Source organism: Rhamphochromis sp. 'chilingali', assembly GCF_963969265.1.
Source record: "Rhamphochromis sp. 'chilingali' genome assembly, chromosome: 2".
Lineage (NCBI taxonomy): Eukaryota > Metazoa > Chordata > Actinopteri > Cichliformes > Cichlidae > Rhamphochromis > Rhamphochromis sp. 'chilingali'.
This window is the reverse complement of record NC_137930.1, coordinates 29,247,714-29,536,071: the sequence shown is the minus strand read 5'-3', so window position 1 is coordinate 29,536,071 and position 288,358 is coordinate 29,247,714. Positions and strand designations below refer to the sequence as shown.

The window sequence follows — 288,358 nt, the reverse complement described above, 5'->3', positions numbered from 1 at the left end:
TGGCTACGGATACCGACTACAGAACGGAGCAGTTGTCAGCCACCTCCTGTACATGGATGACATCAAGCTGTATGCCAAGAGTGAACGAGACATCGATTCACTGATCCACACTACCAGGCTATACAGCAATGACATTGGAATGTCGTTCGGACTGGAGAAGTGTAGTCGGATGGTAACAAAGAGAGGGAAGGTAGTCAGAACTGAGGGGATTGAACTACCAGAAGGCAACATTGCAGACATAGAGGACAGTTACAAGTACTTGGGGATCCCGCAGGCGAATGGGAACCATGAAGAGGCCGCTAGAAAAGCTGCAACCACCAAGTACCTGCAGAGGGTCAGGCAAGTCCTGAGGAGTCAGCTGAATGGTAAGAACAAGATCCGGGCCATCAACACGTACGCCCTGCCCGTGATCAGGTACCCTGCTGGGGTAATAGGCTGGCCAAAGGAGGAGATAGAAGCCACTGACATAAAGACAAGAAAGCTCCTTACCATGCATGGAGGGTTTCACCCCAAGTCCAGCACCCTGAGGCTGTACGCTAAGCGGAAGGAAGGGGGCCGGGGACTGGTGAGTGTCAGCACCACAGTCCAGGATGAGACAACGAACATCCAAGAATACATTGGGAAGATGGCCCCAACTGACCGAGTGCTCAGTGAATACCTCAGGCAGCAGAAACCCAAGAAAGAGGAGGGAGACGAGGAACCATCATGGAAGGACAGAGCCCTGCACGGTATGTACCACCGGCAGATAGAGGAGGTGGCTGATATCCAGAAATCCTACCAGTGGCTGGACAAAGCTGGACTGAAAGACAGCACAGAGGCACTAATCATGGCAGCACAAGAACAAGCTCTGAGCACAAGATCCATAGAGGCTGGGGTCTATCACACCAGGCAAGACCCCAGGTGCAGGCTGTGTAAAGATGCCCCAGAGACAATCCAGCACATAACAGCAGGGTGCAAGATGCTAGCAGGCAAGGCATACATGGAACGCCATAACCAAGTGGCCGGCATAGTGTACAGGAACATCTGTGCGGAGTATAACCTGGAAGTCCCGAGGTCAAAATGGGAGATGCCCCCAAGGGTGGTGGAGAATGACCGAGCTAAGATCCTGTGGGACTTCCAGATACAGACGGACAAAATGGTGGTGGCTAACCAACCGGACATAGTGGTGGTAGACAAACAGAAGAAGACGGCCGTAGTGATCGATGTAGCGGTTCCGAATGACAGCAATATCAGGAAGAAGGAACACGAGAAGCTGGAGAAATACCAAGGGCTCAGAGAAGAGCTCGAGAGGATGTGGAGGGTGAAGGTAACGGTGGTCCCCGTGGTAATCGGAGCACTAGGTGCGGTGACTCCCAAGATAGGCGAGTGGCTCCAGCAGATCCCGGGAACAACATCGGAGATCTCTGTCCAGAAGAGCGCAGTCCTGGGAACAGCTAAGATACTGCGCAGGACCCTCAAGCTCCCAGGCCTCTGGTAGAGGACCCGAGCTTGAAGGATAAACCGCCCGTGTATACACATAGATAGATAGATAGAGATATATATATATATATATATATATATATATATATATATATATATATATATATATATATATATATATATATATATCTCTATCTATCTATCTATCTATCTATCTATCTATCTCTTCGGTATACCTTGGTTGTAACAAGTGGTTATTTGAGAACCTTCACAGAAGTTACTTGAGTTACTGTTGTCTCCTCAAAAGCTCAACACAGTCTTCAACAAGGAGTTTCTGCTCCCAGAACTAAGATAAGATAAGATAAGATAACCTTTATTAGTCCCACACGTGGGAAATTTGTTTTGTCACAGCAGGAAGTGGACAGTGCAAAAGTTATGAGGCAAAAATTAGAATACAGGGGTCAAAAATTGTAATTATTTATATAAATACTTGGAAGTTTAATAAATATTGCAAAGCTATTTATATTTTTTCACTGCTCGTTTTTTCTTACTGACCTCTTATATGACTCCAAAAATATTTTTGACATCTAATTTAAGTTATCAGAAGTAAAGTAAAAAAAATAACATTCTTTAAAGAAAACACAAAAGAGACTAAGAGGTCCTGATTTTGAAAACAAATTTCAAAGCCATTTTTTCTTTAGAGTTAAAAATTTGCTGCTGTATTCCTGAAAAGTTTTGAAACCCTTGTTGTTCATCAAATGGGAACGATAAACACTGAGTCTTGCTCTTTAGTTGTGTATTTCTTTGATGTTCGTGCCAGCAGGAACACAAGTGGGTGATGATTCTCACTGCTGAGATATAGATCCAAAAACTCACAATATTCTCAAACACACACAAACAAATGCAAACACACATTCACAGCAGAGGCAGCTCGACACAATCCAAAACTTGAAATGTATTCCCTGAAAACCAAACAGAGAACTAGATTACAAGCACAACTGCTGAGCATCAGTGCAGCAGAAGCTACAAGAAGGTAAAACTGAACATTTAAGACATGACGAGTACGCATGTGGAACCTCCGTGTGTACGGAGTGGGTAGTCAGAAAGCATAGGCCATTTTCATAAAGAAGCAATCTGAGAGCTATAAGAGTGTGTGTGCATGTATGTGTGTGTACATGGGAGTAAGCGGTAGGTTTCAATAGAGGCAGCTTGATAACACCATCCACTCAGCTGTGTTAATAATAACCCACTCTGATGGCTCCTCAATCATCTGAGTGCGCGCACATGCAGGCACACATACACAAAGGGGCATCTATATTGTGGTGGAGTGTAATAAGAAGGAGAGGTTCAGAAATAGAGCTGTGGAGAGGAAAACAGTGACTGGAACAGGCCTACATACAACACATGACCAAATGGACGCAAATACCTGACCACAGGGCTGGCATTGTCACATGAAATCAATGTCAGGATTAACTGTCTTATGCACTAATGAGTATTTCTCAAATACATATAAATCTTCAAAGTAGACATTTTCTTTCAGTAGTGAAAAAAAAGCATTGTCAAAGCTTTTTTTTCCCCACTCCTTTTATTTGGAACCCAAGAGGAGGGGCCAAAGGGTTCAGTGCAGTGAGGATTGGACCTTGGCAGTCCAATCTCTGGCTGCTGAGGCTAGCTAATTGGACGTGGACAATCCCTTTTCTGGTGGACAGGGAGCCTACTCTAACACACAAATACCTGAACACAGGCCTGGGTCCTGACTGTTTTCTGTCATGGTCCTGGGTCGTTGACCCAGCGTTTTGTGTTTTGTGATTATTTTCCTCTGTTCTAGTTATTCTGTGTCCTCCCCCCTTGTGTCCGGTTCGGGTTCTAGATTTCCTGTTTTGTTCTGAAAGTCTGTGTCAGTTGTCATTGTGTTCAGCTTGTCTCCTCCGGTCCTCATGTGTATTAGGTTCAGCTGTTCTTCCCTCCTGTGTGTGATTACCTGAATACCTTGTGTGTGTGTATATTTAGTGGGTGTCGGTCTGTGTTCGTTGTCGGCTCGTCTGCATTCATCCGTGTATCTCTGCGTTCTATGGTGTTCCTGTCTCTGCGTCTCTCTGCCCCGCACCCCTTTTGTATGGTCTCAGGTTTGTCAGTTAGTTCTCCCAGTTTAGGTTTCTTCAGTTGTTTTGTCATGCCTCACTGCCTGTTTCTGCCACTTCCACTTTGTAAATAAACATCACTCGTATCATCAGTCACTGCTGCATTTTGGGTCCTCCTTTTCCTCCACACCACACGGCTCACTCCGCCAGCCGTGACATTTTCAGTATGTTCAAAGTACAGTGTAAAGTACCCAACCTTCTTGGGGGTCCCTGATAAGGGTAATGAAAGATGCCCAATCTGGTGACTCCACTGTCCTACTGAGGGACTTGGAATCTCACGTGGGAAATGACAGTGAGACCGAAAATGTGACTGGGAGGAATGGCCTGTCCAACCTGAACACGACGTTGTGTTCTGTTATTGTTGATGCTTCTGTGCTAATGGCAGTTTGTCCAGAACTAAAACCATGTTTGAACATAAGGGTGTCCATGAACAGGCATGTCACTAGGACACCATAGGCCAGGATGCTTCCCGGGCACCTCCTAAGTGAGGAGTTCCAGACATGTCCGACAGGGAGGAGGCACCAGGGCAGACCCAGGACACGCTGGAGAGATTACATCTCTCAGTTGTGATCGGAATGTGTTTGTGTTAGTGTGTGTGTTAGTGTGTGTGTGTGTCCCGGAACGGGTGGAGGAGGTGGCTGGGGTGAGGGAGATCTGGGCATTTCTGCTTAACTTGCCCCTATTCAGCACATTAAGTGACGTGGCTGTTTGAAGATACTGAAACAAAGCTAATGTGTTTTTTCCCCTCCCTTGTAGTAATTACGTACCTTGTAGCTTAATCCTGCATCACATATAACAAAATTGTGCTCAAAGAACCGACACAGCTTCTTTTTTCCATGCCAGCTCTTCTTTATCCTCGCACCAGACTACTTCTCTTTCTAAAACTGCTAACTATCGGGAGCTCACACACTGAGGGAGATGAGCTGTTTGTTAATGTAGCTAAAGAGCATTACGGATACGCCAATTACCCGTAAGACAGCATTCTGTTTGTGATTGATTAAAGCTTTGACTCTGACCGTAGCCTGTCCACATACTTTTGGGCATAAGGTCTGTTTCTCTTTCTGTCTGTTTGCCTTCCCTCTGTGCGTCTCTTCTCATGTATGTTGTATACAAGCAGAGCTTTTTAATTCTCGAAGAGCCGTCTGCAAATAACATTTATGCTCCAGATCTTTGTTTGTTCGTGGGAGTGTGTGTGTACGCATGTGTGGTTGAAAAGGGAGAGACTGAGAGTCTGTGCCATATCTAATTAAATTGAAATGGAGAACAAGAGGCTGGAGAAGAGAGGAAGACCGAAAGAGACGGCAGTGACTCTTGTTTAATTTTAAAGAGGAGTACCATTATTATCAATCATTAGGACTCTTCCAGGCTCTGTGTAGTGCCCTTTCATTATCTGTGTGAGTGTGATGCTCCCCTCTTGTTTATGATGATAAATGTCAATATTTTATACGTTGAAATATTGCAGATTTTGTTATAAAAGTGCTGGTTAAGTTATGTACGTTTTGCATATCTGCATACTTCAATGAAAAAAATGTGTGTTGTTTTTTCAGAACTTGGGGCAAATGCCTGTGTATATTATAATAATCCTATTTCATGAGAATGGCCTGCATTAATATAGCTCACTGGCAGTGTTTCCAACCATCAGGATACCTTTATGCTACATGCCACGCTTGCTTTTTTACACACATTACATTAAGAATTTGCATCTGTATTATGTAATACCCATTATTTCATTTTCTGCAACTGAGTGTTTTTATTCTGACACTTTCCATCAGGCGACTGTGCTTTGGTTGCTTAAGTGAAAGGATGGGTGACAACTGCAAAAGTTTTTACTATCCCCCAGTTTCAACCAATATCTACAACCAGTAAGTAGAATTCAATCATTTCTGTTAGTCGTACCCCCCATTAAAATACCCTAAGACCATAGTGAGGATGAATCTGCACTGGAGTGCAAATGTATTCCACCTACCCTGCACGAGTGCTTTCAGCCCAGGCAATTAAAGAGCATTACAAATACAGATTAAGTAGAAGAGGTCATTTCAGTATCTGTCTGAACACAATTTTTATTCTCTGGATGAGGCTGCATGTTTCTATACTCATGCTCCATTAAATTTCGGCGTCCCTCAATGATCCGTTGCAGTTGTCCCCTCCATATCCAAAGAATTTCAAATTATACAGTTTTCCCTCTGGGGTCTCACATCCCCAGCAGGCCACCTGCACAGATAATAGCTAGAGGATGCTCTCTCACAATTACGGATACGGGAGTGATGTGATGAATACAAGCTGCAGCTGAGTATCATCAACAACACACCCAAGTACCCATAATTAGAGGAAAGAGCCTCCTCAAGGCTGTTGTAGCATTAATATGACAGTTACCAAAAGTATAGGGTGAAAGGATCTCTTTGGCTCCCTGGTTGTCCCAGCAGTTGCCATAGCAACCAATAATGTACTGCACGTTTTGCATCGGTGACCAATAAATTGCAGATATCTGTTTACTGAAAAAAATATATAACCAGATCACTAAGTTAAGACTCGAAATGTAAAAAAAAAATGCTTTAAAAAAATAAAGGGAATGTACTGATTTTTCTGAATAGCGCTACACACTGAGCATGTTGATGCCTCAAGGGAGAAAAATAGTAACAGCAAGCTGCTATAACATTTCATTGTATGGTGCCATGTTGAGTCCCACTCATGTTTCAACTCTGTGCCTTCAGTCTGCTTATAATCCATCTTCAGTCCCTATCATCACTCATTTAGCACGCACTGCAAAGAAATTCAAACATATGCTGTGTAATCAGAGGACATAGTTGATCGATTTATGGACAATTCTCCATAAATCGATCATTTTGAGGGGAGAATGATCATTTCCTATTAGCCCTACTGTACTAAACTGAGTGCAATTCATATCGAGGACACTCTTATGATAAGGAGTGAATGGACCTAAATAGATTAAAGTAGACCTGTTTGGATTTTCCTCATTTTCTTTTATATATACGGTTACAATATTTGATGTACATGAACATGAGCAAAGTTTCAAATGAGTCTGGCTCTGTATACAGAGCATATCCCTACATATGCCTAATATGGTCATCTCAGGTAAACAGTGTGCACAACAGTAGCAACAACCTACTGCTCATTTTTTGTTTTTTTGAGGGTTGCCAACATAACTGACTTAATGGGAAAGACAGTAGAGACGATAAAATATAACATCGTATAAGCACCAACTACTACATTTCTGGTACTGTTACATCCTTAGATAAAAGCTAATAGTAAAAGAAAATAAAGGATTGAATTCAGTGTAAATTAATAAGAACATGGAGATTGCCACCTGGTTTACCTTGTTTTTGTTTTTGCAGCTATAGATCTAACTTATTTTAATACATTTTACTGTCATGTTTATGGAGATTACAGTAAGAAAACCAAAGAAACCAACAGATAACAGTATTATACTCCACTGCAGTACTTTACATTAAGAAGCTGTTGTTCTTGTTTAAAGGAAAATTGTAAAATAACAGTTAAAACCTTGGTAATCTAGCAGCCAGTACTTTACTGTTATTGAAAACCGTGGCTTGTCACAAGCTGAGCTTCTAACATAATCTGACATACAACAAGCACAAACTTTTGGGTTTAGGGTTTAGTTTAATATGAAAATCTAAACTCTCAGTCTCTTCTCCGCTGAGAAGAATAACAGTTCAGAGTAAAAAACCCAAGAGAGACTCGATAAGGGCTCAAGTGGGACCACAAAACTGTTTGGACACTTGCTGCTGAAAAGTGGAACTGTCTTACTCTGTTCTCAAGGAAAAAACAAGGTTTTATTTCTGTCAGGCTGGAAAACAGTAATGTGCAAGGCCAGAGGGAGTACTTCAACTAAAGCTACAAAAATACAAAACTAGAAGAGTAGTTTGCTTCTCCTTCCAGTTATTCATCCGAGGGACTAATCAGTCATAAGCCAGATGTGCTGCTGCAATGCAGCAGAGCTCAACCTTAGGCTCAGGGCTCCCTGCGGACGCATGCGGTGAGGCTGTAGTCACAAAAGTTTCTCCATTAAGTTAACAGGATATAATACAGCACCTTTCTCTGTAGGGCTGTGTACTTTTGGTGTTGTACCTGGCATTTCATTTAGCGTGGCTGGCATTCTTTCAAGTTCTAAGTTCTCACTTTATCCTCTGCAAGCTAATGAGATCAGAATTAACTTCAAACTGCAACCTTAGCTGACTGCTACAGTCTCATCTCACTTTTATTATTATTATTATTCAACTGTAGCATTATTCAACTAAGTAAAAGGTCTAATTATAATTAGGGTTTCCGAAAGTTTACTTTAGACCATTATGAATGTTATTGAAGTCCTAATTCACACCTATAGTTGTAAGAAAGGGAAAATGGAGTCCCAAAGAGGCTTGAAGAGTAAACAAATGAATTTGTCTAGTCACAATTGGTCGGCATGGTTTAACTCATTAGCCCTACTAGGAGTATATTGAAGCTCTTTTCCAAACTGAGTAGTTTCTGTAATAATGTCTTATCTTTATGGGGGAAAGAGTTAAAGCAGTTGACATCTATCAGCTCTGTTTTTCTTTGACTGGTGTTAAGCCATCATGTCCCAAGTCCAGAACATCCCTGATCTTCCTGTTAGTGTTCAAACATTGTCCCCAAAGAAAGATATAAGAGTTAAAATTGTTGCTACAGAGTGAGTTATACATGGGTTGCACTTGGTAATGGTCCTAATGTAAATATAGAACATTATTGGGCGATGGGAAACATCGGCGGCATCTTTTGTCCACTTCAAGTCTTTCTGACTTGTTGACAGTAACTCTGTTTCTTTTTTTTTTTTTTGCAAAAGTTTGCAAACTGGGTTTTTCCAACTGTTCTTGTTGAATGCTCTCATAACAAGAAGATTTTTAACTTCTACTTTTTTAATCCTTTTTTTGATCGAAAGTTGCTATTTTTGTTTTATGGGAGGAGATATTGAGCCAGCCCACACACCAGATTCTGACACAAAAACTACAGCAGGTTCTGACTAAGCCACGCAACTTTTATTCGTCGTTATTGCATCCATATTGCTATTTTTGTTTTAGTGTAATCATTACAATAACATTTAAAAGACTGAATGTGCAATCAACTCTCTACAACATTAGCTTCCAAAATTCAATACATTTTTATGACCCGTCAAATGAGACATTTTAAAGGCTTAAACTTTAGATGATTGATAGCATTTTAGACTCAATTTTAGGACCCTAAGGAACTCTGCAATATACCCTCCATATGACCATTATGGGAAAAGTTGTAAACTGTGCTTCCAATTCACTAAGCAGCTTTCAGTATGTTGAGCTTTGCATCTGACAGTACTGGAAATGAGCCCACACTTGGGTGCCTCCTAATTAACCGGGCTTTCCTTTACTCTCCCTTGGACATGTTCGGAGAACTGTTCCAAGATGACCATTAATTTAAATCAAAGCTAATTTCACAAATTTAATTTAATGTCTCTAAAATGTCTTTAAAAGGAGGGACTCTATTCATCCCTTCACATGACTTGCATTTTAGACTCAAGCTACTGTACCTACAGTGTCTTACAAACTGGGCATCTCATCAAGGGCTTGACAACATGACAACGGACAGATTTGCTTGTTGCCTCTGCCAACAAGGTTATATGACTGGTTCAGTTTGTCTGTTTGTTAGAATGATTACTGAAGGTTACAAAGAGACCGGAGTGAAAATCTTACCAGAGATGGTGCCTTGGCCAAACAAGTGATTTTTCGAGTCGATCTGGATGTAGATGTGGATTCAGGAATTTTTGAAGACGATTTTTATAATCCAAAACTGAGCATTATACAGAAACTACAAGAAAACAACTTGACCATGGTTGTGTGTTGCTTAAGCATGAAGGTTGTGAAGAGATTGCAAAGCTCTGCCAAGGCTGAACAATCTTAGTCACCTTATATTTCTGAGTGAAGAGTACTCAAAAGTTCTGCCAAGGTTTGACCACTTATAGATATTTTATGTGAAAGATTTCTGTCTGGGCATCTCTCACTGGTTTCAAGTTCTCACAAATTTCTCCACAGCCAGTCAGAATTATCAATGTTATTATCAAAAAGGCTGCTCAGAGGTCGTTCAAGCATGTTGCTAGCCATTCTGTCAATCACACTACATCTTTACAGGCCTTATGGAGCAGATAAGCTGGGTTTTTAAGCCTATAACTCTTAATAAATCATACCTGCAACTTTAGCTTTACTATTTTATCTTTTATATAAATACCTTCGTGTTAAAGGTTACCCTTAACTGTGTGTCCTTCAAAGCCTCGGCTCATTTTGCACAAAATAATTTGCTTTGAATGAGGAATAGGATGGGAACTGTGTCATTTTCATTACTATCAATGAACACACCTGAATCCATTCTTCACTCTTCTTACTATTCAAAGCTAATCCATGTACATGCAACTGCAGTAGTGCAGACATTCAAATACAAGTATGCTATTGGGGGGGTAACTTCACAATTTGCATATACTTCAATCAGCTGTAAAAGAAGGAAAAAAAACCAAAAACTGTACCTTTGTTTCAGAGACCGTATCCCTGAGTGTGACAGTACCGTGCGTCCTGCCATCCTCTGCTATTGTTCAGCACGGGTACTAATTTATTCACGGAAGGTTTTGTGTCTTCATCTATTCATTTTATTGACTGACAGCCGAGAAAGGCTAAGCCTGCTGGTGAGTGCTAGGATTATTTCATAAAGCCAAGGCCCACAGCAGCCAATACCAGCATTTGTTTAACTTTTCTGGGCGAAATAATAAAATAAAACCACCAGTTGGTTGGTTTTGTACCCCTAAAACCCCTCCGAGTTGCTCAGTCACTCAGGAAATGAGTGATGAGCTTATTATTGCTCGACTCTGTGTGGGTGGATACACTTTTGTGCATACACGCTTTACTCTTACCTTGCGGCCGTCGCTCGCATGGCAGTTGACGTTGAGCGGCGTAAGCAAGGCCATTAGCTTCTCCTCGTTTCCACTCCTGCAAATGCACACACACATACATAAACACACAAACGTTAGACAGAAAACAATCACTGCCACCACCGAGGATTAGCACCGTTGCTCTGCAGCAGTATGGAGGAGAGAAAATGAGGGAAAATTAGATAAGAAGCTTGAGATTGAGGCAAAAAGCCTGAGAAATTTGATCTGCAAAAACGTACTGGCAGAGGAAATGTTTGGAGGATGGACCGATGCTGGATGGACTAGTGTTTTCCTGCACAATTGAGTGCAATATGCCATGAAAATCAATTAGAGATGCCTCTTTGGCCACCTAGCTAAAGAGGAATTAAGATTTTGTCTGTACTGCTGATCTGTGTTTCCTGGTTCTTGGACTGACTGGCCTGACATTGGATGACCACCAGGAAGTGATGCCAAGGCAGCAGCCAATCCAACTACCATCCACCCCGACAGCCATAAAATAAGAAGCTGTCAGTTGGTTTAAAAAAAGGATTACTGTCCCATTCTTCCATGTTCCTCTTTAATTCTTTTATCCCTTCTTTGATTGGACCTCTCCTTCCTTCTCTTTGTGTCTATATTTTTCATACTCTATTTTTAAAAAAAAACCAAACAAAAAAAAAAAAACATTCACATCCAGTCCTTCTCCCAGAGTGAAGTTTCCATGTTTCCTCACTCTCGTAGCTGCTTTTCACCCCATTCCAACCACCATTACCTCCCATCTCTTAGTTCTCCCCTCCTCATAGTTATCTCCTCTATTTTCCTCCTGCTCTCTTCTTCTGCAATTTTTCCTGTCCACCTCTAGTTCCAGTATGCAGTGGCTTCCCCTTTTTCCTTCTATTTCTTTTCCAAGGACTGTTAGCAAATACAAGAGAGACTTCCTTTTTGATGCATGATGTGTTGGATATTTGTTTACACTGTGGCCATGAATATTATCTGAAATTAGTCAAAAATTGAAGGAATATCTCACTATTTTCTGAAATATGTTACGCTGCTTTCTTGCCACTATCAGGAAGTTACACCGAGCAGCTGACTGCAAAAATAAAAAAAGAATAAGCCAATAAATTTCTCAAACCATTTAAGTTGATTAATGGACCAGCTTCTGGCTATGTCTCTTAATGTTTTCAGAAATGCAGTTCTTTTACACTCACAGCCCTGACTAAAGCAACAGCCCACCTGCAACTTACATCCAACTTTCATCCTGTTAAAAAGGTTCCAATGCACTTAATCTGTATGTTTAAAGCACGTAAGCTCCACCATTAAAACCTTATAGTAGTACAGTTGTTGCCTATTAGCTACAAGAAGCTAGCAGGGTTACAAACAGTTTATCGTTGTGGTTGTTTTTGCAATATGGTGTGTGCCAAAGTAACATCACAGTTGCTGGTTGTTTTGGCAACTAGTACACCTCCTGATTTTTCTAACGTGGCATGCTACATGTAATGCAGCTGATCGGTGGGTATGATTGAGCTATTGATCAGTGAAAATAAGATTTTGGCACAACTGCTGAAAAGGAGAATTTCCTGTTTTGCCTGTAGTGCCAACGAGGTGAGGAGTGACACTTATTGTTTCCCTCCAAGTAGCATCACCATCATCATCAGATACCATTTTACAGATCACCACAGAGTTTCTTGTCAGCTGACTGACGGCCTTAAAGGGACAGATTTGCCTCACTGGGCAGACATCTTTCTGCATCAGCTGCCTTGTCTAATATTTGCTGTCACATACATTAAGAATATATTGAGCCACTGCACTCCTCAAGAAAGCTATCCGGCCCATAAATGAAAAGGTTAAAAACAAAAGAAGAGAAATTTAAAAAAAAAATTTCTTTTGCTCGCACACGCGCACACACGCGCGCTGCACATACACACACACACCAAGAAAAAATAAAAACATTCTGGAAAATTACATGTGTGATAAGCCAGTCAGTGGCTCAGCTGTGAGAGCGCCACAGTGGGATCACAGTTCACACTTAAACAGCCTACTGACCCCATAATACAGTGGTAATGCTATACTGGGCCAGCTGCTGCCTTACGATTGTGTGTGTGTGTGCATGTGCGCGTGCATCTGTGCATGGCTGGAAGAGCGGGAGACAGGAGGGGGTCTACTGGAGCGATCAGCCACCCACACGCAATCCTAAATTAAAGCTTTTCCACTTCCACATGCCCAGAGATGGAAACAGGCAGACACACACAAGTGCACACACACACACACACACTCACAGCCCACATGCACTGCCTGCAACCATAACATGCCTCCAAAATGCACAAGTGTCACTGGCTCAAAAGTACTGAGCTTTCTATATCTGAAAAACCTGTCTAGTGTGGGAGCTGAGTGTGTGTGCAAAAAAAAAAAAGAGGCTCAAGTGATAAACGGTTTGACAAATAGGAAGCAAAGAAAAGAAAAAAAATCAGGAGGCAAGTAAACAGAAGAGAAGAGAAGAGCATGAGTGACAGGAACATGCAGGAAATCAGAAATAAGAGAACTCTGATGGGAAACAACAAACGAGTGTGGAGGATGAAAAAACAACAACAACAACAGAGAAATAAAATAAAGGGTATCAGACGTGGAGGGCGAAAGGAGATACATGAAGAGTAGAAATGGGTACGGGAAACCACAGCAGCGAGTCAAGCTGAGAAGAAAGTAAGCAGGGGAACAAGAGATGAGAGGGAGGCTTAAAGAGGCAAGAAAGCAGGAGAGGGAGCATGACAAAAATGAAAACAAAGAAGAGCATGCAGACTCTGGTACTCACCTTGCCGCCTCCAGCAGCTCATCCTTCTTGTATTCACCTAGATGGTTACAGAAGATCATGGTGTCAGACAACTGGCCAGTAACACACATCAACCACACACAGACACACATGATCAAGCGCAGAGAGGAGCCATGTAAAAACTCGCACATTGACTATTGGGGGAAGACACCATCTTTCTTTCTATCCCTCTCCACCCCCCACACCCCCTTCTCCACCTCCTCCTCTTTCTCTCCTCTCTGCTATTCTCACTCAGCGCGCACCCCTCTGGCTCCGGTTGCCGTGACGATGTGTTGCCGGCAGCGACCACAGCACGTTCATTGTTTGGGCGACGAGCGGAGGACCGACACACGCTCTGCCTCTATCCGCCCGTGCGTCTCTCCATCCTTCTCTCCTTCGCCGCGTTTGTCTCCGGTGTCTCGGCCGCTGCTCATATTGCTAACGAGCGTCCCACGTTCTCCATCATTCCTGTTCCTCTCTCAGTCACCCTCTCTCTCCTCTTTTTCTATCTCTGTCTTCCTGCCTCCCCCCCCCCCCATGGGCTCAGGAGGCGTAGTTACCATTTAAAAAAAAAAAGAAAGAAAAAAAACTGAAATAAACAAACCCCTCCCCCTGCTTCCTCACCCTCTTGCGCTCCCTCTCGCATAGCCCTGCCTCCCTCATACACTATAGTCAAAACACTCACAACTTCCTCTATGTGTCTTTTCTGCCACTGAAACAGATGTTCTTGGGTGGGGGAGGAACACATCTGTAATACTCCTGGACTGACTTCCATATTTATTTATGCCTGTTTGGCATTACTGGCCCTACTTCAGGGTTTGTGGTTATAGATAACTGGGGACTAAAAATAAAATCACCAATTTTACAGTAATATTAAAATAAAATCATGGATAATAAAACCCCCTCTATAAAATCTTACCTACACATGAGTAAATACAAAAAACAATTTTATTCTTTCTTTTTTTAGCACAACAATGGGGAACGTCGATGGTATACCTGCTGCAGGTGTATGCCTTTTTGTCAGACTTTTTGTGCACCCATTTACTCCGTTGCTGTTTGTTTGTTTGTTTTTTTTAAATGGCGGTTTTGAAGGAGTAAAGGAGTCAATCTCATGACTCATTGAGTGACTGGCCAAGTGATGGCATGCAGTCTGTAGACATCACATTTTTGTACTTACTCAGGTCACTTGGAAGCCCTAGCAAAGCAAGAACTAAAAAAAAAACAAAAAAAACACCTGGTACCAGGTACTACCTGCTAATGAAAACACCCACAAGAACCAAATTGAGTTGAGTCGAGCTGAACTTATGGGGACCATGCAGGAGCGCTGACCAAGCATGGGGAGCACGGGCTTGGTCAGCGCTCCTGCATGGTTTCGGCTCATCTTCGGTTAACCCCCATCAACATATTCCATGAGGTCAGCCCAGCTAATTGAAGCCAGGGGCCTAGACTTAGAGAGGAGAGGGTAGTGCGTGCGACAGTTGTCCGTCCCAGCACTTTTTCCACAAACTTCACCTGTCTTTCCAGGGTCAAGCGACAGAGCTGGCGACAAAACACACAGGCTTAGCTCCTAGCGTGAGCAATCCCCAGGCAGACATGCAATGCATTGCGCTGATCGCTGTAGTGCAAAGGAGCTAATTAGCAACAGCTATCTAGCCCAGCAGAGCAGAAGTATTCGTAGTGAGGTAAAAATCATAAGAACTGAGGGATGACTGTGATGACCAAGGTACATATGTGCAGGTGGGGCCCTGTGCATGTCATCACAGGTCATCTGCCTGAAGGTGTGAATAGAGGGGGCATCATATCCCATACTTATGTGTCGTAAAGAGTGAATCGACTGAAAGGGAACAGGAAACTGAAGCTAAAACCAAAATAGGCTCAAAAAAATTAGGATATTAACATATTAAGCACATACTCTGACAGAGAATGCTTAAGTTACTGTATCATGAGATAAAGTATGCAGCTTGAAAGTTTTTGGGTTCATTTTTTTTTTTCCACTGGCTTGGTTTGGTCTGTTGCTGCAGCATGTTAAAAGGAGTCCACTTTTAATCTTTATTCTATAAAAAGCTTTGGTAGATAAAACGCAGAAGCTTATTAGCAGTTCAGTTTCGTTAGTAAAATGTGGTAAAAAAAAGAGAAAATGAACATGTTCCACTTGGTTAACTCTAAATATTGGAGAAAGACAGGATTGTAAACAAGATCATCTATAGAAAATTGACATTGCTAAGTAGAGCCTGCCCAGTAAAACACCAAAGTCTTTGTGACTTCTAATGAAAAGTGACATGGGAACTTATTCAAACATGAGACGATATTCACACGAATGTACCCAACAAAGTTCCTCTCTGAGTGAGACTACAGAGAAAGGAAAAGTGTATAAAATTTAAATGGGAAATTAATAAATAATCAAAAGAAGATGGAGAGGTAACTGTGATAGAGATAACCGGAAAAAGGATGAGGAGGATTTGCTGTGTGTACATGGAGCAGACGGAGGGGTGGGGTATAGGCCGAGGAGCAAAGAAGAAAGGTTACAGAGAAGGGAAAAGAGGGAGGAGGGAGGAACAAAGGATTTGCAGATGAAAGAGAGAAGGGATGATTAGGGATCTGGAAACTGACATGTATGGATTTGACACAGTATAATTGGTGTTAGGGGGGCTAAGGCAGAACAGTGAGAGGAAGAAGAAGCGGGTGGTGGGGGAGGCAGAGAGGGGCACAGACAGGAAGGACAATAGAAAAATATGAATACAAAGAGAAAGGAGACACATGTAGAGAGAGATCGGGAAACCAAATTAGAAGATGTAGTACAGAACCAATTTATGTTCGGAGACAGATTCATTCTTCCATTACACACCTGACAGTCACAATCCCTGAACCCAGGTGCATAATGTTGTTCTAATCATCATTTTTATTACTATTATTTACATTATTGAACTTTTAGTTTAACCTCCTGAGACCCGAACTCTTTCATGGCATTCATGTTTAATTTCTCTTTGATATTTCGACATATTGGGACCTGATGAATGTAAAAACAAAGAATTACCAGATTTTTTTTTTTTTTTACCCGATTTCTGTTTCTAAGAAAAATGAGATCCACATATGAGGATATTTGTTTAAAATTTCGATAGAAGAGTGGCAGTATAATGTCCTCGTAAGTGGATGTCAGGCCCTTGTAGAGCAAAATTTTGTATTTTGGTCTGGACAACCTAAAATGTGATGTCCACATATGTGGACGGCAGGTCCTAGGAGGTTAAAGTTGATTAGTGATAAACATCACACACAACTTTTGTATTTTTTTTCTTATTAGACTCCATTAACGGATAGAGTTTTTTCGGTAGGGGACTTGTCTTCTACACATTTGCCGATCTCCTTCACATTCAATCGTCATCTTTCTTGCAGATTAAGGTGAAGTACACTGTCCCGAACAAAAGCAAAAGTACCTGGGGTGATCGAACCTTTCAGACTGTGTTATATGACCTTTGAATTTCTCTGTCTGCTTCCCTCAGATCTGCCCATGTGGATTTTCTTAAAAGTCAGCTTAACTTTTAATTTTGGGCAATGGGTGTACCAGATTTGATTTGATTTTTTAACATTTGTAATTCTTCATTACTGCTATATTTTCATGGTCAAGATGACCTGCTGAAGTTCAAACCAGGGATCACAATGAGCAAGAAAGACTGACGTGGCATGCTGGTACTAATACTAGGATATACCAGGATTTTCCTGCATCGACCTGAATGGAAGGCAAAGGTAACTCAAATAACAACTTGTTACAATCAAGTTATGAAGACCACAACCACTACATCTTACAGCAGCTGAAGATCACATCATGTGCCACTGCTGTTGGCTAAAACAGGAAACTGACATTACAAGTTACACAGCTTCACCAAAACTAAACTGCAGCAATGCATGGCTGGGTCAGAATTTGGTGTAAACGCAAAAGCTTGGATCAGTCCTGCATTATAGCAGTTCACGCTGCTACTGGTCTCCTGATGCCTGCTTAAATTATCTCAGATTGGTTGAACATGACAATGATTCAAATGGCCTCCACAGTCACAAGATCTATGTGGTGAAACAGATCGTCTTCCATATGAAATCTGCAGAAGCTGTGTGACACCACCGTCTCTGAGAAATGTTTCCAGCAGCTTGTTGAAACTAGGCCAAGAAGAATTTAGGCATTTCTGGAGGCAAAAACACTAGCAAGGTGGACCTAATAAAGTGGCAGATGAGTGTATATCCTGTTGTTATTGCAGTTCTCATCCAATAAATTCTCCCCTGCTTTGATATTCCAGTGTTCTCGCTTTTCTAGCTGTTAATTTTGTATTGTTTCCATCCATTACTCCATTATTTCATTGCCTTTGTAACACTTGTCTGTGAATACATAAATGCATTTTGCTTTTGCTTTTCTTTTGCTTGTCATATAAATTTGTCACATTTTAAACTTCTTTCAGAGTTCAAAGGGTTATGGCACTTTGAACTTTACTGAGTTAAAATCAAGCTTTTAAGCCTCAAGGCTTTTTGATATTCATGAGTGGGTGTCAGTGGATGAGGTCACCAGTGACATTAACCTCTCTGTGTTGCAGTGGGGTTTTTTTAAGCAAATAATAATAATAATTTAAAAAAAATCTTAACTGATTCAACTCCCACTATTTTCACCTCTGAGGCTTGCATTTTGCATTAAAACGCTCGGCTCTTTTCACTTAAAAGTCTCAAATAAAAACAACATTTGGAGTTATGACTAGTGGCAGGAAGGGAGTGACTCAGCCTCCTAATTCAATTTAAGCCAAACTGACACCTGAATGCAAACATATTCAGTGTTGTTATGTTTAGCTGAGCGTGCTGTCACACACAGTGCAGAAATAAAGCAGCTGAAATGCAGACAAAATGAGATATACTTCCTCGTTCAACCACAGGATGATTCAAGGATGCTTTGAAAGCTATAGTGATTTAAACTAACTGCGGCTCAGCAGTTTTAATTAGCATCTCTCACACACAGATATCAAGTAAGGACAACAAAAGGTTAGCTGTTAGTTCTGCTCCCTTTTTGCTTCTAGGCTTCAGGCACCACTTCAAAACATGACTAATGACACATACTCCTTTTTGATAGTGGTCAGCTTTCATATCATTCTTCCATGGAAAGAAGTGGGCAAGAAAGTCCACCTATTTTAAACTTGGAGGTCCTCGGGAAGTTTCGTGGTTTTAAAATCATTTAAAATAAAATTACATTTTTAAAAAATTATAGAATAAGAAAGCCATGTTTTGCAGTACTTTGTGGTCAGCATGTGAATTTAAGACAATTTGGGAGAGTGACAAATGGTAAGTCCTTTGAACAAGAGGTCAGACTTCCTTTAGCTGTTTCCTTCCACTGAAGCAGCATTCAGATGGCACTCAAGTGGAATTTATTCAGATTTCAGAAGCTTGTTCAAGTAAAATGTGGAAAATAGCTTAATTTTAGCACTGTGATAGATAATGGAAAAGAAAACAAACAATTAAAGGGTACTGAGGGCTTTTCTCAGCATTAAACTGTTGCTGGACTGAATATTTTTATAGGGGACAGTGTGTGGCACTTTAAAACGCTTTGGATACAATCTGTACACAAAGCGGGATCTGGCAGAACAAAAGTCAGTGCACCAGAAAATCAATAATTCAAGCTTTGTCCAACGACAGACAGTAAAGCAAATTCAATACAGATAAGGACTCTGCTGAATAAAGAGCACAACCTGAAAAACACCTGTCCATTAATGCTGCCTGGTAGTGGTCTCAGAGGGACCACTTCACAGGAGTGGTAAACAAGGTCAGATACTTGAGGTATTTTAAGTTCTGCCACAGCTAATAAAAGGAAAGATATCCTAGACATTAAAATTTGATGTTAATGAAGTTCATATAAGACCAGAAAAGTATATTACAGTGGCTCAAAACACTCAATCAAATCACTCATCAATAAAACACAAATTTTACTACAAGCAAAGCTACTGGAATGCTTCTCTAATCAGTTATAAAGATGCAAACATGTTGAGCGATTGAACATCCCCTTTCTGCGAGGGTAAAATAACATGACTGAGAGGAGAAAAAAAACAAAGAGCAGCATAGGACGTGAACAGATGGCTGCTTTTAAAATGGATCGCGTCAGACCACGACTGCTCACTCATGGTAAGTGATAGTGAGTCAGTGGGACAGCAAAATACTTAAAATGTCACATATTAATAGGAGAGTAGTCTTTCAGATTACAGCGTGGTGTTTGGATGCTTCGACGTATTTTCCAGTAATAACAGACAGGCAACTATGTGATATAAGAGGAGGATGTGCTTTAGTATGTATGAAAACATCTGAGAGAGAGAGAGAGAGAGCGAGAGAGAGAGCGAGAGAGAGAGCGAGAGAGTGTGTGTGTGTGTGTGTGTGTGTGTGTGTGTGGGGGGGGGGGGGGGGGGGGGGGGACAATCCTGCTGACTCCAAACAGAAGAGACAAGGACATGTTAAAGCTCAGGACAGGCTAGCTGCCTCCTGAATGATGATATTATGTGTGTGTGTGTGTGTGTGCCAGACAGTGCCTTAGCAGAGTGCAGTAGACACCAGCGATCACCATTTGAATTCCAATTGTTGTGTGCTTGAAAGCAGGCTCTCTTTTTTTGCATATGTGCATTTGTGTGAATGTCTGTATATGCACGTACGTGTGTGTGTGTGTGTGTGTGTGTGTGTGTGTGTGTGTGTGTGTGTGTGTGTGTGTGTGTGTGTGTGTCCGTCTGTCCGTCCAGGGTCATACAAGTCAATGTCAAACAGTCACAATACTATATATAATGCATATATATATATATATATATATATCTTGCCCATCTAGCAAAGACCCTGTATGCTAGGTGTGTATGTGTAAAGTAAAAGGCTGTATGAGCACAGACTATGCTGACTGGACCATGAGTCGCTTCAGCGCCCAGCTGTCTGCTTGTGTGTGTCAGTGTGCTCAAATCAAATATCATTTACTGTAGAAGCATTTATCTGCTGCCCCACAACAACACAGGATTGAGTGAGGAGCCGAGCGATCCACTTATATCCTCGGCAAGGTCGCACTTGCTGAGGTTGTAAGTGGATCTGTGTACGCTGAGACCAATCACAAAACAAAAAGAATGAACGGAAATTTATAAGAGTGGCTTTTTTGCCACTTCGCTGGCTGCCTCGGCTTTCTTCATACACACTCGCCTCTTACACTGTGTGATTAATCGCTTCGCGTGGTGCACCAAAGAGAGCTGCTCTGGATTAATTGTGTTTTTTGGCCGCCAACTTCGCCATCTTTTATTTCGCTGAGTTTTGTAAAAGTAAAAATCTCGATGTATTAGCCGGTGTACACCTCTATAAACCCGGGCGTAATTCATCTTGACAGAAAATCGCCATGCGTATGCCTGTGACCTTGAGTGGGCAACGCCAGATCATCTTATATAAACTGTGCTTTTAACTGAGGTTATTCTGGGATTATTGCAATCACTCTGGTGAACAAAGGTGTGTTCATTTTGGTTTTCACATAACTGTTCCTACAACAGCAGGAAATGTTCTGTAGCAGTTTTAAAAACCCACTGATCAGCCACTGAATGAGAGTCCTGGCATTCTCAACTGTTATGTCTGGCAACAAACATCATTGTTAAACAACTAGGGAGACCTCCCAGCAGTCTTTTGTTCATGCCACAGCAGGTCAGAGCTATTGTGTAAGTACAAGGGGGACAGACAAAAGTAGGACATTATTTGTGGTTTTAATGTTGTGGGTGATCCGTGTGTGTTTATATTTATTTGGTTAGGTATGTTTTATGATACATAGATAGTAACACGTTAGAAAGAAGACAAAGAAAGCAGCAGACTAAAAATAATCACAAGTATTAGCAAGTGTGTGCTGCATCGGTTCCATTTGTTCCACAAGTGGTCAATTAAACATTAATGATAGGTCACACCACCCTGCATTGTCTTCATATATATAGAGAGTGTGGTTTGATGCATAACACGTACTCATGTGGCAACTATAACTGCAGAACTGCTCAAAAAATAAAACCATAGAAAAGAACGGCCTACAGAAGAGTCTACACAGGAAAAATGTACATCAAGTTTATCAAAGGACACTTCCATTCTTAAATCATTTATTAAATAATAACATGTCCTTAATCAGCAAGTTCCTTGTGACTAGATAGTGAGCTATATATTCAGCTACCTCTCTAGAGAGCTGCCTTTTTTCTGCCCTATAATCTTCTTTTTAAACATAACATACAAAAAGGTGGAAAGCATGTCAGTGGAGTATTGCTCAAGGACCCCTCCGCTGAATGACGATTATACACTTTTTCTAACTTATTTTCAGAGGCAGCAAAATTTGGATCGTATTGGTAAATATAAGCCTGTCTAAAAAAGCCGCAACACCTCAGCATGGACTCTCTCCACCTCCTTTTGAAAAGATATAAAAGAACAAGAACGAGGCCCAAGCATGGACTATCCTCCTGCACAGGCACACAACTGTAAAAACAAAGTTTGCTTGTGACGAATGAATATAGATAGATTGGATCATAATGCAGATTCCGTGAATGAGGCACACAAACAAGAGTCGCGCAACAACCCAGAGGAAACGCAGCAGAATGCCGTCAGCTCATTCTTCTGCATCTGATCCTTATCAGTCTGACATCACACGCTGGCCCAGACTGCTCAGCACTGTTCATTACTAAAATATATTACTGCCATGTTTAACAGATGTAGTTGTAATTTTAATTAGTAATTTTTTTCTCCAGACAACCTTTCTACAAAATATTTCAACAGGTTCTTTCCTGAAGTTAACCCCCCCACATTTTTTTAATTAGCGTTCCTAAATTATTAAAAGAAATTACTTGTAAACTTGTGAAAAAATACAACTCCTGGAGGATAAAACAGGCTATAATCAGTTAAACTGCAAAGAGATATTGAGATCTTGTCTAAGTAGCAACACTTGTTTGATTTCACATATCCATGTAGGGCTTATGGGAAAGATTGATAATTCAAGGAGAAACAGATTGGTGTGAACACACTTTTCTTATTTTATTTATTTTTTTAATTCATTAACCAAATTCTGTCAGTCTACTCTTGCTGAGTGGCCGGCTGCATTCCACTAACTTACTCAGTGTTATGGAGCTGTGCAGCCATGTGGAAAACAAGGCAATTTCAGTGTAGGAAAATGGCCCAAATGGGGTGACTGAACCTTGAATGCGCATCTCTCCCTATCTCTCTCTCACACACACACACACACACACACACACACACACACACACACACACACACACACACACACACACACACACACACACACACACAAAGGCATAAAAATACTGTTACTTTGCTTTTCCTCTTTTATGAGGTAATTTTATTGTTTTTTTTTAATCTTCTTAAGGTTTGAAGACAGCAAAAAGGAATCATGTTGTGCTCCTAAAGTGTGCAGACTTTCTGTCTGAGGGTAAATAAGGTCGAGGCACATCATTGGAATCAATGAGCATGCCACTGATAACGGGGGTAGGAAAGCAAGACACTTTGCCCTCATGCCACAGGAATTCTTTCTTTCTTTCTCACGTACACACTCAGAAGGTGCACACAGGTGCAAGCTTGGCTTTGCTCGTTTGTGCATTAGAAGGACAAAGCTTTCAGAGCAGCCACAGCAGTTCTTTGTCTTCATGATTAGGCCGTTAACGCAACACACACTTCTCCAGTCCCTCTGCATTCACTTAAGTCACATCAATTCATCTCTCTGTTCGTCTGTCACCCTCACCCGGAAAAGCATCTTCATCTTTTTCTTTTCTTCTCTCTTGTGCTTTACTCATATCTGTTTCCCCTTTCTACATTTATCCACTGCTTTTCTATCTACAATATATAGTGTGTTTTTCTCCCCTTCATTCACTGCCATTCTCTCCATCTCACAGCCCAACTCCTTTGCTTTCTCATCATTTTCCGCCAGCCCTGGTGAGAGCGCTTTGGATAATTTTCTGCTATGTTAGTGCTGCCTATCCACCGTGGACCATTCCTCGGTTTCTTTTTAACTTTATTTACAACAGAGTATAAATGTTTGCTGACAGCACACCCTCAGCTCACAGCAAGACACGTACACAGCTTCTGTTGAAATACACAATGCATTTTCTTCCGCAGTCACACAGTAACAGCAGGAGTAGGGACGAATGCTTCCCCAAAGCTTCTGCTGAGCACTGCAAGCAGGGCAGGATGGACACAAGCTCTAATTGATTCCAAGGGATAAAAACTGGTCTTGCAGCGAAACAAATTAGATTAGTACCAGTTCCAGCTCTGACACGACGACAGGGATACCGTGCAAAAATGACTCAAAGCCATTTTATTCTCGGTGGATTCGTTTTTTTTCTGTCCTTCTCATATATCCTGCATAGCCTTGCAGCCAATTTCTTTGTCAGTGGCAGGCTTTTACCGTGGCCTGTAACCCCTTCCCAGGGATGAAAAGCCACCTATGACAAGTTTTTTTTTTCCTGACCAAAAGAAACTTCAAAATTATTTGATTCTCCATTTGTTCAATCCAAGAAGGCCTTGGAGTCTTTGCATTGTATCAGAACCAAGCCTCAGCCACACTGGCTTAAAGTATAATAATAATGTAGGAATATGTAGAGCTGGATGATATGGACCCGAAATCATATTTCTATACTTTCTGGCTGAATGGTCAAACACAAACTTAACTGCTGGTTTCTCACTAAGGGGCCAATGGACTCTTCAGGAAACTTTAGACAATTTTGCAGATTTCATTCAGATGTTGGATGATTTCACTGGGTTAAACGTTTTCACTCAGTTGGGGACATTTCAGTTTCTTTAAATTGCAATTTCATGAGACACAATACAATTGCAGTTGACAGCATTGGACATACTGTCAGGAGCTAAGAAACATGGTGATGTAAACAGTAGAAAGCCACGTCTCTTAAAAGTACATGGCAGCACAACTTAGGTTTAAAAAGTTATATCTGCGCAAACAACCACACCTCTGGAACAATGTCCTTTGGACTGGTTAGACCGAAGTTGAAAACCAAAACACAACTTACACCAACTGTCAAGCACGTTGGTGTAGGAGGTGATGATTTGTGCTTGTTTTGCACCCACAGGACCTGTGTATCTATCAAGAACTCTTCTGGACACCAAAGTATTATAGAGTCAAATCTATCTGGCCATCTATCTGATAGCTAAAGCTCAGCCCAAATTAGGTCATGAAACAGGACAATGATCACAAGCACACCTGCAAATATAACAGACCAATTCTTTTCTATTTCAATCAGTCGTTGTTGATCAATGGTCACGAGAATTTGAACAATTAAGATTAAAGAACTGACCTCTCAGACCATTCTTCCTTCAGTTAGCTGGTTTCAGTCATTATGCAAATGCACTGTTTATAAGATTGGGGAAACCTGCAGTCAGCTGAGACTGAAGACGTCACTTGGATGAGTGACGAAATGTTTTTCCCACAAAACGCTACGTCCAAATGAACAGAATCAACTTTTGGAGATTTACTTACCTGGATGATTGAGCATGCATCAAGACATTACTTCAGGTTATGATTGCCAAAGGTGGTTCTAGAAGCTACGGAATCATGTTGTGTAGTATGTAGTTCTTTGAAAACTTTCTTTTTCAGGACTCTGTACTGCCATGGATAGGAAGTCACTATCAAAACATAATTTAGCAGTTAGCAAACATAAAGCGTATGGTGTATTTAGAGCTGCTTTGCCTGTCTTCCCTCAGCTCTTTGCAACAACTCACCACAGTTTTGTCACATCAACGAGACTACTTAAAAAATTGTTATTTTTACCTCAAACTACACAGCGGTTACTTGGCTACAAATGCCTCAATTACTTACTGTGTGACTTTTGTACTATAAAGAGTTGGTATGACCTGACGAGTTCAAATTGACAGTGATAGACCAGCAATTTGAGTTTGAAAAGAGCAATTTCTTCTTGTTGCCATCTTGCTTCCACAACTGAACAGACTTGGTCGACTGTTGCTACACATGCAATGGTTACGTTCTGTTTTATTGCACAGTTCAAACAGTACTGTGTCTCTTTCAACACTACAGGAGAACTTTGTGGATCAGAGATGAATAGGGAGAGGTAAAGTAGGGGCGGGGTTGTGCTCGTAGAGAGTGCAGTGACAGATGATGCAAACACTGGTACAGCTTTACCGAAGGAAGACTTAATGTCACTCAACATCAAACTATTTCTATAAAAAGGTAAAGTATCGATATATCTTGCGAATATGATATGACAATAAAAATCCGGTCTTGAACTCGTTCAGGGGAAAAAGTTAAGTTCATGTTAGCTTGAGTCCTCAGATTCAACTTCAACTGCGAGCCCAACTTTAAATACTCAAGTTACTAAAGTAAGACTGATGCTTTGTTTATCTGACTTGGTAAAATCAAGCTGAAAAATATTCAAAATCGCTTCAGAGAACTTGCTGTGGAGAAACTGGGTCATGGCTCAAGTAAAAGTAATACGATTCATCGCAGAAAGATAATGGAAAAAAATGAGGCACATTTATCAATTTACTTTCGTTGGCCACTTTGAAATGTTTTCTTCTGGTCTCTGCCAGTAAATGGATTTAATAAAAATAAACTTCAAGTTCAGGCCTCTTATTCAAAGGCTGTCTAACCAACTCCTGTTCCTCCTGAATCTTTACTCCTGTCTACTGGCAGCAGTGCAGTAAAGTAAAAGGTCACATTGACATTGTCTTGGATTTTCTGACCCATACTGAGCAACAGGAAGTGCGTATGTTGCCTATTTAGACGTTTGCATCAAAGAGAAAAAAACAAAGAAATCCGTCGCTGTTATTTAAAGTCTATTCCTCCTGATCAAATCCATGAAAAGACCAAAAAGCTACATGTTTGAAGTTACAATCACACATTTTTAAAGGCATCATACTTGCTACACTAATGCTCACATTGAAATGTTCCTGCACTGATGTGACAGCAACGAGAAAGCTGTCATGTTTTATTCAGCGTGAATGTAGCTTTACCATGAAAGTCAGCAAGATGGAAACTAATGCCCACTTGTTCACATTCCTTCAGATTACCTGCAGTAATTTCATTCATTTAACACTTTAGTTTTTTCCATTACACCCACACTTAATATGTAAATATGAAACACGTCTGATCATGCCGGGCACATCCCAGACAAGGTCATGAGCGCAGAAAGGCAATTAAAAGGAGGGGATTCAATATTTTCCTATGAATAAGGAAAGAAAATAAATAAATAAAACACTTTGTAAAAACAAGGACAGCTTGTATAATCTGAAACCTAATTTTCCCCAAACTGGCTATTCTGCTGTCTGGGCACTTAACCTGAAGCACACAGCAAAGTGACAATGCAGCGTAAAAAACAGAAAGCGCACATCTGTTCTTTAACATAGGGGGGGGGAAATCATATTAGAGTTAAAATAAGAGAGGTCAAAGGAACAGGCAAGTGTGTTTTTACTTGTTCTTACTTGTGTGTGCTGACTGAGGTCCAGAGTGGAGAATTGATCTCTTGGAGGCTCAGAAGTAGTAAGTCTGTGAATACCAATCAGCGGTAATTAATAGCAGCTAATGGACTCTCTCTGTTCTCGTCTCTCTTCAGTCTCCATTTATTCCTTCCAACGTTTCTCTCTCCTTTTTATTATGCAGCCATAATGCACGCAAAGGGGAATAATTATTATTTTCTCTGTAGCTGTCCTTGCTATATGCTCCCAGACTGACATTTCAAACTTCTACATCACAAGTGGCTTTTTAAGACGTGGAAGTGTTTTGCGACAGCCTAATAAAGCACTTTTAATGAGAAAGGTTATTTAACTCCAGAGATCCAGACAAAAGTAGAGAAACAGTCTTCGTTGGAGGGGAAAAAGGACAAATCAAAAAGCACATCACTTAAAGCCCTCTGTACCCCCACATTATCACTTTTAGATGGCAGGGTTTGATGCAAAGCATATTGTGGAAACCTGAAATTACGAATCCAACCTTTCAAGTACAAATGACAAGTGGTAAATGGTAAATGGCCTGCATTTGTATAGCGCTTTTCTAGTCCATAGGACCCCAAAGACAAGACAATCTCGTTGCTCTGAAAATTCTATTTCAAAAATATACAGTTGTGAAAAATAAAACTGAGTACACCCCAAGATACAGAAGCTTGTAGAACCACCTTTACAAAGTATACATTATTTATATCACTTTCAGTTTTTTGAGATTTGTAGGCATCCATTCACACACGGCTCTCTTAAGGTCCTGGTATCCTTGTTTGGTTTTCACCAACTTTGCAAACCAGAGCCATGCTTCATGTTTTTGCTTTCCATTTGAAATCTGCCCAAACAAGTCATACCTTTTCAGCACTTTTCTGATGGTATTTTCATAAACGTTAACTTGCAAACTGAGGCTTGTTAAATCTGAGATGCATCTCTTCATTTTCTCTAAGCATTTACGATTTTACCTTGTGGTGAACTGCTATGTCCACTGTGATGTCATAAATTTTTTTCACTTGTGAATAATATTTCTACACTGTATGATTACAGATTTTAAATTGTTTAAATAGCCCTATAACCTTTGAGATTGATGGGTGGCTTGACACCAGAAAACTGCCAAAAAATATATTGTTTTGCAGAAGTTGTCACAGTTGCTGACGATTGCTTCATCCCGAGCACTTAGGTCTTCAGGTCAGAGGCTACTGGTGGTCCCACGTACTAGATTTAAAACACGTGGGGATCGGGCTTTTCAGGCACTGGCACCTAGGCTGTGGAACTCTCTGCCGTTGTCTTTACGCTGTCTAGACTCTACTGACTCCTTTAAAAAGCAGCTGAAGACATTTTTATACAAACGGGCTTTTAACTAATTTAATTAATTTTAACTTGTATGTCTGATCTTATTGTAAAGCACTTTGTGATTTTTATCTGTGAAATGTGCTATATAAATAAATTTTACTTACTTACTTACTTAATCAAACACGGCAATTGGTGAATATTAGCCTTACTGACAGTGACGTTGACGTGACGATTAACAATGGCAGAAGCTGATATTTATCAATTGTCAGATCAATTTCATATTTACTAAATTGTCAAAGATGGAATCGTAACAAGTTGAAATCTATTGTACTGTTAAACCTATTGTAACAGTAAATATTTTGACATAATCATCTGCAATTTTATTTATTTATTTACTAGCATTGGCACAAATGGGGGAATAAATATGGTACATTTTTCAGTTACCATGCTGTGTTGTTACTTCTATTAAATTTCTCAATACTAACAAATGCAATGTTTCTCATGTTCTCCTTCGCCTCAGTGGCTCAAAGTTCAACCCACATACCTGTCACTCATCTATCACCTAGCCTAAATAAAAGTATCTACAATATAAAGCTTCTCTTTTTAAATACGTGTTTTGTTTTCCTTTTTAAATCAATATTTCACTGTATGGCAAACATAAGTAAACATATTAGAACAGTTTCTTTCCTACTTCAAGACGTGAGAGCTGATCACAAAGGTGCAGAAAAAAAAAAAAATCAAAAGCATAATCCCAACAACAAAACGGAGCTAAAGCAGGATGGAAATTACCTGAACCAACTGTATGCCTTTATCAGTCTCCTTGTCGGTAAAGGATATGTCAGATAGTGAGCAAACAGCCTCACTACTGATGATTAGTTCATGTTCATGTTTTGTCAATGAGGACCTGAACTGAAGTGCTATTTGGGGAGGGCTGGTCGAGGTCTGTGATGCAGCAGCAGCTGATCTCATGGTTCACTCACATTAGAGTAAAAATAGGACTGCAGAGGTTGAGTGTGCAACACCCTCAACCTTTGGGTGACCACTTTTGATCGCAAAGCAACTGCCTCGCACCTGCTCCCAAACAATCATGGGCCATCTCAGACTGACTACAACCAAATGATCAGCAAAGGCTTGCAAATAACTGCCGTCTAATTTGGAAATTCAGACAGTTAATCATTTTAGTATCACTTGGGATGGGAGTTGAGAACCGGTTCTTGGAGAGAACCAGTTCTCAATTAGTTCCCAGTAGTTCAATTCCTTGCAATTCCTATCGATCCCACTCATCTGTTCCCTTTACACCTTTGCTACAATTAGCCAATTAGCAATTTCATTTCGTATCCCAAAGGAGAAAAATAGCTGTCTGGATATGGAAATTACTTTTATTATTATTATTGCACAAAGAGACGAGAGCACAATGACAAAGTGCAATCTCCGTCCAGAACAGATAAAACTGTAAAACTGTTTATATTCTTAAAAGGTAATTGTGAGACAATGCTTTCCACATAATTTCACAGAGACATGCAAACGTAATGTAATAAGTAGTGCAACAAATTACTTTCTCCTCGGAGTAATTTAACAACATACTGCATTACTTTTAAGAAAAGTGTTCTGTTATACTTGTAATTCATCAATTTTTTTGAGTAATGACCCCAACGCTGATCACAACAACGAGGTGACATGCACAAACATTTGAAAACACAGCATGCAATTAATTTTCTGCATGTTTTATCTTTAATATGCTTTCTTGGAGATACGGGTGACTCCCAAAGCAGAGCTAGTGAGACCCCAATGAGACTCAATAAGGACATTGATAAGGAATTGAATCAGTAAGTGATAACGATAATGGAATCAGAATCACTAAATTCTTATAAATTCCCGTCCTTAAGTATCACAAACCCAATAGATGTGATTTCTAAAATTACCCCCAACCGTTCAGATGCATCAACATCACTTTGAAGTCAGTAGCTGACTGTGAGTGGTCACTTGTGCACAAGAGCACAAGATCACTAGAGATGGTTGGAACGATTCTGATCCATGCTACCGTCTCCAATCACTACCTTCCCCAGTGTGGCGTTAAGTGTGTGGCACACTGTCACCTACGAAGGACAGGCTACTGTCAGAGATTTAAAGAGGATGAGGTGGAGTCAGCTAATTCAAGTAAAGAGGAGGAAGAGAATAAAAGACAAATGTCAGAAAAAGAAAAATGAAGAGGCCAACTGGTGTACAACCCGAGAAGGACGAGACATAACAGGGGGCACAGGGACAAAGATGACATGTCAAAGAGAAAGAGCGACACGGAGGGCTGATGTACAGATGAGAGGTGGATGGAGTACAGGCTGTACTTGCAAGCTCATTAAACAATGCAGTATCTGATGGGTAAAGAAGGAAAGCAATGGAGAGAAACTGTCCCAATCACTACTGCCTGGCCAGAAAAAGATCAATCATCAATGACAAGGAAGATGGATGTAAAGAATAAGCCTCCTGGTGATCCCAAGTTACCCACAAAGTAATGATGTGAAACGTCTCAGCGGGGGTATTTGTCAATTGCTCATTTGCAGTATGCTCAAGGAAAAGTTTGGGAGTTTGATCACATGGCTGTTGGTGGGACGATCTGGCAGGGTGGGTATCAGACCCTAACTCAGGTACTGGATAATCAACAGATCATTTTATTGGTTTTAATTGAAGAAATAATATCTGCAGTCATTCTGAATATAAGCAGAACAGCCCCCTGCTAGTCTTTTTTCTTTCTCATGACGCTAATTACTTCTGCAAGTGATCATAGGATTAAATTGGGACTAGTCAAGGTAACATGCTTATACCTTAACCAAAAGTAACAATTTCCTCTTATTTCTAGACAGTGCGCTTTTTTCAATCAATAAAGCAACTGTAGTGATTTTCTTTAAGGAGAAGGGAAATACCTCAACGGGGGCAGAAACACTGTGTATGGAGGGGAAGAAGAAAGCTGCAATAGTCCCATTTCGACTTCAACATGTCAGTTCTAACAGCAAACACTATCTTAAAAAAGCCTAATATGGGCTAGGCTGATGTATTTTACTGAATATATTTTAAAGCAACTTTTTTGTCTTTGTCTGAAAAGTTAATTACAAGTCAACACACAAATGAACTGAAGTAGAAAAGTCAGTCCCTTTTCTAGTGAGCGCAGAGTAGATCTAAAGTAGCTTATTGGAGAGGTACTGAAAACACTTGAGTTATTTTTATAATGAAGACAGGTAGAGTAACAGTAAAGCCAAAAGGTTTTAATGATCTTGGGAACTTGTGGACAAGCGATGGTAAAATGAAGCGTGAGATGGACAGGCAGAAAGGTGCAGCATCAGCAGTAATGTAAGCACTGCGCTGGGCCGTTGCGGAGCTTTTGATTTACAAAGTCAATCTACGTTCCAACCCTCACATATGGTCATGAGCTCTGGGTAGAGACTAGAAGAATGAGCTCTGTGGCCTGCCTCAGCCTTAGAGATCGGGTGAAGAGGTTGGCTCCTTTGTATTAAAAGGAGTTCAGCTGGTTTAACCCTCTGGGGTCCAGGGTATAATTGGCCGTTTTTGACTACTTTTGATTTTACCTCTATATTTCACCTTTAAAATATGTTTTTCTTACCTTTTTTGGTATTATTATTTTCAGCACAACCTCAAATATCTGAAATTTGAGTTATTTTTTCATTTTGGTATACTATATTAGCACAGTTGATCTAAATTCAGACAAAAAATTCAAAATCCGAGTAGAAAAAAGTTATATTTTTTACTGTAAAACCCACAAACATGTTTAACGAATCATTTTCATAACTTGAAATGCAAATAGAAATTGTACATTTCTAAAAATTATGCACAAGTTTTGCAAACAACAAAGTTATATGGTACTATTTAACTAAAAATGCAGCCAAGGCCTCAGGTGTTTTTTATATAACCATTTAAATCTATTTACTGAACAATCAGGTAGAATAGCCTTTATTGTCATTGTACAGAGTACAACGAAATTGGAGTGCCACTCCCTTGGTGCAAGATAAATAATAAATATAAATGTAAAATATAAAAAGTACAATAAAATAATCGCAAGTACTCAAACAATAGTAAGTACGATATATACAGGATAGCAGCATTAATATAATGACAGTATGAATAGCAGCATAATATAATGGCAGTGACGGTATGGTATAGCTAAGCAGGTTCAATTGTTTTTGTGCTTATTTACTACGGTGGTAGCTCTGGGAAAGAAGCCATCCCTGAATCTGTTTGTCCTGGTTTTATGTGACCTGTACCGTCGGCCTGACGGTAATAGTTCAAACAGTTGGTTGCTGGGGTGAGAGTGGTCCTTAATGATATTGCCAGCTCTGCTGAGGTACCGAGAGTTTGCAGTGACCTCCAGGCTGGGCAGAGAGCAGCCAGTGATCTTCTGGGCTGTGTTGATGACCCTCTGCAGTACTTTCCTGTCCGCAGCTGAGCACCCTGCATACCATGTTGTTATGCCGTACGTTAGGATGCTCTCTATGGTGGCTCTGTAAAATGTCACCAGCAGCCTCTCCTCCAGGTTGTTCCTCCTGAGCACTCTCAGAAAGTGGAGACGCTGCTGGGCCTTTTTTTACCACCGCCGTGGTATTTGCAGTCCAGGAGAGGTCATCAGAGATCTGCACGCCCAGAAACCTCATGGAGTGTACCCTCTCCACACAGCTCCCGTGGATGTAGAGTGGGGCCGGGTCTGCTCTGCCCTTCCTGAAGTCCAAGATAAGTTCTTTAGTTTTCGTGGTGTTCAGTTGGAGTTTGTTAACTGAACACCACTCAGTCAGTCTGTTGACCTCATCTCTGTAGTCCGACTCATCCCCCCTTGAGATGAGTCCAACCACTGTGGTGTCATCCGCGAACTTTATGATGGTGTTTGAGAGATGGGTAGGGGAGCAGTCGGATGTGTAGAGCGTAAACAGGAGGGGACTCAAAACACATCCTTGTGGAGACCCGGTGCTGAGTGTGATGGTGCTGGACAGGTGGGGGCCGAGTCTGACAGACTGTGGTCTATTTGTCAGGAAGTCCTTGATCCAGAGGCAGATGGGGGTGGAGAGTCCCAGGTGAGACAGTTTCTGGACCAGGATCTCCGGGATGATATGATTGAATGCTGAGCTGAAGTCCAGAAAGAGCATTCTCACATAGCTTCCTCGGTGCTCCAGGTGACTCAGCGCAGTGTGGAGCGCTATGGTGATGGCGTCCTCGGTGGATCGATTTGTCCTGTAGGCAAATTGGTGGGGGTCCAGAGTGGGAGGCAGACCGGCCCTGATGTGCTGACAGACCAATCTCTCAAAGCACTTCATCACTACAGGCGTAAGTGCAACAGGCCTGTAGTCATTTGGGCTGGCCACAGCTGACTTCTTGGCGATGGGGATGATGGTGGAGGTTTTGAGGCAGGGCGGGACGGTGTTTGATGACAAGGAAAGGTTGAATATTTTAGTGAAGACTCCGGTCAGTTCGTCAGCACATGCTCTGAGAACCTTTCCATGTATTCCATCAGGACCTGCCGCCTTCCTGGGATTCACTGACCTTAGAACACACCTCACTTGATGCTCCCTGAGTGTTAGTGTGCCAGTGCTGGGGGCGGGTGGAAGTGGTGTGGCAGCTGAGGGCTTGGTCGTCTCAAAGCGGGCGAAGAAACGGTTTAGATCCTCAGCCAGCGAGGCATCAGTCCTAGATGTCGCCTGGTTATTGCTTCTGTGGTTGGTAATGTGATTGATCCCCTGCCACATTTTTCTGGGGTCGTTGTCAGCAAAGTGATCTTCAATCCTCCTCCTATAGGCAGCCTTAGCTTTCCTGATGCCTCTACTCAGGTCTGCCCTGGCCGCCCTATACGCAGCCCTGTCCCCTGACTTGAAGGCAGTGTTGCGGCTTTTTAGGAGGGATTGCACTTCACTATTCATCCAGGGTTTTTGATTTGGAAACACCCTGACCCTTTTGTTGATGGTGACACTGTCAACACAGTTCCTGATGTACGAGAGTACAGTGTCCGTGTACTCCTGGAGGTTGTGGCTGGAGAATAAATCCCATACAGTTGTTGAGAAGCAGTCCTGCAGTTGAGAGAGGGCTCCTTCAGGCCAGGTTTTTATTGTCTTTGTCTGGGGCTTTGTTTTTCTCAGCAGGGGGGTGTAGGTGGGGGTGAAGGACATGCAGAGGTGGTCAGATCCAGCCAGGTGGGGGAGGGGTGTCGCTCTGAAAGCATGCCTGATGTTTGAATAGACATGGTCCAAAGTGTGCTCTCCTCTCGTAGCAAAGTCCACAAACTGGACAAATTTAGGAAGCACAGTCTTTAGGCACGCTTTGTTAAAGTCGCCGGCGACAATAAAAACCCCATCGGGGTGGGCAAGCTGTTGTTTGTTTATGGTGTTGAGCAAGAGGCTGAGAGCCATGCCAACGTTAGCATCCGGCGGTATATAAACAGCTATCACAATAACTACTGTAAACTCCCTCGGGATGTAAAAAGGTCTGCACGAGACTGCCAGAACCTCCAAATCAGGAGAACAGTGCGTGTGAATGATCCTGCTGTTACAACACCACTCGTTATGCACGTAAACACATAGCCCCCCTCCTCTGCTTTTACCTGAGTTGCTGTTTGGTTGGTGTTCTGCATCAAAGAAGAAGGCACACAAATGATTTGTGCCAGTCCAAAAAAATGTAGTTTGTGTTCAGTATAAGACAAAGGAGAACACCACAGGCCTAAACCCTGCAGGTCTGACAGCAGGAGGTGCATCAGTCCAGTTTTCCATGTGGGAACAGCTTTTACACTGGAATCTGCCTTTGACGGCTTTTTTAGAGCAAATATGAAATTCAGCAGTCTAACTGACCGCACTTTCGACCCAAGTTGAAATGGAGACTCTGACGTGCTGCATCTCATAGATGTGTCGTCTTAAATTGGTCATGTGATTTTGACGCGCCGGCGCGTCCAGCAACCCCAGAGGGTTAAGCTAGAGTGCCTCCTTTGGAGATTGTTCACACTCAGAGGAGACTTCAGGGTAGAACCAGAACCTGCTAGAAGGATTATATATATCATCTAGCTTGGGGCCCACCTCAGGATCCTCCAGAATAAGAGGAAACTTTGCTGAGGACATGTGGAATACCCTGCTTAGGCTGGGATCACCATGACAGGATCTTGAATAACCAGAGGGAGGATTTAAATGCTAAAACCTCATGTTTTAGCATTCACCACATCCTGTTATTTGACACCTGTGATACACAGTCCACCGTGAATCATCAAAGGTTCATCCTGGTTAATCTTGAAGTCCACAGCTCACTTTCAAAAGGATTTCAACGTGAAATACTCTGTCCATCAGAACTTGTGCATAATTGATTTAATAGGCTGCCCAAAAGTCACATTCTCATTCACCTTGTGGTAGAGAGCAGTGCCTCAAGGTTGTACTAAAAATTACTTTGCTTGATCATAAAATGCTAATCCATCTGGTGTTTCTCAGGATGTCTCAAAATGACGCAGGACTTTGAATCAGGCCTAACAAGTCAGCCGAACCAAGCAACAAACACAGTTTAAAACCAACTTCAGGAGCCACTGACCATTTAGCAACAGGCTAATCTCACAGCAAACCTGTGCGCACTCTCCCTTGTAACCTGATAAGGAATGTAATTAACTTGCTACTCTCTAAGCTTTCATACTACAAAAGCATCTTAGAGTAATGAGGACAGATTTACCTCCAGCTTTTTTCTTTCCTTTGAAGAATTTACATTTCTATCAGAACTAATTCCTTATTTCTGTGCAACTGATACTGTTAAAGCAGATTCTGACAGGCTGTGCATACCAATCAGAGCATGCTTTAACAGATGAAACATGTCATGTGGTCGAGCACAAGAGTCTAACACAACTGAACTTCTGCAACCAACAAGAAGCACAACACCAGGGCTTTATTCATCAAATACTTGTCAGAAACGTAGGAAGTGAAGCTGTCCATGTGAGTCTACCCCCTAGTGTGATGTGAGTAGTTGTGTCTGATGCTTGCAACAGACTGAAACAGCAATCTGCAGATTTCCCTGGCTGTGTGTGTGTAAAAAGAGCATCTGGGGAGCGCCTGAGTAAATTAACAGAACAAAAAGCTGGCAGTCCACACGGGTCTGTCTTGTTGTGATGTTCATCCTGATCAGGAAACCAAACTGCGAGATGAACTTCACAAAAGATAAACAAAAAAAACCCCAAAACTAATTCGCAGATGTCATCTGACAGAGTTGCTTTTTAAAATTACAACACAGTGTGAGGGGTTTGAACCCACATTAAAATAAATATATCAACAGAATTTTTTTGCCTTTCCGTTTCACATCCCCAGCTAACAGGGGACAGACTTTCCTAAGAGCACCCTATTGGATGTGGCAGAGCAGTATAGCTAATTTATGGGTCAATATAAACTTCCATCACTGCAGACTGAAAGCTGTGCTGGCCTGCGGCAGAGAAGTGGAATAGAGCAGAACCTTTAAATCTAAGACACACAATACATAGGACGAGGGAAAAAGGTCCATACCGTCACGTAGAGCACGGCACAGGCTACAAATAAAAAACACAAGTACATACGTTCACAATAACGCTCCCTGCTCATTTTTTTCCTGCAGCCTTTACCAAACCCAGACCATATATTCAATACTAAAACTGTCAGTCAGTGCATCCCATTAAACGCATCACTTCCTACAGTAATTACAACAGCGCAATCCTTCCAGAATGGCGTGACGTGCAGAGACAATGTAACGGGATGATAGCGTGGGTAATTAGTGTCTACTATTAAAAACATAATTCACGGTACAAACAAGATGTGGTGATTTGTTTGAGCCGAGCCACAAACAAAACCACCGCAGGATGAAGGGAACTCGCAGTGGCGTGGAGACTCAGACTGCCGGTGATCAACTATTTTCACCGGTAGCTATATTTTTTCGCCTGAATGCGTCAGCAGATTATTTTTGAAAATGACACATTTTCAAACTGACAGGTTTAGCTGTCCTTGTAAATACTTTACTATTGACTTTTTCACAGAAATGTCACAACACACATCTGCCTCTCCTGAAAAGAGTCACAAGCAGTCCATCATCATTTATGTTTTCAGCTCTATGCTAGATCTGTATCTGTTTAGCAACTTCCTAATTGGAGTTTTACCTTCCGATATGTCATGTCACACAAATATCTAATCAGACAATCATGGCAGGAACTTCATGTATTTAGCCATGTAGACATGGTCAAGACGACCTGCTTCACTTTCAACCAAGCATCCGACTGGAGCAGAACATGACATGGTTGTTGGTGCCACATTGGCTGGTATGAGTATTTCTCTGAGTCTACTGATCTACTGGGATTTTCCCACACAACCATCCCCATGGTTTACAGAGAATGGTCCAAAAAAGAAAAAATATCTAATGGGTGGCATTTGTCTAGTTGAAAATATCTTTTTGATACCAGAGCTGAATGGCCAGACTGCTTTCAGCTTTAAGCTAAAAAAAGATTGGAAAAAGAAAAGTTGCATGGTCTGTTGAGGCTTAGTTTCGGCTGCCCCTTTTGGACGATAGGGTCAGAATTTGCTATAAACAACAGCATGGATCCTTCCTGCTTGGAGGTTTAGTATGCTGGTGTTGGTGCAATGCTGTGGTAGTTTCTTGGCACACTTAAGGCCCCTTAGTACCAACTAATCATTATTCAATATGCCACAGCCTAATTGAGTATTGCTGTGAAGTGTACCCATGTCCTGATGGCTGCTTCCAGCCAGATAACGCATCATGCCACAAAGCTTAAATCATCTCAAACTCATTTCCTAAAACATGATTATAAGTTCACTGAGTCAAATGAGAAAGTAAGTTAAAAATAAATCATGGGTATTACTGTTCTGCGTCTATTTCAGGTGGCTCTCCATTGAGTTTTTTGTCAGCTCCAGGTGTTGCTCTGTCAGGAGGCGTGCAGCGTTTTTTGTTCGTGCTCCAGTTTTTGCCTTGCACAGATGTTCTGATTTTGGTGGAATACTGTCCTGTTCCATCGACACATTGGATGCAGACCGAGTGTCCTCAAACAGTAAGTTGAATCAGTGTATGCGATAAAAAAGGAATTTGATGATGGGCAATTGGTGTCGATTAAACCTCAAGCATCGCGATAACTCTGGCAAATTAACTTTGAGCAGTTTCTGTTTGCAGTTCTTCCAGTTATCACATGGAAGCGTAAATCACACTTGAGCCTAAAAAAATTAAATTAAATTAAAATGTGTTCAGACTTGACTGAGTTATGACTTTGGGCAGAAGTAGCTTAAATGCCTTAATTACCTTCATGAGCCCCGTGTCACAGCCACTGCTGCAACTGCTGACTGTGCTGACTGTGCTGGCGAACGGGCCAAATCAGCATGTATAACCACACAATAACGACATTCATGTTGCTTGTAAATACCACATGCAAGATCTTTGCTTGACATCCCTTGTTCTAAGCAACTCACATCCTTGTTATTCTAATTAAAGGAGTTCACAGAGAAGAACATTTAAAAAAAAACAAAAAACCTTTTCCTGTGAGCTTCTGTGCGAGTGCGCAGTGTAAGCTGCACTACTATACTCCCAATTTGGAAGCAGGTCTCAGTCGGTTAGTTGTTTACATTATTAGCCTCCTCGAGTCATTACATAAAGTATAAGCACACTTAATTAAGTCTGCAATGTTCGGTAAACATTTTCTATCAAATATACTGTGGAGCGCCTTGTTTTGACACCGCACTGCTCCTCGCTGTAGTATCTCCAGGTTCATCTCATTTACCAGCGAGGACCAGCACGGTGATGAAATTCAGCGTAAACACAGAAGCGGGTGCTGATTTAGAGTCAACATCAATACCCAGAGAGAGCGAAAGTAAGAGAATATAAAAGTCTACTTACTTAAGACTACAGCGAACCAAAACATTCGGATCCATACGAACCCACAGTCTTTCAACCTTTGCGATCTGAGTGATCGCTGTGAAACAAGCGCTCTGATCGTCAAAATAACACATATGCAATGCCAACAAGTGATGATAATGAAAGGAAAGATGTAAAAAAAAAAAAAAGAAAAAGAAAAAAATTGAGATAAAATAATAAAAAGGGGGTTTTAACTATTTATTAAAAATATATATTTTTCAAAAGCTCCTCATTAAAAAGCTGTAACTATGTCCCAGTGGTTCCTCTACCACTGAATAGGTGTAATGAGTCCTGCTGCTTTTATGAGCTTATAACAATGAAAGAACCAATAATTAGCTTGAGTTTCACAGCAAAGTTTTTTTTGGTCACTAATGCGCTGCAAGCTTTTTTCCCCCCTTCTTTTGCTTGGAGGACGTCAAAACCTGTTTCTACTGCCTTACCGTAAGGAAATGATTTAATACATAAAAAAGGGAAAAGTCAAAACGATTTGAATGTTAGCTATTAGTTTCTTGTGATTTCAGTCTAAAAATCTAAATCTCACATCAAGCCGTGTAGGAAATGATGATTAGGGTGTTGCAGCGGCTAATACATGTGGACCTGCAGTGCAAAGTTCTTATCAATTTGCTGCTGTTCATGATATAATTCTGTGAATAAAGGCAAGGAAAGAAGGAAAAATAAAGGACTACAGAGAGAAAGGCAAGCGAGCAAAAAAAAAAATTCAACACAATTCAACAATGGTTTATTGAGTGACTGATCGATGAGTGCAGCTTCAGCCAAAAAGACTCAACGGAGAAAATAAAAAAGAGAGAACAAAAAAGACAGCAGAGACACGACCTCGCTAACCACAAACTCCAGCCTTGGAGAGAAGCAAAACAAAGAAAATGGGATGTAGTAACCAATGGGTGTGCAGTCCACACTGAACACAAGAGCAGCGCAGCCTTGTAAAATGAGAGCGTGACAGATAAGGCAGAAAAAAGGTGATGCTGCCTGAAACCTTGGGAGAGAGAGGAAATGAAAGTTGTGGGCACACTTAGCGTGAAGACAGGAGTAGAAGAGCGCTGGGAAGGTACACAAGAAACTATGAGCAGTACACACAAGCAGCCTGCACAAGAACACACACCGTGACAGAAAGAAACACATATTTGCTGTTCTGAGTGTACGCAGCGTTTAAAGGACAGACAGGAAACTGACCTGTGAGCACGGCCTTGGCGGAGGGTTCAGCCAGGTCCAGGGCGGACTTGCCGTCCGTGTTGCGGATGTTGGGGTCGGCTCCATGCTGCAGTAACACTGTACAACAACAGGGCAGACAGAGACAGTAGCTAAGCTCCTGGACTGACACACAAACTCCCCGACACACACTTCCTCCCAGTCCACCTCCTGCTCCTCCCGCTGCTACTGTTGAACCACATCCTTCTCCATACACTGCTCGTCCTGGACCTCCTCCTTTCTCTACCACTTGATCCTCAGCTATCCCTCCCGTTCCACCTCCCGCGGTTGTGTCTCCTGGCAGTGCTCCTGCCAGTCCCGTTTCACATTTCTCTCCTCCTTCTCCAGCTGCTCCTCCTCTGTTGCTAGTGCTGCTCCCTCGGCTGCCCCTGGCTGCCCCTGCCCTGCGACCCATGCTGCTGATGTAAACAGACATGCCACAACAAAAGCAAGCAAAAGCTACACTACAACACACCGCCAGAGAGAAACAGCGGACTTAACAGCTACGTGACCGGCCGCAAAACACATCACACTTCCAAGAATGAGGAAGGGAAGGCTGTGATTAAGCTGAGAATATAAGTTTAAAAAATGAAATGAAAGGGAAGAGAAGAGAGGCTACGGCTAATTGAGGCAGCAGCAGCAACAGCGACGAGGCGGGCAGGCAGTGCGAGTGGAGAGACTCTTGCCTCTCCAACTGACTGAGCGATGCAGCGGAGAACAAGATGAGAGAGGAGAGGCGAAGAGAGGAGGGGACATGAGAGACGAGGAGAGGGAACCATGGGATGGGGGGGGGCTTAGAGTTGGAGTGGATGGGAGAGGTAGAGGACGAAAAGAGGGGAGGAAGAGCAAAACAAAACAAGAGAGCTGGAAATGTGGGGAAAGGAAAGGAAAGGAACAAAGCAAGGTGAGGCTAGAGGCATGAGACTACCGAACAGGTATGAGCTGAATAACAAACTGCTTGCGCTTTTTAAATGAGCCATTTTGAGGGTGCTAATGTCAATACTCTTACTGACTTCCTTTCCACAACACTTCCCACTATTGTGAGTGTTGAGCAGTTCCCAGCGCACATGCCCTTTGTACACTTGTGTACACTTGAAACCACCCAGCTTACAGCCGACACAGAAGAAGAGGAGAGAAGCAGGCATCTTGGTACATACGTGCACGTGCTCTCTCTCTCTTTCGGCCCCGGCACTGACGCAGACCTTATTCACCCACTCACCCCTCAACAAAAACATGATTTAACTCTGCGTCAATCCCAATCCAACAGTGAGAGTATAAAGATGTGCCCATACTCTGCCAGAGAGAGAAACGACAGTCTGATGCACAACCATACAGCAACGCAATCTCACATTCACAGCCTGAAATGCTCATGCATCTTGCAATACGGTCTGTGCTGCTTGTAATTCATTCACAACTGTCAGCATCTAATTTTGAGTTCAGTCTCCAGAGGACGTAGTTGTGCTGTAACACCTGCAAAAGCCCACTCTGAACGACCCAAATCCTTTTTTTAAATGCTAGATTAGTTGTCAGGACAATGTTACATTTGCAACAGTTACGAATGCCTCCGATACCTGTGACCATTCAGCAAACAACTTTTACAAAAAATGAGCACAGAGATATCTCCTTCTCAGCCCGTCTCAACTAAAGTGGTTTTAAGATGTGTAAATGTAAGTAATGCAAGTGGGAGGTTCTACTTAAAACACTTGCTATTTAGCTTCCAAGACGATAATAGGGTAATGCCATTTTGCAATCATTCTCTTGTCATTTTGTGCTATAAATCCAGTGTACTCCGTTCCCTTCAAGTGTGGCACCTTCATCCCTCCCTAAAGGTCTCGCCCCCTACAAAGCTGTTTGCAGGTTCAAAACAGCTTGAGTCAAAAACAGAAAGGTCAAACCAATTCAGCTGTTTGAAAACCTTTGGGTCCAAGGAGTCGGATGACGAACAAGAAATACGATGCATGATTAACCCAAAGCCAAGAAGCAGTCCTGTTTAATGATTTTGGTGTCAATATTAGTTAATCTAATGATTCAGAGTTTTGCTATAATCCAGCAGCCTTTTGTTGCACAGAGTTCTCTTGGAAACACTTCACAGTGAAAGCCTTTCTTTAAGAAAATCTTTTGCTTTTATCTGCTCAAAATGCACATCATACAGTAAAGATAAGGAGGTCTTTCTTCTGCTCCGTCACGGCGGGCCACACAGTGATAACTGGGAAGTTGAACAATATGATCTGAATAAATGCATGGAGCACCAAATTACGTGAGGACTGTTGTTCTGAAAATATTAATTAAGAGGGAGGAGAAAAAAAAAAAATAAACTGCAATTTCTAAGTCATTTATCTAGACAAAAATACCAATTATTTTCTCAAAAACAAGAATTGTTCAAATAGATAAAAGTAAAAAACAGTCTCTTTAAAGATGCCACTTCAGTGGAATTGTGACGGCAACGTTCGCTTTTTTGACATTTCCTAAACTAAATGATTTTCTATTACCTTCAAATAATAGAAAAATAAATTGACATCAGCCTTAGCTGGATGGTTAAGAGACATTTTAACCAGAAAAGCTGTCTCCACCCATCAGGCTCCATGGATTCCATAAAATAAAATGCATGGATAAGGATCCTCACAACTCCATGCATGCATGGATACAATCACATTGTTTTTATCAAATAGATCATTGTGGTTCATTAATGCAGCACCCAGAGGTGGATGGCCCTGTAGTGGTTTATACTCATGGTGTTGTGGTTAACACATTCAGCTAACACATGAACAAGTCCCATTTCGAGACCGGGAAGAGACACAAATCCCTGGGAGATTTCCGTCAGGAAGGGCATGAGGCGTAAGAAAAACCTGTGCCAAATCAAACATGCGGCTCCATCCGCCGTGGCGTCCCCTCGCGAACAAAGAAGTAGTGGAAAGAATAAAAATAATCCACATACGGAACTGTCATTGGAATCACTGGAAGCTATCGTCTTCAGCATGGCTGCCTCAGGATCTGAAATATCCTCATGTCAATGTGATTTTCTCTTAACCTTGAACCTGAAAATATGCAAGTCGAGTAATGAGAGATTAATTTCTTACTTCTTACTTACAGCGTCCATCACGCTGAGCTGAATTTACAGTCAAATCAGAGCTGCTAAATCTTTAGCCTGGCAGGATGACAGGCTACTAAAACGCTGTCCAACAAGCAAGAAAGCAAGACCATGTGATTTTTGTTTACATGCCTCGGTTTGGTTGTAACTTTGCAGTTTGGGCTGCAAACCAAATCTTCTCTGTCCCTTTTCTGGTCCACATCTGACAATATAGATGCAGTTTTACTGCATGTGGTGGGCTGGTGGGTTTATCCAAAAACATGTTCTGGTCTTGACTTGTAACAGTTCAAAAAGGAACCTCTGTGCATAATCATTTGGTAAGCTTATATAAAACTAATCCCTGTAAATTAAAAGCTCAGGCTTCAGGCATCTCTCTTGATTTACAATATATTTTCAAGTCCTGTGCCAAAACTGACATCAGATCAGGACATATTTCCTCATACGGTAATCTCATGCAGTGCCAAAGTATAAAAGCCCTGGGTTCTGTTTATGGAAGCCAGGCAAGGGGCAACGAATGAGAACTTTTGGGGAAGAAGACCTTTGATAAGTACAGAACACAGAGGTCATTTCAAAATTGTGACTTGTTCAAAACATACTTGATTAGAGTCTTGGAACAAGAATGTGGAGCTAGAAATGAGCATAATTGTTTTTATTCAAAGACATGGAGTAAAAAGCGCTTGAAGCAAAGGTTATGTCGCTTTGATAACAAAATTTAATCTAAATTACCTTTGCAGCTTTATTAGATCTATGAAAGCACTGTTTAAAAATATATTTAAAATTAACAGACATCAGATCATCTGTATTTTAATTTGAATTCTTACTATGAAATCTTGCAGAAAATCTATTCAGCTTTGCAAATTGTGCAGTCAGGGACACACACATCCAGGAGAAGAATGGTGAGTGGAAATGCGGATTGCATTTTTCCTTTGTGCCAAAGGCAAGAGAAAGAAATGCTTTTGAGGATGGCAGCCAGATTTTTAAATTACCTCACCACTTGATTATGTGACCTGGAAATATTTGCCTTCTGAACTGGCAGCAAACAACATATTTATCAGGTTCTTGGTTCAAAACAATTATTAGGCCGTGTTTTCTCAAAATGAAGGCACTAATATTTACTAAAGCGCCTTTCGGTGCACTGTATAACAGTGTATAAGGACACAAACAACTAAGGCTGCTTGTGTCCTTGAAATAATCCCCAAAAAGTCTGCATAGCATTAAGCCTGATCTAAACAGATTTAGCCTGTAAACATTTTCCAACTGCTGTCTTAAAAGCTTGCTTACTTGCTTCATGAGGTTTTCTTGTATATATACACTATGTCAGAGTCAGAAAACTCTGACTGTACAAACTTTATAAATCTATCATTTCACCCTGAAGAATAAAATCTGAGAAGTGATTATTGGTATAGCAAGTGTGCCAAACTTTTCATATTAGGCTGCAAGTTTCAGTTGCTGTTGCAAATGAGCAAATGGCATGTTCAATCAAATTCAAACAACATATTGCTTAAAAAAAAAACATATTTGCATTTTGCTTGAATAGCATATTACAAAATATTCTCTGTTTAGCTCCATCTACTACAGCAGGAGTCGGCAACCTGCGGCTCTTTAGTCCTTATAGTGCGGCTCCACGCAGTTTGGGAAAATAAATTAGAAGTATTTAGCTGCAGTGTATTTTATTTATGTTAGTTCTTTTTTTTAACTTGTAATTCTAAATTGGAAGATTATTGTAATTTTGAAATATAAAAATAAAATTATATTTTATTATTTTTTCATCGCTCAAAATAAGCGTCACACTTGCGGAAGCCGGTGTACCGGGCGAAATGCCGTGCATTTATCGAGACTTTCAACCCCAGGTAGGCCAGTTATGGATCTTCGGATCCACATTATGTCGGCAGCTGTTCTCCACCGTGAACTTTGTTAAAAACAAACACCGCTCACGCCTCACAGACGACAGCTTACAGTCCTGCGTAAAGATGAAAGTGACTTTTACAGCCCCAATTTGCAGACGCTGTGCGCAGAGGTTCAGGAGCAGAAGTCCCATTGTAAACATATCACGGCAGACCCGACGATGTTTGCGTGAACACGCTTTTCAGCATCTCTTTATTGACCACTTTTCACACACGGTTGCTGACGCATACAGCCGGCTGTAGCTTTTCAGCTCACAGCCAACACATACCAACAACAGCATAGACGGCACAGACGTTAAGGCGGCGAGGCGTGATTGCGGGTGCCGCTCAGGTGCGTCCTCCTCCCCTGCAGCGGCGCTGCAGACCACGCCCCCCCACACACATTAACCAGGTAAAATACATATTTAGGCAGAAGTTTGCAAATATCTATTTTTCATTTTTCAGCAGCATAGTGCTTTTTTTCGAATTATTTTTTAAAAGTCATGTCAAGGCTCCAAAAGCCCAAAGGCGACATAAGGGTGGCGGCTCACAACAGTTTATGTTTGCTGGATCATTTTGGTTCAGCTGGGTGTCTTTCCTTTTGTTATATTTCTTTAAGAGTTCAAAATGTGCTAATTACATAAATAAAATGTAATTTTCTCTGTAGCACTTCATGGATTTCATAAGCAACACACCTTAGTTGTTCACACAAAGCATAAAGGTAAAAAACAATATATACAGTGTTATCTTTATTTTAGATGTCAAAAACTATTTGCGGCTCCCAGTGTTTTCTTTTGCATGGAAACCGGGTCCAAATGGCTCTTTGGGTCTTAAAGGTTGCAGACCCCGGCTACTCTCACTGCGATATTTGATCGAATGCAAACAACGTCAAATTTGATTAAGTACAGTACGGGGACAAACAAAAAATTGTGTAGTAAAGACGGGCACTTAAACACATCTCTAGAAAGCAACGTGGGAGGAGGTCAAGGTTATAAGACAGTCACTGAAAAAGAGAGGGTCACACAGCTGGTACTGTCAGCTGTTTTAGGACCTTAAATCAAACAGTCTAAACAAACTGTTGTACAGACCCTAAAGCGAAACGGATGTTGGGGAACCCTAAACCGGGTGCTGTGGACACTCAAAACTGGCTGTTACAGAAACCCTAAACCAGCTGTTACAAAGATGCAACACCGACAAAGAATCTTTTGGCTGTTATAAATGCACATATCAATTCATCAACAAATAGCAAATATTAGCCAATACATCAGTGCGGCTCTGTAAAGACCTTAAATGAGCCATTGTAAAACAAAGCCAGCTGCTATAAAGAGCTACCACAGAGAATTTCACTTGCAACTGATGCTGTGCTTAAAATGTCATGTCAATATAATTAAACAATAAAACACAAAGTGTGTCGTTCATAAATTCATTAAAAGTCCGACTGCAGGATGCCAAACTGAACCTGGAAATGTGAAGTCTTTATTTCCTGGTATGATTCAGCTTGAAATTTCTGAATTCATCTCATTTCTAAAGTTTTTCAGAAAGTTTTAAAATCAAGTACTGCTTAGACTGAAAACCAACACTAAACATGACTGAGTGAAGAGAAAGTCAACAGCAGATTTAACCCTTTTTACCTCAATTTCAGTCTCATTCATAATTATTGATAAATCGATAAAACCTCTGAGAGCAGAGTGAAGTTGGTTCTCAGGGATCATCACAGCACCACAAAGCCCATTGCTGCTATGCAGTCTCTCAGAGCCCTGGCATCCTGCAGAAACTATGAAAAAAAGAAAAAAGACTGGCACAACTTTTCCTCCTTGTTGCTCTCAGCACTCCAGGCGAGGTGTCACTGAGTGTTCATGCAGTCATTTGTTCTTAGTCCTCATCCTGAGCAATACTTTTCCACAAACATCATAAAGATTACAGCTCAGATTGTTTTCATGTTTGTGGCCAATCGTGTTTACCTCTGATTATACTCGGGGATCAGTAACACAGCTCGTCTATTTTTCTGTGGAATTGAATCTTCATTTGTAAATCCACCCAGAAAGCCTTTTTGGAATCCATCGCTCACCTGTCTCATGGAATGGCTGCAACTCAATTTCATCTGAGATGCGTGTGAGACAAACGTTACCCCAGGATACAAGTTGGCTTTTTTATTTTTGTTTAAGACTGTCTGTGACACTTGGTTACATGTAATCTCTACACACAGCTGGTTAAATCACACAAATCTCCCGGTGCAGATATGCTGCGAGAGCATCCATAATAAATGATTACAAGCACCCGTGAGGCTAGAACCTGCAAGTTTCACCATAGTTAAGACTCTGCCTACCCACAACAAAAGGGCAGGGAACTAAAAATCAATGAATCAATAAATAAATGCAATGTTGTTTTCTTCAAAACCATCGCGCAGCCTACTCAGACTCTATTTTTGCTCAGCAAGTCGCTGTTATCGGTCAGCCCGGTATAGACCGTCTTGAAAGGTACTTTCCTTTCTGCTGCTGACAGGCAGACAACGAGTCGTGATGACAGAGACGGCCAAACAGAGGTCGTTGTGGACTGAAGGGATCAAACACTTTAGTATCGCTTTGCACCATCTCAACAGGAATGTGAACTCACAAGTAAGACGAAAAAAAATCAATGCTCCTTTTGTCCCCTGTGTGGGGTGGGGTGGGTGGGGGACTAACAATAGGCAGTAACACAGTTTACAGATTAGTTGCTGCTTTAAGCTAACTGGGAAATAAAAGCATAGCAGTATAGAGCATGGGCTGGGGTCGTTAAAGTTTCTAATATAATGTCTATATAATGATTACACATTTCAAACTCCAGCTTGTGAGCTGCTGCACAAACACACCTCTTCAATTCAAACTTTAATTTTTAGGAAAAAAAATTTCCCAAAGCATTATCAACGAAGATGAGAAAATATATTTAAATGACTGTAAAAAATAAACATTGGCTTTTACTGCACCCAAAGGAGCAATGCAGCAAACTAGAATACTATTATGGCAACCAGTTCGAGCACTGACTGTTTTCTGTTTTGCTTCTGTTCACACGACCGGTTAATTCAATCTTACTGGGCCAACAGACACAAGAAAAATAGCAATACCGAGACCTTCAAATGCCACTAAACACATTTTTGAATGTACTGATGGTTGCTGTGCAATGCATACTTTTTGAGTGAGAGTCATTAATGCAAACCCCTTTGTACAGGTCATGGCCTGGCATTTTTACCATGTGTGTTTTGTGTGCTCACCTATGCAGACGTCTATCTTGCCCTTGATGGCGGCTTCGTGCAGCGGAGTGTAGTTCCAGTTGTCTCGAGCGTTTGGGTCAGCCCCCTGACACAGCAGCAAGGACACCACCTACGATAAAAAGGTTGTGGCATATGGGTGTTCAGATCGTTCTTTTTTTTTTTTAACTTTATAACATGTAATAATTGCATGTGTGACACAGACAGAGCAACAGTTTGAAAATAAAAAGTCAAACTACAAACTGCTTTGCTTTGAAGTTTGAGTTGTTTTTTTCCTGCAAAACAAATGTGAAAATCTAACAACATACTCTTAAAATTAATGTTGTATTGGTGACAACATCGCACAACCACACCTAATCTGGCTGTACAGCACTTTTGCAGCAACAGCAAAACACGCAAGGTTACAAAAATCGAGGAGCGCACGACTGACCGAAACGTCACCAAAGCGCGGCTTGCAGCAGTGGATGTGATGTGTCAACAGAGGTGGGACTGAAAGAGATTGAGAGAATGTGTTCACACTTTTGTCGTACGAGCATAATGGCCACAGAACACTTTACCTTTGCACTGCTGACAAGCAGTGCAAAGCAGAATGCTGAACATCCATCCATCCATCTTCATCCGTTTTATCCGAGGCCGGGTCGCGGGGGCAGCAGCCTAAGCAAAGAGGCCCAGACCTCCCTCTCCCCAGCCACCTCCTCCAGCTTATCCGGGGGAATACCAAGGCGTTCCCAGGCCAGCCGAGAGATATAATCTCTCCAGCCTGTCCTGGGTCTGCCCCGGGGACATGCCTGGAAAACCTCACCCAGAATGCTGAACAATGAAGACAAATAGATGGTCCAAGACTGCAGCTCCTCTAATGGCCTAAAGTAATCGCTCAGATTCTAGTTCTACATATCCACATTTTTTAGCAGAAGTAAGCATGTTTGCATGTTGCTAATCTGCAATCTAGCCGCAGCTATCATTAACCCTCTCTCTCTCTGATTTTTTAAACAGCCAGATAATTACGTTTCGAAAGATTTCATAAATCAGTAGGTGATGTCACAGAGGCTACATCAATCTTTTTTTATAATTGCTACACTTTAAAAAAACAATAAAAGATAGGAATGCCAAGGCCTCCACCTCTGACCACCACTCAATCCAAAGGCAAGCAAAGCAAGAAGGGAGTGGGAGACTGACAGAGTGAACTCTGAGGTCATTCAGATGCTGTAACGGTCAGCTGTGGTAATGAGAGAGGTGAGCGTGGAAGTGGAACTGCTGATTTACTAGTTAATTCACGTCCCTATCCTCACCTATGGTTACAAGCAGTGGATATGACCGAAAGAATAAGACTGCAGATACAAGCCATGGAAATCAGCTTCCCAAGGGTGTCTAGGCTCTCCCTTACAGAAAGTTGCTTAGTCGGAGCTTAGTCATTCTGGAGCTATGACTCTTTCACACTGAAAACAACTAGTCAAGGTTGTTCAGGCATACTACCTGGGATACCTCCTAGGTGGGGTGTTTTGGCCATGTCCAACTGGGAGGAGACCCCAGGACAGAAGCAGGACACAGTGAAGAGACAATTCCCGTGAGGCAACTTGGGAACACCTCAGCGTCCACTCTCTCCCTTTCCCAGCTGAGAGAGGAAAGTCTGGACTGCCATCATGATCCAGACTAGGGCTGAGCCATAATCATACCGTTCACGGTAATACCAGTAGAATATGGGCAAAACGCGCATGCGCAGTGCCTTTGTTTTCATACGCACATGGCGGAAAAAGCATGGCGGCGACAGAGAATGAGGAGGGCGAAAGCGGATTGTTGAATGAAACAAATGAACCAGAATTGATTTGTAAAAATGCTCCAACTTCAGTGCTGTGGAACTGGTTTTGGCTTTTATCTGTCAGATACACAACAAAGCACAATTTCTGGTAGCGCATGCTAGCGGGCCGTCGTTATTACTGTTTTTCGGAAAATACGGCACACTTAAAATCATTCCTTTGATTTTCTGAAAAATCGACAGTGCCCCTTATAATCCCGTGTGCCTTATGTATGAATTCTGGTTGTGCTGACCTCGAACCGAGTTTATGTCGTACACGGCGCTCGAAAATCTGTCAAAAAATGTTTTAGTACAAAGCTGCACCGCTTGATGGATTGTCGGAGAATTATGGCTATTGTAGGCAGGAGCCTCGCGGAGTGATACGTACTGTGCTTCAACATAATATTACCGCATTGTGTGTGTATAACCTCTTTTTAAGTTTTGTGAATATTATACATGGTTATGCTGAGGACATGTCGGCCAATTTCCACTGGAAATGCCTTTTGGTTAAACTGTCAGCAAGGAATTAGCTTTAATGCACATAAAAAAAACAGCTGCTTGTTTAAGTGAAAATACATTGATGGGGTTTGTTTTTTGTTTGGTTTTTTTGCACTAATAAAGTTGTGGAGTTTTGTCTTGCGTCAGTTATACCGTCAGTTATATCATTATCGCAAATTTTCAAATATATATCATGATAAATATTTTGGGCCATATCGCCCCGCCATAATCCAGACACAGATAAATTGATTTTAAAAAAACAAGGCAGTTGTCCACTTTCAATGTTTTAGCTGTGTGTGAGTGATCAATTTTAGTTTCCAAGTATCTGTCATCAAAATGTTAACCGCTGCTGTGATAATACATTTGCATTACTGCTCCAATTTTCTGTGCTCTCCAACAAAGCTCCAAAAAGCTCTCTAACATTTGAAACCGTGAATGCTGGATTGATTACTGTAGTAAAAAGCCAGGAAGACAAAAAGGATTAGCACATCTGTCAGAGATAATCCAAAACATCTGCATGCTCACTCATGAGCAGAATAAGAATGGGGGAATGAGAGTCATTTTCCAGATATGCTCAGTGTAATCTGTATAGCTGGAACCTTCATTAGGAGCTCGTTTTAACTTCTTCTTTGGCGACATATAAAAAACTTTGTGTGTGACTCGATATAAATCCAGTTAAAGTTGGATTAAAAACTTGAATGAATGTCAGGCATGGCTAGATGGATGAAGATAAATCGCAGCAAAAAAAAATTTTCTGGCACAACTTCACTTGCTTCCAAGGTGCATGGAGAGGATAAAAGAATTCACAAAGCAGGAACTCCAGCAACACTTGAGGGAAGTTGAACAACTTTAATAATTGACCTACGCGTTTCGGCTTGTGGCCTTCATCAGGGTCATAGTAAAACATTGTAAAAATTGCTTAAATACAAGACAGGAAACAGAAAAAAAGAGGTGGCAATATAAATTTTATCCGGAAAAAAAGAGAAGCATCTTGGATATTCCGTTTTAAGAGTCTGCACCCCAGAGGTATGAATGAGGATTCTTCTATCAGTGAGTTTTTATGAACTACACCTTTTTTCTTTTTTTACCAGTTAAATTACTCTCACATGAGTAATGTTTATTTAATTAATCTTATTATTTTAGCCAAAGAAGTAACGATTTAGACATCTCATCTTAAGTCTACAATTTAAGTCTAAATTTTAGATATTTTACATTTTAGAGACATAAATAAGGATCTGTTAACAAATGTGCTTTTACCATTAAAGACCCCCCCCCCCCCCCTTTTTTTTTAACCTGTGTGTATATTTATAGCATCCTCCTTATGCATTTCATGCATGTGTTATTTTCAGACATATGGGGGTTGTGTCACCCCCCCTCCTCCTCATCAGTAATGATCTAGTCCGGTATTTACTTGGGCGTGACTCAGCCAATTAACCAATACCTACCTATTATATGTCAGCTGACCTATCTATGAAGTTTAGATGGATGAAGAACCAGGTGGATTTCTGGTTGTGGAGAGCATCGAGGGGAGAGCACTGCTGAACCAAGCAGAACTTGACTCTCTGACCCGTCCAGGGTGTACACTGCCGCTTAACCTAAGACAGCTGGGATAGCCTCCAGCGGAAGAAGATAGATGGATGTTCTACTTGTACAATAATTTTTCAATTAAAATCCATTTCATAATTTGTTGTACAAAAGAGTGCCTTGACATCCTGTATGATCAATTTCGGTCAGTAAAATCTTAGCATCTTCATCTCTGCCTCAAGAAATGCTTCTGTCTTTCCCTCAGTGCTGCAATCTACAAACCACACATCATAGCAGCACTCACCACCATCTTGTAAACCCTCCCTTTCACTCTTGCTGCCATCGTTCTGTCACAAATCACCCCTGACACTCATCTCCACCCACTCCACCCTGGCAGTCCTCTCTTCTACACTTCTCTTGTGAGGTGAAGAAGAGAGTGTGGTGTTTAAAACTCATCTAGGAAGCATCTACTTACGTCACTACAAGGTAAACCCTCCTGAATGCAAACATGACAGAAGTCTTCTGATGAGTACATTAACATGGTATGAAGCCTCACCTCAGAGTGACCAAATGAGCAGGCGTTGTGCAGCGGGATGAGACCTCCGTCATCTCGTGCATGCACATTAGCACCCGTCTGAAGCAGATGGTCCACCACATCTTTCCGCCCAAAACCTAAAAGAGAGGCAGAAAGGGAGACGAGTGCTGAAAATAAAAGCAGAAGATCAACTATGAAGCCAGAGCACTAAAAACAAGTTACTGCAACAGCCTTGTCTGGCAGGTCTGGACTTAGTTTTACTGTTTAATCACGTAAATTTTTCATGTTCATCTACAATAAATAAGTCATTTAATTATGTTTTTTTTCCTATTTACATTCCAGTTTTGTCTCAAACTCACTTTGTAACTCAAGAGAATCTGTTAATTTGGCTCAGGCTACTGAGGATTAGAAAGGCTTGTGATGTAAAACAGCTGTGCATGTTTTTCTTTTTTGTTTCTGGCCTGCCAAAAGCATTTTTAGAAAAAGCATTCATGCTCTTCTTCCTCAAGGAAAAACGAACAGTCCATTGTGACAGAGGCGTTCATTAAATGAAGCTAAACTAAGGTCGATGTTCTGTCACAGTGATGACTGTTTACCTGCTGCAGACTTTAATGTCAATGCATATATAAATGATTTCCACACATGCACTGCACAAAAGGTAAGTTTGAAGATTCAAACGTCCAACACAGCTGGACAACCAGTGGATTATATTACATCTGCTCAACCACTTAAACCTTATATTTTCTGTTTTACTGGAACATGTAAATAATGTACATGCACCTTTCTGAGTCTTTAGATATAAAATCACTCTAGTTTCTTCAATTATTTGTTTCTGTTTTCCATTTAAATGTCACATGCCCTTTTTAAGCCAGCTTGCAAACATTTAACATATTAAAAATGCAAATTACCATATGCCTCTATCTACAAATGCCACACACACACACACACACCGCACCATTACTCAACCACGATGTTATTTAATGCGCTCATTATTTAATTTGTGTCCTCTCTCCACACATTTGGCACGTAAAATTTGCTTCTCCTTTGGAAATCAATTATTAATGGCATTTTGGGTGTGACTGGGTGTAGTGTAACAACGCAGTAACACAGGAAGATGTTTCTCTGTTTTCTCTGTAGGAAAGTACAAGGAGTCGGAGGCAGCTCTACATTAAGCAAAACGTACTCCGCGGTAAGTTATGGTGAACACGGTTACATTATACTGGAATGCAATCCAATTTTACAGACTAAATTGATCGTTAATTTAAGGAGCGCAGCAAATTAATGAATCATGAGCTGGTTTTATGGTTTAATGAGGCTGAAAAGTGGTTTTGACTAAAAATTAAATATTAGATATTTAATTTTAATGTTTCGGACATTAGCTGAGTGTTTTGTTTCTTCTTTAGAAGTGTATGTCAGATCTTTGCTCCTTAAAAACTTGATGAGTAATCTACTGCTAAAGCATGTGCTTGCTTCTCACTCGTGGATTTTAATATTACTTTCTTCCTGGTCACTCCCACACCTTAAACGCACCTTACAGCTAGACAGCCTGTAAAGAAGCCTGATTCAATTAAAAGGGAAAAAAGTGGTTTTCGTTGTCTTTACCTGCAGCAAAATGCAGGGGTGTCGATTTGCGTCCAGCCATGTCTTTGGCGCTCACATTCACCGCATCCACGAGTTTCTTCACCCTGGAAACATCACCATTTCTGCAGGCTTCAAACAACTCCCTGAAAGAACCGTTTGCACCGCTGCTTCCCGGGTTCCCGCTGCTCGAGTCGGGCGTAGAACCGGGACTGGTGCCGCTACCTTCGGTGGTGGTCGGGGAGCTAGCACTGCTGCTAGTGGTGGTGCTGCTGCTGCTGCTGCTGGTGGTGCTGCTGCTGCTACTGGTAGTGAGGGCCAAAGCAGGGGAGGTTGTGGTGGGAGAGGCTGGTGTTACCTCACCGTCACCGGTGTTCTCCATCGCGGCTCCGTGGGGAAGGGAGCTGGCATCATCAATGGATGCTAGCAGAGAGCTGGACGGGGTGACAGGGTGAGAGGAGCAACGGGGCGGGGAGGACAGGAGGGAGTTTGGCGGCTGCTGCTGCTGAGAGGAACGACGAGATGTCGCCATTTTCACAACACAACAGTCCCCACTAGCAACAATAACACTGCTGACAACTTCCTGTCAGGAAAGCCAAACTTCCGCTCGGTTTTGCGTGGATTTATGGATTTAGGGTCAAAAATATCTTTAATTCAAATACAGGAATATCAGCATGTCTTCACTGGTAAGATTTCAAATTAAGACACGAGTACACACAAAATCTGGAAATGTTTTTTTATGAAGTTGCATTTGTTTTGGAGAGAAAATATATATTTTTTATTCAAGTGGAAATAGAAATAAAATTTAAAAAGACATATATTTATGCATATGTTTTCTATTCTATTTTGCCTCCATGTTCACGTTAATATTTCCACGATTCTCAGCTGAATACATGAAAATGTTTAATGTCGTTAAAAGACTGCAAAATAAAATTAATATTAATGAGTCTGGGTGTTACTAGTTTTCTTTTCTTTTTTTAAGTTTAACCCCTAATTTCATTATAATTTGATAGGTAAGAAAGAAAGACGTGTAGCAAATAATGTGCACGCATACATGGAAGATGCAGGTTTGTTTTTTGTTTTTTAGATGAAAGCAGAGTTTGCATGATGCAGACACTCATTGTTGTACCTCTGTCCTGATCTCCACGAATATACGGACAACAATTTGATGGTCAGGTAAATTGGTTGGACTGAAAATGAGTGAAAAATCAGACATTATCCAAAGAAAAACTTTGAAAGACCTTCAGAAAGCCTGGAGAGCTATTACTCAAGACTTTCTGAAAGGTCTGGCTCCTTGCAAGAAAAATATAAAGAGTGCTGTATGTTGTGGCTGAGATTGCAGCGTGGGGCCCCCCTAGTGGCTGTGGGAGCTCCGTGCATCTACATAGTCTCCAAATAACAAGACTGTTCTGTATGCAGTCTTCTCAGTCCACTGCTTTGCGCTTAAAAACGTCAGGTGTTCTGTTCTGGCTCAACACTGCCACCTGATGGAGACATTTGGTAATAGTTGGAGATGCTGAAAAGAACATTTAGCTTCTCATATTGTATTATTTCAAACTGTTGATGAGATTTAAATAAAGATCAAGTCAGCCATCAGTCCACAAAATTTGTGTCAATAAAGAATCTACACATTTCCCTTCAGATGTTAAAGGGTTGTCTTACTTTTAACATCATCGAAAGTTAATAGCTATTTTTTTATTCTTTACTTTTTTCACTTTTTCACTGCATGTGTTTGAAGTTTGACAAGCCAAATGACAGTCTCCTCTAACACCATGAAAACTCTGGCAGATTTGAGCTAAGGCCCTTTTTGCTGTAAAGCAATGCTGTGAGAAATGATTGGCAAGTGAACCACACATCAAAGGCAGAGTCTGGGTGCAGAGTTTTATAAAACGTGAACAGTTTACTTAAGAATATTCTAGTGGTTTCATTAATTGGCCACTAGAGAGTGGCAGATAGTCTCTGAGAAAACTGGAAGCTTTTGCTGTAGTTCTTTATAATCTTGCTCCTAAATTTAGTACTATATGTAACCTATTTTTTCACATATTGTCAGTTGCCTATAGTTTATACTTAAGATTCTTTTGTTTTAGTCAAGCTCACAAGTTCAGGTTTTAAACACTTTAGCAATATAAAGTTTCAAAAGCATAAAGGTCCTAGTGTTTCTTAAATGAATGAGGATTCTGACAAATTTTGACTAATATTTGTCCTTACTGATGTCAAATAAATTAATTTATTCTATTTTCTAACACAGTTATCTTTTTGATAAGTATTAGTCAAAACACTTACCTACTTTTTTTGCATAAACAAGAAACCCAAACAAAACTATTTCTCTCACAAAAATCTAGTAAATGCAATTAAATTCATGAAAAAATAGGCATATTTTCAAAACGTATGCACTCTCTGTATCCGTTTGAAATTTATGACACATATAACATTGGTATGTGCAATATTTCTTCAATAGGATCAGGAAGTGCAGGTTATGTCTTTTTTTTTTTTTTTTTTTTTTTTTTTTTTCTAAATGACATCAGAAACAGCAGTATGCGACATTACGTGATGGCAGAGCTTCAGTTCATCCTTTGTCATTTTTTTTTTTTTTTTTTTTTTTTTTTTTTAATAAATAGGACAGGGGGAATGAATGAGAGAGAGAGGGGGAGAGAAAGAAAGAAAACCAAAGGGGAGAAGAGACGGTGAGAAGGGGGGGGAAGAGAGACAAAAAAAAAAAAAAAAAAAACTCCTGGGTCACCTGTATGGAGAAAAAAAAACAAACAAACAAACAAACAAACAGAGGAGACAGCAAACAACAAAGAGCAACATAATAATAGAGAAAACAAAGCACCATCACAATAAACTAGCTAGTCATAGATATCAGTATTTACTAAGTAATAAACAATATTGTGCAGCACGCAAGATAGACAGCGCACAGTGTGCTTTGAGGCAGCAGCCAAGAAAGCTTTAGTCCGCGTCTGTGAATACCCATGTGTGCATACCTGTGTGGATCAGCATGCTTGCATTCCAAAGGTTTCTCCATGTAATGATCTGCTAGGGAGTGTGGGGGGGCCTCAGCCCCGTCCTCCAGGGTGTGAAGCGGGTATGGAGGAGATCAAAACTCCAGACATCCAGAGGCCCCCAGAACACAAAAGACCATGGAAGACCAACAGAGGGGCAGCCGCGCCACTGTTCCAGTAAGAGCTGAGGAGAGTCCCAGATGAGGGCTCACTCAGCAGCCGCGGAGCAGAAGCCAGGGGGGGTTGCAGTGACGCGCCCGTGAGCTCCGCCGGCCCCCAGCTGCGCCTGAGTGACCGAGCCCTAGGCCGAGAGGCCGGGGGCACCCCACCTCCAAAGGGGGCCCGAGCGAGCCCCAGGCCCCAGGCCCCGACAAGCGGCCGCCAAGGAGTGAGCCGGTGTGTACCCGGACGCCCACCCCCAGACACAAAGAACCACCAACACACCGACACCTGAGGGAGTCCGCCACTGGCAGGGGAAGTGGTGGTGGGTGGAGATAGGCCTCCAAACCTTGGAGGGCCTGAGGTGTCCCCAGAGAGGTGGCGTCTGATACCCAACCTGACATATAGACACAGACATACAGGCACACACAGACACAAACATCCATTCCCACCCTCATGCTCTCATATGCACTCACTCCACACTCAACCAACGTGGAGACAGACATAAAGAGACGCTGTACACACAATCACACTCCCCAAGCGTACTCTACAATCCGGGTCTAGGTACCCTTGCCCCTGGAGGGGGGAATTGCACCCAGACCCAGGTGGTGTTACCCTTTTCCCTGCGGTGGGGAGAGGCAGACCACCCCGACTCCGCAGCAGCAGGGAGGCCCCACACCCCAGACCGCAGTCGGACGGCCAACTCCTCCTACTAGCCCTCCCGCTCCAGCAGGCCGCAGAGAATGGGGGTGGGAGAAGACTCCAAACCTCCCTCCACCCGCTCATTGTAGTGTTGATGCATATGTGTTCTAAGGTGCAATTAAAACCCAGGAGGGCATGGAGCTACCTGCCAAGGAGCAGCAGGTAAGCGCATAGTCCCTCCTGCTAACCCTCAATGACTAAGTGTATTTAAAATTGAGAGGTGGGCAACGACGTCAGGGGTGAGGTATACACCCTGATGGTGATTTGGACTCCGTGATTGTGCCCACCCCCAAGATCCTATATGTATGTGTAATGAGAGTGTGAATAATGTGAATGTCTAAGATGTGGGATAAAATTGAGGCAGAGGCAGCCAGAAGGGGACAGGGGGGGGGGTAGCCTCCTCTGCACCCTGGTGACATACCCCCACTCCAAGGCCCTGCATGTGTGGGTGGTTGTGGAGGAGCGGGAAGAGGGAGGCAGCTGGAGATGGGGAGGGAAGGAAGGGAGGGGCAGGTAATCCCTCCCTGGGGCCAGCTCCCCCGCTGACCCCAGTAGGCACTCCCACCCTCCGCGACCCGCCAGGGAAGGGGGGCCCAGGCCCATCAGACCGGGGCCCAGTGCAGTAGCGCCCCCCGGCTCCACAGAGCCCTGGACAGTCCACCCAACCCCACCACAGAGAAAACTGCACCCACCCCACCAACCACACATCTTCCAGACTACATAAGACGGTAAACGCCCAGGCTGAGATCTTCCTCCACCTCTCCTGTATCTCCCCCTCCTGCAGAGAGTTCCTGAGAGAAGAAAGCTCCTGCCAGATGTGACCATCCCCCCCACCAGTTGAAGAGCCCCCCAGGCGGCTCGATGCACCGGCGGCACCCTGCTCCAGGGCCGGGCCCCCATGCACCCACCCGCCCACAGGTTATGTGCAGGTTATGTCTGACTTTGTGTGAGTTGTTATTTTTTAAGGTCTCTAGAGTTCCTGTCATTCCTTGTTTGCATCAGACTTGTACCTGGTGAACCTTTTCCTTTGTTTTCTAGTTAAAGCGATAAAGGGTTGCTGAAAACTCCTTAGCCAAAAATGTTGCATTTTCTGGAATTAAATGCATGTGTAAATTATTAATTATCTCTGATTGTCAACAAATAGCTTTTTGCCATTTGTATTTGTGATGCTAGTCATTAACATAAAATGCACAGTGAAGAAAGGTTAGAAATGTGACGTCAAAATTTCAGCGTATGTTTGCACACATCATTGTTCCTGAGGGCTCACAACCTGGAAAATGAAAACTACTTCACATGAACAAACTGTTACATTGCATGAGTGGTATGTATTTGGCAACCAAAACTTGCTGTCATCCAAATCATTTGCTCCAGTTTCACCTTATAAAGATCTGTGATGTGTGGCATGATACAAATGCTGTGAAGTTATGTAGCTTACATACAACCGGTGGTGGAAGACTGACATTAATATATGAAACTTTGAATGAAAACAGCTAAAGGTTGGGGTTTTTTTTCAGATTGTGGTTTATTTTTTATGACTTACCTAGAAAGAAAGAAAGAAAGAAAGAAAGAAAGAAAGAAAGAAAGAAAGAAAGAAAGAAAGAAAGAAAGAAAGAAAGAAAGAAAGAAAGAAAGAAAGAAAAGCTGACATAACTACAGAGGGATAAAGTTGATGAGTCATACTATGATGATAAGGGAAAGAGGCATTGTGTACAAATGATGTGGCAAAAGGATTGGTTCACAAAGTCTGCCTGGTTTGTTCACATACCTGTCGTACCTGGTTTATTTGTCCTCTGTGTGTCAAAGAACACAAACAATTCTGAGGAAAAATAAAGATACAGATGGCTTCAAGAACACATGACTTTGTATTTTATTGTGTATATTTCAGATATTTCTTGCAAAGTAATCTTACTTTAAAAATGTCGCATTTTGTATTAATTTGGTAAACAGCTGCTCTTGAAGGCAGTAGGAAAATACAGCTGCTCTTATCAGTGCACTGAAATAAAATAAAATACTTAAATGTTGAGCTTCCTTTGGTGACTTGAGCAATCACAGTTAATCGCTCAAAGGAGATGTTGATGGACAAATACCATCGTAGCTGAAACGGGGTCGGCCTAAACAATGTAGGGTCTGGCTGTGACATCTGCCTCTCATAGGTCATTAACTTTCTCAGAAACTGATTCACTTTCCTTAAAGAGATCAGTAAAGCTGCTAGCTCTGTGAAATAGTCACCCTCATCTCAGCTCTTTGACAAGGTGTTTACAGCACTGAGAATCATGAATGATCCCCCCTACCTATGGAGAGACCTTATTAGCATTCGTTAATAATCGGGTTTCTTTTGATGCTCTGGCAGAATCTCACATCAAGCACAACCAGAAAGACGGAAGAAGCTAGAAAAACCAGGATATAAAAAAAATAGAAACAAACACGTGTGGACAGAATATTGAAAGAGAGGCACGGGAGAGAGAAAAACAAAGAGAGTGAGGCAGAAAGGTATTCAAGCTGCTCTCAATAGATTCCTGCAGAACTACATTCTTGCCAATTATGATTCCCAACACACGGAACCCACATGCCATGCAAATCAAAGTCATGATGACTCCAGGTCTCACATATATATTTCTATAAACCTGGCCAGTCAGTTCAGTGTGAATTTTGTAATGAAGTAAAATACTGGCTCAGTCTCCAGCAGTAGCAGCTAAAGCATTATTTGGATTTTTCACTGTAGAAAAGTCCAAAATCTCAAAAGTCAGAAAATTTCTGAAAATCTTCTTCAGAAATTTTACAGTTTTTCCTCCTGACATTGCCATTCATACTACACCAAAATAAAACATTGAAATAATTAAAATAATTTGTGATAGTTCACAGAAAAATACTAAATAAATAAAATGTAAAATAAGCAAAAACTTAGTTTTATTATTACAGGACTGTTAGGGCAACAAGAACTTTATCTGTAGTTTTGCACTTCCATTTCTTAAAATGTAATCCCACAGCAGAATTTCTTTGTCCTGCAGAAAAACTGAAACATACTGTTGAAAATGCACTCCTTTTATTCTTCCTTTTATTTTGTTTCTGTCTGCCCTAAAGCTTTGCAGTAAATTGGGATAAAATAGCAATGAAATTAGCAACTTCTTCCTCCTGGAATCTGCTGCACAATCAGCAAGTTGTGGAGGCCAGCAGGTGGATGAGGGAAAGGTGAGCCGGAGGAGGAGAGATCCTAGGCGGCCGCTGGTATTCGGTGAACTGAACTTCAGGTGAGAAGTTATCCCCTGCAGTCTATCTGGGTCAAAGGTCAAATAAATTGACTGACTTTTTACAGTCAGTTACAATAACTGCATACTAGCTAGTGTCTATACAGCTGGGTGGGTGCTATGATGTTACTAATAGTGAACTTTATTTTATTCAAAAGGTTAGTTAGTAGAGTTGCCAACCGTCCTGTAAAAATGGAATTGTCTCGTATTCAGAGAAAATATTACGTGTTTTGTATTGAGCTGAAAAGGAACACAGTTTGTCCCCTACTTCAGCTAGAATTAAAAAAAGACCCAAAGCTGGAGTTATTCTGTGTCTTTACGCTGTCAGCGGCATCTTCTTCTCTCATTCTCTTCCCCTCCCTCTCCTGTTGCTACTTCAATCATGAAACTGATCAATGATCAGCTGATCGGTGTTTCTGATGCAAGTCCCGTCTCTCTTGTTTATCGCCCACTTTGCGCCAGAAAGAGGAAACCAGTGAATGTCGCGCTAAACAACAGCAGCACGTTTAAGCTGATCAGCTGTTGAATTTATTTAATGTTAATTTCTAGTATCAGCTGATGTTTGCTGGAGCCACAGCTGTAAAACTGCTGGTCATGATATTGGTTTGGCTATCTGGTGAGAGGGAAACATGAAGATGAAACCAGGAGATGTCCTTACTGAATCATCAGAGCTGAACAGGTGATGGAGAAACAGGTTTACCTTTTAGGTGACATGAATGAGTTGAAGGGAAGTTATGAGCTGTTTCTGAGAGACAAATAACACCAGGATCACTTTTTACGTAGCTGACAGCTGGTAACTGTGCAGGGGCGGGTCTAGCAAAGTTTTGCCAGGGGGCCAGGTAGCAGTAGTGGTTTTTGATATGGGCGACATGGGCGGTTGCCCCCTCGTACTCATGCTGCCCCGATTTCAGCCAGTGCATATTGGGAATGGCATAGGCACCGATCGGCTTTCTGTCGGCCATTTGCTGGGAGTAAGGGCGCCCTCCGTTTGCGAGGTGCGCCTGCTGCTTGTGGCACAGGGAGGAGAGGGCGGGGCGGCGGGGGATTCTCTGGCTGGCTGGAGCTCGCAAAATAAAATAAAATTAAAAAAAAAACCCAACAAACATGAAAACACCAGACATTATAATACAGACTTATAATTTGCACCGATGCTTTTTTGAAATTCTATACGCGAAAAGTGAGCGCGAGAGCCCTCGGTGCGCCTGCTCGCTGCTGAAGTCAAAGTAAACTTTATTGTCATCTCCGCTACATACAGTCCAGTATATAGAGAGACGAGACGACGAGGCTCCAGTTACAGCAGTGCAAGTAAACAAACTATAAATATAAGAAGAGTAAGAAAATAAATATACACTTTAGGACCAGGGGTAAAGGGATGAATAACAATTTAAAATTTATAATTTACAGTTTGATGATTTAGAGCCTCACATACAACCCGTCGAAAGCGGAGGGGGGCCCTGCTGCTTCCAAATAGAGCACATTTCATTCATAATGATGTAAATCCAAGCCCATTATGTATTCATGATTTGAATCCTGGGTTGTGCGAAATCCCAGAAATAAACCCTAGACAAAGTGAATCTGTGAACTAAGGTGTAGGTCTATTAGGTCATGTTGTGGCGATCCTTGTGTTCATACTGGAGTGCAAAATGAAAACCAATGGAAGATGGACAAGAAAAGTTCAAAGCCATCAGGTCCTCAGTTTAGAAAAAAGAGAAAAGAAGAGGAGGAGAAACGAGCAAAAGATACAGGTAAGCAGATGTGTGATTGGATAATGGCAGGTCATCCTGAAACAATCAGAATCAGAAGACTTTAATATTAATTCCTAAGGAAATAATGTGGATTACAGTTGCTCCAAAAAGAAATGGTAAAAATAGTAACAGTGACAGACTAAACTCCAAACAATACATTATGTTACAGATTTTAATATTAATTAGTCATCGTCAATTGTTGATTTGTTCTGTTCTCATTGTATGACGTATTATGATGGCTGTTTGGTAGCCGTTTGCATGTAATGCATACTCTCTCTCTCTCTTCATGTGTGTGTGTGTGTTTCTCTGGTGAAATTAACAGTTTTATGTTGATGTACAATCCTTAATATATTTTATGTAGGCGCCAAACAGGCTAGGACCGCCACTGCCAGGTAGGGCATTAACAGGGAAAAGGGGACACGAAGAAATGCTTTTCTTTTGTTAATCTCATTTAAAATGTCTCACTTTTAACAAATAATTATCTGAATCTTACAACCAACGTTTTCATCTGATGTAAAATGCATAGAAATCCATTATTGTACATAGTAATTTTTTTTCAGGGTTCCATCATAATTTCTTCAGAAGTAGCTAAGTACTGTATATGATGTCAGTATTTTCCCACATTTTCTAGATTCTGTACCAGTACTGTGTGTAAAATGCCATCAAAAAGTCAATTAAGTTTTATTCTTTCTCACCTGTGTTTCTGTCTCCTTTCACTTTTTAAAGGTTGCCATGTTACAAAAAATATTTTGCCCTGCCATGCTGTTCATTGATGTGGTAAATAAATAGTTTATGAAAATATCACTAAATCTGTCATTTATTATTTTTAATATTCAGTAATGATCATGTCTCACCTCTAGTCTTCTCTGTCTTAATTTCAGGTTTCCACCATATGTTGTAGATAGTTCAGGAGGTTAACTCGACTTTGGGTTTTGGCTAAGCACTGTTTAGAATACCAGAATAGGGAGGGTGGTGTAGGTTTAAGTTTATTAGAATGAGACATATATAACAACATGACAGTATACATCACTGTCACAACAGAGTTAGTTTTTATTCAAAGGCTTTATGGTTTTTTGTATAATACCTCTAGTCAAAATGCCCGGACCGATTTTTCGTCCAAGTCCAGCCCTGGGTCCTGGTACGCAACTCTACTAAATACACTACTCGCTTTCTTAATCAGAACACTTTAAAAAAAAAATCCCAAGAACCCTTTTTTCTGATGAAACAAGAGTTAAAATAAATAAATAAAACGTTTTAGTTATTTAACCTCCTAAAACTCTTCCACAGCATGCATTTTTAATTTCTCTTTGATATTTGAGCATATTGGGACCCGATGAATGTAAAAACAAAGAATTACCAGATCCTTTTTTAATTTTTTTTTTTTTACCTGATTTCTGTTTCTAAGAAAAATGAGAGCCACATATTCATTTAAAATTTTGATAGAACAGAAGCTGTATAATGTCCTCGTAAGTGGATATCAGGCCCTTGTAGAGCAAAATTGAGTATTATAGTCTAAATAACCCAAAATATAATGTTCACATATGTCGACGCCAGGTCCTAGGAGGTTAATGCAACCGGAGATCCGAAAAATCATATCTTGCCTAAGTTTTTAAGTCTGGGTAGCTTTCACTATTAGAAGCTTTAAATACCTCCTAAAAGCGGAAGACACGTTTGCACCACGCTTCAAACAGCTACTCTGAAAAGAAAAACCTCTATCTTTCTTATCCTTTATCACTTATCACACTTTGGCACGACAAAAAGCCTAATCGAAACTACCCCCGTCCCCCACCGCTCGCGCACTCTGCTTTTTGCAGTTACAGGTGAAGATGTAGGCGCACCCCGCCCATACGCACACAGCGCCACACCTGTCCTATTTGGGGACAGAGGCAGGCAAGACGGGCAAGGGAAGATGAAGGCCCGCCCACTGCTGAGTTTCAGTCGGACTTGTTTTTTAGGACGACGCCGTCAAAGCTGATCGCCCCAGTAGAAATTAGTCACTGCAACGTGTTTAGGAGTAAGAAGAGGCACATCAGCAGCAGCAGCAGCAACCACCACAACAACCGCGATCATGCCGAGGGAATCAACGCAGGAGTGGATGCGGCTCTCTTTGCGCACTCCGGGCATCCTGATCTTCGGGATGGTCATGGCTCCCTGCGGCTGGGTGCTGGACTTGGTCGCGACCGTGGCCCCAAACTGGAGGACTCTGAACGGTATTAGCAATCTTCCTTCCGATAACTTCATTGAACAAGGAATCTGGGATATTTGTATTGCATCCACAATAAGCTCCGGTGCTCGGTGCGGCCAAGCGGACACCCAGTACTTCAGTAACAAGATCATACAGCCCGCACAGGGTATGATGGTGGCCTCTCTCATCGTGACTCTAATCGGGTTGGCTGTTGCCATCCCGGGGGTCCGCTGTTGGAAAGACAGGCCTAACTGGGTAGTTGCCGGTCTGGGTGGACTGCTGATCTTTTGCTCAGGCGTCTTGACCATCATACCGATCTCTTGGTACACGCACAGCCCCCCAAACATCACAACGCCCAATGTCAATACAGCATTGATAACTCCGCGAGTCGGCTACTGCATCATTCTGGGCTACATCGGCGGGATATTTGAAGTCTTGGGCGGTTTCGTTATGTTCATCGGGATCTGCCGCTGCTGCGGAGGGAAGAACCGAGGAGAGGTCCGGGTTGAAGAGGTCATGCGTCGCAGAGAACCGAAGACCCCGACCAGGCGCGTTGAAGTGCCGAATCTCAGTCGGGCCAGGAGCGCTGCCAGCAACAGTAGCGTCCCGTACTCCAGGGACTCAATGGAGGACGATGTGTCCTTCCCACGGGCCAAGAGCCCCCCTGCCCGCTCAGTGAACACCGTCAACAGCAGACCCTTTGATGCGGACCTCTGAGAAGCCAACAGTACCCTCCACAACTGACCATCAACACAGCAAAACAAAACTTTGAAAACTGGACTAAGATGAAAAATCTTTTAGCAGATTACTGCAATAGCACAAGAACGTCAGAACACACTACTAGAGATATTTTAGGGCCATAAAGGAATTTTTCAGTGGTAAGAGATCCAATAACCTACTTTAGATTCTCTGTTGCAGTGTTTTATCGTTAAAAGTTGAAGGAAATGGAACATAAAAGTTTGGTTAATGTATGTGTGACATGGTCATGGCTGCTTATTAATGTGACTGTGGGTGGACCAGACCCCCTGATTGTAGTTAAATTATCATTGTAATAGATTATAGTCAAGTGGTGTCCAGTGTATATAGTCCAGTGTATAATGGATAATGTAAAAATGGAAGGAGCCAGCCTGGAATGGAGGGCTCTAGAGTATTAAAAAAGAAAAGTAAATAACATTAAAATTGATTCATGGAGAAAAAAAAATATATTTCTTGATGATAATCTGTGTAAATTCTAAATATGATTCTACGCTGTAAATATCCCTCATCCTGAAGGGCGCTTGGGCATTTTATTTTCTGTGTAGCTGTGTGGCTACATTAAATATTCCAGCCTTTTTTCTCTTTCATGTAAATGCTCTATAGTGATGAACTTTAAGTCCCTTCATCTTGAACCCTGAAATGATTACTGCTGTACTCATTGATCTGTGATACATATGCTGGTAATTAAATTTGCTCTCCATTTCCTAACAAGATGTGACTGTCAATTCTTTACAAACTTTTCTGACATTATGATGGAATGTAACGAAAGTAGTAAAGCAACAATTTCAACAAAGAAAACTCCATAACAGAATGAACATTGATGCTGATTTATAACAGGACTATAGAAGAGTCATAACTTTGGCAATATGTTCTTTGATCAGCAGGCACGTTATGTGATCCATTGCTTTGCCATACTTAGTCAAATGTATAAAATGTGGTACATTGCACAATGATATATATTTTTTCTCTCACCCTGTTTGCTGTCTTAACCTCACCAGTATTCAGACAATGCAGTCTGACCGGTCTGAGAGGTTGGTTTCTTTGTTTATCTTGTCCAACTACATTATCTCTTTTGTTTCAGATGCCTTAGCATTTGAAACGAGGTGAAAATGTAATGAACGTTTGTCTTTCTATAGTCTCCATTAAGTCTTTTGTGAATAAACAGGCTTGCAAAATGGCATGGTTTTTCCTGCAGGACCTGTTGCATGTTACAACAATGGAACGGACATAGATGATGAATAAGAATGTTTTTATTACAGTTCTTTGTGTGCTGACACTGCCCCGAAGAACAGATCAACTCTCAGCGGTTAAACTGAAGAATAAAGACAGAAAATAAATTGAATGGTTCTAAATTGTTTATAGATGTGAATAGTTGGCTGTGTCTCTGTCATGGCTGCCAGCTGGGATACAGTTCCTGCAACTCTGAAGTGGACAAATGGTTAAGAAAATGAATGGATGCATGGATGAAAACTTAGTAATGTCACAGTTCTTCAGTTCCACCTGAAAAATGGCAAAAATATAGCACAGATTTGAGGAGGGACTGTGTTTCTTCACACTGCTATGGATTAGAATGCCTTGAACAACTTACTAAACAAGATTGGTGTAAGTGCTATTATTTCTACATTTGTCCTTACATCATTTCCCCATTTTAATTATTTTTTTTAAAAATTATTTTTAGGTTAAATGTTGAGGATGGTCAAGACAAGCCACATCACATGTTGTGATTATAATATGATGCATTTAACTATCATACAAGCTATATCATGTGACATAGTCTGGTCAGTCTGAGAGGTTGAGTTTTTGCATATCATCCAACAACATTATCTCTTTAATTTCAACTGTATTAGCATTTGAAATGAGGGAAAAAAGGGGAAAAAAGCAATTTTCTCAGTTAACTTTTTTTTAACTAGTGCTTGATCACAGGAAATCATGTGTTTGGTTTGGTCAAGTATCCATCGTAAATAAGTAAGAGTAACATTTATTACTCTTACTTATTACTCAAGTAAAAGTAAAAAGTTTAAAAAAAATTAAAAAAATTTACTCAAGTAATCTGGTGAGCTTGTTTCTAGTACTGTACAGTCTTTATATTACAGTATAAAGAAACTTGAGACAACTGCTCCTGTGTTTTGGAGCATTATAAATAACATCCAATTTAATTGAAATAAATACTCCAAAATTGAAAAACATATGCTTTGTGTGTCAGGGTTAGTACAAAACCCAGTGTTGGACAATGTATTTGTCCAACACTAGGTTATAAAGGAACCTTCCACTTTACACGAAAGCAGTTTTGCGTTATGCTGCCTGGACAGCAGTAATTGTCAATGAAGTTTCTCCCCTCTTATCTTGATCCATTCATCCTTGACCTCTCCACTTTTGCTATTGATGTCACGTGACTTTTATCTAAGAAAACCCCCTCTTCGTAATGTAACAGCATCTAATGGACTTAATGGTCAGATAATTGTGTTGCAGTGACGCTTACAACAATTATTTTTACATGCAGCGGGACCAAAGGTCAGAGTTCAAAAGTAAAAATGTTCCGGATTTGTTAGATAATGTTTAATCTGAAATGTTATTATCGTGTACAACCCTATTCCCTACACTCTGTGGGGACATCCACACACACTTCAGAGGGTCAGCAAGCCCCAGGCCCAGTGCTCTGCTGGGTGTCAGGTGGTTCTTGGCCACCTGGAGCCTTGCTATTGGCTTGTGGCAGCATGGCTGTCCTCTGGAAAGGTAGGCACCTTGTTTCCTCTGGTTCTTTGGCTGTGGCCCATGAGGGCTAAATTTGGGGCCTACCACCACCACCTGTTTTGGCTTGGTTCGGAACACAGTTGCCACTAAGAAGTGTGGCATTGGGTCTTCACTGGTTGGGGGGCTGCAGATGACGTGGGTCTCCTATGGCCTTTCTCTCTCTGCCTCTGGCTCCTGGAGGGCACTATTGTGGCTTCTCATTCTCATCGAGTATATTTCGTGACAAAGACGCACGCACCGTCTTCATAAAAATATTTAAAGATGCTGATCTCCTTGACCATTACCAGATGATGTTCCTTTCTGAAAACGAGAGTAGAGGTTTGAGGCAAACTTCAACTTGTTCCTATACTTGTACAGAGGTGCACAGAGAAGAGAATAAGATCTGCAGAAATGAAAGCTCCAGTAACATACAGTATAAAAAAAACAAAAGGAAGGCCACAAGCCAAAGTATGGTGGGCAAGCACTTTATTTTTTTTAATATTAAGTGTTTAATATTAATATTAAGACATATTTGAGATTAAATTTACTGTTTGAAGCCTTGTTAGTTAATAACTAAGAAAGCTGCTTTTGTATTTCTCTATTTAAAAAACAATCCACTGACACTGTGGTAACTTAAATCTTTTTTATCCTCTTGAATACAGAGAAATCTGACCCATCGTATAGAAATTGTTATATTTTTCAATCCCCTGAAACATTTTAAAATCCCAGTTTCAAACCTTTAGATCTCAGCATACACAGAGCACAATGTTTCTTTATAGATTTCCAATTTTGCTTATATTCTGACAACCAGGCTTATTTTTTTTTAATGTTATAATAAGAATATATATTTTAAGAGAGTCTAGAGGGTCAGTGTAGTATTCTTTTTTGGACTAAAAAGTGTCCTGAGACATCTGTGGGTGGAGACTATGGGCCAGTAAGGACTCGCAGATGCGCTTGGAAGATGGGTGTGACAGTCTTTCTGTCAAAAGTCTTTTTATTAGACAAAGGTACCAGTACAACACAAAATACAAAGTACTTCAGAATTTTCGGGTGTGACAGTCAAACAATCATAAGTCAAACTTCAATGTCTTTCCTCCACTTTTTATTTTTTTTATTAAATCCATTTGAATTAAATGTAAAATTCAGGAACTTCCCTGTAAAAAGACAAATTTTCTCCCACAAAACACTACATCCCGATAAACAGAACTTTTGGAGACAAATTTTCAAAGTGCAGCAGAGATGGCAAAAGTACACACTCACATTACTTGAGTTGAAATACTTGTGTTGAAAAGTACTCTGGCAAAAGTGGAAGTGGCGATTTAACTGCTTTACTTAAAAGTTGAAAAAGCACAGTCTCTGAAATGTACTCAAAGCACAGAAGTAAAAACGAGCCCCCCCCCATGTTAACTTAACCTTTTGAACTAATATAATGACAAAATAACGTTAACAGGAGGGACTGAAGTTTATTCTAACTGAAATGCTACTTTTAAATAATTCCCACAGCTTGAGCATCCGTGATATAGAGCACACGCAGAGAACAACAAAGGAAATTTTTTTAAAAATTGCTCTGTCAGGTACAGATGGGTGAGCTTGCCCCTCCACAATTAAACAGGAAAATTCATGCAAGCACATATGCTGTGCTTGCATGAATACAAAAAACAAAAAAACAAAAACAAAGGATGCAAGCACATGTTACATGCCTGATTTCCCACCGATAGACAGTATAAAGCTGGTTAAAAGGTAGAATTTGATCAATCAGCTTAAATTTCATTTGATGTGAAGCACCCTTCATGTAGCCTAACATTAACTCATGAAAACCTCACTGCACTAGACCCATATAGCGATTTAAACTTTACCAAAGCCCTTTAAACTCAGTGTGGCCTGCACTAAATGTCCCAGTATTTTTATACAACCTTTAAATAACAGTTGAATAAAAGTTCCTGTTCATAGATCCAATATCTGATCAAATAACTCTAAAAAGAATTGGGATGTTATAAGCTGAACTGTCCTTACTCCTTCCTTGTTTGTCCTGGCTTTCTTATATCCTCTCTCTCTCTCAGTGAAGCCATCTCTCATTTCTATCTTTCACTGAAGTACAGCAGCTGTATGTTTGGCTTGCAGGCATAGTGTGACAAACTGCACAGAAACAGGCTGTGTTTGCTCATGTTTGGTGAAACGTTGCATTTGCAACATTTAAAAGTGTTACGCTTGCTCCTCTTCTATGAGCTAGATGTTGAACTACCCTGACAGCTTATTAACACCACCAAGTGATGGATACAGTAATAGTACCGTCTTGTGTTACTGCTCCCAGCATTTAGGTTCAAATCAGTCTGATGAGTCTAATAAACAATATCCTCATTTCCTGCATACAGTGGCTGACCATACAGCCAAAAGCCGACTCATGAGGAATTTGTGTAATCTTGAGTAGTTATACTTGTGGGATGTACTTCTAATTGCCATGATACAAGTAGCTCCTCCTTCTGCAAACAAGCATGCAAAGTCTGTCCCTTATTAGGACAGCAAGTGTTGACCTAGTTATACCCTGAAGGCAGATGCTTCCACTTTTTTGTTGTTACACATCTTATTATATGGCAAAACTGGTTAGGTTCTCAGCCTGTGAGGATTGAATGTTCACAGCCATCATGTCTGAGTTTAGTAAACACCGAACCTGATATTATCATGTCACTGGATGCCAGAAAAAGAGGTTTACTGTAACAGGGGCTCAAAGACAGCCTACCCTGAGTGATAAAACACTGTGACGCCCTGCAATATAAGCAGACTGTCCAGTTAATCCCGCCCCCCCAAAACAAAACCCACAGAGTGAGATGTTCTCTTCTGTCTATATAATTCAAAGGGTTTACAAGCTAGTGGAAGACACTTGAGAATGCATACATTGAGAAACCCTGCTCATCAACAATAGTCATATTCATATAAAAATTCAACACATGTACACACAAAAACATGATAATCTTAACAATATTGAGTGTTGTATATGGGAGCTCTGAAAATCTACAGTAACATTAACATTTTGCAGTTTTACCCTGTTGTCAGAGAAGCAGACATTTGCAAAACATTACTGAGTTGTTGATTAGTTTACATTTGTGATTATCAGTATTCACCAGGTGAAACATGACAACTGTGAACATGTGAAAGAATTAATACAGTAGGCACTTAACACTGGCTACAAGCTTGAGGAACTTGACTAATTATTCAGCACCAAGATGCTATGTAGTTTTCATGTTTACAGGACCGGAAGTGTACTGAGTGGTAATCAGTTTGTAGGCTGAAATTCAAAGAGCACACGAACTCATTTAAAAGCACATGTACTGTCAAGTTTTAAACATGCCAAGATTGAAATCTGCTCTGACCACTCTCCTATCATCTGTACAATATGCGCATGTTGTTGACAGCTCTGTAGGATTGTGTCTGCACAGATTTACATGCATTATTTTCATAAGCATAGCCGTATATGAGAGTAAAAGCAGGCCAGTGATGTACTGGTGCATTTTTGTTACAACAGCATCAAAGACAGGGCACTTAGAAATAGGTAGAAATACTTCCCGAAAAACCTGAAGTGTTAAAAGGCGCGCACACACGCTTAGAAGAAAGAAATTCCAGGGGAACAATACAAAACAGGCAGCAACTGCACACGGTACAAAAGTATGTACTGAATGAAATGAAATAAACCCACGCGAGTGGAAAAAAAGTGCATATTTTCTACATAAATTTTTATAAAAACTGTATGGCATCAAATCAGCTTCTGACTTAGCCCGTTAAACAATCTAGAGTTATCTTAAGTGTTATCTCTGTTAGAAGCCTTCACTAGAAAAATAACAACCACTTGCTTTACTTAAACTAAACTGCAGCTCCCTCACAGAGGATGAACATTTACATTAATTTACTAACAAGTGTCAGAGTTTAAACTAATTGCAGAAGCATGCCTTAGCATCCAAGAAATGTGATCAAGGAAGCTGCTGCTGATTAGAATACAGACATTTTCACTCCAAGTTTAAAATTAGGTCAACAGAATTATCCAGTCTTGTTGTTTTCCGAGATGAGGCACAAGTTTAATAAGCATGAGGCTTGCGATACGACGCAGCTGGAGATGGATACATTTATATAAATGGAAAAATACTATATAGGAAGCGACTCTCCCATATGCCTTGGCACTCAGTTTGTGAAGTTGGTGCTAGAGTCTCCAGGATGCTGCAGAATAATTCTTATAGTAGCCACAATTTGATCATCAAAGTAGGTCAAACGTTCTGTTCGACAGTTATCCACGTTAAGCAGCACTGTTTTAGGCTTTTTGTTCCAGTAGTTTCCTGTTGAAGAAAAAAGAAAAAAAAAAGTTCATTTTGTTGTGAATTTTCCTCATGGATACGAAGTTAGTGACTTAATTCGTTTAGCAAAGACACTAGGGGAAAAAGTGAGAATAACCATAACCAAGTAAAAAATTAAATAAAATTAAAAAAAAAAAACCCAAGAAAACAAAAAACAAAACATTACATACACAGCTCTGCTGTGATGGAAAGGCACTAATGTGATGAAAAAAAAATTGTTTCAATTGTTTGAAAATCTAAATTAAGCAAAATACTGCTTTTCATTTCTGTTATTTTAACTCCTCCTCCTGCTCATGTTTCAGCAGGAGGACCTTAATCTTTTATTTAACTCAACAATGGCTAAAAACAACAACCTTCTTGGTTGTATAGTCACTCTGAGGTAATATTACAGTCCATTTTTACTGTGCACACACACTCATATCCCATGTAGACTGTACATAAGAGGATATATCCTACAGATATAATATAACAGTATAAAAGATGGGCTAGCCACCATGAGTTCACCACTTGGTTAGTGAAGCCCTGCTATAATGTCTTTATCTTTTTTGCAGTCACCGTCTTTGCGTTTTGAAACCAGATGACTAAAACTAGACTATTGGCTAGCAATTTACATCATTTGCCATTGAACAAACATTACATAATCCCTTTGACTATTAGAATGACCAAATATTGCATCCAATATGACCTGAAAGTAGTAATTGAACATATAAAATCCATCAAGAAAGTGCTTATTAGAGGGGGCCGGTTTGGCTTGGTGGGTGAGCAGGAGACCATGTGTCGCATGGCTGGAGGATAGCGGCCCGGGTTCGGGTCCAATCGCCCCCCCCCCACACTCTCCAGCAAAGGCTAAAGCATAGCATAGACCAAAATGCTCAGCTTTAGGCTTCAAACCAGTCAACTGGTGTCATACTGGATACATCCACCTTCAATCTACAGATTATATTCTCTCCTGGTTAAATAAAAATTTGAGAAGTTGTCAGTTGGAAACAAATTTGTATAGCTGTGTGCTGTAGTACTAGAAAGGCATACATTAAAATTATCAAAAGTTAGTTTGATATGAATTTGGGAAAAGTTCACTTTTTGTACTATCCAAGGCAAGTAATCAAAAGACGAGGTTGTGTATAGTTCTATTTAACACACCCCAATGTAAGGTCACTTCTATAACCCCACTCTTCAGACTGGCAAGAAATCAAGTACACATGTTCATAAATCGGGGAAAATGCTGAAAATAAGCTTTTCTAGATACATGCGTTTTTACAGAATCATGTGCAATATGTCAGTACCTTCGCTGCTTCCGTTTTCTCTGCTGGTACTTGGCAAGGACGAATGCCAGGATTGCGAGGCCAATGAGGACGGCTAACACGCTGAGGGTCAAAGGTAAACCTAACGCTCCATTGACCGTTTCCCCGCAGGAGTCACCCTTGTAGCCCAGATCACAGTTGCATAGTAGATCTGTACCACCACCAGGAGGAGTCACACAGTTACCATGGTTGTTACACTGAGACTCTCGACAGGCGGACAGGTTGGGGCTGATGCCTCTCCCTTCGGGAGGAAGGGAAGTGGTGGTCATCTTAAACGAAGGACTAGCTGGAGGCACACTAATAAGAGATGGAGAGAAAATGGGGAAAATGGGATGAATGGTTAGAAACCCGCCCAAAAATTAAACCAACCTCTGCTACCATAACATTTGCTGACCAAACAAAAGGAGAATAATCTTGAAATGTGATGATTTTCTTTGTTTGTTTTTTTAAATGCAACATTTAAAAAAGTAGTACTAGTATTATCGGAAATGACAAATATTCATTTTTATACTTTTCTGTTTTTATACACGTGGGAAAACCCCCCAAACTGTGTGTGTAAGAGTGTAGGAAGGAAGACCTGTTGTATACAGAATATTTTACTTTCAAATCACAAACAAATGACCAAAGGGGGAAAAAAAAACGTTTCATGCAGTACGTACCACTGCATGAAACGTTGTGAAGGCTGCACATCTATTCTTACGGCAAATACAGTTTCTTCTCAGGTAGCCTACACATCAAATCAACAGAATAAGTAACTCTTTCTCAGCCATGCGTTCCAAGTATGTTCAACTGTTTTTAGATTCTGAACACATCATTTTAAGCTAAGCTGTCCGAGGACGGTGACCTAACTGCTCAAGTAAGCTACAATAAATGCGCTTAAGAGACCAACATCTACAAACCAGCTTTTTTGTGATCAATAAGTGCCGATGTGGACGTTATTGTACTTACAAACAAGAATCTTGTTATTCTGGTTTCCCAGCAGCATTGTGCTCCTCTCTAGCTCCAAGGCAGGCGCAGGAGTAACACGACAGAGGAACACACTGTACAAGAAAATGAACTTGCCATATACTCACAGAAGCAAAAAGGAGTCAGCCACGAAGTCCTAAAACGCTGCCAGTGGAATTTTAGTCGCAGGATTGTCCAGGTGTCTGTTTGAATGATGACGTTGGTCAATTTTTTTCAAGTTCCCTTTTTGTTACACGCTCCCTCACTGAAAGAGAAGGCGGGAAGAGGAAGAAAGCTGTGAATACCTGCTTGTGTTTTTATGCACACACTCCTCCCTCAGTCTTATCTTTAAAATCGACACACACACACACACACACACACACACACACACACACACACACACACACACGCGCGTCCGTTTAGCTATCTTAGTGAGGACCTTCATTGACATAATGGTTTCCCTTGCCCCTTACCCTAACCATTAAAAATGAATGCCTAAACCTCACAAAGATAGCTAGACAGGAACACACACACCTCTCTGACACGGATGTAGAACCTTTAAATTTCATGGGGATTGTATGGAAACTTGACATCTCAAAGTTTGAGTCACAGCGTTTCACAAAAATTCATTTTTCTGGCATCCGTGGGAACTACCAATTTTTATTTGTGTGATGTATTTCAGACAATAAACCATTACACAGGAAGCCTGAAAAATTATGTGACATAGAAAAAGCCAGGCAAGAGGTCTGCGCACCCTTTTCTGTACTGAAATGCAGTTGGTGTGCTTGTTAGCCTAGTGGGTGGATGGAAGGATTAGAAAGCAAGTAAGAACAGGACTCGGGTAGCAAGACCTGACATGACTGACATGTCTGCGTAACATGCAGACATTCATGCACATGTTATATAAATACTGTTGACACGTGTAAGAGAGGCTGGGGGCCACGCAACTAAAACTGCTTGCAGGCATTTCAGGTTCACTTGAATATAAATGAACTTTCTTGCAATATTCTAAGAAAGTTCATTTATATTCAAGACATGTTTTTTGTCATGTTATTTTCAGCAGAAGCCTCTTAAATTCCATGTTCACATGTGGAGCCGTGTTATTGTAACCGTTCATCAACTGGCTCTTAACAAACATAAATTAGTCGGCACAAATCACAGTCATTATCTCATGGCTATTGCAGCACAGCACCTCAGTGGACTACTATTTTGCTGTCTCGTCTGATATGAAAAAGGTTAAGGGCTTTGTGCCATCTCTGCTCTCAGACTGTCAAACTTGACTCATTATCATGTACATGATGAATTGCAGTTAGACTCTGAATAGTTTGAATATTTTAATATGAACACTCATAAGATGACTGCTCAAAACAAACTGCATGGACTTCCAAGCTGTTTGTTCAACCACTGGTACTTTCCAAACCATAAGTCGGTGCAGGGTAAATTAATACAAACAACCTGCAGTCAACAGAAGGTGTCACCCCAATATTTACATTACCTTCATTGCTTGTCATCACCAAGTGAGGTAAACAGGTGAATGCAACTACCTTTATCGTTAAAGACACACCCAAAGTTACACGACTAAAACCCAATGAAGAACACGCACACAAACCGTCTGCAAGCATTTTGAACAGTTAAGTGAGAGGTTAAGTTTGAGAACAAATGAAATTCAAGCCAAACAAGGGATATCTACTGTCAGGTTAACAATACCAGCTAATCTCTCAACATCAGGATGAAAAAGGGAGAAAACAGCTAGATGCTACTCCTGTCTAAAACGAGTGTTTCTGTAGTACAGCAGCCACAGTTTTATTTAAAGCTTTCCTCCAACCCTCAAGGTATCCAAGGCATCACAAAATACTTCAAGTGGAGGGAAATGTTGAGTGTCGGTATGCTGCAATTTGATGGCTGACCAGACAATTATTGGTCATAGAAAGCTCCGTTTCAAAATTCAACTCAAGTGTTTAATCTTTCAGCTCAAGAAGAGATGGATTTGAAGATAAAATGGCTAGGAGTCCACAGAGCATGGAGGGTGAATTCATTTTGCAAATGTGTTCATTCCTAGTGTCAAAGAATGTTATGCCACTCCAGGAGAACATCCCAAAACTCAGCAACAAAGAAACCCTTAAAGCTAAGAGTTTGGAAACAGTCTTTGAAAGATACCCACCAATTCTTGCTGTCTCCCAGAGTTGTCATATTTGGAATAAGCTAGAGGAAAGCCCACTGTGGAGAAGCTCACAGTTTGCAGGACAAATGGATTCCAGTGGGACTCAAAGAATATGTATGCATCTATGTAATTGACAAGTAACAAACGACCCCAGCTTTGGTTTTACTCACGATAATCTGAGCTTGAAATCTTGACTACTCACTGCTTCTTACCTGCCAAGACAGTGGAAAGCCCTGGAAAGCAATGCTTGATACATAAAAAGTATCATCCTCTAAAGTAGAGGTTTTAGAGCAAAGCCTATTGAGGAACACAAGTTATTTCCGAAGGAAATTCATATTTCTTTCAGGTGTGGCAGATCGGCTCAACATGTAGCCAGACACTGCAGATTGGCAATTAAATGCATGGACCGAGGAAGTGAAAAACACTTGTTGGCGCTACATCTAAGACATCTACTTGAATTGAAGAGTAGAACACAGAGTAGGCATAAAATTGCAGAGTCATAAAGATACTTTCAAAATAGCCAGTTTCTAAATTGATATATTAGTAGATTCATAAATCATGTAGCAGGCCATCTACCAAGTTAAGCAAAGAGATTACTTACAAAAACCAAAACATGTTTAATCCCTTTTTTGGCACCCACCACCCATGCTCACCCTACCTTTATTGCTCGTCAAAACCAGGTGAGGTAAACAGATGAATGCGTCTACCTTTAACCCTGGAGACACACCCAAAGTGACACACCTCCATAACCTAAACCCAATGAAGTGCAAGGACCTAAACTAATCCCTGAACTGACACATTTTTAAGGAATGTTCTGGCGTATTTGAACCCAAGCCATCACCATTTCCTAAAAATAACCAAGTATTTCTGTGGTCTGAAGCTAAACATAAATTAATTGCCAGCTTAACCGCCCTGAAAATCAACATTTGAGTAGTAGCAATAAAAGGAATTGAAATGTCAAGGCATACCATTTTGAACCTGGCAATTTGAAACCAGTTTTTCCTCTTTACTAGAACTGGGAGTGTATTGGGTTGAAATTCAGATACTTGCCCTACTAGGAATTTGAGTGAGTAAAGTTTATTTGTAGAGCGCTTTTCTCACACAAGTCAAAGCACTGTGTAACAAATGTAATGGAGAGAACCATGTTGAAACTAAATTTAAAAAAAAAAAAAGTTTAAGAAAAAAAAGAAAAATAATGTCTGCAGAAAAGCGCATCAGTTTATGAATAGAATTTATTTTTTTTAAAAAAAAAAAAAAAAAAGGAAGAAGTGTCAACCACTGACACCATTTGATATGTCATGTTTGCTTTCCCAGGCCCCAGTATGAGGCAGAGTGAAGGTAATGCATGACACTTGCCAAACACCACACCTCATTTGAATTAGGTCATTTGATTACAAAGCCTCTGAACAGTTTCTCACATTTCAGTTTTTCATACTCCCAGCTGTGTCCATGTTTCAATACCAAGGATATTGAGATAGTAATTACCAACAAGTTATTTTATTGAAAATTCTCTTCCTCCAACTTACAGTATTAAGGCAACAAGCAATACTGTCAAATTAAAAACCATGCATGCTCATAGTTTCAGGATAAAACAGCTTTTAATCAGATTGAATGACAGAAAACAAACAGCAACAAATGTTCCAGGGAGAAACCGAGTGGAAACCAGGAACAAAAGTGAAACAAGTAAGCTTTTGTTTAAAACTGGTATCAGAATAACTGATGAATGGATAAGAACTCACCTTGAAAAGGGAAAAAAAAAAAGAAAAAAAAAAGAAAAAAAAAAAGTGTGGCAGACATTCAGTGTTGGCAGGAACAGAATGTAATCTTAAGTAGATACGCCCCATTGTGAGAACTCTCCCAGGAGTGTAAGATGTAAAACATACTGTGTACACAAATGGTTAAAGAGAGAAATGTCAGAGATCGAGACACTGAGCACATTGCAAATAAAGAAAATCTGGTTCAAGTGATTTAACGTCTTTATTTTTATTATTGTATTTCAACTCTTATCGATTCAGCTCAGCTCGTCTCTCCTGACTCACTTATATGACACAGCAAATTTACCAAACCACTCCCAGCAATCAAATCAGCCTGTGGAAAATTTTTATAAATTTGAGAGCAGCCGCTAATAGTGAGAACTTTCATTCTATAAAATTGCACTTTTTTTCAGCATTTTCATAGCCACTGAAATGCATCCTCACAAATTACACATGAGGCCTGAGAATTTCCAGGTTGCTATAAAGCTAGCACAACAGCTAGTGCAGAGTAGAGTAGTCTAATCGAGCTGTGCCAGAGGGTTTACGTCAGCTGGGGAGTCCACCTCCTGAAGGAGGAGACAAACAATTAATAAATCATGTATTTTGGCTTTTAATTCAAATGCAACAGTTCTCACAGGAATAACAGTTTACCTCAGAGTCAGACTCTACATCACTCGATAGACCCATGTTGGCCATGAGATTTTCCTTGTCTGCGGATCTGCTTCTGGTGAGCTCCCATCCTCTCCTGTTGAAATTGGAAGCCACATTTTAATTTTCTACTGGACGTTACTCACCAAGTTACGAATCCAAAAGTGTTTTTCAAACACTAATCACTGCAGGAGCCGACTTTTCAGTTCAGTTTCTTTCAAGACAAAGACAATCTGGGTAAGCAAGTAGTTGGTCTCTCCCTCTACTGCAATTAGTACCTTTTAGTGAAAATGAATCCGGCGACTATCAGCACTGCAATGAGGCAGAAGACACCCAGGATCACCCCGACATGGCTTTGCCTTTCTTCCTCTTGACAGAACTCTCCTTTGTAACCAGACAGACACTGGCAGCGAGTGAATTTACCCTCCACAATGCAGTTCCCATGACTACTGCAGCGTTGCAGATCACAGGAGGCAGAGTCTTGAAATGAGACAGAGTTCTTGTCTGTGTTGGATGTAGATGATGACGAATCCAGAGGGTGGCCATCAGTGTCTTCAGTTCCAAATGAGGCAGTGTTTGAAGTTGGACCTAAAGAGAAAGTCACCGTCAGTGACTGAAATGAGCTGCTTGGTAAACATAGGTGCATGTGTAGCTTCATTGTTTTTTTTGGCATTTGGACAGATCTAGACTAGCAGTTTCCTCATTTCAAACATTTACACTAACCGGAGCCAACAGGCTGCTGGCGATTTATTCCCATTGACTATAGACATGTGATAGTGGCTTCAATCTTTCCTTCAAAACTTAAGATGAGTTTTCCCAGTGCTGTGCTGATCCTTTAAGACACATTATATTAGCTTTTGATTTTAACCTGTTGGAGCTAAATGTGACTCGTGTCAATGTGGCTCAGGCTGGACATTAGTGAGCCTTTAAGCTGTCTACTAAATAGTACAAAGCCTTTGTAAATGTTCTCCTGCAGGAACACCGTAGATAGACTGGAACATTTTGAGCAACTGACTCATGCATGTTGCCTCCTTCAAGATGTACTCAGGCAATACCTCGTCTCAACCAAATTAATTGGCAGGCGCGAGAAAAGCATGTGCCCATTTGTAAAAGGTAACTTGGCAAATTGTGTAGACCTAATTTATTCTGGAGTTCTGTTAAATATCTGGAGGATAGTGTTACACTTTTTACTCAGGTTAATTCAAATAAGACTGTCATACCATCTTACCATAGCCCCCCATTACTTTCCGAAACAAGGCAGTTTAACGTGGAATTAATATTTGTATTCAGGGCATGACAAACTAAGTTCACTTAATACTGCTTCTTTATTCTGGTCGAAAACTCACAGTCCTGTTCGTCCGACTGGTCCAGGCAGTCAACCTGTCCATCACAGAACTTGCTCCTGCTGATACACTGGCTGCGGTCAAAGCAGGATTCTTCTCCAGGGGCACAGGAGGTAATTGGGGCACAAGAAGTGACATTTAAGGTGTAAAAGCCACGCCCACATTTACACATCCTACCTCCGGGATAGGCCAGGCACAGATGGACACACCCTCCATTGTTTTTGGAGCAGCTATTGCTTCCTGGAGGAAACGAGTAAGCAGTATTTACAGCATGCAGGCTCAAATTTATCTGAAGCACTTTTCTTTAAAAATATCTCAGGAGTCATGGTAACACCACATTTACGTATAAAATAGCATCTTCCTTAGCTTCCAGAACTACTGGCTTTTCGGGAATTTGCCTAATACAAAAAAAATCCTGTAAAGTACCCAACACAAATAACTTTATATAACCTTGATTATTCATTAGACATCACTACATGTTACTCATCTTGTAGCCACGTTTCTGACATTGATGGATTCTGCACAGAAAAGTGCTATTTACCATTTATACAGACTTTCATAAAGTACATTATTTCTGTTAGTAATTAGAGTTTCATTGTATGTATGGGCTAAAGAATACTCAAAACCTCCAGTTTATGTATGATATATGTATTACATGTGCATATTATGAAAAAGGGTTATGGGTGAAGAGAATAAGTGTACAATGCATACCACAGCCCCAGTATCATTACCCTTTCCCGCTGCAGCACACAGCCAGACACCCCCCCCGCAGGTATCACATCACCCTGCCATCAATTCGGCTCCAACTCTGCCTAAGTGAGACTATTCATTCTGCCTACACTGTACTGTGACACACTTTGCCAGATTCCTCCATTTTGAAATGGAGAGGAACAAGAAAAATAATGAAGGCAAAAAAAAGTGTGCAGTTATTACAATTCCTGTTTTGCAAGTAGCTGGTTTTGCCTTGTTCTTTAAAAAAAGAAGAAAAAAAAAGAGGCAACAGTGAGTTAGAATTGTCTAACTGCCAAAGAATAGATATAAATGCTTCCTGATGGCGGCGTCTCAGCAGTTGAGTAAATGCCTTAATGATGGTTTGAAAACATGTAGTGTGATTAACATAGTTTTTATGATTTGTCTACTTGGATTTGGCACAAAGCTGTTTCACTAACTAGGCTTCAGATAATACACACCCTAAAATCTACTGGTTGCTTGTTTATTAGTCTGAAATTAATTTTGATTACATATCATTATCCAATTATCCAAAATAGTAATCCTGATGCAAGCGTCCTCTTTATCCAGGCTTGGGACTGGGATTGGGAGCACACGAAAACAACAACAACAACAAAACAAAAAACAAGTCTCTGGTAATACTAATTTGTATAGGTGAAGTGAAGTACGACACATCAACCATCTACATGTCGTTCTTCACTACATCTGTGAACCTCCTTAGTAGTCTTGCTCATTTCTTCTCTCTTGGCTCTTGACAGAGAAGGCCACATCTTTCTCCCTCCCTTATCTTTCCTTGCTTGGCTTCATGTCTTCTGTCTAGTCTCATTTAAAACTCTAACTCCCAGAAGAATCTCTCAGTCCTGTTCACTAAAACCTAAAGAAGAATTATGCATTTGATCAACTGATCCCTAAATGCAATTGACACTCTTCTTGATTAGAAGCCGGGGTTTGGAAAAGCCCGACTGTCCTGGAGGGATATTCTCTGCCGGATACACGATGGATGGGTGGTGGAATTGGCGCATTGCATGCCTGGCAGAACTATCGATTGAAGACATTTACCTATTCTGAACCATGATAACAAGCTTCTTGCTGATCAGAGCTGGTTTGACCCTGGCTTATCGAAGATTAAAGAAAGCAGTTGCAGCTGTTCAAAACCCCACAAGGCTAGCTGCTATGACTGAAGCGATGGGGATGGCTGTGAGTACTTAGGCTGTACTCATTGAACATAATATGGATAAGATCTTGGAAGAGAAGCTCACGGCTCTTCAACAGGAAATTGATAGATCTGGCGACCAGTGATGGACATCAAAAACGACTGTAAAATCAGATGCAGTCTGTTCGCACTAACCCAAACAACCACCTTCATTTAATGCGGCTAAACATGTATCACAAACCTGTTCTCAAACTGCTCTCCTCTAGGAGTTCAGTCTTCGGAGGAGCTCTTCATCATTGCCCTGCCCATCGCCATTCAAAATAAGAAGAGGCTCAGAGCCCTGATGCAATCCCACCCCCACTTTGAACCCATCTGTCATTCCACCACAAACCTCACCTCAGTCTCACTGCTCTCTCAAATGCCCTGCACCACTCTTATACTTCTGCTAGACCCACTTTTCTCATGCAGTACTGCAGTTTTTTTCCTCAGCACTCCATCACGTGTTTTCTCTAGATCCATGAAGAGTGTGCAGGTCCTTCTGTAATTCTCCATCAGTCTCAAAGCATCTATAGAGCTCTTTAAGATTATGAAGCCACACTGTTTCTCACCAATTGTCTAGTCTCTTTAACTTCGCCTCAACAACTCTTTCCCATATCTTCATTGTAAAGCTCAATTTTATCCCTCTGTAGTTATGACAGCTCTGTGCATCTCCCTCCTTGGAAATCGTACCAGTTCACTTCTTTGTTTGTCAGGCAGGATTATCGAGCCTCAAATAAAACTGAAGATGAGCCTTTTCCTTTGCCGTACACCTAGCCTCCGAGCACTCCTGCCCACTTTCTTCATCTCCCTGACTATCGCACTCTTTGCCAATCTGTTCCATTTGAATACTTATCATAAAGAAGCTAAATGCACATGGCTTTAGTTTTCAACACATTACACACACACACACACACACACACACACACACACTACAGCATATGTGCATTGATTGCTTTCATTGAAATTATGTGATCAATACCTCTCGCCTTCTATGAGGACTGACTGAAACCAAAAATGTAATTTTTTGGTGTCATACTGCAACCAGTTTTGACTTTGGAAATGGCGTCAGCTATTGTAACATCTCTTCTCGGTTTCCTGTAACAGTGCTTTATTCAGATTCTTCTCATGCCCGTCATACCTCACCTTCTCTCATAGTGGCATTACATAGCGTCCGCTCAGTAGTCCTAACTGTTCTACCTACTTATTCTGCAATCTACCCACTTTTCCCCACAGTGCACCATAGTATATGGTTTGTAAAGAGAAGGATGTACTAAACCTCTAATTGGGCATACTGATACTTTTTTGGCAGAAGCTTAATCTAGGCTTTCATGCATACCATCATACAGCTGGGAGATAATTTCTGTTGACAGAAGTGTAAAAATATTCATGTCCCATATTTTGTCAACTGCTTTCTGTCAACTTATTTTTCCACCTACCTGACTGGGTGTCATTGCTGTGAGCTCTGATTTCCACCACGCTGGTCTTTGTCTCAAACCACAACTGTTTAGGCTGGAGGCCATCACTGAACCACAGCTTGGTCACATCTACACAAGTTGAAAAGTACAATTTAAAAAAACCAAAAAAAAAAAATATACTACAGAAATCAGCAAATCTGTTCTGGGGGGAGGGGGACTCATTTCTTGATGTGTTTGAATGGTGGAGACTGCAGAGAAAAAGATCAAACTATTCACATTTAAATTAGTTTGTTATGCCAACTGTTGCCTTAATGGGAAAAAGAAAGATGAAGCAAAGGTGATAGAAGGCTATGAAGTGATTAGAGTGAAATGGTAGGAAAACCCCATTGACTTAATCCCAAAGTAACGAAATTTTTCACATCAATTGCCAGTAAAACAACATCCAAAAATTTTTCAAACCTTTATATAAATGCAAATATCTTAACATTTCAAATTGAAATAAAATACTAAAGATACATTTCAACAAAACATTAATATACAAATTCAAATAAGAAAAAGACCCCAAACAAACAAAAACACCCCCCCTCCAAAAAATAAAATAAAAAATTAATCTCTACACTAGCCTTTGTACAAATAAATATCTTAGCACTTCAGCCATTTGCTAGTATCACTGAATATGATGTCATGTCAACTAAACAAGGTGTTTGAAAACACATCAAAGCAAAAAGTATCTTACCCTTTCCCTGTGTGACCCAGAACAGGATGTTCTCAGTAATTGTCAAGGACAGAATCAGATCAGGTCCTGCCTTAAACTGTTTATATCCCAAACCATCCACTCCAATGGAGCTGATCACTCCATCTGAAGAAAGAAATGAGGCAAACACAGAAACAGGATTATCAAAGAAAAATACTCTCATCTCATATATGTCATTACTATACAGTTTTTTCCACTTCTTTATTAGGATCCTGTGTTGAGTTACTGCTCAGAGGAATTGAATGCAAATTTGTCCCGGTCTTTATGAGTGTGTGGGAGGTTTTTTGTTTTATTGTGCGTTTAACTGTTCACCAGTGTCAGCCCAGTAGATTCTGGTCCCATTATTAACGAACACCAGGGAGTTGGGGACTCTCGACTTTCCCCACAGCACTGCTTTGTTCCGGCCATCCATCCAGGCACAGACCACCTCCGTCAGGCTCTTCCCACCTGCCATGACCACTGCTGTGTAGCAAAGTCGACCTGAGGAGGGATGTAACGCGATGGATGTGGCAAGCTGAAAAGACAATTGTTAAACATTAAACGTTTAACATGAGAAGGTCATTGGGTTGGCAAGGAAGGGAGCATAAAGCAAGGTGTGTGTTAGCAGTCTCTTTTCCTATGTGGATTATTTTTAGGACTGGTAATACAATAAAGATGTAGCTAAAAGTACATTTTTATTATATATGAACCAATACTTGCAAATGTGAAAACTTCACTGACAACAATTTAGAAGTCTGTTTACACCAAAGAAAAAGCGAGTAAATAAACTTTGATCGAGAACATTTATAAAAACAAATGGCAAATATCACAGCAGACTGAGAAGACCCATGAAAACATCAGATGTAAGCGCTCACGTCTGAGCAGAAATATGATAAGTGCTGCCTTCACCGTCAGTGATCCTTGCAGGAGAGACGTGGTGTAGCCACCATTGCGGGATGTCACATGGATGTTGGGCCTTGAGCTGCTGCTCCAGTAGAGGTTAGAGGTCACCCAGTCAATTGCCAGAGCCGTGACCGAATCATCCTTATAAGACAGAGAGGGATAGCTTCCAGACTTAAAGTTTCGCCAGAAAGTGACACTTATTGGAGAGCTGAGGCTGATGTAATCACCAACTAAAGCCATTATGTAGAGTTAGATTATTAACTTTAAATTAAATGTCAGATGGTTACATCTTCAGGGTTTAACATCCTACTGTTTTCCCATTAAATACAAGACTTTCGCCCTAAGCATACCTTCAGCTTTAGGACTTGTCCAGCAGGTGTGAGTCCTTGTCTTGACCTGTAGCTTCCCATTTTCAGAACATCCACAGATCCCGCATAAGCCACATACAACTCCTGGGTGGAGATATCTAGCCCCATGGCTTCGTTTATATCCGGGAGGGCCAAGACTCTGCTGTTTGGCATTTTTTTCAGGGCGATACCATCCCTTCGCAAGGAGCGCAAGTAAATCTGCCAGTAGCAGGGAGGTGCGATTTAAAGTGGAACAAAGCAGAAGACCTAATTTCTTAAATGTGTTATCTAGAAGGGTTTTGCAGGATGGAAGGCCTTAACATCACTACAAAACATGTCACCTGGTAAATTGTGTTTTGAGACAGGAGCAGGATGAAAGATGAATCCCTGGGCTGAGAGCAGGTGATGTTGTCCTTGGAAAGCAGCAGACCCTTCGGGCATCGACATACTGCTGATCTGCCCGTCACCGGGGGGGCCAGAAGGCAAATATGGGAGCAGCGCAGATGGTCACAAGAACTGGGCACAGCTGGCTGCGAAAGGGCATGCATCAGCTAGGGAGAGAAGAAGATTTAACATTAAGACTCATAAGCGGTGACAGTCTTTGATCAAACGTGACTTCATTTTACTGTCGGAGTTCACCTTTAGCCCAAATGGCTGTCCCGGTCTCTTCAGAACAACCTTTTGGTCTTTCCCAGTGTTCTTGTCAGCTGAGCGTATGACTCTTCTCTTTGTGTCAGACCAGAAAACACGATCATTGAAGACCACCACTGAGAAAGGGTTTGGCGTTTCAGCCAACTGAATGATCTAGTAAAAGAAAGCCATTACTACATTATATCACAACACATGTGTTGTGATATTGCATAACTGCTGGGATACTATCCATAATCATAAACTTTAAGACAGATTATTAGTAACATGGCCTATTAAAGGCATCTCAGACACCACATCATATGTTTTGCCTTTCTTATGTCTCTGGGTTCTACTTGTTTTGCGGTTTGACATTCAAATACCTTGATGTTGCCTCCATCCAGAGAGGCTGAGCCAATGCAGCGCAGTTTCTCATCTGCCCAGTACACTCTGTTATCTAGGAGGTCATAGGCCAAACTGACTGGCCAACTCAAACTGTGGCTCACAACCACCTTCCTCTCTGAACCATCCATCCCAGACTGCTTAATCTGAGGCGTGCTGCCGATCTCAGACCACAGCATCAGCCTAAGAACATTAATTATACAATACATGTCTGTGATGTCGAAGCTGGAGTGCTTTCGTATTACAAAATAAATGCACAAAGCAGAGAAACTCACCCTTTATGTGGCAGCAGAACCAAGGAGCTTGGCTGCTCCAAATCTTCTCCCAGGACCACAGTGCAGTCCTGAGACCTCACTGTGGCGTTGCTGAGTTTCACTGCCAGAATTTGACCAACCAGGCCATCCACCCAGTATAAATTCTTACCCACCCAGTCCACTGCGATAAAATCAGACTTCACACCTGTGAGATTTAATAACAGCATCTCAGATTCTGATGGTTCACCATCTGAATCTATCTATATTTTTAAGTGAGGTCCAGTGAGGTCCTAAATTAAGTAGATTCACTACATTTCCAATTTTTAAATTCACACACACAGGCCCAGATTACGAAATTTTACCTTTGACCAAGTTTCCTCTTTTGTCTGGGTTTCTCATGTCGACCCAGCGGATGCTCTGGTAGTCAGTGCTCAGCCAGTAAATCCTTTGTTGAACCCAGTGATAATCCAGTGAGAAGGCGGGTCGACTGGTAGAGGTGAGGAGACGCAGCGTGCCACTATGGACTCCCAGCAGGAACAAGTCTGACTGCACTGATGCCAGAAGCAAGGGCTCATCTAGGAGGAAACATGACAAAGTTACTTTTGTGTGTCTTCTGTAGAAGAAGTGATACAACCACGCACACAAAAACTAAAGGCCAAAGACTGTCCAAGTCTGTACTTTCTAAACATAAGTCACTACTAAATACATTTTATTAATGTGTTGATTACTTTCTCATCTAAAAACTATGGAAGCTTATAGTTTGAAGCTCAATTCTTCATGGCATAGACTCAACAAGGTGCTGAAACATTCCTGGTCCGTGTTGAGATGCTGGCATCACGTAGTTACTGCAGATTTGCTGGCTGCACATCCATGATGCAAACCTTCTGCTACACCACATCCCAAAGGTGCTCTATAGCAGTCTTTCTCAAACTGTGGCACGTGTACCACCAGTGGTACTTGGGCTCTCTCTGGTGGTACGCAGGAAATCTGCAATTTTTGTTTAAGATTAAATTATATACAATTGTAGAGGTATGCAAAGATGACACGAGAGTACCAGAAGCTCTTCTGGGAGCTGAAGTCAATCAGAAAATGTCTCAGAGCGCGAGTCCTCTATGAAGAGCAGCCTTTCCTTATCATCACAGCCGCTACAGAGCGCTGAAGGGCTTGTTTCCCTGGGCCTTAAAACTGCAAAGGCAGCACGGCTCTGTCACTCTGATGGTAAAAAACACAGGCCTTTTTCCGCAGTGCCGCAATCCCAGCCACCATCGATGAGTTGAAGACCCCTGGGAGAATTGGTGGGGGCGCGGGAGATGCCGTCGGTGAGTCGGGAACTATTGCGTGGATGCCGAAGCACCTGATGCTTGTGAGAATGCAATCCACTTCTATTATGTGGCAGCAGCAGCACCTTGAGAGTGGTGTATTTCCCTTGGGTGGGTGGGGAGGTCCCGGACGAGGGTCATCAAATGGCAAGTGGACAGCGGATCCAGTGAGGCTACCACACGATGGCATTTTGTGTTGTTGGCTGAAATGCCATGCAGAGCAAACTGGGCTTCAACGTGCACGAACCACGAAGCCAAAAATCCAGCGTCTTAACCACCACAGCAAAAATTAAAACATACAGCTCTGCTATCGCTTCTGAATGAAGACCGAAAACGAAACAGCAGTGGCGTTTGTAGGGTTACTGAAGTTGGGCTAGCTGGTATATAATGATGTGCTGTGTGGTGGCTAGCTACACAGCTATAGTTAGCATAATATAAACACAGTGACGCTGGAGGATGAATACTAACGTTTTCCACTCCATAAAGGTTAACGTGAGGGTTCGTGGTGGTTAGGGACAAATTCAATCGCATGGCAGGATGCTCTAAACGGACCAAACTTCAGTCAGGAGAACAACTGAGATATAAGGTTAGTCATTAACATACTGCTGCATGGGCTGGGCTGTAGTTACATCGTAAGGTTTTAAAAACGGAGCTTTAAAATGAATAGTGGTAATAAAAACAGAGAGAGGCCGACAGTGATCCCTGACTTTTTTCAGGAGCTTGTTCAGATTAAATAGAAGATTCAAAGCATTAAAACATGTAAAAAAACACAACATCCTTAATAGACTCAGAGTAGTTTGGACCCGGGAGCAGGGTTCATCAGGTCATCACTTAAAGATTGGATATCCCACCTGCTGTGAATGTTTTAATGCAGTACAGGTGTTATTTTTATCATTATGTCACATCCTGTTTATGACAGTTACAATAAATAACACTCATATAAGAAATAAAATTGTCTGTGTAAACTGTATGTGGTGTTAAATAGGCCTATACTACTAAAGTTTGAGAACCACTGCTCTATAGGATTGAAATCTGGTGACCATGGAGGGTTTTTGTGAACAGTGTTTTTTCCAATCTTCTGTTGTCCAGTTTTGGTGAGCCTGTGTGAACTGTAGCTTAAATTGTAGTTTCCTATATTTAGCTGACAGGAGTGGCACCTAGTGTGGTCTTCTGCTACTGTAGTCCATCTGCTTCAAGGTTCGACATGTGTGCTCAGAGATGCTCTTCTGCATAGCTTGGTTGCACCAAGCGGTTATTTGAGTTATTAGTTTAAAGTAGTCTGGCCATTGTTCTCTGACATCAACAAGGCATTTTCACCCAGAGAGCTGCTTGTCACTGGATAGTTTCTCTTTTGTGACCCTTCTCTGTATACCCTAGAAATTGTCATGGCATTTTCTTAATACACAGACTAACCTGCCTGGTTATTAAAATCACTTTTCTTCCACAATCTGATGCCCAGTTTGAACGTAGCTTGTCTTGATCCTGTCTACAATGCATAAATACATAGAGTTGCTGCCGTTTGCAAGTTAGGAGTAGCTCAGTGCAGTGGGACTTTGATGTAATATACAGTAGTTTGTTCCATGGCCTCAGTCTGTTTTTCCCCCGTGTTCTCTGATAAATATAGTTTAATTTTGCTTTTCTGACATTCAGCAATCATACTGTCACATTTCAAATAAATCATGTACATCTCCTTTTGTGTATGAACAATACTTGAAGTGACTGACTTTGTATGTTTTGACACAATAGGTTTTGACTGTTAGTGCCTTTTGCTCAGATGAGCCTATGTTATGAAAAATATAACTGATTTTAGTGGGGGAAAAAAGTGACAGTGATGTTCCTGATGTGGTAATAGTGACAAAATGATGGAGAAAGAGTCATTTAGAGACAGAATGCATCCAGACCAACTGCACCTTTCGTCTTGCAGCTTTTGTTATCAGGTTCCAGGTAGAAGCCAGGGTGGCAATGACAGCTGTAGGATCCACGGGTGTTCCGACAAATGTGGTTGCATACGGCATGAGGTGTTGTTGTACACTCATCGATGTCCACACAGTGTGTGGCTCTGGACATCAGTCTGAAACCCGCAGCACAGTAGCACTTCTGGAAAAATACGGGAAGATGACATTTCCAGGATAAGTTCAGCAGAGATGTGATGATACATATAGTTACCATTTATGAGAAATTGCCAGATAACCAAATACACATTGTTCTGCACTGACCGGACCATACGGTGTGCTGACACAGCTGTGGTCGCATAAGGGAGCCGATGGACTGGAGCAGCTGTGCTGCACACAATTCACACCCTCATCTGACCCATCAGCACAGTTAGTGATGCCATTACACACCAGGTTAGTGTCCACACACTCTCCACTGCCACACTGGTAAAGATGAGAAGGGCATATTTTCTGGCTACCTGTGAAGATTAATAGATGAAAAATACAATTAAAATTAATGGTGAATGTGTGTAATTTGTTTTCTAACTACACAGCTTCCCAACAGTGAATAAAACCGAGGATTTCCTCTAGTTTAAAAACATCCAGAAACAGAAAAGAGGTTTTTAGGATAGAAATTCTCTTTTTAATGGGCAAAAATGTGGGTCATTTGAAGCACCACAGGTATACTCTTACTCATTAAAAATAAAAATGCACAAATTAGGGATTCAAATTACAGTCACTTTGAAAATGATGAGTTCCCCTTCTAACTAATCAAATGTGTGTGAATCCGTCCAATGAACTATGACATCAACAGTGAACATGCTTACATTTTTCCTCGTCGATGCCATTGTAACAGTCCTTCCTCCCATCACACCTCCATGACAGAGGAACGCACTGAATGCTGTCTCCACACTGCCACTGGAACTTTAAGCACTTTGCTGGAGGAGCATTGCAGTTCTGGACAGAAATGATAATGATTACACGCTTTGCTCTGTTTTTCTAAGCATTCCCTTTCTTCTTAGCTCGACAAATCAAGATGTACTTGACTTTCATTCCCCACCTTCTCGTCTGAACCATCCTGGCAGTCGTCCTCGCCATCGCAGAGCCACTCTTTCTGCAAACACTCATGAGTGTGTGGGCATCGGAGTTGTGTGAGGCAGCGTGGGGGCCTCGAGCAGTGCAGCTCATCAGAGCCGTCACTGCAGTCGGCATATCCGTCACATCTCAGTGCCTCAGACACGCACTGACCGCTAACGCATCGATACTGATGATCCGCACAGGACACCAAACCTGGAAAGAGGAAAATAAACGTGGATGTAATTTCACGTTTGCATGCTTTGCTTTTCTGAAATTTCTGAAAGGCACCCACCACAGTTTTCCTCATCTGACCCATCAGCACAATCTCTCTCTCCATCACACAGGAAGCTCTTTGGTATGCAGCGAGTATTATTATCACAGCGCTGATGGCAGCCCTCAATCATAACTGAGCAGTCAGTTTCATCAGATCGGTCCAGACAGTCATTTTGCCCGTCACACACTCGCTCTTGTGGGAGGCATTTTTTCCCATGGGAACACTGGAACTCACCTGGGAAAGAGAAAGACCATTTTCCTTCAAGATAATCAGACATGTTTCCTGCCATTAAAACCTTAGATCAGTATTTTTCCAACTCAAAAGGGAAAAAAAAAGAAAAAAAAATATATATATAAGGCACCTGCTTTACACTGAATAGCACATCCCTCTTCATCTGACCCGTCCTTGCAGTCCTTTTCTCCATCACATAAGTGGCTGTACATGACGCACTCCAGGCCGTCGTCGCACAGCTTAAAACCATTGCGGCACTTCAGAGGAGTCGATCTGGTGCTGAGCTCGTCAGAGGCTTGGCAAAGAGAAAAATAACAAATCAAAAGAAACTAGCTTAGATTGAAAGGTGAGCAAAGTAACAGCAAATTAGGAGATTTTCTAGTTTTGTTTTCAGTTGTTGGTTTAGCAGTGTATGTTTTAGTTAGTATGATGTTTCAAACTATGGTTGCTATTGGGTGTAGAAAGTGCATCAGCTGTGAGTTGGGGTTTTTGTTTAGCTAGAACTACAAGTGGAGGGAGAAGGATCAATATAATATTCCTGTAATTTCCCAGTTGCATGTGCTGGTCTGCTTTCTGTCTCGACTTACAGGTGGCAGTGGGATTTGGTGACTGACAGTGCTTCTCATCAGAGCCGTCGGGACACTGGGCTTGGCCGTCGCACACTTGCATTTCAGGGATACACTGTTTGTGGTCACTGCACAAGAAGTCATCTGATATGCAGGAACAAAAAAGGTTATTTAGGATTTCAAAGCTCACAACCAAGCACTTCATTTTAAAAAAAAACTCCCCTAGAGTGAATTCTGGTAGCTTTCTCCATAGTAACTTCTACTCTTACTTGAGTTTTCGCAATGAACCATACAGCCGTTTTCATCAGATCCATCAGGGCAGTCTCTTTGTCCATCACACAGCTGATGTTTAGCAATGCACAGTGACGATCGAGGGCAGAGAACTGAAGGAGGAGTGCACGGTGAAGCAAAAGGAAAAGCAGGAGCCTTGGTTGTTGCAGTGTTGTAGTCTGCAAAGAAAGGAAACTATTAAACTGGTGTTTCATTTTGTAACCTGGGACAACATCAAATAAACCTTATTGAAACATTCAGTTACTCTGCTTTGCTATTCCAGTTTTAGTTTTCAGTACTTACTGCAGCCCACTTCATCTGAGCCATCCACACAGTCTTTTTCTCCATCACACAGGAACTTCTTTGGGATGCAGCGCTTCCCGTCAGCACAACGATGCTCACAGCTCTTGATTGGTTTCTGGCAGTCAGATTCATCTGAATGGTCCTGACACTGCCACCTCCCATCACACACCTGAGCCTCGGGAATGCACATTTTCCCATGGGCACACTGAAACTCACCTGGGGTAGAAAGAAGACAATCATGGACGAAGCCATTTGCATCTGCAACCTCACATGTACAGGTTTAAACAAGGCAACATTAAGCTCATATCATCATCATCAAAAAACAAAGCTCAGACATTTAAAAGATGAACTAAATGAAGTTTAAATTGGAAAAATAAAGAAATAAACCAAAAAACCAAACCTCTTTTGCAAGTATTTTGACATCCTTCTTCATCAGATCCATCCATGCAGTCTTTCTCTCCATCACATACGTGGCTGAGTAAAACACACTCTGTGCCATCACTACACATCTTTGCGTTCCTATGGCACTGCAGCACATCATCTTGAGCTGCAGGAGCGGCTGCACTAGGACAGTTCAGTTCATCCGATCTATCTTGACAATGAGAGAGTCCATCACAGACCAGACTCTTGGAGACACAGCCCCTTCGGTCCTTGCAGAGAAAGTCTCTGTCATCAGGACACTTCTTCACGCACTTCTCATCGGAGCCATCGGGGCAGTCTTGTTTTCCATCACATATCTGTGCTGGTTCTATGCACAAAGTGGAATCTGGACACAGAATTGAAGGACTGATGCAAGGCTGCTCTGTGCGAAAGTTGACGGAAGGAGATACAGTTGAGCCGAGTGTTCCTGTGTCAGTAGCCATACTGGCACCGTCTACAAAAATATTTAATGAAATGAATCAGCAGTGCTGTAGACTTCAAGATACCATTTCTGCATTATAAATTAATATAGTTGCTTTAACTAAAGGGCACATGGAAGTACTTTATAGTGTTCCATCTATTACTAGCTCACTACAATCAGTCTTTAAAATAATTCAACAGATGAATACAAGAAATGATACAAATAATATGAAAATTATACACTTAGAAATTACCAGCCACACATCCCTCTTCATCTGAGCCATCACTGCAATCCTTCTCCCCATCACACACATGGCTGTACATAACGCACTCATGGCCATTTTTACATCGTTTGAAACCAATGCGGCATCTGAGAGGAGTTTGTCTGGTGCCGAAGCCACTCATGGAGGCTTGACAGAGAGAACATTATGCGTTAAAGGGCAGACTGTTTGGGCAAGCAAACGATCAAGTCACACATTTTCTTTGATTAACCGCATCTTACAGGTGGCAGTAGGATTTGGTGATTGACAGAGCTTCTCGTCAGAGCCATCGGGACACTGGGCTCGGCCGTCGCACACTTGCATTCCAGGGACACATTTTTTCTGGTTGCTGCACAAGAAGTCATCTGATGTGCAGGAACAAAAAGGTGCAAGTTTGAGAAGCACAGAGGTGGCTATATAACACTGGAGACAACACTTGAAGGATTTAATGTAAGCTGCTTCTACAAGATATCAGAGCGCCTATGATGCTTGATGAAAATACAAACATGATTCAAAATAAAGAACTTCACCTTCTCTTTGAATCTTTCAAACAGCAAGTGCACATCCAAGTTTGGATGTGGCTGCATGAATGATGCTACCTTTCTTTATGGTAATTTAACCACTTACTTGGGTTTTCACACTGGACAGCACAGCCGTTTTCGTCAAAACCATCAGGGCAGTCTCTTTGTCCATCACAGAGCTGATTTTGAGAGATACACAGTGATGATCCAGGGCAGAGAACTGAAGGAGCAACGCAAGGTGATGCAGTAAAGACAGGAGACTTTGATGGAGCAGCAGCCTGATCTGGAAAGAACAAACTGTTAGCTTTAGCATGTAATGTCTATTAATCTATTAGCAAGAGTTAAGACAATAGAAAAATCAAAAAAAATTTTTATAGTAAATTTGCTTTGTTAGATTCATTTGCTATTGCAGCTTCTCAGTACTTACTGCAGCCCACTTCATCTGAGCCATCCACACAGTCTTTTTCTCCATCACACAGGAACTTCTTTGGGATGCAGCGCTTCCCGTCAGCACAACGATGCTCACAGCTCTTGATTGGTTTCTGGCAGTCAGCTTCATCTGAATGGTCCTGACACTGGAACCTCCCATCACACACCTGAACCTCGGGGATGCACATTTTCCCATGGGCACACTGAAACTCACCTGGGGTAGAAAGAAGACAATCAAGGATGAAGTCGCTTGCATTTGCACCCTCACATGTACAAGTTTTAAAGTAAAACAGATGTTATCATTTTCAATAACATTAAGTTCACTCTGTCAGGGTCAAAAAGCTATTTTCAGACACAGAAAGATTACATGTAAAGTGAAACAACCTTTTTTGCAAATTCCTGGACATCCTTCTTCATCAGATCCATCCATGCAGTCTTTCTCTCCGTCACATACGTGGCTGAGTAAAACACACTCTGTGCCATCACTACACATCTTTGCATTTCTATGGCACTGCAGCACATCATCTTGAGCTGCAGGAGCGGCCACACTCTGACAGTTCAGTTCATCCGATCTATCTTGACAATGAGAGAGTCCATCACAGACCAGACTCTTGGAGACACAGCCCATATGGTCCTTGCAGAGGAAGTCAGCTATGGAGAGGGGAAAAAACAAAAATCAAAAAACAAAACAAAGATACCAAGCTGAAGATATATATAAAAAAATAAATAAAAAAAATAAAAAACTGCCTCCAAACTACTTATGCTTATACAGAACAGCTATGAGACTGAATAAATATTCAAAATGATTATTATTTTTAAAACTGTCTGACAATTAAAATCACATCTTAAATAATTAGCTAGATTCTGTAGACCAAGCCTTTTTTCATAGCAATTCAAGCACTTACTTGGGTTTACACACTGGACCGCACAGTCATTCTCATCAGATCCATCCATGCAGTCTTTCTCTCCATCACATACGTGGCTGAGTAAAACACACTCTGTGCCATCACTACACATCTTTGCGTTCCTGCGGCACTGCAGCACATCTTGAGCTGCAGGAGCGGTCACACTAGGACAGTTCAGCTCATCTGATCCATCCTGGCAATGACGGCGTCCATCACAGACCAGACTCTTGGAGACACAGCCCATATGGTCCTTACAGAGAAAGTCAGCTATGGAGAAAAAAAAACAAGCATAACAATCTACCTTACAGATCAAAATATAACTTTTTCAAAACTCATGTCTTTATTTCTTGGCTAAATGTGTAGACTAAGCCTTTTCTTCATGGCACATTCAAGCACTTACTTGGGTTTACACAATGGACCGCACAGTCATTTTCATCAGATCCATCAGGGCAGTCTCTTTGTCCATCACACAGCTGATTTTGAGAGATGCACAGTGACGATCGAGGGCAGAGAACTGAAGGAGGAGTGCACGGTGAAGCAAAAGGAAAAGCAGGAGCCTTGGTTGTTGCAGTGTTGTAGTCTGCAAAGAAAGGAAACTATTAAACTGGTGTTTCATTTTGTAACCTGGGACAACATCAAATAAACCTTATTGAAACATTCAGTTACTCTGCTTTGCTATTCCAGTTTTAGTTTTCAGTACTTACTGCAGCCCACTTCATCTGAGCCATCCACACAGTCTTTTTCTCCATCACACAGGAACTTCTTTGGGATGCAGCGCTTCCCGTCAGCACAACGATGCTCACAGCTCTTGATTGGTTTCTGGCAGTCAGCTTCATCTGAATGGTCCTGACACTGCCACCTCCCATCACACACCTGAACCTCAGGGATGCATATTTTCCCATGGGCACACTGAAACTCACCTGGGATGGAAAGAAAGTAATGACAATCAGCTGATCTCACAACTCCACTTGAAAGTACACGTGTTGATGTGACTTTAAATACAATTTCTTTTAAGCAATAAAATAAAAGTTTAAACAATAAACAGTTAAATAAATGACATTTAAAGTGGGGGAAAAAAAACCCAAACCTTTTTTGCAAATTCCTGGACATCCTTCTTCATCAGATCCATCCATGCAGTCTTTCTCTCCATCACATACGTGGCTGAGTAAAACACACTCTGTGCCATCACTACACATCTTTGCGTTCCTGCGGCACTGCAGCACATCTTTAGCTGCAGGAGCGATCTCAGTCGGACAGTTCAGTTCATCCGATCCATCCTGGCAATGACGGCGTCCATCACAGACCAGACTCTTGGAGACACAGCCCATATGATCTTTGCAGAGAAAGTCAGCTATGGAGGGAAAAAACAATCTACCTTACAGATCAGAAAAAAATATAACTTTTTCAAAACTCATGTCTTTATTTCTTGGCTAAATGTGTAGACTAAGCCTTTTTTTTCCATGGCACATTCAAGCACTTACTTGGGTTTACACAATGGACCGCACAGTCATTTTCATCAGATCCATCAGGGCAGTCTCTTTGTCCATCACACAGCTGATTTTGAGAGATGCACAGTGATGATCCAGGGCAGAGAACTGAAGGAGCAACGCAAGGTGATGCAGTGAAGACAGGAGACTCTGATGATGGAGCAGCAGCCTGATCTGGAAAGAAAAACCTGTGTTAGGTTCAGCATGCAGCAGCAATGTGAAACTTATAAAAACTAGGTTTGGTTCATTTGAATCTTCTGGTTTCCTTCGTGCAGCTTCTCAGTACTTACTGCAGCCCACTTCATCTGAGCCATCCACACAGTCTTTTTCTCCATCACACAGGAACTTCTTTGGGATGCAGCGCTTCCCGTCAGCACAACGATGCTCACAGCTCTTGATTGGTTTCTGGCAGTCAGCTTCATCTGAATGGTCCTGACACTGGAACCTCCCATCACACACCTGAACCTCAGGGATGCACATTTTCCCATGGGCACACTGAAACTCACCTGGGGTAGAAAGAAGACAATCATGGACGAAGCCATTTGCATCTGCAACCTCACATGTACAGGTTTAAAGAATAAAAGTTCTGATCAGTTTCAATAATATTAAGTTCATTACATCACGGAAAGATTAAATATAAAGTTTAAAGTGAAACAACCTTTTTTGCAAATTCCTGGACATCCTTCTTCATCAGATCCATCCATGCAGTCTTTCTCTCCATCACATACGTGGCTGAGTAAAACACACTCTGTGCCATCACTACACATCTTTGCGTTCCTGTGGCACTGCAGCACATTTTGAGCTGCAGGAGCGGTCACAGTCGGACAGTTCAGTTCATCTGATCCATCCTGGCACTGAAACAGTCCATCACAGACCAGACTCTTGGAGACACAGCTCCTTCGGTCCTTGCAGAGAAAGTCCTCAAAAGGACACCCTTTCACACAGTTCTCATCAGATCCATCATGGCAGTCTTTTCTTCCATCACATATCTGTGCTGGTTTAATGCACAAAGAGGAATCTGGACACAGAATTGAAGGACTGCTGCAAGGTAGCCTGTAGTGAGGTTTAATGGATGGTGTGAGGAGTACAGGAGAATCATTTGAGGGCCGTCTCTCTGTTTGCATTGTAGAATCTCTCTCTGCAACATCTAGAAAAATGACACCAAGAAGCAGAAATTTAAAATTATTTTAACGGCAATATATAAAACTTGAAAAGAAACTTGGCATAGATACTAACTGCATCGTTCTTCATCTGATCCATCTTGACAGTCTTTCTCGCCATCACAGACGCTGATATTGAGGACACACTGATTCCCATCTTTGCAGACTGTGAACCCCAAACGGCATTTCAGAATGTTTCTCCCAGGAGCAGCCGTGGCTGCACTCGAACAGTCGACCTCATCAGAGCCGTCGTAGCAATGAAATTCACCGTCACAAACCAGGCTTTTAGATACGCAGCCGCGATGATCTTTGCAAAGAAAGTCATCTGGAATAAAATTATTAAACAGGACATACAGTGTCAAACTTTTGAAGACATAAAATGCTAAATATTTTTAAACTGAGAAAATGAAATTCTGATTTGGTGCTTACTTTTTGAGGGGCAACTTTTTATGCAGTTCTTTTCATCAAAGCCGTCAGGGCAGTCACTATGTCCATTGCAGAACTGGTCTGGAGATATGCAGAGGTAAGCAGAAGAAGGACAGAGGACAGAGGGACTGGTGCAGGCCAGGAGAGCTCGAGGAGAAAGAGTGGTAGGACCTGGAGTTTTGTTTGATTGGTCCATATTAGTTCTTGTGGTAGTCATGTTCTGTTGCAGGGCATCTTTAAAAGACAAATAAGGTGTCATACGTTAAACACAGTGACAAGAATACTAACGAAATAATAAAATGCATTACAAAGCCAAAAACTAAACGTACACCAAAACATCACATCGCTAATCAAAAAACGGTTGATTTTGTTTTAGGAAACTCACCGCAGCCCAGTTCATCTGATCCATCCGCACAGTCGTCCTCTCCATCACACACGTGACTATATAAAACACAGTCTTTGCCATCTTCACATGGCTTTGAGCCTATGCGACATTTCATCACATTTGACCGACTTGTACGAGGAGCTGCAGTTGGACAATCAGCCTCATCCGAGCCATCGGTACAATCAGACCGACCATCACACATAAGACGTCTGGAAAGGCAACTGCTCCGGTCCTGGCATTCGAACTCCTCTGAAATCGAAAAACCTATCAGTAAGTCTCAATATGTTTTTGAGCTGCATCGCCAGTTATAACAAGAATGTCAGCTTGGGCATTTACCTATAGACAGACAAGCCCCAGGACAAAACTCGTCATCTCCTTCCGGGCAGTCCTTTTTCCCGTCACACAGCTGAGCTTCTGAGAGGCAGACTGATGAGTGTCTGCACAAAAACGATGGTTTCCTGCAGGCTTGAGAATGTAAAGACAATGCAATGGAATTAATGAGATGATCATGCATACCAGAAAAATGTCAAAGTGCTATATAAATCTGTTTCTGCTGTGACAGATGATCTTACTCTGAACTGTCTGAATATCTATGGGAGCAGTGATTACTCTGATCACATGACCCGTCACAGCTGCATCTTGAATGGGGCTCCCATCACGCTGATCCCACAGAGTCATTACGTTGTCTGAAACTGACAAGAGAAAAGGCTCGAGGGCAGCTACAACTGAGCCCGAAATCTTCCATCTTCTTCCAGCTTGGTGGCTTCTCTCTCGCAGCAAACTTAATGTTGTTAAGCCTGTCATAAAAAAAAAAAAAGTCTTAATTAAAGGCAACATTAAAGTCTGTGAGGTGACAAGTTCATCATTTTTATGTGGTTTGAAAATCCTGAGATTTGCAAGTATGCAAAACAAATCTGAATGAGTGTGGTTTGGAAATTTTAAGTTATTTTCTCCAAAGTTTGAGTTCATAAGCTGAAATTTTGATATAACTAACCCCCCAAAAATGTATTTATTATCCCCAGGGATCATAACAAGCTTCCACACACCAATCCAACGATAAAACTAACCTGCCATTTTTGAGTTCCACAGCAGGCTATTAGCCCTGAGGTCAAAAGCGATGCCCCCACTCACTCCTCCAGCTATGTGCAGCAGCTCTTTAGCGTCACCTCCCAACATGCTCATGCTGAGAATTCGATCTTCTTCTAGCCAGATGATGGTACCCCGCAGCCAGTCCAGATACAAGTTTTTAATCTCCTTTGTCGTGTAGTAAAGCTGCTTTGGGTAGTAGCTGTCAGCTGTGATTGTTCCGATGGTGTTTCGATGACATGACACCCAATAAAGGCTTCCGCTCCTCTGGTCCACATTTATCAGACAAACTAAAAAGAAATAGAAATAAGTTGAAAGAAGGTATGTTGACAGCCATTTAAGGTAGAAACTAATTAAGTCTTAACATTTTTTTTTAAACTGTTGAACCACCACTCTTAATATGATTTTTGTCACTGCACATCAGTAATAAGCAACATATGTGAACAAATCCGTGCTAACCTGGCAAAGGTGTTGGGACCAGCTCAGCGGTGGCCGCTGTTAAACTGATGCGTTGAATGTGGCCAGTTTGGTTTGCCCAGTAAAGCCAGTCTCTGTCCCAGTCAATCTCAAAAGAGAGGATCCCCTCATTGGTGGTGAAAAGCTGGCTTTCAATGAACCCTTTATCTTCCAACTCCAACAAGATGATTTCCGTATTTGTAGCATAGAGAAACCGTGGATCTGTGACAGTGAATAATATTACAGATCATCTTTTGTGTTTTCTTGTAAAGTGTAAATGCATTTTTATTTAACCACAACTGATTTAATAAGTTTGGACCAGAATTAAAAGTTATGTCTTTTTTTTACACTAACAAAGGTGAAAAGAAAGTTTTAGGAAACCTACTTTCACATGTCTCATCCAGCAACAGCAATTTGAGGTTTGGACAAGAGCAGGTGAATCCAAGAGGGTTGCTTTTAGTTAGCTGGCAGAGGTGACAGGGTGTTTTTACACATGCAGAATAACCTGATGAAGACAATGAGAGGACTATTAGGTGCAACACAATCCACTATGAAGACCAAGAAAGCTCTATTAACAACTTTTAAATACATTTAACAACTTCAACCTTGTTTTGTATCCAATTTAAAACAGCTTAAATTGCATATAAATTTAAAAACAGATCTTCAGATAGGAAAACTGATCAACGACCATGTTTGAGAATAACATAAGATTTACCTTGAGGCTGTTGTAGCTCATGGTAAACAGCTAATACTGGCAGTGTGGGTTCCCATATAAATTTTCTCTGGCTCAGTTGAGTCTGTGGAGCCTGCCAGAGTCCTTTGTTATCAACCCAATAAAACGAACTTTCAAACACAGCAAGGCTCTGCGGTGCTCTCCTGCTGAACAGTCCTGTGTAGGAGTAACGGCCACTCCCATCCACCTTCACAGTCTCTATGGACTGAACGGGGAGACAAAAAAAAAAAAAAAAAAAAAAAAGTCATCATGACCGAGTGTGAGTATTTTAGCCAACGTTATTTTATTAAGAACAGCAAAGAGCTCAAACTATGACTCCCTCACCCTCGTCAGGTTACATAGAAGAGATTGTTGTGATGTATAGAAAGGAAAAATGTGAGAATATGACACATCTGTGATGGAGAGGTAAAATATCTGCTGAGTGAAATACAATCACGTGAGCATTTGTTCCTCACAACTCTGTAGTGACTTATGGAAAATTAAATATATTCTTATGGCTTGCAAAGTTTTAAGCAGAAAGCCATTTCTTTCTAAAAAGAACATGGTGTCATTTCAGCATGACAGATTTGCAAAGATGCAAATCAAGCCACAAGACCTCTGTAGCCAAATTTCTCCACTGTGGTCTCATCTGTCTGAAGGACATTGTTCCAATGGCTAAACATTATGGTTAGGACCACCACAAACACCACATAGCAACTGTCAAACACAGCGGTGGAGAGGTGGTTTGGGTTTGTTTTGCAGCCACGGGACTTGCAGTGGTTGAGTCAACTATAAAACCTTTGGATATCAAAATATTCTAGAGTCAAACGCGAGGCCACCTGTCGGATGGCTAAGGCATGGGACAAGTAACAGGACTATGATCCCAAACACAGCAGCAAATCTACAACAGGGCGGCTGAAAGGGCTGCAACAGTCCAGTCAAAGTCTAGACCTCAACTAGATTGAAATTCTGTGCTGGGGCCTTAAGAGAGCTGCGCATCAACAACCTTAATGAATTAAAGCAATGCTGTAAAGAAGAGTGAGCCAGAGACTAAAAATCAAACAAATGTGTTGCTGACAAGGTTTAAAAGCTACTGAATCATGCTTTTGAATCCTGTAAAAAAACTATGAACTACTTCACGAAATCAAAGTTAACGCTTTTCAAATTCTCCTACCATCTCACATGTGTAATACAGAGAAAAACGTATCTGAGAGCTTCAGGATAAAAAGACTTTGTTGGGGTAAAAATAACAGTGGCATGTGGTGAGAAAAAAAAAGGGCACACAGACAAACTTTTTTAGATTATTATTAACTTTAAAGAGCGTAAAGTAAATGCTTTTTGATTTCAAGTGTATCCCACAGGGGTGGCATTTGCATTTATTTATAATAAATAAAATCAATACATGCCCAGGAGTGACCGAACTAGTCCCAGATATGTAAACTTTTTCTTTTTTTAATTATTTTAATTATTTCTAATAATGAGAAAAAAAAAATCTGAGCACTTCTGATCAGGAACAAAGCAGCAAATAAAAATAGTTTCTATGCAACAGGCCCCGTGTGTGATGAACTGTGATGGAGAACATTTGGGCTTTTGATCCAAATCTCACCCTCTTAAAATCACTGATCCAGTACAGCCGTCTGGCAGCTACATCAGCAGTGAGGCTGTGGGCAGACTGAGCAGTGATGACTGCCAGAGAGCTTCTTTCTGAGGCATCCATCCAAGACTTTTCTATTGTTGCTCTGTCACCTGGACCTGTATTGATCCAGAACATCAAGCTGGGAGGCAGAAAGCAGCGAATATGAATAAGCAGCACTAAGCAGTGCATCATCGATTTTCATCAACGTGTAAAATAGTAACTGCATATCCTGTATTTGACATACCCTAAAATGTTGACCTTTATCCACCATTATGCCCGAATGAAATATCAAATTTGATCACTTTAAAATTCAGTCACATGTAGCCATACAGACCTTTCTACAGGCATAACGACCAGCTCTGAGGGCCTGATGTTTTTGCTGAGCAGAGCAGTGTAACTTTTTCCATCAGAACTCTGCAGGTAGATTGACTCAGTCTTCTTGTTGGTCCAGAACAGATTCCCACTGAGCCAGTCACAAGCTAAACCTTTGATACCAGGCTCTCCTGTTTAAGAACAATAAACAAATAAATTAATGGTTGGCAAGTAGAATATAACTACGAAAAAAATAAAAATATGCAAGAAACAATTTAATGTGAGGATACGTTCTTGAATTAAAGAGTAAACCAACCAGTATAGGCTGTCCAGCTTTGCTGTCCATCACTTTTGTAAATGTTGCCACGGCTGTCAGCCCAGTAGTACCACCCCCGTGCAACATCAAACGCCAAGGCCACAGAGTCAAATGTTGAACTCTGAATAATTTCAAACTGTTGAGATTTCACATTCAATAATCCTAAAGCTGTCCCCCCAACCAGCAGCAATCGGACAGGATTAGCTGTAAATGCAGATTCATACAGGACACCGTTAGTGACGCTTATCCAATAATTCATGTGATTCATTTAATCATCAAGGCCTCACTTGATAAATTTGCATTTACAGGAAAAGTCTTTGATTACCTAACTGCTCTTTGTCCTTGATCAAACAGAGTTTATAGCTTTTGTCACCACCTTACCGACATCAAAGTCACCTATTAGCATATCATTAATCAGACATCATAAGTGCACTTTGATGTTGGTGTTGATCGTTTAAGAGGACAAAACCAAATCCAGAATGGATTCTGACAGCATAACAAAGGCCTTACACCCATTAGCTTTGTCCTAGCAAAGTCCTTGACTCAAGTTGGTACCAAACAAATTGGTGGAACATTATATCGACAGAATGTAGCGTCAATTTTATAAACAGGAAAAACACTTTCACTTCACCTGAAGCCACACATGTTGAGTTTTCATTTAGTTTGAATCCCGCTCTGCAGTAGCAATAGTAAGAACCGATGGTGTTACTGCAGTGATGAGCACAGGGGTCGAAAGGTGGAGCACATTCATCCAAATCTGTAAGAAATTAAGAGTAAACATGTGCCAGCATGCATTTTAAAAAATGTATCTGGAAAATTACAAAGTCGCAGATATCAATTACTCCTGGAGTTGCATGAAAACAGGATCAGGGATTAAGGAATCATCTGCTCCTTTAGAAGGACACGGACACCTCGTACTTCAAAACCTTTATTCTTTCTTTAATTTAGCATTATTTTGGTTTCTGCTATAAAACCTAGTATTGAAGGTAAACTGTCATCATCTTGTCCCACACACCTTCACAGTCTGTTCCATTAGGAGACAGCTTATATCCAGCAGGACAAGAACACAGAACTCCCCTGGGTTCGTCAGTGCACACATGGCTACATCCACCATTGTCCATAACGCAGGCACGCCCTGCAGGAGGCGGAATTTTAAGCATCAGCGTCACAGAAGACGACTTAATAGACAAAAACCATTGTATATTAGTGTTTTTTGTGATAATGAGTTGCTTTAAGCGTACCGCAGGTTATGGGCTCATCGCTTTCATCAGAACAGTGAAACGTGCCATCGCACTGCTCGTCAGCAGATAGACATGTCCCCTCAGGACACCGTATGCTGCCCTCACTGCACAAATCTGGGAGAAAAATATATACATTAACCTTTTTAAGAATCAGGATAAAGATTTAAATGTTCATTTTTAGTTGCATGATGCATCAGTGCATGAAAAGGTGTATTCACACTTTAACTCAAACGTTTTTGATTCCATCCAAAAATATGCCATTTTACCTCTGGTCATCTGGATTTACCTCTGCTGATAGCCTTGATTTGTATTTCAGTACATTTAACATGATTATGTCCCCATTTAACTTTAAAATATATAAATAAATATATATATATAAATAAATATATATATATATATATATATATATATATATATATATATATATATATATATATATATATATATATATATATATATATATATATATATATATATATATATATATATATATATATATATATATATATATATATATATATATATATACACATACACACATACATATAATCTCAGAACAAATGAGTCTATAAATATGTCTTAGTGGATGATAAAAATCCAAAATATTTAAAGAATTGTTACAGCATAGCTGGATCTGTAATGGAAAAATGTGACTTTTGGTAGTTTTGTTTAGAAAGTGTCACAAATACACAGAATGATATTTAGTTTCTTGTTAGGGCATTTTCCTCACCACAGTCCTTTTCATCAGAGTTGTCCATGCAGTCATCTATTCCATTGCACCTCAGCTCTTTAGGGATGCAGATGTGATTTTGACATGTCCAGTCAGAGTCCAGGCAGCCCTCTGTGACTGGACAGTTCTCCTCATCGGAGCCAGTGGGACACTGCTTTTGTCCATCGCAGCGGGCCGATGCTTTAACACAGCCAACAGAGTCCACACAAGCAAACTGACCTGGCGGACAATCAGAGCCTCGGAGTCCTGAAGGAAAGAAAACAAAAACATTAAAAAGTTCCATTTATTTACCCCTGAACCAACAACCTACACTTGCAGCTCAGGGGAGAAAAAAAAATGTCCTTTGCCTTTTGTGCTTCATTTAAAAGTTGTTTTGTTCAACATCACTTAAAGAGTCTCAAACTACAGGAAAACAAAAATAGATAATACTGTAATGTGTAAAGTTATGAGTTTTTTTCCCCCCCACAGGTTTGGGGGGGGGGGGGGGGGGGGGGGGGGGGGGGGGGGAGCCCACCAGTGCAGTCCACTTCATCTGATCCATCCAGACAATCTCCATCTCCATCACATCTCCACACAGCAGGAATACACCCGCCATCGTCACACTGCCACTGGTCATGACTGCACTCCGAGATTTGTCCTACAAAATGTGAAGAGTATGAACAAGAAATAAATGTGGTCAGACAAATTAAAACAATAACTTCCTCACTGGTTGTAATTGTATTAACAAAAAGTTGTACAATCATATGACATGTGAGTGGGAAAAGATGCAAAGCAGTCAGAAATAGATGTTTAATATTCTATTTAAAATTTCTAATTAGAAAGACGACTTTCATACGGTTAAATGAATATCAAATGAAGTACATATCAGCTCATGATTCTCGGCGTACCTTTGCATGATTTGATCTAAATAAGTACTTCAGTGCTAAATAGGATCCAATGAACGGCGACTTTCGCTTATTTTAAACGTCCTGAAACTCTAATGTTGCTAGTTTCATACTAACTTGTCTCGTTGTTACAATCATTCTGATTAGGCAAACTCCATGAAGCACAGATTATTTGAAATATAGCTCGTAACCCTGAACATCCCTCTGCCGCACACAAGCAAAACCCTGACATATAGCGAACCCTAAAATCCACCCCGCAGAAACAGGTTTGCCTATTTTTGTGAAACTGAAAGTGTCTACCCTTGGATAGTCAAAGAAAAAAAAAAAATACCTCTCAAAACTCTCAAATGCGCCAGAAAAATCAAACAAACCAACAGGCGCCAATCCATGTCGACCTGCGCGGCTCATCTGGATAAACAGCAGCAGCTGAGAGGAAACGCTTTTATCCGGTAGCTGCGGCGGATAGAGTCACTTCCGATCAAGTTAAAAACAAGAAATAAAATTTGATTTATTCCGCTGTGTTTAAACTTAAACTCGACGTTTTCTTAAAAAGTGCCAAATAAAACATACTTACATTATTTTTAATAATAGCAACCGCACCCTTGAATTAAGTTAATTTAAAGTTGCATTTGGAGAGCTTTCTTTTTTTTAATTAGCTGGTGATGAAGTTCTACCACCAAGTCAGGCTGATGAATTATTGCCCATTGCGAAAGGTTTTGTGGTTTTACGCACGGAAGAACAGTTACGATGTGTGTGCATGCAGTGATATTTTTGCACTGTCTTTCTAGATAATGATGTTAGTATTTCAGGCTCAACATGGTACCGTGTTACTGTGTGTGCAGTGCACTTTAAGGTTTTCATCTGGTTGTGTTACGTGCGCGCTGTTACATGAAAACATGAATTATATCCAATATGAAATTCTTTCGTTATGTCAATTAATGAAACAATTTGACAGTAGGCTACTGCTTTTCATTCGTCCAACTAATTGAAACGAATTAGTTAAAGTTTTACATAAAACTAGCTAGTTTGAATAAATTTGTTTGATGTTGTCACAATGACTTAAAGGAATAAAACGACACCTTTGAACAGTTTCACCTTTTGTTAAATGTTTTCATCAGAAGCACGGCAGCTTTGTACATGGGCTCTTTCTTCTTTTAACTGAGGTCCCGAAGCTGTTTAGTTTATGAATGGAAACGATTAGCGGGCAGTTATCACTCTGGGTGTGTTAGCTTTTAATGGCTTTAGCGTCCGATGAAAGTCGTGTGCCTTTGGAAACGCAATATTACGCAAGGAATGACTTACAGTTCCTAAAACAGTGGCCCAAATTAATTATACTGTCTTTGAACTTTCCCTTGATTTTAATTGTTTTTCTATATGTATTGATATTATATTATATTATATTATATTATATTATATTATATTATATTATATTATATTTTAATTATATTATATTATATTATTCTGATAATATGCCGGAACACACGCATTGCAGGTTTCTTTTAAAACAGTAAATTAAGGAGATCACCGGTTTGCTTCCGCATATTTTCATATTGTTTATTAATATTTTGCTGATTAGGCTTCCTGATATTTATTGAAAATGTTCAGTTCGTTTTATTCATTTCTGAGCACTGACATCCCTTTAAGATTAACAATACATTAAAATTAAATTTAATTAATTAAAAAAATAACAAACAAAAATCGTATTTATTTTGGTCTAAAATAACCTGTTATATTTTCCGCTTGTGTCCTGGACAGAAATAGGACACAAGGGGTTGCGCAGTTTGTTAATGATGTCATACAAAAAAAAGCAGTTTTTTTGATTAACTCTCTTGTTTCTCCCAATTAATCAAGGCGCAATTGTGTAGCTCATAATCTCTTTAGCTAAAAATATTATCATGCCTTTTAATCTGAGGGATCGCCAGTATACAAAACATCAATCAGAGTGGGGGACTCCACTTCAAAGAGCACTCTGTTTCGATAGCCCATAGGAGGTCCCTGTTATACCGCTTAGATCACAGGCGTCCTTCAGCCATTAGAGGCCTGACAGCTGTCTTCAAAGAACTTCAGAGAGACACGCGTGATTATAAATCCGGTTCTGGGACTACACCTGATCATTCTGGATCTGCCTACCGAAGAGACAACACGACAAATCATGAAGAGACGAGCTGTGGATTTCGCTTTTGCGCTTCTTCTTCTAGTGGATTTGGTTCAGGCTCTCACCATCCCTAAGATGCACCCTGATAAACTGCTCCGTGGGAGGAAAGCTCGGGACGGTGGGGCCAGACACGCTGCACAGAGGCACCGCTTTAACAGTCTGCCGCACTACATGATCCATCTCTACCGGGTCATGCTGATCGAAGACCAGATCAGTACTCAGGCTGACAGCGTGCCCCACACTTGGAACGAAGAAAATCTTCACAGCTCCGATTCTGTGATCAGCCTGGTCGCTAAGAGTGAGTATTTAACATCAGGGAAATTACGAAAACGGGCTTAGGTATTTTGAAAGCCATTTGAAAGCCACGTAGCCCAACTTTTCTTTTAGAAAATATGGATGAAAAAGAATAATTTACAAACAGAAGAACTTCATAAATACATTTAGCAGCAAAATGTACTTTAGTTTGACACACTACTACAAAATGTGTTTTTTTTCTCTATTCCCCTTTAATAGTTTGCATGTCTATTGTTAAACAAGTCATAGCTTTACCCTGTGGTATAATTCTAAAAATGTCTTTTATCGTATCTGTTTCAGGCTGCCAGCAGATTGGCAGGAGATGGTCCCTCACTTTTGACATGTCCTCCATGTCTGCAAGCGACATTGTCCAGCTGGCTGAGCTTCGCATCCGCCTGCCAGCTTTTAAAGAATCTTCCAGCGCTTCAATAGACATCTACCATTCCCACAGTGAGCGGTGCATGCACTGCCCCGAGAATAGGCTGCTTCTTGGCCACCTTAGAGTTCATCCCAGTTCACTGATGTCGCCGTCCTCCTGGAAAGTGTTCAACATGACGCACATAGTCCATCGCTGGTTGCAGCATCGGGGGCATTTCGCAAAGAGGATGGGGGAAGAGAAGCCAGAGGAGAGAGAGCAGGAGCATGAATTATTTCAGCACCTTACAGCTGACAGGGTCATCATGGTGGTCTTCTTAAAGCATGAAGCAAAGGACCAGCGAGTACCAATGCTCATCCGCACAGCAAAGCACTCCAAGTACGCTGGTCTGGGCAGGGAGCACGTACCCTCCAGGATGAGGAGTAGCAGAGAAAAGAGGGACCAGCAGACCCAGCAGCAGAGAGAGGAGGGTGGGAGAGATGCTCCCAGCGACAAGGCAACACAAGAGGAGAAAAAGGATCATCTGTGCAGGAAGGTGGACATGTGGGTGGACTTTGAGAAACTCGGCTGGAGTGAGTGGATTGTCTATCCCAAACGATACAACGCTTATCGCTGCAAAGGGACCTGTCCCACACCAGTAGATGAGACCTACACCCCTACTAACCACGCATACATACAGGTAAGACTGAAACACCTCATCATATGCAACAGTACTGATAATGCCCCAACAGCATGAATAGATGTTCTCTAATCAATTATTTTCTTCTTCTCCGCTCTCCAGAGCCTGTTGAATTATCATCATCCAGACAAGGCACCCTGTCTGTCTTGTGTGCCCACACACCTGGCACCAATCTCCATGCTGTACTTCGAAGATGGAAAGATGGTCATGAGGCATCAAGACGACATGGTGGTGGAGGAGTGTGGCTGCCAATGAGGGAAACGCCTGCAGAAGGGAAATCATATAACCCTTCAACTTGTGAACCACGGGACCAAAGGGGTCTACAGCGAGAGTACTGGGATCTCAGAGCGGCAAAGTGGGTGCGTGTCTGCTGGCACAGAGCTGTCCAGGACAGAGACTGCTGATGTGATGCAGGAAGCTTCTAGTATATATCCTGGACGATTCTCTCTAAATTACAGAGCTAAACAGTTATGAAACAGCTTCTGTTTATAGGAAATTATGTGGGACTATAAGCTGTGCCTTTTAATAGCCATGTCTCAAAAGGCACGACATGATCACAGACTTAAGCACTATATTGTCACAGAAACTATGTTGTTTTTATGCTTCAAGACTGAACCTCTAATACCATTGAAATTACAGAATGGTTTACTGTAAGCGCTTTAATTATTATCATTATCATTATTATTAATATTCTTTATTGAGACGTTTGGGTCACATTGACCTATTTGTATATTTGCTATATAGGCCATAATAGAGCAATAAATTGTTTTTTTTTCTCTTAAGCAACTTGACCAAATTGTGTTTTCATTTTGAAATGTTGGTGGTAAAGAAATATTCTTACCTGTTAACAGAAAAACCACACACTAGAATTAAAAGCACAGGAGTTGTTGGGTTTTGGTGTCCAAGGCTGTAGATGGAAATGTCTCACAAACAGCCCCTGACTGTACAAAGGTAACAAACAAACAAACAAACAAACAAACAAACAAACAAACAAACAAACAAACAAACAAACAAACAAACAAACAAACAACCCAGGATCTAGATACTGCTGAACAAAACACTAGAAGGCACTTAGGTCTATTGGGTCTGTGTCATTTGGATTAGAGAAGGCTAATCTTCTTTTTTTTTTTTTTGGGTTGTATGGAAGCCCCAAACGCAATTTCATTGTTCTTGACAATGACAATAAATAAATAAATACTAAAAAATACTAAATACTAAAATAGTATAAATTCACACCCAATTCACACCCAAAATTATACATACACCCCCACTAATATTTGGTTGAATGTTCCTTAGTAAGTTCAAAACCAACAAGTTGTTTTTGGTAGCCATATCAAGCACCTGGCATAATTCTGGCTGGATATCTGACCACTCCTCTTGGCAAAATTGATAGAGTTCATTTGGTTTCCTGGCAAGTACATGGCTTTTAACCGTAGTCTGCAAACTTTCAATTGTGATGATGTTGGGGTTTCAAAAAGGTCACATCAGGAGCTTAATGTCTGCTTTGTTCCAAAATGAGAGATCATGTCCTGTGGAACAGCCAACTATTGACACTATGTCCAAATTTCAACCATCTAACTGCTGATTTGAGGTGAAGTTGAATAATTATGAGATTATTCCATTCACTTTGTGCAATGTAACAGTACCACCAGCAAAACTGCCCAAGGGCATGATGCCAACAGTTGGGACAGTGTTCATAGGTTTGAAAGCCACCTTTACCCTTCCTTAACATAGCTTTTGTTATTGTGACCAAATACCTCAATATTTGTGTTATCTAACTGCAAATTGCAGTCAAACTCGAAGGTGATGATTTTGGAGCAGGGGCTTCTTTCTTGGTCGACACCCTCTCAGTCAATGTTGATATAAAGCTCACGTCACTTTGGACACTGACGCTAATATTTCAGCAGTTTCCACTTCGTGGCAGGCTTGAACTCTGGTGGTTCCTGAGTTTTTCTTGAACATCCTAAACAATTTCCTCTCATCCTGTATTTACATATAATTGTCAGATGGCTGTGGAGTTGGCAGTTGTCTAGAAATGGCTTCAAGAAACCTTCCTAACTTGTGTAGATCTCTTTATTGAGTTCCTCGGACTTCCCCGTTGTTCTGAGTGTCGTTGTTTCCAATGAGCACTGTTAAACAAACGAAAAGAGAAACTACCAGGAGTTAATCAATAATCACCCAAATAATTTCAAACTTGTGCAGATAAAAAAAACTACACCTTGAAAAAAGAACAGTTCAAAAAAATAATTAAAAGTCCCAAATTACCAGGGTATTCATGCTGATGAGAACTGTGTGCAAACATCTGACCGTATCCAATATCTTTTATCACATTGCTGCATGTTGTGAGTCTCATTAAAAGCAGCCCTAAAATATAAAACATAAGCACCTTTACATCTGAGGTCATAAAATACAGCAGTCATCTATTTACCAGTTTTATTAGACAACTATTTATGATGCAGTTAAACATCATATTTCATTGACACTACTTGAAATTAACAACCCCGAGGTAAGGATGCCCAATAAGTTTAAATGCCTGTTTTCATCTTTCCCCTCCGTCTCCTCATCGCTTCCTCTTCTCACACCTCTGATGGGAGGCACTAAGATCTGAAGAGAGGAGTTACCGATAGATAAAATGAAGGGACCAAAAATGCAGATAAGGTCAGGAGAGGTGAATGAAGAAAACATCTCATCTTACTGCATGTAAATATGTTTATCATTATATTGTAACCCTTCCAAAAAATGGAGATTTAAAATAAATATGAACTTGTCCTCACAATAGTTTCACAAAATATTCTTTAGATTTTACACCAGAAAGTTATTTGGGTCATTGTCACTCACCAAACCACCTAAGCTGAGGCTGCAGCTACCCGCAACACTACAGGATGCACTGTGGGTATATTTTAGCTTAGTTTTAGTGTTATAGCTTCTGTCGTTAGAGCTTTGGGTCACTTTGGTTTTTCCACAAACAAAGCCTTCTTATTCTCTAGCCAACAATAGCACGAAAAAGAAAGTTTCCCTCAGTAGTTGCTGATGATCAGACCAAAACTTAAAGATAACAAATACATTCATCAGACTTCCAGAAAGATGGTCGCAAATGATTTCTAAAGTTGAACTTCAGTTAACAGTTTGTCTGCTGACACCAAATGGTCAGAGTCACTTACTGCAAGGTGTGAAATAAGACTTCACTATAAACAGATCGGTCTCTCTCTTTTTTTATTGGTAAAAACAAATTAAAGACAAGTCATCAAAGTTGAGAAATGAATGAAATTACATAAAATTTTAATTATTTAATTGTAACAAAACCTTGACTTATTTGTCAAATATTTCACAAATCATACAAAGAAAAGAAACTGTTCATGCACACTTGAACAGGAGAGGCATTACAAAACGTTTTCAGAGCAATTCTGAACACAGATTACACAGAAAAAAGGCTCATCGTTTTAAAAGATATGCTTTTTTAATACCGGTAAACAAAAACTATAAACTATGTTGCTTTAATCCTTAAAGCTGACCCGCTTTAGATGTCCATCTCAAACTGGGCATCTTCACCTATAAAAGAAAAAACAACAACAACAAAAAATGGACAATTAATAGAAATAAGAGTTTAATGAAGTTTCCTATGTAACGTCGTGTGCACATTGCTCATATTGAAGGTGATACAATCACATTCAATCGGTTGCTATGAAACAACGTGTAATCCCCGACTGGTTGGCAGTGGTTCCTAGACACTGTTGGCTGTTGCTGAATAAAATTAGTTGCACGCAAGGTGCTGCATCAAAAACCTTCTAGTGATTGATTTGGTCGCTAGCAGATCACCACAGCTACCTGCAGTTTTCCATGTTTGTCGTCAACAAAAGAAAGTGGACATGAAGAATGTTTGCCTGCAAAGTTTCATAATGTGTAAAGTTTACTTTGAAATGATTGGCCCTTAAGAAATTGTTTTCCCACCTGCTGCCATCAACAACCACTCAATCAGTCAAGGAATCCTTATTTTTGCCAAATGGTCACAGACTGGTCTCCACTGCAAAGCTTTACAAGCTCATGTGCATTTTCCCATCTTTATTATGCACACGTTTACCTGCGCTCTCTGCATGCACGCTGTGGTCCGTGTTGTTGCTGAGCGACTGATCGGGCTGGTTTGTGTTGCTGGAGGCATCGGGCTTGAGTGGCCGAGTGACGCCTGGGATGTCAGGCAGGTTGGGCGGCGTGCGAGTCAGGGGAGATGTCCGACACTGCAGGAGGAACTTCCTGTCGTAGATGATTCTGGTACCTGCGGGTTAGCATTTTCTTAAAGTGATGACTATTTGGGAAAATTCCAGTACAGCAGATAATCCTTGTACACACTAAAACAGATTTCAAAATAAAAATAACATGGAATAAATCAAATGTAAACAATGATGAAATAAAATAAAGATTAAAACTACTACTATTAATCTAAACTTTAAACATGTTGGTGCGCAAATAGCTTGCCTGCTTTTCTCTGCTAGTGTGACCCAACAATGCACAGGTCCATACACGCCCATGACATTTAGCCCAATTTTGCAGCCCATATCAGCTATGTTGGTACATATTCAGTGACTCACTTGTGTTTTATCTGTGTCCCACCTGCTAATGTTACAGGACACAGTATCAGTTGTAGTGGGCATGTGCTTCTGAATCAGGTTTCTCACGACCGCTGAGGGAAAACATTTTCTTTTTTAACTTTTATCTCTGCAGTTGAAGCTTCCCAAGGCCCCAGCTTGTCAATGTTTAAAATAAAACAATGGCAGCCCCCAAAATGAGAAAAAAAAAAAAAGGTCAAAACTGAGCTTACTGCTGGTCCAGGTCCTGAGTACGGCCTCAGATGATCTCTGTTGTGTGTAGCTTGACCAATTCAGTTTAGATTAAAATATTTTCTTTTGGCTACAGCTTTAAAGTTTTCTGAAATGTTCACATTAGCAGTTGGCATTTTATGTTGGTTGGTGAGTAAGCTTTTGGATTTTTTTTTGTGATCTCTCACAATCATTAGTCCCACTTGTTCATGATTAATACAACCAGTGTGTCCATGTTTAGTAAACATGTTGCTATTGCAGCTCAAAAACAGGCTGCTGTAATACCAGGACTATAAATAGGATGTGACTGAGCACAGGCCAACATTTGACCTTACAGTCGTAAACTGTATATGCAAGTAAACATAGGCTGCACACTGCCCATACTCTTGGATAATGACACTGAAGCTGCCATTCATAAGTGACGACTTCCACATTAGATTAAAGCTTATGCACATAAAAACCTCATGCAGAGGGGGCAAAATGCTAGATTTTGTAACCAGAGCCATCAGACACATGCAGTTATAAGTCTCCAATCAGCATAAATGGGAAAATAATTAAGGGCGGAGGAATAAAGCCATGTAAAATACACTGAAATAATCTCTGGTTTTGTTAAACAACTGCAGTACGTGGATCCATAAAGTACTGCTTCTGCTAGTTGTTATACTTCGGGACACACCAACGCTGTCAAACATTAACAAGACAACATGACAGGACCTCAGTTACCTCCATTACCACGAACTGTTTTTGGAGCTGGATTTCAAACATAACTCCAAATATCTCTCTCTTTTTGTTTTTGTCAGGCACAAGTATACAGCACTTTTTGGATATCTTTTAAAAAAATTATCCCACTCGGCTGCACATTTATTAAATTTGAGTATACTATTTTTAATAGCTGTACAGTATTTTTTTTAATGTTGTAAATTTGTTGTAAAAGATCTTATTTCTTGTTTTTTATTTTATATTCTTTACTTTTATGTGAATCTCCATGCCCCGTCTGCCTGCCACGTTACTGCTGGAATACGTGGATTTCCGCAGTGGGGGACTATAAAGGATATTTCTATTCTATTTCTCTGTCTCTAAGTCATATGGATAAGCTAATCATGATTTTGGGATACTAAGTAAACCGCAGTGTTGGAACTTTTGTTTAAAATTCTGAGATATATAAAAGCAAATAAACTGTCTTTATAATTTTTTTTTCCTATTAGCATCTGAAGAGGAAAATAATTCACATGTGAGCAAACCTTTTGGCTTTTGAGACCAAAACAAAAGTTGGTGCTGCTGCTTTCTAAACTCCTTAACCCTCTGCATACCCCTGACATGTACAAACTGTTCAAACTGCTGCTTTCAGGTAGGTGCTACAGAGAGCTGTTTACTCAACCAGCCGCTCAGACTGTCACCCACTGTTGTGTCATTCAGGTCATATGCACATATGCATTACTGAGTTTTGCAAGTACAGTTTGTATAGTTTCTTAAGACTTTCTGTAATAGGCGTGTACTGCCTATTTAAAAAAAAAAAAAAAAGCAAATAAAGAGTAAAAATAAATACGGATTATTCTGAATCCCTCTCTTTGCTCATTCTGGACATCAGTACCTCCAGGCGTGGTGCTGAACAGAGTTCCTCCCGGGGTCGTGGAGTAGTCGTTTGGCAAATGCGCAGCGTCGTGGATAGCGACCCGCCTGACGGCGGGGATATCCCGGTTCCTGGTGGCCTGGCCTCCCGCTGACATCTCTCAACTCTATGCGCTAATGACACTCCACAGATGAGGAGAGCTGCATGTACGCCCGCAGACTGAGCATGGAAAGCTACACTATGCCTCCACGTGCTCTGAGAAAACCCAAAACAACATCCCAGGAACTTCCTACAAAACGACACGTGGGGCGGTGGGCTATGATTGGCTGAAACTAGGGGGCGTCACTTGATGTTGACAGTGGATGTTGTAGTTTTTTCCTCCCTCCTAATCTGCAGCAATCAAATACATGCAATGGTACATTTCTGCAAGAACACTTTACAGCAACAGCAACAATAAAAATATACAGCAAACACATTTTATAAGACATTTGTCGTGCGATTAAAATGCACAACTGTTCAAAATGTACAAAAGATTTTCAAAACCAACACAGAGGTAGGCTACAATCATGCAAATTTCTACAACGGGATGGAAATGTAGTGATTTCAATGACAAAGAAGTTCAGTTTGTATACTTACAGTGGATGATAGCGTAAATGGCATTCTTAAGCACATTCCACAAATCAGTATATGATCAACTACAGTAAAAACATATTTATGAAGAGAAAACACTGTGACAGTTAAAAATATTAATCATGCTCTTTTTGAGTTTCTTTCTTCAGCCTTTTAACCATACATGACAGTACAATAAATTAGCAGTCTGTGCATATTTGTACATTTGGCAGACCAAAAGGATCTTTCTTCTTCCTTCTTCTTTCTTAACTGCTTAACACTAAAAACTGACGATTCAAAGAAGCTGAAGCCAATCCCGTTTATTCAATCACCACTTTGTGGGGAAAAGAACAATTAGACGTGAGATATCTGAAGTTCTCGTGTATGTATGTATTGTGTATGTGCAACTGCTTTGTACGGAAGCGTAGAGCTGCCACCCAGGCAAAAGAAAAATACAAGTGTAGCACGGTATAACGTGAAAGGTTTATTGTTCTAACAAGATACTTTTCCTGTTTGTACAATATAATATTTATATTGTACGAACGTGATAATTATGTATATTGTAATAACGTGATATTATGTTGTTCAAACGTGAAAAGTATATTGTACAAACAGGAAAAGTATCTTGTTAGAACAATAAACCTTTCACGTTATACCGTGCTACACTTGTATTTTTCTTTTGCCTGGGTGGCAGCTCTATGCTTCCGTAGCTTTGGGACATTTTCCTCGAAAATAAGGTTTCAGATGCATAAGAAGGGAATAAATATTGCATAAAATTATTGGATCTGTCGAATAAAACATTAAGAAGATGCATGTTTGTAACTTCTCAGACATCCAGGACACACGTCTGTGTCTTGAGGTGTGAGACGGTACCAATTCAGTGATACATCCACAGAGTAAAAAGACGGCACTTAAATGCACTTGCTGCGAAAACAACACACCACATTTATGTCACATCTTTGTTTATTAATTCTTGTAAATGGTTTGAGCTGGTGTACAGGGTAAGATGATCTATACATATCTTCATGTCAGAATGACTCTGATTGAAAGGCTTGTATACATATTCACGTTGGTTTATCCTCTCTCCGGGACAATACAAAAGAAAAGAAAACAAGTGGTCATAGCTACAAAGCCTCTACATTCCCCATGACGTGGACGTCGGCCTAGTCTAGATAATGCTTAAAGAACATCCATAATAACTCTATGAGGGTGCATAGCATTCTAATTAAATATATTTTGTCATATATTTATACATATATTTTCATAAAAACATCTTTTTTTTGTGCATGTGCGCAGTTGCATTCCTTAGGATAGAGTAATATGATATTGCGTTTACATTGTCATGTATCCATTCTAAAGGAGTATAGGTGATCTTTATTCTTTGCAACAGTTAAAATTTTACAATACTCTTTAAAATACATTGCTGTAGGTTACACGTCCTCTCAGATCACATGCCTGGGAAATTGCGGTCTCTCTTCTTCCCGCTGATCCAACCAGAATTGGAACCAAACATCATGATCATTATCATCATCATCATACACACACACACACACTCACAAACACTCGCATACTGTACATACAAACACTGGGGAAGTGCACAGGATCACAGACAAGTTTAATTCAGACGGCAAATCCAAATGATCTATGTATGGAAACATAATTAAACTACTTCATACATCATTTTGCTTTGTGGAGACTTTTTTTTTTCAGGATTTCAAATGTGACTAAGCAGGAAGTTAAGCAGGAAGACAGCTCCTTAAAGTCAAAGTTATGATCCTTAAGATTTTAGTCTTGGCTGATGCCTCTGGGGGAAGTAAGCATGTTTTAAGAGTACTGACTACACTCAAAAAAATCTGTTGTGGGATGAACACATTTTAATCATGGCACCTATTTCCATGTGATTTAACCAAGTACAATAACCCATTTTTGACCATGTCAAACCAACACATTTGGCATTTGGTGGTTTAATGTAATCAGATTACGTTGGATCAATGTAGTATACTTACATTGACTTGAAGTGATTTATTTAAATTTGTAGAGTGAAATTTGTTTTAATTCATGCTACACAAGTTAAAAACTTTAGGAAAACACAATGAAATCTTGTTGTTTGAACAACTACTTTGTTAGTGAAGGCAATTACTGCTAGTCTTGCTTAATGAACCAATATGGGGGTTGATGATTTCATAGAGACAAACAATCATTTGCACTTACAGTCATGGGTAATTTAGAATCACCAATTAACCTAACTCTAATTACACACTGCAAACCAGACAGATTGTGGATAAATAAATAAACGATAACGTGTGCAGTGTCCCTTGGTTTTTCCTGCCAGATCCAAACCTTGCTTGTGCCATCTGGTTCCAAGGAAACACAAATTAACAACCAAAATGCTGAAATTGAAGCTTCAAAGTGGGTCTCTACAAATCAGTGGGTGAGACATACTGTGAGATTATGGGAGCTATGGCCAATTTCTTTTATAAAATGTCAGTGACCAGATTTGCAGTCACTTCAAAAATATAGTATATCAATTAAGTGCAAACATTTTTCCAAAGTTTCTTCACATACAAAAGAAAAGCAACAGTTCAATCAGAGCTCCAACAAAATCATGGGATTAGCACTAAACTTTAGGACTGTTGCATGCATCCACCATTTTACATCCACTACGGTCACACAGTTTTTTCATGAACCAGTTTCTTGCTGCTGATAATAAAACTAATCTACTAAGGGATGCAAATTGAAAAACCTCTGACCTTTAACAGCATCAAAATACATTTTTTAGAGTATTAATCTTAAGGATTAAAACCTCAACACAGAAATAAAACATCTGGATCCAACCCCCATTCTTGTGCTGATACAGTAAAAGTCTTAAAGACTAACAGAGTGATTGTGGGAGCTGTGAAGTCGAGTGGGCGTCTTGTTTGTCATTTGTTGACTTTATCTTCAGCATAATGGCCGATTAGGTAAGATTACACAATAACGTGCATCGACAATTGAAGGTATACATATGAGAAGATAATTGTTTTATATTTATCTGGTGAAAGGAAAATCTTTTGCCTGTGCTTCAACAAAATTTATTTGGCTTTTTTTTTTTTCCAATCTGTGACAAAAAAACAACCAACCAACAAACAAAAAATGAGTAAAGACAAAAATAACCAACAGTGGTGTCACAGCAGGAGCAGCGCACCAGCGAGGTTAAGTAGACATGCTGGCACTGACCACACACTCAGTGTTTTTTGGTCTAATGTGAATCACACAACTAAACTACACACACACTTGCACCAAACCACCCTGCTCCACCAAGAAAAAGTAAAAAACCAAACCAAAAAAAGCCCACGCATCACCATCCCACCTCAAACAGCCCCAACAGAAAACTCTAAATCGCTCACTTGTGTCCCACATTTGTCTTTGAGAGGATGACTCAGAACTTAGAAACAAACATCTTTTGTTCTTTCTGATAGAGCAGAACTGAAAACCTGAGTGAAGTAACAGTGGAAAACGTGCTATTATCCCATGAGGTTCTCGTGCATGGACTGGGCGTGGAAAGTAAGTGCATTTGCGTGATGTATAACCAATGTGTTCATTCATCCGGTCTCACTCATTCAGGCTACAGTAGCATTTACAGTACTTATGGGAGATATAGGTGATTTTAAGGAAATGCGTGCTACTATGATGTAACTCCTTCATGCTGCTGCCAACCAGTTTCTGCATAAAGTGTTTCAGAGGTGATGAGCTGATGATTTACAGAAACACAAGTTGAATTATCCAGGGAAAAAAAGAAGGAAAACAGAGTTCGGTGGATTCCGCCTCATGGCAGCAGCAAGCTTCTTAACAGATATTAAATGAAGATATCCTGGTTTATATTTTGCTACGTTAAGTGCTGAAACACAAACACTCTCCGGCCTCCAAGGTCTCGCACTGCTACAGCTGAGTCATCTCATCTTGCATCAGTACGTCCTGACTCACTCACTTCAAGGGCGAGCTTCAATGCCAAATGCTGTTCATCCAGATACAGTTTGTGTCTTCTCTGAGGAAACCAGTCTTTTACAGTTGCCGTTCCATCTTCATGTTTTTTTTGTTTCTGTGTATTATTGCTGTGGCAAACTCCAAAGAAAACAAGAAAAAAACAACAACAACAACACTGACCAGGCAATAATTATTTAACCGTGTGATCTATGTTTGTGTGTTTCTGGAAATGTGTTCATATATGTTTCTGTGCTTTTGCCTGTGCTATATATGAATGTGGGTCTTGACAGTTCACGAGTCTGGGGTCAGTGTTAATAAGACGATCACAGTGCTACCTGTCTGCCATTTCACTCTCGCTTAGAAATCCTCAAATCACGGCATCGTCACACGAATGAGATCCTTCATGTTTTCTTCACCACAATTTGAAATATTGACTCAAAAATTCAACAGTGATGCGCTACAGCCACTGCAAGCAGATAAAAGAGGGAGCACAGAGGGTTTGGAGGACCTTTAGATGCTGATGGGAGAGGACTGTGATTTGACTGCATATAGACTGAGGCTACTGATAGATTATGGGTGAAGGTAAAGTACGCTACTGGGGAAAAAAAAGAAAACAAAAAAAGCAATGGAAGAGCACAGAAAAGCTTGAGGGAATAGAAAGTCAAGCTTTGTGCCCTCAGAGCTGCTGTACAATGCAATCGAGCACCCACGCTTTTTCCAAAGAAAACATTCCCGCTGTCTGAAAACATTCCCCCTGAAAACACGAGGGGAGCTAGAGGTTCATTTCTCATCCGCAGTCAAACAAAGCTGAAACCCAAAGTGGACGAGTCCCAAAGAAACAATGAGGAGCGATCTTCATCCACAAAGGAAAAAAAATTAAAAATGTAAAAAAACGCACGCGGACAAGAAGTCACGAGCAGGGCAGCACGGCGGCTTTCTCATTCCAGCGCTGAGCACGCCGTGACATTACAGGGACAACAAGCCAATCATGGGGAAGGGCTCAGCGCCAAGCCGGAAGCAAGAAACACATGCGGTAGAGAAAAATACACGCACACACACATACACACACTGACACATGTCCACGTAGCATAGAGTGCATATATCACATTTAGAATAACAGGGCAAAGGGTCCAGTGAAAGAAGCGTTGGGAGGCTCAGCAGAGGCTTAGCTGTATAGAGAACCATCCATTGAGGGACTTCTTTTTTTTGGCTGTAGTGTTATTAGACTCAACTTGCTGAAACAAACCACTCCAGTTGGGGGAAAGAAGGCCCTTAAAAAAAGCCTGTAACCCTTATGTGGGTCCGCCCCCGTACCTTGTACCCCTTCAGTTTGTAGATAATGACAGTTCAAAAGGGCATGCACCAGCAGTCATCATGCGATTACAGTTCACAGGAAGCACTTTGTTGCTTTTTTTTTTCTTAGTTGTTTAACTAACATTTATGTTTTTTTGTATAAAAAAGAAAAAGAAATGGTATCGTCATGCCTTAGTCTAGTTGATTTTTTTTTTTACAAATATTATAAAACTACAAGTTTAATTCCTGTTTTTTTTTCTCCTCTTCTATTTTGTTTTGTGGTGCTCCATGGTCACAGGTTGAGGATGATTCTGTTTGTTTTTTTGTTTTTTTAAATAGTCTGCACTTCCTCCATGCTCATTTTCCTCTGCGGTCCGGTCGTGTTTTCGTGGAGGATGGTTTGGCAGTGGCTTTCCGGTCCTACAAAACAGAGACAAGGAGTACACCAGTAGATATGCATCACATGGGCTAAATTAGTCTTAGCTTCTATAAAATCACTGCCAAAGTTTAACGAATGAGACAAAACGACGTATGAGAGATGATTAGGCTCTAACAGGCTCCAACAGGGTGCCGTAGAAGGCATCTATCCAAGCACTGGGATGCACTAGTGCTTGTGTCCCATACCTGAAGGGATGGGCAGAAAGTGTATTTCAGTGTTTAACTCTCCGCAGACTGCTGCGCTGCACTGACTGAGCGCCCTTTCTCACATCCACCGCCACCTGGAGCAAGGAGGCAGGGAGGAAGGAAGGAAGGAAGGAAGGAAACAACACTTGGACCAGTTAACGGCTGAAGCCTCCATGTGAAACCAGAGCAGGAAACTAACTTGTCTGCCCACCTGGCCGCTGTGGCTCACAAATTTACCATCATTTCACAGTTAATCAGCCAATCAGTCACAAAAGATTTCATGCCATACAAATGCCCGTTTTTATAATGTCATTTTTAAAAAGCTTTTTTTTAATGATGATCTCTGAATCATAATTGGTTTAAGTTCATATCTGCTGTCAACATTTGCCTTGTGGCTGCTGTTAATTTCCCACCCTGTTGGCCAGGCTTTGTGAATAACTCACAGTAAAAAGCACGGGGTTTGCAGTGCTTGGGTGTGACAAAAGGTTATCAGTGTTAACTAAAACTGAAAGTAGGTGTGAAGAAGGTTTCAACTAAAGTTCAAATTAAAACTAAAACAAGTGAGAATTTTTACCAAATGAACTAGAACTGAAAATATACAGAAAATAAATAAATTCAATTAAAAAAAATAATAATAGAATAGAGCGATGATTGTCCTATTCCAATGGTCTGAATGGCCAGAGTCCTTCAAACTTATATAAGGGGGAAAGGTGGCTCATTACAGCCAAAGTATGCAGAAGTGCTGAATGTATAGCATATTGAATCTTTAAGCAGACTGATTACATCAGTAGAAGACCGCACCAGCAGCTAACTGACGCTACTGTCTTTGCAGGCTCATCAAAACTGGATGAAAGAACATTGGAAAAATGTCTGGTCTCATAAGTCTTTCGAACACAAGATAAAATGGCAGGGACCACATTTTATGCAAATAACGTGAAAGCATGGCTCCATCCTGCCATACATCAGTGGTTCAGGTTTGAGTCGATGGTGTAATGGTGCAGGGATATTTTCTTGGGACACCTTCAGCCGGTGAATACTGACTGACCAACAGCCTACTTAGTGTAGTTGATGACCACCTCCATCCCTTTATGTCCAACTTCATTTGCTGCTTTTCTGATCTTTCACTATACTTCCCCAATTCTTCCTGTTCATAGTGAACTCCCTTGCAACTTCCCTGTGCAACTTTTCAGAAAGTCCGGCAGGCTATGTGCTGTTGAATTTTGGAGCTTTGCAGGCAAGCACATCTGCACTGGTTGCAGAGTCACAATCCTTCCCTTTGTGCAGCCAAAGACCTTTGGCAAATGTTTTAGTATTTGTCAGTTTGGTCAAATATGTCAACGCAATATGCACAAAGACATTTCACTGCTGTGAGTCAAGGTTTTGCATTGTAATGTCTCTTGGAATTACTTACATTTTGCCCATGACAAGCACCCAAATGTCACCATGAAAAATAGGTAAACTCAAAAAAAGCAACTGAACAATCAAAACTAGACTGAAATGAGCAAATCCACCATGAAAGCTGAACTCAAAATAAGTGAATAAATAAAATTACACAAAACTCATAACAAATAAACAACAATTATAATGTTGGTACGACCATGATTCACTGCAAATGAAAAATACCCACAAAGTGACTCACCTTTCTAGCAAGTGCATTTCCACGTTCTTCAACAAACTGTGCCTCAGCAACATACTCCTCCTTCTCCTCTCTCTGTTAAGAAAAAAAAGGCCACAATTTATATATATTTATAAAATCCATTTCTAATTCTTAACAAGGTGTTCTCAATCACAAATGTTAAATCATATTAATGGGCAGCTTTTCATTAGATGTGTTGAGCTGTGCAACACATCATTCTGCTCTGGTTCTGTGACTGATTGTGGTCAATCATCTGTTCTGATGATCGTTCAGTGAGATTAAGCTGTTGATGATTTTTTTAAAAAAAATCAAACTGAATGACGATCTTCCCGGTTGATCATTAAAAAAAGAAAACATGGAAAAGATGTTCCCCCTCCAGGCGCAGGGAGCGGCAGGTGGTCGGCGTTGCAACCTGACCTGTCCCCGCCTCTGCTCCTGTTCCCAAGCTCGCTGGCCTGCCTCCTGATGAGAGAAGCCCAGCCCCTTGTCAAAGGGCTGCGTGCCCTGCAGGAGGCGCCCACGCAGCACATGAGAGTAACCAGTGTCACACACCGGAGTCAGCAGAGCCTCCTGGGCCACGTGCAAGCCTGGCACGTTGCCGTCACGCGTTGATGACACCGAGCCCACCCAGCCTTGTAGGGAGTCCTTGTCTGGCATGTAGGGTTGAAATGCTCCTCCTCCCACCATCCTGAAAAGCAGAATGCGAATAGACCAGAGGGAAGGGAAACAAAGAAAGCACATATGTTAATTCTGAGTACAGGCAGTGGAAAAGAAACAAATATAGAGTGATGGCGATCACACACAGTTGACTTACCGGTTGTCTCCGTTGTGCTCTGTAGCTCGACCCAGCCCCGTTATCTCACACCTCTGGGAGTACACCTGTTGGCCTGAAACAACAGAAATCCCTTCCACTGAGCCCAGCCCTACCATTCCACCTCCTCCTTTTGTTCCTCCTCCTACAGCCACACTCTCCACTCTCCTCACATCCGACCTCTGACCTCCCAGCTGGCCATTTAGATTGACCTTGGGAACGGCACCACTGGCTCTCACCCTGTCCCTTTCCGCCAGTGCACTTGCTGGCTCCTGTGGTGCCTCCTCCTCCTCAACCTCCCCTTCCTCCTCCTCCTCCTCCTCTTCCTCCAGCTCCATGATGGAGCCGCTGGCCCCGCTGGCTCCACTGCTTGGGCGACCCAAGCTGCAGGGTAAGGAGAGTGTGGCGCCCTCTGAGTCGTCAGCCCGACTGCTTCCCTCTAGTGATGAGTCCTCCACTGTAACCAGAGAGGGGCTGACCCCTGCTGGCCACACCTGAACGTCCGACATCTCCATTAATGTATCTTCCTCTGTGGTGGCAATGGGGGCGCACTCGAGGCTGGAGACCTCTTGCCAGTAGGGCTCCACGCCCAGTGGAGATGGCAAGCTGTACTGCATGGAGGCCGGGGACAGAAGCTCCTCCTGCACCAGCCCATAACCTGGAGGGAAAACAGGAGCGAGACAAGAGATAGACTAACACCAAGCAGGCACAGCCACTGAGAGGATGGGGAGGTGGTGGGACAACTGTTTCTCCAACCTACCAGGGAAACAGTGGGGCTCAGCTCTGTCCCAATATACCAAGACAAAAGACTTTCTCTTAATCAATTACTTATCAATCACAATTTAGAATTCTAATTTAGGATTAAGATGCCTTGATGCTAAGCCAGTAATTCTGACTTGACTCTCAGTTAATCCCAGCCAACATGTTGCTTTCACGCTTTCGATCTAAAAGGCAGAACACAATGATATTACTCAAAAACTGTTACTTTGGCTAATCGAATAAAAAAAAATTTCTTTTCAAGTTTGCAGAGCTATTCAGGTAACTGTCATTGGGACACAGCAATTTGTGAGGTGAGAGATAAAAGAATTTGGTGAGTCATCCATTGTTTGTGAGGTGAGTGATGCTGGGCTCTAGCTTGCTCCCACTTTCGGAAAGTGAATCTGCAGAACAGAAACTGTTTCTCGATAAGAGAAAAGAAAGATGAGTGTAGGGTTCTTTAATTGATTGTGGGGTTGGCACGATATTCTTTTTTAATAATTTAAGGCTTTACTCTCTTTAGTATAAATTTTCATCCTTTTTTGCTTTACATCAACATTTTATTATAATTTTTTTTTCAAGGTAGGTTTAATTGGGGTAAAGCCTGGATTTTCCACATAGAGGATTGCACAAATTTTGTTTCCGGTGCTAAAGTAGCAGCTGTGATACAATTGCCAAACATGTAATGAAACATCGCTTATCGTTCCAACCCTTGTCACAAGTCTCTGCGGGGGAATCAGCAGCATCTTGCAAATTCTGGAAAAGAAAATGCAAGTTACTGCCGCATTCTCCCCGACTGCAGCTGCAACTCAGAGTCATGCATTCATGTGTCTGTACGCAAAAGATCCCCTGCCCAGCACCCACTCAGAAAAATAAACAAATAAAACAAGTCACATGCACACACACACACACACACACACACACACACACACACACACACACACACACACACAGACACACACACACAGACACACACACACACACACGCGCGCGCACACACACACACACAGACACACACACGTGCACACACACACACACACACACACACACACACACACACACACACACACACACACACACACACACACACACACACACACACACACACACACACACACACACAAGACACACACAACTTTTAATCTAAGGGTAACTAAAAAAAATAGAATCACTGCATGATGTGTTGTTTAATCTTATCCTGCTAAATCATAAGTCGTTGACTAAGTCGTTGATTATATTAGATCCAATTAGATTGGTTTACACATTTCTATTATTAGTTCCAGGATGACACTTATTATGCAGCTTGTTGGACTACTTGACAAAAAGACGCACAAAAGCACACAGTCAAATTCACAATCACACACTGTAGTTGGTTCTAATTTATATCATACATATTTTAAAAAGAAAATTCAAATTTTTGTTAGAATCTTTATGTAATCTCATTGAGATTTGACATGATCTGAGATTTTCGTTTCAAAGCTTGTTTTATTTTCTTTGATAAATAATTAAAAATTATTAAATATACATTTAAAAATATATTTTGAGGAAGTGGCATTTTAATGTCTTTTTTCATTGTTTATTTTTTAAGACTATTTTTACATTTACTTTATATTACTACTAATAATAATATCTAATAATAATAATAATAATAATAAAACATTCTGAATGTAAAATTTTTCATATTTTTCACATTTCATTTAACTCGAAGCTTATAACCCATATGTTGATCTTTGGTGATACTTGAACATGGTAACACTTATATTTTGACACAAATCTGGATTAGTTAATTCCGTTAACAAAATATTTTTAATAAACTAGTGTGTCAGTGAGTTCAGATGAATAGAGACTTAACAGTAAAGTTGTATTTCACCCATATGAAACAAAGAACGGCACACTGACAGATCACAATGATAAACCACTGTAAAGCACAAAGTAGAGGCTGTGCTGTAATGTGAGGTTGCAGGCCGAATAGACAACCCACAGAATGAGTATAGTATGAGGTTAAACTCAAAATAATACTTTTAGTTCAAATGTCTTTGTGCAATGAAACATGTTAATTCCTGATCCTCACTATATCCTGGCATCAGGGACAGTACACATGAACTAAATACAAAAAAAGTGTGTAAACCCTATTAGCATTTAATGTGTAATATCTTTTTAAATACACTTTTAACAGAATCAGTCATGAATTTATGCCCACCAAGAAGGCATCCTGATATCTCTTTGTACTAAATGGAAAATGCTCTGACGTTCATCTGTGGAAACAAAACACAGTTTAAAGTGAGACGTATCTGAAAGTTACCACAGAAAGTTTCTTAGACCTTCATGCACCGCTACTTTTGTTCATTTAACCATAATTTAATGTAGTAATGAGGCTATGGGCAAGAAACGACTGAGTAAAGCAACATAGCAATTCTACCTTGTTGTACTATCAGTAAATCTACTTCTGTATATTTCAATGACACACTAATACTAATTATCACAGTACGCACATCTATGGAGCTAAAAATCTAAACCTTTTCTGATGTGATCCACAACACTGTAATGGGTAAAATACACCTTTACTGTGTAAAGTAATTGTCTCTCAGAGTTTATGCAACAATGGTCCATTGTGTGGGTACACATGTGTGTGTTTCTGGGATGGTACAGGGCCAGAATGATCAGAGGTGGCATCAGAATGAGGTGAGCAAGGAGGGAATGAATCAAAATTAGAATGAGAGTTAGAATGAGTTAGATGAATGTGGGTTAGCCCTTCCCTTCACTCCTGCTGCTGAAACACAGACACACTCACACAGGTGTCAAAGGCACAAAATGTAGTGAAGCACAAATAAACTCCACGGAGAATCTCATGGTACAAGAAACAGAAGAGAAGAGCACTACACAGCACACTTTACCACAGCAAACACACACTCACACGCACACATACATGTATAAACGCACAACACTGCATTCATTTAAAAACACACAAGGAGGACACACACTTTTAGCTCACAGGTGACGCTCGGATGTACAAAAAAACCATACACACCAGAATCAACACACACCTCACAGTAAAATCCCTGCTGGCAAATAACGTTCACACAATGTTAGCAGCAAGGCCATCATCAGACTTGGGCAAAAAAATACTGCATAGAAAATTTAGTTATAGATAATTCATGGCATTTTTTTTCATTGGTTACTGGATTTAGCTCTTTTAATTTTACATATAGTAACTGCCAAACCAACTACACAATGGTTAAGTGTTAAACCACTCAAATTGTAACTTACCAAACATGTGATTATTTTGCCCATGAATGAAGACCACCACAGCAACATTGTATGTTGAGCATTATGTGCTATGCAGCTGACCATGTGTTATAGCGTAGCATTAAAAAACACACACCATTTATTTTACAGGAAAAAGAAAAAGAAAACATTTGTTTGTTAATATAGCGTTAAATAAAAGACTGAAATACATCCATGAACAGAGAAAATATTTTACACTGTGAAGAAAACGTCATACATTGAAAGCATGCCATGCACATAAAAGATGTCACAAACAGCAAACGTTATTCTGTTCAAGAAACTCTGTGCTCAAACGCACAAACACACACACCCACGCACACCTTTACAAATGGCCATCTTGTGTTGGGGTTAAAATGAATTTTAAAATATTTTTGTGTAACTAAAATATTGAACTTACTCTCTATAATCTTGGAAGAAAACTAGAAAAAGTATGAATAAATTTCAAGCTCGGCTATATGATGTCATTTTTACTTGACTTACTTTGAATAAATAAGTCTGAAACACACACACACACACGTGCACACATGCACAGACACACATGCACATGCACAAACTGTAGTACACACACAGAGCTGTTTTAAAGAGGAGGAGAGGGTCCCCACTCGACTGAACGAGGGAGGAGCGCGGGAAAATAAGATGACAAGAGAAGAGGAGGCCCAGAGGTCAACATGAGGTCATATGAGGTCAGAGGTCGGACAGGAAGAGCTGTGAGGAGGAAGAAGAGCAAGAGAAGGGAGGAGGACGAGGAGGAGCGGGGCAGCTGGGCAGCAGATATGACATGTTACAGGTTCAGAGAAAAAAAAAGACAGAAAGTAGGACAGGATCCCGAGGAAAAGACAAAATTTCAAGACTGCAAGAAGACATTGTCGCTGGGGACCAATGTCTGCTGTCGATCAAGCACAACGTGACAGGTGAAATTTTATCTTGTTCTCAGACAGAAGAAAGAGAAAGAAAGAGGCAGGGACAGAAACAAGGTATGGAGGCCCAGAGCACACTGTCATCTGTGCACCAGCGCCACTTTTGACTAGTGTATCCATCCCAGACAGGACACATAAGGGCGTGTATGCACACACACGTGCATGTATGTGTACACACACGCGCGCAGAGCCACACATACACCCACATGTAATCTATAAAATCTCGAACGTTACCCATACGTTAACTGTTGGCTGTTTTGCAGACGACTTAAACCCCTGTCAGAAAAAGTGACTTATCCTCGTTTCTCATATTGAGTCAGAAGAATAAATGGCATCATGTTTAGGGCTCAAGTATGAGGTGTGAAAAAGTGTAACGTAAAAAGAAAAAGTAAAAAATAAATTAAAAAAATGAAAATAAAATGATGTGTGCCCCAGTGAGGAGAGGCGGTGTTACTGCATGCTGCAAAAAGCTTGCTTCATGGTGGAAGAATGACACCATTCCTGAGACCTCAAAAATGGTATTTGAGAATCATTATCATTGGTTTCATCATCATCATCATCATCATCATCATCATGTGCACTACAGGTCATGAGCAGCAAACCACCATGCAACCCAAGTTCCCTTCAACTTACCCCTTCTGAAAAACGGGGGTCTAATAACGCGTGGCTTGTGCACTAGGCGCGATGGCCTTGTGTCCGTGATCTCTTGTGGGGCAACAGAGACAAGGTAAAGTGGCTGTTACCCAGACTCAGAGAAGGCAAGGAGGGGTTTTCAGAGGTGGAAAGTAAATGAGAATAAAAGCCTCACCTTCTTGGGCTGAAGAATTTAGTCTCTGATTTTTGGCAGTGAAGACTTTTTTTAGGAAATAATTTCCGCTCTATGCTTTCTGCAACTTTTTGTGGGGTCCCACCGTGTTTTTTCCATTTACATCTGCATTTCCTGATATTTTGTGGATGTATCTATTTGGAAATGACCAAGTACACCAGATACTGCACTTGCACAGTAAATTGAGCCTCTCATTATTGTTGCCTCTAAAGTCTTCTTGAACAGGAAATTCCTGAAAACTTTCCATTTCTGACGGTTACAAACCATCATGAGAACATCAGTCTTGCAATAAACATAAAAAGTATTGAACCCTTTGTTTTCTGTAATTACAACACATGTAGCTAGAGAAGTCAATCTATTTAACAATACAAAATACAAAATTAAGGCACAGCATATCTTTGCTAATTAACCGTAAAGAGGTAATTTGTTAAAAAAAATGTTGAACTGACCCTTCTTATATGTCCTGTGTGTAGGATGTTTAATGTGTTCCTGTATCTTACCATTAATGACACTGGGGGACAACAGAGTGGAGTCGCGGTCACCAAGCCGACAGGCGCCCTCCTCTGAAGAACCAGGTGCTGGTTGCGGAGCCTGACCCTCCAAAGAGGTTACAATATCTGCACGATCGATGTTCTTCAGAGCAAAGTAGAGGCTCTCCACTGAGAGGCAAAGGTTCCACGATTTATCACTCAACTTTTCTTTTTAAATATCTGTCACATGCACAGATAAGGATGCCCCGACACAGAAATATTTGCACTAGTCAAAGTTTTAATCGTTTGGTCTGAATTTTAAAGGGATATAGTGCTAACTTACTCTTGGCCCTTTTGCCCTCTCTGCTGGCCCACAGGTTGAGCAGGGCAGAGCTCTGGTCCAGCAAGGAGTTTGGATTCTCCACACGGATCCTATTGATGTCGTCCACACCAAACTGAAGCTCTCGTGCTAACTCTAATGGACACAGTTAAGAATAGAAAGAAACATAAAGCACATATTTATACAACTAAGTCCAAAATACTACTGTATAACCACTCACAGATGAAGTGAATAATCTAAGTATAATGGCACACCTGCAGATTTGTGATATATTAGTAAAAGCTGTTGCTCGTTCTTAGTCACCAACTTGGATGGGAGACTTTGATAATGAGAAACTTGCTAAATCCAAATAATTGGGTTGGAGCATAACACAAAACAGCAAGACGTGGGCTCCTGCTGGTCATCGGTGGTGTGGTCTACGGGAAGGACAAACATAAGTAGGATCTCTGATCTGGACGAATAACAACTGGCAGGGGTTTCCTTAATATTCGGTTTAGTGGTCTACATCATAGACCGGATCTAAAAGATGTACCTAGCCAGGACTCATTAACCCACTGGTTAATAACTGTTCTTTTCTCAGTTGCCATCTTGATGTTTTCAAACAGTATGTGATAAGCGACTCTTTGATCCGTCTGAGAAACCGAGGAACTCTGTACACTAATACAGTAGTGATGTGTCTGTTACAACATAATCCTGCCCTTATACGTGTTTTTCCTAATTTTCTAAACTAACAGGAACCATTGATAGCCTCATATGTGATTCATATACATATAATAATAATGGATTGGATTTATATAGCGCTTTTCAAGGCACACAAAGCGCTTTACAATGCCACTATTCATTCACTCTCGCATTCACACACTGGTGTGAATATATATATATATATATATATATATATATATATATATATATATATATATATATGGTAGAGGACCCGAGCTTGAAGGATAAACCGCCCGCAGGGGCGTGCTGGGTGTTTTTATACATATATATAGGCATATAGGCATATAGAGGAGTTATAACAGCTGCTATAAGGTGTTAGTGCTGATCTGTTGTGGTCGGTTTCAACCAAACGTAGCTTTGTACATTACGGTCAAATGTCTCCATTTTGGTTTCGTTTGTCTAAAGGACATTTATTCAAATGTAACTTTGCAAACCTGAGCCCGTTAGTGTTTTTCTAATTGTGTTATTATGAACTTTAACATTTAACAACTGCCAACTGAGGCCTGTAGAGTTTGAGATGGTGCTCTTGGGTTGTTTTTTTTTGCAGTTTTTATAAGCATTGCATGGTCCAACTTTGTAGCTATTTTCTATTGAAGCAATCAGGGTGCATTTAGTTTTTCACAATGTGGCTTTGAATTTCTTTTTCAAATGGCTATATATCCATTTTATATACAGACTGTACAGTATCCAGTGTGACTAACCTGCCCAGCTTAAACCCAGCTGTTCGGATATGATGTTGATTTTGAGCTCAGTCCTCTCCATGGCATTCACTGTGGCTAATGAGAAAAAAAACACACAGACAGTTTAGAAACATGTAATACAGCACACAAGTAAAAGATGTTTCAATGACCTAATAGTATACTGTTTTACACAAAAACGTATTTGGGAAGTCAAACAGATATTGATGTGTGGAAAAAAATATTTTTTTTAATTGGGATGAATTTTTTAGACTTTTTATGACTTTTTTAAGACTCTTTTTAGACTTGATAGTGTTGAAGCAAATGTTATTAAGAGGTGGCTAGTATTGACTCATTTTCTTCTTGTTATTCCAATTCATCATCTGTACCTAAAAGACAGTTAAGTTTCAATACGTACCTTGACAAAAGCACTGCTCTGTTGGAGGAAATAAGCAATACCAACAACAGTGTTTTTTTACCCATATAATTCTCAGGGTTAGGACATCATTTGACAAGGAAAGGTCATAATTTGGGGTTCATTCAGGTGCTATTCCTGCTAACCACAGTAGCATTCAGTAACCATTAAATAGAGACTGAGGTGCAATATAGCAGCGCTGTGTATTTGATAGACAGAAAAGGCCTTTATCCATTCACCCTCACTCGCCATCAGCACCATTTAAACCAATCAGAATGGTCATCTTGACTCTCTTTAGTTACCACAGGCCAGTATAAGGGCTCATCTGTCTTGCTCCACTGCGAGGTCCTGCCCATTCTCAGTGCTAAGCTATAGTGCTAATGCTAACAGTATCTGCTGCCATGCCATTGGAAATCGCAGTGGAGACACCAGCGCCATGCAAAACCAACCACAGAAGTCATTCATTGATTGTCACAGCTACCAGGACACTCAGGACAGAAAAAGGCTAAATTGCCATGTGCCATGGAGCCATTTCAGGTCATGTTGGGGGCGACTGCTCATCTTGTGGCTGCACATTCAATATGTTTCCACTAACTGCACTGCAAAAAACTTAGTGGGATACTGTAGAGCAGTACATTGCATCCAAGGCTCAGTTGTTGTGCCATGCGTGCACACGAGACAGGAAAATAGAGAGGGCAGAGTAAGAAGCAGGGTTGTGGGTAAAGTGGCAGTGCAACATTCAGTGCCCATCTCCACTGTGTGTATATTCGGAGAGGGCTGACGGTCAAGCATTGAAGGACTTACCCACGCTGGGCTCGTTCAGTGCACTGTAGCGTTCTCTCAAAGCAAGAGGGGTTAAAGTTCGTCTGCGCTCCTCACTTCCAACAACCTAAAAAATTGAAAGAATTACAATAATTAATCGCCTTACACAGAACTTTTGAACTTTTAACAAACACCCATGTCACCATGTTTGACCCATGTAACATTAGACAGATGTAGCACTTCAGACAGACTCCTGGCAAAGTAATGGTTGATATTAAAATAGTAATCCAGGTAAAATGCAGTAGACTAGATTAAAACACTTTAAACCTTTAAAATAAGGAGTCTCCATACCTTTAAGGTAGCCTGTCAGTCCAAGAGTAAACCCTTTGTCAAAAGGATTAACTGATACTGTGTAATGTTATACTGCTTCAGTTGTATTATTGTACATTTATTTTTTTAATGGAATCTCTTTTTGTCTATACAAAATTAATAAGCGCAAATATTACATATAATACATAATAATATATGTAACACACACATATATTTTGGACAAGCCCCAGTCTGATAGAACAACCTGAAAAAAATGACCATCTATCGAGATAAGGTCACAGTGCGTGATCTTTCTTTTTATCATCTCTATTTATTATGTGTGCATGTTTGCTACCAAATTCTTACCTTGACACAAGGTGGCATGGTTATATTAAGGTTACACAGTACGTGTTGTGTGTCCTCATACTTGGTGCATTTCCGCAGAAAAGACAAAAACCCGGAGGCATCCTTGTTACTGTCTCTGACCTAAACATAGACAGAAAACAGGTAGACAGAGACGAAGAAAGAAAAATAGAATAGAATAATGTGGAGTGAGGGAAAGGAGGAGAATGGAAAGACAGAAAAGGATGAGCAGAGAAGAGCGGGAAGAGAAATTGAGCAGAAAAGATAGAATAGAGGAAGATAAGATGGGCAAGAAGAAGAAAAAAAAATCAAAAAGAGCACTAGATCCCTTAACAGTTGTCCTGAGCATGTGGCGCAGTAACATGGGACGAGAAGCAGGGGGAAACAGGGATGGAAGCAGTCCACAGGCAGGCAAGAGGGAGAGATTTACCTGCACATTTTACCTGGACATCTGTCAGACCAGACAGTTACAGAGTGACCGTGAGAGAGAGAAAGAGAGACAGTGAGACAGACACATACAGACAGGCAAGGCCGCAAGATAGGAAGGCAGGCAAAGAAAGTGAAGGAGTCACAGGACATGCAAACAATTACCCAAGAGAGTTGACAGCTAGACAGGTAAGTTGTTTGTTGCTTGGCTACCAGTATTCATCAAGCTGATTCTGAACAATACTTGACTTATCACATCGACAGACACAGATGAACGGAAAAACAGTGATATGGAAATTACATAAATATGGTCACGGGACAGGCATGGAACGGCTCGTACACACAATATATAACATATACGATCAATAGAAGAACAAATACACAAGTCATCAATGTAATGTGGAATAAAAAGAGATGAAATTATGATGCATTTGATAAAGAACTTAAACACAAAACAAAAACACCCTATCAAATCAGATTGCTGGTTTTTATTACCTTTACATTTCAAACAAACAAAGCACAATGAAAATGAAAAAAGAACAAAAGGACTCACAATGACACACCATGCCAAAAGCTAACTGAAGAAACTGAGAATCCCGAGATCCGATGAACAACCTGACATTCCAATATTTCTAATGTTTATCTTAACTTTACTGCCTGGAATATCTCTCAACTCTATGAAAAAAGGTAGCATATTGCAATTATAGTGCACCAATTATACTGCTGTGTTTAATATGCAATGATTGCAGAGTGAGCACAGGACTGTACTATTACCTACGTGTTTACATCACTGATATGAGAGTGAAAAGCAAACACAAAAACCACCATATGAACGCAGTGTTTGAGTCATCGGCAGGTGCTCATGAGTGTAAATAACTGGTGAGAAGGTCCTTGACATACTGTATCCAAAAACTAAACAACACACACTTTTGCACATGTATACACACACACACAAACAAACACACAATACTGTAGCAACACGTAGCAAGTGATAAAGAAGCAGGCATATGAACAAGCAGCTAGGGACAGACCTTGACAGAGACAGGCAGTCTGTTATCTCGGAAGGCCTGGAAGCTGAAGCTACGAGGCTGCTGAGTGGCCTTCCGAATGGGCACCAAGTTCCCGGAACACTCCAGGTAGAGAGGCATGCCCTCCATTAGCTGTGGAAAATATAACATAAAAGGGAAAAATGGAATTGCTTTTTTTCTAATAACATTTCACAAGCACTCGTTCATAGGGAATTTATGCAGATTTCTCATGATACAATACGCTGTACCCAAAAAACCCAAACAAAAGAATGATCCATTGTCTTTCTAGGTGCAGCAAATGCAATCTATAACAAAAATGGCAAAAACAAGGGCAAGAAGCAGGTGTTGTGCCAAAAAGTGATTGTCTGCCAAAAACTGATTTCTGGTATTTGCCAAAAACTGATTGCTCGTATTTAAACTGCTTTAAGTAACTTGTTGGGCTATAATATGTGAAACATACAGTATGTCAAATGCATCCCTCATGGATGACCACAAACAACATTCGTGTAACAAGGTAGAAGCCGCAATCAGTTTTTGGCAGCGACTTTTATAGAACCTTTATTTATGCAGTTAAAAAAAATCTCATTAACATTAAAAATGTATTTTGTAAGATTAAGTTGGACAGCAGAAATGGCAGCAAATATTACAATAGTTCTGTAAAAATACTTTAAGTGGGGATAAAGGACCGGATTGGTTATAATGTAAGTACAATAACACAGAGTTATAAAGATACTTGAAAAAACAGATAATTTTTTAATTCTATATATAACCCCTTTGTAGTCTATTTACCAACATGCGTAAAGATATTACACATTAAAAATACACGGAAACATTGGAAATCAGTTTTTGGCAGGCAATCACTTTTTGGAACAACACAGGTATACCCTGGACAGGTCACCGATCCATCTCAGGGCTAACACACAGAGACAGACACCCATACTTTAGGACAATTCAACATATTCATGTCTTCAGACCGTGGGAGGAAGAACATGCAAACTTTACACCAGGGGTCTCCATCCCCCGGTCTCCAGACCCAAACCGGACCCCGAGAGGGTTTTCCCCCAGACCGCAAAGCATTTCCTCATTTACTGTGTAGCTAGATATTTTATTCCTGCCGGCTGCCATGGCTGACTTTTGAACAGGCGTGATGGGCAGCTATGTGGATCAGTGACTTTCTAGTCCACACTCCAAGCCAGCTGGTGGCGGTATTGCACCACCAACCACCAAAAAAAACGCTAAAGAAGAACAACCAATGCGGGCCCTTCAACACAGGTTGCTAAGTTACAGCTTGGGAGCTTGCACTTGCCGACAGTAGAATGATGACTTGGCGGTGCACAGTTGAATGAGTAAAAAAAGATGGCTTTATCAAAAGCATGTATAGTGGACTATCTGACATTTAAAGATGAATGGACAAAATTCGCTCACAGCTGACTAATGAACATTTGCATGCATGCTTAAGAACTGCATTGACCCCATTTCACCCAAATTTTAAAATGCTAGCTGCAAATGTACATGCAAATTTCTCTCACTGAAGTGAGAGCCAGCACTGTTTTGCAGTATGTTTTAAGTTACATGGTGTTGAGTTTGTCAAACATATTTACTGCACCGTTTTAAAGCACTTCTTAATTTTCCTGAAAATTGAGGGTTTTTTTAGGTGAATTGTTTGCACCTTAATGTTGTCCCAAAAAGTTTATTCTGTTCATCTGGATGTAGTGTTTTCAGTCATCCAACTGATTTTTTTAGTGTCAGCTGACTGCAGGTTTCCCCAACGTTACAAACAGTACCTTTGCACAATGACTAGCCCACTGAATGAACAATGGGCTGTGAGGTCAGTTTCTTAATCATTAAAATCCAAATTGTCATGACCATTGATTAACAACCACTGATCAAAGCCCATTGATCAAAGACCATTGATCAATGGCCATGAGTACCATTCACAGAGAGTTGGGGAATGGCTGCAATCACAGCGTTGTAAGATAGCGAAAGATGTACCCTTAGGCTCGCTCATCGATTCAAAGGTGGTCTTTCCCTTTTCCCATTCTTCTTCAAAAGTCACTTGGATGAGTAATGAAATGTTTCTCCCACTGAAAACGGTTCGTCCAGATGAACAGAAACAACTTTTTTGATTTGGATTTACCTGGATGATTGAGCATGCATCAAGACACCTTAATGTTGGGTTATGTGCAATAGATGTGGTAAAGATTATTGCATGATTTTATTGTTAAATAGTTTTTTGTTTAATATTAGTACTTGAACTGGATTACACTTTTCGGTTCAGCAGATGATTTAATGGCATATGAATAATTGATCAGTAGTTACAAGGCAAAAGTCTATATTGTTAATTAAATGTTAAATAGAAATGAAAGAAAATAATTTTGTTGGGTCATTTAAAGTGTTCGGAACCCAGATTGATTGGATGATGGAGGTAGTGAACCTCCTGTTATTTTAGTTGGGGACCCCTGCTTTACACAGCATCATTCAAACCCAGGACCTTCTTGGTCTGAGGAACCAGTGCTAACCACCACACCACGATGCCGCCACTTTTTAGAGAACTTAAAACGAATCACATGTTCAACTGCGCTCCTTAATAAGCTGGCTTTCTGTGGCCTTGCCCCTGTGCGCACCTCAATGTCTCGACTACGGGCCACCTCGGTGAAGTTTTCGTGCAGCTCCAGAGTTTTGTCCATCTTGTCATCTGTCATGCAGTAACAACGCAGGCGTCCCTCACGTGCCTCATTCATCTTTGCAAAAATAACAAACTTGGCCATATATGGGACTGCCATTAGCTCCCTGTACAGCAGGTTGGCAAAGGTGACCACCTCCGCCGTACGTGGACAGTCTGCCAGCCAGAATCTGGATATAGCAGGAGAACAGAGAAGAATTAAACAAACCAGCTGGATCTAAATCCAGACGTGTGCAAGAGTGCAGGAAAAAAAGTTGACTGGGAACATGCTTGCACAGGTGTTTACTGAGCTCACCTTGCAGACACATTGGTGGTAAAATTGGCACAGTTGTTGGCGTACATCAGCTTGGTGGTTCCAGTGATGTCCTCCCACTGAGCTGGTGCTGTTCCACCTGGATTGATGTGCAAGTGTTGGAAAAACTGTCCCATTATGTTGTCTAAGTTGGACCTTCATCAGTTTTATTTCCTTTCTTTGTTAGGTCTCCCACCTATTATCGATTATCTAGTGACTGTCTTTTTGAATATATACATCCAGTATCCTGGCTTCTCCTTTTTGCATCATTTGTTTAGCGTCCCTTTTGTATGACTTCCAGGCAGTTTTGTTGGTCATTTTTTCACTACTCCCTGTAATGACTCCCACACACTGAAGTCCACACTATATGACATTGATCTGATAAACTTGAGAAATATTTCTAGTCTGCTGCATGAAAATTTAATTGTCTTACAATGATAAAAGCAACTGAATCAAGGCTAAGACAGACAGCTGTTGTTCCTCTGCTGTTTGTCTGCTTCCTGTGTCCTCCTTGGCTCAGCTTTAACAGATGGAGGACACAACTTACACAGAGACATGATTGGAATCTCAATCATTTTGTTAATGTGCATGTTTATTTCCGTCTGACAAGATTCTTTGCACGTAATTTTATGCTGCTTTTGCTTTTACTTGATTACCAGTTGAGTACTCAGAAATATCCTTTTATGTTGGTCGTCTTTCTCCAGAGACGGCTCAAACTCACATAATGTAAATACAGTTTAAGTCGAATTTAGACTGGTATGGTATTTTTTCGACTTTCCTCTTTTGCTGCCATGTTTGTTTTGAGAAGTGCATCTCCATGTATGACCCCTGCTTTGCATATTAAAACAGGAGATTAGAGCCTTTTATATTGTGATGTTTGAGTCAGAAGTACACCCACGTGTCCACTGCCATCAATCAGTTTTGTTAGGGTCCATTTTAGTGAATTGGTGCTCTGATTTTCTTTGCCCCAGTATTTCAAATTTTCCCCTTCACCACCATAAAGAGTCATTTTAAGGTTACTCTAAAAAGTCAAATTGGTAAATAAAACTGCTTAACACAAAAAAATATATAATCTGGTGGCAGATCATTTTGTTTGTACCCTAATGAGAAAGGTAATAATTCCTGAATACAATCCTAGGTATCTCATGTTTGTTACAAGAAAAAACAAAATATAAAAAGGGATTACTCTGTAAAGTTATTCCTACCAATGACACTGCAGAGAAGACGCAAGCTGGTGGTATCACCCTCGCCAGCATCACGAGGGCTCTCCCTCCACGACGGTGGTAAAGGAATCCGCAATCCGATTGGACGGTGAAATTTGCGTCGCCGAGGTTCGATGGTAACCACTGGGCTGAAGGTGGCCTGGTTACCAAGCTGCCTGGTCAGCAGTTCATCAGGGATTGGTTGTGCCTGATGTTAAAGTGTTAATGGCAAAAAAGGGACACTGAGGACATGACGAAAAGACAGGAGGAGAAGGCTGCATACATGGAGAATGGAAAAGATAAACTCAAGCACAAATAAAACATAACAGAAACTCCACAAGGATCAACAAACAATTAAAACAAAATGTTTAAAAAAGGAAAACAAACCATAAACCATAAAAGCAAATGTGCAATAGGCTAAAACTTCAAATTCCCAATCATACTCACACATGCAACAAATTCATAAACTCAGATCAGTGCATCAGCTTGGTCACTGTGGCTCACAACTTAAATCGGGGAACTGAGGAGTGACGAATGGCTGGATAAAAAGGAAAACAGACGAGCGTAGCCAAAGTAAAACTCATGCAATCTTCTTACGTACATAACATTAGTGCCATGACAAAGAACGTAAACGATGTACACTCAAGTGACCAAGCAACAGAAATGAAGAAGCCATAATCCTTCATAATCTTTCTGCTGTGGAAAACAAAGCCAAATGTAGGTGTAGTGTGAAAAGAGATCAGTCAGCATGAGTGTGTGCCAAGTTCCCAGACGGGTGTCTGCAGAGGTCTGGATGAGTAACAGCCAGTCATACATTTGCCAGAAGCTCCTGTTTGGCAGGGCAGACACCACGTGTTGCAAACACCAGAGATGCTTCTTAAAGGTCAGGCAAATTTTGAAAATGTTCTAATAAAGTATATAATTTTTCTATATTAACCTATTCTATCAATGAAATTCTTATTGACAGTGTTTAAAAACTGAGAAAATCTTCTTCCTATCGGTTTGATATCACTGTTTGTTACAGCTCTATTTTGTGAAGTAGATGTATTTTTTTTACATTTTCATTGAATAAACCAAAGCAAATTTATCACAATGAAGTGCAAGGCAAGAGAAATTTACTTTAAAAAATGTACATGATTTACAGTAATACCAATAATAACTGATGCTACATCACAAAACACTGAATGAAATATAGATTTACTATTTGATGGGATATCTCAAATGACAAGTGATGACCTTTCTTCTAGCATTAAGGTATATAGTACTGAAATAAATCAGTCTGCCTCTTCACGTCTCGCATCAGGTCTCCATGACTGATAGCAAAACTCAAGCATTTTCAGACTCATTGGTCAAACACACATAACATCAACTTCATGGCATGAAATCTGTCAAATCTGAACTCGTAGACTGAAAGCAGCACAAACAGAAAATGAGGCCAGAGGTAAACATGTTGGCACAGTCTTGGTTGTTTTCTCATTTGAACATCTGTTTTTGTGTTGAACAATCAAGCAATTATGAAAAGTGTACATGTGCAAAGCCTCTTTTCAATTCATATTCTCACCTGCAGTCCCAGCCTCACTCTTTTGGTGACAGCAGTCTCAGGGAAGATGGCTTCAACTTGGGGGACCAGCTTACTGGTCAGCCGACCGCCCTCTGGACCAATGAGATCACTCTCCTGCTGTATGCGAGACACTACTGCAAAGTAGAGGGGGAAGTCAGTGGAGATCATTCGACGGATTCTCTTCTTCTCCAGCTCCTCTTGGCTCTCCAAGTCTATATTAGGTGAAATAGTGGAGATAAGCAGAGAAAAGAGATAAAGAGGAAAGAAAAAGAGGGTAATGGTAGGTGTTAGGATACATGTCTAGCTGAAAATTTCAGTCTTAAATGAACACTTTGTGGGAATAAAGCCTGTCTGATGCTGCGGAGGCAGCTTCTGTGTTTAAAAAAAACCTTCCTATGCTTGTCTTCTGTAACTCCAGGGACATACATCAAGATTAATACAACCCCTCAAGGTTTCCCTGACAGGCGACATCCATTACAATCCCACTAACCTTCATCCATGCCATTCAGAATAGTTTCCAGTACTTCGTCGCCATAGCGATTACGATGTTCCTTCCAGACCGAGCCGTTCTCACTGCGGAGCACCACAAGCTCTCTGTCTCCTCGTCCCAGTGAGGCAAAGTGAGGGATTTCTACTATCACTGGTCTGTGAATGAAATGTCAGAAAGGTTTTTAGAAAAAGGTAGGAGAGGTGCATATTTTATCTTCTTTTTCTTCGTCTTTTAATGACAATCTATAGGTTTTGGGGAACAGAGAAGACTAAATGCTGTAGTTTTGAAAGTCAAATGCATTTCCCTACTTGCCTGGTTTGGTACTCATCAGACTGAGGTCTGCTCTGCGGTATTATTTTATTTCACAGTGTGCCAAAACATTCTAATTGATGACTCTGAACTACAGGCCAGCTGGTTCAGAGCCCAGACTAACATTAACAGTACAAGTTATCAATGCCATTTGCACTAATACACAGCCTTTTGAAGTGCATGTTCACAGCTTAGAAGATGCAACATGTGTGACTTCTAAAAAACCTCTGCCACTTGATTGGTCAGACCTGGTCCTCTTTAAATGAGCTGATGTCCAGAGACGACATGTTTATGAATGCTTTTTATGTTTCTCCTTGCATGGTTAGAATTTTAATATTGTACAATAAAAATGACCAGTGCTCACGCACAATGGTTTTCAGAAATGCTTGATACATCATCCCAGCATGACTCTGGACCTTTCAGCATTGGTTTTCAACCTAGTCCTTTGTGTACAATACTTTCTGAAGATTTTTAAAAATATTTTTAAGATAATTTGTACCGTAGATGATCCCCATATTCTCTGTAATTTTACACTGTGATAGGTTAGTTTTAAACTGCTTAAATGACTATTTTCCTATAAATACCCCATCATGATCTAGTCTTGTCCATTAAATGGCACAATCACTGAACTTGTCTTGGACATGTCATGTCTATTAAGAGCCACGCAAATACATGCACATATAGGCACTCAAATACACACAAAAGTATTTTGCTTTGACTGTAAATGCACAGTCAAATACAATCAAATACAGTTAATAAACCAAAGAAAGGTCTGATTTACCCAAGGAACTGCATACTGGACGGCCCCAGGGAGATGATCCGGCTAGCGAGGCCCTCGCCCTCCACTAGTGGAGGAGGCGTGGTCAGTTTCTGGGGTTTAACGAGACGGCAAGTGATGCGCGTCGGTGCAGCGCAGGTTCGGGGAGGGATGATCACTCGTAGTCCATGGTGCCTGCTGCCTCGCATGGAGCCCCCTCGAGCATCCACCATGAAACTCACCAGGAAGCTGAGTTACATGGTGCCATAAATTAAGAACATGTAAACTTTACTTTATCAACACACATTTAAATATTAATAAAACACGACAGAAAGAAAAAAAACACAAAGACTGGACTTTCGTCAGGGAAATCCTCCAGCTCTACGAGATGGGAACAGATTATTCATGTGCTGTTTGTTCAGCAGTGTTTTGAATTGATCTGGTTTTCCCGCTCATGGTTTATGCTATTCATAAAGAAGACATCAATTGACTGTGTAGGCGCTCTTTTCATTTGCTTGTCTGGATATGACAGGAGAGAACGAGTGATCTGCAGCAATGCTCAGCAAGAATGATGTGAAAAGATTTGAAAGAGATCCCGATTCTGCTTCTCCTGCATTATACCGGTGGCTTAATACAGGTGTCTCTATGTCTGAGGTCATCTTTTCATACTCACTATTTCAAAAGCTGACTCATGGAGGTACAGTTACAGTAAATTATGACTTTGCATAATTGATAAATTAAAGTGTTTATTGCTGGAATACAGTTCCTTTAAATATAAGATATCTGTAAATTTGGATTGTGATCATCGTGATCATCACTGATAATCATTACAACCACCATTTATCTTTTGGTATCATACCTCTATGCAATAACATTAAAACATAAATGGACTGCATTTACCTAGGCCCTTTTTCGTAGCAGTTTACAGAGCACTTTAGATTGTATATAAGTAAAGGATGCTATTGTCACATAAACTATCACCTCAGTAGATGAATTAATGGAATCGGTTGCCAGTTTTAAATGTTAATGACATTAGAGTTTAAACAATTTTGTTAATTATAATCAGGTTAAGAGAAAAATAGATGATAAATATAATATGCTTTTGACTATCATCATAGGCTTTTAACAAGTCTGCACTATCTGCACTTTTTTTTTCTATTTACTTTTTTGTAAAGCCAGAAATTTCACAGTCTGCCAAAACACTATAATAAGAATCCTGACAAGAAGCATCGACGACTGATACTGTTTAACATAAAAGCAATTTTAAAAATTTGGTTTAACGGGGAAGAAAAACATTTTAATAACTCACCCAGTGTGAATAGGGCTGGCTACAGGGCTGACATTGTCTGAAGTCTCAGTAGCTGGACTGCTTGGGATAAGAGAATCTTCATCATATTCTTTTGGCAAAGGGACGGGGGTGTGCTGAGGTCAGAGAGGGAGAAATGAAAATGGAAAACGGTGAGAAATTGAGGCTGTAAAACAGCTATGACTGAGAAGATTAAACCAGAGAAAAGTAGGAGGGAAAGACTGATATGAAAAGAGAAAGAGGTGATATAAAACATGAAGCAGAGAGAAGACCATAATAAAGGAAGAGGTATGAATAAAAGTCAGAATCTGGTTCAATAATATAAGTTAGTGATATTTCCATTTGAATATCTGTCTTCTATAGCCTCTTTTTTGCACCTTAAAAACTTCATTCTGCACAAGAAAGTGATTGTCAAGCAATGTTAACTTAAATTAAGTGTCCCTTTACGAGTACATACAAGTATGTAACAACTACGTAACAAATCAATGGCTTCCTATTCAAAGAGGAAGCTTAGTTTATATACTTATCAGATCCAACTAATCCCAAATAGCTAGAAGAAATTAGAAAAGTATTCAAATGGGAGCTCAGGTCTCAGGAGGATAAGATAAAGTAACAAATGCTTACTAAGCCACTCTTAGTCACGAGCTAAGCATACCTGATCCAGCATAACTGTCTCTGGTGACACACAGGGGATCCTGGGAATAGCAGGAGAATATGGACTGTCGAAGAGGAGGTAGGAATAAGGTAAGACAAGAAACCATCGCTGAATATGACACCGCTATCAAAATTCTAATAAAATCATATGAGCTCACTCTGCTGCTTCTCATAATCTAAGGTAAGGATAAATGAGCTATGTCAGTAATTTAATCGCCAGCTCAAATTTCATTTTCAATTATATCATATTAGGCATTCTTCACATAAAGACTCCTCGTCACACCACCTCACACTGACTTACGTGGTGCCCATGCCGCCCTCAAAGTCTCTGAGGGTCTTCTTTGGGGAGAGAAAGTCATCATCCTGGTCCTTAAAATCATCAAGCTTCAAATAGCGAGCTCCGTCCATCCCCAGCAACTCGTCTCCTGTGGTAAAAATGTAAAAGAAATGTTTAGAAAGAACATGGAAAATGAACACAGAGAAAAATAAGTGGTAAGGAACAGGTTGCAAGGAACACATAAGGAAGTAAGAGAGAAAAGGATGACACCAGGGGGATACGGAGTAAACTTTAAATTAAGGACAAGTTCTCCCAATAAATATCAGTTTATCTCAATACATTTCAAGTTGTTTCAAAATGTATTTTATGAGAAATGCTCTCAAAACCTTGAACTCTCTTCAAATTCGAGTAAAATCAATTTTGATATAATCCCCAGATGAAATCTGTAATTACTACTCCACCATCCTTCCCATCCCTTCACCAAACCACAGAAAAAAATGGCCACAAAGCAGTTCCAAACATTTTAGTCCAAGCAATGGAGTCAAACCAACAACAACCAGAGCCGATGGAAACCAAAGTAGTGAAAGAAGAGGATTGGTAAGACAGTGAATATCAACACAGTTTAGGACACTGCATGGACAGCAAACTGCAAGGCACCTGGTGACAGCTTTTTTAGTGAGCATGCCCATTAAAGATGAAATCACATGTGGTGATGGTTGTTTCTGTGTAGGAGAAAACACCTTAATTATTAAATAGGAATGATACTAAAATAATAATTATAACAACAACTTTAAACCGCTTCACAAGACAGACACTTTAGCACCCATTCGTATAAGCTGTTCAGGAAAACAAAGCAAAAAAATGTTAAAGAAGTAAAAAGTGAGAAAATTAAACAAGTATAAAAACAAGAAAACACATTGCAAAAGGAAAAAATGCTTCCAAAACGTGTTGAAAAGATTCGAATTTGGTTTATTTTTTCTAGATTTTTAAGGCAGGCCGATGACTGTATAAACTGGAGCTGTTTGCTGGAAAGTGTCACAGCTTTGCCACAGTATGTGTTTTATCCGTTTATGGATCAATTACACTGTAAAAATCAGGAGGAACAGCAACGCTGCACTGCAAGGGAGCCATTTAAATTTAAATACAGAAATATTGGAGTTCTGTCAATGATAGATCCATGACCAGATATGTGCTGGTAAAAGGAAAATGTTGTGACTACATGCTGATGACAAACAGACTTTTTAAAGAAAAAGCAAATCTCTGAACAAGAGGGAGAACAGGAGAGATCAAAGATAAGACAGAGAAAATAGAGGATAACAAACAGGGCTGGAGTCGAAAGTAGAACTGATTAGAAAGACATTTAGTGACACACAGAGAAAATGAGAAAGTGCAACTGCAATGAAGGCACAAGTTTACGAGTCACCGGACCGGACAAGGCAGAGATACAGACACAGTCCTACCTAACGTTAGCTGGGCAACCCCTACAAGACAAATGGAAAAGGGTGTTATAAACAGTCGCACATATACAGTCAAATTCATGCTGGTACTTCGACATGTCAGTGTACTTCCCATGCGCTCGTCTTCTACCAAAATCAGAGCTGAAAGTTAATTATCAAAGCTGCACAGTTGATGCTTTTAACATAATCAAATAAGACAGCCTACCTTCATCCTCTGAAACATCCAAAATCTCATCTACAGTTTCGGGGAAACTCATCCGATGCTTCTCTGTCGTGATCTGTGGAGAACCAGGGTGGGAGTTAATTTGCAAGCAGTGAGGGAGCTGAATGTAATTAGGAAAACAGAGTTTGCTCAGTGAACATCTGATCATGGTGGGTCAACGTTTCTTCTTCATGTACTGGTGTAACTAGGTGAACCATGCTCACCGCAGAAACGGACTCCTCGGTTACCAGCTTGAGCACATCGATGACAGAGATGTAACCCAGCCTCTTAGCAATGCCCAGGGGAGACGTGCCGTTCTACACGGAGACAGATAATTAAAATTACTAAAATCATTTCCACAGATTTTAAGAACTTTATTCTTTCCTGTAGAAAACATATACTCTTGGGAAAAAGAAGTATTTTAGTGTCCTGTGAAAAACAAAAGTAGAAGATCTCAAAGCATTCAGGTGTTTGTAGACAAAATACCACAATCTTGCCAGGAGTCAACATCCCAACAGATTCTCTACAATTCTCAGAAAGTGCAAAAAACCCAAGAGCTACAGCTCTGATTCTACAGGTCTCTGCTAGCATGTTGACTATTAAAATCAACTTCAACAAGTATGGTTTATTTGATGGGGTTTCCGGGAAGAAGCCTCTTCTCCTTCAAAAGAACAGGACAGTATGGCTGAAGTTTGCCAAGTTGCATCTGAAGAAACCACAAGAGGTTTTTGGACAAACAAGGCCAAAGAGGAGATGTTTGGCCATACTGCTCAGCACCATGTTTGGCAAAAACAAATACCTCATGTCAACTGCCAAGCATGCTGGTACTGGACGGGTGATGATTTGGGTTTGTTTTGCAGCTTGGGCGCCTTGTATTCATTGAGTTGACCATGAAATCTGTCACATTTGAGGCCATCTGTCCAAGAGCTAAAGGTTGGCTGGTATACAACAGCATGGCCGCAAAAGAAAGGAATCAAGGTGTCACAGTGTCAAAGTGCAGACCTCAGCCTGACTGTAATGCTGTGATGGGACCATAAGAGATCTGTATATAAATGAATGCCTGCAAACCTCCATAAACTAATGCAATGTTGTAAATTATAAAGTCATACAGCAAATCATTATTTCAAGTTGTTGCAGCTAAAGGTTGTTTTACAAGCTACAAGGTATACTTAGTTTATCATGACTGCATGGAGTCCTGTAAGAAATATAGTTTTTAGAATTACGGTACACATCTACAACATAAATAAAAAAATATGAAAAATGAAGGCAAAAGGTGAACTGATATATCCTACAGGCTGCAACAAACATATACTGGACAGTATCCACCATAGTTATACACATGTCCAAACTTCTAATATATCAAAACTAGTGAATGGAAAGACAAAAAAAAGCTATTAAATTTTGCAGTTTAATTACTAGGTCTTAAACTGCATCTTTCAGGCCTTTCATAAATTGTGCCTGTCAAAATCTTAATTTAAAATCTAACTAACCAATTAGGGCTGTCAGGTGTATGTAGTGATGTAAAAATAATCTCTGAACAAAGTATCAAAAATTAAAAATACTGATGTAAAATAAATGGATAGACAAAATAGGATGCAACATCAATTTTAGCTGGGGAACTCTAGCTCCAGAGTACACACTGAAAAAAAAAAGTTTCATTGCAACGTAGTCACAGCAACTAAAAAAGTAAATAATAGTCCTGACAGTGAACACACATACATTGTGCATGTGGAAAAACGTTTACAGAGAAATATTTAACAGGATAGGAATGTTTATCAGTCAAGAGAGCGATGATGATGATGATGATGATCTGTGATCTGAATCTAATCTAGTGCTAACTATTCTACTGAAGGCAATTTCTTTATTTGTTATCACATGTTTGTTCCTTCAGAAAAACTGCTGCACAAGGAAGGGTTTAGTAAAGGTTTCTCACCGAGGTGATCTCATTGGGTTGGGCTCCATGTTTCAGCAAGAGTGTGACAATATCTGTGTGGCCCTGCTGGGCTGCCTGGTGCAGAGGGGTGTAGCCCATCTGCAGCAAAAAAGAAAGCGATAAAAAAGTTTTGACGGACAAAAGAAGAAACTAAATATGATTAAAAAAAAAGGGGGGGTGCTGACAAGGAATTTTACCCTTGTCTTGGCGTTCACATGAGCTTGCTGCTGCAGAAGGAACTTCACCATCTTGATGTTGCCATAATGACAGGCCACGTGAAGGGGTGTGTAGCCCATCTGAGCCAAAGAGAGAAAGACAGCAAGCTGTTGTTTAGTTGCTTTAGTGATACCCATTAATTGTCAGTCTAAATATCGGGCAAATATGTGCTTAGTCATTTGGCGCACAAGACTGTATAAAGACAAAAGATGCCATCTCTTCAGTTCATCACACACACATGGTATTTTATGTCTATGTGTATTCAGTGGAATCGATGTAGCTTACACGTGAAGCAGCATAAACAGATGCCCCCTGTTTGACCAAAGTGTCTGCGATGCCCACATGACCCTCCTGGGCCACAAGATGCAGAGGAGTCAGTCCATTCTACAAAGAACGACCAGAGGAATGAGCATCATAGTTTATCTATTGTATAGACAGTATATTAATCTAATAATAATTTTAAAAAAGCACATATAAAACTACAGGAATTAAACTTTACTCTTTAGAACATGATCAAGTCTCTCCATTCTAATATTATACCTTGTTTCCAAGATTTACGTTGGCCTGTTTGGAAATGAGCAGAGCCACCATGTCAGGCCGTCCCTCCTGTGAAGCCAGGTGTAGGGGCGTGATGCCTTGGAGGGACTCAGAATTGGGCGATGCCCCATTCTGAAGAAGACAGCTGGCCACCTCCATCTGGTTCTGCTTGGCTGCTATGTGAAGGGGAGTGTATCCATTCTGCAGAAAGAAACAAGGACAAAACAGAAATAAAAAAGTGGACATTGCTATTCTTCCAGCATATAACTTAAACGCTGCTGTGAGAGAGCACTTGCCAGTACAAAGTTTGCTATGCAAGTCAATGTATGCTTGAGAATCACTCTAATTTAGCCTGTTTTGTATGATTGTCAGTCATGGATTGGCAGGTTATGCTGGCCTGCCTCTAATGTGCACACACATATGTGTGAACATCTTACTCGGGCAGTGCTGTGTGCAGATCCTCCCTTGCTGACCAGGAGTCTAACAACATCCAGGTTGTTGTGATGGACGGCCACATGAAGGGGTGTCAGACCATTCTGTTAACCACAAACACACACGCACACACACACATACGCATGAACATATATATAACCCACAGATGCACACACATATGCAAAAAAACCACACAGAAACATGTATATATGAAACACATACCATGGTAATCAATCAATTAGCTGAAAACAAAATTATCTCGGGGTGGGGTCAAACTTGCAGAATGAACTGCTCCTCACTGCCTGTCAACAAAAGTACAGACTGGCTCACCTTCCCAGCTGCATTTGGGTTTGCTCCTCTTTCCAGAAGGAGTTCAGCCACATCTACCTTTCCATATTTGGAGGCCACGTGGAGGGGAGTGAAACCTTTCTACTCAAATGAAGAAGAAGAAGAAAAGACTAAGATGTTTGTCAAAGATTCAGTTGCATCTGTACACCACAATGTTTCTGAATATGGGGTTTTACTATATGTAACTATTTGTGGCTATCTGTGCTTATATTTAGCTGATAAAATTATTTTAAATTATTTAATTTAGCATAAGACAGACTCAAATAACCTCAACGGTCATTTTTTGCCAGAAGCGGTTCAGTTAGCAATAAAACGCGGTCTGCACTAACTGAGCATTTAATCTTAATTCTGATTTTACCTTTGTCATCTTTATTTGCTCCGCTCCAGCATCCAATAATATTCGAATAGTCTGGACATGTCCTTCACGTGCTGCAATGTGTAAAGGTGTGTGACCTGCAGTTGTAGCTGAGTCAGGGCTGGCCTTGTGCTCAAGGAGCAGCTTGACAAGCTCCTTGTGGCCCATACGGGCTGCACAGTGTAAAGGTGTCTGGTCATCCTGGACACAGAGGACAATGAGTTTAGTTCAAGTTGGAAAACAGATACAGCTGAGCATCGGGAAATTAAACATCATGCCTAATAAAACCTGCCACTGTGTACATGAAACAGCCTTTATGCATTGTTTGTGACAACTTAAAAAGATCAGTGATTGACTGATAATTGCTGCACGATCATTTGTAAGTTTGTTTTGGGTGCTGAATAAGGTACTATTACTAGTAATAATAATAATAATAATAATTTTATTTATAAAGCGCTTTCAAACAAAGTGCTGTACAGCTATTTGAAACTGAAAAGATAAATAAATAAAAGCGATACACAGCAATAATAATAATAATAAGTTAAAACAGTAAGAATTCAAAAACGAAAAGCCGTAGAATTAAGACATGTAAGATAGGGTGAACAAATGTGTCTTCAGCTTAGTTTTTAAAACCTCCAAAGAGCATGCCTGCCTAATATCTCGAGGGAGGTTGTTCCACAGAAACGGGGCATGGAAAGAAAAAGCACGCTCTCCAATTGTCTTTTTTCTGGCTCTAGGAACCTTTAGAAGGCCAGAGTCCTGAGTCCTGAGCACGGGATGGGACATAATGGTGTAAAAGGTCAGAGAGGTATGAAGGTGCCAGTCCGTTTAAAGCCTTGTAGGTGAGCAGCAGGACCTTAAAATCTGCTCGAACCTGACAAGGTAGCCAATGAAGAGATCTCAGTACAGGGCTAATGTGCTCAACTTTCCCAGTTCTTGTTAAAATGCGAGCAGCTACATTTTGCACCATCTGTAGACTTCTAAAACTTTTCTTTGGTAGCCCAGAAAGAAGAGCATTACAATAATCAATACGTGAAGACACAAATGCATGGACAAGAACCTCTGCAGTGTCGCTTGACAAAACTTGTCTGATTCTGGCTATATTCCTCAAATGATAAAAGGCGGTCTTTGCACCCAGAGGAGCTTGTAGAAATATTTGTTTTGTGTTTTGTTTTGTTTATTTAGTGGCATGGACAGGCTGACCCTCCGTGTTCTGCTTGGAAGCATTGGTAGTACTACTAGTACTACTACTCAGCTCATACCTTAGCCTTGGCATCCACTTGTGCTGAGTTCTGGAGCAGGAACTGAGCAACTTCACAGTGTCCTGCTCTGGAGGCCATATGAAGAGGAGTCTCCACTTTCTGATGTAGATAAATACAGGTAGTTACTCAAATGACAAAATAGCACCCCAAATGTGTATATAAGGGTCCATATGTATACTGACATTTGCAGTTCATCCATCTGTAACAACCTACAATGAAAAGTTTCTATATTTATTTATTTTGAGTTTTAAAACTTTCTGATAAAGTTCAAACACACATATTTTTTAAAATTTAGAGTAAATCTTGTTTTAATCCTCTATCGTAGTATTAAAGGCCATGGTTCAGATTGGCCTTTTAATTTCAGTAATCCAGTAGTTAATTATTATTTAATATGCATTCCACAAAACAGATCTCCAAAGGAGTGACTTTATTCCCCTTTCAGTCAGATTCAATTTGTTCTGTTCTGGGATGAGAAAAGCAGTGCTCACCACATTGGAAGCATTGGGTGAAGCCCCTCTTTGGAGCAGGTTTTTCACTATGTTCAGATGCCCCATGAAAGCTGCTACATGAAGAGGAGTGAGACCAGACTGTGAACAAAAAACAGAAAAGAAAAGCACATCAAACTCATGCATTATAAATAGGCTAAATTACATTTAACCTCATTAGCCACGTCTGTCTGGCCTATGTGGATTACTATCAATGATGGTGGCAGCGATTTAGAGAGCTGTGATTAGCTCTGTCAAGTACCATACAACTGTCAGGGTGAGGGCTTGCACATCGGGATAAGGATTTGTTAATTTTTAGACCCTTTTCCTCGTGGTCACACCATCCTACCTCTGTGACAGCCTCTAAGGAAGCAGAGTGCTTAAGCAGCAGGTCCATAGACCGCATGTGGTTCTTCTTGCAAGCAATATGCAAAGGTGTGAAGCCATTCTGCAAACATAAAAAAATAGTAAAAAAACAGCTCAGAAATAAATCACAGTGCTGAAGATTTTTGACTTTTCAGTTTAAAAATGGGTTGTACATTTTCAACTCAAAATTACAGAAAACGTTATTTTTAAAGGACTTAATATAAAGATTTTTTTTTTTTTTTACTAATTTAGAAGTTTGCTGAACTGAACACAACTATAACTCATTTAAGGGCAGAAGACAAAGCAATGTGAGCTGAGTTTATGCCAACTTTGAGAAACGGAGAATATCAAATTACTGCTACAGTTAGTTCCTCATTAACACAAGATCCTAGAATGTATGAATGCCATAGAGATCACATTCATTGCCTAAAACTTTCCACAGTAACTTAATAGAAATTATCTCAAAAGAAAACGGTTACTCACAAGAGCCCGTGCATTGGCTTTGGCCCCCTTGTCCAGGAGAACTTTGGCCATGCGATGGTGACCGCAGTGGGCTGCTACATGAAGAGGAGTTAAATGGTCGAGTGTGATATCATCAATCTCAGCATTGTACTGGAGTAGCTGCCTGACACAGTCCATGTGATCCCCCTGAGCTGCCATGTGGATGGGGGATAGACCGTTCTGTAGGAAAGAACAATACGATAGGGACTCCAGTGATCAACTGTAGGCTATATGGAGGCAGAGCAGGTTGGAGAGTTGACACTGACTGAGTCATCATGGGATTTTCTCAGTAGCTAAATGTGGAAAAGACTCCACATTAATGAAACATGCAGCCATGGTGATTGCTTCTCCTTCTGTCAGGAATCTCACCCTATTTGTAGTATGCTCATCTGTCACACCAAACTTCTCCTTCACTTCATCCATGAACTTCCTCTGGAGTGTTCCTCTTGTCATCCTGTCTGGCAGCTCTATATTTAACCTATGTCCAACATCGTCCAATATATCCACTATACCTCCTCTTCACATGGCCAAATCACCTCAGGCTTGCCTCTCTAACTGTGTCTCCAAACTGTTGAACCTGAGCTGTCACTCTAATAGACAAACTTTTGTTATGGACAATGAAAATCTAAGCATCTTCAACTCTGCCGCCTCCGTATCTGCCTCCAGTCTTTTTGTCACTTACCCTTTTCTCCAAACAAACATCATGGCTGGTCTCACAACTTTAAAACCTTCCCTTTCACTCTTGCTGCTATTCTTCTGTCCACCCTGTTTGCACTCTGTTCTTCACATCTCTTGTTCACTGTCTGTTACTTTGGATGGTTTGGATGGTTGACTCCAGGTATTAGAACTCATCTAACTTCACCACTTCTGGTTCTTGCAGCTTGTAGTTCGTCTTGCTTCTAACGACTTTCAGTCCTCTTTTCCACAGAGCATACCTCCATAGATCAGCCATAGTGCAATATTTCACAAAATCCACCTACCTTGGTTTTAGCCTGGATGGGAGCACCGTGTTCTAGCAGGATCTCAATAATGCGAACATGACCATTCCTAGCTGCACAGTGGAGAGGAGTCAGCTCATCCTACAAAGAGAGAAGTGAAGCAAATTAGACAAGAAATAAACACCATGAAGTGCAGACTAACAAACTCCAAAATCAGGCTGGGAAATGTAGAAGATGCTAAATTGCAGCTTAGTACCTTAGTTTTGGCATCAATCTGTGCTCCTCTGTCCAGCAATAGTCTGACCATCATTACGTTGCCCCTCCTAGAGGCTATATGAAGGGGTGTGATGCCATTCTAAACAATCAAAGTCAATAAATCAAGTCAATTTTATGCTTATAGTATAATTTATATCCCAGCTATATTTACATTAAAAGCTTCTGCATGTAGATATATATGTAGAAAAGCAAATCGTTATGTTTTATAATATTAAACTGACCTTGGGGGTAAAGTTTACATTCGCTCCTCTGTTCAGCAGCAGCTGGGCTACACTCATATTTTCATAGTGAGCTGCAATATGCAGAGGTGTGAAACCAGTCTAAAGAGAAAGAGAGAGACAGACACACAATGGGCATTAGCAAGCAACAGTTTAAAAATATTTACTAAATAAGGACAATGTGAAAGGTTTACAGATAAAAGAAGGAAGGAGATTACAGAATTTTCCTTAAATGTGTATAATTAATTGAAAGAACTTCCTTATCAGCTGCATTTTTGTGCTCATGCAACATCTTTTCTTTTTGACTGACTTATTGACAGTTTAGTTTACCCATACTCAGTGAATGCATACCTTGCTAAGAACATCAGGGTTGGGGTCGTTCTGCAGGAGAACTGCAGCAGTGCGCGTGTCATCGTTTCTTGCAGCAATGTGCAGGGCAGGGAGGCGGACTTTGCCCTTGGTGCCATAGTTGATGAGCAGTGCCACTACGTTTTCGTGGCCCTGCTGTAGGGCCACTGCAAGGGGAGTGAAGCCATCCTGAGGGAGGGGACAATAAGCAGAAGAGAAACAGAGAGGAGAGAAGAAGAAGAGGAGGTTAATTAAAGGACGAACCACTTTTTTGTCACTAAAAATAGACTGCAACTATTTTTTTTTTTGTAGGACTCTTACAATGAAAACTGTGCAACACACCAATTCAAGTATGTACATTGATAGGTGACAGAAAAGGTAGGCCAAAACAAAATGGAATGAGAGCAGGCATAATAAAGGGAGATGTTAGATGTTAGCATGTTAGAGACAATGTGATTTCAAATTATATCCTCTTGCCCGACAATTTCTGTTTGTTCTATCAATTAAAACCACTAAATATGTTCCTATTTATTTTCTATTGTTAATTGTATTTACATGATCCCGCAATGTTTGTTGACAATTAAAGTTTTGTTGTTGTTAATTAAGGAAATTTCCATTTGGTAAACCCTCTCGCATTGGCACAATTGTTGACTACTTTACACATCCTACAGTTTCTTATAATAAAGACCCATCATCAGTGTGGTTTGTCAGGAAACACCCAACAATAAACAGGCTGTTGAAAGACAAATACCTCAGTTGGGAGACTTTGATTGGCACCATTTTCAAGCAGAAATTTGACCACTTCTAAATGGTTCTCCTGTGCTGCCATGTAGAGAGGACTGAACCCTTTCTGTTGGGACATAAATACATTTTGTAGAAAAAACACACAAGAAATGGACATCCACCTATACTGCAAGTGGTGATGTCAGAAAACAAACACACATATGCATACACATGTATACTACTATGCAAAAGTTAGAGCAGTTATGAACAACAATCCAAAGGTAAAGCCTGAGTCATGAAGAACTATTTTCAAAGCACCCATATTTTCATAGAGGCCTAATCCAAACATTATGCAGTTAGCCTTAGATTACATGAATGGACAGAGGACATTGATACAGCTAAAGTTTGGTAACAAACTTTGCCCCAAACAATCCTGCCTATTAATTATTAACTGCATCCAGCAGAATTGGTTCTGTCTTTAAAGCAAAGAGGCGTCAGAAAATTTTGTACTGCACTTTTTTAAAAGGTTAATGATGAATAAAAATTGCAAAAATAAAAAATTGTATCAGTTTTTAAAAGCATCCTACCTTTACCTTTATGGGTAAAGTACTGGATACAAAACAGGTGCTTATCTTTCCGAGGACACAGACGCACACATGTTTATGAGTACAGATACTATATATAAATATGCAGAGAAATGATTTATCAGCTGCTGTGACACATATTCAACAGGAACAAAACACGCACAAATGCACATACACACTCGACACACTTGGCTCATACGTTCAACCCTTCTACGCAGCTTGGGGCGACTCACATGTGACTGGGCATTAACATTGGCACCATAGTTGACGAGCTCAGCCACCACCTTCTCCTGCCCTGCCAGCGCTGCGATATGGAGAGCAGTGTTCCCTTTCTTGAGGTCACATAAAAAAACCACAGAGAAGGCGAGAAAAGAAAATTAAAGTGAGTGAGAGGGCAATTATTACAGCCTAATGGCCTAGATCGCTACACTGAGAACTCAACAGTGAAATCTAGTCTGTGTAGTGTGTATAAGATTAAAAAAGCTATACCGACTAAAAGCAGGAAAACTTTGTTTTAGTTTATTTAGTTGTTCATCAATAAATACCTTTGGTATAAATGAGAAACACTTAAACTGTCTATTTAAACTGTGTTTAAATACAAAAGTATTACATTAAAAAAATGTTGTGTATCTGTATTGTAAGTGTAGTTTTCCATTGGTCCCAGTATTTACAACTCAACTCAACTAAACAAACCCTGAGTTAAAATAGTAAAATAAGACAAGTTTTGGGAAAGTGTGGCAGTTACCACGGTTCACTCACTTCAAGTTGGAAACATAGAAACAGAGAGAACAGAAAAAAATGTACCTTTGTAGTTGCTTCCAGCTCAATGCCAGAATGGAGTAATTCCAAGACCATTTTGACGTGGCCTTCTTTAGAGGCGAGGTGTAACCCGTTAAGACCATTCTTAAGGAGGAAATGGAGAGATTTAGTTACACAAACAACTCCCACCAAAGCTATAATAGTAAAGCTTAGACATGAAAGCATTTTATGACCTTTGAGAAAAGGAAACAATATGCTATCCATGCTGTGGTTTGAGTATAATGTGTAGGACTTGCTGCTGAACATAATCAGACTCCAAAGCTTATACAGTTCTCCATCGGTTCTAACTCCACCCACTTCATTGACAGGTAATTAGGAAGCCACAAGAGGAGAGGATAGAAATGGTATTCTTCACTCCTATACCCCTGTGAGTGCAGCAACATATGCTCACTTTCTCTAGCTGTGCAGAACATCACTTGTCTAGTTAGAGTGTCTCTAAAAATAACGGATAAACCCACTGTGACAGCACGAGGGCTCAGTTCTGAAAAAATGAACTTTCTGATGAGACAGCTGTTTTATCTCAGCATGGTTTGTCTCTCTTTGTGATTATCTGTCTTTTTTGTGGCAGCTTAGTTGCACAGTGAATTACTGATGTTTGTAGAAGATGCAGTCTGCCTGTAGTAAACAATCTGGCCACCAGGAGTCTCAGTGATCCACAAACTCTCAGACTTCTGATCATACTGCAGTGTCACTCAATTCAAATGGGTAACAGAGCATCTCTGCGAGCATGCGCTCTGATGGGAAACACACTTTGTATCAAAGGCAATTACACACACTGTAACGTGTGAATGTCTGCTGTGTGTAGATGTGATTGAAGCAGCTACAGGGTGAGATTTCTTTTCTTTTTTCATCATAACACACGAATAATGGAATAGCTATGGAAATTAGTTAGGTAGGTACAGGTAAACCAAGAACAGCCTGTATTTCTGTAGCAAGGCCAGATCATTGCTGCAGAATCACATATAATATATATCATATATAAATATACCATGTCTGCCCTTGCTTTCATCATGAGCAAAAAGACATCAATGTAACAGTAAACAAATAAACATAAGATAAAAACAATATTTAATAACTTAAAAATGATCAGAATTGTGGGTATTAAATCCAAGTTTTTTAGATTCTATTAACAATAGTAACTACTGAGAAACCAAGGCTTCCAGGTCAAATCCTGCTCTCTGGTGTGGCTGTAGGTCTGCATAGAGATTTCTGCCCATGAAATCACCAAGTGCTCCTCTACCACACCTGCAAGCTAACCAGCCAATAACGATGAAATGCAAATATTCTAAATACTGAAGACTGACAATTTCACACTGGCCCGAGTATGCATCTTTTATTGACATATTCTTTGTTTTCAAAGAATATAAAGGGAAAAAAGTGATGCCATTGTATAGGGCCAATTTTATGGCAGAATTCTAGGCAATATGGTACCAGGAAACCATCATAATCAAAGACATCTAACTTTTCTTTTACTTTTTTTTACTTAACTCTTCCAATCCTGTGAAATAAATCTGAGTTTATTAAATGCCCCACACTACCAAACCAAAGCAAACCAAAGGGCTTTCTGAGCTTCCTGCTTGAAAATGACATGCCCAAAATGAATGGAGTTGTCTCTGCAATTACAAACTCTGTGTAATGTAATGTGTAATATGTACTGATGCAATTCTCATTTTGAAGTGTGACCCACAGTGATTAGTGAAATCCACTGCACATCCACTGCTATTTTATTTGTGTGTTACTCTTCCTTCCCTCACCCCAAATGGTCACGACAGATGGCCACCAGTCCCTAAGGCTGGTTCTGTTTGCGGTATCTTCCTGGTAAAAGTGAGTTTTTCCTTCCCACTGTCACCAAAGCACTTGACCATAGGAGGTCTTATAATTGTTGGGTTTTTCTGTCTCTTTTGTATTATTGTCTTTACCTTATATAAAGCACCTTGAGGCAGCTGTTGTTGTGATTTGGTGCTATATAAAATACAATTGAATTGCATTACTTCCATCAGTAGTGCATCACATACTGAGAGTAAACATTAACTGTCAAAAATGACTTACATTTCAGTAGCGGTGTTTTATCCATGTATAAAAGCATTCGTCAGTCACTAAAAATCCTCCCATGCCACAGCCAGCCTAAACAAACTTTTATGTACTATGTTTTTTTCCTGGATTTTTGGTTGGTATTCTCTCTCTCTCCAGTAAAACAAAACTACCATAAAATTAGATACTGTTCATTTCTTTGTAATTGATCAAACTTACAAATTTAGCAGGGGTTCAAATAATTATTTCCCCAACTGTAAATTAACCCCACCAACCCCATCTTCCAAGTAGAGTGGTCAAATATCCAGCCAGGCTTATGCTGATGGCTATCTAAAGTGGGAAATGTAACCAAATATTAGTTGGGGTGTATATTTATATATATCTGACTGTGTGTGGATTATAACCACCCGCCCCAAAATTCAACCTTGTGCATCCAATTCGTATTTTCTAGTCATTAAAGATGTGTTATGTAGTCATTCCACCCCGGAAAAAGAACAGTTCAACAAAATCATTAAAAATCCCAAATTATCATGGCATTCATGACCATGATGAGCATATGTAAACTTTTGACCACAACTGTACTTAAATATTAATATACCCTACTTTACAAAATGAAAGAAACCCAGGGGGGTCTAGGAGTCATGAATAGTTAATTTTCTTTTTGGTTTATATTTAAATCCTTTGCTGATTTTGCAAAATAGCACTCTACTGATAACACTGAAATAATGGTATGGCATTAAGTATTCCTCTAATGACAAAAATCTATGCAGTTTGTTTAATGGCAAAATAGAATGAAAATAAACTGCAATTATCTATTTAGCTTGTTTTTTAATCCTGATATTCTTAGCAAGGGAAAACCTTTCTTTCCTACAGTTTAGTGCTAAAGAGCTACAGTACTATATATGTTGTAGGGAAATCAATCTTTCCACTTTTTTATTTATAATTTAATTCTTTAAGCTAGTGAAACATTAATCATCAAGGCAAAGTACTTACAGTACAGATTTGAGTACATATACTCACTGGCTACTTGATTAAGTATGCCTGTTCAACTGCTTGTTAATGTAAATATAAAATCAGCAAATCACAAGGCAGTAGCTCAGTGCATTTAGACATGGTCAAGATGACCTGCTGAAGTTCAGAGGCTCAGAATCGGGAAGAAAATTAACTGAAGTGACTTTGAATGTTGCATGGTTGTTGGTGCCAGACTGGCTGATTTAAGTATTACAGAAACTGCTGATTCATTGCGTTTCAGCCCATCCTGCGTTCCTCAGGTGACCTTAGTAGCTCAAAATGTTTTGCAGAGGTTTCAGACCTTGGCCCCTGCGATGCTAATGTTCGATGCTTTTTTTCACAGCTTGCCTCATGTGACGACTTACGAGGATAATAGTGGGCCAATGACCTTCAACACCATTTTCAAGGGGGGTTGCATACCTCGGACTCTTTATCCGTAGTTTAGAACTGAAGAAACCTCTTGGATGACACGTGAAAGCACTCAACATTAGCTGGATGACTGAAAAGCTACCAAGACACATGATCTATTGGGACTTTCCCACACAACCAACTTTAGGGTTCGCAGAAAATGATCAGAAAAAGAGAAAATCCAGTTGTTGATGTCAAAGGTAAGGGGAGAATGGACAGTATGCTTTGATTTTATAAGATGGCAACAGCAACTCAAATAGCCCCTCATTACAGCCAGTGTGTGCTGAGAACCATGTATGAAGTTACAACACATCAAACTTTGAAGCAGATGGGGTATAGTGGCAAAAGACCACACTCAGTGCCGCTCTTGTTAGCTACCGTGCACAGGCACGTGCAAGAATATTGGAAAAACATTGGCTGGTCTGATGAGTTTCATTTTCTGCTGAGATATTCAGATGGCAGGGTCAAAATTTGGAGTAAACGGTGTAAAAAATGCGATCGTCCCGTTTTTCAGTAGTGTGATGGTGTTAAGGATATTTTCTTGTCACACTTTGGGCTTCATAAGAAATAACTTAGGAATGATTATATACCACAGCCTGCCTGAGTATTATTGCTGATCATGTCTGTCCCCTTATGACCGTCTTGTGATGGCTGCATCCAGCATGATAACTCACAGTCGCAGAAAGCTCAAAACTGTGTGATGCTCATCATGTCAATATGGACTAAACGCTCTGAGGAATCTTTCCAGCAATGTTTTGAATCTCTAACATTAAGGTTCTGCAGGCAAAAGGGAGTCCAACCTACTACCAGCATAGCATACCTGCGACAGTAGTTAGTGAGTATATTTTACTAGTAGGATTTGCCCTGGTGTAAAAACTTCACCATTCACTCATGTGTATATATTCTACTTTTATCCATAATCTTGCTGAGAATACTTTAATGATGGTTTAAAGATTTTTTTTAAATGAGTTATCAGGGTTTTATCATATCAAGGATGGATCTTCCTAAAGGTTTGGCTCAATGGTGTAATTACAGGTCCCATTTATCCCAAAAATAGTATAATGGTGTGATATTTTATAAAAGGTATCTTGCAAGAAGTGATTAAAGGAAACAGTACAAGCAGACAAAACTCGTTCCCAACATGCTGCCCTAGAGCAAGTAATAAATGAACAGGAGGGCAAGAGATGTGCAAGGGCACATTAAGTGTCACAAATTTCTTTACTGCACTGGTAGAAATTTCTCCTGAGAAACATTAAGAGACCAAACAATAAAGCTTGGTCTGCTCCTATTATGTGCTCTTGTTCAGTGGTACTCTTTCACTTTTAACAGTGCACTGAAATGTTTATTACTCCAATACTAACTCCATGGTGGATTTGGAAAAAGAAAGGTATGATTGTTAGATCAGTCAAAGCTAATTCACTTGTACCGATAATAGATTGCTATAGGTTGTCCATTTTTCCAGAATGCATGATGACTGATCTAGGGAAGATCTCACTGAGAAAAAGGCTTGGCACTGAGACCTTGTTATACACCCTCCTCTTTTATTTGCTTTTTCTCGCCTCCTTTTCTCTTTCCTGCTCCCCTGTCTCCTCTGTTCCTCATTTTCACCTAGGTACACCACGTGGAGTAATGGATGAGCTAGTAGTCTGTTTTTTGTGGCTTTACTTGTTATTTTAGCCTTCTTACTTCATTAGTTTAGTAAGGAAAGTTCTGGGTCCTACAGCCCATTGCATGACTGGCCCAGCACCCTTTCTTGTTTTTGTTTCTTTAGGCCCAGTTTTCAGATGTTTATTTTATTTTGTTTTTCTTCCAATCAAATCACTTGTGTTGGTATATTTATACATTTATATATTTATATACGGTGCGGTCACCAAGATAAGTTGAGCCATTATGTATTTCTGGCTAATTTTTAATTTCTTTACATTTCAAAAAGCAAAACCAAATAGAGTAATGCTGCAATGTAACCATTTTTGTACCACAATTCTTATTTAAATGTTGTAACAGATTTTGATATGAGCCCTGTTTTGCCTTTTTTGTTTATAGAAACCAGTGGCTGCCATTTTTTCTTAAACACACACACACAGGCACAAACGTAAGCAGATTTTTGATGGCTGTTCCAGTGAATTGACTGAAACTGTCTTACTTGATTAGCTGTGTTGATGTCGATTCCATTCTTGATGTGATCGAGCGCCTTGTCCAGGTTCCCTGAACGAGCTGCGCGCAGAAAGCTGGTGGCTGCATCGGCCTGCAGAAGGTGGAGGAGAGGAGGAAGCGAGCACGCAGGTGAATACAAATCACTGTGTTTCTGTGCATTTAAAAACTTTCACATAACAGCGATGACTGATGACAAAATTGCTTATTTGTGAAATTGTAAAAAGAGCAACAATATGCAAAGATCCTTCAATATTAACTGTTCCTCCAACATTATCCTTGCTATCAAGTTGTAGTTACACTAAGAGCCTCAGTCAGGTTACACATCTTAATCCATTATAATAACATAACTACCCTTCAAGGCAAGACACAGGGCAATATGCAGGAATATGATACTACTGCACATTCACTGCTTCTCTGCCCTCTGTAAGAGGCTTAAAATGTCAGACTCCTTCCATTCGTGTTTCGCCCACACTCTGCATTGGGCTGGCATTCATAGCACGCTTCATCACAAGCTCCGCTGTCTGCCTGTCTGATCTCAGGCAGGAAAGCTCCTGTGGTTTGTATCTCATTGTGTGTCAGTGTTTGTACGCCCACCCCGATTTCATTTATCAGCAAATAATGTAATACAACTGACCTGCACAATGAAATGATTCAACGCTGTGAAAGAGAAATGTTATGCAGTGTACTGCACTCTTGACCCTCTCTCCACCCTTGTCACCACCAGTTTGAGCTGTTATTCCCAAGTACTTTAATTAGGCTGAACTGCTTAAAGATATGCTTGCCCTTTTCAAGTCACTGAGTCATCTTTTCTTCTCTCCTCACAGCTCATGTGAAAAATAACACTTTTACAGGATTCCATGCAGTCCTGTGAAAAGGTACACCTTGACTGCTTCCATAAGAATTAAGAGGGAATGTGGCAGCCAGGTGCTGCTAATTGAATGCGCTTCATTGACTGATCATCAGCAAATAAGTGGGTAAAAAAGCAGATGTTTTGTCAGTTTGCAGGTCTGGAGCATTCAGGTGCGTTTTAACATAATACCAAGGAGGAAAGACATCAACTCTTAGAGGAGCTCGATTTGTTCATGTTACTCTAAGTGCCCTTTCCTGAAGTCAGCACAGGCATCTATCTTGGCACCAATCTATTGTTTAACTGGTACGTGATTTGTGTAAATACATTTGACGATACTATAAATATCATACATGTTACCTGTTACTCTTATCTTCCTGCGTGCGTATTTGAAGGATAATATTGTATTATCTATTCAGCATCTGGTCTCTTTACTTTGAACATAAGAGCTAGACAGCAGTTGTGCACAGCAGAGATGAGAGACAGGACCTCAAAGACTCACTATCAGTGACAGGAGCCTTCCTACTTAACAATCCAGTGTGCTGCTACTGTGTACATTGTAGGTGTCTGTCACATTATGGAGAGTCTCTTATGAATATTCTATCTTTAGGAACTGGCAAGTGAGCAGAGAAGATATTTTAAACAGTACATGATAATTACTCTGTCTTTACAGAATGTGGTAACCTGTTTTTCCAGATGAGTTTTTTTTCTAATACAAACAATTACAGTTGCTCTTTTCAACTCCACACTGCAGCTTGTGAAGCTTGTGAGGCAATTTATGCATGCTGAATTTTGGTTCTGTAGCTTTGCTGTTTTTCCTTTACATGTCTTCAGGGAGAAGTTCAGCTTTTCAAGCAGCAGTGTAGGGCCCAGCTATTTAAATCTTGATTATTTTACTGTGCCAGCATAGATAATATCTGAGCAATGCAAATATCCTGTGAGAACAGGGGACGGTGGTTAACCTGCATCAAGTTTGAAAAGGCGTGGCTGTTATTAATAATAAAAATAATAATAATGGATTGCATTTATATCGCGCTTTCCTAGACATCCAAAGCGCTTTACAATTCCACTATTCATTCACTCTCACATTCACACACTGATGCAGGCAAACTACAGTTGTAGCCACAGCTGCCCTGGGGCAGACTGACAGAAGTGAGGCTGCCATATCGCGCCATTGGCCCCTCTGGCCAACACCAGTAGGCGGTAGGATGAAGTGTCTTGCCCAAAGATACAACGACCAGGACAGAGAGAGCTGGGGTATTGAACCGGCAACCTTCCGGTTAAAGATGAACTTTTCAACCACCTGAACCACGGTCGCAAATTATACACCAAAACTGGTGTATAATCCTCCAGTTTTATAACCTCATAATACCTGCTTATCAAGCTGATCAAGGTCGCTTGTCACATTATTTTACACAATTGCTGTCACGATCAAATGGGTTCTAGCAAAGACTCATCACAAAAAAATGTGGTCCTGAACCCTGCTGGTGTTCAGCTAAATTTATTTATCATGCGTATATTACGCTATGATTTATTCTACAACCAAAAGCCATTTCAGATCTCGGTCCTTTGCCTCATTTATCTTGGTGTCATAATATTACTGATCACAGTCTACACCTGCATCCCCTCTCTTCTTCCCAATGACTCTGCACCATTGTTAAATGAAGCCATTTTCTATGTGCATTTTTCATGTGGCAAATTATTTTGTTAATGAGTGTTGGTCAGGTGAATAGACCCAGCCACAATATGAGGCATGAGCTGACCACATTTAGCTGAAAATGAAAAATCCAGAAACCCATTCTGCACCACTTCGCTTCTGCTTCCCTCCTCACATTCTACAGTATTTTCCCCATATTCATGTGTTCCCCATTGTGTTTTATGCTGTTTGTGTTGCTGTTGCTCTGCAACACATTTACTAGTGCCAGTTATTCTTCTTTGTTATTGTTTTGTTAGCTTTTTTAATTTCACACTTTATCCTGCACATCCTTCTAGATAAACAGTAGATGTAGAAGTAGACACAGTAGAAGTGACAGTTAAAAAGGTACTGAACTCCATGATGTACTTAAGAAGAGACATGGTGATAGCTGCACTACTGCTTAAAAGTTTGCAGTTACTGACAAATGTCACTGTTTCAGGTTCATTCAATATATTCAAGGTTCAATTCCATATATTCAAGTTTTAATCAAAATGTAGTGATATGTAGTGTGATATGTAGTAAGCTAATTATCACCCAGTAAATGAATATAATTTGATGCTATGCAAGTGATTTCAGATTTATATTTCAGACATAATTTGTATTGTCAAGGTCAAGAAATATTAATATCAGAAAACTGTCTCTTACAGTAAGTTTGCTTGTTCACCTCTTAGTTTTCAGCTTTATCAAGCTAAACATCTGGAGATAAGTTTGTCAGGAGGAAACAATCATTTGTGGGAGGCTTCTTCTTCTTCAATTTTTGAAGGTCATAAAATACACAATTTTTTACTAATTTATATATAAAAACAAATAGTTATGCGACTAATTATTTTCTAAATTATACATTTTCATTGTTTTTAAAGCTCGCAGTTTAAAGTAAGAATGTAGCCACTGTGACATCACCAAGTGATATTATGAAGCCTCAAGGTCCACCCCTCGAAAAGGAGGATTGCAAATGCTTTATTTACTTTTATACTTATAAATGCTGCTGCCTGCAAGCTGCAAAAATTAATAAAACATTGAGTTTTTTTTTTATCTGTCATTAGAAATATAATAATCACAAATATTCTAGAAAAATGATAAAATAGGAGCCTTTATCTCCCACTCCACTGTCTATGCATGTCGCAAGTCTACGACAAGTATGTGCAGGCATTTGACGGCAGTTTTAAATTCATTACAAAAGGCACAATAACACACAGTCATTGCACAATATACTACAAAACAATAAATCCAATTAGTTTGTCTTAAAATCTGAATTTTGAATGAACTTAAATACTACAATATTCCTCGGGCGCTGATATGCTGAAATTTCAATATCTTCACCTGAAATACTAACTGGTGACTTAGGGGAGGCAGAAAGATGATCTTTGCAAAACCTCAAGGAATCCCACAACAACTTATGGACAAACACATACAAAGTATGAAAGAAACAAGTGTACTTTGAATACAACTTTCTTATTTACTCCCCAGGGTTTGGCTAACCTCTCAGAAGCCAAAACAGGACCTGATACAGAGGTCAATGCTGAGCAAAGTTCTTGGTAGGATGCAACGTGTGAAAAGCTCTTCTGTCAGGGTTCTTAAACACACCAAATCTTGCCATCACATCAAACCTACTTTCATCAACCTACGCTCCCAAAAAAGTACTGTAGCCAAATTTTGCATGACAAAAGCTATGAAAGCAAAGACTTCAGAAAGAAAATACAGAAGCAGAGAAAACTGAAGCTAAAGTCCCATGACTTCACACACATGGAAATGAAAGCAAGAAGGCACCCATGCAAGATAAATATATGCATACACACTAATGCAAATATGCAGGAATAGTCTATTAGAAGGGACAGGAACTGCATGAGTAACACCTCATTTCCTACAAGATGAGAAATGTTAAGACACGTATGGCAATGAGTCATGGAGCATGGGGAGAGAAAAATATAATCTGCTAAATAAGCTGTTGCTGGTCTTAGTTTGACATCTATGTGACTAAATTAATGTTCTGAGACAGCGGTGTAAATGCCAAATAAAGTTTTACAGTATCAAGTGCACAATTCTAGCATTTAGCTTTTCCCCAGGTGATTTTGAGAGGGAAGATATAGATCATGAAACTTTAAATATCACAAAGTCTGTACTGGAAGCGTTTTGTTGACTTTCTGTGCTGTGGGTATTTGACATTAGTCACTGGCAGAACACTGGATGTCTGTACTTATCGTAGTGACAGCGCCTGTCACATCTAATTTTGAAATGAGTTCTTGTGTCACTTAAAGTTGAGACTTCTTCCAACAGTTAAACATGCATCTCGTCTCTTCCACACTGGAACTTTTGCATGTGCATGGATGTGTTAGATACATATTTTTTTTTTAGAAAATTAAGCATTTGGGATTGAATTTCAGACTTTCAGCAGTTATTTGACCGTAATTTGATGAAATTACTGCATTAAGTCCTCAGGAATTACAGCTATTTTTAGATGTGCAAAATTAATTGGACAAACTAACATTTTTTTTTAATAATATTTTTTTGTATGAAAATCCTTTGCAGTCAGTGCCTGCCTGAAGACTAGAACTCCAAATGGACATTCAAATGCTGTTTTTCCAAACCTTGAGACGCCCTGCTAAGCCTTGGCTACAATCATCTTCAGTTGCTGCTTGTTTGTGGATCTTTCTGGTTTCAGTTTTGCCTGCAGAAACTGAACGACATGTTCTGTTGGGTTGAGATCAGGTCACTGACTTTGTTATTGAAAAATATGTTTTCTTTGCCTTGAAAACCTCTTGGGTTGCATTTATGCTTTGTATTACTATTTATTTGCACTTTGAAGCTCTTTGTGATCCATTTTGCAGCATTCGTCTCAGAGTATAGGCCCATACACTTCAGAATTCATCCTGTTACCTTTCAGGATTCACATCACCAATAACCACTAGCAACCCGGTTCACCGGGCTGCCTTACATGCTCATGCCATAGCATTGCCTTCATCCTGTTAGTCAGATAATGTGATCTGCTTTGGATCATGAGGCATCCCTTTCCTAGTTCATACCCTTCTTTTCCCATCATTCTAGTAAAGCTAATTTGGCTTTCATCTATCCAAAGACATTTTTCCAGGACTGAGCAGGTTCTTTTAGATGTTTTCTTGTAAAGTCTAATCTGGTCTTCTTATTCTTGAGCATAACCAATGGTTTGTACTTTCTGGTATTTCAATTTTTGATGGTATTTCTTAAATGTAGATCTTGATAATGAAGTATCTACCTCCTTGAAAGTGTTCTTGACTTGGTTAGATGTTGTGAAGTTAGTGGTTCGATAGCAGTTCGATACTAAGATACTAACCCCACACTGCTCTCCGATGTGTCCATCGGAGTATGAATGTGTATGAATTCATACTTGAGTAGTTAGGCAGCACTAAGAAACTTAGAAGACAGTGCTTGTGTGAATGGGCGCAATTGGGTGAATGTGGCATGTTGTATAGAGCGCTTTGAGTAGAAAAGTGCTATATAAGAATCAGTCCATTTACCATGTCAGTTGACCACTTACATTAGACACCTTAAAAATTAAAACTGAAGTTCTGCACTTCAATCACTTCGTCTTTACAGGCTGAAAAGTACAGTGGCCCTGAGAGGCCAAACGGACTGCAACCTAAGAAAACACCAGCAATAAGAAAAACACGGCAAAAGCACACAAAACACAACGGAAATAGGAAAAAACAGATTTCCAAAAGCACAAGGGAAGTGTTTCTGGGGAGACAATAACCCGACGGACCAGTTGCAGGGCCACCGTATAAAAGCCACTGTATCACTGTAACCTAAACAAAACATTCTCAAACAGTAAAGAACTAAACTGAAGCTAGCAAATCTGTTCTGGAAAGTAACTGAACCTAGACAAAATTGAAAACAAAATCAAATAAGAACAAAAATGTAAAACTATGGTCCTTTAATAAGAGCAAGACAACATAATTTAAACATAATACAACAAGCCCTAATTTCTGTGCAAATATGGAGAGATAAAAATTAAGATGGAAAGAAACAAAGGCATAGGAGGGTAGGTGTAGAAGCTCAATAATCAAGAAAAATATTCAAAACCAATCATGGATGATCTTAAGCAGCATATTTGGGGTCTATTGTGATAAATACTGGACACAAATATCTGTTGTAGATGGAATAATAGTGAGCACGAACAAGACGTTCATTCATATAATGATAAAAAAAGCATACCAAGACAAATTACCTTCAAACACACAAACCAAAACTAAAAATAGCTGCACAGACGCCACAGTATGTTAGTGTTAGCACCAACAGGGAGGGAGATAGATCACAGTAATGAATCCTCTTGGGTTTAAACAAAGACCCACTTCTACCACAGAAGACAGATTCCCAGGCAAACTTACACACACATAAAATAGGAACAGAAAAGAAATATAAAAAACCACAGAGACACGACTGAGTGTAGATTAACACACAAAGGTATGGTTACACATGGTTTTCATGCACTGACAGCAGGACAAAAACAGATCAAGCCCTGCAGACTCCAGCTGTCAAGTGCATCTCACAGTCATGAGTACAACATACTGTAAATACCATAAACAGATGTATCTATCAGGGCATTAGCTTCTGCTTATCCAAAGTTGAGTCGTGACAGCAACACACCAAGCAGGGAACTCTAAACATCTGTCTCGCCAGCAAAGCGTTCAAGTTCCTCCTGATGGATCTCAAAGCATTCCTAGGCTGGAGATGTGTAATCTATCCAGCAGGTCTCCAAGTTGGACATGCCCAGAAAACCTCCAAAGGACGGTGGCCAGGAGGTATCCTAATAAGATGCAATAAGCATCTCAACTGGCTCCTTTTGACACAAAGGAGCAGCAGATGTCCAAGCTCCTCACACTAAGGCTGAGCCAATCCATCCTAACAGAAAGAAACCCCCACACATGGCAGTATCACTGGTGAGAGGTATGCTGCACAGTACAGGTACATAAAACAGGTCACCTAGCTTATCATTTATATTATTACTGGCACAGTTTCTTATTTTCCATGTTTCCACAGTTTTCAAGTCCCTGTAGGTCTGATAGCATAAAATATTTTCACGAGAATACGCACAAGCTCATAAAAGCAATGATTGGAATAATCACATTAAAAAAGTCTAATCTGAAGATATATTTTCTATTGCTTTACATACTCATGACATCTACATCTGTGTAAATAAGAACAGATACATAAATTATCCTCTCATCTCATATTATGTCAATATTAAATCAAATAAACTGGAATATATTTGAATAAAAATTTCAATTTGTTAATTGTTATTTTGTGACATACAAGTGAGACGGGCTAAAACACAAAAAATAAGATAGATTTTAAAATAAATACATGAAAGTTGTTTTTAGTTATTTAGTTAAGTTGTATTTGTCAGGTAAGTAGATACAGATGCTATCCATCATCATCATAAAGCTGCTATATTTGTAGTCTTTATGTCACTCCAAAAGATTTTACATCAGCTAAGAAGTATCTAAATAAAATGCTTAACATGTAAACAATTTAACATACTAATGATATTGAAAGCATTAACTCATAATTAGGCTGCCATAATTTAACATTTTCGCCAAGGAAAATGGACATCACTTCAAGCGTGTGCTTATGGTTGGCAAGATGAAGTCACAGCCCCGAGAATTAAAAATCGATTGAGTCCTGCAGGCTCTACGGTGTGTGAGCTGATCTATTACTGATGGATGGAGAGTTTCAGAGTATGAGATGGTGTCGTGCAACATATAGGCTTTGATCTGAACACTAATACAATGGATGTGAGCATGAAAGTGACTCATCCTGGATCTAAATGTAGGTAAAAGCACAAAGACTGAGACTTCAGATTAAGAAAGATTGAGAAAGGTTCATGCTATTCACAGTAATGACTGCAAAATAAGAGACTGGCAAGAATAGTGGGAACACTAGTATTGGGAGGTGGCTGTAGTTCAGGAAGTAGGAAGTAGATGATTTTTGGCTGCCTTCTCTCTGCATGCCAAAGTATCCTCGGGCAAGATAGTGAACCCCAAGTAGCTCTCAGTTGTGTTCACTGGAATAGGAATGCATGTTAACGTTAGACAGAAAGCACTTGGGTATAGAAAAAAGTGCTATAGTGTGAATGAACATAACCAAGTGAATGACACATTGTATAAAGTGCACTATATAAGAATCAGCCCATTTACCATTTACTGACTGTACCTACTAAAGTCATGTTGTTAGCACATTGCTAAGTTCATTTCAAGGTACCACATTTTGTGGTGATGATTAACAAATCTAAAGCGGACCCATCCTTTTCATTTCCAGACGCATATTTTTTTTCTTGAAATCTATTAGGAGCTTTGAATTATTGACAATTCAAAATCATTTTTATTTATAACTGTGCTATATATACTGTGCTAATGGTGCAGTCTCTCAGTTCTTAGTGTCTGTATTTTGTGTTATTTCCCTCTTCATGGCCTCCCTACTGACCTCATACTTCAAACTTTGGACATGTTTAATATATGAATATGCTGAATTGTAACATTACATATATGACAGAAAGTAAGGAAACAGAAAAAAATAAAATAGCTCCAGTTAAGGACTGACCTCCATCAACTTGAGCAAACAGCTCCACAACCACAACTACACAGCTCCATGTTCATATGCTCATCTGAAGCTTAGCTGACATGTATCTTTAAAAATAAAGACAGCAGTTAACGACTGAATAAATGATTAGATGGTTTGTTGAGATTAATAACTTTAGCTGTGCACCAAATTCTTCCTTCCTCCAAAATGAAGAGCCACATCAAAACCAGGATATTCCTGTTGTCTTCTCTATCTCTGTGCTAAAACAGAGCTATTGAAATATTTATAGCTTCTGTCAGGCCACTGCTTCTGCAGCCCATTACAATCAAAGCATGCTTCTTCTTATTTTTTATATATCTATCTTGATGTCTAAATGCATGCACATCACATGTGCATGTAGCGCATGTAGGTAGTGGGGCTAGCATATAAATGCACACAACACAAAAGCACAGACAAGGAAAAAGAAAATGTGGCAAAGATGGCTTATGGTTTATAAACTATACACAGACATTTTTTGTCCAGGCCATGATTAATATTTCAACCTTATGCAACCTGCTTACATTTGTGAAAATGCTAATAAGGGATACAGCCATACAGAAATGAAAGAAAAACCTTGACCTTTGACTCATACATTGAGGGGATCTATCCGTTGTGACAGGGGGCTTTTTGTATCAGCAAGGTTCTGGTCCATTCCTCTTTTTTTATATCAAGAATTCATTACAAAGAAACAAACAATAAAATACATTTTATTATTTTGCAAGGACATGTATAACAACATTGGAGCTACCAGCACAGAAAACGTGTCTCTATAGCTCTTCTACTATCATCAAAGAAAGGCAAAAATGCACTAAAATAAAGAAGAAACACTGTTACCACGTCTTCTAAGTTAAATAATTTATTGTTCTTCATTTCAGTCTGCACTCTATATTCATAATCTACTACCTCTTGAGAATAATCCTTTGCGTGGCTGTGTTGCATGTGCACACTGTAAGAATTCAGCTACTGTACTGTGTTTTACTGGACATTTCAAGAAAGATCTGTTCAGGTGACAGACGTATTAGTGATTTTTTTTCCCTTTTAACTTGCATTTCTACCTGCCACTGGATGATTTCTGCTTTCATTTGACTACCCCATTAGGCATTTCTGCCTACAGCACAGAAAAGAAGACAGACAGAAAGAGACAATAAAGTGACATGGCAAGGAGGCCCCGAACTCCTGAATTCACAAGCACTTCTTCATTTGCTCAGCTATCCGTCATTTCCACTCATTTCTTGTCATCGCTCCTTTAACCTCTCTCTCCCCATCCCAGGCTCTCTCAGCTTTGTGAAGACTATCTCCACCCTCAATGTGCCTCCTCTCTCTCTCTCTTTTCATAACCTTTTAATATTTATGAGGACTGCAGAAATGCTAGGAGCAAAGCATGCTGGGTACAGCTGTCCCTCAGAGTCTCTTCCTGACGTCATCACTGGCATTCTGGGCTCCCCACCAGTATCAAAGTCAAGTTCCAAGTTCTCTGCCAGCAAAACTGAATCTGAAAATGTATTTTACTGGCACACAGAAAATACAGAGTCATAGAAACTGTTTAAAAACAGCACCTTGAGGCAACGGTTGTTGTCATTTGGTGCCATATAGATAAAATATCATTGAAATGAAGAGAAATGGCTTAACCACCATAGGAACAAGACTTTTGTTGACAGGACCGCTAATGAAAAGCTTATATATATGATTTGAGCCTATATAATTGTTAAGACTAAATAATGCATGTTTTATATATAAGCTTCATATCCACAGAACCAACATTACTAAATTAGAAAACAGACCACTAAATAAATGGGGAAAAAATATAACTTTGAATGTTTAGACATTCTTGTATTTCTACTCACATCTAATTGGCCAAATTGACATTAACTTTCCTCAGTGCAAAGCAATCTGTGACTGCCAAGCTTTGAGAGGCTGATGCTTTAAAATAAGCACAGCATGATTTAGAAGTTGATTACAGCTGTATTTGATTACCTCAAGTGACCAATCTTAAATCTGACACAAGGAAGCAGTGTGCCTTTAACTCAGTACTCCCTCACACAGAAGCCCATGCTGAGCTTATTGCTGCTTAATTGCTGCTCTGTTTAATTTGCTTCACTAGTGCCACTACCTTGAACATCTAAATCACTCATTTAAATAAAAGTTTGATATCTTGGGACATGCACCTGTTTTCCTTCTTGCAGAGATTTAAGTGAAAAGAACACTCTCTCTGTCACTCTCTTATCTCTCCATGAATATTAAGTTACTCCTTGCAGTATATAGTAAAAATGAAATGCATGTACTTAAGGTCCAAAAGGGTTTATCTTGTAGCATGAAAGCACTCAGTCAAAGTACCTGTAGCAGTCCATTTACCATTTATTTTATCTTAGCACAAGTCTTTATTTTAAACTAAGCTAAATATTAGCTGCAGGTTGTCAACTAATAATTAGCAAACATCCGATCAATCAGTCTTCCAAACAAATTCTGCTCCACAAAACAATTAAACATATATCCCAAGCACAGTGGTCGGGCAGTGATGGACCAGGGTGCTTCGCAGTTACTGAGCAAACCACAAAATCTTCTGTATACCAGAGCTTTGTAGAATCAAATGTGAGGCCAGCTTTCCCACAGCCAAAACTGACAACACACATGAACTTGAAAAGGGAAAAGTAGAAGAAAAAACTATGAGGAAAAGGGGGGGGGGGGGGAACACACACACACACACACAGAGAAGCTGGGAGCCATTATGTCTGAAAATCATGTGCACATAACTAATGCAAAGCACTCAGCTGCAGACGACCAGTGACTCCCGTAAGGGCACTATGCAATCACGATGACAGGAAGAAGCAGTCGGCAAAGGGAGGAGAAGTTACAAATGACAGGAAGGAGGAGGAGGAAAGAAAGTACACATGGTACAAAAACGAGGACTATGCCTCTGATAAACGATGGTATAAAGGATATAAAATAGTCATGGCAGAATGAATAAGTGAAGGAAAAAAATGGATATAGAAAAATGGTAGCGAGGAGCATGAAGGAGGAAGAATGACAACCATGGACACTGGCGACATTAGAGATCACACAGCATATTAGATGATACTCCCAGACTCTTACAAATTCTGAGCTTCAATAGCAAAGTTAAAAAATGTCAAAATAGAAATAAATATGCTGTGTCTTGTAGACAAGAAATGAGATTGAGGAGAATTGAAGCAGGAAAGAAAGAAGGAAAGAAGAGTGTAAGAAAAGAGTCACGAGTTAAAGAAACATATCCATTTTAGGGTCATTGATGAATCACCACTGTGAATTTTCTCAGAAATAGAGAAATCAGAGGTCACGGTCACATACAGAGCAGCACCTCTGGTGCTTATGGGATGCAGTGTCAGTGAGTGTCAGTGAGTCACTGACAAAGAAAAGAAGGCGGATTTGCATAATCGTTACACCTCACTGATGCACTGGTTAAACTAAAAAATCTGAGAATTACATCAATTACATTAAGTACAGCTGTATCTGTTTGTCTGTCTACCCATGTATGGTCCATCTATCTACTTGTGCATCAGTTGATATCAGTCTATCCTCTGCCCACTACATTTTGATCATCATTACTGTGCAATATTTAATACGAGCATAAAATCATTATTTATTCTTAAATATATATATAGCACCACAGAACTGTGCACCTAAAATACTTTTAGTCTCAGAGTTGTTAGTTTATCACTCCAACCTCCCTGATCCATCTGTCATTTGCTCATTTTGAGGTTATCTTAGGCAAAGGCCGAGGTTGCTGCCACAGCCCTTGAACTTTTTTATAAGTATTTTATTGTATGACAGCATTTTTGCATTTTCACAGGAGCACAGATGTCTTATCCGTACCCTACCTCGCTTATAAACCTTAGATGGTTTTATTAATAAAACTAGCAAAATTGCAGTAAAAAGTAAAAGGTATGTTTTTTGTGACCATCTCAGTGTATTCAGTTTATTTTATTTACACTGATTCATGGACTCACATGTGTATATATTCCAGTACACGCATAAACCTCAATGAATGCAAAGTTTAGTGTTTATCCGCATTAGATGCTCTCTAAATTGGGAGTCAGTATTTTAAATCAAGTGCAGGGCAAAATATAATAAAAGAGGATTATTCAGGCATACCTCTGTAAACATATGTGAAACTCTTGAACTGTGAAGCAGCACGGAAAGGCTGCTTTAACTGAGCTGCTAGAAAACACTCACCTTCATCTATTCATAAATATCTGTATGTGAGCATCAGTGCGCCACAAGCAAGTCTGGAAACTAAGAGGAATGGCAGAACAACTGACAAGTGAGACATGAAAAACTTTAACAATTTTACAATATCTTAACATAAAGATGGAAATTATTGTTATCCAATATTCTCTTCAATCCTGAGTCATAATGACATGTTATGACAGAAGTGACTGGCATTAATGGTATTTAGAGCAAAGGATATATAATATATATATGAACAAAACCACCAAACTCAACAGTCACTGTGCAGTCACTGCTTTATGACTCAGTTGTCTGAAGGCACAGTTGGATGTTACATGTCAGAGTATCATGGCTGTGGCCTGGGAGGGAGAGATAGATGAGAAGAGGGGTGGGGGGCAGGTTCTCCCGCCTCCAACGCGACGTTGACAGACTGACTATCAAATTACCAATGTCAGGAATCAGTTCTGTAGAGGGCTCTGGAGGTGACACATACTAAGACACACAAGCGTCCTGACAGGCACAAGATACATATTCACAGTTCACATGTATGTGGATGCATGTGAAATCCTAATAATCTGGATCCTCAGGTTGACACACACACACACACACACACACACGCACGCACGCACGCACACACACACACACACACACACACACACACACACACACACACACACACACACACACACACACACACACACACGTAATGTAGACACACAAATGCAGCGATGTGCGCTCAATTTTATGTGCACACATGTCAGTATATACACAGAGTGCAACATGCTGCATCATTGTCAGCCCTGCTGTCAGCAACCAGTCACAGTAGCTGACATATGTTCCTCACTGCAGGATGTAGAGAGTCCAACACATACGAGCCCGCACGTGTCAGCTGAATGTTTGCAATATGCATCTAAGCTGACAAAAATCACGTCACAAGAGCAGTGGCCAAAAGCTGTTCAGCGCCCTGACCACCTCCTAGCCTAGACCGTTTATTCAAAATGTTCCACACTCGTATTCATCTTCATAAATGTCTTTCTTCCACTGCAATGTCTCCAGAGCAAGCTGCACCCAACACTAAAAGCTAATCTCCTGCACACTTTTGCAGGACCACTGGGGATAGAAATCTCTTTGATATCATTTCCCTCCTTTGTCAGGTTGGCATACATACACACACATGCAATGGATGGATGGAGATTGATGGACCTGAGAATTAGAGTAGGCTTTCACAAAAGACAGCACAAATCAAATACACTGAACATAATATAAGAAAATGTATCTGTGTATTCCATACACCCTACTCAATCTGACCAAACTATATTTGTGACCATGTTCCTACAGTACAAAGAATGGCATGGAGCAATTTAAACACAAATGTTTGGCTGTCTAAGCACTCACTACAATAACATAGTGCAGGGGTCCCCAATCCCAGTCCACGAGGGCCGGTGTCCCTGCAGGTTTTAGATCTCACCCTGGGTCAACACACCTGGATCACATGATTAGTTCATTACCAGGCCTCTGGAGAACTTCAAGACATGTTGAGGAGGTAATTTCTCCATTTAAATCAGCTGCGATGGATCAAGGACACATCTAAAACCTGCAGGGACACCGGCCCTCGTGGACTGGGATTGGGGACCCCTGACATAGTGTCTACCTACTGTAAGTAGTTTTATTACAATGTGAAAAAATAGTGTGAAAGACTTGACATAGTATGTAAAAGAAAAAAGAGAGATTACAGGGTTAATGAGATAATGAGTAATGTCTTGTAATATCTTGTTGATCAAAATCCAAAGTGACATGTTTATGCTTATGTGTTTGCATACCTGTGCACAGATGTGGCAACTGTAAGCTCTAACCTAGGGGTGTCAAACTCATTTTGATTTACAGTTCATACAAACAGCTCCACTTGATCTCAAGTGGGCTGAGCCACTAAAACAGTTGCATAATGAGCTACTTTCAGCTGCCCCCTTCTTCACACGGGCTCACCCCAGTGGGCAGCTCAGCATGTTTCATTTGGCAGATTTTTACACCAGATGCCCTTCCTGATCCAACCCCAAATTACACTCAAAATTCCCCTTCGTTACTGTACAAACACATGTTGATGTCTTGAGAAAAATGAGCACATTTTCAAAACCACATTTACAAAGCCAAAAAACCTTAAACCGTAGTGTTTTGGAGAACAAAAAACACAATATTTTATTCATATTAATATATTAATGTAAGAATATGTATGTGTTTTAATTAAAAATCTGTAATTATCAATAAATGTTCTGCAATTTTTCACTCTGCAAAGCTATATAGTGCTGCTCTGGACACTTTGTTGGGCCTTTTTTTGGGCTGCAAACCATATGTTTGACACCTCTGTACTCGCCCTCTACTCTGAGCACACTGAGGTGTCCCTACTGTGCAGTCTGTGTTAGTGACAGCGGGTCACTGCTAATCACCCAGTGGGTATAGAGTCATCATACCAGTGAGCAACATGCTGAAAGAGTGATGTAGGCACAGAGGGGCGGATGGAGGATAAAGAAAGAAAAGTCATGGAGGACAAACACAAGATACATTAGAGGACGAGATCACAGGAGGGCATGGTTACCTTCAGCTGTGAGGTAGCAACCACCTCTATGACTACGAGGACCACTGCTGCTTCTAAAAATAGCAGTCATACAGCAATACCATTAATGACTACAGTGCCACGCTCTGAGTTGATTATCTATTATGAGACAAAGGAAATTAGCGTTTTAACCCAAAAGATTAAATCTGGTATTCTAATAATTTAAAGCTTACACTCATAAGGAAACACAGATGAGATGAAATATACTGAAAATGTATTGGAAAAGAGGCTCACAGTAGTGGCAAATCATTTTAGCATCCCACTGTTAAGAAAAAAAGGGCATTATTCTCAGCCACAAATTGCTACTGGTGCGATGGAGGGACTGTGACTGCTCCCCGAGGCCAGTCGATAAAGCCTTCACCTCATGATTCAGCATTCTGTGCAGGATCACAAGGGGCGTTTCAACACATAAGGAGCTATTCATCAATGAGGCACACTCCTGATATCAGGGTCAGGCCTGAAGCACAAGGTCTGCTAGGGGTTAAAGCACCGCTAAAGTAGCACTGAAATCAAATGTCTTGTCTCCCAAGATGATAGCCAAATGCAGTTTTCCATAAAGTATACATCAGGAAAGAGAGTCACAGGGTGAGATACACTGAGTAAGAAAATCAAAGAAAGTAAGTAAATCTTAAAAAAAGCAGACATTAAGGTGACCACTGTAACATAAACTACGGGATTACCCAAATGCCTGGATTAGTCTAGCACTCAAGGCAGCTCAGCTAGACAGCTAAATGGCACAAAATCTGCAGCCGTATAGCAAACGTTTGCTGTTTGCACCTCCAAATCTGCAGCTTTTCATCTTCACTTACATCAAACTCCTAATATAACCAAAAGACAACATACTGCATCCCAACTAAAAATGCAAGCTTTATCCAAATTCAAAAGCTGGCGAACAATGATGCAAATTGGGTAGCAGCATGACTATGTCACATGATCTCAGAATGAGAAGTCACTGAGCTCCTTCCAAACCTCGTGCTATAATAAACCTTATGCACCAGGGAAGGCTAAAAATATGGGCTAGACAAGCTGACACACTGCATTTGCAGAAAGCTGCACTTCATTCAGAGCACCATCAATCACCCTTCAACAGTTGCTGATGCTTGTTGTCTGTGCTCTCTATGACATGTCCATGCACACTGGCATTCCTAAAAACGTTTACACATGCCCCAGAATGTGAGGTTTTCACTAGGGAAAAAAGAAACTAAATTCAATTACGTGATAAGCTATTCCCCGATAGATGCTGGAAAAATGAATAATCTTACATCTTAAGATTAGCCGTTCATGTTGGTGTTAAAAGTATGAAAAGCAAAGTCTTCCCAAGCTTTATTATTGGGTCAAGATATAAGTTACCGCTTTCATTATTTCAGAAGGTAAACTAACAGAGTAGGTTTGTCTGCACTTGTTTCTAAACCAGAAATATATCCAGTTTACACTAACATATACAGCAGCCACAGGGAGATGTGTAAACTGATATAAGTATTATAATGCTTTATTTACAGTAGCAAGGGTTGTTTTGTCTTTATTGCCAGTGGGTGATGCAAATTACAGTGTAATCAATCACTTTAGACTTTTTGCACGCTCCCATGTGAGTGCCCTCTGAATGGCATTGGCGAAGAAGAAGCCTCAGATAAACTGTAATTTTAATGTATGTTATGTGCATATTTAAAGGCCTGTGAGTTTTTCCTCTCACCTTGGCCTTCCCCATGGGATTGCTGATGTAGAGCCAGCAACACACACCCTGTCACCCTGTCCATCCGTCACACAGGCTTAAAACCGCTGAGTCAGTCTTGCTGCTTCATTACAATCAGGCCACGATCCACAAATATTTTAGCCTGTGCGCATTTTTGTGAGTCATAGATGCAAGATGGCACAACAGTGTCAAAAGTGTGTGTTTGAGGGAGGGAGGAAATCAATAATTTAAGTGTACTATTGCTGCATCATATAGAGTAATATTCGGTTGTTTGGTGTGCTACTAAACCCTCCAGAGGAAGTTCAGAAAGAAGGGGGCAAATTCCAATATCCAGATCTTCCATTCATCATTATAGGGTCATACACACGGAGGCAGTGAGAGAGGCAACATAACTGCTAAAGGCACAAACCACCCAAAACAATCAAGCAGGTCATTCATAATAAGAGCTAATTAGAAACAGAAGGAAACAAGAAATGCACAAGGGAAAATATTAAAGCGAAAGAACATGTGCAGAGAACACTGGGAAAAAGCTGGAATCCTTGACTAATGGGAATAGCAAGACAGCCTGGCAGGGATCAAGGGAATTGCATGTATACACACAAACATGCACACCCAGTTGAGTAATTAGTCGATTGGACACAGGTGTGGCAGAAAGTGGAAGAAATTAAGCAAAAACAGGAAGTAGCGCAAAATAAAGTGAGACAAAGAATGTGATTAAAAAGAAAATGACAATCAATCAATTCAGAGCATCTTGCAAAGTCACAGGTGCCCACTTAACACCTTAACAGCTCAAAAACACAAAACATATGCTAGTGCATTGTGTAACATCTGATTAAATATGAATTTATGAAGTTGGATGTGATGCATCGTTTCCGAGGAGAGTGCTTCAGAATTATAATGTTATATTCAAATAGATAAGCAGAAGCAACTATATGAAGTATATTTAGATTATACATTTCTGTGTAATTTATTTATTTATGTATTTATTTAAGCTGAGCATTTAGGGAGTAAAAAAAAACCTCACTGTCAATATACTGCATATAGGCTAATATTATTCTTTATGTGCATGCATATAAAGAGAGTATGCTCAAGGTATGCTGAAGGGGAAAGGGGTGGAGTTATTGTTTTTTTTACACCTTCCAGCAATGTAAATTAAGAACCAGTTAGCAAATTATCATGAAAATGCTGCCTTACTCTACATCACCATCCCCTTAAACAGTCTCAAGAGTACTGTAAATAGTGGAGTCAGAGCTGCTATGATCTAGATATGTGATGGCACAATACGTGACTTATTTCAAGCCTCTTTTGCTGAAGTTTTAATATTAGCACATATGTATATCAACACATTTGTTATCTATTACAGTTGTCATTTTGGTCAGGCTTCACAATGAGTTCTTCTTTGGCTTTGCGGTTATTTTGTAAACAGTAAAAGCGAAAGGTTGAAGGATTGAAATAGACAAAATAATAACCACTGCAGTGCCTTCATAGAGATTTCTGTCTATTCATCCGTTCCTGCTCACTCGATGCTAGGAAATCATATTTAATGACTCACAGGCTGTTCTGGCACAGGACCGTGTTAACATTTATTTATTTAGTGTTCTCATCCTCGATCCCAGACTGCTAATGGATACTTTTCTTATGGATGCGCAACCTTGTTGTTCACTAGAGTTGCCATAACAGGCAGCACAGATGTCAATGATAAATAAATTATAAGGTTGACTATTTGTATTGTAAGCAGTAATTATGGCATTTTCTAGCATTTGATTTTGCTGGACTTTTTTATGGGAGCATTGGTTGAGACACAAAATATTACAAACACAAAATATATAAATGACATGAGGAGAGTCTGTTTAGTTGACAGCAGCATGCAGGGGATTCCAGAGAGAGAGCTGTTTCTGAATTTTAGATATACAAACATTTGCCAGACTTTTGGGGAGGAAGACTGCAGGAAGTTGATGAACTCTGTTTTACAAAGACATCTTGCTTTCACTGCCATGTGTGTGCACTTTACTTTGATACACACTATATTCTTTACTGACTTGAGTAATATTTCCAAGGAGCACACAATTATTTTTTAAAGTGGTCTTGAGCCATTGTTCACAATCATGAAACACAATCAGTCATGGACTGGACTCCACAGAGCCCGAGCCTGAAAGCAGTATAGTATCATCTTGACAGAGATCAGAATCAAAGGCAGCCAACATCCAAAGAAGAGTTTTGAATGTCCTTCAAGAGGTCTGGAGAACAATTCCTGAAAACTACTTAGAGAAATTACAAGAAAACTGCCCAGGAGAGTTCAGGCTGTGCTGAAGAATAACAGTGCTCATACCAGACTTTCAATCTTGTCAGAATTGTACAAACTCTGTTTTGGCCTTACCATGTTTGGACCTTTCAATAAATCACTGAACCCATTTCCCATTTACCCAACAAAATATAAAGAAATGAGATGTGGCTCAAGATTGTTGTACTGTATTGGGGTTGTTTCTCTGTTAGCTTTAGATTTTGAAATGGAGCAATAAATGTCTGGAATTTAAGATTAGAGGCACAACAAAATCGAATCACACAGCTGAGAGGATAAAAGGTGCAATATTATCAGCCTTGTTTTTTGTTGTCTGTAGTGACTTCTGTAGTCAAGTTATGCAACAAAAATTTGTCTACTTAGCTTTACGGTTAAAGTCATTCATTTCACTGTATATTCTTATTTTCAATCATTGAAAACTACAGAAAAAAAATCAGGAGTAAGCCTTCTAAAAAAACAACCAAGAGCGCAGCTATGAGACAGGATGGAAGAGGGTGGGGAAGTCATAGATGGAGAGAGAGGTAGAGGAGAAGGTGAACAGGATAAGATGGGAAGTTGTAGAGAAACAGATGCAACATAAAGCAAACAAGAATAAGCAGAGAAACCGAAAGATATCTAACGCAGGAAAGCACTGATGAACAGATGGATGAACGAACAGTTGCTACAGTTCCCCTCCTCCCATCTAGAGTTTAAAATTGAATTAGCAATGAAGTATTTATACAAATGTGGTGTGGGTTTTCCAACTCAATGCCTTTGTACAGCAGACAGCGGAGGATAGTGCAGGGAAACAGAGCAGTGTTGATAAGTGTCCTACGTCCATATTAGGGATTTGATGATATGTTTAAAGTCAGAAATACAGGATTCCTCACTGGGGGAGAGGAAGAAAAAAAGAATTATAGCTCTAGAGGGGGAAATGGCTGAGGGCTGACAAGGATTTAAAGCTGACTGAGGAGAACCACTCTCAGTTTGCTTCTAGCTCTCTCCCCCAGCTATCTCCTTCCCAGTCCAGCTGCCATCAGTGGGTGCTGATGCAAGCGCTCTGATCAGAGAGTGTGAAGTGATATCAGTGAATGAATGGCAGCTGGTTCTGTCAGGGATGCACTGGAAACTGCTGATGTAATATTTCAGCTCTTTTTCTGGTAGTTTCACACCTTGAAAACCAATAGTGTTTACAGTAAGTAAACTTGTTTTTAATGTGTTCAAGAGTGCTGCCCACCAGCCATGGTTGGCTGTTGACTGATGAGGCTGAAGAGAGAGGGGAGCCATACCACCTGACATCAGACAGCAATCCCAGAGACACATGACACCCCTTCTCATCATGCACACACACACCACACGAACACACAAAGCAATTACGTCACCACCACCACAAATTCCCCCTTAAATTGATGTGAAAAAAGCATTTGTTCATTCCATTTGGAATGATGTGTTTTTAACCATACTACACGAAATACAGCTGGTGCCCCAAAACAGCATGACATGTTTTGGTTACTTCAAGGATCTACTTCAAAGAAAATAATATGACCATAGACAGCAAGAAGTCTTGAAAAGCTTTGGCAATGACCTAAAATCTTCTGTTTTTACAACAGGCGCAGTTAAAACATGGTAGATTAACACTTGGCTACTTTTAATAGCTATGTTATTGGTTGTGTACATCAGTTGTTTCTTATTAGATTCATTATTTATCAGTTCTAGCTTTGCTCATTGCCTTAATCCCATCCACATAAAACCCACTACTTTATTTCACCACCTTTCAAATGTCAAGCAGTTTCGTTCCACTTTGGTAGCTGCTTCAATCACTCACGACAAAGTTGAGGAACATTTAACTGGTGCTTTGCATCACTAAGGCTTTTTTCATCTTTACACTGCTATAAGTGTCCACCTTGTCCACCATGAACCATTCTCCGTGGTAGTCTGTTCTTGTGTTCAAACCTTAAAATCATTCTCACAACAGTTTGGAGCTTGTGAGAAATGTACATTTGCACAAGAATTTTAAATATATAAGAAATACTGAAAATATCTCCACCATCATCACTATATACAGTTCTTTCTTTCTGATCAAGCATTACGTGCATTAGCTAGCACGTGCACTGTAAAGTGTCTTTAGGTCAGCGAAGGAAAGTGACGGAGTCAGGGCGTGCCTGAGAGTGGCTGCTTCAGTGCATTAGTGGGCTCCTGCGAGCCACATGATCCACGCAGACCTTCAGGAGCAGTAATTCCATTACATAATGCCCAGCTACAGCTCTAAGTGTGTGTGAATGTGCATGTGTGTGTGGCATTGTGCCACTCTGCATCACTTTCACTTTTCCTCTAATTATTCTTTGTAATTGGCTGTCCTCACACAATTTCACTAATGAACTATGATGATGTAAATGCTTGCTTGCTTGCTTGTTTACATTATTGTATTTTGCACAACTCTGTTGCTTGTGAAGCTCGCACACAAGAATTTCACTCACATGTGCTGTACCAATGTACCTGCACATGTGATGTGACAATAAAAGTGATTTGATTTGATTTGATAAATGTATCATGAGCATTAGGTATGCATGTAGGTAGGTCAGCTGTAACAATTAGATGTTGTGTTGTATATTTTAGATGTAACTTTTGATTTAAACTAGAAGTTAGTGGAATGCAAGTCTTGTTTCATAAAAAAATCTAGACGCCAACAGCTCTCTAACTCATGTTATTGATTTAGTTTAGTGAGTTCAGTTGTGCTGTGAGAAATTATAATCATCACACATCCTAATGGAGCCAGGACCAAATACAGCCAGTTTGGGAGTAAAAATCAATCAACAAGGTTTTTCCCCCTGGGATTTTGTGCCTAGGGCATAAGTTAGAATTCCCATCACCAGCCAAAGCATATCCTCGTCCATCAACTCATCTCTTCATCATCCCACCACATGCAGTGTCAAACCTTAATCACTATGGCAACATCCATCACTTCTGACCGCTGGTAGGATGACCTCAGGGTCACATTAAATTTTGCCAAAAGATTTACAGCTGTTACCCCTCGCACTGCATACTTCACATTGAGTGGCCTTGCTAACTATGATGATGGATGCGCTGATTAACAGATTCAGGCCAGCAGATGAGCTGTGACACTTGAGGGATTCACACAAAATCAGACTACAGATTGATCAATACAATGTCAAAATGCAACTGGCCATACCTTTAACTGCAATGTGGCAACTGTGTTATGATACTTTTTTTTCCTATTCATGCGCTAAAGCATTAAATCCATAAATCCAAGTACCTGAATTCAAGGTAAACAGCCACTGAAGATTCACAATACTTGAGCAAAATGATTCTGATATTTATCAAAGGTGTCTGACAAGGAGTACTCATCTAAAGTCAGTTTGATCTCCAGATCAAAATACGTGCCAGTCAAACTGAGTACAAGATAAGCCCTCAGAGAGATCCGATAAATATCGGCCATCATGCTTCTGTTCTGGAATCACGTTTGAGCAGGTATGCATCTGGGGTAACATCAGACACAGTACTGAGCACGGAGCAGGTGCTCAGTTAGAACACGGTAGAGGTTTGTAGATAGATGGGTAGCTGGTCTCAGATGCAGTGTAATCCTAGGCTGCCTGGTAAATATAGCCTGCGGATGCTTAGGGCTGGGCAAAGTGCTGCTTTGCTCTGCTCTGCTTGACCTTGGCTTATCCTGCCTTCCCATTTCTCAAAGGGGATGGAAAGGCATCAGACCACTAGGGATAGGACAAAATATTGATACAACAATCCATAGCATCAGTTCGCTGACACCAGATATCTATATTTTTATTAAAATATGCAAGCACTGCAAATTTTCCTGTCGGGAGCAGTTTTACTGTAAGTCGTCTGGCCTGAAGTAAATCCATATAAATCAATATGTTCATAGAGTTCAAAGTGGAGTAATGGCTAAGGCCTTTGTGAATGATCTGGTGTGATTAGGTTGCTTTCTTGCAGACTGGATAAAAGCACTTCTCCTGTTCACTGCATTCATCCAACTTTTTGGCGGGCAAAAAACAGCCAGACAAGGATACATTTTCCCCATCTAAAATATTTGGATGAAATTATTTTTGCAGATGTAAAACTTCTAATTACCAAAATTAGGCATCACTAAGAAGAATTTCTAGTGTTATTATCCCATGGGGCATCTTGTAAAAATGGAATAGTGGCCAAGAAAGTGAGTAGAGAGATGGAAGACAGCTTTGGCTAATTAGTGTTGGGTGTCCATAAGGTTACATAAAAGTGAAATGATATAACCCGAAGGCCTGACATGTAACACACACACACACACACACACACACACACACACACACACACACACACACACACACACACACACACACACACACACACACACACACACACACACACACACTGTATGTCCTCACATGTGCACAAATAAAGCTCTTTTGGAAAACAGGAGTAAAAGGCAAACAAAAGACACACAGTATCCATTAAAAGGTCTCTAGATTCATTGTATTAAGTGCAGGCCCGAAGGAAGCAGGGACATGCACGGACCTGAGGAGCTTTGTGTTGAGCTACTAGAGTAAAAGGGTTTCACATAACAGGTTGGTTACAGAAAATGAGCAAAAAGTGCAATTTGAAGAAGGACAAGCATTACCATGTACTTCCTAAATCGCATTACTCCACTCTTAGCATTTGTTGTGCTAATAATAAAGGCATATAATTATGTACCCTATTAAAGAATAGGTATATATCATGCACTAAAACTATTAGACACGTACTAAGCAGGACTTCAAATGTTTGATACTGCAATTCATGAGCTATCCTTTTACCAGTGGCCAGAAATGACTGTATCTTTGCCAAGCTTTACTGTGTAATGTGTTCTCCACTTTTGCATGCTTGTACCTCTTTTCCACAGCAAGGGCTTAATGTGAAAAATGCCACCCTATATTCAAGTGTAGAATTTGAGCAACAGTGAGTTAGAAGCCCAGAATTTAGAGAAACAATTTTAAAAAGTAATAAAGAAAATATAAACAACACAAAGCAAAACGCAAAAGAACTAACCTCACAAGTGTGTAATGATCGTGGAAATGCAGTCATCTTGTTGATGGCATGATTTAAAGAAAAATCTAATAGGGCACATTTAATGTCTAGATGTAAGATTTCAAGAGGTTAAAACTGAATTTTCTGCAAGCAATCATTTATGTCATAAGAAGATCTACCTTGTAAAACATTCATTTATAATTTAAGATGCTCACGTAATGCAGTTTGGTTGTATTGAGTCTGTCACACATAATTCAATCATTATTTTTGCTGACATATTTTGGAATCACTCACTTGGTAATTAGGATGTGCAGAAATCATTAACAGTCATGCGAGTATTATGAATAGTAAAGAGCACACGATTATTTCAGCTAGGTTAATGTTTTTCCAATCTAATCTGATAAAAGTGCTTTGCATGAACATGTCAACACTTTTCCAATACAATCAAACTAAAATCTGTATTTAGAACATAAAAGCATATTCAGTGATTCAAAGACATTTCTACACTTAGTGTTTAGTTATTTAGTTTCCCGAAATGTACATGGCAGAAGTCTGTTCAAAAACTACTGGGCAGTTGTAACGCATGTACCTTAGCCAGCACGGCTACTTCCTTTGCAGACTCCCTAACTGGATTGCTGTCCAGTCTGTCCATAGCTGTGATAGGATCTCTGTTGGCACTGGAGTGGATAACCTTTGTGCGAGGGGAGGAATAGGGAGGAGAGATGCCATCCTGCCGAGTTTGATTTACATCGAATGGGGCCAATTAAAATCCCAAGAACATTAAGGCCTGCCTGTGCCTGATCTTCCTTCCTTCATGTCTTCAGAGATTATAGCAAAAGAGGAAATAAGACAGATACAGATAGTGACATATATTGATGTGGCATGGGTGATTGTTGAGGTGAAGGTGAGAGGGAAAGGTCAAACGGCCTATGAAATCCAGCAGACTACGGTAACACTTATGTTGTACATAGTCTAAAAGAACAGTCAATTCAACCATTTTTGTTCTCTACAAATAATTAAATGCAAATAATGATTCTAAATACTTTTCAACATCTTTCATTTTTAGTTTTAAACAAATTGAAGCACTGTTTTTATACAACTCCTGTAGAAAAGTATTCATAAGAACAGTATTGTAAAGGACCAGGTTTCACTTTTTTGGGGAGCAGGGGGGTTGGCACATCTCCACTATACTACACAATCCTTTGCACACTCTGATTTCCATATTAGGTTTTCACTCACAATGTATGAAACAGTAGAAGTTGTCTTATATTTGACAATAATTATGAATATATTATAGCATTAATAAGGAGGACATTGCACAAACCTGGAAGGGTTTGTCTGATGTGTTTTTATTAAAAACAATATATAAATGACAACTAAAAGTCTTTGAATTAGGCTTATTCTGCAGAATATACACAAAAGCATTGGGCCACACCTATTAATTCAGGTTTTTTTCTGTCCCATTGCTACATTGTGACAATGAAGCACTTAGCCGTGAATTCTATCTTTACAAATATTTTTAAAAGAGCTCACTGAATTTGAGTGTGGAACTATAATAGGATGCCACCAATGCAACAAGTTGATTTATGAGATTTATTCCCTCCTAGATATTCAGTGATTAAATGTGAACAGTATAATCACAAAGTGGAAGTGTTTAGGGTGTTCAGATGGCAGACCACATAAAACTACAGAGTGGGGTTGTCAACATCACACATCACAATCATTCCTCAGTTCTAACACTCCTCACATCACTAAGAACACCTCTATTGAGTCGGGCGAGCTAGCTACTGCTAGTTAGCTCTTTTGCCTGCCGACTCGAAAAGAGTTTACGATTCAGCTCATCTATGTGTCAGTGGATCTCCAACTTCCTAACTGGCAGACCACAGGCAGTAAGGATGGGCGGACATGTCTCAGCCTCCACCACTCTCAGCACTGGAGCCCCCCAGGGGTGTGTTCTGAGCCCCCTGCTGTACTCTCTGTACACATATGACTGTGTGGCCACTACCAGCTCCACCACCATCATCAAGTTTGCTGACGACACCGTCGTGGTGGGCCTGATCTCTGATAACAACGAGACGGCCTACCTGAAGGAGATTAGGAATCTGGAGAACTGGTGCCAGAGGAACAACCTCCTTCTAAACGTCAGTAAGACAAAGGAGCTGATAGTGGACTTCAGCACTAAGCAGGAGAGGAACTACCAGACCCCCGTCATCAACGAGTGCCCAGTGGAGAGAGTGGACAGCTTCAAATACCTCGGAGTTCACATCACGCAGGACCTGTCATGGTCCTGTCACATCAACACCGTGGTGAAAAAGGCCCGTCAGCGTCTCTACCACCTCAGACGCTTGAGAGACTTCCAACTGCCCTCCAAGGTGCTCAGGAACTTTTACTCGTGCACCAGGGAGAGCATCCTGACGGGAAACATCTTAACCTGGTTCGGAAACAGCACCATGCAGGACAGACGAGCTCTACAGAGGGTTGTGCGATCAGCTGAGCGCACCATCCGCTCCGAGCTCCCTGACCTGCACTCAATCTACAGCAGGCGGTGCTGGACCAAGGCCAGGAAGATCGTGAAGGACCTCAGCCATCCCAACAACAGACTGTTCTCTCTGCTGAGGTCAGGAAAGCGATTCCGCTCCCTGAAGACCAACACAGAGAGACTGAGGAGGAGCTTCTTCCCGCAGGCGATACGGTCTCTCAATCACACCACCACACAGTACTGACCCACACATACAGTTCTTACACACACACCGGACTTTCTGGACTTTGTTTTCACTTCATCACTTAAATCACTTTAAGCATATTTGCACTGCACAAGACATAATGTGGATTGCACAACACTGGACATTATATTCTTCATTTCCAGTTAATACTTGTACAGCTGCTGTTATTGTGTATATATTTATTTAGATTTCTTCATACATTCTTATATAGTTCTATATTGTGTATTTTGTTGTACAGTTATTTTATTTTCAACTTTAATTTATATATTTTATCTTATTCTTTCCCAGTTAAATTTACCCTTCATTCTAATTTGTGTTGTACAGTTATTTCATTTTTAACCTTAATTTATATTTTATTCCTTCCTAGTTAAATTTACCCTTTTTAATTTTTCATATTTATTTCCTATCTTATTCATAGCCTTTTCCTTTTTTGTTTTCTTTAGGTCACGAGCAGTTGTCCAAGCATTTCACTACATATCGTACTGTGTATGACTGTGTACGTGACAAATAAAATTTGAATTTGAATTTGAATTTGATTACCAGTGGTGTAGTCCTCATGTGGACTAATTTCCATGTTTCCAAGCATTTTTTTATTTGCATTTAGATATGAGTACCAAACCAAAGCAAGTGAAGAAGAAATCTTCTATTCACCCATGTCCTTATGGAAGTGGTTTCTCTTTGCATGATGAAGACCAGCACAAAGCATGTCCGATCTGCTTGGGGACTGTCCATGCTAGGAGAGCACTGACTAAGCCAGAAACATGTGTTTTCTTGCCAGCATTCAACACTAGAAAAACAAGTGATGTTTGTGGAAAAGGACCAGAAAAGACTGATGTTGAACAGCATGACCTTCTCCTAGTAAGGAGTGTCCATTCAATGAACCCAAGACTAGTTGGGCTTACCAACTGGAGTATGTTGATGCTCGTTCTTGAGGTTGTGAAGTCACTGGCTAGCTACAGCTTGAGCTGTTTCACCATACAGGCAAGAAGCTGCGGCTAGGATCCTGTACTGGCTCAGAAAAAAAACACCTGCCCATATTCCCTGATTTTGTCTGTGAGCTAACAGCTTCATGAAGCTAACCACTGTCTACCTGCATTACTGTGAACAGCTACGGACCATTTCTGGAGCTGGGCAATGCAGAGAAAGCTGGCTTAGATAATTCACTATCTAAACCTTTCCGGGAACCACACTTGGCTGCTCATCTGGCCCCATCTCACAACCATGGTGTAATAGGCCTCTTAATTATTCTAAGCACAGCAGATTCGCTGTATCTCAGCTTTATGGATATCAGATTTATCGGGCTCAACTTTGTCACCTTGCAATGCACCTGCTGGAGTTCAAGTCACTGGTTCACATTGACAGCCCCCTGGCACCTCTCCTTAATGACATCAGAGGAACCATGCATTGCATTCTCTGTGGGCCCTGCTGTACAGCAGTACCCCTATGCCCTTTGAGGGCCTTAAGAGTAGGACAACAGCAGCATCTGGCTGAACCTCTCTCATGTCCTGGATAGAAAAGGGACCATCCACTTGGATCAATCGGTGTCTGCTGAGGGTTTATGTGTGCCATCACTTGTTGCCATTCTGTTATCTATCCCCAAGAGAGCATGGCAGGTGAGAGCCCAGTCTCAAAGTTGAGTTCCGCACCAACTGGTCTGGAGCAAAGAGCAAAGAAATGAGATTCCTAGTAGGAAGCCTCAGTCCTTCTAGCTGTGGAGCTGGGACACATCTCTCATCTGTTACCAACCAAGACGCACCACCTAAGTTCTGTTCAGGTTGTCAGTCCAAGCAGGTGCAGCACTTTCCATACGCAGTCTGGTCCAAACACAGTGTGATTGTCTAAAGTCCTAGGGCTTCATGCAGCAGAAAACTGCATGGTCATAAATAGTAAACCTTTTAGCAATGTTACCAGAACCGACATGTTCTCCTATTCCAGTCCTCTATTGCAGATCTTTTTGACATTCCCTGGGAGCTGTTATATCTTCTTTCTTCTTTAATAATTAAAGTATATTTGGTCAGTCATATCGACTTTGACAGGTTGATGCCAGGTGTAAATCCTCCGGCCACGAATTCTTTTGAAAGGGGTCCACCACCCGAGATCTGTAGTTAGGCATCACCAGCATTTTGAGATTTGGCTGTGGTGCTGCAGACCCTTTGTGTGCACCCCCCCCCCCCAAAGGAAAAAAAAAATAGATATGATGCTTCTTTCATATAAGACTATTGTTTCTCAGGTTAGCTTCTACAAAATGAGTGAGTGACCTTCATACATTGTGAATCCTTTTGCAGACAGTTCTCTTGTGTTGGCTTCATGGTCAGTATGCTCAAATGAGGGATTTTTATTCCTTCAGATTATTACTACAATTCATGGTTACAGTTTTTGCTTCCCCCTCCTTTTGCATCTGAGGAGCTGCATTCCCTGTGCCTGGAGCGTGTACTATGTACCCAAATTCACCGCACTCAGAATGTGTGTTTATGTGACCAGTTGCTTGTGTGCCTTGCTAATCCCACCAAAGGTAAAGCTCTCTGTCTGAACAGAGGGTCTCCCACAGGCTAGTGGAGGCTATGTTCCTAGCTTACAGCAACAAAGCTCTCTCTTTGCCTCAGAGTGTAAGAACACATTTCATCAGGGGAATGAGAACCTCATGGGTACTATTTAAAGGGGTGTCTGTAAATGATATATGCTTTGGCTAGCTGATCATCGCCACACACTCTGGTGGCTCATTATGTCCTTCCTGCTGGGTCTTCTATGGACTAGGGTGCCGGTGGACCAGCCCCAGTTTGGTGGCTGTTCTGTAGGGTGTGTATATGTATGTCCTATACTGTATGTGTATTACTATATGTAGAATAGAATAATCCTTTAATTGTCCCACAAGGGGAAATGTGTGAAACCGAACAAAGTATTATGACGTTAACTTGTATTCCCTGAAGGAGAGGCCTGAGGTAAAACACCAAGCCGGGGTGTCATTTTGCAGAACAATCCATATGTTTATCCTATATAAGTACATTTATATAGGTTGTCAGTGTCACTATATCACATAAATTGACACCTCAACACATCACCATGTTTATGCCATTTACCCATTCCAATATTCTTCCAATACCATTAAGAAAAACTAAACCAGCAAAATAAGCCGATCATAAAATTAAAATATTTTGTACAGCTTCAGAAACTACACATATTTCCATTCAGAAGAATCAGTTTCATACTTAAAATAATATTAAATAATTGTATTATAATTGTTTCTGTCTGTCTGACAAATCTATTTTCCCTGCTTCACACTCTGTCTCTCACATACACACACACAACACACAGCTCTTGTGCAGTGAATACGCAAAGACCTTTACATTATCCAGGAACTTTACATTACAGAAATATTGAAAGAGGGAGAGAAAACTTGCATACTGCATAATATTAAATACAAAGGCTATGATCATGGAATAATGTTATCAGATGTAGAAATGGATAAAAATATATTTTTTTAATCATTCAATAAACATCTCTAAAATGTAATATGTGTTTCCATAAATCATTTCACCGCTGCCAAGCATGAGTGCAAGGAGGCACAACCCCAATAAAATCTGCACCCAGTGGCACAGCGAGAGCGGAAGAGTCCAGGAGAGAAGTGAAAGGGGGTGAATGAGTGCTCTCGTGCCTAAAGGATGATATTCTGTGTGCACACTTTGTCACACAAAAAATATTCATTTTCTAAACCAAAAATATTACGTGCTGAAAATCTTTACAAATAATCATCCCCATCAATCTCTCCTTCGAACATTACACGGAGCACAAACATGCCCCAAAAGATACACAGATGCATTAAAATTGCATCTATTATTAGAGTGTACCTCCATTTTCCCCCTCCATTTTACATTTCCTCCAATGAAAAAACAAAACAAAAAAACTGTAATATGGGGGAAGACACCAAATATAAAGGAGAGAGTAGAGCATGCAAACCATGTAAGTGGTGACAAAAATCTGCATTGAAATATAAGCTTGGGCAGTACCTCTAACTTGCATTTCCTTCAAATACATATAGTGCACACACTGTAAGGCTGAAATCCCCTAAAACGCATGTCGTGAAAGAAAAACAAAAAGACAGCTCGTGTTATTTGACCGGCAGCGCATATTATTCACACCTCTAGTGGCATAACAGTCATCGTAAGCCTAATTTTCTTTCCCCATGGTTAAATATCTGACAGAGCTGACACAACCTGTACCAGAGCAAATGTGCTTGACTGGCTAGCCTACACTCACACACACACACACACACACACACACACACACACACACACACACACACACACACAGGCACACGTACCAGCTGAGGCCATAAGACCAACTGTGTAATTATACATGTGTAATTGCACCCTAACCAATCAAGCACAGTGAGAGAGAAAGACTGCTGGAGATAGAGAAAGGCAGGTGGATGTAAGAATAACTGCCATTTCCCCTGTCTCTTGAGATAATCAGCCATACCTTGCGCCTGCGGTCCCTGGATCGATTCCTCTTTTTTATCTTTTCCTCCTCCTTCTCCCTCTGCTCCTGGGCGGCGGCCTCCGCAAGGTCCTTGGTCTTGCGGAGCTGCTTGGCGGCTTGCGCCATGGTGCCGCTGCTACTGTTGCTGCTGCTCCAGTCACGGTCGCTCCAGCCCTCCTCCTGTTTGCACTACCACCAGTCGTCCCGGTTTCCTCTTCCTGTGTCCCTCTGTCCCCCGAGCCCCGTCACTTACTACCTCTTCTCTGGTGGCCACCACGACATGTGTGTGTATGATGCAAGCACGAGGAGCGTCTGTGTCCAAATATTTTTGTGTGTGTGTGTGTGTATGTCTTGTGGCTGTTGATGGTAGAGCAGCCACAAGACAGCCTCCAGCAGCCACAAAGAAAGATGCTACAGCTAGTGGTGCTGATGTTGCTTCTTATGCCGCGGCTGCTACTCATCCAGTCTGCTAGCACTGCACTGAATTGCCTCCCCTCCCCCTTTCTTTCTCTCCTACCTTCCTCCCTTCTCTCCTCTCTCCTCCCTCTGCTTGCAGAGACCAGTGTGTACAGCACTGTAGGGATCCTGCTGCAGAGCTCCCTCGTTTTATCTGTCAGATGCCCTCCTCTTCCTGCTGCTCTGCATCTTTCTCCAGTTTTCTTCTTTGTTAAAGGCTTTTTTTTTTCAGAATAGCTGTTTTTGCACAAGTGAGGTACAAAAGATGAGGGCGCTAAAGCTGCTGAATGCCTTCAAATAATTTTTTTCTCACGTCTTTTTTCCCTCTCTCTGCCAATAGCTTTTCTATGGCACCTCCCTCCTGGAAACAGACAGAGAAGAAGAACAGAAGTGAGAAAAATGGGAGCTTGTGAAACAGAAACGGGTTTCTAATATGCAGCATCATGCTTTTACGATGAGTCTTTGCACAGCTTGGCCAAAAGTCGATTTTAAGGTGGCATGGAAACAGTATGCCGTGTGATAAGTATTAGACCTGCCTGTTTCTCTCATGTTTTGTCAGAAGCAGAACAGAAGAAAAGCATCAACGATGTGAACGCCTCATAAAAACTGCATGCTCCTCTCCCTTCCCCTTCATTCCACCACTTTTCCTTTTTCCATCAAATCAAGAGGGTATGCACAGATGTTTGGTGCAACAAAAAACAACATTACCATTCATTTTTGAAAAACTACTAACAGTTTTTGCAGGTAATCTCCAACTGATTTTGACTGTGTCACCATCTAATGGAAAATTGACTTGCTGTGCCTTCATATGATTATAAAATTTGTTTTATTTGGTTCTAATAAGCTAACATCCAGGTTTAACTTAAAATCCTTCTTATTTTCCTATTGTGAGTCAAATCCGGAAACCAATTTTCAAACTATAAAATCCATTATATTCAACAGACATGACAATATCTGTTTGTTTATTTGTTTGTTGTCTTATCAACAGTTGCATCTTATTTCCAAAATGAATTATTTCTTTAGCTATTATTAATTCATTAATATAACACATTTGCATTCTGTACACACTGTTCATCACCAGAGTGTAGGTCTACCAACCCCCCCCCCCCTCTCTCTTTCTTTCTTTCTTTCTTTCTTTCTTTCTTTCTTTCTTTCTTTCTTTCTTTCATTTATTCCCCCATCCGCCCCTGCAACATCATCTTTCTGCAGAATGATGTAGCAACGTAAAGTGCAGCATAGGAATGCATAGGAATGCATACATTTTATATTCATAGATGCCTTCTGTGTTTGTGTGACTCTATGCAACTTCTTGCTTCTTTGTATGCATCACATCTGAGTGACATTTTATACGGATACTAATGGATCTATTAAGCTAGCTCCATTAGTATCAGGCTAATGGATCTAGCTTAATAGATCTAGCAACAAAATGTATGCCAGAGCTTGCCTTGGACTCACCATCAAAGCAACCAGACTAATTGTTGCAAATCCTGCATAAAAACTCCCCTCAGAGTGATCCATGTGCCCTCTGAAAGCCATGTGCATAAAATACAGACTAAATAGGTAATAGTTTATGCAACAGTGTGGCTATAGGACTCTAGTGCAAATATCTCAGATGAGCAGCTATTTAGACTTTCTAGTAAATAAAGCACAACGGGAACATTAGTCCAGTTTGTGCCTGTCTTTACCTCTTTATGGCGTCATTTATTCACCTGTGGGAAGGAAAGCATTGTTGTTGCTGTTGCTCTTTTCATGCATTAACTTTATGTAATTTTTTTTTAATTAACAGAACTTTCATTACTGAAAACTGAAGCCAAAGTGGAAGCGCCTCTAACCCGCATTCTTTCTAAATGGCAGCAGGGGGCGATTCCTCTTGTTGCAAAAAGACTTAGTTGAACTGAAGGACAAATGTAAATGACTGTGAGCTTCCTTGCTCTATGACCTCAGTAAACACTTTTCTGATTGGTTTATAGCCTCAATCTCTAGTTTCAAGTTAGTGAACAAAGGCATAGTTATTTCTGAAAATGCTGACCTGTGCTCTGGACTCTTTCCAAAGGCTTAGATAGCAACAGCCAAAACACTCTACTTCAGCCTGAGCAGGGTGAAGCACAGGAGCAGGTTTAGGCAATTGTAGGTTACTGTTGTATTCACACTTTTGCAATTTACTACAAAAACGGTCTTTGACAGCTTTCAGCACACAAAACCAATATGTAATGAACAGAACTCTAAACAACTTTAAGATCAACGTAAAAAATATCCATTGACCTTTTTTCTTTAGACACAGGATTGTCATCAGCAGGAACATTTTGATGGTTAGAATACAGTATTGTAAAAGTTTTATGCCACCCCCAATTTCTTTATGTTTTCATGGAGCCAGTCCTATTCTTACTGTCTTTCTTTCTTCTCTGGACACTGACTACACATCACAAATAACACAGAACCAATTTTAAATTGTATCTTTGTGACAGAGAATAGAACAAAAGAGAGCGCTGAATGCTCTTCAAGAAGCCTGAAGAACTATTCCTGAAGACTTCTTAAAGAATTTATAAGAAAGCTTTAGAGAGTTCAGACTGTGTTGAAAAATAAAGGTCAAATAGTCGTACCAAATACTGACTTTCAAGCTCATTGTAACTGCTGTTTTTGCCATATATAATGTTTGTTTACACCTGTTTCCAATATTTACTAGGAGTCTCTAAAGAAATCAGGAGCAGCTAGAAATGTATTCTATTAGATAATAACTTAAATGACAAGATAAAAATAGATCATAACCTGCAGATTTCTCTCTATTACATTGTGGTAGTGTGTATTTGAAGTTAAAGCCATTACTACTCCCATAATGTATGTTTCTGATATTTTATAATTTGGTTACAGATAACTTAAGAAAACCCAGGGTAGCTAGTTTACAGGGCTTCTACTGGCCAGCAGAACTAGGTTGGTATCCCAGTAGTTAGCCAGCTAGCAATACAACCACTATATTAACTAAGATATATGAGGCTATGATATATGATAGCCCTTGATACCTACTCATAACATTTCTGTTGCAATATACTTTTAAGAAAAAACAAAAAAATCTTGGCCTAGCTAAAGTTGGGCTAACATTTACAGGCATAGTCCAATATTTGCTACTGATTAAAAAAAAAAAAAAAAAAGAATGCCGATGCAGTCGCTGTTTTTTCCCCCCATAACTATAATAACATTTTTATAAGTCGACATTTTTCAGGAAAGGGTATACTGCTAGCTATTGTGCCAACCGCCAAAGTACAGACTTCATGAATTAACTCATAAACGTAGCTCATGTATTGCATTGTATTTTATTTGTTTGTTTTTCTACTTAATGTACTGTTCTTAAATACAAACTCACTGTTGCCGAAGTTGCGCTCTCCTGCTGTGTTCTATGAAGCCCACTGCGTACATGCCAGCTGCCACCCATGAAAGATAGCTTAGTTAACCTACAAGTGTGTATCACATTAGCTGGATCTTGCACCTATAAGCTATACACTAAGCTATACACTATATACTATACAACTAGAATTTAATATAAAAACATATATTGATCCATAAAATGAATAAATGGTGTGTTTTAATTTGCTTGCATGGTCTGAGATGTATTTGCGTTAGAAAGAGCATATTGTGCATGAATCCATCACTGATGAAAAAAAATAAAAATACATTTGCTGGGTCCATTAGCTCCTGAGCCAGTATGGTGTGTGCTAAATATAGAAAATGATGAAGCTGCATATTTTGTTACCTGAAGATCTGGCACTGCAATTTTCTAGCTTAATGAGATCAGTCACTTAATCAGTGTAAGTAATCAGTGTAGCTGTGGAGAAAAGAAACAAGCCAAAGCCATGGTAAACTAGTCTTTCCCAGCGTTTAATGCAATTTTGGGGAAAGTCAGCTCTAAACTTATTTCAGTGACAGTTGCACACATAATTCAGACATGAAGCAGACACAGGGATGTCTGCTGCTAATAAAATCTACACTTTTAATTTCTGGGCATATAAAGAGAATGGGCAGTTGATGAAGACGAGCAGGGGTACAGTTTTTCATATACCTGAACATGAACATAACAGATCACTGACTTTTTGTTTTCTTTAAGACATCAAAAAGATATGCATCATGTAGCCACTGGTCACTTCATTAGTTACATCTTACTCATATTAGCTTGGATCCCCTTTGGCCTTGAGAGCTGTTTTTTCAAATCAAATCAAATCACTTTTATTGTCACATCACATGTGCAGGCACACTGGCACAGCACATGCGAGTGAAATTCTTGTGTGCGAGCCCCACAAGCAACAGAGATGTGCAAACACTACAACACAAACGAGCAAAATACAAGAATGGCCAACCTGAAACTAATAAATATATGTACAATATATAATAGTGTATGCATTTCTGGATGTGTATACTAAATATTTTCCTACGTGTGTGTGTGTGTGTGTGTGTGTGTGTGTGTGTGTATACACATTTTTACAAATTAAATAGTAAAAAATAAAAATAAAAATAAAATAATAATAATAATAATAATAAAATATATAAAATATACAGAGTTGAATATGTGCAAAACAAGTGGCATTTATATACAGTGTGGAGTGCATAATGTTGAAGTTCCAGTAGTGAAGCTGAGGTGTCTATGACGTGTTCAGCAGTCTGATGGCCTGATGGAAAAAGCTGTCTCTCAGTCTGCTGGTACGGGACCGGATGCTGCAGAACCTCCTTCCTGATGGAAGCAGTCTGAACAGTTTATGGCTGGGGTGACTGGAGTCCTTGATGATCCTCCCCGCTTTCCTCAGGCAGCGCTTCCTGTAGATGTCTTGGAGGGAGGGAAGCTCACCTCCAATTATCCGTTCAGAGCACCGCACTACTCGCTGGAGAGCTTTCGTGGCATAGATTCAACAAGGTGCTGGAACCATTCAGAGATTTTGGTCCATACTGACATTACAGCATCACACAGTTGATGCAGATATGTTTATTGTTGTAAATCTTCTGTTCCACCGAATCCCAAAGAGGCCAGGTGAGGTCTTCTGCTCCCATAGGCCATTTACTTCAATGAGATGCTCTTCTGCATACCTTGGTTGTAACAAGTTGGTATTTGTCTTACTGTTGCCTTCCTATCAGCTCAATGTGACTATAGGCCTCTGTGCTTTGGGCAATATTTTGCCTGCAGTATAAGATTCCCAAGGTCAGTGCACGACCGCGATTAAACAGTTTAACACTTTTTCAGTAAATTAAGTAGTGGAGCGCTGGCGAGGAGGATGAGTTATGGATCGTTGTAATTTGTAGTTGCAAAAGTGAAGTCTTGGTTCAACAGTCGGCATATGGTGTAGCGAGAAAGTGTGATTTAATGTCAGCATGTCACGCTCTACATTCCCGAGTAGATTGGATGGTTTCCAGTGAATGGTGATTCATGATTCTGCATTGCTGAGAGATTTCCATCACTACTATTTAAAGTCTCACATATCACTGCAGCGTCTTTGGTCATCTGGCTTTCACTGTGTTGTTGCACCATCAGGTGGCAAGTGGATGTTATTGCTACCAAACGCCTTATCGCCATCTGTTTCTACTCTTTAAAAGTATTCTTTCAATCCGTATTTGAAGTTTTTCTAATTGTTTTTCTTACGCACAAATAATAATAAATATGACTCATGTGTTTTGGGTAATGCCCCTGAAATGCCCTAATGTTTCACTGTCTTTCCAGCTCTGCCACATGCCATCTGGCTTTATTCCAATGTAGAATGTGCATCCACCAGTCCTTTGCCCTTGGCGAGGACTTGCACTTCCCTCAGCAAAAAAAGCATTTTGGGACTCAGCCAGTGCTGCTGTGTCCATTACAAACTACATCCACCTCAGAAATAAGAAGAGGCAGGGAACGCTGAAACAAAGGACATGTCTTTGTTTTCACCTTGATGTAATGAATCCATATTGTTCTTAGTACGGACACCTTCATCCTGCTTCATCATATGATTTTATGTATTATCTTTCTTAAAGGGTTTAACAATTACCACTTGAGTTAAAAATCTTGTGCAAGTCTCTTTTGCTTTATGTTAAAGTATTTCTGTTCCTGTTAACATCAATAGTAACTCTTTCACAATAACAATTAATATGTGTTATTACTGTTATGGCATTACAGTTTAAACCACACAGTATACTAACAGGACAATTTAATTTATAAAGGGATTAACAGAAAAGTGTTATGTCTTCAGTTAAGAAGACTTTTATCTTCTCTCCTTTTTGATGAAGCTACTGTTACCTCTACTACTGATTTTACCATCTTCCACTGCAGTAATACCAGAAATGGCACATAACATATTTTCACACTTGAAACACTAGATGTCAGCAAACTTCAAAGTTTCAGCAAGAAAAAGCCAAACAGGATATTAAGAAACCATTTAATTGCTGAAGAGGTACACACTATAAAAGACCACATACAAATCTGCTGTTATCACACACAAAATATGATATGGTCATTTGTATGATATGTACAAAGTGTAATATCTCAGTTTTTCTTAATCTCGTTCTTGTCTTTCCTCACTTTCTGTACTGTGGTGTGTTCCTTAATCGAAACTGCAGCATAGAAAAGACCAAATATTAAGATACATAAAATAATTAATTAAGTAATCTCTGCAATAGAGCAAAGAGTATCAATGCTTTTTGCTGTGCTGGCTCTGATATATAATGCTCACCAGGGTAGAAACAGCATGCAGATACATGGTGCAACAAAACCCAGAATTATAGCCTGCTCAGCAGTTCAGTTACTTCGTCAGAGAACAATGGGATGGTGTGTTAACCACGACTTGAAAGGAAGAATCCTATAGGAACAAAAGACTTTGCAAATGACTTTTTTTTTTTTATTAACCAGAATTCAAATATAAGGCTTATGTGAACCCTTTTTGTTGCATGCATACATCAAGTTCAGGACACTCTTTGAAGCATCTTATGCTGCAGTAAACTGGTTTATGTCAACACATATGAACAATTAAAGCCACGAAAAGTACTTTTGAAGTTGGTATATATAAACTTTTTTAGGGAGCACGTTTTTGTTTTTGCACAATGTTAGATTGGAAGGTCAGTACTGCCTTTATAATTTGTTAGATATTAAGCTACTGCTAGGACACAGAATAGTAGAAATATGCCATGTTATTTAAGTGGTGACTTTAGCTTACATTTGGCTTCACAGTAAGGGATTTATCAGGTCAGTAAGAGTACAATAGTGCTATACAAATGTCACTTCATTTCCATATTAGCGTTCAGCCATGACAATGACAGACAACAAAATGTCAAACTTTTCCTTTGAAGAATAAAGTACAGTCAGAGTTTCAAAAGCTCGACAACATATTCTTGGGATGATGATGGATCATCAAAATTAGATTGGTACAATTCATTTATGCTGCCATAATGAGAATGGCTTTGGGGGAAAAAAGGTATAAGAGCTAAATGTTCTTTTTAAATTTCATGCTGTCCACGACCGTGCCTCCATTAGGAACCATTGATCATTGGAGCTGGGTATGCTGGAAACACTCTGAGAATCAAAGTGGTCGGGGGTGAAAAGCACTTGGCAGACATCCAGAAATTATCTCAGAGTCACCCCTGTTGAAGCCAAGATCCCACAGTACTGCAGACCAGCTTCCTGTCCAGGAGAAGAATTATGCAGACTTTCTGTCTTTGCATTTGAAATGCTGATGAGTAGACTTGCACACATGGCTGATCTGCATTGGTTATAATGTCTCCTTTTTCCATTGTCAAAGCCTTTTCAGCAAGCAACTGATGATGGTGCAGGTTCCATATTTACAACATTTTCCATGAAATATCCATGCCTTCCCAAAAGGTTTCTGTTGTTAGTTTTTGGGAAAGAAAATATGAGATGTATTGAAACATATATATTGCTTTTTTGAAAAAAAAGAAGACAGACCAGATCAGTGACAGATTATGTTGTCTCTCGTTTACTCTAGAGCTGCAGCCTCAACCTGCCGGGAATTTTGCTGACCTCCGAGGCTTGGATTACAGTGCCTGAGAGAGCAGTCCAAGCACTAGAGCTGAGGACGTGCACAGATCACAATCAATACTTATTGATCCTGGCTTCTTCTTTTTTTTTAACAAGAGTTACATTACAGTAAATGTGTTTGCTTTGCAGTGGTTCTGCAAATTGCAATGGCAAATAGCTTGTTCCATAGATTAGGAGGTACAAGCTAGATATAGAAGTCTGATCCTTGTCCAGTGGCAAAGTACAGCAAAGTGTGGGTTTGTCTTTCTTGCAGCTCTAAAAGCTGCATATAATGTCATGCATGCTGTGACGTGGCACAAAGTGATAGGAATGGATGTGGTTTGATGGAGTGGGGTATGATAGGACATGACAAGAAAAGGCAGGGCAAGTTGTGACTTAATTGAAAGCCACATGACAAAATGTGCACAAGCTACAAAAACAATGGGGCCGTTAACTCTACAAGAGATTTATATGATATGCTGGAAAAAGAATGCATTTCTTAAACCAAACCCAAGCAATGAAACAGTCAATAACAAGAATGCACATATGAATAGATACATGTACAGTCTGTTTCAAAGTTACTAAAATTACAAAGACATGATAATAATAATAATAATAATAATAATAATACTACTACTAATAATAATAATAATAATACAATTTATTCATATAGCACCTTTACAAAGTGCTTCACAAGATAAGATAGGAAATAAACAGCAAATAAAAGATTTAAGAGGAGGTAAATACTGTCAGCACAAGGAGATTAAAAGCAAGAAATAAAGAAAATTATAATAAAAACAGGTTAAACAGGTAAATTAAGAAAATTAAAAGCAAAATATAAGCAGCTATAAAATGATCACTAGGAGAAGGTGTTAAAACAATTAGGACAGGAAGGGCAATATAGAAATAACTTAAAACAAATGAACAGAAAAAAGCCTGCTTATGAAAATATGTCTTTAAGAGGGATTTAAAAGATAAAATTGAGTTTGCTTATTTGATCTCCTCAGGGAGATTACTCCAAAGAAGGTGCCCTGACAGAAAAAGCTTGATCACTCCCAAGTTCTTAGTCAGGATTGTACGAGCAGAGCCTTGGCTGAGGACCTCAGGGTAGAATTAAGGGTGTACGGTGTCAGGTGATCTGAAATATGCTTTGGTCTTAAAAGTTGAAAAAAAAAATGTCTTAAAATCAATTCCAAAATTAGTAGATAGCCAATGAAGAAAACCTCAAATGGGAGTGATGTGCTCTATTTTTCAGGTTTTAATAAAAAGTATGGTTTCTATATTGTGGATCAGCTATAGCTTTGCTAGCTCAGGCAAATGCGTAATGAATTGCAGTAATCTAATCTAGAATTGATATAAGCATGTATCACAGTCTTCTATCACATTATATCTCTTTTCGATAAAACTAAGCTGACGTTACTAAGTCTGCTTAGCTATATATATGACATTTAGAATATACATGCTCCTAAGTAGGATATGTTGTGCCAGTTATAAAATATGAAATTATCATGGCTTCATAAATGCATACAATACTTTAGAATATTGTTAGAGCTAAGGGAAAGAGTTCCTCTGTGTTATGTTTCTATATTTTCCTTTTCCAGAATTAATTGCGCGAACTTTTAATCAGTCTTTCCGATGGCCCCATTCATTGTAGAGGATGCAGTCTAAGCCATATGTCTTATGTTTCTCAATTACTCCCAAAGGTTCAGTAGTGGCACTCCAATAACACAGCTTTATGACTTTATCAGCAGTGCTTCTGCGATAACAACATTCAAAGTGGTTTAAAGTTAGTCATTAAAGTTATTTAAGTCCCAAATCATTTTGAACTTTTAACAGATTAAGTAGACATCGGGTGATCTGATGAGTCTGTTTGGGTCATTAAGTTTACCAAGGGTAGAGGAAATGAAGGCCGGGAGGAAGGATCAATGTAAGTGAAATTTGTGTCTGCTGCAGTGTTTGGAGATAAATAAAACTCCACATCCCCCCCCCCCCCCCCTTTTTTTTTAAATTTTGTGTTAGATATTAATGGGGAAAACAAATCTATACAATAGTTCATGTACATTACACAATATCCAAGGAGCAATCAAACATCCTTCAAATAAACTTATTGAGAATTTCTTGAAAATAAACCGAGTCACCATTTATGCAAAATGTAGATGTGCACAAATTTTTACTTTTGCTCGTAGGATAGTGCAATTCTAAGCTGATTAGTCGTACAAAAAACACTTTTTTGTACTGTCAGTTTGTGTTGCTCGCTGCCTCACTGCAGAGAGACACAGGCAAAGATGTAGAGTGAGGGAGAGATCAGGAGAGGGAGGGGGGAGAGTTTTTTGAAATGGGAAAGTGAGCTGCACTGCAGCAACTGGGCGTTGGCTCAGCCCACGGGAGGAGACAGAAAAAGGCAGAAGAGAGATGAGAGGTCTGGAGGAGGTGTATTGCATTGCTATGTGCAGCAGCAAGACGTAGTCTTTATCCAGACAGAATTTCCTTCAACGTGTGAACGTTTTTCTTAGATAACTTTGTTAAACTCTCCAGCTCCACTTGCCAGCTAAACTTCGTGGCTACTCTTTGGTTTCAGATTTTTCATGCAAAACATTAAAAAAGCTAATAAACGAGGATCCATCATCACATAAAACTTGGAAATAATGCAAATAATATCAATACTTATTAATGGAGTCAGAGCTATGGGCTATTAAGCATACAGCACGTACACACGGTGTAGGACTGGACTCTCCCAAACACGTCACTATAAGACTGGACTCTCACACACGTCACCACACGCACCACCACACATTTCCTATAATCCTATAATTCCTATAATTTATAATCCTTATCTTTATAATCTCTTCTGCTATTTGCACATTCTTTACTGTAAATTCCTAAGTTAATTTGTAAATTTTTGTAGTAAATTGTAAATATTGTAAAACTTTTCTTCTGTCATTTAATGGTCGGGCATTGTACAGCTACAAGCATTTCACCCCCATGTCATACTGTGTATGGTTGTGTGTGTGTGACAAATAAAATTTGAATTTGAATTTGAATTACACAGCACACGTTTTGTTTTAGTACCTTTTTCAGTGTGTCATTTCTACTCTTAATAGTTTTAAACTATTTTATACTGTTACTAAAATATATAACAATTACTATTTTCTCCCCATGACTACCCTGAATTATTTTCCTACAATGGCTAAATGTACAAGCCCAGTTCCAAAAAAGTTAGGATCCTGTGTTAAATGTAAATGAAAACAGAATGCAAATAAGGGGAAATAAAAGGCTGGGAAAGTATGTGGTAATAACAAGTCAGTAACAAGACTGGGAATAAAAAGAGGCTCTTAGAAAAGCAGAGTTTCTCAGAAGTAAATATGGGCGGATGTTCACCAATCTGCATATTGTGTTTCTCAAAATAAAACTGCAAAGATTTTTGAGTATCTCATCATCTAAAGATTCAGATAATCTAGAGAAATCTTTTTGCTTAGTGGACAAAGCCAAAAATCAATACTGGCTGCTTGGTATTTGTATGTGATCAGCTAGAACTGCACTAAAAGCAGGAATGATTCATCATGGAAATCACTGCATGGGCTCAGGAACACTTCCAGAAATTATTGTGAACCATGCCATCTACTAACGCAGCTTTCTACATGATCTAGAAATGCAGATGTCTTCTTTGGGCCAATGCTCATTTAAAATGGACTTAAGCTAAGTGGAAAACTGTTCTGTGGATATGGAGGCCATATCCTCTGGACTAAAGAGTAGAGGAACCATCCAGCCTGTTATCATTTCTAAATTCAAAAGCCTGCATCTGATATGGGAGTGCATTGGTAGTTTGCACATCTGGAAAGGCCCCATCAGTGATAAATTGTATATACAGGTTTGAGAGCAACATATGCTCCAATCCAGATGTCTTTTTCAGGGAAAGCCTTGTATTTGTCAGCAAGACCATGTTAAACTACATACGGCATCTATTACAACAGCATGGCTTCATAGTAGAAGAATCCAGGTGCTGAACCTGCCTGCCTTTCCAGACTTTCACTAATTAAAAACATTTGAAGATGAAAGCAGACCCTGGACTGTTGAGCAGCTAGAATCCTATATCGGAAAAGAATGGGACATTACTCTTTTAATTTGCACTTGGGTATGTCAGGTGATGCAGTTAGTGGGATTGTCGCAAAGCAAACAATTCCAGTATATGTTACTGTCGATGTTTATTATTTTTTATTTACTCTGCAGTGTTTTGATTTCTATGCCAATATTATTGCTTAGAAACCTGCATATCCTGATATCCTGCTGCTATCTTCTTTCATACTGTGTATCTTTGAGTGTAATAGCTACACAGGTCATATTAGGCCATCCAACACACACACACGTACACACAGCAGGCTGTCATGATATATTAAGCCATAAGGTGCAAGTGCTCCCTTCATCTCCCAGCCTACCATAATCTTCGAATGTTTTGTGCTGTCCAGATCATTTTTACCCCTTCACGGTATGTGCCCACCTACCTCCTCTTTTCCCCTGTGCTCCCTCTCTTTTTACTCAGTCTCTCTGTCTCTTAACTTTGCCCCTCTTTTTTTTCAACTCCTCTTCCCACTTTCATTCTCTCTCTAGGCCAGGGAAATGTGCTGTGTCTGCAGAGAGGTTTTTGCTGCAGGAGACGGGGAGTAATTGATAACGGTGCTGCTTTTGCCATCAGGAGAGCTGTGTTTGCATTCAAAGGAAATAAGACTGAAGAAGGAAAGTGTAAAAAAACAGGGAAAAATAATGCTGAAAAAAATGAGGAAAAAGACAGAGATTTAGAAAAGTTAGAGAAGAAGGCAGTGAGGTTACGAATAAAAGAAGATACAGACAGTTTTTCTAAATTTGATTTTGGTATTTCCATGTTTGCAACTTGTTTTTTGTCCCATTGTTTTTGTGTTTGTTTGTTTGTTTGTTTTTATAACCAGAAGCTCTAATTAGTTACCTTACTACTTTGCCTTCCTGAGTTAAGCGATGCAAATGTGTCTTTGTTACAGCCACAATAAATGTTGGATGAAGTCTGTCACCCACCCATAAAGTCACCCACAGAATTCAAGGTAACTGTCATGGTCCCTGTCTCTGCTTTGGATTACAAGCGTGTTGGTGTGTGGATTCATGTGGTGGAGTTCAAGTGTGTGAGAGGACCTTTCCCGAATCACCCCTGGACTCCCTGGACCCCTGGATCTTTCCCCCCACACAGTAGCGGGGCGGCATCACGCCATGCTGCCCCGATGTCATGACAGTGCATATTGGGAATGGCATAGGCACCAATCGGTTTTCTGCCGCCCATTTGCTGGGAGTAAGGGCGCCCTCCGTTTGCGAGGTGCGCCTGCTGCTTGCGGCACAGGGAGGAGAGGGCGGGGCGGGATTCTCTGGCTGGCTGGAGCAGCGTCTAATAACCAACTTGCAAAATAAAACAAAATAAAAACAAACTAACAAACATGAAAACACCAGACATCATGATACAGACTTATAATTTGCACTGATGTTTTTTTGCGAAATTCTATACGCGAAAAGTGAGCGCGAGAGCCCTCGGTGCGCCTGCTCGCGGCTGAAGTCAAAGTAAACTTTATTGTCATCTCCGCTACATACAGTAGAGCAGGGCTGCCCAATCCCAGTCCTCAAGAGCTACTATCCTGCAGCTTTTAGATGCATCCCTACTCCAACACAGCTGAATCAAATGGTTTGATTACCTCTTCAGCATGCCATCATGTTTGGCAAAGGCCTGATAACAAGCCATTCATTTGATTCGGGTGTGTGGGAACAAGGATGCATCTAAAAGCTGCAGGACGGTAGCTCTCGAGGACCGGGATTGGGCACCCCTGCAGTAGAGTATATAGAGAGACGAGACGACGAGGCTCCAGTTACAGCAGTGCAATTAAACAAACAATATATATAAGAAGAGTAAGAAAATAAATATACACTTTAGGACCAGGGGTACAGGGATCAATAACAATTTAAAATTCCTAATTTACAGTTTGATGATTTAAAGTCTCACACACAAACCATCGAAAGGGGAGGAGAGCCCTGCTGCTTCCAAGTAGACCACATTTCATTCATAATGTTGTAAATCCAAGCCCATTATGTATTCATGATTTGAATCCTGGGTTGTGCGAAATCCTCGAAATAAACCCTAGACATAGTGAACCAGGGGCGATTCTAGGATCAGAGCTTTGGGGGTGCTGAGCACCCAGAGAGCTGCCCAGCCAGGCAAGATAAACCTGTCTCTGTCAGTCCCTGCATCCTTAAATGTTGTCCCGAGTTCTCTCTGACTGTCACTTTGGTGCATTTAACCCCCTGTTCCTCCCTGTCCTCATCGTCTGTTGTCTTAAATGCTGCAAAAGAAGAATGGATTGGAATAGAAAAAATACATATACTAACCTTAATTACTGCGGGAGAATAATGAGTGATGCTCATAGTGAGTAAAAAGTAAACTGAGTGCATTTTTTGGACAGAGATTCACTTTTAAAGTGTATGTATAATATAATACAGATACATAAAAAACACTCCCAAAACAGAATAAATTATTACAAATAAATTATTACAAAATATTAATAAAAACTATAAAAATGGAGGCAACTTTGCCTGTGGTAGAATGTATACAATGTATGAAAAAACCTTTATTGCAGATACTAATTTTACTAATTTAATAATAATAATTTTGCATTGTAAGATTTATGACTTTCATGCATTCATAGTGGTGCTTAGGAGAGCTTGACATTTTTATCAGATGGTACACACTGTAAAAAGTTTAAGAAACACTGATAAGTAGTATGTGTGCTATTGGAAAACATTTAAAGCTGCTGTACAGAATCTTTGAAACAAGCTTAAAACATTTTTAGAATATAAACAGAGAACTCTGCTTCTCTTTACAGCTCCTCACTCCACCAGGGCTGTTTGGCACTTTCTGATAGTGTGCAAATGTGATGTACGTCCTGCGACTGAGGTTTTAGTACAGTTGTGGCTGAACCACATAAAAATATATCAGTAATTTTAATCTCCGCGATCCATTATAATGGTATGTTGGAATGTTGTTAAAGAGGGTCAAAAATGTTTCAACCCAGTTTGTTTAGCAGATTCTGTATAGCAGCATTAATATAGGGAGAACACAACTTCCAGATTGTGTGAGTAAAATCAGGGTTTTTTTTCTCTTTGTCAGTTTAACAGTTTCTGTTTTGCCTGTCACTGTTCCCTCTGTTTTCTTACCTGGTTCTTCCTGACCTTGTACTTTCTCCTCACGTTCCCCTCTTTCCTCTCTCCCTCTTTAGACTGACAATCATACACAAATAGATTATAAGGTTAATGGGCATTCAGTCAGTTAGCTAGTTAGTATCCATTTCAAACAGGACAGTGGTAACAGCAGCGGGCTACGGACAATTTTAAGTTTTAGATTTTAAATAGGCTGTATACATTTCAATGGGAGCAACAGGACGGTCAAATGTCGCTGAATTTACTACAGAGCAGGACGGATTGTAGGGTAGCAAACATTGTCGGAAAACACGTTTTTAACACTGCAGGTTACCTGGTGTAATGCTTTTCAGCTAAAAAGAAACATGGTATGACTCCTACCTAACTATATAAGAGTAACTGAAGGTTAAATGCAGCTAATATGTCCTGTTTTAAGTCAGGCACTTACACCTCCGCTCTGCTGCGTCTCAGCCACCATCGCTCTGGCAGCAAGAGCGCTAGAGCCAGAGCAGGGGAGAGGCGAGCTGGAACAAACCATTTTGGGAAGGGGGGAGGTTATCTATAATTTTGTTGTTAAAATGTTACGTCTCAAACAAGTACAGTACTGTATGGTTTTTATATTTTTAGTAGTGTGTCACACAAACAGCAAATATTGTCAAAAAAAAAGTAAGAAATCTTTGGGGGTGCTTTGATTCATTTTTGCTTAAGCACCCCCAAAAATGGGCTAAAATCGCCCCTGAAGTGAACTAAGGTGTAGGTTTATTAGGTTATGTTGTGGTGATCCCTGAGTTAGGGGATCACCACTGCCCCCACATGTATATATCATGCACTTGGTGTTGTGTAAATAAACTGTGGTATTTAACTTTGAATTCCAGTCTGCGCCTGAGTCCTCTCCCTACCCGTGACAGAAACCATTTCATTTTGTTGTTTTAACTGGTAAACTGTAATCCTGCTTAATGCCTCTTGCATTCTTCTCATGTAGATGTCTGCATAAAACAACACATAAAAAAACAGCACGTAGTGAAGTATTTAAGAGGCACTTTTTGGATGTCATTCTTTGGCATATTATAACTTCGGTGTAGGTAAGTCTACTTTAGATGAAGTCAGCCCACTTCTTGTCTGTCTCACTGCCCATTTTAAGTGACTATATCAGACAAGCCCTTTGAAAAAAAATCATGTGGTCAGTATATATATTATATAAAATACCCACACTGTATGCCCCCATTTCCCTCCCCGATTCTGGGGTTATGCAGACTTGAATAGCCTTCAGAACACTTGCACACAGTGTGTTACAGTAATACTGACACTGTTCCCATGACTGTTGCATTTCAGATGTAAAACAGGAAAAAAAATCAATGCAGCAATGGCAAACAAAAGGAAGTCTGATATATGACACTAAATCTGATCCAGCAGTGAAAAAGAGCACAGATTCATTTGTATATCTTGCCAGTTATTTTTAACTTTATATCGATAAAAGCCGGCAGTGTCAGACACATTAAATAAGACTTTTAAATTCAGCATGTTTTTTATTTATTTATTTTTTAAACAACCTTATTAAAGGTGTGGCACTGCCGTAGCTGGCAGCGTCATTTGCAATTCAGGATTTGTAGCTCGAGTGAATGACTCTGTCAGACCTGCTTTACTACACTGAACGTGCTTATTAATTATTAATGACATCTTCTTGGCTACTCTCGTGAACTCAGTGGCCTCAGGTTAGAATTATAACAAAAATGTCAGTGCATGTGTGTGAATGTACACACCTGTGCCTACATATTGTCAGAGTACATAAAACATACACAATCACATACGTTTGTTCCTAGAGAAACATAATGAAGGAAAAGGCTTTTGGTTTCATGTTTCAACCTTTTTGGTTATATATATTAATACAAATTATTTTTGAGCATCCTATTCTAGTTGAAGCTTCTGTTTGAATTTAAAGAGTTATTTCAAAGAAAACACCAATTTGAGGATTTGAGGATGGAACAGAGTTAACAAAGATGCAAAAAAAGAAGAAAGAGTTTCGGGTACTCTGCAGAGAAGAGACTTGCTTGTCAGGCACAAGGGAAAACTTGCTACATTCAAAATTCAAAACATCCAACAACGCGCACAACACAACACATCCTATCGTTCCTCTCTTCTTGTTCAGAGGGAATGAAATATGCTGATGAAGGGTCTCTCATGGCTAAGACAAAGCATTTTAGCACTTCAGAGCCATCAGAGTGAGTCAGCCTGCCCCGGGATTTGGGGGAAGAGGGGTCTAAGATCTCTAATCTTTGTCAGTCTTCTTGTTGCGCTCTTTCTTGCAGTGCATCCTCTTAAAAATCTTGTGATGTATCTCTTAATGGCTTGTCTAAATCTTTTGTCTCTGAGCCTACATAATACTTTTTAAGATGCCCATTCCCTGAGTTTTTCCGTATAAGCATTGTTTTTGATGAATTAGTGTAACTATAATTATTGTGTCTGCATAATTTTTACTGTAAATATTACAGCAGACATCAGTGTTATCAAATTAATTTTAGCTACTAAATGTATTGCTTAAAGCCAAAATGATTTGTGAGACTGCATTAGGCAAATAACTAATTGGACAAGAAGTGAATCAAAGACCTTTTTGGAAAGAAAACACATTTGAAAACGTTCCTAGAATAAATATGGGATATTTGACCTGGGAAGAATTTATTTATTTTTGGCATAGATGTGCTACACATCAACAAACACTCACATTTTGCTGATGTGCACTGGTTTTCTGCAGCCTAAGTCTCATGAAATATGCAGAGTTAAGCCATTCACCAGTTAGGGTTGCGTGACTCTGAGTTCCATGATCCAAACCAAAGAGACGGCTTACTCAGCCATGATACTACTCTTACTGTGAATAGAGTGCTTGTGTCACAGACTAGTAGGTAGTACTATAACAGGCATATTACATTTTCTGCCAAACTGTATATAATATTTCTGCACCTACAGTAAAGTAGAAGATCTGCTTTGATTATGCAAACAAGTTAGGGCCAATCTGACAATCATTTAAACATTTAAGAGTAAATGTAAATTACACATGCAATGCTTAGTTCACATTGTAAAGAGGAACTGCTGAAGAAGAAGAAAGCAGCAGAGTCAATGATTTTGATGTAAAAGCAAAGCTGAGGCATAAAGCTGATGTATGACTCTTAAAGTGTGTAAAAAGTGTAAAGTGAGCTTGTTAGTCCCCATAGGGAAATAGTTCCTCTGCATTTAACCCATTCACCCAGTGAAGCAGTGGGCAGCCACCAGTGCAGCGCCCGGGGAGCAGTGTGTAGGGACGGTACCTTGCTCAGGGGTACCTCAGGGTAGCCGTTCAGTGGAGTCGAACCCCCGACCTTCCGATCATGGGGCCACCACTCTACCTACTGAGCTATCCCTGCCCCCTACTCTTACAGCCATGAGTCATCACGATTAAAAGGAAGAAGCCTCCACCTCCTCTGTCTCCCATCTATCCACCATCTCTACTCTGTACCTGACAATAGATTGTATTAGGTTATCATCCTTATGGGCAGTTCTCTAGTATATCGAGACTATGTCTCCACACCGTTACATATTCCATATGTACGGGGTACGACCCCCCTTGGTCGTGGCGCGTGGATACTTCTTTAAGACACTCAGGCACGCCCGGCTACGCCCCACAGCTCACGTATAAAACAGCTGTGCAGGCGTGACACTGGTGATCGTTTGATCTCCACTTGGGTTGTGTGTGTGTTTACCTTGAGAGTTCTGTGTGTGTGTGTTGCATCTGTTGGAGCCTGTTTCGGCAGCCTCCATGGGCACTGCCTCTCCCCTGGTATTCCCCTGGTATGCTCTGGTATCCCTTAGCTTGGTCTCCCTTAGCTGGTTTTCCTCAGCCCCGGTTCCCCTTAGCTTGGTTCCCCTTAGCTTTCCCTCGGCCCCGGTCTCCCGTGGCCCGGTTCCCTCGCCGATCGAGCTAGAGTCTGTGTGTATCGGGCTGTGTTCCCTCGGCGTCTTGCCCGCTTTGCAGGCTTCACGCCGCTGGGACTTTGCTGTGCCACGGCCGGCGAGTGATCATTCTCCGGTCTGTTAGCCTGTCTGGCGTTTGTCTAGGCCCAACTGACATCCTTTAAGTTGGGCCTAGTGGCCAGCACTGCTGCAGGCTGTGTTCCCCTGGCATATTGCCCGCGCTTCGACCGTTTAAACCTCAGTTGGGCTTCGCTGCATCTGGTGCCTGGGCCAGCAGTTGAGAGTTCTCCAGCCTGTGGCACTGGCTCTCTGTCTGGCAGATTGCCCACATGTTGTGGCTTACGTGGCCAGCAGGGCCCGTTCAGTGAGCTGACACCCCCGGCAAGTCACATCCCTTTCCTTTCCTTTTTTTTTTTTTTTTTTTTGCCTGTCCCGTTTGGCTCTTTTGCCATCAGAATTGTTGTCTAAAGGCAAAGAAAGATGCCCAACGGATTTACTTTATCAAACTGACCATCCCAGCCTTGCCGTAATGGTCCATTTGATTCACCTTTTATTGTTTATTTTATTTTCACTTGCTGAATACGGGACAGACTTGACTGGGGGAAAGAAGGGGAGAAAGAAAGAGGGAAAGAAAAACAGCTTAGAAGAGGGACGGGGAGAAGGGCAAAAAACAAAAACCAACAGAATAAGCAGAGAAAAAAAAATACATATATCGATCACCTGGATCACCTGTTGAGAAAGAAAAAAGAAAACAAGCAGAAGAAAACAAGAGTAATAGAATAAACAGCATCACAATGATATATGGGAATATGACAGTAAATACTAAATATTAAACATTATTGTGCAGCACATAAGATCAACAGAACACAGTGTGCTTTGAGGTAGGAGCCAAAAAGGGTGTAGTTTGTGGGTGTGATCATCCGTGTGTACACCTGTGAGCATGGACGCGCTTGTATTTAAAAGGTTCCTTCATGTAATGATCTGCTAGAGGGTGTGGGGGGGCCACTGCCCCGTCCTCCAGGGCGTGAAGCAGGTGTGGAGGAGATCAAAACTCCAGACATCCAGAGGCCCCCAGAACACAAGAGACCAAGGAAGACCAACAGAGGGGCAGCTGCGCCACTGTCCCAGAAAGAGCTGAGGAGAGTCCCAGATGAGTGCTCACTCAGCAGCCGTGGAGCAGAAGCCAGGGGGAGTTGCAGTGACGCGCCCGTGAGCTCCGCCGGCAGCCAGCTGTGCCTGAGTGACCGAGCCCCAGGCCGAGAGGCCGGGGGCACCCCACCTCCAAAGTGGCCCAAGCGAGCCCCAGGCTCCAGGCCCCGATAAGCAGTCGCCACAGGAAAGGGCTGCTCACATCCCTTTCCTGGCGTGTTGCCCGCATTTCACCAGCTTACAGGCCAGTTGGACCTCGCTGCGGCGAGTAAGCATTCTCCAGCCTATTTTAGCCGTGTTCCCCTGGCGTACTGCCCGCATTCGCCGATTTATGCGCCAGCTGGACCTCGCTGTGTCTGATTCTCCAGCCTGCAGCGCTGTGCACGAGTGTCTCCTTCTCGAGTTCACTTTTGCTGCCCCCCTGTATGCAGACAGCGATAGCGACTGCTTGGCCCTGGGGCAGACCTTCGGGTTAAGTCCCCACTTGGCTTTCAGTGGCCTAGACTGCCAGTGCCCCCCCATCTGCGGATGGCTGGGCGGCTTCACGGCTGTGGGGATGGACCCTTCGGGTCGCATCCCTGCCTTGGCCCTTCGTCTTCGCAGTTGTACTACTGCTGCGGACTGTGTTCCCCTGGCGTATTGCCCGCAGTTCGCTGTGTATGATTCGTCAGCCAGCGAGTGAGTGTTCTCCAGCACACAGCGCTGGCTCTCTGTCTAGTGCATTGCCCCTGTGTTACGGGTCACATGGCCAGCAGGTGCCCGCTCAGTGTGCTGACACTTTCCGACTGTCTGCAAGTGTCTCGTTGGGCCCACTATTGCTGGCCTACGTACGGACGGCGCAAAGTGGCTGCTATGCCCTGGGTTTCTGTCATGGCGATAGCCAGCTGCTGTGCTCGAGTGGCTTGGTGGCTACGCTCCCCTGGCGTATTGCCCGCGTTCGCTGGCTCATACGCCAGTTGGACCTCGCTGCACGGAGTGCAAATTCTTCAGGCTAGTGTAGCCAGTTTTCTTTCTGGCATGTTGCCCGCCGTGCGCGGTTCACACGACCAGCGGGGTTCCTGTCATTGCTTGAACGGGGAGGCTTCTCGGCTCTGACTGCAGCTTGAGCTGCTGCTGCTACTGTTGCTACTGCAGCTGCAGGTGTGGCGTCTTGCCCAAGCTTCGCCAGTTCCGGATACGTCAGCCAGTGAGTGAGTGTTCTCCAGCCTGCAGCGCCAACTGTGCACAAGTAGCAAGTTCGCCCTTGTGGCTCCCCTGCTGTGACAGCACTTAGTGGCCGACTGGCGTTGGGGCACACCTTCCGGTTGTGTCCCCACTTAGCCTTTCAGCTCGCTGGACCCCCAGCACCCTTGCCAGTCTGTGGATGGCACGGGGTGGTGTTGCGGCCTCGGTCCTCCGCTTTCAGCGGCCGTGCTGACATTGCAGGCTGTTCTCCACTGGCGTATTTTCTGAGCTTCGCTGGCTTACATGCCAGTCGGACCTCACTGTGTCTGGTACCTCGGCCAGCGAATGAGTGTTCTCCAGCCCGCAGCGCTGGCTCCCTGCCTGGCGTTGCCCGCTTCTTGCAGGGTTGCGCGGCCAATAGGGTCCCCACTCAGCGGCTCGGCGAGCTACCCTTCTTCTCCTCCTCTTCACGCATTCCGCGGGTTTACACGCTTGTCAGACCTCGCTGTGTCTGGCTCTTCAGCCAGTGAGTGAGAGCTCTCCAGTCTGCAACGCTGGCTCCCTGTCTCGTGCATTGGCTGTGTGTCATGGGCTTACAAGGCCAGCACAGGCCCGCTCAGTGAGCTGGGACTTTATGACTGACCTCAAGTGTCTCATTCGATTTCACTCTTGAGGCTCATCTGTCTGTGGACAGCACGTAGTGATGGTGCTGGGGGTGGACCTTCGGGTCGTCGCCTTGCTCAGCCCTCCACTTTAGTGGGTTAAGCTGCCAGTCCCCCTCCCTGTCTGTCGACAGCATGGGGCAGCTTCGGCTCTGTGGATAGACAGGTCTCATCCCTAGCTTGACCTGCTACTGTAGGCTGTGCTCCCCTGGCATACTGCCTGCTTCGCTAGCTTACACACCATTTGGACCTTGCTGTGGTGAGTGAGAGTTCTCCAGCCTGTAGTGCCGACTCTCTGTCTGGCATTGCCCGCATGTCATAGGCCTATGCGACCAGCGGGATACTACTTAGCAGCTCGGTGTGCTGCACTCCTTGGTGGTCTGTCTCGCGGTTCCTGGGCTGACCTTGAGCGGCCGATCACTTGCGGTCCTGCATGACCGGTTCGGGCCAGTCTGGCATCTGCAGACTGCTGCCTCCACCCCCCCGGCTTGGCCTTCGCGTCTGGTGAAGCCCTGACCGGGGTGGTCTACTTATGTGTACTTCAATGGTCAATGGTTCATTGGCACCTTCACTCTTGGTGGTTCAGTTGCATTGTCTCCTCGTGGGGTGTCTTACAGAGTTACCCGTACATATTGAATATATAACGGTGTGGAGAGATAGCCTCGATATGCTAGAGAATGTACGGTTACTGTGTAACCTTGGTTCTCTTACTGAGAGACTATCTCTCAACCGTCAGGCCGCTCAGAGATGCTTTCCAATCAAACTATCACCGGTGTCATGTCTGCACAGCTGTTTTATACGTGAGCTGTAGGGCGTGCCTGAGTGTCTTAAAGAAGTATCCACGCGCCACGACAAAGGGGGGTCGTACCCCGTACATATGGAATATGTAACGGTGTGGAGAGATAGTCTCAATATAAGAGACTAAGAGAACCAAGGTTACACAGTAACCGTACATTCTTTTTCGACACATCTTTTTAGTGTTACTGGTGTTGCTTGCTTAGCTGACTAAGTCATATGTTTTTATGAGTTGTCTTGGTAGTTTGAAGTATTTAGTTAATAATCTTGAGCTCTTTAGGTTTTGCAAACTTGCCCTAGCTTCAGATTAGTATAAGTCTTGATCTGTTTCGGATCAGTGTGCAGATGGCCCAGTCAAATGGGCCATCCGATCTGGCCCAGTCAAATGGGCCATCCGATCTGGCCCAGTCAAAGTCCAGATCTAAATCCAATCGAGAATCTGTGGCAAGATCTGAAAACTGCTGTTCACAACTACTGTCCATCTAATCTGACTGAGCTGGAGCTGTTTTGCAAAGAATAATGGGCAAGAATTTCAGTCGCTATATGTGCAAAGCTGGTAGAGACATACCCTAAAAGACTGGCAGCTGTAATTGCAGCAAAAGGAGGTTCTACAAAGTATTGACTCAGGGGGCTGAATAATTACGCACACCCCACTTTGCAGTTATTTATTTGTAAAAAATGTTTGGAATCATGTATGATTTTCGTTCCACTTCTCACGTGTACACCACTTTGTGTTGGTCTTTCACGTGGAATTCCAATAAAATTGATTCATGTTTGTGGCTGTAATGTGACAAAATGTGGAAAGGTTCAAGCGGGCCGAATACTTTTGCAAGCCAATATATTTTTCAATTACTAAATTCTCAAAATTCAGTGGTATTTGATTTTTTTTTTAGGTATGTAGCATATGTACCAAGGCTGCAAATTGTGTGGAAATGAGGGTAACAGCATACAACTGTAAGTGTTCTAGTCTATCTGCTGAAGAAGAAAGACAAAATTACAGAAAACTACACATGGAAGATGGTGACCAGTTCAGCTGATGCAATAACTCTGTCACAACTCATCATAAGGAAGGCAGTCCAATTTACTGAAGTGCCTAAAAGACCGGGCTCAAGATCTATTAACAAAATTTAAATTGAGTAAGTCTCAGTTAATATTATCAACATCCAAAGTGTCAGCCTTCTTATGTCATCCTCAAATACACGCTATTTTGAAATAAACCATGTTCTGTAGGCTAAACTGTTAGCAAGCTAACATAATCTAACTAACGTTATACCTTGTAGTAATAATAAATATAATTTATATATTTATTGGATATACTTTAGATAATATGATATTAATGTATGAATTTTTTGACTTTTGCCATTGACTGTGATTGTGATGTGCCTGTGATTTTTCTAATATTCTTTGTTCTGATAAATTTATATTCAAGTAGATAAGATAATCAATTAGATTTTTATTGTGGTGTCATATTCACAATTATTTTATTTTTACTAATGTTGATATTAGCTACTACATTATTTTTTGCATTTGGTTGCTGAGATTTTTCCAGAATTATCACAGTTAATGGCTGTATTACCAAAGACAGATTGCATTTAATTGTCAACTTGATCCCATTCAGTCACAAACTGATAACGAACTGGCAGCAAACTGACTCTGTCTTATTGGAGCTTTATTTCCATCTTGATGCACCAAAGTCACTTTGAAGACAAGACCTGGTCCCTTGCTGAAGTAGCCATTTCAAAGGCAACAAGATTGCAAGTTCATGTCACATTTATGCTCATTGTTTTCTCTAGTGTCACAGGGGACAAGCTAATTTATGACTCTCAGTGTTGACCTTGAGCTTTCTCTAACTCTGGTAAACTAGTTTTAACTGCCAAATTCAGCTATCATTATCTAGGGAGGTGGCAGAAGAAAAAAATGGTCTTATGAGTTTTTAACAAGGCTGTGACAAATGTCGCCATTTAGAGAAGCGAGCTTGTTGAATGCAACAGCTCAACAGTGTAGACAGGTCCTCTCCACTGCAACAGTGTTCTGCTCTGCTGCAGCAACAGATACAGTTACGTAATGAGTTTCAAAGCAATAGTTAACATTCCTAACACACACACACACACACACTCGAGCGCACACACACGCACACAAAGACACCAAATCCGACTTTGTTAAACCTCAGCACCTCGGCTATCACTCCCCCCCACCCCTTCCTTGCACCCGCCCCTTCTCCCTCCTCCCTCATTCAGCTGTATCATGATTCTGCAGCTCAACCTCTGCAGCATGACTCCACTTTCCTCTCTGCACCTCAGCCCCCCTCTATTTGTTGACGAGTCCAGGAGAAACAGAAATGGCTTAAAATAACTGGAGGTAGAACTATAGTACTTTCACACTTACACACAAATATCACTGTCCTCTCTTTGTCGTACATACAAGCACTCATACTGCAGACTTGCAGCATGACCACAAATTCTTGTATACACACAAACATCACAGATAGCACACGTCATACTGAGTGTTACTTTAAGCTTCACAGACACTTTAATCTTTCCTAATGTGGTTATCGGCAGACTGAGATATAACAATACATAGCTATGTAATGTAGGTCTATAATGTACTTATAATGTAGACCTTATAATAATAATCCTTCAACACTACATAAAGAGCTCCATCCTCCCTGCAGCTCTTATTTAGAGGAGAAAAACCTCCACCTTTGTCTGTATTCTTTACACAGAGACAAACCCCTTATGACACAAAAGCTGAATTCTATTCATTTTTGGCATGAAAGCAAAGGAAAAAGTACAGATTTGAACAGTTTTTTAATACAGTTAAAGCATTAAAAAGTTTTTGAACACATTTTTAAACCATTATTTCCTAAAAATAAAAAACTTTGTTTTTATTTGTTTGTAAGAAATCTTCAGGTATCTGCAGTTTTCTATTTTTTTCCCTAATCTTATAGTTGCAAAATTTTCAGAAAATGTAATTTTATATCTGACATCAAGTGTTTGTAATGCGATATCACAGGAAGTGTGACATATTTTAAACATTTTGTCTCTAGAAGTTTTAAGAGTTTTGGTTCCCCATCTGTAAACAGGACAGGAACTCCCATAATCTTGTGATTTGTAAAGATGTGGTTGACTGTTCTGCGTGAACTCAAATCTGCATATATTTTCCCAAATCAACTTTTTGAGGGGATTTTTCAGACAAATAATTTGACTGGCCATGTTAATTTGTACTAAAAATGTTTGTCTTACTGGGTTATAGCATGTCATCGGAATATCTAATTATCGTGTTGTTGTCGTTCATCATAATTTATGGTGATTTTTTTTGTTTGTTTTTAAAGCAATACAACAAATAAGGTTTGTAAGGTTGGATTTGCTGTTAGCTATTTTTGTTTGCTTGTGATAGTTTTTGATAACATTAGGTACAGTAACTTCTTGGCTAATGCTAACTGAATACTCAAATAACGTAACTGGTCAGTTGCAATGTTGACCATTCACTGACACGGGGATATCAGATTGCGCTTATGTTATTACTATGTTACTTTGCACTTATTTGTGGGTACATGCTTTTGTGCATACAACCCATGCAATAAGTTTGCATGTTATTCAAACATACTTGCATTAGCTGATACCTTGGGACTTATTTCTTATTGCCTTATTGTCCCACTGTACTCGCAAAGAAAACATGACTGCAGCTAAAATGCTAACTATGAAGTTTCAAAACAGAGCCTCTCAAACCAATCTGTGAAGTCACTGTGGCTATGTTCATCTTTTATGTACAGTTTGTGGATTTGACAGTGCCTTCTAGCACCCTGTTAGCACCTGTCAACACACCCTCAAGTCTTTTTTTTTGCTTACAAATGAGAGCCACAAACCCACTTTAAGACAACCAACAGTGTCTACAGTCCTCAGCACCTCAGGGCAATCTCGTCCCAACCTGATCTGCCTGTTTTGCTGCCAGGTGCGGACATGGATACAATCTGATGGGTATGAGTGAAGTCACGCCTTCATACACAGTGCACATTTGAGTTGACCAGAAAAATGTACCAGAAAACACATTATACAATCCCCCATGCTGTGTACATTTCATAAAGAATATATTATGCATCGTCATGATGCTGTTGAGATGCTATTTGCACAGTTATATCCAGTTAGTTCATGAGCATCAGCTATACTAAGTACTATAACCTAATTATAAAAAGCTAAAGAGCTATAACATTATTTTATAGGAGAAAATGGCATTGAAAGTTCATCACAGCAAAAAACATTAAAGCAAAAACATTAAAGACATTTACCCCCAAGAAACCTTTAAGTCTCATTACCTTTTATGTCTAATATTTCTGACCGTTTAATTCAGCGTGGTCATGTGTGGGCGTCATTTTCATTTCCATTATTGTGAGTACACATACTGTAATCTATTCTCAAGTCTTCCTTTCAAAAGAGAACTTCAATGTGAGTTAATTAACAACTACATTGTCTTTTTTTTTTTTTAACTTTTCTGGTTTCTTCATTTGCCGCAACAGAAAATACGCACTGAGGTAATTTCCTCATGCATGGGTACTGAATAGACAATCCACAGAGGGCATAACACTAAAATGTCTCAAAAATGATGGAGGTGGAGGATGGAGACATAAAAAGAGAGACAGTGAATCTGCTACTGTGTAGGTGGAGACAACAGAGGAGGGAGGAGGGCTGCAGTGAAGGAGGCTGATGAGTGACTCTGCAGATTAAAACCATAATGTCAGAGCACTACAGATGATCCAGGATATTGGAGGTAGATTGCTAGAACTGCATGGAGCCATGCTGTTTGCAAGCAACTGACATTTTTAGAAAATAATATCTGCTTGCTTTGCTGAGAGCCCTGAACAGAGAAAAAAAATTAACGGGAATGCACTTTAAGACAAACACAATTAACTTTTGTAGATTAAAATAGAAAAGAATGGAATAAAAACATCAACACAGATTAACGGGATTGATAATATCAGTGACTTTACACAGAGAAGGAAGTATTAACATTTTCCTCTTTCATCTTGTGCACTGGTATTTTTATAGCCTCTGCAGATCGTGAGCATGAGTCAGGTCTTTGGGACCTTAGGGACGCACCTGGTTACTAGATTGTTCTTTTGGATGAATGTTTCTTCTTTGTTTATAACTGCTAAAAAGCTGTCAGATCAAAGGCATTTCAGAATGAAGCCTAATGTATTATGAATGTAAGAGGCTGATTTTGTGACAAGATAAGAGAAGGAGAGAAGGGAAGGAAAAACTGACACTGATGAAATAATTAAGTAAGGGTCTCAGAGCATTTTCCCTCAGTGGGGTAATTGGGTTTAGTCTGCTCTGCTTCAGCTGATCGTTCACTTCCTCCTCTAGACATCCAAAGCTGCTGACTTCAGCTTTAAATACCTTTAAAGACTCAATATGAGGCATTGCCCCATCAGCGTGTGTGATGCATCGAGGCAGGAAAAGACGTGCTCTCCGTGACTGCCTTGACCCTGAAGAATGGCATCCTCTACAGACATCGGGTCTGTGGGGGACTCTGTGGACCTATTAGCAAACTGCAACATGTGTAAACGAATTTGTCTCAATGACATTGGTGCCGGGACACATCGACAACTGGCACAGCCAGTACATGCTGACACACATGGTTCAGGGACAACAAGGGCTCACATATCCAGGAGCAACACTGCTGAAGGCAGAGGAAAGATCTTCAGCAATAAATGTTCTATACATCCTGAAGGTAGTTTTTATGCATAGACCTTTTAGCTTATCAAGGTCCACATTAAGTTTAGCAGTGCAGCAGCTATTCTTCCTGGGGTCACAATGCTATCATACAATAAAATGAAAGAACAATTGTTACAAACATATGAAATATTAATCAAATTAGTTATTTTGACAGTATTATAGTAAGATAGTAATTGATTTAAATATTGTAACAAGCATAGCTCATTTTGGGTCAATGCACACTGATCCCAGCTGTCATAGCTGTAATGTTGCTGTGTGGCAGGCAGGATGAGGGCCCAAATGCAGGACTCGTTTGGGCATGGGAGTTTAACTGAAAATGGCAGCTTTATTGCTGGGAAATCCACAATAACATTACCTTACAAAAAAAACCAAATAAACAACACGGGAACGTGGGAACTAAGGCCTGAAACACCGGAAAACTGGAACTTAAGCAGGAGCACAAGAAAACAAACCTGGAACTGAGAAGCTAAGAAACTAAACAGGCGCACAAGGACAAGGGAAACACACAGCTGTGAGGGTGCACGACATGACAAAGGGCAAAGGTAAACACAGGGCTTAAATAGACATAACAAGACAAAGGAAGCAAAGCAGAATACGCTGACATAAGACAAGGACTATCAAAGTAAAACAGGAAGCACGAGACATTTGCAAAGATGAAGACTCAGAAACAGACTTGACACTGAGACATGACTGACTGGATATGCAACATGGAACACAGGGAAGACATGAAGTGACTGAAACTAGGAGCTAGAACTACAGATATAATATAAACAGAAAACCAAAGCCATGAATAACAAACAATCAAGGGATATAAGTTAAAGAAACACAAGACTGGGTCACGGACCCAGTACCGTGACATAAGAGTCAGGATCAATATTAAATTAATAAAATTCAAAAATCTGATTTAATTTAATTTGATTGAAATTTATTTAGCTATCTGTGAAGTTTATTAGATGAATATGACATTTTAGTTTAATTCTACTTTGCTTGTGACTTCAAATGGCAGTTCATAAGTAACTGAGATCACGCTATTCCTGCTATGGTATATTTAGAATATTTTAATGGATTTTACTAAAATACTGTGGTAGTAAGCAAAGCTTCTGATACTTTAAATAGTTCTCAGAAATATGGTTGTGAATAGGTTTGTTCTGTCAGTCAAAGAATTTGTTGAAATAACCACCCTAAAATACTATTTAGTACAATAAAGTAACACTTTATTGTACTAAAGTACTTTTTTATCATATGACATTTTGTAATACAAAGCTGAATTTGTATGTATTGTCATCATCATCATCATCATCTTTTATTATTATCATTATTATTATTATTTATTTATTTATTTATTTATTTTACCACTAATCTAACTTGATTTCTTGTTTCTTTTCTTTTTCTTTTTCTGTTTTTTTTTTTTTTTTTAATAAAGCCCCAGACTGTGACAAAGTCTCCACCATGTTTTCCAGATGCCTGTAGAGACTCACCGTTGTACCTCTGTCCTGGACTCCTCCAGATAATCATAATTTAAACCAAAATTTCACATTCGTCAGTCAGAGTTGTTCGTTCTGTGTAGACACAACACTGGTTCATCCCTTGATTTAGCTCCAATTTTTTTTGTCAATTTTTCATGTCAGTGTTAAATAAAAGAAAACATTCAAAAGCCTGGAGAACTGTTACTGGAGACCACATTAAAAAAATTCCAAGAAATTGTGATTCCTTGGGAGCAAAATATAAAGAAATCAGGAGTGGCCTCATAGACATAGGCTGTCTTCACAGCATAAACTTTTGATTTGTCATTGCTGGAGTGGAATTAATCGCAGTATCAATGGCTCTGTTCTAATCAAGTGTCCTTTGAGGATGACGGTGTGATAGTGAGTCAGCAGCACAATAATTGATTTCTTGTTTCACAAACACGTTCGGGTATTGACCAAAGACTGTAAAAAACAAAAAGAAACTGGATTAATGTTAATGAATAAAAGACTCATGTAGAATAATTAGTTTTTTACTTATAATTAAACACACAAACACAATTGCAACAATTACAAATAAACATAACAATTAGTTCTGAATACTTTTCAAATACTTTGTTTTACTTGTAATTTAATTTTTTATTTGCTGTTTTTCTTATTTTGCTCTTCTTTATTTTTTTATGTTTCCTTTCTTCCCTTTTCCCTTTTATAATGAAGGTGAATGTGAGTACTGATTTTTCCCAGCACAATCATTATTGTATCCCTATGCCTAAAAAAAAGTAATGAATCATTTAAAGCACACAACCCAGTATGACACCATCACATGCTGAGTGGTTGTTGTACACCATAAGTTGCATGGCTCTTTGTACTTCTAATACTGGAAGACAAGTAATAGTGACACTTCTATCAGCAACAGCAAATAATTATTCAGCGTTGTTTTCTCATAGTAATTGTAAGGTTTTCACTTTCACTAATCATACTGCTTGCTGTAGTGCGAGTATTAAGAGTGTAATATCTGGATATTATCTGAGGCCGCCTACAGGGAGAAGGTGGATTATCTGGCTGAGTGGTGCGACACAAACAACCTGCTGCTTAACACCGAGAAGACTAAGGAGCTCATCGTGGACTACAGGAGGAATGCTGACCCACATCCACCCATCCATATTAAGGGGACGGCTGTGGAGCGTGTGAGCAGCTTCAAGTTCCTGGGAGTCCACATCTCCGAGGATCTCACCTGGACGACCAACTGCTCCAAGCTGGTCAAGAAGGCTCACCAGCGCCTCTTCTTCTTGAGGACTCTGAGGAAGAACCACCTGTCCTCAGACATCCTGGTGAACTTCTATCGTTGCACCATCGAGAGCATCCTGACCAACTGTATAACAGTCTGGTACGGGAACTGCTCTGCCTCGGACCGGAAGGCGTTGCAGAGGGTCGTGAAAACTGCCCAGCGCATCGCCGGAGCACCACTTCCTGCCATGAAAGACATCTACAGGAAGCGGTGTCTGAAAAGGGCTGGGAAAATCATCAAAGACCCCAGTCACCCATCACATGGACTCTTCACCCTCCTGCCCTCTGGGAGGCGCTACAGGAGCCTCCGGACTAAGACCACCAGGTACCGGAACAGCTTCTTCCCCACAGCTGTCAGACTCCTGAACTCTGCCTCCTTACATCTGACCCACGTTAACACATGGACTGAACATACACACACCCACAATGGACAACTGTACCCTCAAACACACAATAATAACATGGACTGAACCACCACTCACAACCACTAGCACTTTATATAGCCTCTGTAGGAATTATATCTCACTTATCTTAACTGCACTACTGTATAGTTCTGTGTAAATAATCATTCTGTACATTTGATAATTTTTAATCCTACAACTGTTTACAACTTGCATAGTTCCCATTTCTGTATAACTGTATATCTCAGATTTCTGTAAAGTTATTTATTTCATATTCTGTAGAGTTTTTCATATTTATATCCTGTTCATAGCCTGGGGCGATCGTGGCTCAAGAGTTGGGAGTTCGCCTTGTAATCGGAAGGTTGCCAGTTCGAGCCCCGGCTCGGACAGTCTCGGTCATTGTGTCCTTGGGCAAGACACTTCACCCGTTGCCTACTGGTGGTGGTCAGAGGGCCCGGTGGCGCCAGTGCCCGGCAGCCTCGCCTCTGTCAGTGCGCCCCAGGGTGGCTGTGGCTACAATGTAGCTTGCCATCACCAGTGTGGGAATGTGTGGATGACTGGATATGTAAAGCACTTTGGGGTCCTTAGGGACTAGTAAAGCGCTATATAAATACAGGCCATTTACCATTTACATAGCTTGTACTCACTACAGCCAGTTACTGTACATAGTTATAGAATATTCATAACATACTTCATACCGTGTACATTATAACATACCATAATAGACCCATTTCTGTAATATACTCACATATCTATATTATTGCTAATATATATTGTAATATATCTATATCACTAAAGCACTTCTGGATGGATGCAAACTGCATTTCGTTGCCCTGTACCTGTGCATGTGCAATGACAATAAAGCTGAATTCTATTCTATTCTATTCTATTCTATATCTGGAGTCCAACACTTTCAGTGACTAATGGTGGTCTGACAGGAGGTCTAGGCAAATATTATCATAATATATAGCATAAATAGGCAATCTCATCATTAGTCTGAGCTCTAAATAATTTATCTGGAGCACCAAATGCTACAGATAAATGGCAACAACAAAATAAATCACTGCCTAGGCAACACTGTGAATTTCCCTTCATCACAGGGAAACGAGAAAACATGCTTAGTGGGATATAACGTGTTTGTATGTGTGTATTTATGCTTCAGATTAGTTTTGCAATTTTCTCAGCGAGCTGACAGATTGATACAACACTCCCCAGTTTGTTTGTCATATATTTTGTTATGTAACTTTAGGTGAGTGATTGAATCTCATGTTGAATTTATTAAAGGTTTGATGGCTTCCCTGCTGAAGAAGTATGTTGAAGGGAATCACTTTTTTCAGGTTGCTTTTCAAACATTTTCTAGTGGAACAAGTGATTTGCGTATTTGTGCATTTCACATATACCCGTTTTCCCCTACTGATTTGTGGAAAAAATCAAACTGATTTAGAAACTCGAAGGACTGAATATTAGCATTTTCCTTGCTGATGCCTGCTCCATACGATCGGTGTGTGTGTGTGTGTGTGTGTGTGTGTGTGTGTGTGTGTGTGTGTGTGTGTGTGTGTGTGTGTGTGTGAAGTGACAGGCCTGTCTTGGGCTTTTGCCAATCCTTTTCCCTGTGTGAGGAAGATGTGGAACAGTTTTATTTCTGTCTGTGGCTACTTAGCCATCCACAGAGGATCGCCTATGAGAAAAAAAACTCTGCTCGATGTTAACATGGACATACACACACACAGAGAGAGAGAGAGAGAGAGAGAGAGAGAGAGAGCTACTGATGCATTGCAGATAAACTGCAGATCCTTGTGTCACCCCTCCCTTTCTGTTCTCCTTTGCAAACCCCTTCTACTGTTGTTCATCTTTCTTTTTTTTTTTTTGCCCTCGCAGTATCCATGACATCACTTGCTCCCCACCTCCCACCAGCACCACCCAGTACAGCTATCTACAAGCTGTCACACCCTGCTTACCTCCCCACAAGATGCTCTTACCCTTCCACCTCTCAACCATCCATCTCAGGAGGCGTACAGCCAATCTTTGACCTTTGCAGAACACTGAAGACGAAAGTTTTCAGATCCACTACAACATAAGATTGTTTAACAAATCATTATTGATTTGGCCTTGAGCCAAAAATCCATGGTTATGCAGACTCTGGCTCTTGTTATTTTAAAAGTGAATTGTTACCCCACCTAAGAAATCTGTGGACAAATAAAATGTTCTGGAAGTGTAATTAAGGTGTTCATTTATATGAAAATTGACGATTTGTCGCCGCCACCACCAGGACAGTGAAGTCTGGTAAGTTATAGGAGTGGATTCAAATGATTTTAGTTGCAGAATATCATCAAAACCCTAAAAAATTTACACAGAACTGAAATTGTTTTGTATTTTTCTCAATTATTTTCACTCAACCTAAAAGACAATGTACAAATAGATTTTCTTCCCTGGTGCGTGCATCAGAGCAGCTTTGAAACCCACCGGGGAAAAAATATGTTAATCAATGTACAGGGCACCTCGAAGGGGAGCTGATGAAGCAATAATGTAAATTCATCACTGACAGACCATGTGCCTGTGAAGTGCAATGTATGCACACACGTACACAAATTCAAATGAAGAAAACAAGTGATACGGTCAAATATTTTGACATTGTTATAGAAATTATGTTATTCATTTTAAACCAAAGGTTTAAAATAAAATAACTGTAACACAGTCTTTAATGCATCACTTCAGAAAAACAAGCACGCATATATATGCATCAGTACAGAGTTTTAACCTATGTATGACATTTTTACAGTCTGGTGCTTTGAAGGACACCAGTGTTACAACTGCTAGTACTGTAGATGAATTTGACAAGGTTACCAAGGTGGATGAAAGTGTCATGTGTGGCTGTGTGCAGGCAGGAGTGGTGGACCCAAAGCGCAGACACAAGGAGCAAAAAGATAAACTCAAATGCAACTTTACTGGTGGATGGCTGACTGGAAATACAGGAAACTTATACTGGCAAGCAGATGGACAGACTACACAGCAGAGGTGGGACCAAGTCATTGTTTTGCAAGTCTCAAGTAAGTCTCAAGTCTTTATCCTCAAGTCTCAAGTCAAGTCTCAAGTAATGTCAGGCAAGTCAGAGTCGAGTCTCAAGTCACTGGTGTAAAAGTCCGAGTCAAGTCACAAGTCTGAAACTTTGAATTTCAAGTCCTTTCGAGTCTTTAAAAAAAAAAAAAAAAAACGAAAAAAAGAATGTTGCAGTTATGCTAAATGTAAATATTAGACCATGTAATTTTAAAATCTGTGTTTTTCTCAACACATGACAAAATAGTGAACTTAGAAAATATACACAAATTGTGAAATTGCACCTCTTTAAAATGCAGCTCAATTAAACCTAGCTCCTAGAATAATTTTCACCAACGGTTCTGAGATAAGCTGCATGTTATTCTTGGATGCGGTTGTAGGACCGGCTTTAAAATCGCATGACAAAAATATCATACACATTAAAAAAAAACTGTATCACCAACGTAGCCTGGAAAACATTTGCTAGTTAGATGAAGTCAGCTATCTCATCTTAGCATATTTATATGCATATTTATAATCATACGGTTCTTGGAGTGAGTGCATACACTCATGAAGTTTAGTAACTTCAGGTCACTGCAACAAGCCCAGGTACAGTTTACCGACGGATGGGTGCAGGACCTTGAAATGCACCGTGTAGAAAGTAAAGACCATCGTACGTATCATAAGTTTACCAGTCTCACAAATCGTCGTCATAAATACACATTCCTTAACCGTTTATTAATAGGACCTTTGAGCTCAACGGTAATTAATTAGTAGTGGAAATAATCTCTGGTACCCATCACAGAAATGTAGCAGTGACAATAATATTGTATGCTGTAATCGTACTGGGCAATTAGTGATACAAAAAACCTGTTTTATCCTGTGAATAAAAGTATATGTTTTTGTCAATGTACCATAATAACAGAAGCGAAACGCAATATTGTGTCAGGACAATTCACTATTTATGCACAATAAACAAAGGAGCATAGCGCGACAATTTCTGTTCAGCGCCAGACTTGCTTTTAACCTATATCACCAATTATGTTATGAAAATGACGTATTAAGTACTAAAAAACACTGACCTTCGTGTAAATGCTTGGAGCAGACTAACCTGTGAGCTGGAGTGTTCTGGGACGTTATATTTGGTCTTTGAATGGCTGCAATCCAGGCCATCCGTCGCGTCTTTGTTACTTCGGAAACATGGCTCGAACAATTTCTCTTCAACGACGTAATCCGATAACAACCGATCTCTTTACCCGTCGGCTTCCCGTGGCTGTCATGCGACCGGCTATTGCAGTTAATAATACAACAGCTTCTTGACATTTTTGTGTTTCTTTTTATCGCTGTGTGACTGATTTCAATTGAAAGCCTGCGTGCGCTAGTACCGCTTGCCACGAGTTCCCAGAATCCTTTGCGGTTCTACCCGTGAATGACGTCACATTTTCAATCTCTATATAATATGCATGTTAAATTTTATATTTGGGGTAAAATATCAAGTCTTTTCAAGTAAACCGGTTCAAGTCCAATTCAAGTCCCAAGTCATTGGTGTAAAAGTCCAAGTCAAGTCACAAGTCTTAGAACATTTTTTCAAGTCAAGTCTAAAGTCATAAAATTAATGACTCGAGTCTGACTCGAGTCCAAGTCATGTGACTCGAGTCCACACCTCTGCTACACAGCATGGGACGATGGCGATCAGACAAAGGAAAACACAGAGCTTAAATACACAGAGGAGCAATCAGTGAATGAGAGACAGAAGGGAAACACAGCTGGGGCAAATCAGGGCTAACGAGACAGGGGAAGCAAAACTTGATACAATAACCTGAGACACAGACTTCAAAGTAAAACAGGAAACATAACACAGGGGATACTGCAACTAAGAAACACAGACAGAAACCAGAAAGTAGAACACGAACAAAGAAACCAAAACACTAGAAATGATAAATTAAGGCAAAATCAAAGTACAATAATAATGAAAACCCAAAACTCTGGGTTGATGACCGAGGTCTCCTAACAGAAAGAAGACAGTCAAAGATGTGACATTTGATCATTGACCCTTTCACACATAGTGGTCACTACAGTGAACAGCTATTCAAAGGCCGTTTTCTTGTATTTGTGTCAGTGTTGATGGTATACTTGCACATAAACCACTGATGTGTCACTCCATACACATCAGTTGTCCACCTAAGTGGACATGTAAACAATTCTTTGAAAAGTGCATGCTTAAAAAGAAAATGAAGTTCAAAAATCTTTTTTTTCATGCCTAAAGATGAATAAAAATACTTTTAAAAAAGTCCTGATTGAAGTTGTCATAATCAGAGATGGGCAGTAACGCGTTACTTGTAACGCGTTACTGTAATCTGATTACTTTTTTCAAGTAACGAGTAAAGTAAGGGATTACTATTGCAAAAACGGTAATTAGATTACTGTTACTTTCACGTAGGAACGCTGCGTTACTGCGTTACTAAAACCGTGATTTTTTTGCAAGAATGTCTCATGACAGTGACGTAAGCGAGTGCGCCGTTAGTGACAACAGCTGTGTGCAGATCAACAATGGATCACATATCGAGTGCAGGAGAGAGTATGAGCGTGCAGCATTTAAAGCGTGGAAGTACTGACCTTACTTTGAGTTTGATTCCATAAAAAGTGACAAAAACATTAGTGTCCGTTGTGCGTGGGAAGAAAACTTCTTTTTACAGCGAAAAAAAACCCCTAAACTTCCAAGCAAGCACCGAGTGCGCTACGACGTAATGGGAAATTCACAGAGAAACTCGCGGATTCTTCCACTGACCGCAGCACACCTGCACCAGGGTAAACCTCCGCCTACCGCAGTCCTGCTTTACAGGTGAAAATAGAGCAACAGGACCGCTGAGTCTTTGACTTTATTTATTTTCTGCTGTGTTTTACTTGCATCTATTTGAAAGACTGAGTGTAAACACAAAAAATATTTTATTTTATGTGCTGGAATGTGTAGAAAATAGGTTTAAATGTTAAACTAATTTATTCAAGTCAGAGAATGTTGCTTATAGTTTAATTTTTGCTTGATGCATAAAGTTAAAAGAATAAAACTAATAAAACAAGTTAAAAAAAGAGACTTTTCCATTTGATTACATTTTGTATGATGGATTATGCAGAAAAAGTAGAATTGGGCTGAAAGATCTATCGCTTTATTACCTCTTCAGGTTGTAAATTGTGTTTTTAAAAAGTAACTAAGTGACTAAGTAACTAAGTAATTAATTACTTTTGAAAATAAGTAATCAATAAAGTAACGGGATTACTTTTTTGGGGAAGTAATCAGTAATTAGTTACTGATTACTTTTTTCAAGTAACTTGACCAACACTGGTCATAATTCATGCATGAAAGGGTTAATCAAATGTCCTATTTTCATATATGGACCTACAATGTAATATAAGTGTACCTGTGAAGTCTCTCTGTACTGAGGAGCTGAGAATTATCAGCAGACGTCTTAATTAATCTCCTTGTGTTTATGTCTGTCTGTTTATGTCTCAGTGTCATTCTTTCTCTCCTCTGGCTCATGACATACTGCTTCACCTCATGAATAAATAAGTGACAGAAAGGCAACAGGCAGCCTTGTTAATTGCATGAAAGATCGAAGCATCATTGTGGTAAGTATTACAATTATTTAGTTAAGCTATAGATTCCCAGTCCTCTTGAATACTATTACAAGAAGGCTACATTAAAACCTTTAGGTGTTAGGTGACGGCTGTGTGCGGACAGGGATAGGACCCAAGATGCAGACTCCAGAGACAAACTTAAACCAAAACAGCTTTAATGCTGAACGCAAACATAACACAACTGGAAAAAACTCAAAATAAACTAACACCGGTGGACTGGCAAAACACACAGCAAAATAAACAGTAGATCGCGACATGGACACAGAGAAACACAGGGCTTAAATACACAGAGGGAGCAATCAGGGAATGAGTAACAGGAGGGAAAAACAGCTGGGGCAAATCAGGCCTAACGAGACCAGGGGAAGCAAAACCAGACACATTAACATCAGACATAGACTTCCAAAGTAAAACAGGAAACATAACACAGACTCACAGGCAAGCACTAAAACAAAGGGAACAGAGACGTGGGACCAGGGCAGACACAGACACTGACTGGACGTGGAAATACAGCAGACAGGGAAGACAGCAACAAAGGAACACAGACAGAAAACCAAAACACTAAAACTCTAACCAAACCCCACCCAGAGGACCTTAACTTAAGAAAAACCCGTAAAGCAAAGCTAGAATATAAAGAAATAACAAAATCAAATAACCAAAAACACAAAACACTGGGTCACCGACCCAGGAACCCTAACATTAGGTAGGGTAAGCTCTAAATATAATACTACAATTAGAGATGACTAAACTTGGTGACTACACCAACTAACACTCGTAAAGTCTCACTTTGAATCAAAATAAATGTATTTTGTAAAAAGCAGTCTTAACTCCTGCTAATTGATGGTTACCTATTTTCAACCAGAAACTGGGCTTTAGTTTGACAAATGTACTAATAAATTGTAAATTTTAATACTATGCCATGGTTGAATCTGGAAGTAGTCTGACTTATTGACTTCACAAACACGAAGCATTTGTCATTATCCAGTTATTTAATTCAATTCAGTTTTATTTGTATAGCAACAAATCACAAAACACAGTTGCCTCAAGGAGCTTTATGTTGTAGATAATCCTAAAATAATACAGAGAAAAAAGACAAAACCCCAAGAATCAGATGACCACCTATGAGCAAGCGACAGTGGGAAGGAGAAACTCCATTTTACAGTTTTTCTCCATTGGTTTGGCTCATTTCTTGAAACAGAAATTACATTCTCAAAATAACATGGACAAACCTCCAAACCTCTTGGCAAATGTTCACAACAGAATGGCATTTCTCATTCATTTTATCAAATGGAAAATGCCTTAGTACATGTCTCAATTGTCTCAGTGCATCTTTGCAAATGATTAAGTACAAGTAGCCTACAGTTATACAGTTAGCCCACATTTAGCACATTTTCCAAATGAGTAGATCTTGTAGATCTAAACTGATTAGTTGATTCTCAGTCTAATGATCATTCCCTCCAAAACATGTCAGCATGATTTCATTGTATAAGTACTTGCATGCACAACTGTCTGTTCAATTGTCAAAATTGGTCAAGAACATAATACCATGAATACCATATATGAACTTCTTTGAATATTTGATAAATTGATGACAGTCATTGACAGTCAGGTGAAACTAGACTAACGAAGGGGTAGTGTCACACACAGGTGTGTTCCATGATTGTGTGCTGCCAAACACAGATATATGGAGCTTGACCAGAGCCAGTCCGATCTTTGAACATGGATAGACAAGGCCAAGCAAACGGACAAGGGGAAGTTCTTCCTCAAGGAAGAGGAGGAAGAAGAAGAGGAGGAGGACTGAGAATGTGTGGTGGAGGAATAGGGGAAAGAGGCCGCAAATAATGCCATCACATTGAGACAGATCTGTGATGCCATCCTTCAGGACAATCATATTCCAGAATATAAACACATTAAGCATCTGCACAATAGACTGGGTTTTCAAGAAGCATCAGATGACAATGAAACAAATCTACAGGGTACCATTTGAGAGGAACTCTGACCGAGTGAAGGATCTGCGCTACCAGTATGTAAATGTAAGTCAGTTACTGGTTGTCTCTCATTATAACCTTACCTGTAATCACAGTAAGCAGTAGTTCACTTATTTGGTTTCAATACCTCCTTTACCTGATTTCAGAATCAGTATTTTCTTCATCTGACTTTAAGAATTTCAACAGAAAACTGCAGTTTACTGTATGATACGATTCTCATTATAATCCTTATTTTGTTGTCTCCCAATCAAATCTATCTAATACTGTAGGTTTTACTGTAACATCTCAGTAAGTCATCAGTATTTCCCACTCCCCTTTCTATCAAATACCCCTGCAGTACTTCCTCATAGGCCTATCACTAGTTTAGAACCACTGGAGCAGTGGCCTGTAGTATATTGAACCTGTGGGGGAGAACATGTAATTGTCTAACTGTAGTATATGACTCTTCTGTATGACTGATTTTATGTTCTTTACTCTATTTTAGAGAATAATGGCATTGGAAGGACATGAGACCCCTCACATCCTGGTGTTCATGGATGAAGCTGGCTTCAACCTGGCCAAGGGCCGAAGACGTGGCCGTAATATTATTGGCCACCGGGCCACAGTGGATGTCCCAGGTCAGCGAGGGGGCAATATAACTATGTGTGCTGCCATTTCTGAGAATGGTGTGGCCACTCACATCCCCAGTCTTGGCCCATACAACACACACAAGCTCCTCATCTTCTTGGATCGCCTTTATACCGATTTTATCCCTGAAAATGAGAGAGGTCTCATAGGGCCTCACCTACCCATTCATGTAATTGTGTGGGACAATGTCAATTTCCACCATAGCCCACTCATTAGGAGCTGGTTTGCAACGCATCCAAGGATGGTCATGGGGTTCCTACCACCTTACTCTCCTTTCCTCAATCCGATAGAGGAGTTTTTCTCTGCTTGGAGCTGGAGAGTGTATGAGCATCATGCTCAGGATCAGCCGTTCCTGCTCCATGCTATGGACGCAGCGTGTGACGACATTACAGGAGATCAATGCAGGGGATGGTTGCGGCATGCACGCCGTGTCTTCCCTCGTTGCATTGCTAGAGAAAGTATCCGCTGTGATGTGGACGAGAATCTGTGGCCAGACGGACAACAGCGTGTAAATAATCAGGAGGGTGAAGACAGTGGACAAGAGCGGGAGAATGAGTACAGCGACCACTGAATAAGTCCTTGTTTTTTGATTTTGTGTTCATACAATTTACTACTGTAATGTACATTTTCTTTTTACATATGTATGAAACTTTCTTTGCGTGTGAATAAAAAATGGTTATAACTTCCTTGGTAGTGTGAGTGCAATCTGTGATGTCAAACCTTGGAGGCTACTCTTTTCTGTCGTATATTGTTGGTCCTCTGCCATAGTGACAAAACATCTAAACATTTTGTATGGCAGTACTCACACAATGCCAAAGGGATGATGCATTTTGGGGGCACTGACTATTCAGATTAGAAAGAAATGTAGTTTTGACACATGAGTGAACAGTTTTAGGAGAGATATGAGCTTTTGCAGGTGGACCATGTTGTTGTGATCAACCATCCAGGTTTATTTTGACAAAAGCACCAAGAATGATGAGAATGTCCCATCTGTGTCGAGAAATGAGCCAAAGCTATTGAGAAGGATCTTTGCCATTTTGGAGACACTGACTGTTTAAATGCGAAAGGGATTTAGATTGAAGCCTGTGTGAACAGTTTTGGAAGAGATATGAGCTTTTGCGGGTGAGCTATAGTGTTGTGCTAAACTGTAAGAGTGTTTTGCCAAATGATCTTAGAGTTTTGAGAATGTAATTTCTGTTTCAAGAAATGAGCCAAACCAATGGAGAAAAACTGTAACAGGAAGAAACCTCTGGGAGAACCAGGTTTAGATTTGACAATTAAACGGTTGTTTGGACTTTGGTATATGTGCTCTGTGCTTGAAGCTATTGACTCTCTCATTTTTTATTCAGTGTAGTTGTACCAAAGTACAAAACTGATATATACATATATATATAGATATGCATACGTATGTATAGATAGATAGATAGATAGATAGATAGATAGATAGATAGATAGATAGATAGATTTTATTTTAAAGGTAAAGGCAATATTTCTATTAGTGAAATGTATGTATAACTTTGAAAGTCTATAGCTATAACTACATGGAAGTCTACAGAGTCATCATTAGTGCAAATATATCATTTTCAATACACACTTAGCGTGTAGAATATGGAGTATGAAATTATTTCATAGGACATTTTTAAGCATAAAATATCACTCAACTGAATGTAATGCAGAAAGTGAGCGTGTGTTCACCAATCATATAAACCATAAACACATAAATAAATAATAAATAAATAATTATGACCCACTACCCATGGGAAAGATGAAACTTTCGTCTTAGTTTTGTATTTCATGACACTTTTAGATGGGAGTATTGAAGAAAGTAAGATTATTCAGGTAACCTCTGATACAGGATGCAGCAACATCTGTTGATATTTGTTGATCAACAGTAATACACCTTTAAGCACAATTTTTTTTTCATTAGTGAACTACTTTTGCAAATGACCACCTCTGGCTCTACACAAAATGGCAAAACAAATGAACTGCATGTATGTTCATGTGTATATAGTTTACACATGAATGTGAAGCAAACACAGTCAAGGTATTATAAACTGTAGTTGAACGACTAGTTTCATTATTAGTCAGTTGATGCAAGGATGTTTATGTGTTAAGTTTACAGGTGAATGTCTTACATATGTTTGTGTTATTCTGTTATTACAAAAGATTGCTATGCTGCTGCTCATTTTTATGATCCACTCGTATCGGTTTAATAAAAGGTCACGCTGACCTTGCAGCTTACTGTGAATATGTAACAGTACACCTCTACACTATGCAACTTAAGGTTGTCCACACCTTGACCCCACGCGGGTACACTTCAATACTGTGGAGGGCTCACTGCAGGTTGCAGGCTGGGACAGACTGGGGCTGACTGGGATGGGCTTGTCTCCTTGTTAGAGCCTGTTTCTACTGCAGTGCTATTTGAAAACACTCCAACCCTTCTGCAGTGCGCTGGAGCCCAAAACTGATGTTGAATGACTCCCCTTTTTCTGCCCAACCCACCCACACTCACTCTAAGTTGTACATCACACCACCACCGCCCTCATAGGGCATCTAAAAGCACCTCAAGGTTCTGAGTCGACAGCCCTACAGCAAATATATCTGTCTGAAATCCTGCAGCCAGTATCAGGGCCCGAAGAGAACGTCATGGGACAGTGATCAAGGGCACAGTAAAGTCTGCAAACAGAGAGACTGGGGTGTGGCTCCTGGAGTATAATTACTTACAATACACGATGGCGCTTAGAATAGGCAGACATGCATAAACAGGGCGAGAAAGTCATTGTGACTTTCTCTGTATCCCTCTCTGTCTTCCTCTCTCTCTTCTTCTCTCGCTGTCTGCCTTTCTGTCTCTGGAGCAATCTAAAATTGGCCAAGCTTGATGCATTTGTACTGCCTGACTAAACCTTTCAGCAGAAGGAAATGAGGGGGGGGACATAAACTGTAGATCAAGGTGATAATTATTATTATTATTATTTGAAAAGCTTTAAATTTAAAGTGCAATCTCCAGATGTGCAATAAAGTATCTGTCTTGGTCCTTATGTCCGCACTGGCTTTGCAGGATTTTAAATATGGTTGCACTTGCAGAGGAGAGGTTTGAGAATTTTGACAGAATTAAATAAGCAGTGGAGGGGAAAAAAGGCGGATGCAGCTGTTTGTGGTGCATTACCTTCAACAATCATTTTCACATTGATCAAAGTCACACGATATTTGAGTGAAGCTTCAAGATTGACAGAAGATCAATACCCTGATGGCCCAAGCCACAATGCAGCCAACCTACACAGTGAGGCTTCATTTGTTGAGGGTGAAATGTCCTTATCAAATGCTTCGATAACTCACAAATCCCATGCAAAAATCCTACTAACTTGGAAGAAAGTTTACGTGCAGCATGTACAAATATAAACACTGACTATTACAGTGTTGTAGCTAAAACACATTTCCGTGTAGGTTGTACAGACTAATTTCTAAACAGTTCTGTAAATTAACAAAGATTATATTTTGTCATGATGGAGATTAAAAAGAAAACAAAAGTCGGTTAACCAAGTTATTGAATGAATACCTGATGTTTAGACATTCAATTGTAAGAACAGACTGTGTCAGGAGTTGGAAAATTCAGTGTACTTTGTAGCTGTGCCTTAACCTAAACAGACTTCTCTTCATGAAAATTAATCCAGCTTCTTTATGATGATATTTTTCTTTTCACGGAAGTTTGGAAATCAATTAATGGTTAGAAGTGTTGGTAAACAGAAAAAACACTCAACTTTAAAGTTTGAATTATCTGTATGTGTGGCCATAGATGTTTGATAAGGTAAGCTATTTATTTGGGATGGAGTGCCACTATAACTCACTTGGTTGAGCAGGTTGCCTATATGCCAAAAGGCTTCTAAGGAAGGCACAGGCTTTATTCCACCCTGGGCCATTTCCTGCAAGTCATTCCACCTTGATCTCCTCCTACTTTAATATAAGCTCTTTACTGCTCTGTCCAACAAAGACTAAAAATCCCACCCCCTCAAAAAATGGCTTGTTTTTGACTACCCTGTGCAGCAGTGATCCAAAAAGACAAACTATGGACAATATTAATGTAAACACAAAAATACAGCATGCAGACAGGAACGCACACACACACACACACACACACACACACACACACACACACACACACACACACACACACACACACACACACACACACGCTGTGGATCACTGGGTGGGCACTCCCTTTTACCTTCTTTATACCGTATTATTGACAAGAAGGATAAGAATGTTTATTTTTTCAACCGAGAATAAATGCAACTGATACTGCTGTTGAACTGCATGTTGCTGTCCATGGTGCTGAACTAAGAGGGGGCTACATCTATCTATCTATCTATCTATCTATCTATCTATCTATCTATCTATCTATCTATCTACTTTGTCAGGTTACTTTAAGCCGGACACCCACGTAACCCGTATAGCCCACGTGGTTCAGGCTGAACGGGACCCTGGACCATTAGCAGACGGCCCGAGGGGGATGCGCCCTCCCCTCCCCCTATTTCAGTGGATGGAATAAAATTGCCTCATACTTGCTTTGGCAACTGCAGAGCCTCGGATATATAAGGAGCACGCAGAGGAGGTCTCAGTCGCTGTGAGAGCCACACACCCCTCACCTGCACGCACACATACACCCACATAAACGTTCGCCACACTCCTGCACGTCCTGCACCGTCCTCCTTCATTCTTGCGCACATCCCCTTCTGTGGTCTAACCGGATGAGTTACCCGGTGGACACTGTAGGGAGTCCCTTCAGAAGAACTATGGATACCAGAACGACCAGCTATGGCTACAGCCGCTCCAGCGGCACCCCCTCCAGCGGCTTTCGGTCCCAGTCCTGGTCCCGGGCCAGTCCCGGCTCCACCGTGACCACGTCTTACAAGAGGAGCGTGAATATGCCGGCAACCCGGGCATACAGCTCAGCTGTGCTGAGCTCCGCCGACAGCGTTGATTATAGTCAAACCTCTATCCTGAACGGAGACTACAAGCGTTCTAACGAGAAAGAGCAACTTCAAGGGCTCAATGACCGGTTTGTTGTTTACATTGACAAGGTGCACTACCTGGAGCAGCAGAACAAGCAGATCGAGGCGGAGATCCAGGCACTGCGGCACAAACAGGTGTCGCGCTCCCAGATGGACGACCTCTATGACCAGGAGCTGCGGGAGCTACGGGAGCTGCTGGAGCAAATCCACCATGACAAGGCACAAATTCAGCTCGACACGGACCACATCGACGAGGACATCCAGCGGATCAGAGACCGCTTTGAAGAAGAAGCTCGCATCCGAGAGGAGACAGAGGCCATAATCCGTGTCCTGAAGAAGGACATGAGCGACTCGGAGTTGGTAAAGTCTGAGTTGGAGAAGAAAGTTCAGTCGCTGCAGGATGAAATCGCCTTCATCCGCAACAATCACGAGGAAGAAGTCAGCGACCTCATCGCCCAGATTCAGGCGTCTCAGGTGACAGTGGAAAGGAAAGACCTCCAGAAGGCTGACATCACCGAGGCTCTCCGGGAGATTCGAAGCGAACTGGAGGGCCACTCCAACCAGAACCTGCAGCAGGTGGAAAACTGGTTCATGTGCCGCTACGTCAAGCTGACCGAGGCTGCAGAGCAAAACAAGGACGCCATAAAGTCCGCCCGTGACGAGATAGCCGACTATCGCCGTCAGCTGCAGTCCAAGACGGTGGAGCTGGAGTCCGTCCGCGGTACAAGAGACTCACTGGAGAGACAGCTCAATGACATCGAGGACCGCCACAACAGCGACCTGGCCAGCCTGCAGGTAAGAAGGCAGCCCGGTAAGAGCGGTGAGTGGGCTGAGAACAGACGTTCAACTCTAAAACAAGGCAATTCTGTTTTGAAATGTCATAGATTATTCTTAAAGAATTGTGTAGCCTGTTTTTAAAACTTGATAAAAGAGTTGATGTTCTTAATAGGACACATTTATGTTTTACTGACGCAGCATTTAAGCGTGAGCCTTTAAAATCAAATAAAAAAAAGATTCACAAATATAAAATATTAGTTTCTATTATCTTTGACAGGTTCTGTAACATTTGTCCCCTTCTGCCTAACTGTGACTGTTCAGCACAAACACTTTTCTCTTAAGCAGGCTGATTGTATTCACAAGCTGGAGAGATTTCCAAGAGTCACGAAATGGTTAAAAGGGAATCGCTGCAGCAGACTCTCTCTCTCCCGCTCTCTCTCTCTCTCTTGCTGAGTCAGAGGCAATGGGTCGATGCCTTGATTGGCTCTGTCCTTGCATCACACCACTGAGATTTTAGGGCGAGGGTGGGGGTGTATTGAAAGAGTGCGGAGGCTGCCCTTGAAACAGAGGCATTCAACATCTCTAGAATACTGTATTGCGTCAGAATGTATTAAAAAGCAAGCAGCCTTGTTGCGCAGAGTCTGCAGAGTTTACAGAAAGACATGGGCAGCACTGCAACAGATAATTTGGAAAAACTATTAAGGCTTCAAAAAAAATTTGCATAATACATGAAGACTGGTTTTGAGCACTGGACCTCGTATTGCATTTAAATTATTCAACATATTCAACCCTATAACAACAGCTGATTTTTGTGTATTTCACTCAGGAAACAATTCACCAGCTGGATAATGAGCTCAAGAGCACCAAATGGGAGATGGCTCGTCACCTGCGCGAGTACCAGGACCTGCTCAATGTCAAGATGGCCTTAGACATTGAAATAGCTGCATACAGGTACAGGATACACTCATGCACAATTGAAATTTAATTTTGAAACAATATTTGCAGTCCTTTTCATATAGAAGCATACTTTAAATATCTGATTTATGCATTTGTTACACTAGGAAACTCCTAGAGGGTGAGGAGACCCACTTCAGCACTTTTCCTTACCGCCAGACTGTCACCACCACTAAAATCTCTAAGCCTAAGTCGGAGCCCACAAAGCTTAAGGTGCAGCACAAGTTTGTGGAGGAGATCATTGAGGAGACAAGGGTTGAGGATGAGAAGGCTGAAATGGATGAGGCCCTGGCAGAGCTAGCGCAAGAGCTCTCTGCCACACAGGAAGGAGAGGAGGGTGAAGAGGAAGAAGGGGAGGAGAAGGCAGAGGGAGAGGAAGCAGAGGGTGAGGTGGAAGAGGGAGAAGGAGAGGAGGGAGGAGAAGCAGAAGAAGAAGTCGTAGCTGTCACTGAAGCCAAAGTTAGCTCAAGTGCGCCCAGCAAGGAGGAAGAGGAGGATGAAAAAGGTGGTGATGAGGGAGAAGAGGGAGAGGGAGAAGGTGGTGAGGATGAGAAGGAAGAAGAAGCAGAGGGAGAAGGTGGTGAGGGTGAGGATGAGGGAGAAAAGGGGGATGATGCAGAGGGAGGTGATGAAGAAGGAGAGGGAGGAGGAGAGGAGGAAGAAGTTGAGGAGACAATGTTGTGCACCAAAGCTCCAGAGTCTAAAGCCTCTCCTGACAAAGAGAAGGCTGGAGACAAAGAGGGCAGTGGAGAAGAGGAGGGAGCAGGTGCTGAAGAAGAGAGTGGAGATCAGGATGAAGATGCAGGTAGTGACAAAGCATCCAAAAGTGGAGATGAGAAGGAGGAAAAAGAGGATGCAGGCAAAAAGGGAGATGAGAAGAAGGGAAAAGATGAGCCAGACTCAGAACCAGCTGTAACCCAGACAGAGGCTCCAAAAACTGAAGCTACAAAGGCCGAGGCCAAGAAAGAAGATGCTCCTAAATCTGAGGAAACAAAACCTGAATTTCCAAAGAAAGAAGAAGCTCCCAAAACAGAGGGATCAAAACCTGACTCTCCAAAGTCAGATTCCCCAAAGCCTGCGTCTCCCAAATCTGAATCCCCTAGGCCTGCCTCCCCCAAGTCTGAATCCCCTAAGCCTGCCTCCCCCAAGTCTGAATCTCCTAGACCTGCCTCCCCCAAGTCTGAATCTCCTAGACCTGCCTCCCCCAAGTCTGAATCCCCTAAGCCTGCCTCCCCCAAGTCTGAATCACCAAAACCAGAGTCTCCTAAATCTGAATCTCCCAAGCCTGCTTCTCCTAAAGCAGAGTCTCCAAAAGAAGCATCCCCAAAATCTAGCTCCCCAAAAGCTGAATCCCCAAAGACCGAGACCGCAAAGCCTGAGGCTCCTAAAAGCACTGAAGACAAGACTGAGAAAAAGAGCGAGCCAACAGAAGAGAAGAAAGTTGAAAAGAAAGATGTTGCCATGAACGGTGACATAGACAAGAGTAGCCCTGAGGAGAAAGAGAAGAAGGATGAAGGAAAAGAAGCTGATGTGATCACCAACGGCGTAGACGAGAGTCCTGTCAAGGAAGACGGCAGCCAGAAGGTTGTGATCACCAAGACCGTGGAGACAATCACCACCGGAGAGGATGGGTCAAAGCATGTCATCAAGTCCGTCACTGTGACCGAAACAGTGAAGGAGGCGGAAGAGATGCTGCAGGAGAAACTGGTCTCTACTAAGAAGACCGAGAAACACTCCACTCAGTCCATCAAGCAGGTGACGGAGAGTGAGTGAGCGAGCAGAGAAGGAGGGGAGGAAGGGGAGAGAACAACACAAGCAATCAATCCAGAACTAACATAACAAAGAAAATCATACAGCTAGAGCGATGTAATAAAGATAACCACTCTCAAACATACAAAACAAGTCAGAGCGAGAAGACAAAAGTTAAACGCTACAAATTTCAAAAATGCATGTTGAGTGAAAGCTTCAAACGGGCTTCACAGCAGACGCGGACAGGAGCAAGTGACTGAGATATTTTATTCTTCCTTATATTTTTTCCTTTCTGCAGTTAGTGGGTGAGCTCACGAATGGGTGGGTGCTTGGGTGGGTGGGGTGTCTCTGCATGTTAGCTCAGGGGAGCGGAATACTTTCCTCTCTGTATGGTAGAAATACACCTTAAAAAGAGTAAATACTAGAAAGCAATCAATAAACAATATTACTGCGGAGAGGGTTTTGGAGTTGAAGCAAAAGTGGGGGACTGGCGGATGGAGGGTCCTCGATGCAGACATATGTATTCTACTGACGAAGCCTTACTTGACACGTGAAGATACCAACTGAGCCAAAAAGAAACTAACAACAACAAATACACAGCCAACAGTGACGGAAGAAATGGACGGTGATATGATAAACACAATACCATATACATCCATTTACCGAAGCAGATAAAGCTTAAGAAACCTAAAGAAACTCCTAGCCTTAAACATGCTTTTTATCAGTGTCTGTTATGTTTACCTGACTGCAACTGAAAAAAATATATACTGTAAATGATAGAAACATGCATTCCTGTATGCATAGGATGGACTTGAATTTAAATACAGAATTTAATGAGGTGCTACTGTTTGCAATCCCATGACTTTACTCATCATGAACAATTTCCCAGCAGCATTTGCTCAATAAATGTCATAAAGATCTTCAAAACGCCAACTGTCTGTTGTCACTTTATTATTCTTTTAATCATATTTTTTGCAACTGTATACAGCACTGCAGCAATACAGCATTACAGCTACGGAATATTACATAGTTTATTAGCAATTGAATGTAGTTACTGTGGTTTGTTTCCTGTCAACAGCAACATAAACCCAGCAGTGACGACAGATGTGATCACTAACAGGCTGGGTGCAGAAAATCAGTATTAAATAGCATCAGTGTCTTTTTAAAAACCCACCACAAGGGTTCCAAAAGCCTAATTTAATGACGTGGACCAGTGTGTGTTTGTGTGTAAATGGCATTTTTAAACAACAACAACAACAAAAAAAAAATCACATTAGGAGAGATAACAGAATATTAACTACAGGGAGCTATTTGAGATAATTGGGAAAACAATGCCATGGGCGATCTTGGTTGGGTGTCACTGGTTAATCATTAGTATCAGCATGAATTTCATTTAAAAATAAATGCATGGAAATAAAGTATCTCGTAGTGTACTCGCACTTCTCCGCATTGCACCAGTTTAGAAACATTAAGTCCTGGACAAGCGAGTTTGGTTCTTGTTGCTACTTTTCTTTTTAAAGAAACCAAACGAACTTGGCAGTCATGGAAGCTCGTTTCTCTGGCCTCCATTCCTCTCTTTCTTTATCCGTAAACTTTGGCTGTGTGGTGTTTAAATTAAAATAAAAGTATGTCTTAAAAGTGAGAAGCGTCACTTTTAAGCATCTATCCCTTTACTGGCACCGAGCCCAAGGCTGCTGCGCTTTAGTGATGTGCGATACCACTGATTTCCTTTCCGATCCCATACCAAGTAAAATTCAGGGTGGTATTGACGATACTGATCCGATACCGATACTTTGTACAAAAACGTATTTTATTTATTGTATCTTTTATTGTATCTCAAATTATAGCGTCAACATGATTACAGGATATCAGAGTACTCGTTCTTATCACTTAATAATGCAGAATTCATAGAAATAAAAAAACTGAAGTTGTGCGCTATTTGAACACGCTGCCTGCCTGCAGCACTAAAGGACTCCGCGAGAGACGTCATATTCTGTGATATGATTTACTCTGAGGTGTTTGACGAGGTTAGTGGTGTGGCCACAACACCTCACTTTCTTGCCACATGTATCACAAGTCTCGGCTGTTTGTGGAGGTAAAATACGGCCACACATGACTCCATTTACGCTCAGCCATTGTTGTGAGTGCGCACGCCAAGGGGCTGCAACACATTTATACAGCCATATTTCGCATATGACTATGAAAGGCGGAAGAGGAAGTAGTTCCTTCGAATGTAGACAATCCGAATGTTATAGTTTCTTTCCACTGTGTTCCTGTTAATGATAAACTACAAATTTACCCTAAATTACTAAAATATCAATATTTTAATATGCGAATCGATTCAAGAACATGAATGACTGGTATCGGAGGAATCGATATTTCAGTATCGATCCGCATATCACTACTGCGCTTATAGACTATAGTATGGCTATAGACTGTAAATAAAAGATGGATGCATACATACAATACCTTGCTAATCAGAGGTGGGAAGTAACTACGTACAAATACTTCTTTACTGTGCTTAAGTAGAATTTTCAGGTATCTGAACTTTTACATGAGTATTTATTTTTCTGACAACTTTCAACTACATTTCCCCTTCATTTTTAAACAAATATCTGCACTTTCTTGTAGTGTTTTTATTATATTATATTTATATTAAATTGTGTTTGCAGTACTTCAGAATGTGACTAGCACTACAGAAGAGGAGGAAGCCTGAAGGGATGTTACATCAAGCGAAGCAAAGATGAATTTTGCATTTAAGCTGATGATGTTTAGATTCATTCACTGACTTCCAACTTTATACAGTCTAGTGTAAAGACAGTATAAACAAAGTAGTGTCACTGTAGGGGATGGACATCAGCCAGTTCAGTTGCATAAATCCACAAAGAGCAACAGGTCAGCTGTTCACATCATGTACACCAAGAATATCTACTGAAGCTTATATTAGAAATTATTGTGAGTTGTGATTATTTTCCCCATGCTGATCCAGTACACAGATCACTACACGGGGTTTCCCGACCTGCTGAATCCCACCCACTTTAACCCCTGCCTTGTTTTACTGTTTAGGTGTGGAGGGAAAGTCCTCGTCTGCAACGTAGGTGACAGAAAATAGCATTTTTGTTTTAAATTTTCTTTCACTGCATGTGCCCTGTATAATAGATTCAAACACAGCAGTTTGATTGAAATTAGAACGTTAAAATGTTAATAATTTCTATATTCTCATATACTAATATTTAATTATTATTATATTAATATAGCACAAGGTTCAGTTACATTTGTACAAAAATGGCTAGTAGAATTGTGTAGCTACTTTTTCCATTGTTAGTAAATTCAGAGCCTGTACTTTTTTTTTGCTTTTACTTGAGTAAAAAAGTCACTTCAGTACTACAACTTTTACTGGAGTAAAGGCATCTGTACTTCTACTTAAATAAAGAAAGTCAGTACTTTTGTCACTCCTGCTGCTAATCAATGGTAGTAATCAATGCTAATAAACCTAAAATGCCCTACAAGGCACTCACATCACAAACATTGGCGACATTTCCAGTTCAGTGACTCCCAGTCTACCAACAACAGCAGCCTGTGTCAGCAAACTCCACCCCTTAAATCACAATTCAAATGATTCAGCAGGTGAAGGTGGTAACTATCCATAAACACCAAAAATATCTCTGTTATAGTCTGAAAACATGCCTTTTAATGCTCTGAACTTCACTACTCTCAATTCCTTCTGTAGGGAATTCAATTAGATCACAATGCTTTAATGTAATTGGTGACATGAGGAACACGTTTTTGATGTTATTGGGATGATTTTCTTTTCAGTTCTTCATTGCTGTTAAACAGTTGTAATGTGGTAAATGAAATTTAGCTATGTGTAAATGCCAGCATATATTTCTGTGATATTTCTGATACATACATAACATACTGAGCATATTACCTTAGCTTAATAAAGATGAATACTTCGCACCCGTTGATGCTTCTTTTCTTCCTCATATTCATTTGTCATTTCCCCTTCATTCCAATGCATAATGATCTCAGATCTTTGAAGGACTAGGCTAGTGACTATCATTGGATGTTATTCTTAAAGAGGCAATATGTGATACTTTGAGTAAACTACACAGTGAGTTTAGATACTCACTATAAATCCTGGCAACATTCAAAAGTTACAAACTTGCTCTGTAACCCAGTATATGGTGAGCAGCAAGTGATCTCAGACAGTATAGAAGATGAAAGTTTTAATCTGATTTTACTACTAAACAGTTTTTTATTTGTAAGATGAAGATTATGGTTTTTAAGCCACATTCTTTGATGTTCAAAATCAATCTTGAACTACAGCAGGATCTTTTGTGACAGTGTTTATAACACAGCAGGATAGCAATTATCTTAGAGGCAATGTTGTGACTCTAAATGTCTGCATTTGTCAGTGTGAGTGTGGTAAGTGATTGGGCTGCTCACCTCTCTGCCTGTTAAGGAAATAATAAATCAACACATGTCTCTACATTTCCAAGTGCCTATGAGGACTATATCATAAATCTGTATGCATGTCAGCATAATCTTTAAATCAGTGCTCAAAATCAGTGAGATGCACGGCTTTAAGAATAATTTATTTACCCACCAGAACTCTCACACACATACACTATTACATTCACTCAGAACTGTGCAACAAGACCTTTATGGGCTATTCGGAACATTGGTAAGCATTTAACCTTGATTTGTTGCTTTAAATGGCTGTTGGACTGTGTTATTGAGCACCATGTTAACAAGCAGATCTAAGAGGACAGCACTGTTGCCTCTACCTGTCTTTAAGCTGCAGTTTTTTTGTGGACAGTCTTGACCATAACGGTTTACTTTTTATCCTTTGTGCTCTTCTCTTCAGCTGGCTCAGGTTGGGCAGCTTTCTCTTCAACTTTCTCCTTTTTTGCTTCGGCTTTGTCATCTTTTTTTGGAACAGCTTTCACGTCTTTGTCATCAGCTTTATCTTCTTTCTCCTCACTCTTTTGAACTTCCTCCTGCTCTTGTGCTTCATCTTTTGTATCATCTTCTTTGTCATCAGCTCCTTCTGCTTTTGCCTCCTCTTGTGCTTCAGTTTCCTCCCCTTCATCTTTTCCCTCTTTCTCTCCTTCATCTTCGGCAGCTTCTGCTGCATCTTCCTTTTGCTCCTCTTCATCACCACCTGAATCAAGAGATGACAATTTAGTTACCATGACACTAATAATTGATATTTATTTGACTGATAGAACATGACTGAGCAAGTTAAACCAACCCTCGCCTTCTTCCTTATCCTCTTCCTCTACTTCCTTAGCTTCATCTTCTTTCTCACCCTCCTCCTCACCTTCCTCTTCCTCTTCATCCTTTTTCTCCTCTGTTTCTTCTCCCACCTCTTCTTCATTAGCTTCCTCTTCCTCCTTTTCCTCCTCTTCCACCTCCTCCTCACCAGGTGGGCTGGCCTCTGCTTGCTGGGCGTGGCTGGCAGAGATGATGCCTTCAGTGGTGCTGACACTGGAGCTGAGCAGGCGTGAGGTCATCAGGTAGGAGGTGCCAGAGCTCAGGCTGGAGAAGACGGGCCTAGCGAAAGAGGGTGCTGACAAACTGTGGCTGTACAATGGAGACACTCCCCCAGCCATACCTACACTGAAGCGAGACTCCTCCCCTTCCAGGAGCTTCCTGCGTCAAACAATGAAAAGAAAGGATGGGAGATCAGTTAAAAGCATGGGTCTTAAATGTAACAGTAAGTGGTCATTTATTTACTCTTAGAATTATATTGTCAGGATCTCTGTCTAAATAAATAAATAAATCTGGGCAAATTCTGAGATGATTAAACTATTTTGCTGGTAATAACTGAAATGAGTAAAGAAAATCAACAGCCTATTTATGCAAGACAATTCATAATTTTATTGGGAGGGGTTTTTGGTTGGGTCTGATTATTGGGGGGTCATAACCCCCCTGGAAATTACGCCCCTGCATGTCTCAGACATTAAATGTAAAAAAAAACTTCACTGACTCTGATACAAATCCAAAAGCATCAGTTTCCTAGGTGCCTCTAAATAGGAGTTTCTATATAATTTTGCAACGCTAAAAATAAACCCTTTATCATTTATCAGACTCACTCCCTGTTTCACCCATTACCTGTATGCAGCAATCTCGATGTCCAGAGCCATCTTGACATTCAGAAGGTCCTGGTACTCCTTCAGGTAGCGGGCCATTTCCTGTTTAGTGCCCCTCAGCTCACTCTCCAGTTCTGCAATGGTATCCTAAAGAAAAATCAAAGTTAAGTGTTATTTTATACAATGAGACAAAGGGAAATAACATACTGCAGGATCAAATGAAAACCATAAGTAACATACTTCAAAGATCTGGACGACATTTACAGACCTGCATAGCTGCTATCTCTGCACTCTGTTTCTCCTCCATGTCATGCAGCTGTTTTTCCAGGGATCCATTGAGGCCTCTGCATGCATCAATTTCCAGTATGCGGGCTTGTAGCTGGCGTCGGTACTCTCCTGCTTCGTCCTTGGAATTTCTCACAGCATCAGTGTGCTGGGCCACAGTTTCAGTCAGGGAGCCTACCTTGCTTCTGAACCACTCCTCAGCTGCCTGCATGTTCCTGGCAGCCAGCCTTTCATACTGGGACCGGATATCCCTGAGAGCCCCAGAGAGGTCTGGAGCGGCAGCCTCAGATTCCACAGCCACCTGCACACCCAGCTGGACTTGGGCCTGAAGTTCAACCACTTCACCCTCATGAATCCTCTTGAGGAAGGCCAGCTCGTCCAGCAGGATTTCCACACTTTTCTCCAGCTCAGCCTTTGCTAAGGTAACCTCGTCGGCCTCCCGACGAGCCTCCATCAGCTTGCCCTCAGCTTCTTCACGAGCCAACACCTCCTGCTCATATCGACCCTGCAGAGCACTCAGGGTTTGCTCCAGCCTCTCTCTCTGACTTAGGACAGCCTGTTGTTCTGCCCTAGCTTCATCCACAGCTGCTCTCAGGGACCGGGCCTCTTGCTCATACAGAGCTCTCAGGCGGGACGGCTCAGAGTGCCTTTGCCTCAGCAGCAGCAGTTCTGCCTCCAAGGCACGGTTCTGCTGCTCCAGCTCACGCACTCTCTCGATGAAACCGGCAAAACGGTCATTAAGGTCCTGCAGCTGGCTGCGCTCTTGTGTGCGTACAGCCCGAAACTCGGAGCTGATCTGGGCCGCTTGGCTGAGTTCCAGCTCCAGGGAAGAAGCTGGTGAGGAAGAAGAGTAGAGCACACGGCCAGGGGAGGAGTACTGCAGACGGGAGGAAGACAGTGGGGATGCATGAGTAGAGAAGCCAGAGAGGGTCCTCCCTCTAGTCACCACCACACGTGCAGGAGGCTCGGCAAAATAGCGTCTGTATGATGAGGTGGAGTAGTAAGGGTCATATCCGATGCTACTCATGGTTGAGTGTTGGGAGGAAAAGTTGCTCTTCCTCTCCTCTTGCTGTATGTGTGCGTGTGGAGGAGTGCGAAGGGCTTGGGTTTAAGTCTTGACTGCTTGCTGCTGCAGCAGCCTGCGCTTTTATAGCTGGAAGGTGGGGGCTGACGCAAGCACTTTCTGCACCCTCTGACAATGAAGGCTTGATAGGTTTACACTGCAATGGCAAGAAATGAGAAAGATATGAGCCATGGGAATACACGGAGGAGGGAAATGAGCAAGGGTTAAAAGCAGAGAGGAAGAAAAACAGTTTCTAAATAAACTAGAATATAAAAACAGCTTTTTACAGTAATTTTTAAGACTACAGCAAAACTTTAAAAAAGTCTATCACATGGCCAGTTTTAAACACATAACCTGATCTTTTTAAGAAACTGTACAGTTTTTACAGTAATTTTATGTTGTAAAAATGACAAAATATCACTCAAACACATTTTCTGTCTCCTCACTCACTGCAGAAAAAAGGGTGAGGGTGGGGCCGGGGTGTCCTCATTTTACAATCATGACACAGCATCTCTGTGTGTGGTGGGGAGCAGAACTACAGCCATGGCCTCAACACCTGCAATGATAAAAATCCCACCCAAACAGATGGCATAACACTATTAAAGGCATGACTTAGAGTGGGTTAATGTGCAGCTAAAACAATGTCTGAACTATAAATAAATACAACATGTATCAATGGTATCAACAGGTATAGCAAAGCTTGCAAAAATACCATAATTGATTTTCATTTTTCTCAACAGGTTTCTCAACTGTCTGCTGTTAAAGGTTATTAATTTTTACATGCAGGGTGTGTTTAATACTCTTCTTTGATCCTTTAGTTAAAGAATATTTACTGTGATTTCATTTTCTGCAGAAGTTGAAAATTGTGTGTTCACCCAAATACCCCTTCTGCTATATATATATAGAACAAATATTCTCAAGAGCATCATATTGCCCATAACAGCGACACAAGATATTTAAAATATTCAGTGACTAGTTACATATTGTGTTGCCCTCATGATTTGAAACAGGAGAAAACATATCCATACTGCTATATATGGCGTGTGTGTGTGTGTGCGTGCGTGTGTGTGTGTGTGTGTGTGTGTGTGTATGTGTGTGTGTGCGTGTGAAGTAAAGAGTTTCCGTTCAAAGATTCATTTTTCTTTCCAGCTTTATGAATAAGTGAAGTGCATTGCAGTGTTTTGCAGCATGAATTGTGCAGTTTTGTGTAGTTGTCTATTGTCGTATATGGGAAAGCTCTACAGCATGTATGGCTGGTGTTCTTTGCCTTTGCAGCAAATGCCCCTGGTGCCTATAGGCAGTGCTGTGCCCAAATAAAAAGGAGGTAGGTGGTGGGAGGTGGGGGGGCTTCTGTGGGAGCTGCATAGGCTGCGCTGCTGGCTGAGTCATCGTAACAGTTGTGATCACATAAACTCCCTTGTGTACACTTTTTTTTCCCACCGTAACAGCAGTATGACAATCTGCATCGGGGCGATTTCTGGCAGACAAGGCGCTTACAGGACCTGGGGAAATAAAACAGAGAAAGTAGATCATTAACTTCTCTTCCCAAGCACATTAGATCACTTACAGCGCTAATTTCCAGGTTGGTACTTCTTGCCTTCACGATGCTGACTAACATAAAAGCTCGGCCTACATGTGAAGACGACAGTATTATCGCACTCAACATTGCTAGCATTTTACAAAAAACGATGCCAGCATCATACTTCTGATTAGAGCAACAATTTTGTGATCCATGATAGCATCTGCTGTCTTGGTGAAATAAACTAATAAGATGCATTAGTCCAGCTTGACCACCAGAGGGCCAAAAATACCATCCATTCATCTATCCAGCCACCACCAGACACAACTTAAATTAACATAATAACCAATTGTGTATTTGTTAAATGCAAGTATTTATATTATATTTATTTTCCAACTTAACTTTTCCCATTCTGCAAGACTTGTCAGACAGTTTTTTGATGGTAGGCAGCACACAGAGAATTTTTCGTTGAAAGACTACTCATCATTCTCTGTTAAACATCTTGTACTAGCCATAAAAATGAAAAAAAAAAATAGTGACTTTTCTTCTTCCTTGTCACAGTCCTTCTCATTAGTTTATATTCTGTATAGAAGAAAATCTCAATGTCATGATCACATGATGCAGGTTGGCTTCATGCCTGGAGTTCCATTAATATTCTATTTTTGGATTATTGTATTTCCTCTGGATCATAAATTTGATTGTTCAGGACACAAGGCATCTACTTTTCCTGTTAGCTCTGCAGCTCAATGCCCCTGCTTTGTCAGCTCTTTGTCTGTCAGTGTATTTTCTCTTCCCAGCATTAAATTTAATGAAAAATACTAAAAATGTTGTCTCAGTAGCATATGTCATAGGTTCACTTTGGTGGAGCGCCAGGCCTTTTTCTATTTAAGACTAAGGATACAAAGTGATTAAGTTTTAATCAAAGCATGCAGCAGAGATGGTGACAATTTTCTATCATATGGAGAAAAGTGGATTATTGGATTTGTAACTCATTCTGTTTTCAACATACCCCTAAAATATTCTAACTGTAATTCACAAAGTTTTTTATGTGGTGTTTTTATTTCATAAAAACAAGTTTCATGTAATACAATGGTAAACATAATCGACATGATATTAGAGCAGCTCCTAGAGGTGATTAATTGAAATAACACCTTATATATTACCCTGATTTCAGATTTTACACTGACTTGATAATGTCTTTATGTTGCACCAAGATAGGCACTTCTGACAGACTTTTACACACTCCTTTTATTGTTTATGAACCTTTATCTTGTTCTTTATGATAATACATAATTGTTGTTTATAGAAGTAAGAGTAAATCTAGCACCAGTAGTCAGCCGCATATATATATATATATATATATATATATATATATATATATATATATATATATATATATATATATATATATATATATATATATATATATATATATATATATATATATTTTTTATTAATTTATTAATTAATTTATTTTTTCTGCTGGCACTGGCAGCTACTGTATGCAGCTGTTTAGTGACACACTGAAAATGGAATTTCTCCAGCCATAGTGGAACACAGAGGACCTACATGAGTCATATAGTCACTGTTATGCCTACACAACAAATGCCCTGTGGACAAATATTTACTAAACATACAAAATCTTCACTGTGCAGTGAGTTGAAGAGTGAGGAAATGCTTCATCTGAGCATGAGGTTCCAACTCTGATCTTTACACTTTTCTTGCACAGATGTCAGTTTAAAAGTCATGTTGCTATTCTGGATCAGTATCTGACCTCTGGCCTTCCCAGACACCACATGTCCCAGGATAGAGGCCTGGTTCTATTGGTCCTCCCAGTGTGTCCATCAGAGTATGAAGGCCTCTCACAGGGGGAAAGTAAAGAAGGCCTGTCTGCTAGGCATTGCCATGATCCAGGTTGCTATAAAAAGGGTGTGGTATGCTGCCTTGGGCTTACTGTTGGTCAGCCAGAGTGTGTGTGAGTGTCCACAACTTAGGAGGGCTGAGGGCTCTGTGTCTGGTTTAAGTAAAAATCTAGGGAAATAGTATTAAGCATGGCTGCCGCCCATCGTTTGGTTATTGTCCGCCACGGCGAGAGCGCCTGGAACCAAGAGAACCGCTTCTGTGGCTGGTTCGATGCTGACCTCAGTGAAAAGGGAGTGGAGGAGGCCAAGCGTGGTGCCCAGGCTATCAAGAAGGCAGGCATGAAGTTTGATGTGTGCTACACCTCTGTCCTGAAACGTGCCATCAAGACCCTGTGGACCATCATGGAGGGCACAGACCAGATGTGGCTGCCTGTGATTCGTACCTGGCGTCTGAATGAGCGCCACTACGGAGGCCTCACTGGGCTCAACAAGGCCGAGACGGCTGAAAAGCACGGTGAAGAGCAGGTGAAGATCTGGCGTCGTTCCTTTGACATCCCACCTCCCCCCATGGATAAGGACCACCCTTATCACAAAATCATCAGCGAGGTGAGACAAATGCAAAGTAGCTTAGCTTTAAGCTAAGCTACTTTGCTCCAGAATTTGCTTGAGAGTGCTGTCAGTTATTAAGCTTTTGTACTTTGCGGTGTTGTTTTTGCCTCCAGTCTCGGCGCTACAAAGGCTTGAAGCCTGGTGAGCTGCCCACATGTGAGTCACTTAAAGATACCATTGCCCGCGCTCTGCCTTTCTGGAATGAAGTCATTGTTCCTGAAATCAAAGCTGGGAAGAATGTCATCATTGCTGCCCATGGGAACAGCCTCCGTGGCATTGTCAAGCACTTAGAGGGTAAGCACTGTGGACAAAGTTTACAAAAAGAAAAGAATGAGAAGGTCGGACACAGTAGATAGAGTGACTTAAAAAATGACACTGCAGAACACTTAACAGTGAAATTCTTTCATGATAGCCCAAGAGTTCTGCAGAAAGTTGACCTGAATAGCCAGTGTCACACACTTACACAGACTTTACACACATACAGACAAGAGTTGTGGATTGTCTATAAATAGCAGCAGAGGCTCACACCAGATCTCAGGGACAGGGTAGAGGGTCATGAGCTTGGTTCCCATTACAGTCACGACCTTTATGTAGAAAGGTTGTACTTTTTCAAGGAGCAGCCCAGAGACGGATAAGGGTTTTAAAGAGCTTCAAGGGCAATAGTAAATGTCAGATAGGAGTGGCAGGTCCAGTGTTGAAAGACAGAGGCAGATCTGAGGGAACTTAAAATACACTGAGATATAAAGAAAACATGCTTTACTTTTTTTTTTTTCTGTTGTCCATCTGTTGTCCTGTCTATGTTGCTGGGATTCTAACAGACTTACAGTACAGTGTATTGTACCCTCTGATGCTGATCTCCGCATGTCTTCATCTACTCTGTCTGCTTGCATCACCAGGTATGTCTGATGCAGCCATCATGGAGCTGAACCTTCCCACGGGAATCCCAATTGTGTATGAGTTGGATGCCAACCTGAAGCCCATTAAGCCCATGTCTTTCCTCGGTGATGAGGAAACTGTAAAGAAGGCCATGGAGGCTGTAGCTGCCCAGGGCAAAGCGAAGAAATAAGCCAGACTCCTTGTAGAGGCAGAAAAAGAGACTGTTACCCACCTTCAACCTTTTCCTCTAATCTATTAGTAGATCCTTGTTGTCCATTCCAACTGGGGAAACGTTTAATGGTTCTTTTGGAGACAGGCCACTTTCAGCCCATTAGTTTACTGTTTGCTTAAATGACAAACACAGGGATAACCTTTCAAAGCAAAACTGCAGGGCCTAACATTTGATGTCATCACACACCACTCAGTCCTTTGTGGCCAAGCCCTATTTTGTGGGCCCTCGCCAACCTGGCGCAACCAATAAAGAAACCATCTTTTTATGTAGTGCTGTATCAGTTTCATTGTCTTCCTTATCTTCTTGCACCTCTTTTCTCTTTTTGTGTCTTTAAATTACATCGTCATCCTTATCTCCCATCCTTCTTCCCTCCCTGTTTGAAAATCCGAGCTTTCAGCAAAGTGCTAAAGGTGCTGTGAAATCTTATCCAGGAGCTGTAGCGAGGGGAGGAGGGGGGAAGAGAGCGAGAAACGCAGCCTAATGGATAAGTCAATGGGTTCAACCTGGCAGCACTCCCATAATGCAGGAATATGCTTGCTCATCCTCCACTCCAGTCAGATCTCACTGAAAAACGAACACACGCAATAATTTTAAACAGGTACCTATTGAACTTAAGGCCCAGGTAAGAGTCAGTACAGACAAGTGACTGCAGTCATTGGGAGAAACATAAATGCAGACATTTCCAGATTTTTCTTGAAGGTTTTGGGTGGACTTGTCCCTTTTGACAAAGTGTTATTGAAAATTAATGCAAATTTATTCCCCAACCAAGACAACCTTTGGAAGAATGGTTCATCCCTGTACAAGTTGTTTTCATGGCTTAATAGCACAAGACGCTTTGTCATCTTCCTGCAAGTACATCCAGACTGTTTAGTTGTCCCCTTGAAGTGATTTTATGTGAGGAGAAATTCTTCAGGCCTGCGACAGCATTCTAATGCAAGCCTTTGTTTTTTTTTTCACAAAGTTACACCACAGTAACATTCTTTTTGATTGTCGCACATTCTCATCTTGTTAGCAAACTGAGGTCAGAGTATGGAGTACTGCTAAAGAGAAGGCTGAGTGCTTAACATTACGGTACAGGGAAGCTTGAAATCCTAACCTTCTAATCAGTCATCCAAATGTTTCTGAATGAATGTTTCTGCTACTATTGCCCATAATATGGATCGCCACTGTGCGCACTAAAAACAACATATAGCTTTTTAGCTGAACCAAATCAACTTAAAGTTGACCTTCACTTACATTATAAATATGATTTTGCCTGTGTTCTGCCTTCAATCATCAAAGCAATCCCTTCTCCTCTTTCATTTGTGCTATCATAATACAAGACCCATGAATTAAGTACCGCACCATTCCTCACAGGTTTATTTTGAGATCGGCGTGGTCAGTTTACAGACATTTTTTCTCACTTTAACACAGTGTTATATTAAACCATTAAAAAACAAACATTAAAAAAACAAAACAACACAATATGCAGCACCATAGTTTTAAAGGGCAGCAAATAGAGAAGGAACACTGTAGTGTTGTCATGACACCTACTGGCTAAATAAGAGACTGAAGGAAAACATAAAAGGGGCTGTTTTGCCATTTCTAAAACCTAAACCCTGAGGACTAGGAATCTAAATACACTGACTGAAGGTGGTGTTAGGAAGCTGCTGCCTTGTCCACAGAATCGTTTTACTATTATCAAATGAATTCTTTTCATTAAAACAACAGCGTCATCAAAATCCTTTAGAAAGGAGCCTGAGGGGCACACAGGCAACATAAATCAGATAAAACTGACTTCAATGCACACCAGGACATTTGGTGTAGTCACTGTTCACACAGGATCAGGGGCACTATTTTTCTTGAGGGACTTCATGAAGTTCGGCAGAAATGTTATCTTATAAGGATTCTTCTTGTAGTCAACAGCTCTGCTTGTTTCTTCCTTTGATCTGTCTACATACTCTGCAGCAGTTGTGACATTTCTTTCTATGTTGTTGATTAACTCGCCCTGGGAGAAGAAAAAAACATGAATGTCATTCACAAATATGTTACATTAATCTTCATTAAACATTCCCACGCGAGGTAGCTTGTTTTACCTGGAGTTCCAGCATCATGGCAGTGTCAACAAATATCTCGTGCAGATCTTTAATGCTGGACTCGAGGCAGAGGATTTCCTGATGGCGAAGTTCAATCTCAGTCAAAGCCTGGCTGGAAATCTGACTGTCAGAGGTGATCTGCGAAAGAGAAAATGCTCAAGCTGTGTTTGAATTATCATATAAATGGCTTCAAACCTACAAAAACTGCTTATCTGAGTAACCCCCCCAAAAAAGATGTTGGATTCCACTCACATCAGATATGAAGATGGCAAGATTGTCACGTTCCAACATCTCCTCCAACTCTTTACCTGTAGTGCTTTTATTCACTGAAAGTAACAAAAGATACTAAATAAGTTTCATCATGTTTGTGGAACTTAATTTATTGAACAACAACTAAATAAATAACAGACAAAGACCAAGACTTATTTTGTGCTGCCAAGGATGCCAGTTAGATAGTCACCACAGGATGGTGCAATTACACCTCAACTTCTACTTACTGCTATAATGATTTACATTAGTCTGTTTACTAAACGTACTACTGCACATTTAAATTACAGTGTATCGTACTGTGGAGCAGCTTAAGTACTACACTTAAAAGCAGTTTTCACAGATACACTGCACCCTGTAACTATTCTAGATGTCATCATGGGGAACCGCGTGTATGAGTGCTTATTAAACAGAGGTTCACCCTGCCAGCTGCTTAGTACAATATTAATTGCAGATTTGAAGGAAAAAAAATCAAATTTAATGGCATTAACATACTGGCAATTACCATAGCATACCTGCCACCTTTATAGGTATACCTATTCAACATCTTTTTAACATAACTCTTTATTCAGCCAATCACATGGCAACGCAGTGCATGCATTTAGACATGCAGACATGGACAAGGTGACCTGTGTTTGAGCATCAGAATGTGGAAAAAGGTGATTTAAGTGACTTTGAATGTAACATGTTTGTTGGTGTCACACTGGCTAGTCTGAAACTGTTGATCTACTGAGATTTTCCCACACAGCCATCTCTAGGGTTTTTTTTAGGGAATAGGCCAAAAAAATACCCCATGAGTTTTCTGGGTAAAAATGCCTTGTTGATGCCTGAGGACAGAGGCAATGGCCAGACTGCTTCAAGCTGATAGGAACGCAACAGTAACTCAAATTATCATTCTCATTACAACATGCAGAAAAACATCTCTGAATGTAGAACACATAGAACCTTGAATGTGATGGGCTGGCAGCCATGAAGAATTAAGGTGAAAGTTAGTCCAGTCTCTTTATTAGATAATAATAAAGTGTATCTAATAAAGTAGTTTGTGAGTGCATGTAAACTGTAAGGCAGCACTGTTTTTAACAGGAATTGAAAGGACAGTTTGCTTTACTGTTTAAATGTACAAAATAACTTCAGACTACAAAAGGAGAAAAAGAAAACTGTGAACATGACGTATAATAGAAAGCTGGTTATAATACTGTGAAGTAGTGAGTCATGAGAAAGAACAATGAACCTGACACTTATTTACAATAGAGCGCTGACCATAAACTGTAGACTGTAAATTGCTGCTCCAAAATGACACCAGCTTATTATCCAAAGTGCTATTACTATGCAAACACCCTCACAGTGACTTACACTAGTGTAGGTTTTCCTGCTAGTAAAGCATTGGCAGAAGCGCCCTCCATTCAATGCAGTATGGACTGGTGTATGAAATAAAATCCATTTACACAACCTGACGTGAGGGTGAGGAGGGACAAGTGCTCCCTTTTAGATTTGGCAACTTACCAATCTCCAGCTGTCTCTGAATTTTTGCCTTGCATTTTTCTCTGAAGGAAATTTGTGCCTCATGGTAACCCTTCATGACTTCAGCAAACCACCGAGTCAAGTACGAGTGCTGTTGAAAGAGAGCCAGAGAACGAAGTGAATCAATTCAAATGTCAATAAAGAGACCTCTGTCAGGAGTAATTTTGTCGGGCGTGTTTGAAACTGCAAAGGAGTGTCAGACAATCATCTTGCACCTGGTTTGTGACAGGAAATAAAACTACTTGCACACCTGGTTATTCCTAATACGTTGGGCTACTGTAGCTCCGGTCTCATCCCCAGGCTTCTGCATTGCTGAAAAACAATCCGATCTAACATGAATACAGGACCAAGTGAAAACTAAACAAAGTCTGCTATGTCACAGTCCTTTTCTGCAGTTACAGTAAAGAGCTCAGTGTTGTTGTCAGCTTGTTTACAAAAGGCATGTTGAGTGGGCTACACCACACTTCCTTTTTACACATTTACAAGTCAAATCCTGTGTTACAAACTATTCCCACTGTATGAGGAACTCAGCTGCACTGATCCTCCCCATTTCATTATATTAAACAATAACAACACAGCTAAATATGCATTATTCATATAAAAAAAAATGATAAATTTTATCTAACTGCACTGAAGCATGCCAAAAACTTACACTGCATAAAAGCTAATTTTGCAGTGCTTTACAAAAAAATGTGTCCACCTACATTTTAGCCTTGCTTTGATTAACTTAGCATTCTTCTTGGTCTCATTGTTCAGCAACTCCAGCTCATCTTTGTTTCCTGGGAAGAACAAAACAAGTTCAGTCCACAGAGGAAATAACTACTGTCTGTGGTGAATATCACCACAGACAGACACCACGGGTGTCAAAAAGGATTAAGTTTTATATATAGTGCTTTTGTGATGTTCATATTATATCTGCAATTTTAAAAACAGTTGGTATGTTGTACAAAATGTGAATAAAAACAGAATGCATTGATCAGCAAATCTGATAAACATATTTTATTTATAATAGAAAATGTACAATTTAAAATAAACATTACTCATTTTATGTCTCAAATGTCTCAAAATTGGGATAGGACAAGAAAATGTTAAAAAAAGTTAAATAAAAGGTAAGTGGTACTAAGAAGAAAGAGCTGGGGAACTGACACTGGGTCAGTAACATGAGTAGGAATAAAAAGAGCATCTTAGAGAGGCCAGTGAAATTGCATTTTTGAGTATTAATATTGTCTACTCAAAAATAAACTACAAAATGCACCGCTGCTATAAGCACAACAAGTCATTTCTTAATAACGGTGTGTAAAGAATACCACCACAAGCTGGAGACGGTTTAATTTGAGGTACCTAGTGACCTTTTGCACGCTACACTGTTATTATCTCCATCTGTGGGTGTATATGTGTGTGAGTATATGCAGATTTTGAAGCTATATCTAAACTTCCTAAGCATGTTGATCTGTGTAACATTTACCAAGTCTGTTGCTGTACAAACAGCTTCAGGTGTGTTTGTCAAAGGCTGTTTAGACTCTTTGTTGTGTGTGTTTCTTGTTGCTGTTGTGTGACAAGGAGAATTTGAGACCGTTTGAATGCTTCAGCATAACAACAAAGAATTCACTTTTGTCCTTGCTTCTTTTTGAAAATAAAAATAAAAATCAGCACTTACTCTTGTCTTGACTCGGAAACGCAAGGATGGCAGCTTGTCTTCTCCCCACATCCTCTGCTTGACAGGAGATTTTTTCAATGAGGCCTCTCACCTCCCCCACCTACACATGCATGGATGCAAACACTACTGTTACACAGCTTGGAACACACAACATGAAAATATTATATGGGGTATGGTGGTGGGAACTGGTCTGACAGCACACATGGTACTTTGCTTTTGTGAGGCTAACACATTTCTAGCACAATGAACACACGTTTATCAGACAACCCCTGCCAGAAATTACACATTTAAATGTAATTACACAGTCTATGACAGTTAACCTATGTATTAAGTATTGCCTTTAAAATATTGTACATATGAAATTTGAGCTATTTCAGAAAGAACAGCGTAGCTCAAAGCTGTGTCATGTTTACCGTTTTGAAAAAATCCTCCATGTCTTTCGTGGCCGTCATTTCGTCCTTTTACAGGTGAGGAAAAATGACATTAGTCCGTTAAAGAGATCTGAAAAACACCACCTTTACAGGGAAAATCCCTTGAATGTTTTAGCATTAATATCTAATACTAAAAAACAAAACACAAAGCGCGCTGCTGGTATAAGCGAGACAAACTGGATGTAGGCTTTTTTCCGAGAAAGTCTTTTCACTTTAAAAATCTTTTAAAAACCTACCAAACGGCTAACACACGGTCGGCATTACGGTGACTACAACGACAAAAAGAAGAATCCCTCGTAATACTGTTACTTTCGGTATTGGCGATAAGGCTCGGCCTCACCTGCTCTCTGCCCTTCCTCTTGTTAGCACAGCTCGATGAGCTCACCTGTGTAATAAAGTGCGCTGGTACGCAGGCGCGTTACCGTCACAACAAAGCAAACAAAGAGCCTGTCCTGCGGCTAAAGGTACTGTACTTACGGAGCAGGTGTGGGAGTGATGCACCTGCCGTCTGTTTACTGTAGTTCACCGAGACTTAGCATTAGAACTATACCAGGGAGTGAGATTTAGAGGATTGAAAGGCTTTTCCTACACGGGAGTTAACCAGTACGAATCCCAGTGCTAACATACTGTATGCTGTGCGGTTAACTGCAGCCAGGGCATAGCTTGTAATTGCCCAATACCCACAAACACCTCTACAAATGTTTGGTAACAAGCCCTAGCTAACTGGTTTTAATGGGCAGGTCTTTTTTTTCCTTCAACAATTACTCAAATCACACCGGAATGTGTACATACTGTACACAGAATAGTTTCAGCTATCAGAATAAAATTCAGCTAATGTCATCTGATTAGGACTCTGAGGCTTTACTTGTTCCAGACTCAGGTCTCCAACCATATTCAATGGAATTCAGACTACTATCAAATTACCAATATGCCAATTAAACCTCAGTTTTTGTTAGTGTGCTGTGTTGTACAGCATCTACTCATCTGAAGGTCGCTGGATTGAGCCCTGAATCTTCCAGTCTGCGTGCCAAAGTATCCTTGGCATCCTGAGCTGCCCCCAATGCATCCATCAGAGTGTGGGTGTGTGTGTGAATGTTAGAAAGCACTTAAGCATAGATAAAAGCATTGCATGAATGTGTGTCTGATTGGGTGAACCAGGCTTGTAGAAAGTGCTTTGAGTGCTCGACTCAGTAGAACGGGACTATGTAAGTGCCAGTCCATTTACCATTTAGTCTACAGGTGCTTCTACTGTGAATATTAGTAGCTTTCTAAAAATGATTCATTCTCATAAATATGAAAATATATGAAACAATCTGCTTAAATTTATAAGTGGGAAATCTCAGGTAATGTAGCTATAAGGCACAGGGCACAAGTATGCCTTTGTATCTGATCAAGGCCTTTTAACTCTTCCCCAATCTTTTACATACATAAAAAAATACAAAACTCTTTTGAGGTTCCAGCTTCTTCAGTTTTATATAGTCTTTACATGTTTTTGTTATCCTGCTCATGTATCCTCTGATTTCAACCGTGGTTTTAGCACTTGGATGCAAGGACATATTTTTTGATGTACGTGTTTATGCAGTAAGCTATTTGACTCTAATTTAATAATTTAAATCCCCCAAATCAATGTTTAGGTCTTCTTCATGCTTGTGCTAAGGAGAAAAAGCAGGTAAAATCACTACTATAGTTTAGATATTGTCAAACAACCACTTAATTGACATGTGGTGTTTTTTCCCTAGCCGCATGTTGGTCACCAATTTGTGGGGATTTGAACTGATTAGTATTTCTAGAAAACAAGTTGTTTTCAGGATTACATTATTAAACTCAAGTACTGTGTAGATGTTTCCTTTCCTGCAAATAAGTGAAAAAAACAATGAAATATTTTCAATTCAGTGTATATCTTGAGTAGTTCCACTGAAAAACTTCATAGCAGATACTACATCATGCATGTAGAACAGCTTTTCTACATCCTAGATTTGAAAGATCTTCTGTGACTTGTTTCAGTTGGGCTCATAATTTATTCATGATGCCTGGCTGATTAGAAATTATTATGTTAGCGCACTTTTTTTTCTGTATAAGGAAATGATGCAGATTTCTCCTGGTTTATTTTTCTCCACTCCCTTTTTGTGTAGGTGAGCAAAAAGGGATTCTAAGTATTCCATCCATGCCTCCACCCCTGCCATGTTGTAAACAGAGGTGCTGTTGATGTTGCACTCATCAGTGCCTGCTACTCCATGGAAGATTAGAGGGAAACCCTGGGACCTCGAAAGAGAAAGAATTGCATAGTCCACGTGCGTGTCTCTAGATTACCGTCTTGAGAAATAGTTTACATTTACATTTCCTTATCAAAAGCTTTTCTTTTGTTAAGTTCTCTCCATCATAAAAGATTGCATTAGAAATGCAGGATTGGACCTAACATTGATTGGAGAGGAAAATTAAAGGAGGCCGGGAGGAGGAGCTGGTCATCTGGTTGGGGTCTGAGCTGGTGGGCTGCTCTGCTGCTGCGGTGGCCAGGACGGTCTGCTTGTCTCCACCACAGAGTGAAGGGAACCATCTCCTGGGTATGGGGGCTGATTGCCTCTCTGGACGTATTGGTGCCTGGACCTGGGAGTATAGAGTGTGTATGGGAAGTGAGTATGTGTACGGCGTCTATTTCTTTGTCTCCATGTTGGGTGTGCGTGCGCGAGGGAGGGAATGCATGCTTGTGTCTCTGTGTGTCTCTTCTTCAAACCTGGTCCAAGAGTGTGTGCATGATAACATTTCTATAAAAGTCTTTGATGGTGTAAATGTTCTTTAGAAGGTCAGAAGGTAGGAAATTGAAACAGACTACTGTGTCAGAGTTCTTCAGAGTGGCATGACTGTCAGTATCAGTAGGGCAAGTTCATGTCCACATATATAAAAATACCATCACATACTCATTCATGGAGCTATGAAAACAAACTTGGTATGTAAAAAATTTGTGAATCTGTCACAGTGACTATTTACATAAACGTGAGTTAAGATAGTGGTTTAAAATAACTACCCAAATAAATGTAAGCACAGCTGCCGAGTGGCGAGACTTCCTAAACAGATCATTTTCCTGTATTCAAATCAGTTGATTTTGATTTAATTCAACTTTATTGTCATTACACATGTATAAATACAGGGTAATGAAATACCCTGTATGCATCTAATCAGAAGTACAAAGAGCAGAAAGCGCAATAAGAGAAGATTATATACAGATGGTGGGAATAGTTATGTACATATTATGTACAAATAAGTGAAGCATACAGATGTTTATATTTTTCAATACAGATGTGCTACAGATGTACTACGGACAAATGTAGAGGTGTACTGATGTATTCATATGTAGAGATATACAGATGAACTGTATGGCATAGAGATGTTCTATATTGCTATCCAGATGAGCAGATATACATATGTGCTATGAACAAATATACAGATGTGCTACATATATACAGATGTACCGATGTGTGGTAAACAGATCTACAGAGTGCTATGAATATATCTACAGTAGTGGCAGAGTAGCACTCTGAACATACTATAATAGTAAATAGTGTAAGTTTGTACTAGAACAGAGACTATGTTATGTCAGTGTCCTAAACTATAGCAGTACCCAATGTGAGCATACAGTGAATGTTGAGAATGAATGACAGTCACAATCATGGTAATTGGGAGGGATAAGGGGGAGGAGGAGTGTAGCAGGTTAAGTGAGTGTGGATAGAAAGGTTCAGCTTGGGACTGAGTTCAGTAGGATGACAGCTGTGGGGAAAAAGCTGTTCCTAAACCTGCTGGTTTTAGTCTGAAGGGTCTTGTAGCACCTTCTGGAGGGGAGGAGCTGGAAGAGTTTATTGGCAGGATGAGAGGAGTCCCTGAGAACGATGCTTGCCCGGTGTAGAAGTCTCTTCTTGTGGACATAATCAATGGCAGAAAGTGGAGTCCCTGTGATGCGTTGCGCGTTTTTCACAACCTTGCGGTCAGCAACAGAGCAATTCCCATACCAGACTGTGACACAGTTGGTCAGGATGCTCTCTATCGCACAGCGGTAGAAGTTACCGAGTATGTCAGCAGACAGGTGGTTCTTCTTCAGTGTTCTCAAGAAAGAGAGGTGCAGGGCCTTCTTGACCAGCGTGGAGATGTTGGTTGAGGACAGATTTTCAGAGATGTGGGTCCGCAGGAACTAGCTGGAAACCCGGTCAACAGCAGTGCCATTTATGTAGATGGGGACATGGGTGTATCTCTTATCCTTCCTGAAGTCCACAATGAGCTCCATTGTTTTGCTGGTATTCAGGATCAGGTTATTGTCAGCACACCATACAGGTAGGTGCTTTACCTCTTCCCTGTAGTCAGACTCATCGTTGTCACTGATGAGACAAATCACCGTGGTGTCATCCACAAACTTGATGATGGAGTTGGATCCATACATAGGCCTGCAGTCATAGGTGAAGAGGGAGTAGAGGAAGGGGCTCAGCACACAGCCCTGTAGAGTGCCAGTGTTGAGTGTGATGGTGGTAGAGCAGTTATGGCCTGACCTAACATGGTGGGGTCAGTTGGTCAGAAAGTCCATAATCCAGTTACAGATAGAGTTGCTGATTCCAAGATCCACAAGTTTAGTGACCAGCTTAGACAGAATAACTGTATTGAATGCTGAGCTGAATTCAACAAACAGCATTCTTGCATAAGCATTCTTGTTGTCCAGGTGTGAGAGTACACAGTGAAGCGCTGTGCATACAGCATCCTCTGTACGCCTATTGCTTCGATAGGCAAATTGGTGAGTATCCAGTGTGGGGGGGGCAAGCATGTTTTGCGTTGTGCCAGGACCAGTCGCTCAAAGCACTTCATAACTATGGGCGTGAGGCTACAGGGCGATAGTCGTTCAGGCACATTGGTGATGAGTGTTTCGGCACTGTCACAATAGAGGTGGTCTTGGAGCACATTGGTACTACTGTCTCGGCAAGCGACAAGTTAAAGATGTTGGTAAAGACCCCTACAAGTTACTCAGCACATGTTCGAAGCACACATCAAGGAATGCCGTCAGGGCCAGCAGCCTTGCGAACATTGATGCTGCTCAATGCGTTATGGACATCTATGGTGGTAAGAGTGATGGTATGGCAGTCATCAGAGGGTAGGGTTTTGGAAGACTTTTTCTTGTTGTCAAAACCAGCGTAGGAGTTATTTAGCTCATTGAGGGAGGACACATTCATGGCTGTCTGTGTGGAATTGCTGGGCTTATAGTCAGAGATGGCCTAAATGCCCAGCCACATGTGTCGTGGGTCAGAGTTGACAACGTTCTTTTAAAGCTGGTGCCCCGCCTTTGTTTGCACTTCTTCGAGCACTTCCTGTCAGCCGAGTAGCCTGCAAAGCGTTCGGTGTTCTTCTTATTTCATGGATGAGTCGAAGGTTACTGATAAAACAATTGAAATTATGTAATCCTGTATCCAAAAGCTCTCGTCAGGTGTCAGATGTAAAAGCGAGGATGTTCTGAACGAACAGACCCGAAATGAGCAGGAATAACACTGCTAACTTGCAAAATCTGAAGAGACGCAGGGCCTCACGTGGTGTACGCGCCGCCATCATCATAATCTCACAGTTTTATTGCTATAAGTATGACTTACTCTTGTTTTTGTGCAGAGTGGCAGATCTTTTTTCTGCTGAGCCCAATGTTGTTGAAAAAGAAAGGCAAGATATTAAAGCTTGTTTGAAATTAGATCCCACTGCCAAACATATCAGTTACTTCAGTTACAAAGCTGTGATCACACTGAATTTACTGTCTATAGCCACTGTCGCTCCTGCCAAACTCACCAATAAAACAGACTGCAGATACACAATAATGCCTACAGGGCACAAAATGACACTTGTCCTTAATAAGTGTGTCACTTACAATGAAACATAAGAGAACAGAAAAAACAAAACAAGAACTAATCCACACTTGGACACTGACAACACAAAATCTAGCGAAGATCAGAAAATAATTAAATGCACTAAGTATAAATGAAAAGTAAAATGAGATTTTAAGTCTTATGCTATAGTTTTTATGCACACTTTACAATCTTTTTCTATCCAAATAATATTTAAAACTGTCAGCTACCGTTACAGCTGCTGTCTCATCTTTGTTTGTGTCAATGTGTCATGTATTTTTGAGTCTCACATGCTGCCTCTTGTTTACTGGAGCCAATGAAAATGTGGGTCATTGCCTCGGTGTCTGGGTCCCAGGACAAAGGTTAAAACAAAGTGGGACACCTGGTCACCGTCTGCACACATTTGACAGGTTTGAATTTTGCACAGCAGGATGATGCATCGCAGTGCTACAGGCACAGGTGTAAATAATTAACTGGATGACATTTGAATGACAGTCATTTAGCTGCTTAGATTCAGTGGCCTGTTATGTATGCTGGCTCATGGTCACCACTAGTCTTCCTTAATGAAACATTTGTAGCACCTGGGCCTGTGTCTGGGGCTTTCATTTTATATCAGAATGTGCTCAGCTGTTTGTGGATTAACTATAATTCTTGACTCATTTGGTCTTTTAGTAGCTCAGTGGTAGCATCCCTGAAAAATATAAACATGCTCAAACTAAACCAAAAGGGTTGTGTTTTAAAATGTCCCACAGTACATCAAACTTGCTATTGTCAGATGAAGAGTTCTCACAGCCTTCATTCATACTGTTTGTGGTTAATAGTAAACATCCAAGTCAACAGCCACTTTGGACAAAATAACAAGATGAGCAACTGGATAAAGTCTTACAAGTAAAGGGTTCGTAAGAAGATGGGGTTCCTACAGCGGGGAACCATCTGAGTCTTCTGTCTTTCTAAGGGATCAGAATCTGGAAACAAGCCAACCTGAGGAGAAGAGGAAAAAAAAAAAAAACAGTACTAACTACTGTCTTAGAGTTTCCACAATGGCTTTTTTCATCATTCTCTTCTGTAGCACATACCTTAACATAAGAGTCACATGGCTCCTGGTGTCACGGCGGGGTGCGCCGAGGTGTGATGAAACAGGACCCAAAAGCAGATGAGGACGATGAGTTGTAAGTTTGAACAGAAAAGTGATCCTTTAATGATAACGGCAAGGGAAAACCAGGAAACCAAAGCAAACTGTCAAAACACTAAGAAACAAAACACTAAGAGGTACTAAGACCAAAAACTTTAACTATAACTGTGGTGGAAAATAACAGGCAAAGACTATGACTAATGTAGAACTGACAGACAAAAACCATGACTATGGGTGCGGGTGAGGAAAACTAACTAAGACTAAAGTCAAAATAAACAGACAACCCAACAATGGCATGCAGAAAACAAAGGGCTTAAATACATACATGAGGTGATCAGGGGAAGTGGAGACACATGGGGGAACAGCTGACTGACATAAACCTAATGACAGGACCAGGAGAGGAAAGCTAAATACAATGAACAAAGAACACATGACACTGTCAGAATAAAACAGGAAACACTAAAACTAGACATGACAACACAAACTTAACAAACCTAATGCGTGATGAATAATACAAGAACCCAAAACATAGAAAACCAGAGGAACAATAAACAATAACTGCCCAAACTAAAGACAGATAGGAAATGACACAAAAACTAATCACATAACAAAATGAGACAAATACAAACATGAACTCAGAGCGCTGGGTCAGAGACCCAGCCTGTGACACCTGGCTCTCATTCAGCACGTCTCTCGCCTCCAAAACTGTGAATAAGTACAAATACCACATAATACATTTTAATGACTTTCTGGTCACATTAATAAAGAACATCAATGCTCTGTTCATGTTCCAAATGTACAAAAAAAAAGGTTTGTTCACATTTAGCACGTGTGTGCGTGTGCTTCTGCACCACAGGGTAGAAAATATAAAAGCATATGTACCAGGCAAGCTCTTTTTGTCACGGTCCTGGGTCTCCTGACCCAGCGTTTTTAGTTCTTTGTGGTTTTTGTATTCTTGTACTTAGGTGTGTGATTTATTCTGTGGTTTCTAGTTTCGATCCCTTGCCCTTCATGTTTCTCTGTGTCCCCTCTGTTCTGTGTAAGTCTGTGTCTGCATGTTTGAGTTCCCCTCTGTGTCCCCTCTGTTCTTAGAGTCCTCTGCCTTATGGTTTATGTCTCTGTGTTTCTTAGTTGCTGTCTCCACTGTGTCAAGTTCGCGTCTCTGTGTGATCCTTCCTGTTTTACTTTGAAGGTCCGTGTCTTATGTGAATGTGTCCTGCTTTGCTTGTCTCGTCAGTCCTGATTTCTCCCAGCTGTGCCCTCCTTCTGTGTCTCATTCCCCTCGTTACTTCCCAGTGTATTTAAACCCTGTGTTTCTCTGAGTCAGTGTCGTGTCGTCCCTCATGCTGCGTGTGATGCTCCCCTTGTCTTCTGGTATGTGTTACAATTAGCGCTTCCCAGTTTTGTATCTCTGTTATCATTTGTCACCTGTCAGCAATAAAGCTGCATTTTGAGTTCAGTTCTGTTTTCCCGTGAGTTTGCGTTTGGGTCCTATTTCCTGCCTGCCACACACCGATACATGACACTTTTTGTCTTTGTAACAAAGGGCTGCCATGTTTAGCTTGTCGGATTCTTATTAACTCACCCTCAAGTTTTTGCTTCTCATTGGAGCATGTGAAAAACGAATAACAGGCTGTCTGACGTGTGAAATAACAAGCTGTGAAAATGATTTGCAGGAAACCATAAAGTATTTCCAGTGGCTGAGAACTGAAAAAGGAAATCAGTATGCTTTCTAGAAACAGCTGTAATTCCTGTGAGTAAATCACACTTTAATGAACTGTTCTCAGACCTTACCATTTCCAGCAAAGGCATTTTATTGTCGTGGTACAACACTAAATCAGAATTCATTCTTGTGTGTTTGCCTGGCTAAAAAAAGTAGCTTCTCTGTGGCTCAAACTCAGGATTTACCTGCAGTCATCATATAATCTAAAAGTGTACCCTTTTTGCTAGTTATATTACTAGTCATATCAACTAATATATCATGGTGTGTGAAGAACAGGTTACAATTTCCAGCAAAGAAATGTTAAATGAGCAGCCATTGTGTTGTAAATGAATGGATATTTTGTTGATAAGAACAATGACTTGTACTTAAGTAAACATTATGAGTCAATGACTTAAAAATTTAAGACAGTACATTCTTCTATCCGTTTTCTAAACCTTGCACAGGTTCAGGTTGCAGAGGCAGCAGCTTGAGCAGAGAAGCCCAGACTTCCCTCATCCTGGTCACCTCTTCCAGCTCATCAAGGTCCTGGGTCTGCCCTAGGGCTTTCTCCTGGTAGGACATTCCCAGAATATATTCCCTGGGAGTCATCCAAGGGGCACAGTCAGATGCCCGAAACACCCCAACCAGCTCCTTTTAATGTTGAGGAGCAACATTAAAGCTCCCTCTCGAATGACCAAGCTCCTCACCCCAGAGATGGGGTTCCTCACTCGATCTCTAAAGGAGAGCCCAGCAAGAAATCGTATTTCTGCTGCTTGTATCCACAACCTTATTCTTTCGGTCACTACCCACAGCTTGTGACCATGGGTAAGGGTAGGAATGTAGACTGACGGTAAATTCCGCTCAACTCTCTCTTCATCACAACAGATCTCGAACCGCCACCTTATGAAGGTTGAGGTGTTTGTGCGCTCCAGTGATCCTGGGAACTAAGTTGTCAGGAGCAATCTGCCCCTGGTAGGGTCACCCGTGCAGATCCTGGGTGAGGGGCCAGACAAAGTGATTCAGGCAACCTCTATGCAGCATAATAAATTACAGGTCCAGCGTACCACGCCTGGGGCATGGTTAATTGGGTCCTACTCTGAAGTCAGGCTGGGTAGTACAGTTGGTGGCTGAACCTTAACCCATGGGGTCCATATTGTTCAGTGGTCTGTGGATCAGGTACCAGTCAGAGCTGGCGGTCCTGGTGCTCCGATCTAAAACTGCTTAAGTAATATAATAATAATAATAATAATAAGACAAATCTATAAAACACTAAATATATTTAGTATAAATCTAAAGTGGCCTGCATCTGGGTGCATGTAGTAACATTTTTTTGATGACCTTCAACTCTTCTTAAGCAACACTTTATTTGTGCAGTGCAAAACCAAAAGATCATATCAAGTCTCAATCCTATACTGCATGACCAAATATAGATGACATAGAGACATAACAGGGATGCAAAATATGTCTGGAAGGCTGCTTGGGTTTGGTTGGTATGACTCCAAAATAAACAACTTCCCCAAATGGCTGCTCTCCTTAAGGCAACACACAAAGAACACAAACTTCCAAAATAAATCAGGAAATGTGAAAACTAAACAGGGAAAATGCAGACACATCGAGGACCTACATAGGAATGAGTTGATACAAGAGGGTAGAATTAAAGTCTAAACATAACAGAGTTATACAGTTTTCTTCAGAGAATGAAGTCTCAATTCTCCAAATTTATGAATTTAATTATTATATTTCTGCCAAACTGAGATGGATCTAGTGGCTTTGCTTGGGATACAGAAGAAATTATTGAATTTTGTTGTGGCTACACGCTCCTTTAAAATTGTGAAATTATCGATTGGCTTCCACAGAGAATGCTCTTTCCAAGAGCCCATCTACTTATCGGAGGGAAAAAAAATATTAAAGTAGCATAGTAAGTCAGTGGATCCTGCTGCAGTCTCTTTTCATGTTGCTTCTAGATTTAAGAAAAAAAGCTTTTTGTTCTTATTAAATTCTTCATTCTGTTTGTGCTAATTTTGCTTGACAGTTCCACTCGTATATCTCTTAAACTGAGATTTTTCATTATTCATTTGACAATTCTGGAAAGCCATGACTGCCCCTCTTAAGCTGAAGTTCTGTTGATTTGCTACTCACATGTGACTCTCCAAGCTGGCAATTATAGCTTGATTTAAGTCCTCATCATCTGAATCTCCATAAAGAGACGCCACGACAGTTAAATATGAAGACAGATCTTCATCATTAACACTCATGGCAGGGTTAACATGCAGCCTTCCTCACAGATGGTACTTCCATCACTTCCTTGTTTTGCTCTTCGTCTTTTACCAGCACTCCTGTCAATACAGTTGGTTTCAGTGCCATCTTCTTCATCACTGCTACTGCCAGGGTCGTCACCTTTAACTTGACTGCTAAACCTTGTAGGAATAGTTTTTTAGCAGTATGTGAGAAGTTTTCAGTAATGTGACTTCAACACTATTCTTTTATAAACTAATTTCACTAAAACCTTCCTCGTTGTTGAGGTGATCATAGAGGAAAATGAAAAACCAAACATGATGCATGATAAAACAGAAAATGATGGGAAAGTGTTGAAATGTTTAAAAAAAAAAAAAAAAAACTTAAAACAGTGAAAAATATTCCAAGTGACAACACATAACATATATATATTAATATCTGAGACCACATATTTAAATACACTGAAGACAACACTCTGATAATGTGAACATTGCTTCCTCCTCCACACAGGTCTTTCTGCTGCACCTTCTAAGTGTGAGCACATCTATGAGAGTATAAATACGAGGGTTTAAGTATTGTAGAGTCAAATGTGAGGTCATCTTTCTGACAGCTAAACATTGGCCACAGTTAAAACAGTGTTGTGGGATTATGAGTGGGAAGCAAACAGCATCAGAAAACCTCCAAATCTAAATGAATACAGGATTAGATCTGCTTCATCATTGAACAGTGGAAACTATCGCTGTAAGGGCAGAATGAAAAGTTCACAGCATGAAACAGAGTGGAGTGATTCAGTCACACTGACAGTTTCTGACAGTAAGTCATGTTTGCTTTAAGCTGTTTGAACACTTTGTAAAATGTGTTTCTGTTCATATAGACTGAGATTATTATTCTTTGTATAAACTGAGCTCACTGTTCAGAGACTGTACTACATGTTCACTGAGAGAAAATCTTTGTTGAACAGATGAACCCCGTCCTGTCCTCACTGTGTCTCCATCATGGCTGAGTCCTGGAGCCTCAGTAACTCTGAACTGTGAGGTTGAACATCCGTCTGCAGGATGGAGCTTCTACTGGTATAAAGCTGTTCCTGATCTATCAGAGAAATCCTCCAGTTATGAGCTGCTACCTGATGGCAGTGGGACTGCACAGGACTCCTACATCATTCATGGACAGACACACACAGCAGGATACGTGTGCAGAGCTGGAAGAGGAGACCCAGAGTATCACACTGATCACAGTCGACCAAAGTTTGTCTGGTCTGCAGGTCAGTTTGTTTCTCTATCCTTTCAATGAGCTCATGTTAGCTCATCATTTTTATTCACCAGGATTTAGACCATTAAAATCTCATCTCCATGACAACCATTTATCTCTATATAAATAAACTCCCAAAAAGAAGAACTGAACTGAATGTTTTCCTTTCTCTCTGTGATCAAACCAAACTGAATTTATTTTCCTTTTCTTATTTTTCAGTTTTATTTAATGTGATAACATGAAAAAAAGACCTCTATGAGGTTTTAAATGTTTTCTCTTTGAATACTTTTACTTTGATATTTAAACTCATGTTTCTGTTTGTACTGATTATTTTTACTTAGTGCACAGACAGGATTTACACAGTTAAGACTCTTTGTTTGGTGCTCAGGTAGGTGTTCAGATAAAAAAGTCAAATATAGTGTTGAGACTAGTAGTTAAACATATGCCATTTTATGACCAGTAGTCAATGTAGTAAATTAGCTTAACAGCTGGAGGCCATATATTATCCTTTAGTTCTAATAGGTGTGCTATGTATGTAGTTTAGTCTCTATTATACTCTTGAATAAAAGAAACATAATCATTTGTAGTTCATTAGACAAAGTGTGCATTACTCTGTATCCTTGATCAGCTGTGAATGTCTGACACTGTCTTCTTGAAATGTTTTATTGCTGAATCATGTGAAGAAGGCTGTAAGAGGGAGACTAGGTGTCTGGGCAGAAGAGATAAAACCACATTCCTTACCCCCCTTCCTGCTTCACACAGAAAGACAGGTAGGCAAGGTCAGGAGCCAGGCTCGCTAAGAATTAGAAAAACATGTGAAGATGCAGCTTTTATGACAAAGAGGGGGGCTGTGACTAGCTATAAAAGTCTGTGAAAGTTGCTACCATTTTGAGACATGTGCCTGACCCTCTGGTAGCATCTCTCCCGTCCGGACGTTGTAATGCTCTGACTGTTGAATTGTATGGAAATAAATGATTGTTGATTGAGCATTTATACACCGAGTATTGTCCTTCCTTCAGCCCAAAGATTCAAAGAATTGGGAGATTTCAACAACTTGGTGCCGTGTGACCCGGATCTTTGGTGTGCTGAGGAGGTGCAGATTTGACCTTTGGTGAGATCGTGAGGCGAGGTGAACAGAGGACCGGTCCAAAAATAAAAAGGTAAGCACAGCCTGTTGTATTATAAATACCAAATGTGCATATTGGGCTTTCCAAATTAATCTGTTCACTGAGTTACACGTATTTTCACAGTAAATTTGTCGGTGTCTGGTTTTTGGCGCAAGATACTAACAACATAAGTTGAGGCTGAATTCCAGTGTGTTAAATAAACTGCTTCTACCGAGAAACTAATAAGACACTACGTTGAGCTAGTTGCAGTAAACTGCTTCTACCGAGAAACTAATAAGATACTACGTTGAGCTAGTTGCAGCCACTTTACCTTCCACATTTAATTTTGTCTAATACTGGCTTCTGTAGCAATAATACGTTAGAATTTCTTCTGAAGACGCGGCCATTAGTCCAGTACATTGAAGTCCAGGTTTGTTTATTTTGTTTATGGTGTCAGTGACGTCCTGGCTTTTGCCGGCTATGAAATAGAAGTTGATTTAAGGAAAAGCAGATGCTGGCTCACGGTGCAGTTGAACGCTGGCAACGCGAGAGCGAAACACGTCCGTAGGTTTGGTTTATGATACGGCCGTGTTCCGGTGGTGCGGCCGTGGAGTGCAGTAGTGGTTGGTGCTAATTTTAGTACATTGGATAGAGGTTTGACGGTGGTTTGTGGCGTCAGTCAAGTTTTAAGGGCTGCGGTCATAATACAAAGTAAAATTTTAAGTACATAGAGCAAAACCTGGTTTATGATGTCAGGTATAACTTCGGGGATGCAAGCATCACTTTTATGATGCGACTTTGCCCCGTTGTGGCGGTCATAAGCGCAGAGAAAGGGGTATTTTGGTCTATGGTGCAGTGTGCTTTAAGAAGATCTAATAGTTGAGCTCAGAGGTTTCTGTGCAAATTTCTGCTGATGAGAGGCGCTCTCTGTGTGTCTCACTGATGGTGTAACGCGCTGTGTGTGTAAGGCGCGCTCTGGCTATGTGTGAGGCGCGCGCTGAGTGTGTTTCTGTGTGTGAAGTCTGAACACAGTGACAGTGACGGTTGATGTGTTTGAATAGGAGGACATTAGAGCAAAGACACATTTTAGGATCAAAGGTTGATGCCTAGTGTACCTGTGGAAATAATTTTGCCCTAGGAGTGGCGACCCTCCTGTTCGTGGACGCGCGGCCAGGACCGGCGGCGTCCGGATGCCGAGGTGGTGACTTGGGGAGGTGAGGGCCCCCGCATAGCTACGGAATAACACTGGGACCGCAGCATAATCGCGGGTTCACATTTATTCCGGACTAGAACAAGACACATTTTGCGAACAAAGGTTGAGTCTAGATTAGTAAAGAAATAAAAAGGTTAAATTCCTCGTTTCAGTGGTTGAAATTGTTGTGTGCCTGTCCCCTGACGAGTGTGAAATTAAAATAAAGAGGGAATTTGGAGCCACATAGAGATAGACGGGCATAATTGGGTGTATTACTCTGTGGTGTAATAAAAATAAAAAATAAAAAAGAGAAATACTAAGAGGTGTGCAGTGGAGAATTATTGAGGAGTAGAGAGAAGAATGTGTTGGGAGACTGGCGTGCAGTTTACGCTGTCAAGGTAGGCGTGTTGCCTGCTTATCTGTTTAACATGTGATGAAAATGAAATTAAATAAATCTCTTAGTGTGTTAATACAGGAAGCTGCGGACCTGGACCAACTGCCCCCACAAGCACAGCGGCCGAAGCAAAATTATAAGTAATGGGAACCACACCCAGCACGAATCAGCAGCTGTGAAACAGACAGCAGCGAGGAGAGAATTAGAGGAGAAATGAAGGTTTTAAGAGCACATGAAATTGGGTTGAATTTTGGGGCCAACGGACTTGTGGAGGTTGGGAAGGCGTCCGGAGCATCACAACAAAAAGGTGAAACAAAAACACACAAGCAGAGAAATCTGAGAGAAAGGCTCCTTTTAAGGTAACGCCTAGTTTGAGAAAAAGATAAAATTAACCTGCTTGCCTACAAATGCACATACACGCAATGAAGAAACAGCTTACACTCATGAACACGTGAAGATTTTCCAGCAAGGCTAAAGCAGCGAAACTTAACATACATCTGTTGTTAAAGGATAAATACATTACTGACAAATAAACTCTCTGGGTTGCAGGACAACAATTTAACTTCAAAGAAAAAGACACTGGTCTGACCAACCAGTGAAGACACGACAAATTTAGGGGTTAAAGATTCAAATTGTGACATGTTTTCTGCTGATTGATTGATACAAGTGATTACTGAATGAAAGAAAATTTCCTTTTGGGCTTTTAAACATGATCTTAAGAATTTTAACAGGTGCATGTTGTCCTGTCAACTTGGTGGGTTAGGAGTTGATTATATCGGGAGAGAAAAAACAAAAAAAGGGGGAGAGAAGGCTGACACAGGGCCTGGCCCCGTTGTCTCCCCTCTGAATAACACAGCCAACACAACATCATTTTCCTGTTCGTTTGTTTTTGTTTTTTGTTTGTTTTTTGTTTTGTTTTGTTTTTGTTTTGTTTTTTCTATACATATTTAATTACAGGCTGCTTTGCCGGCCCTGAAAGCCGAGGCTGACTGGACTCCTGCTCTCCCCCATACGTGACACTGACCAAATGCTGCAACAGCTGGACCCACAACAACGACCTGAGAATGTCAACAGAGCTGCAGGAATGTGATCTCATGCAGCAGAGACGGAGAGCACTAAACCTAAGGCCCGTTTCACTACACGGGGGAAAATTCCCAGACTGCGTCAGCTGACAGAGCTGTAAAGAGACACCCGCCAAGCCCGAAGGAAAAGTAAGGCCGAGCAAAAGAATGCTGACCTTGATAACTCTGCATTTACACTGTGCAGGACAGTGATGGACCAACACGGATGATCGGGCGGCAAAAAGGGCGTGACCGAGACAGGAGGAGTAACTGAGGTCAGAAGGCACCTCAGAATGGACAAAAACACAGAAGAAGATGCAGGTTTCACCTGCGGTGAGCATGGACACTGGAGAAAGGACTGCCCCAATTGGGGTCAGAACCAGGACGGACAGAACTTTGGGCAGCAGCAGCAGCAATGGTCGCAAACGAATTTTATGACCAGTAGTCAATGTAGTAAATTAGCTTAACAGCTGGAGGCCATATATTATCCTTTAGTTCTAATAGGTGTGCTATGTATGTAGTTTAGTCTCTATTATACTCTTGAATAAAAGAAACATAATCATTTGTAGTTCATTAGACAAAGTGTGCATTACTCTGTATCCTTGATCAGCTGTGAATGTCTGACACTGTCTTCTTGAAATGTTTTATTGCTGAATCATGTGAAGAAGGCTGTAAGAGGGAGACTAGGTGTCTGGGCAGAAGAGATAAAACCACATTCCTTACCCCCCTTCCTGCTTCACACAGAAAGACAGGGAGGCAAGGTCAGGAGCCAGGCTCGCTAAGAATTAGAAAAACATGTGAAGATGCAGCTTTTATGACAAAGAGGGGGGCTGTGACTAGCTATAAAAGTCTGTGAAAGTTGCTACCATTTTGAGACATGTGCCTGACCCTCTGGTAGCATCTCTCCCGTCCGGACGTTGTAATGCTCTGACTGTTGAATTGTCTGGAAATAAATGATTGTTGATTGAGCATTTATACACCGAGTATTGTCCTTCCTTCAGCCCAAAGATTCAAAGAATTGGGAGATTTCAACAATAGTTAATAAAGAAACAAAGATGTCAGCAGGCAGGTTAACAGCTCTGACAAATACAAGACAAACACTGACTACAGATGGACGCTAGAAGAAGACGTCACAAATAACAGCTGCTGTTATTGTTCATTTAAAATATACTTCAAAGGTTTTTAGTTTTGGTCCTGCTGCTGCAAAATATCTCACTGTAGAAGGAATCTGTGAAACAGACAATATCACAGAATTATGGCAGAAACATTACAGCAAATGACTGAAGTGTGTTCAGAGTGATCTGTATCAGGTGGATGATGCTGAGAGTGATGACTCAAAGCTCATGATGTCACATGACCTGTACCAAGCTCTACATGAGCTGCCAGCAGATAAAGCATGTGGGTTAGATCATCTTAAATATGTCAGTATTCGGCTCCTTTGTTTTCCACTGATTTGACTGTCTGTGTGATTCAGGGCTTGTTGTCAGACTCAGTGTTGTCTCACCAAACAAACACTTTATCATATTGAACTATTAAATTTGATTTTCAAAACAAAAGCTTCAAACAAACAAATATTTTCACTGTGATATTTTGATCCTAACATCTGTGAGCTTTGTCTCTTCACTGCATGTTGTTTCCAGATGTTCATTCAGCAGCGTCTCTCACAGTGAGTCCTGACAGAGTGCAACACTTCACCTCTGACTCTGTCTCCCTGACCTGTGAGGGAAACTTCCCTGAGTGGAGAGTGATGACTGTTCCACAGAGTGATCCTTTATATTATTATAACTGTGAGAGAATGACTGGATCCACATGTAACATCCACACATCAAAGTCAGATACTGGAGTGTACTGGTGTGAGTCTGGATCAGGAGAGTTCAGCAGTGCAGTCAACATCACTGTACAGAGTATGTTATTATATATTTACTTCTTGGATCTGAATGATTTAGACGTCACATGAACATTTGTCTCAGCTTTGCTCTATGTGAAGTAATTCTATGTGGCAAAGCAAAAAAAAAATTCAGACAATTTTAGACAGAAAAGCATCAAAATATTCTAATTTGTTGGTCTAATTTCATTCTATTTTTTCATAATTACGTTTGTAAAAATTTGCAGACAGTAATTTTATATGTTCTGTGTCAGAATCAAACTCTACAAAGCTCAACATCTCTGTCATCAGATTAGATTAACTTTTATTGTCTCCATTCAGAAAAATTCAGGCAAACATGTGATGCAAAATAAGACAAACATACAAATGTTTACAATTTCACCTATAACCATTAAATTATGTCACTGTTAATAATTTGACTCCTGCAGGGAAGATGAAGGGAGCATCCCAACTATATTTCCAGTCCTCTTAATCAAATTTTGAATTTGGGATCTGAGTTTGACAGAAAGTTTGCCAAAACATGTAGTGATATCACGAATAGCAGATTCAACAATCTCCACATAAAATAGTAACATGATGCAATTATCCACTCCATGGACCCTCAGCCTTCTAACAAAAATTCAAGTGCTGACAACACGAAGTGTTGATGGTCCACATGATGAACCTACATCTAAGCACTGAAATGTTGTCACTTGTTCAAACGTCTCTCCAGTCATTAAAACCAGGCTCTCAGAAAATCTCTCTGAAGCCAGGTCTGCATGTAGATCATGAGACACGACTCACAGCTTTTTCTAAAAGTTTGCACCAGCTGGTCTGACTGAAACAATTGTGTGTGATTGTTTCACAGATGATAATGTTCCTATCCTGGTGAGTCCTGTTCATCCTGTGACTGAGGGAGCTTCTGTTAGTCTGAGCTGCAGTTTGAGAACACAACAAATACTTTCCAATGTGTTTTTCTATCACAATGACAAACTTATTCAAAATGATCCCCGAGGGGAGCTGAAGATCTCTGCAGTGTCAAAGTCTGATGAAGGTTTCTACAAGTGTCAGTACTCAGGAAGAGAGTCAGCACAGAGCTGGATGTCAGTTAAAGGTGAGCAGGATCAACACGTGATGGATTTTTATAAATGATTTTCATGCTTGAGAAGAAACATTAGATTGTCTGTTTAATGCTTGAAGTCACCTGGATCTATTTTGTGAGAACTGAAATATGGAGTATAATAATAAGTATTATACTTTATTATTACTTAATTATTATTAGTCATTTCAGCAGCTGTGTCAGGAGCTGACAGCTCTTCATCTCCTGTGTGGTTGATGGTTGGACTGGTTTGTGGAGTCTCTCTCATTATTATTCTCCTGCTCTTGTTGTATTGCTGCAGACAGTCCAAGTGTAAGAGCCTCTTCTTTTCATGCTGTATTAGAGAGTTTATTTACTACATACACTTTAAGTATTCACACATATACATGTATTCTGATCTCATGACACAAAATATCAGTGGAACAATTTATACATGACAAACATGTGTAATAACATTTGTCTCTTTCACAGATTCCTGCTTCACCAGGTTGGTAAAATACTTTTTATTATAATTTTAAACAAACATCAGTTACTTAAGTTTATTGTGTTTATTTCCTGTTTTAGGTCAATCCAGTCTGAGAGTCACAGTCCGGGCTCCTCCACAAATCATGGAGTCAACCAGAATGAAACTCATGAGTACGACTCTCTTCAACATGGTCAGTATTTAAACCATTTAAATAATCTAATTTAAATATTATCATTATTAATATTGACTTTTCATTCAGTCTTCATTAACTCAAACAGTTTCAAACAGGTTCAGTTTGTGTTCAGCAGTTTTTCAAAGGATCTTTATCAAAATCCAGTTAGACAAAAATCCAAACAGCCAAATGCCACATGAACATAAAATCAGAAACAAACAGGAGTTTACAACCTGAGTGTATCTTTACTGAAAGAATCCACAGAGATGTTGTTTCCAACACGTTCTCACTCCCCAAGCGTAATATTTCATGCTAGGTGACAAATCATCAACATTTTACGCTTTTGGGTACCCAACACGTTCCTAAATGACAACATTGGAAAAATAAGAAAACATGAGAACTGTTTGGACGCAATCTACACATGTTTGTTCATTTTCTTAAAATTGCTTTGGAAAACACTATTTCACTTTATTAAAGTGCTGGTTAACGTTAGGGATAAGGTTAGGTTTAGGGCTGGAATACATGGCTGGAACGTCTATTACCGCGGGACCGTCATTGCACAGGAATTCATCCATAACCCGGCGCCTACCATAAGAACGTGGATATGGCAAGCCATCGCGATATTTGGCCAGGGTGGCTTGCCATACATGGAAGGTCACCTTTCACAATCCTCAGGAACGCTGCGTGACAAAACATTGGTATGCTACGCCCCGGGAGTGAGAACAGCTGTTGTTTAATATCATAACAACACAAACAATAACAACATTATGGGTTAATGGTTTGAAAATATCTCATAGTTCTGGTTTTGACTTAAAGAGGAATATTTAATCTCTTTTAGGTTTTTATTAAAATGATTAATGTGACCCAGGCTCGTCTTTTTTTTAGGTACCAATACCCTCTTTGAATATGTTATGCACGTGGAAGACAACAGAAATGGTGCAGTATATGTGCAGAAAAGCACAGAGCAGTCAGAGATGAAACTTGCTTTTGATTTAATGAAACTAATTCCATATGACATGTTTACATTCCTGTAACTAAAATATGAACATTTCAGGATCAGATCAACATCAAGATGTCACATACTCTCTTATTGACCTTAAAAACCTTCAAAAGAACAGTAAGTAAATAAAACACATGCAGTTTAAAAATAATAAATATAAATGTAATGTAAAAATACAATAAATAAAAAATGTTAAAAAATTAACAGTTAATTTCTTTCATATGTTGAATACTCTGATCATCTTCACAGGGAAGCATCATGAACCAGAGCAGAGTGCTGTTTACTCTGAGGTAAAGACAGGAGCTGCAGGTACAGACACAACAGTCACATTCAGTGTTTGTACTGAAATGTGTCATTTCATTATGTTGCAGCTAATTATAGGTCAACATGGAGTTTAGTTATTCACTTATCAAGCTTACCTACTACACACTACCACTATACATCAGCAGAGTTAATCTGCAGTCATTTAGGTTTATGGTGGGTTAGTCATTAAGTCAGGTGTATTTGTTTAGCATGATACTGTGTTGTTGTGTTGTCATCATTCAAAGCACTTAAACACAGGGTGGGTGATGCAGAGTATAAATGAGTATATGAGTTCATTTTGTAGTTTGCTGCAGATGAGTAACATCAGCAACATTGGAAGAAAGAACTGTGGAGTTCACGGTCAAAAGTTTCAGTTGCTCAATCGCTGTGGACTTATGAACTGAAATTATCTTTTTTTTTTATGTCAACACTATATCTGAAATCAGCAATAGCACTGAGTAGATTAGTTACATTAGGATAACAGTCAGGTGATTGAATTACATGATTATTACTAGTTGATTAAGATTTTTGTTTTGCTAATTTCCTTAAATAAAATATCCTTTGTTCAAAAGTCTAAATTGTTAACTTTTTGTGTAACAGTAAAGGAAACCTTGTGAAGTATTACATCTCATCATTGGCTCTTACATGCTGCTCTTAGCACTTAAAGTAGTCTGTTCTGTACTTGGCAGCTAAAGTAATAATCTAGTGAAACTACAAAGAGCGAGAATCATTAAGGGGAGCGTAGCATTAATGCTGTTAATGGCTGCAGCTGACAAATCTGCAGTTTAAATCCACCTCTACGTCCAACAGCTCTGTGTCATATATCTGCTGATCAAATGTATCCTGAGCTCTGACTTCTCTGGTCTTAAAATCTTCTTTCCACTCACAGGAAAATCAAGTCCTGCAGCTGATGCAGCAGTTTATTCTGAAGTCACATTAGGAAGCTTTCCTGGTAATTATGCTGCCATGCAGGATGAGTTATTCTTCAAGTTATTAAATGGTGAACATCCTGAAACTTGGACATTTCTGTTCTTTGTGTGTTTGTCTTACAGGTCAGTGAGGAGAGCTGCAGCAGCAAAAAGGAGCATTTTATGAATCCACTGTTGCTCCTCTGCTGCTCAAATATCAGACGCGCTCACTTTTTAGTGTTTATGAAGATGATATTGAATAATAATATGATATAGACTTGTTACTTTCGCTTAGCATATGTGAAAATGCAAATGAGTAAGCAGTGAACTGTTTAAACCACGGTTGGTTTTACAAATACTGCTGCAAACATTGCTGAGTGTGTGTTTAAAATGCCATTTATGTTTATTAGAGGACTATAAATAAAGTTTTGAGTTGCCGTAGTGGATGTATAGTAATTGACTGAGTTTGGATGCAGATATATAAATATATTGAGTGCACTGTATATACTTAAGACTAACAAATCACTTTCAGTAGTAACTTTTCTCCAGCATTAGTTGCTGGTGTGTTTTATTTTTAATTTCTTGTGTGTGCGGTGAGAATTAATGGAGGTTTCAATTTTTTGTTTGTTTGTTTTTTACTTGCTCTTTTTGATTCCTCAACTCTGGTCACACTTTAGGTGTGTGAATGCGGTGACTAGAAGGTTTTGAATGATGAATAAAGGTGTGAGAGGTATTTCTTTGGTGATGTAAAGTAGGATGTTTTAAAGTTTGAAAGTGTTTTTAATTTAAGAGATGCATGAGTGATGTTATAAGAGTTTAGTTTATTTAAAAGGTGTGTGTGAGAGGATTATGAAATCATTGTGTGAATGATGCTACATTTTAGATCAAAAGTTAGTAGAATTACAGAGGGTTTGTAGATTGTAAATACAAAATAAGTTTGATTAGCCTGGAGAAACAGCAGAGCAGCTGCGTGCGGTGTGTGTGTAACAGGAAATGGTGTGGGTGACAGGAAGTTTGCATGCCCATATAAGGTGACGAGTGAGCACCCAGAGAGAGAATCAGATGAGCTAAACTCTAGGCAGATTAAGTATGGAGGTTTTGAAAAA

At 40.5% G+C, this 288,358-nt stretch overlaps 12 protein-coding genes across 20 annotated transcripts in view; 5 read left to right on the top strand and 7 right to left on the bottom strand.

Moving 5' to 3' along the window:
• The window catches only part of LOC308391928 (poly [ADP-ribose] polymerase tankyrase-1-like), a 112,324-nt gene extending 57,269 nt beyond the window's left edge, over nt 1-55,055 (bottom strand). Inside the window, exons 1-6 of one of the 2 annotated variants that reach the window (XM_080874728.1) lie at nt 54,290-55,054; nt 52,709-52,824; nt 48,342-48,450; nt 40,109-40,204; nt 13,280-13,316; nt 10,480-10,555 (exon numbers count right to left, since the gene is read on the bottom strand). In XM_080874728.1, the coding sequence (XP_080730854.1) occupies nt 10,480-10,555; nt 13,280-13,316; nt 40,109-40,204; nt 48,342-48,450; nt 52,709-52,824; nt 54,290-54,797 (942 nt within the window). In that variant the 5' untranslated portion in view covers nt 54,798-55,054. Of the gene's footprint in view, nt 1-10,479; nt 10,556-13,279; nt 13,317-40,108; nt 40,205-48,341; nt 48,451-52,708; nt 52,825-54,289 lie in introns of both variants that reach the window. The other variant, XM_080874729.1, reaches the window with a different exon arrangement.
• Nucleotides 55,056-65,074: 10,019 nt separating this feature from the next.
• On the top strand, nt 65,075-66,770 carry LOC308387240 (claudin-23-like). The gene has a single exon (XM_080867174.1). It carries the CDS (start codon nt 65,187-65,189, stop codon nt 66,018-66,020), a length of 834 nt encoding a protein of 277 aa, XP_080723300.1. The 5' UTR covers nt 65,075-65,186; the 3' UTR covers nt 66,021-66,770.
• Nucleotides 66,771-72,898: 6,128 nt separating this feature from the next.
• LOC308392996 (uncharacterized protein) lies at nt 72,899-78,316 on the bottom strand. Of its 5 annotated transcripts, none has more exons than XR_013970895.1 (4): nt 78,195-78,316; nt 75,504-75,640; nt 74,413-74,727; nt 72,899-73,111 (listed from the first exon to the last, which is right to left on the bottom strand). XR_013970895.1 is itself a non-coding variant. In XM_080876422.1 (4 exons), exons 2-4 carry the CDS (start codon nt 75,095-75,097, stop codon nt 73,087-73,089), a joined length of 348 nt encoding a protein of 115 aa, XP_080732548.1. In that variant the 5' UTR covers nt 75,098-75,157; nt 75,504-75,691; the 3' UTR covers nt 72,899-73,086. The 5 variants fall into 5 exon arrangements, 4 of the variants coding, with proteins under 4 accessions (XP_080732548.1, XP_080732549.1, XP_080732550.1 ...); XM_080876422.1 differs by lacking the exon at nt 78,195-78,316 and adding an exon at nt 75,090-75,157 and having other exon boundaries at nt 75,504-75,691; XM_080876423.1 differs by lacking the exons at nt 75,504-75,640; nt 78,195-78,316 and adding exons at nt 75,090-75,157; nt 75,379-75,478.
• Nucleotides 78,317-79,331: 1,015 nt separating this feature from the next.
• LOC308387380 (uncharacterized protein) lies at nt 79,332-108,036 on the bottom strand. The gene is made up of 54 exons (XM_080867381.1): nt 107,972-108,036; nt 107,271-107,393; nt 106,757-107,002; nt 106,027-106,140; nt 105,801-105,920; nt 105,417-105,542; nt 104,786-104,989; nt 104,492-104,660; nt 104,128-104,296; nt 102,525-102,747; nt 102,195-102,314; nt 101,813-102,031; nt 101,335-101,643; nt 100,840-101,064; nt 100,604-100,732; nt 100,268-100,516; nt 99,886-100,116; nt 99,533-99,781; nt 98,955-99,443; nt 98,587-98,802; nt 98,291-98,470; nt 97,897-98,160; nt 97,514-97,729; nt 97,210-97,389; nt 96,810-97,076; nt 96,289-96,555; nt 95,903-96,118; nt 95,582-95,758; nt 95,197-95,319; nt 94,949-95,104; nt 94,255-94,728; nt 93,855-94,070; nt 93,551-93,730; nt 93,303-93,425; nt 92,846-93,010; nt 92,503-92,718; nt 92,194-92,423; nt 91,961-92,090; nt 91,419-91,612; nt 91,113-91,299; nt 88,246-88,458; nt 87,905-88,088; nt 87,611-87,812; nt 87,240-87,404; nt 86,942-87,151; nt 86,604-86,819; nt 86,260-86,394; nt 85,684-85,885; nt 85,354-85,476; nt 84,639-84,746; nt 81,285-81,521; nt 80,217-80,526; nt 79,942-80,035; nt 79,332-79,856 (listed from the first exon to the last, which is right to left on the bottom strand). The coding sequence occupies exons 1-54, from the start codon at nt 108,027-108,029 to the stop codon at nt 79,809-79,811; spliced, it is 10,596 nt and encodes a 3,531-aa protein (XP_080723507.1). The 5' UTR covers nt 108,030-108,036; the 3' UTR covers nt 79,332-79,808.
• A 1,678-nt stretch (nt 108,037-109,714) lies between these two features.
• Nucleotides 109,715-111,754, top strand: LOC308392063 (nodal homolog 2-A-like). The gene is made up of 3 exons (XM_080874910.1): nt 109,715-110,093; nt 110,390-111,144; nt 111,247-111,754. The coding sequence occupies exons 1-3, from the start codon at nt 109,793-109,795 to the stop codon at nt 111,397-111,399; spliced, it is 1,209 nt and encodes a 402-aa protein (XP_080731036.1). The 5' UTR covers nt 109,715-109,792; the 3' UTR covers nt 111,400-111,754.
• Nucleotides 111,755-114,340: 2,586 nt separating this feature from the next.
• LOC308392558 (eukaryotic translation initiation factor 4E-binding protein 1-like) lies at nt 114,341-117,820 on the bottom strand. Its single transcript, XM_080875633.1, has 3 exons — nt 117,547-117,820; nt 115,223-115,414; nt 114,341-114,693 (listed from the first exon to the last, which is right to left on the bottom strand). Exons 1-3 carry the CDS (start codon nt 117,680-117,682, stop codon nt 114,662-114,664), a joined length of 360 nt encoding a protein of 119 aa, XP_080731759.1. The 5' UTR covers nt 117,683-117,820; the 3' UTR covers nt 114,341-114,661.
• A 1,309-nt stretch (nt 117,821-119,129) lies between these two features.
• Nucleotides 119,130-197,504, bottom strand: ank1b (ankyrin 1, erythrocytic b). The gene is made up of 42 exons (XM_080875072.1): nt 197,022-197,504; nt 164,883-164,984; nt 159,275-159,373; nt 158,704-158,802; nt 157,915-158,013; nt 157,167-157,352; nt 156,819-156,917; nt 156,578-156,676; nt 156,364-156,462; nt 155,366-155,563; nt 154,866-154,964; nt 154,520-154,618; nt 154,032-154,130; nt 152,773-152,970; nt 152,397-152,495; nt 152,072-152,170; nt 151,638-151,835; nt 151,383-151,481; nt 151,079-151,177; nt 150,882-150,980; nt 149,173-149,265; nt 148,952-149,024; nt 148,750-148,770; nt 147,314-147,437; nt 147,014-147,077; nt 146,362-146,474; nt 145,077-145,301; nt 143,987-144,141; nt 143,497-143,708; nt 141,939-142,143; nt 140,737-140,833; nt 140,383-140,611; nt 137,762-137,890; nt 136,308-136,427; nt 135,675-135,759; nt 134,480-134,554; nt 133,059-133,190; nt 132,746-132,904; nt 126,465-127,119; nt 126,068-126,338; nt 125,654-125,725; nt 119,130-123,810 (listed from the first exon to the last, which is right to left on the bottom strand). Exons 1-42 carry the CDS (start codon nt 197,145-197,147, stop codon nt 123,748-123,750), a joined length of 5,766 nt encoding a protein of 1,921 aa, XP_080731198.1. The 5' UTR covers nt 197,148-197,504; the 3' UTR covers nt 119,130-123,747.
• Nucleotides 197,505-243,107: 45,603 nt separating this feature from the next.
• On the top strand, nt 243,108-247,942 carry nefma (neurofilament medium chain a). The gene is made up of 3 exons (XM_080876709.1): nt 243,108-244,332; nt 245,141-245,265; nt 245,376-247,942. The coding sequence occupies exons 1-3, from the start codon at nt 243,274-243,276 to the stop codon at nt 247,039-247,041; spliced, it is 2,850 nt and encodes a 949-aa protein (XP_080732835.1). The 5' UTR covers nt 243,108-243,273; the 3' UTR covers nt 247,042-247,942.
• A 3,662-nt stretch (nt 247,943-251,604) lies between these two features.
• Nucleotides 251,605-254,496, bottom strand: nefla (neurofilament light chain a). The gene is made up of 4 exons (XM_080874955.1): nt 253,384-254,496; nt 253,138-253,262; nt 252,275-252,675; nt 251,605-252,184 (listed from the first exon to the last, which is right to left on the bottom strand). The coding sequence occupies exons 1-4, from the start codon at nt 254,425-254,427 to the stop codon at nt 251,856-251,858; spliced, it is 1,899 nt and encodes a 632-aa protein (XP_080731081.1). The 5' UTR covers nt 254,428-254,496; the 3' UTR covers nt 251,605-251,855.
• A 3,428-nt stretch (nt 254,497-257,924) lies between these two features.
• Nucleotides 257,925-259,829, top strand: pgam2 (phosphoglycerate mutase 2 (muscle)). The gene is made up of 3 exons (XM_080874621.1): nt 257,925-258,450; nt 258,567-258,747; nt 259,350-259,829. The coding sequence occupies exons 1-3, from the start codon at nt 258,034-258,036 to the stop codon at nt 259,517-259,519; spliced, it is 768 nt and encodes a 255-aa protein (XP_080730747.1). The 5' UTR covers nt 257,925-258,033; the 3' UTR covers nt 259,520-259,829.
• Nucleotides 259,830-260,905: 1,076 nt separating this feature from the next.
• LOC308387412 (syntaxin-2-like) lies at nt 260,906-265,952 on the bottom strand. 2 transcript variants are annotated; one of them, XM_080867424.1, is made up of 9 exons: nt 265,853-265,952; nt 265,495-265,539; nt 265,082-265,181; nt 264,129-264,203; nt 263,675-263,736; nt 263,407-263,515; nt 261,889-261,962; nt 261,637-261,774; nt 260,906-261,548 (listed from the first exon to the last, which is right to left on the bottom strand). In XM_080867424.1, exons 2-9 carry the CDS (start codon nt 265,531-265,533, stop codon nt 261,375-261,377), a joined length of 771 nt encoding a protein of 256 aa, XP_080723550.1. In that variant the 5' UTR covers nt 265,534-265,539; nt 265,853-265,952; the 3' UTR covers nt 260,906-261,374. The 2 variants fall into 2 exon arrangements, with proteins under 2 accessions (XP_080723550.1, XP_080723551.1); XM_080867425.1 differs by having other exon boundaries at nt 265,749-265,893.
• A 2,115-nt stretch (nt 265,953-268,067) lies between these two features.
• LOC308387306 (low affinity immunoglobulin gamma Fc region receptor III-like) lies at nt 268,068-287,837 on the top strand. 3 transcript variants are annotated; one of them, XM_080867251.1, is made up of 10 exons: nt 268,068-268,142; nt 283,081-283,344; nt 284,173-284,418; nt 284,875-284,890; nt 284,968-285,059; nt 285,927-285,977; nt 286,096-286,158; nt 286,291-286,350; nt 287,234-287,296; nt 287,397-287,837. In XM_080867251.1, exons 1-10 carry the CDS (start codon nt 268,076-268,078, stop codon nt 287,402-287,404), a joined length of 930 nt encoding a protein of 309 aa, XP_080723377.1. In that variant the 5' UTR covers nt 268,068-268,075; the 3' UTR covers nt 287,405-287,837. The 3 variants fall into 3 exon arrangements, 1 of the variants encoding a protein (XP_080723377.1); XR_013969922.1 differs by lacking the exons at nt 268,068-268,142; nt 283,081-283,344; nt 284,173-284,418; ... (5 more) ...; nt 287,234-287,296; nt 287,397-287,837 and adding exons at nt 278,467-278,847; nt 281,337-281,637; XR_013969923.1 differs by lacking the exons at nt 268,068-268,142; nt 283,081-283,344; nt 284,173-284,418; ... (5 more) ...; nt 287,234-287,296; nt 287,397-287,837 and adding exons at nt 278,467-280,383; nt 281,337-281,637.
• The last annotated feature ends 521 nt before the right edge of the window (nt 287,838-288,358 follow it).

Bases quoted from the DNA above. Each gene is read 5' to 3' on its own strand.
- LOC308387306 (XM_080867251.1), top strand. From the start codon at position 268,076: ATGGGGGCTGATTGCCTCTCTGGACGTATTGGTGCCTGGACCTGGGAG. The intron at 268,143-283,080 runs GTGAGTATGTGT...TGTTGTTTCCAG, and splicing joins GTATAGAGTGTGTATGGGAA to ATGTTCATTCAGCAGCGTCT. The intron at 283,345-284,172 runs GTATGTTATTAT...ATTGTTTCACAG, and splicing joins AGTCAACATCACTGTACAGA to ATGATAATGTTCCTATCCTG.
- LOC308387380 (XM_080867381.1), bottom strand. From the start codon at position 108,029: ATGGATTGGCGCCTGTTGGTTTGTTTGATTTTTCTGGCGCATTTGAGA. The intron at 102,315-102,524 runs GTAAATCTTATG...TGTCTTCATCAG, and splicing joins TGAGCTACAACAGCCTCAAG to GTTATTCTGCATGTGTAAAA. The intron at 95,320-95,581 runs GTAAGTGGTTAA...CCTGCACATCAG, and splicing joins TGTCCAGTGTGAAAACCCAA to ATGACTTCTTGTGCAGCAAC.
- nefma (XM_080876709.1), top strand. From the start codon at position 243,274: ATGAGTTACCCGGTGGACACTGTAGGGAGTCCCTTCAGAAGAACTATG. The intron at 244,333-245,140 runs GTAAGAAGGCAG...TATTTCACTCAG, and splicing joins GCGACCTGGCCAGCCTGCAG to GAAACAATTCACCAGCTGGA. The intron at 245,266-245,375 runs GTACAGGATACA...TTGTTACACTAG, and splicing joins ATTGAAATAGCTGCATACAG to GAAACTCCTAGAGGGTGAGG.
- LOC308387240 (XM_080867174.1), top strand. From the start codon at position 65,187: ATGCCGAGGGAATCAACGCAGGAGTGGATGCGGCTCTCTTTGCGCACT.
- LOC308392558 (XM_080875633.1), bottom strand. From the start codon at position 117,682: ATGTCAGCGGGAGGCCAGGCCACCAGGAACCGGGATATCCCCGCCGTC. The intron at 115,415-117,546 runs GTACTGATGTCC...GCTAACCCGCAG, and splicing joins GTTCAGCACCACGCCTGGAG to GTACCAGAATCATCTACGAC. The intron at 114,694-115,222 runs GTAAACGTGTGC...TTTCTTTTATAG, and splicing joins CGTGCATGCAGAGAGCGCAG to GTGAAGATGCCCAGTTTGAG.
- LOC308392063 (XM_080874910.1), top strand. From the start codon at position 109,793: ATGAAGAGACGAGCTGTGGATTTCGCTTTTGCGCTTCTTCTTCTAGTG. The intron at 110,094-110,389 runs GTGAGTATTTAA...TATCTGTTTCAG, and splicing joins GATCAGCCTGGTCGCTAAGA to GCTGCCAGCAGATTGGCAGG. The intron at 111,145-111,246 runs GTAAGACTGAAA...TCCGCTCTCCAG, and splicing joins CTAACCACGCATACATACAG to AGCCTGTTGAATTATCATCA.
- LOC308387412 (XM_080867424.1), bottom strand. From the start codon at position 265,533: ATGACGGCCACGAAAGACATGGAGGATTTTTTCAAAACG. The intron at 263,737-264,128 runs GTAGGTGGACAC...ATTGTTTTTCAG, and splicing joins AATCAAAGCAAGGCTAAAAT to CAATGCAGAAGCCTGGGGAT. The intron at 261,963-263,406 runs GTAAGTTGCCAA...TGTTACTTTCAG, and splicing joins TCAGAGACAGCTGGAGATTG to TGAATAAAAGCACTACAGGT.
- nefla (XM_080874955.1), bottom strand. From the start codon at position 254,427: ATGAGTAGCATCGGATATGACCCTTACTACTCCACCTCATCATACAGA. The intron at 252,676-253,137 runs GTAATGGGTGAA...TGTTTGACGCAG, and splicing joins ATCGAGATTGCTGCATACAG to GAAGCTCCTGGAAGGGGAGG. The intron at 252,185-252,274 runs GTTGGTTTAACT...CTCTTGATTCAG, and splicing joins GGATAAGGAAGAAGGCGAGG to GTGGTGATGAAGAGGAGCAA.
- pgam2 (XM_080874621.1), top strand. From the start codon at position 258,034: ATGGCTGCCGCCCATCGTTTGGTTATTGTCCGCCACGGCGAGAGCGCC. The intron at 258,451-258,566 runs GTGAGACAAATG...TTTTGCCTCCAG, and splicing joins ATCACAAAATCATCAGCGAG to TCTCGGCGCTACAAAGGCTT. The intron at 258,748-259,349 runs GTAAGCACTGTG...TTGCATCACCAG, and splicing joins CATTGTCAAGCACTTAGAGG to GTATGTCTGATGCAGCCATC.
- ank1b (XM_080875072.1), bottom strand. From the start codon at position 197,147: ATGGCGCAAGCCGCCAAGCAGCTCCGCAAGACCAAGGACCTTGCGGAG. The intron at 164,985-197,021 runs GTATGGCTGATT...CACCTTCTGCAG, and splicing joins CCAGGGACCGCAGGCGCAAG to GCCGATGCAGCCACCAGCTT. The intron at 134,555-135,674 runs GTAAGTCCTTCA...TTTTCTCATTAG, and splicing joins ACTGAACGAGCCCAGCGTGG to CCACAGTGAATGCCATGGAG.
- LOC308392996 (XM_080876422.1), bottom strand. The intron at 73,112-74,412 runs GTACTGACATAT...TTTCTTCAACAG, and splicing joins AGAAAACGGAAGCAGCGAAG to GAAACTACTGGAACAAAAAG.